Source organism: Stegostoma tigrinum, chromosome 9, assembly GCF_030684315.1.
Source record: "Stegostoma tigrinum isolate sSteTig4 chromosome 9, sSteTig4.hap1, whole genome shotgun sequence".
In the NCBI taxonomy this organism is placed as follows: domain Eukaryota; kingdom Metazoa; phylum Chordata; class Chondrichthyes; order Orectolobiformes; family Stegostomatidae; genus Stegostoma; species Stegostoma tigrinum.
In genome coordinates, this window is record NC_081362.1 from 75651246 (window position 1) to 75895038 (window position 243793).

Genomic DNA, 243793 nt, shown 5'->3' on the forward strand with positions numbered 1-243793 from the left:
CAGGCCATTTGATCCAGAGAACTGTCAACATTTTCGGCCTATTATTTTTCCACTACCTTCTTCCCCAGGGATCACAATCTTTCATTCTTCCCTTTCTGCATAGCTTTTCTTCTTTTCTTAGGATGTGTTTTTTTCTATTGTGAAAGCCAATACAAAATCCTCGCCAATGACTGATTCCCTACTGTCACCCTCAAAGGGATCCAAGCTCTTTATCAGATAGTTCTTTTTTTCCATTTTACACACTCATTGAAGTTTTTTATTTTGTGTTTTTATTTTACTGGATAATTTTCTGTCACACTTCACTTTTTACTTCTTCATTTGTTTTAGTATTTTTTTTGCCGGTTTCTAAGCTTTTCCCAAATCTTCTGGACTAACACGAACTTGTACAAAATTGATATCTCTTCTTTTAATTTGGTACTACCCTTAAATTCCTTAGTTAGTCATAACTGGTACATACTTTGCGCAGGACTCTTTCTTTGTCAGTAAAATTTGCCTTCGATAGAAGTGTTACGAAATGTCTCCTTAAATTGGCTAAACAACTTACTTTATAACCTGACTGTATCAATGAGGGCTTCACAAGTTTCAAAATCTCCCCTCCACCAACCGTATCACAAAACCTGCCTAGCTCATCCCCACCTCCCTAATCTGTCATCCTTCCTCCAACCTATTCACTCCTCCCACCTCAATCCCCACTCCCATCCCCTCCCTAACAGCCTCATCCCGCCTTCTTGACCTGTCCATCCTCCCTGGACTGACCCATCCCCACCCTAATTCCCCACCTATACTCACCTTTACTGGCTCCAACCCTGCCTCCTTAACCTGTTTGTCTCCTCTCCACCTATCTGCTCCCTTATCCATCTTTCATCCGCCTCCCCATCTCTGTCTATTTTATTTCAGAATCCACTTCCTCCTCCCCCATTTCTGAAGAAGGGTCCAGACCTGAAAGGTCAGCTTTCCTGCTCCTCTCATGCTGCTTGGTCTGCTGTGGTCATCCAGCTCTACACTTTCTTATCTCTTACTTTTTAACCTATTTTTTTTCCTAACCACTTTTTCCGACTCTGACTTCATATCCTTAAAATTGTCTGTATTTAAGTTTATGATTCTAACATCAAAATCAAAATTCCCACTTAAAATTGAGCTGAAATTTTCTAATATTATGATCAATCTTACCTAAAAGGTCCTTTGCCAAGACATAACTAACTAATCCTGTCTGATGACATAATTCAAAAGTTGCAATGCCTAATCGATTTGAATATCAAAAGCTACTGTAAATATTGCAGTACCTTTCTTTCAACACCATTATGTCTTGATTTGTACCCTGATTTACAGTATAGCTACAGTCAAGGGTATTATAAACTATTGACTTATTTCCTTTGGTATTTATCTTCCCTTAAGTTCTTTGAACTAAGATAATTTCTCATTGTTGTGCTGTTCTTCTTGTTTTTTTTGACATTGCAACCGTACCTTCTTTTCATTTCTTCCTGTTTTCTCAAACTGTCAGATACCCTTGAAGATTTGGATACCAGTTGTGTTTGCATTGTAGCGGTATCTTTGTAATGGATAGCTAATCTCGCTACCCTGCACTATTGCTTTATCTTTTCTTTTAAATTTCCAAATTTCCCCTTATGTGAACCCTCCTCACACCCAACATTTAGTTGAAGGCGTTCTTTGCAGTCCTAATTTTATAATTTATCCGAACACTGGTCTGAGCATGGCTCAAGTGAAGACTGTTCCACTGGTACAACTCCCTCTTGCCCAGTACTGGAGCCAATATTCAATGAATTAAAAACCCATTTATTTCCTACCAAATTGTGACCCATTATTTCAACTGCTTGATTGCTCTTAGTGATTTTCTTGTCGTTCAAGTAATGAGCCAAAGATAATGCTTTCTGGGATTTTCTTTTTTAAGTTAGCCACTGACTATGTATATTACTGAGGCAAAGATCGTAAGAACTGCAGATGCTGGAGTCAGCGATAACACAATGTGGAGCTGGAGGAACGCAACAGGCCAGGCAGCACCAGAGGAGCAGGAAAGTTAATGTTTCGAGTTGTGACCCTCCTTCAGACCCTTTTACTGAAGAAGGATCGACGCTGTGTTATCTCTATATATTACTGAGGCAGAACATCTTTATTAGCTATGTAATTAGCATCCACATGAACCATGACAACCAGATCCTTGCTCTTTTACTGCAAATTCCATTCCAGCCCAAGGAGATGTCCTTAATGCAGGGGAGACATGTCATGATGGAAGTGATGAAGATTGGGTTGCCAGGTAGACGAAAAGGAAGATTTGAGATCAACTGAAAAGATATGACAGCAAGAGAATTAAAGGTGGCAGGATTGGAAGAGAAATGTGTACCTAATGGGAGATAATGCACCAGCGTTGTGATAATCCTGAATATAATGTGAGAATCCATAAGAAGAGGAGAATGCAGAATAAGTGCACTATGACAGCACTGCAAACCTTGAAGGTGTAAATTTTAACACGGCAAACAAGGAACTAGTTACTTGATTCAGTGGAAATTCCATGTCAAAATGTGGTGATGTATGTGGTTTATGCTTTCCCAACTGGAAGTGTTCTGATCCTGTAGAAGCCTCTGAGGAAAGGCCAAGCAAAATAGTTAAGAAACAAACAAGGAGAATGCTGGAGAAACTGAGCATGTCTGGCAGTATCTGTGGAGAGAGAAAAAAAGTTAACATTTTGAGTCTGGTGTGACTTTTCTTCAGCAGTCTTCACCTCTGAAGCACCATCATACCAAACTCAAAACATTAACTTTGTTTCTCCTTCAACAAATACTGTCAGACTTGTCGAGTTTCTCCAGGATTCTCTGTGTTTAGTTTAGATTTCCAGCATCTGCAGTATGTTGCTTTCATTTGACGAAAGAGATAGGATAATCCTAGTATGATGGGCCCCAGTCCTTCAAATCATGACATTTAGGCCAGAAATTGACCTGCTGCTATAGGCCGGCCAAAGGACAAAAGGACCTAAATAGGTTTTTTTAAAAAGTACTTTTGAAACAAGATGAATCTATTCACCTCATTAATGTCATACACGTCTGCAGGATCCCACTGAAGGAGATGCGGGAGCTCTTCATAATGGCAGGAATAGAAAGATAGAACTGATGAACAAACAGCAATGCTGGCATCATGAAGAGTGGCACACCAATAGTGGCAGGTGAGTGGTGCTTCATGCAAATTTTTACATACACACTTACCATAAGTACAGATTTACTGCAAATGGAGGCCAACTTGTTATTCATTTTGTTATAGGCCAGAACATTGATAGATTTTTCATGAGTTCGGGGAACCAGCATACTGTCCTGTACAGCAGACATGAGAGGTACAAGTTCTATTTTGTTGGAACCTGCATAATCAAGCAAACACGTATATTAATTTACATCAACTTGCTATTGTTTGTATAAAAACAGTGGATTAGTTTATTTTCAGTGCTAGTCTCCTTCTATCCTGATGGTATTAGCCAATTCATAACGGACTGGTCTCTTACAGATATATAACACAGTATGGAGCTGAGGAATACAGCAGGCCAAGCAGCATTAGAGGAGCAGGAAAGCTGACGATTCGGCTTGGGACCCTTCTTCAGAAAATGAGTTCCTCCAGCACCACACTGTGTTATCTCTGACTCCAGAATCAACAGTTCTTACTATCTCTTATAGATATATGGAGTCTTCCAGTGTGTCATCCAACGTGTGTGGAAGTGGAAATACAGCTGAGGCAATTATCACCTATGGTCAATCCAAATACATAATATTTTTCTGAAGAAAGTCGGCCTAGGTCAAAATGATGGTAGGGAAAATCTCCAAGAGAAGACACAGGTCAGCATATGGCCAGAAGGTGCCAATAAGTAGGATTGGAAGGATTGTAAGACTTTAAGATCTTGGAGCCATTATATGGGCAATAAGAGAAGAATGGGATCTGGTGGAGAGACAAGAAAAATAATTCTTAAAATGTTTAAAATAGTGGTTAAACTACGTGGACAGAAATGGTTGTTGGAAATACAGCTGCTTTGTATATTTTATGGAACAGAAATAAGGACTTGATTGGTCTATGGTGCCTACATGTTCAGCACATAGTCCACACTTAGTATCAATCAAAGATTAGCATTTTAATTTTTCACATTTAGACATGTCCTAAGACTTTCACATATACAAAACTTTTAAAAGTTTTGCTAGTTACAACTATATATGCGTCATGAAATATGATCACTTAGTACATTTTAATTATCTAATAGTACACAACTTGAACATTGTAAAGAAATTGAGAAAAAACAGAGATAACAAAGTGTACAGCTGGGTGAACACAGCAGGCCAAGCAGCATCTTACTGCTCCTGAAATGCTGCTGGGCCTGCTGTGTTCATCCAGTTCTAAACTTTGTTATCTCGGATTCTCCAGCATCTGCAGTTCCTATTATCTCTCAGAGAAAACAGAGTTAACGTTTTGGGTCCAGTGACCCTTCTTCAAAATTCCACTTCTGAAGAGAGGTCACTGGAGCCAAAATGTTAACTTGGTTTTCTCTCCATAGGTGCTGCCAGACCTGCTGAGGTTTTCTAGCAATTTCTATTGTTATTTGCATTTGCAGTTCTTTGCTTTATTTTCCTGCAAAGATGTTCCTAAGTCGGATTGGTGTCCGAAATATGATAAGCAAGCAACCTCTTAACTGTCTCAACCCAAACTACTCAACACTAGGAGATAGTAAGAATTGCAGATGTTGGAGTCGGAGATAACATAGTGTGGAGCTGGAAGAGCACGGCGGGCCAAGCAGCATCAGAAAAGCAGGAAAGTTGACGTTTCGGATCAGGACCCTTCTTCAGAAAACCTTTTTTCCCAACCTGAAACATCAACCTTCTTGCTCGTCTGATGCTGCCCTGGCCTGCTGTGCTCCTCCAGCTCTACATTGTGTTATCTCTGACTCCAGCATCGGCAGTTCTTATTATCTCAGATGAGTTATAAGCCCAGCAACAGTATAGTCAATACCTTTTGTAATGTCATCACTCCTTCTTAGTTTAAATATTCTATGCAACCATTTCTACAACCTACAGATTCCATATACTTAGTTTACTGCTTTACAAACAAATTTTCCTACTGTTGAGTGGTTTTGAATGTAAAGCATCAACTATCCCCAGTCCTTTGATGTTTTAATATTAAGGGGACCTTCCCAGTCTACATACATAATACCATTTGAAGACAACAAAATTGATTTCCAACCTGTTCCTTTACCACTGGACGGGAGCTCTGGTACTTTCTGCTCTGAACATCAAAAGTCCCATCTTGTGGAACAGCATGGTACAAAGAGAAGAGGGGCTAAAATGAAACACGTTTGCATTGCTTCTTGAGGAGGAAGTTTGAAACTAGAAGGTATAGTGGGATCTTTGGGGATGAGGGTAAAATGGGGATGATTAAATAAACTTCTGTCCAGAGTCAGCATTTGGACCCCAAAGGTCTTGTGGTCAGGAGGAACTCAAAAATGACACAGTGTCATTCTTCTCTAAGAACCGCTATACACAGTGCATAGCAGGTGATAGTTGCTGCACAAATTTAGCTTTCCTTTTTAAATTCCTTTCAAAGAAGACTATTTGGTCAAAGCACTATATTATGATTATCTAGACCTGCCACCTTTGTGTGAATCTCTATTCATTGAGCTTATGAATTCAGCAATTTATGCAGTTGAATTCAGCTGTAATCTCATTGGGTATGTCCAAATGAATGGTGGGATCACACAATTCTCACAAACATTTGGCCTTCAATGGAATGACAGCCAACACCGATCCTTTACATTTTTTGATATGTCAGTGATAGATTTGCAATATTTGAACCCGCAGGCGCATGTAAGAATTTCCCTTCACATCTTCATGCTCTCCTATCCCTTGATATGCTGGATGAGAAATCAACCAGGAGAATTGCTCAGTATACAAATAGTATACTGGGATACCAATAGTTCCACACATTATAAGATTGCACTTATCCATCAATGTTCCCTTTAAGATGTTTACTGTTCAAATGTGCTGGGAAGGTGATTGGCACCAACACGCCAATCGCAGCATTGATTTCTGACTTTGGAAATTGCGGCCATGCACAGACCTAAAAGGCCAAGTTAGCCAGGATGGAAGTTAGATGGAATCCTGTCTGGGAGGTGCATGTTTGAAATATTCAACTTGGTAAATGAATATACAAGTGCGTAATGATTGTTTTGCAGTCCTATCCTGTATCAACTCACTTTCTGAAAAGTAGCGATTCATACCAATTTGCATTCAGCAAACGCAGAGTGTCTTCTTGAAAAGAAACTAGAGGGATAATTTGCATTCCTTCAAAGGTGCTTGCATGCTGCAAGCTTATATATTGATCATTAAGGCACCAAAACTGATCTTTCAAACTGATAATTCATTTTAATGGTAGGACAATCAAATGCGTTTCAAGCAGTTGAAGTTCCCTACTAATAGTGTAAGGTTAGAAACTTGTTTCTGAATAAAACATCATTTTCCTCAAATAATTTCCCTTCTACGAGAAGACTAATTCTTAACTATGATTTTAGCTTTGAGGCAAGAACTATGCACTGAGGAACCTGTAACCGTTATTTCTAACTGAACATGAACTGAAGTAGCTGGAAAAATTCAACTGTCATATTGATCATCTGTGATTAATTTTTGATAGCTTGGCAACCTACCAGTAATTAATCTCTTATTTTTAGCATCAAAGATCATTATGTTGATATGCCGATCTCCTTTGCGTTCGCCAGTTGTGAAGACCTGCAGCACAGCAAGTGTCTGAACATCCCAGACCCTGAACATCTTTGGGGAGGAGAAAAGGAAGCCAACATCCGTTACATTTCCAATTTATTTTGGGGTTGTATTCTTATACAAATAAAGTGCAAAATTAAAATTTAATTTTAAATGTTATTATTAGAGCACTGTGGTTCATTACAAACCGGTTAAGGTGAATGCAGTACCATATTGCTAGTCGTGAATAGTTTAAAAATATATATAGGGACCAAGCTGAATTCAAGTCTTTAGGTATTAAAGGTGCATAATTCTTGAGGCCTCCAGTTTCTAAATCCAAAAATAAATACAGCAGAGTGGTGATGCGTAAAAATATTTAATCTGAGGATATTCACCCTCTACAATTGGTTCTGTTCAGCAGAAAACAAAATAATACAAAAGGGGCTGCTTGCATTTCTAAATCAACTTAGTGAAACAATCTGGGACTCGCCTGGTATCAAGATGATATTGTTAACTGAGGGTCTATCTGGCAATTTTCTGACCAATCTGCATGTTAATTCATGTGCGAGACTCTCTTAAGGTAAGATAGCCAGGCTACTCTAAGCATCCTATATTGTTGTGGCTGCACTCTGCCCCCATTTCCCGGCTTACACCAAAGTTTCCCTTTGGCCACCACTTATTCATGTAGTACTCAACTAACCTGTGGATCCCTTCCCAGAATCCAAGGATGCAACTTGAGAAACACTAACAAAGAACACCCCATGCAGTTATCCATGGAGTCTGACCTTTCAGAGCCATTGGTAACCAAGTCACAATTGACCCAAATAACACATTAGATTGTTGTTTAACGATAGCATAGATTCCAAGTTAGATAGGCTTGTAATTTTAAGACATTCACATGACATCATACCATGTCACGTCCACCAGCCTCATCTTTAGTCATGCTGTAGTATTGGAATCAGTATAGTATGATCAGTCAGTTTACTACTTATAGGTATTGTGCAGTATTATCAGTAAGCACAGAATCCAGACTATGTGTATATGCCTGTGATACTACTAACATGTAAACATGTTAACAAACTTCAAGACTTCCAACTCAACAAGAATCCAGCTCTTTATGGTCTATCCCATGCAGACCCATCACAGAAAACCACAAACTGCATCAATGATGCATGCCATCATCAATGTATGAATCATCCAACAACTAGTAATGAGAAAGAGAGATCCTTTGAATGCTGTCACATGACACCGGATGATCTACAAAACACTCATGTCAGCCTTGTGAGAAACAATGGTTTCTAAGCAATCAATCATGAGTTCCATGAAATTGCTGTATTTGCACATGAATTGCAAATTAAACTCACAGCAGGAAAATATGGTTGGTACATAATAGTGCAAGCACAATTTTACATTCCTTTTTTGAGATTAACTGTCCTGCAATACCAAACAGCTTCTTTGGCCAGGTATGTAGAATTTAAATTGTGCACACTCGTTCCTATATTACGGCATTCTAATTGTTAAAAAGTTGTGTTTCTCTTTCCTTTCTGTCTTTCGCAAACAAGTCAATATTTCAGTTATTCTTTTTGTTTCTCTTCCTCTACTGACCTGATTTATAAAATTTTCTTCTTCATTCTTTAAACTATTTAATCCCTTAATTCTCAGTGAAACCATTGTTTTCTCAGGTCACACAAATCTAAATAAATGCATGGATGCTGCAGGAAATTCTGAAACATTGGGGAGAATTGGCAAAGGAGATGAGGAATTGCAAGAACGTGCAAGGAATTCTGTAAGGCTGGCTCTATATTTCCACCTTCAGGTATTTATGGCACAGTGGTCAACCAATTAAGCTCCTTAAGGTCCAAGGAAGAGTAAAGCATCCAGGTGACTGGCGCTGGAGCCACAATTCAAACTGGGAGGTGCCACTCCAAAAGAGGGCTGCAACTTTATCAATACCCTTTAACAGGTGAAGGGGTGTCTTTCTCCTTCCAGTCCTTTGGGCCTTTTGTGCCTAGTGGACAGAAATGGAAGAAGCCTCAAACCAACCTCAGTTTTTCTTTATTCACATTGGGCACATGGGCGTTGCTGGCTGGCCAGCATTTAGTGCCCATCCTTAGCTGTGCTTGAACTAAGTGGTTTGGATCATCTGAGAAGAAAACACTTCTCCAGATAGACAGTGAGAAAGATAGAGAGAGAAAAGAGAGAGATTTTTAACTTTTTTTTTGAAAAAGCTTTCCTGTTTATCTGCTTTAATTTGAATTATTACAAATGAAAGAGGACTATACGAGTTATATTAATCTACAGTTCACTGTCCATGTAGTAGACATGACAGGAGGTTGCGGCACAACAAATATAATTATTTTGCATTTTATTGATAACATTTCAAATAGTGAAAGGGAAATATATTCTGTAATGTTTGTCTTTGCAAGGCATTTGTGTGAATTACTACTGATGAGTGAGAAAACGGAAAAGAAGCCATAAATAAACAGCAGAACAGTCAATATCTGGAAAGAGAGAAAGATATGTTGTGATGGTTCAGAAATGCATCTTTTATTAGACTCAAGGCTAAAAGATGAACAGCTCTTCTGTACAGGTGAACAAACAAAAATGAAAAGGATAAAAACATAACCAATCATGTATATCAAAACAGGAACTCACAAGCAACAGATAAGGAATAACTTGCATTGGTACAGCGCCTTTCTGGACAGGAATTCCAAAACACGTCACAATTTGATCTATAGTTACCATTGTAACGGATGGAAACATGATTAGTTTGTGCACAGCAAGATCTCATAAACAAAAATGATTTGGATCTGTTATGATGTTGCTAGCTGAGTAATCAATACTGGCTTGACAGCAAAGGCGCTGACTCTATTTATTCCATTTGACAGAGTAGCTGAGACCCTGGTTTAAAGTTGCATCCAAAAAAAATGTATTTCACACATAATAATTTCACAATAATCTTCAGTGCTTCATTCATGCAACTACTTCCATTCTATTTACTAACTCGTACATATATACACAGTTGGCAACAGCTATTCAAAACAAGAACTAAATGAAACAGTCACTTACCCCTTCAGTTGACAGGCTAATGATATGTTGATCTGCTTCATTGATTACTACATCAGTAATGATGCAGTTGTGGCCATGCATCAATGCCTTTGGTTTGGAGAACATACTAGGATTCCAAAGGCGGAGAATTTTATCTTCTCCTAGACATGAGATGTAAGAAGTTCAAACTCTGAAGTGTACATGCATGAGTTTAAAATTTATTTGAGCAGGGGCACAGAGGAAAATTCCAATGTGGTATGCTTATTTGATGGTCCCTCCTCCAGCAACACAAGCAATGTGCATACTGGTAAGATATACAGGAGAACACTTGGTGCTGAGCTGCCAATTCCACAGCTGTGCTTTGAGTGCAAGAGACTCCTTGCACACAAGTTAATGTAAAAATAAGTGAATTGGTATGTTGACTGATACTCTTGCATTTTTGAATTGCAGTTAATGCATCACTGAGCAGCCACTTTTGACTTTTTATAAAATTTTGCTCACCCAAAACTCTGCTGCCTGTATCCTAACTTGCACCACGTTATGGTTTATTTATCAGCCCTGTGCTCCCTTCTTAGCTTCTGGTCCAGAAATACAGCAATTCAAATTTTGTTGTCAGGATTATAGCATTGTAAAATTCAGTTTAGCATATCATTGATTAAACATGCATCTACATGAACATTGCTGAAAAAGATACATGTTGTCAAAGCTTTTTGTCTTGCATTCATCAGAGCAATTTGAATGAATACCAGTGTAAAGGAAAAACAAAATTGATACTATATGAGAGTAATGGCAAGGCATTGCCCTGAGCAGTTAATGCTTTCTACCTATTACACAAACGAGTAATGTTGTACATGAATTTCAGTGTCAGTACGATGCTAAGTATATCAACCACACATCATAGCACCTGACTGATTGAATGAAAATGCATATTTCTTCAGCTGTTTGAAACAGGCAAGATACTGACCGTACCCAACCAGGCTGAGGCAGCAAAGTATCAAAGACAGTGTCATGCAACATAAATGTTATTATTGTGACACTTTTTACTAATTATCCTGATGAGTGCAACTCATAGAAATTTGGAACAAAATGCATCGTTTCTCAAAAATACTTAAAGCTCTGTACTACCAACTAACTATATTAATTTTTATGGGACGGAATGGAAATGACACTCGCGAGAAAATATGCATGCACCATCCTCTGGTACTGCTGTGGGGGGTGACGCAAATGTGGGACTTTCTCTTCCCAAACTAGCAGTGGAGGCCCATGTCACGGACTGTGCCAACCATGTCCAAGGTTGCCACCCGGGTTTGAGCAGTCTCAGAGCCATCTGGAAGAAAGCACAGCGCTACAGGAAGAAAGTCAAAGACCATTTCCACTCTGTCATGGTAAGTGACACCATCTTCTCGTCGATATTCCACACTCACTATTTCTCTGTGACTGGGCCACTTCGAACAAGGATCTTGCTCTACCCCTCTCAATATTACATGTCACGCCTTCTCCCACTCGCTCTCACCTACCCCAACACCACTAGCCCTGCATGCCATCTGCGCTGCTTATCCACACGATGCCTCTCCACATGCACCAAAAGTAACAGCCGTGATACACACTTTCGTTTCCTAAAATACCCGCCTTTCTCTCATTCCAGGAGGACAACAGCCCCAAAAGAACATAGAGTCAAGACTGATGGTTAGCTGCCCAATATTCAGCTACTCGCTTGTCATGTAAACAAACAGCAAAATTCACAGCGGAGCTTGGAGAAACTTGGAAAGGTTGAATAGGCTAGGTCTTTTCACGGGGTGGCAGAGTCCGAAACTAGACAGCATAGGTTTAAGGTAAAAGGGGCAAGATTTAAAAGGGACCCAAGGGTAAGCTTTGTCACACAGAGGGTGGTGTTTGTATGGAATGAGCTGCCAGAGGAAGTTGTGGAGGCTCGTTCAGTAACAACATTTAAAAGGCATCTGTATGGGGATATGAGTAGTAAGGGCCTGGAGAGATATGGGCCAAATGCTGGCAAATGGGCCTGGATTAATTTACGATATCTGTCTGCATGGACAAGTTGGTCCCAAAGTTCTGTTTCCATACTGTACAGGTCTATGAATCTATGTAGAGTGGATAGATTCTCTGAATGCCCCAAGCAAGCCCTGGACTGGTACCAGAGGCTGCCCTCAGCTTACTGTGTCAGGAACCCTTGACCAAAGGCTATTCCCCTTGATTTGACTGAGGACTGCTGACAACCATGACAAACTTCATAGCTTTGCATGAAATGCCAAGGCAAAATAGCAATAATATGAGATTTTTATCTCTGGCTGAGGGGCCAAAGTGCACAGAGGAAAGGCAAGGTAATACAAGGTATGATGCTGTGAGCACCTGCAGAAGCATCCTGAAGTTAATCAGAGATGTGCCATTCGAGTTCTAAGAGGCTGGTACATACCAAGTGCCAATGTCTATGGATATGGAGTGCATGTGGTTGGTTTTATGGAGTCTGCCCTGAGATGTTGATGCCCAGCATCAAACATGGAGTTTGCTTGGAGCAAGTGGCCAGTTGAATCTGCAGGAAGCTCACTTAGGTTCCCTTGATGAATTTTTCCCAATGTTAAGCTTGTTTGGTTAGTTTGGTAAGGTGTGAGGCTCAATGTTCATCCTTGTCGATTGACAACTCAGCGCTTGCCATGCTGCTTTTGAAAACCACAAAAATTGGGCCTTGCTGCACTTGTTACTCAGACCCATCAAGGATATTTTCATTTTCTAAATGTGACATAACTGCTTTGCATTTTGATAATTATGGCTTATTATTTCAACTTCCAACGTTTGCAATTTATTCTTCTTTTCATCTTTATTTGTGTAAGAAGCATGTCACTTTTGTATCTTAACACGTACAGAGGCAAATTGAAAATAAAATGTGGGCTTAAAATGCTGAACAGCAACAAGTTCAGGGCACAGAAATTTCTAAGCAAGGAATCATCTAACAAATGCAAAATTGTAATTTTTGTCAGTCAACTATTCCAAGCCATAACTGGGTTGATCAAGTTGACAAAGTGTGCATAATTCTTTAGATCATAAACTATAACAGTGCACCAATATGTTTGTGAAGCAGTAAAGAACTTCAGAAGAAAATTTAATTTTCAACTTACCTCCTGTAACAATGGTATTTGCTTTCACACAGTAATCAAATGCATTAACACCCCTTGGGATTGAAACTGTTCTAATTGGCCTGCAGTCAGAGATGAAGAATATGTCAGCAGAATAGCACGGCTATGCAATTTACAAAGCCATAACAAATGCAAAGGTTTGGCTTTGTAGTTGAGCGTATTTATCCCATAATAAATGCCACATGGGGTTGAATTTAATACTCCTTTTGACCTGTAATGGGGTTAGCAGCAGGGGTACATTTAATTGGGAAGAGGTATGCCTCCTCCACCCGAATTAAGAGCACAGTTGGAAAACCCGTTTTCAGCCTTCCTGCTCAATGCTAACAGATGTCCTTTCAGTGGACAATTAGTGCTCACTTCAAGAGTCTCAATTGCTGCCAGTGTGAGGAAGACTTGGAATGTAGGAAGCGCAAAAAGTAAACCCTATCAGGGTTACTTCCGGACATTCTTTGTTCAATGGCACTAAGCTCCTGGTTGAAGGGCAGGCACGAGAAAAGATAAGTCCCCTACCTTACTTACCTCACAAACTCTCCCTACTTTCTGCCATCATTCACTTTCATCAGTGGGTCCATCAGTGATTCTAGGCAGATGTAGTGCTGGAAGTCGCCACCAACTCCCCTGTGGGGCAGTGCAGGGCAGCTTCTGATCAGCCACCACCGCTTGGCAGACTGGATAAACTCCTCTAAGGTCTTTAATCTCAGGGAAGACCTGTTACCACCCAGCTATGTGCCTGATAGGTACTTGATTCAGTGTATTTTTCTAAAAAAAGGCACTGCCAGGCAGTAACCAGCTCTCCAACAGGTGGGTGAGACCCTGACACCTATTCAAAATAGAATTTGTTTGCTCACTAGCCTTGTTTTAGACCTTTTATCTTGAAACTCACAGGATTGATGCAATCCTGCTACCTTATAATCTCCTCAACTTTGTTGTGGGTTCTGACACAACAATCTGTTGACAACATTCTGCATGTGTACAGTCCACGGAAGCCACAGTTTTAGAAGTTTCATCCTTTGTTCTAAGCCCTACAACCTTCAGAGCTCTCAGTGTTCGCTCATTTCAGACCTAAGCTATATAGGCCCCATGTTCTGGAATTCCCTTCCATAATCTCACTTAGTCGATTTAGGACTTAAGAACACAAATAGGCCATTTGGCCCATCGAGTGTGGTCTGCCGTTCAATAAGAATCATGGTTGATCTGATAATCCTCAACTGCACATAATTATGGGTTCCTTTACCAATTTAAAAACCTGTCTATCGCAACCTTAAATATACTTAACAACACCTCAGGAGCACGGTGTAGTACAGATACACTTTCCTCTGGGAAAAGAAATTCCTCCTCAACACTGTCATAAATGAATGCACCCTTACTCCAAAATAATGTCCTCTGTTCCACAAGGGACAACAACCTTTCGGCATCTACCCCATCAAGCACTTTAGAATTTTATATGCCTAAATAATATTACCCCTCATTCTTGTAAACACCAATGAGTTCAGGCCCAATCTATTAACCTCTCCTCATGAAGTTGCTCCATGCCCAGAATCAACCCAGTGAACCTTCTCTGGACTGTCTCCAATGCCAGTACATTTTTCCTTAGATAAATGGGCCAACTATTCACGGCATTCTAGGTGCGGCTTAACTAGTGCTTTGAGCTGTTTTACCAAAATTTTCCTAATTCCATACTCCATTCTCTTGGAAATAAAGACCAATTTTGCATTTGCCTTTCAGTTTATGTGCTGAATTTGTGTATACTTTTTATGATTTATGCATGAGGACCCCTAGATCCTTTGCGTGGTGTAGCTTTCTGCAGCTTTTCTCAATTTAAATTATATTCAGCCCCTTTATTATTCCTGCCAAAGTGTACAACCACACATTTTTCCGTATCCTATTCCATCTGCCAAGTTTTTGTTCACTCATTTAACCTGTTTATATCCCTCTGTGACACTTTGTGTTATCCCTAACACTTGCCTTCCCACCCCTTTTTGTGTTATCTGTAAACTTGGTGATAATACATTCATTGCCTTCATCCAAGTCACTAATGTATATTTTAAAGCATTGATCCCTGTGGCACTCCATTAGTTACAGGGTAACATGTTGAAAATGCCATCCCTTATCCTAACTTTCTGTCGTCACTTAGATAGCCAAGCCAGATTTACAACCCATGGTTTAACATATGATGAACGGAGAAGGATCCTGGGATTGTACTCATTAGAGTTTAGAAGGTTGAGGGGAGAATTAATAGAAGCTTACAAGATAATGTATGGTTTAGAAGGGATGGACGCTGGGAAGTTGTTTCCGTTAGGCAGGGAGACTAGGACCCGTGGGCACAGCCTTAAAATTAGAGGGGGTAAATTTAAAACTAAAATGAGACGACATTTCTTCAGCCAGAGAATGGTGGGCTTGTGGAATTCATTGCCACGGAGTGCAGTGGAGGCTGGGATGTTGGATGCCTTCAAGGCAGAGATCGACAAATTCTTGATCTCAGAAGGAATCAAGGGCTACGGGGAGAGTGCAGGGAAGTGGAATTGAAATGCCCATCAGCCATGATTTAAATGGCAGAGTGGACTTGATGGGCCGAATGGCCTTACTTCCACTCCTATGTCTTATGGTCTTATGGACCACCACCATCTAGAATGATAAGGGGAGCAGATACATGGGAAAACCACCAACTGCAGGTTCCGCTCCAAGCTACTCACCATCCCAACTTGGAAATGCACTGCTGCTGTTTCAGTGTCACTCGATCAAAAACGTGGAACTCCCCACTAACGGCATTATAGATCTGTCTGCAGCACACGGACTGAAGCAACTGCAGAATGTAGCTCACCACCACCAGCTCAAGGTGAATGGACAATAAATGCTGGCCAAGCCAGCAATGCTCACATCCCACAAGTGATAAAATGAAGTGCTGAGAATTGCCTCAGCATGCTTTACAATGAAGGAAAGTGTATGCTGAGAGTAGAGAAGTGATTGGCAAGAAGGAGGCAATAGACCAGAAGGGTCACTAAGGAGCAGAATTTTGAGATTATTTTAATACATGGGAGGAGCTGTTGTAAAGGGTGAAATGCCTAGGGAATTCCAGAGGACAGAAACATGCTATTTGATAAGGTATATCCCGGAGCTGGAAATGGAGGAAGCAAGGGGTAATCATAAATACGTGCTAGGTCAGTGGTTGCAGCCAAAATCATAAATTAGGAAATTTAAGATAGGATTACGGAGAGTAGTTAGCAATAGCTGGCATCAAGGATTGAGGGGAATGTGATATGATAGCCATGGAAGCCATAGGCTGCTGATACTTTTCATAAAAGAATCAAGTGCCATATCTAAATGAGTACATTTTTATAAGTTACCTTGTTAGCTTAAATATAAAGATGGATAACGCCTGTAAGTTTGATTTTCCTTATTAGGGCTGACAGTGTTGTCAGGTGCTTCAGTTCAGGTGCCAATGTTGCAATTCGTATTAGATTTGTTTTCTTGTACATCTACGTGTATTAGCAGCCTTTTTAGAAACTAATATCTGGGAGTGAGGGTGTAGACATGCTCGCTGAGCTGCTGGGTTTGATTGCAAACATTGCATCACCCGCTAGTTAGCATCGTCAGTGTGCCTCGAGGGAAGCTTCCGAGTTCTCTCCCTCTGGTTATTTATATGCCTTGGTTTGCTGGGATGGTTGGCATTACTTTGGGCTTTGTTTCTCAGTGATTTGTACACAGGATCTAATTCAATGTGTTTGTTGATGGAGTTCCGGTTGGAATACCAGTTCTACCATTATGTCCGGAAGGGTGGTCATTTGTTGTTCTCTTCTTTGTTTGTGAATTGACAACCGACTCCCTTCCTAGAGATAATGGTAGAACACAATAACAATGGGCAATTCCAGACTAGCGTATACAGAAAGAACACACATACAGACCATATACTCGATTGCGCTAGCAACGACCCCAGAGCCCACAAACGGAGCTGCATCAGGGCACTACTTAAATGAACCACTACACATTGCAGCAACCCGGAACTACGCAAAGCAGAACAGGAGCACTTCTACAGAATCTTCAAAAGAAATGGATACCCAAAAAGCACAATCCACCATTATAAATAACAAGCGGGACAGAACACTGATGCTTCACTGGAGGCACACTGGTGATGTTACCTAGCAGGGTGGTGAAACATTTGCAACCAAACCCACCAGCTCGGTGAGCATGTCCACAACCTCATCCACAACCCGAGCCACAAATCTTCTCAAAAACTTTAATATCTGGGAGTGTTTAATTGATCATTCTTAAACTCATCTATAAAAATATTGTGCAAATATTGAGAGAGTAGGCTAAAATAATTGTTTTGGGTGGGATACCAAATCCTTTTGAAGCAGGTCTTTGAATAATTATTTTTGGTTCATAGGGGTCTTTCTACGCCTTTGTTGTCTGTTTTAACAGAATTTGGGGTGAGTTTCATAACATTTATACATTTTTTTTAGCTGCAGCTGTACTCTATTATTTTCCCTGGCTGCAGAGTAATTAGGAGAGATGGGAATATTGCAGTAACTATTGCTGAGGCTCAAGCAACATCAAGAGAAGGAGCTGCAGCAGGAACACAGACCTGCATTGGTTCAAACCCAACACAAAAAGAAGTCTTACAGAATATCTGAGATAACACAGCTGGATGAACACAGCAGGCCGAGCAGCATCAGAGGAGAAGGAAGGCTTACGTTTCAGGTCTGGACTCTTCTTCAGACCCTTCTGATGAAGACTCCAGACCCAAAACATCAGCTTTTCTGCTCCTCTTATGCTGCTCGTCTTGCTGTATTCATCCAGCTCTACATCTTGTTATCTCAGACATTATGTAAGACTTCTTTTTGTGTTGGGTTTGAACCAATGCAGGTCTGTGTTCCTGCTGCAGCTCCTTCTCTTGATGTTGCTTGAGCCTCAGCAATATGCTGCTTGTCCTGCTGCGTTCATCCAGCTCTACACCTTGTCATCTCAGATTCTCCAGCATCAGCAGTTCCCACTATCTTTTACAGAATGTCTGCCTCTCAATCTGACAATATCCCTAAATTTCAATGCCACAGACTCCAGCTGCAACCAGTGACATAAACAATCCCGCACATCCCAGATGGCTGTGTTCTTCAAGGACCACAACATCTCCCCGGTAGTGGTCGAGAACACCCTTGACCATGTCTCCCGCATTTCCCGCAACACATCCCTCACACCCCACCACCACAATAACCGTCCTAAGAGAATACCCCTCATACTCACATACTACCCCACCAACCTCCGGATACAACATCCTCCTACATTTCGGCCATCTCCAATCTGACCCCACCACCCAAGACATTTTTCCATCCCCACCCTTGTCTGCCTTCTGGAGAGACCACTTTCTCCATGACTACCTTGTCTGCTCCTCAATCCCCTCCAACCCCACCACACCCAGCACCTTCCCCTGCAACCGCAGGAAATGCTACACTTGCCCCCAAACCTCCTCCCTCACCCCCATCCCAGGGCCCAAGATGACTTTCCATATTAAGCAGATGTTCACCTGCACATCTGCCAATGTAGTATACTGCATCCACTGTGCCCGGTGTGGCTTCCTCTACATTGGGGAAACCAAGAGAAGATTTGGGGACCACTTTGCAGAACACCTCCGCTCGGTTTGCAATAAAGAACTGCACCTCCCAGTCGCGAGCCATTTTAAATCCCCCTCCCATTCCTTAGACGACATGTCCATCATGGGCCTCCTGCAGTGCCACAATGATGCCACCTGAAGGTTGCAGGAACAGCAACTCATATTCCGTTTGGGAACCCTGCAGCCCAGTGGTATCAATGTGGTATCACCAGCTTCAAAATCTCCCCCTCCCCCAATGCATCCGAAAACCAGCCCAGCTCGTCCCCGCCTGCCTAACCTGTTCTTCCTCTCGCCTATCCCCTCCTCCCACCTCAAGCCACACCTCAATTTCCCACCTACTAACCTCATCCCACCTCCGTGACCTGTCCGTCCTCCCTGGGCTGATGTGTCCCCTCCCCACCTCCCCACCTATACTTTCCTCTCCACCTATCTTCTCCTCTATCCATCTTCGGTCCGCGTCCCCCTCTCTCCCTATTTATTTCAGAACCCTCTCCCCATCTCCATCTCTGATGAAGGGTCTAGGCCCGAAACGTCAGCTTTTGTGCTCCTGAGATGCTGCTTGGCCTGCTGTGTTCATGCAGCTTGTTAAAATAGAACATAGAACAATACAGTGCAGAACAGGCCCTTCGGCCCTCCATGTTGCGCCGACCTGTGAACTAATCTAAGTCCCTCCCCCTACACTATCCCATCATTATCCATATGCTTATCCAAGGACTGTTTAAATGTCCCTAATGTGGCTGAGTTAACTAAATTGGCAGGCAGGGCGTTCCATGCCGTTACCACTCCCTGAGTAAAGAACCTGCCTCTGACATCTGTTTTAAATCTATCACCCCTCAATTTATAGCTGTGCCCCCTTGTACAAGATGAAGTCATATGGAATATTGCGTGCAGTTCTGGTCGCCCCGTTACAGGAAGGATGTGGAAGCATTGGAGAAGGTGCAAAGGAGATTTACCAGGATGTTGCCTGGTCTGGAGCGAAGGTCTTATGAGGAAAGGCTGAGGGACTTGGGTCTGTTCTCAACGGAGAGAAGGAGGTTAAGAGGGGATTTAATAGAGACATACAAGATGATCAGAGGATTAGATAGGGTGGACAGTGAGAGTCTTTTTCCAAGGATAATGACACATAAACAACACCAATCAGTTTGCTCTCCATGGTGTCAACATCTAGGGTATCTTCTTCACAAGCTGCAGAACAAGACAGATTCTTTGCAGTTGCACATATTGCTAAAAATTGAATACCCCGAAGAATTTTTAACCCCAAATTGTCTCATTTTGAAGGCTTTTCAAGAGAACAAAGGAAGTAACTATGCGTGAAGAATTTAAAAATCCCACTAAAAACAAATGAATGGATACAAATCAATTTCTGCAACATGAAAGAAGAAAATGGTTCATACAAGTTAAAATTTAATGCAGTAGCTAGAATACATAAAAAGGTCAGTTATAATTTTTACAACTGAACAATTAATGATCTGATTGTAGAATGTGCTAATCCCACAGCCTAATAAATCAGGGGATGTGTAATAAGTCAGAAACTTTGTACATTAAAAAAAATTGCTGCATAAAAATTATTTTACAAAGATACTTCTTTTAAAAAAGTACTGACAATTATTAGGACATTTTGTGTCAGTCCGGAGAACTTTGCCTTATCTAGGAAAATAGTACAAGCTATTACATTACAATTGGAAATTTTAAAAAAGTACTTGAATTCATATAGTATCCTTCATAGAGTACTGATCTCAGTACACCCAAATGTACAGATTTTTCAAATGTTTCAAGCTATTTTGAAAAGGGCATTGTCATTGTGCAAGACAAAAAAAAAGGCAAATTACTGATATGTAAAAATGTGGGCAGGTGTTTGTTCCTTTACTTTCAGCAGATATTTTTTCTTAGCTCGCATAAATTTGCACCATTGAGCTTTTCTCTTGCACACCTGTATAGATGCTAACGTTTCTTTTAAAAATAGCATCATCCTAACGAAATTCACATAACCTTTGACAGTTGAGGTCCTACTGCCGTATAAGCAGTAGCATCTGTTTTGTAAACAGAATTTTGAGGTTTGTATGCCAAAAATATTGATCATGTCAGGCCCTTAAATGGAGTTTCTGCAACATTTTCAAAGCCTTCAAGTGCTGTCCCATACAAATGGCATGGCATGTAGGGGACTAATGGAATATGGTGTGGGCTGCTAACTCTTTGTCAATACGCAGAAAAACCATACTTCCAGTCATAGGCCTGCTCCTGCCCCACCGAACTCATCTCCACCTATCTGGACTCCATTTTCTCCCCTTTGGTCCAGGAACTCCCCACCTATGTCCGTGACACCACCCACGCCCTCCACCTCCTCTTCCAATTCCCTGGCCCCCAACACCTCATATTCACCATGGACGTCCAGTCCCTGTACACCTGCATTCCACATGGAGATGGCCTCAAGGCCCTCCGCTTCTTCCTGTCCCGCAGGCCCGACCAGGCCCCCTCCACCGACACTCTCATCCGCCTAGCTGAACTCGTCCTCACACTCGACAACTTCTCTTTTGACTCCTCCCACTTCCTACAGACTAAGGGGGTGGCCATGGGCACCCGCATGGGCCCCAGCTATGCCTGCCTCTTTGTAGGTTACGTGGAACAGTCCCTCTTCCGCACCTACACAGGCCCCAAACCCCACCTCTTCCTCCGGTACATTGATGACTGTATCGGCGCCGCCTCTTGCTCCCCAGAGGAGCTCGAACAGTTCATCCACTTCACCAACACCTTCCACCCCAACCTTCAGTTCACCTGGGCCATCTCCAGCACATCCCTCACCTCCCTGGACCTCTCAGTCTCCATCTCAGGCAACCAGCTTGTAACTGATGTCCATTTCAAGCCCACCGACTCCCACAGCTACCTAAAATACACCTCCTCCCACCCACCCTCCTGCAAAAATTCCATCCCCTATTCCCAATTCCTCCGCCTCCGCCGCATCTGCTCCCACGATAAGACATTCCACTCCCGCACATCCCAGATGTCCAAGTTCTTTAAGGACCGCAACTTTCCCCCCACGGTGATTGAGAACGCCCTTGACCGCGTCTCCCGCATTTCCCGCGACACATCCCTCACACCCCGCCCCCGCCACAACCGCCCCAAGAGGATCCCCCTCGTTCTCACACACCACCCTACCAACCTCCGGATACAACGCATTATCCTCCGACACTTCCGCCATTTACAATCCGACCCCACCACCCAAGACATTTTTCCATCCCCTCCCCTGTCTGCTTTCCGGAGAGACCACTCTCTCCGTGACTCCCTTGTTCGCTCCACACTGCCCTCCAACCCCACCACACCCGGCACCTTCCCCTGCAACCGCAGGAAATGCTACACTTGTCCCCACACCTCCTCCCTCACCCCCATCCCAGGCCCCAAGATGACATTCCACATTAAGCAGAGGTTCACCTGCACATCTGCCAATGTGGTATACTGCATCCACTGTACCCGGTGCGGCTTCCTCTACATTGGGGAAACCAAGCGGAGGCTTGGGGACCGCTTTGCAGAACACCTCCGCTCAGTTCGCAACAAACAACTGCACCTCCCAGTCGCAAACCATTTCCACTCCCCCTCCCATTCTCTTGATGACATGTCCATCATGGGCCTCCTGCACTGCCACAATGATGCCACCCGAAGGTTGCAGGAACAGCAACTCATATTCCGCCTGGGAACCCTGCAGCCATATGGTATCAATGTGGACTTCACCAGTTTCAAAATCTCCCCTTCCCCTACTGCATCCCTAAACCAGCCCAATTCATCCCCTCCCCCCACTGCACCACACAACCAGCCCAGCTCTTCCCCCCCACTCACTGCATCCCAAAACCAGTCCAACCTGTCTCTGCCTCCCTAACCGGTTCTTCCTCTCACCCATCCCTTCCTCCCACCCCAAGCCGCACCCCCAGCTACCTACTAACCTCATCCCACCTCCTTGACCTGTCCGTCTTCCCTGGACTGACCTATCCCCTCCCTACCTCCCCACCTACACCCTCTCCACCTATCTTCTTTACTCTCCATCTTCGGTCCGCCTCCCCCTCTCTCCCTATTTATTCCAGTTCCCTCCCCCCATCCCCCTCGCTGATGAAGGGTCCAGGCCCGAAACGTCAGCTTTTGTGCTCCTGAGATGCTGCTTGGCCTGCTGTGTTCATCCAGCCTCACATTTTATTATCTTGGAATCTCCAGCATCTGCAGTTCCCATTATCTCTCTCTTCCAGTCCTAGGGTCTGATTGCATTAGCCAGGTCGCTGGGAACGTTTACTCAAAAAGAGAATAATGGCCAAAGAGGGTGTTGAGTTAACACTTCTTATCCTAAATTAGATGCATTTCTGAAAAATCTTGACATATTGAAGCATTTTCATGAGATCACGAAACAGGTTTAAGTCTCACAAGGAGGTCACGTCTATGTCCGTAATTTGGCAGGTGTCGACACATTTTAACATAACATTTAACATTTATGCGGTTACATAATTCTACACAGGGTTAAATTTACAGCTGTGTGCATAAATGCTTGCAACTCACTGACAATCTCCAAGCTTGCGTAAGTCATCCAGGACCAGTGAGTGTACGCTGTCTGGAGAACAGCATGCAAAACAGTTCAAATGTGCAAAGTACTTCACTTTCAACACCCAGCCATTGTGCAGTTTCCGACGCAGAATAGGGCTGGAAAAGAAAAATGATAACTTAAGGATACTCTGCAATTTAGAAAAGTTATTGCTCTTCAAATTTATGATGATGGCACTTTTATTCATCTTATGAATCAGACTTTAAGCATTGGGTCTTAATCAGAAAATGCAAGTTCCAGCTCAGAAGCTCACGTGTAAAATCTGGGTAAACAGTCAGTCCAGCTGCAGTTGAGTTCCAGGCGTCATCTTTTGGATAATATATTAAACAAAGGTTATGCCTACCCTCCCAGATGGATATAAAGCATCTAATTGTTTTAGAGAAGATCATGGTAGCTTTCCCTGATGTCCTCACCAATACTACTGCCTCAAAATATAGCACAGAAGTACATTTTCTATCTCCCCTTCCCCTACTGCATCCCAAAACCAGTCCAGCCTGTCTCTGCTTCCCTAACCTGTTCTTCCTCTCAGCCATCCCTTCCTCCCACATCAAGCCGCACCTCCATTTCCTACCTACCAGCTCATCCCGCCTCCTTGACCTGTCCATCTTCCCTGGACTGACTTATCCCCTCCCTACCTCCCCACCTATACTCTCCTCTCCACCTATCTTCTTTTCTCTCCATCTTCGGTCCGCCTCCCCCTCTCTCCCTATTTATTTCAGAACCCTTATCCCATCCCCCTCTCTGATGAATGGTCTCAGCCTGAAATGTCTGCTTTTGTGCTCCTGAGATGCTGCTTGGCCTGCTGTGTTCATCCAGCTCCACACTTTGTTATCGTAGATTTTCTAGTTGCTGTGTTATATGTATGCTGGCTTTTCCTAATTGACCCATGGGACCTGGGCTTCACTAGCTGGCCAGCATCCATTGCCCATCCTCAGTTGCCCTTAAGTTGCCTTCTTGAGCTGCCACAATGTAGTACTGTCAGTTGACCCATAATGCCCTAAGGAAGAGAATTCCAGGATTTTGAACCAGCAACAGTGAAGGAACAGTAATTTATTTCTAAATCAGGATGACGATTGGCTTGGAGGGGAATTTGCAAGTGATGGTGTTGCCATGCATCTGCTACCCTTGTCCTTCTGGATGGAAGGGATAACAGGTTTCGACAAAGCTGTCAAAGGATCATCGATGAATTTCTGCAGTGCATCTTGTAGATATGTTCCGCTGCTGCTGAGCATTAATCGTCAAGGGACTGGATGGTTGTGGATATGGTGCTAATCAAATGGGCTGCTTTTTGCTGGGTGGTGTCAAGCTTCTTGAGCATTGTTGGAGCTGCACACACCCAGTCAAGAGGGGTGTATTCCAGCACTCTGATGATTTGTGTTTTGTAGATGGTGGACAGGCTTTGAGGAGTCAAGAGGTGTGTTATTCACCACAATATTCCAACCCTCTGACCTGCTGTTGTAGTCACTGTATTTATGTGGTGACCCCAGATGAGATTCTGCTCAATGGCAACCCCAAAGATGTTGCTAGCAGGGAATTCAGTGATGGTTCATGGGTGGTGGTTAGATTGTCTCTTATTGGAGATGGCCATTGCCTGGCATTTGTGTGGTGTGAATGTCACTTGCCACTTGTCAGCTCAAGCCTGGATATTATCTGGATTTTGTTGCATTTGAACATGGTCTATGTCAGTAACTGAGGAATGGTGCTAACAATGTGAGGTCATCAACGAACTTTCCCACTTCTGACCTTGTGATAAAGGGAAGGTCATTTATGCAGCAGCTGAAGATGGTTTGGCCAAGGACACTACCCTGAGGAACTCTGCAGAGATGCCAGGCTGTAATAAGGTAAGGAGCAGTGTGGCCCTTGCAGAACTCAAACTCGGCATCAGTGAGCAGATTGTTGCTGAGCAGGTGCTGTTTGATTGTTCTATTGATGACAAATTCCATCACTTTAATGATGATTGAGTGTAGACTGGTAATTGGCCGGGTTGAATTTGTCCTGTTTTTTGTGTACAGGACATACCTGGGCAATTTTCCACATTATTGGAATGTTGCCACTGTTGTAACTGTGTTGGAAGAGATTGTCTGAGGGGTCGGGGGGGCAAGTTCTGGAGCATAAATTTTCATTACTATTGCTGGAATCTTGTCAGAGCCAACAGCTTTTGCGCTATCCTGTGCCCCCAACCTTGGTATCACGTGAAGTGAATCAAATTGACTGAAGACTGGTATCTGTAATGCTGAGGACCACTGGAGGAGGCCGAGATGGGCCATCCACTTGGCACTTCTGGCTGAAGATTGCTGTGAATGCTTCATCCTTATGTTTTGTACTGTTGTCTTTGGCTCTTCCTTCATTGAAGATGGGGATAGTTGTGGAGCATCCTCCTCCAGTGAGTTATTTAATTGTTCACCATTGTTGACTACTGGATGTGCCAGAGTAGGCCATTCAACTCTATGAGCCTGTTTTACCATTCAATGAGATCATGGCTGGTGCACGACCTAACTCCGTTCCTGCTTTGGCCCATACATTTTAAAAAAACTTTACTTAAACAAAAACCTATCTCAGTTTAAAATTATTAATTGGTCCAGCATGCCACATGGAGAAAAGAGTTCCAAACATCTGCTGCCCTTTCTCAGGTGAAATTCTTCTTAGCATCGCCCCTTAACAGTGTGGCTCTTATTCTCAGATGATGCCATTAGTTCTAGAGTCCCCAAACAGTGAAAATATTTTACCTTTTTACATGTATTTTCCTGTTAATATTGAAGTCTTTGAGCAAATCACACCTTAGCATTCTAAATTCTAGAGAAAACAAGCTTAATTTGTACAATCTCCCCTAAAAGTTTTACCCCTGAAGTCCAGGTATTATTCTTGTAAACCCATATTGTACTCCCTCCACAGCCAATATATCCTTCCTAAGGCCTGGTGCACAGACCTGCTCATTGTTAAGTCAAATGTGGTTTAACCAAGGTTTTGTATAACTGCAGCATAACTTCTGTAACCTTATGCTCCAGTCTTCTAGATATAAAGGGACCTGAGGAAGGATTCTTTCACACAGAGGATGGTGTATCTACGGAAATGAGCTGCCCCTGGAAGTGGCAGAGGCAAGTACAATTACAATATTTAAAAGTCATTTGTACAGGTCTATGGTTAGTAACGATTTAGGGCCAAATGGGACTAGTTAGGTTAAGGAAACCTTGTTGGCATAATAACAAGTTGGGCCAAAGAGTCTGAGATAACAAGGTGTAGAGCTAGATGAACACAGCAGGCCAAGCAGCTTTAGAGGATCAGTAAAGCTGACGTTTCAGGTTGAGACCCTTCGGGAATGGGCAAGAAATGCTGGTCAGCCAGTGATGCCAACATCCCACAAAAGGAATTTTAAAAATGACTTTATGGCTCTATGGCTTTATGAAGGCACATTTTCCATTAGCTTTCTTGATTACTTTCTGCATCTGTTTGTGACATTTTAAAGATCTGTGCACCTGAACCCCCAAATCACGTTTGACAGCCATTGTATTTCCTTTCATGCCATCTAGAAAGCACCTTGATCACTCCTTTCTCACTCTAGAATGGAATATCTCCACCTGCTTACATTGAACTCCATCTGCCAGTTTTGTCCATTCACTTAGTCTATCAATATCCCTTTGAAATTTTATTCAATCATGTGTATTGCCTACAATGCCACCTAACTTTGTGTTATTAGCAAATTTGGATATATGACTTTCTATGCCTTTATCCAATTCATTAATAAATAATGTGACTAATTGAGGCCTTTGTACAGATCCTTATGGGACACCACGAGTCACATCCTGCCAATTTGAGTACCTACCCATTATCCCTATTTTCTGCCACCTGCCACACCACCAATTTCCCAGACATGTCAGTAATTTGCCCTTAATTCCATGGGCTTCTCCGTTAGTTCACAATCTCTTATGTGGTTAGGGTTAGAGTTAGGGTTTATCAAATGCCTTCTGGAAGCCCATATACACAATATCCATTGACAGTCACCTGTCCACTATTTCACTCATCTCTTCAAAACATTCAATTAGGTGTGTCAGGCATGAATCCATGCTGATAAATTATACCTTGTAACATGTATTTAAAATCAACACTTGAGATGCTGCAGTTAAAAAAAAAGTTTGACATTTTCGGGGATTTAGCAATTGCCAGGAACCAAACCACCATTTCAGACAAACAGAGACTATCTAAACACAAAATAAAAAACCAAAAGAACTGTGGATGCTGTAAATCAGGAACAAAAACAAAGTTTCTGGAAAAGCTCAGCGGGTCTGGTAGCATCTGTGAAGGAGAAAAAAGAGTTAACGTTTCGGGTCCGGTGACCCTTCCTCAGAACTGATGGTGGCTGGGAAAACGTCAGTTTATATGCATAAAATAGGGAGGTGGGTAGAGTAGGGAGTAAACAATAGGATAGAGCCCAAAGAGAGAGAAAGACAGTTGGACAGACAAAGGAGTTCCTAATGATCAGGCTGGGAGGATGAGTAACATCAGAGGAGCAGGAAAGCTTGACATTTCGGGTCGGGATCCTTCTTCTGAAGAAGGGTCCCGACCCGAAATGTCAAGCTTTCCTGCTCCTCTGATGCTGCTTGGCCTGCTGTGTTCATCCAGCTTCACACCGTGTTATCTCAGATTCTCCAGCATCGGCAGTTCCTACTATCTCTGGGAGGATGAGTAGTTGTTAATAGGAACTGTTACTGACTAACAACAAGGGGTGTGTAGTGGCAGGCTATGTGGTAACAAGACCTGGTGTGTGGGGTGGGAGGCTGGGATATGGGAGAATTTAGACCCTAAAATCATTGAACTCAATATTGAGTCTGGAGGCCTATAAGGTCTCCAAGCAGAAAATGAGGCTTCACTGGAACACTGTAGCAAGCCAGAGACAGAGATGTTGGCCAGGGACCAGGGTGATGCAAAGTAGATGAAAATGGGTAGTTCAGGGTCTTTTTTGCGAGCAGAACGTAGATGCTCTGCAAAGCGGTTGCCAAGTCTACACTTTGTTCCTCCAATGTTGAAGACACTACGTTGTGAGCGACAAATGCAGTAGACTAGATTCTGGGAAGTGCAAGTGAAGTGTTGTTTCACCTGGAAGGTATGTTTGGGCCCTTGGATACTGGGGAGGGAGGAGGTAAATGGGCAGGTTTTGCATGTTTGCCAGTTACAGGGGAAGGTGCCATAGGGCTTGTGGGGAGGTGTTGGGCGTGAAGGAAGTGTGGACCAGGGTGTTCCATAGGGAATGTTTCCTGCAGAAGATAGACAAGGGAGGAGAGGGGAATATGTGTCCAGTGGTGGCATCTTGCTGGAGGTGACAGAAATGGCGTCTGATGATCTTTTAAATGTGAATGCTGGTGAGATGGTAGGTAAGGATAAGGGGAAGCCTATCAATGTTATGGGAAGGAAAAGAAGGGGCGAGGAAGGAAGTGCAGGAGATGGGTCGGACCTGGTTGAGGGCCCTGTTAACAACAGAGCTGGGGAAACCTCGGATAAGGAAGAAGGTGGATAATTCAGAGGCTCCCTTGTCGAATGGCCTCATTTGAACATCTGCGACAGAGACGGAGGAACTGAGAGAATGGGATGGAGTCTTTACAGGAAGTGGGATGTGAAGATAGTCCAGGTAGCTGTGGGAGTCAGTGGGTTTGTAATGGATCTTAGTGACCAGTATATCCCCAGAAATGGAAACAGAAATGTCGAGGACAGGAAGGGAGGAGTCAGAGATAGACAAGGTGAAAGTGAGGGCAGGGTGGAAATTGGAGGTGAAACTGATAAAGTTTTTCAATTCCAGACGAGAGAGGGAAGCAGCACTGATGTATCGGAGAAAGAGTTGTGGGTGGGATCCGGAATAGGATTGGAGCAAGGAATGTTCCACGTACCCCACAAAGAGACAGGCATAACTAGGGCCCTTGCAGGTACCCATGGCACCCCCTGTAATCTGAATAAAATGAGAGATGTTGAAAGAGAATTTGTTGAGAATGAGGACAAGCTCGGCCAAGCGGAGGAGGGTGGTAGTGCGTGGGGATGGTTCATTTCTTTGCTCCAGGAAGAAGCGGAGAGCCCTAAGACCCTCCTGGGGGGGAATGTATGTGTAAAGGGATTGCACATCCATGGTAAAGAGGAGGTGGCTGGAGCCGGTAAACTGGAAGCTTTGAAACTGGCATAAGGCATCAGCTGAATCATGGATGTATGTGAGTAGGGATTGGACAGGGGCGGGGAGGAGACTGAGTCAAGGTAGGAAGAGATGAGTTCTGTGGGGCATGAGCAGGCTGAAACAACGGGTCTACCTGGACAGTTCTGTTTGTGGATTTTTGGCAGGCAGTAGAAATGAGCTGTGCGGGGTTGGGGGACTATTGGCTTGGAAGCGGAGGGGGCGAGATCACTGGATGAAATGAGATCCATAACCACAGTGGATACAATGGCCTGATTTGCCCTGGTGGGGTCATGGTCCAGGGGAAGGTAGGAGGAGATAGCTGAGAGCTGGCATTCAGCCTCTGCAAGGTAGAGGTCAGTACCCCAGACTACAACAGCACCACTCTTATCAGCGTGCTTGATGACAAAGTCAGGGTTAGATCCAAGTGCATGGAGTGCAGTCAGTTCAGAGGGAGATAGGTTGGATTTGTTGCGGGGGAAGTGAAATTGAGGTGACTAATGTCACGGTGACAGTTCTCAATGAAAAGATCGAATGCAGGTAAAAGGCCAGAGGGAGGGGTCCAGATGAAGGGAGAGTGTTGCAGTTGGGTAAAGGGGTCTGTGGGATCGGGAGTGGATTCTTGTCCAAAGAAATGAGCATAGAGGCAAAGATGGCGGAAGAAGAGTTCAGTGTCATGTCATGCCTGAAATTCGTTAAGGTGGGGATGCAGAGGAATAAAACTATCTAAATATATGTGACAACCTACCGACGAAGGAGACGTGGATCCAAGGCCTGGGATTGCAAAGCATCACTTTCCATGGATTTCTGGAGGTTGAGGTCATCACTTCCCACAATTATTCGATTCAGAAACCCAGCATCATCACCAATCAGCATGCAATCTTCATCTGTATACTCAGGCAGGTTTACCGTACAGATACAGAGCATAATGTTTTTCATAGGTTTAAGGGTCAAAAAATTAGTCTGTTGGAAAATGTAAACATCAGTTAAAAGCTGTTCAGTCAGTTTCTATATTTACTAGAGATGGAAAAAGACAATTTAGCATTTGAAAAATGTGTTAAAAGTTTGTTTACCTCCTTTAATAAAATGCACAAGAGCTCTCCATATATATAAAATTTCATAAATGTTTTGTACAAGTGACTATGTGAAATAAACGATAGATTAAAATATACAACAATGAGAATTTTAAGTCCAGAATGTACAGGGAGACAATCTAGGCCAATAAGGACACACGCAGCGAACGAGTGGTACTTTATACATGGTCTATCTAGCAGAGTCTTCGACAGGCAAGTGATTTTCTGAAACAGATGAGATGATGCAGGGAAAGATGAGAGCAATCTTACAAAAGTGAATGCAGCCAATTTTTCTGTTGAAAATGCCATGGGGCTGGAAACAAGGTGTCATGGTTATTTGTATGTGAGCTGGTGTAGCTGAGAGGCAATTGTCAGAAGGGAAACACAAACTAATGGTAATGGTAACAAAAATGATAGTTGGGAGGTGAGGGTAAGCAGTAAAGATTGTAAAATCTGTTCTGGTAACATTAGACTATAAAGTCCTTAGGCATGTTGGCCTGGTCTGCCCTTTAGGTAAAAGAAAATTACATCTCATTTGGCCCAAATTTGACACACTCACAATCCACCAATTTATTTAGAGTGGGCCTCATATATTAGATGGACAGATGTTGATTACACAAATGTCAATTATGAGGATTGCAATATTGTTAGGATGCGATATTTTTTCGGTATTCTCCTGTTTCTTTATCATAACTTTAGTGGAAAACCACTGGAAATACAGAAAATTAAGTAAACAGCATTTAAATACTATTTTCAGGGTTTCTTCAGCCCCTCCATTAATGTTATGGCAGACAAGCTAAAGAAGCCTGCATAAATTCACTCCATGACTCCACTGCATAACTAATTAGAAAAACATAGTTTATTGTTTGATATGGGTAAAGACTAAAGGCAATTTGTTAGCTAAGTAAACGGTGATATACTGAAATGTGCTGAAGTCTGCAAGAGATATTTAGATGATTACTTAATATCAACAATGCTCTTCACATCTGCCCAAGGTGGATACTGGTTCAGTTAGTAGGAAGGGTGTAATGGCCAAGGTTGGTGGGGAGGCATCATAAATTGTTACAAAACGGTGGGTTTGTTGTACTGAGTTGCACTGATCTTTACCTTGCAGAGGATCAATGCCAGCTCTTGGACACTTGCTCCTACCTCCCCCTGGACGATGATCCCACATCAGAACATCAAGCCATTGTTGCCAGGACTGTCACTGACCTCATTACTTCTGGAGATCATCCCCCCACTGCCTCCACCCTTAAAGTCTCCCAACCCTGGAAAGGCCCTTTCTAGCTCCTTCCCAAAATCCACAAACCAGACTGCCCTAGTAGGCCCAACACATTAGTCTGTTCCTGCCCCACTGAGCTCATTTCCTCCTACTTTGACTCCATCCTCTCACCAATTGTCCAGACTGTGCCCAACTACATCCATGATTCCTCCGAAGTCCTCCACCTTATTGACGATTTCCAGTTCCCTGGCCCTACCTGCCTCCTGTTCATCATGGATATCCAATCCCTCTATCCCTTTATTCCCTACCAGGATGGACTGAGAGCTGTCAGCTTCTCCCTTGACCAGAGGCCTGAACAATTCCCATTCACCATAACTCTCCTCTGCCTGGTTCAACTTATCTCTCACTGAACAATTTCTGTTTTAATTCATCTCACGTCTGCCAAGTCAAAGGAGTGGCTATGGGCACCTGCATGGGTCCCAATGATGCCTGCCTCTTTATGGGGTATGTGGAACAACCCTTGCTCCAGTCCTACACTGGCCCCTTCCCACAACTCTTTATTCCGCACATTGATGATTGTTTCGGTGCTGCTCCTTGAGCTTAAGAAATTTCTTCATTTTGCCTCCAATTTCCACCCCCTTATAACTTTCACATTGTCCATTTCTGACACTTCTCTTCCTTTCCTTGACCTTTCTGTCTCCATTTCGGGGAATAAACTGTCCACTACCATCCACTACAAAGCCACTGACTCCCATTTGCTACCTTCACTACAGCTCATCACATCCCAGTTCCTGTAAGGACTCCATCCCATTTTCCCAGTTCCATCACCCACGTCATATATGATCAAATAAGACCACCTTCCAAAACAGCACTGCTGACATAGCTTGCTTCTACCTTTACCATGGTTTCCCACCCACTGTGGTTGCCAGGGCCCTCCACTGCATCCTATCACCCGTGCTTCCACCCTTGTCCCTTCCCATCACTCACAACAGTGTGATCAGATTCCCCTTGTCCTCACTTTTCATCCCACCAGCCTCTGCATTCAAAGGATCATCCTCCATCATTTCAGGCAACTCCAGCAGAATGTATCACCAAACACATCTTTCCCTCACTCCCCATGTCTGCACTTTGCAGGGATCATTCCCTCCAATACACCTTAGTCCATTCATCAACCACGAAGCCCACCCCACTTCCCATGGTACCTTCCCATATAACCGCAGAAGGTGCAACACTTGCCCGTTCACCTCCACCCTGCTCGCTATCTAAGGGCCTAACCAGTCTTTCCAGGTGAAGCAGCATTTAACCTGTGCCTCCTCCAATCCTGTGTATTGTATTCACTGCACCCAACATGGCCTACTGTACGTTGGAGAAACCAAACGCAGACTGGGTGACTGCTTTGCAGAACACCTCCAGTCTATGCACAAGCATGTCTCTGACCTTCCAAAGCCAGTCATTTTAACACAGCTTCCTGCTCACATGCCCATGTGCCTGGCTTCAGCATGCTGCCGTGTTCCAGTGAATACCAGACCAAACTGGAAGAACATCCGCTCATCTTCAGACTGGGCAATTTACAACCTTTTGGCCTTATCACTGAGATAACAAAGTGTGGAGCTGGGTGAACACAGCAGCATCTGAGGAGCACAAAAGCTGACGTTTCGGGCCGAGACCCTTCATCAGAAAAGCAGGAGGGGAGAGGGTTCTGAAATAAATAGGGAGAGACGGGGAGGCAGATCGACAATGGATGGAGGAGAAGATAGGTGGAGAGGAGACAGATAAGTTAAAGAAGCGGGGATAGAGCCTGTAGAGGTGAGTGTAGGTGGGGAGGTAGGGAGGGGATAGGTCAGCCCAGGGACGATGGACAGGTCAAGGGGGCGGGATGAGGTTAGTAGGTAGGGTATGGAGGTGCGGCTTGAGGTGGGAGGAGGGGATAGGTGAGAGGAAGAACAGATTAGGGAGGCGAGGACGATCTGGGTTGGTTTTGGATACAGTGGGGTGAGGGGAGATTTTGAAGCTGGTGGAATCCACATTGATACCCAAGCGGAATATGAGTTGCTGTTCCTGCAACTTTCAGGTGGCATCGTTGTGGCACTGCAGGAGTCCCAGGATGGACATGTTGTCTCAGGGATAGGAGGGGGAGTTGAAATGGTTTGTAACTGGGAGGTGCAGTTGTTTATTGCGAACCGAGCATAGGTGTTCTGCAAAGAGGTCGCCAAGCCTCAGTTTGTTTTTCCTGATGTAGAGGAGGCCACAATGGGCAAAGCAGATGCAGTATATCACATTGGCAGATGTGCAGGTGAACATCTGCTTAATGCGGAAAGTCTTCTTGTGGCCTGGGATGGCGGTGAGGGAGGAGGTATGGGGGCAATTGTGGCACTTCCTGCTGTTGCAGGGAAAAGTGCCGGGTGTGGTGGGGCTGGAGTGGAGTGTGGAGTGGACAAGGGAGTTCCGGAGAGAGTGGTCCCTCCGGAAAGCAGACAAGGGTGGAGATGGAAAAATGTCTTGGGTGGTGGGATCAGATTGCAGATAGCGGAAGTGACGGAGGATGATGTGTTGGATCCGGAGGTTGGTGGGGTAGTATGTGAGGACAAGGGGAATACTCTTTTGGGGCTTATTGTGGGGACGGGGTGTGAGGGATGAGTTGCGGGAAACGCGGGAGACACGGTCAAGGGCGTTCTTGACCACTGCGGGTCAGGGATGGTTGCAGTCCTTGAAGAGCAAGGACATCTGGGATGTACAGGAGTGGAATGCCTCATCCTGGGCACAGATGAGGTGGAGGTGAAGGAATTGGGAATAGGGGATGGAATTTTTGCAGGAAGGTGGGTGGGAGGAGGTGTATTCTAGGTAGCTGTGGGAGTCGGTGGGCTTGAAATGGACATCGTTGACGAGCTGATTGCCTGAGATGGAGACTGAGATGTCCAGGAAGGTGAGGGATGTGTTGGAGATGGTCCAGGTGAACTTGAGGTTGGGGTGGAAAGTGTTGGTGAACTGGATGAACTGTTCGAGCTCCTCATGGGAGCACGAAGCGGCGCCGATACAGTCATCAAGGTAACGGTGGAAGAAGTGGGGTTTAGGGCCAGTGTTGGTGCAGAAGAGGGATTGTTCCACGTAACCTACAAAGAGGCAGGCATAGATTGGGCCCATGTGGGTACAAATGTCCACCCCCTTAGTCTGTAGGAAGTGGGAGGAATCGCAAGAGAAGTTGTTGAGTGTGAGGACGAGTTCATCTAGGCAGATGAGGGTGTCGGTGGAGGGGGACTGGTCAGGAAGAAGGCCATGTGCATGGGAAATGCAGATGTATAGGGACTGGACGTCCATGGTGAAAATGAGGTGTTGGAGATCGGGGAATTGGAAGTTCTGGAGGAAGTGGAGGGCGTGGGTTTTGTCATGGACATAGGTAGGGAGTTCCTGGACTAAGGGGGAGAAAATGGAGTCCAGATAGGTGGAGATAAGTTCAGTGGGGCAGGAGCAGGTGGAGACAATAGGTCAATCAGTGCAAGCGGGTTTGTGGATTTTGGGAAGGAGATATAAGCGGGAGGTGTGGGGTTGGGGAACAATGAGGTTGGAGGCTGTAGGTGAGAGGTCACCTGAGGTGATGAGGTTGTGGATGGTTTGGGAGGTGATGGTTTGGTGCTTGGGGGGGTGGTCATGATCCAGGGAGCACTAGGAGGAGGTGTTGGAGCATTGGCGTCTGGCGTCAGCGATGTAGAGGTCAGTGCGCCATACTTCAATTGCGGCCTTAATACTGAGTTCACTACCTTCAAATTGGGAACCAACTCCTAATCTATCTCTTTCTTTTAGCTTTACTTGTTACCCTCTCCATCACCATGCCCTCTCTCCTCTCCCCCCATCCCAGTGTGACTGTCTGCTCATTCTAGTCTGGCAGGTAGACACGTCATTTTTCTGCTGTTCTCACATTCTGATCACGTAATTTGAACTTTTAACATCCTTTCTCCCCCAGCACTCCAACCCTTGCCCCAACTATAGCATAAATGCTGGTCCCTCCACACTTCACTTCAGCTCTGATGAAGAGTCATCTTGAAACGTTAGCTTGCTGTCTCTCCATTGATGCTGTCTAACCTGCTGTGATCTCTAGCATTTGTTTTTAGTACTGATTCCAGTATCTGCAGTAACTTGCTCCTAAATAAATATTATATTGTGGTGGGGCTATAAGGGGCTGTGGATGGGTAAAGAGCAAGGATTAACATGAATGGGCGCTGAGTTGGCATGCGGGTTACAGGCATGGGTGGAGGAATGAGTTGGCACTGGAGTCACAAGGAAATCATGGGGATGGCATGGACTGTCACTGAGGACAGGGGTGCTAGTTTGGAAATAGCAAGGGCTGGCCAGTCTCAAATTTAACAAAACAACTGGTTCAAATTTTAAGGAAACTGAGATGGACCTGTTAACCAAACCAACTCAGCATCCGGCTGCCCTCGTGTTTACTTCTGATCTGCTCTCTCAGGATGATGCAACAGACTGGACCTTGGACCTGAAATCCCCATTGCTGCAACGATGAAGGACAGTGCTTGGGTATGAGGGGTATTTTTTATTGAAATTTCTTGACTACCACTCCCCACTTCATTAGGGGAAATTGTCCTGCATCAGTAATAAGGTTCACTTTACAATGGAAATTAGTACTTGTAATGTCTATTTCCATGCTCTTTCCAGTAGCAAATAATACTCCTACTAAGTATTTATTGAATTATATCTTCATTGTCTTAGCTTCAATAGCCACATGTGAAATGCATTCTAAATTCTAATGAAGGTTCACGTGAAACAAAAACATAATACCTCCCCAATGCTCATGCATTGTTTATTCCATGCTCATGCTCACGTGCTACAGATTCAGCTAGTGGAAATAAATTTTGACTATTTATAAATTCAAATGTGTTAATGCTTCTGTTGGATACAGAAGTAACCTTCTTAACCTTCTCTCCTCCAGGAGGCAATGCCTGTCAGATCTGATCATAAATATGTCCTTTTATCAATAACACTACTGTGGTGAACCTAGGATACAATCCTGACTGGCTGCCACATCCTACCTTTATAACAATTTCTCTACAATTGATGATCCTTTCTTGTTTTTGTACTTAATGCCTTTGTGTCTATAAAAATGGAATTTCATTTGTCCCTTGAGCAGTCCTTATACTTCCAATCTTATATTTAGATGTCTGTGTGTCCATACATTTAGATCTTTTCAATCTTTTAATCCACCAAGAATTTTTTTTGTTGGACTTATGGCTTTTCTCTGTGCTTTTGCTTAATATAAACCGGTGATATATTTCCTTGTCAGATTATGTGCATTAATGACGCCTGAAGAGTATGAAAACATTCTCCTATGAAGGAATTGGGCCAGAAAGTCATTCAGGTTTCCTCATAACTTCATGAAATCCACTGAATTCCCATGAGCCTGATTTGTATATGTTTCCTAGTGGCCTCACCATCCATAGTTCTAAACTTGTGAAAGCTCTCTGGATAACCGGTTGAACTTTATATCATGAAATGTCTACCAGAGTTAGCTCAGGCAGACAGAAGTTTGGACTTGCTGACACAAAACAGCCTTGAGATCCTAATAAGGATTTCTGGAAAACTACTTTCTAAAGACTTTTTACTTCCAGAATGTCCACAGATTCAGAGATTCGGTTCCCACAAGGTTAGACCACCACCGTACGTTCAAAGTACCATCACATTCTCAACCACTTATCCATAATCAGGTTTTGTAGGTGGCAGATAAAACCCTCAGGGTATCTAATTGTGTGTCATCTTTAATATGGGAGCTGAAGGAAGCAGCAAACGATACTCGCTGTAAGAGTAGGATGGATAGAATTAATGGTTCTACTTGTAGTTGGTACTAATACATGCACAGTGAGTCAAGACATGCCTTGTGTCTTGCTTCCGCTAGGATTCTTCAAACAACTGACTACTTCATGCAGTGCACAAAACAATAAAGTTTACCTGGTTTTTAGTCTTTGGTTTATGATCCCAGATAACAATACTTGTTTCAGTAACAGCTACAATTCGTTTTAACTGGCTAAGATAATCACAGCCAGTCAGTTGGGAAATATCCTACAAGAAAGTGAACAAACGAATAATATATCTGCAAACAACCATGATCAAAAGTCAACAAATCACAATGATTACTCGTTTGTCACCACAGAACACAATCTTTTTTCCTAAATTAATTAGAATTAAAAAAAAACATTTTTTGGACATGCTAATCGGATAATAACCAACAGCATGTTACTGTTTAAGTGCGCAATGAGTTGAAATTCACATGTTCAAGCTTGCTTCAGCAGTAACACCTGGCTCAGAGTCAGGTAGTTGTCATAAAAAGTAAAAGCTGATGTTCTGACCTGCTCAGTTGGATATAAACCTATGATATTCAATAGAGAGGAGGGGAGATCAGCCAACTCAGCCCTCAAGCAACATTAATGAAAGAGTTGTTACAAGCATAAAAACATTAATGGGATCTTGCCATGTACAAATTTGCTGGTGCCATTGCATTGCTAAACTGTGGATGCTTCCAAACAGCAGGCGAGTCCCAGGTGGGCAGAGGAAGCACTTCACAGATCCTCCCAAGGTTTCACTGGTGAAGTGTAGCATTCCCATAGACACCTGGGAATCACTGACCCAAGACCGTCCAAAGTGGGAGAAGGAGCATCTGGGAAGGCGCCGAGCACCTCGACTTGCCATTGGGAAAACACAGAAACCAGGCGAAAACAGCAAAAGGAGCACACTACCACATCAATGCCCCACTCACCCTTCCTGTGACCACCACAAACCTCAAGTGTAACATAGCCTTTTCTAGCTCTGTCAGTCTGAATAGCCACCTACAGACTCACCCAGACAGTAGAAGAGATTCGTCCTTGACTGAGAGGGACCGCTGACGATGATGATGAAACTGTGGATGTACAACAGTGTATCTGGCTGCAAGGTATTAAATTGGGCTTGTTTCTCAATAAATACCACCAGTGCACAGTATCTCCAATGAAAGATCTTATCTCTGTCATGGACCTTTAACCACAAGTTCCTTCCTCCTGCTCTTGCTGCCCCTCAAGAGACAGCATCTCTGATAGGAGGAACATCTTTATTATTGGAGGACCAGTTATGGGGCCAGCTCCACAGTATAGGGATTTTACCCAGGTCGGAGCCACTCTGGAGTTGTGGTGGTGATGGGATTGGGGGGAGGGGGATTTGTAGGGGTATGTGATTCAACGTGCTGGAGAGAGCTGACTGCCTGTTGCTGCTGGACCTGGCTTTCAGGCAGGGAGATGGGCTTTGTTGGAGGCGGGGACATGGTGAAATGGTGCTGGGAGCCAGGAGCTGGGGAGATCGGGGTCAGGGAGGCTGTGTGTACTATGTATGAGTTTTAGTCGGCTCAGGGAGGGTGTGTCCAATTTGTCCAAGATCTAAACTGTCGGCAACAGAGTTTGCATATGTTTGACACAAGTTTCAGCTAGTCAGGATTGGACATGTTGGATTTTTGGAACTGCTGACAATAATCTACCTGATGCTGCTTTGACATTGCTTTTGAGACTCAAGTGAATACATTATTTGATTGGTCTTCTACCTCCAGCAAATGAGTATTGACAAACTTGAAGATTGAGCATTGAATATGTAGGGCATGGCTAGAATCATACTGTATCTTGGCTCTCCATCTACAACTCTCTCATGTTCTTTTTGAACTGTAACTTAAAATTGGCATTTATTCCTTATTTACAATTTAAATGATAATTTACTCTCGTCATTGGTTACATCTTCACAATTGATATGAGCCCCCGTTTACCACAGAAACAAATTCAGAAATTGCTGGAAAAGCTCCGCAGATCTGGCAGCATCTGTGGAGAGAAATCAGAGATAATGTTTGAGGTTGAGTGACCCTTCCTAACCAGGAGTGGGACAGGCATTGTCAGGACCTGGAGGGAAGGGATGGTGTTGGTTACAGGGAGAGGGGAGCCGTTTTTATCCCAGGGAGGGGGAATCCTGGATCCACGGGAAGAGATTTGTGCCAGTTGTCATGGCAGGGTTGGGTGGGCAGAGTGGGAGAAGTGTCATACCCATGAGGGAGAATGCAGTTGTCATTTCATAGAGGGAGAGTGTGTGTTTGATCAGGGTCCAGGGGTGCAAGAGGTCTGGCAGAGGTATAGCTATAGGTAAGTGTGTGGTTAAGTTGGGGGTCAATTTAATAGCTACCCAGGAATTTGACTAGGTTTTAATTTTTCTAACTTCTCTACAGCTAGCATGGTGGCTCAGTGGTTGGCACCGCTGCCTCACAGTTCCAGGGATCCAGGTTTGATCCAACCCTCAGGTGACAATGTGGAGTTTGTACACTGCCTCGCGTCTTCTTGGGTTTCCTCAAGCTGCTCTGGATTCTTCCAACAGTGCAAAGATGTGCAGGTTAGGTGTATTGGCCATGTCATGTTGACCATAGTGTCCAGGGATGTGCAATGTAGGTGGGTTAGCCATGCGGGGTTACAGAGATAGGGTAAGGGCTGGGCCTTGATCTGGGTGAGATGATCTTCAGAGGATCAGCATGGACTCGACGGACTGAACGGCTTGTTCCCATACTGTAGTGATTCTATGATTCTTTGAAAAGTCTTTACCTGTGAATTCTCCAGTTTGGATGGATACTTTCAGAGGGCTCCAAGTTCAGAAATTTAGCCCAGTGGAATATTTAACTTCCCAGGCAATTCTCTTGGACCCTGCTATATTGGGGATTCCATCGAATCCCGATCCATAACTCTCATTTATATCGTAGAAAAAGATATATGTCACTGAAGTCTGGGCCCATATCTACACAATGGATAATTTTGATTCAAATAAAATGAACATTAAAGTTTGTGACAAAAACAGAGTTCTAGAGAAACACAGCAGATCTGGCAGCATTTACACAGAAAAATAAACAGAGAACTGCTGTGATGAAGATGACTGGACTCGAAATGTTAACTCAGTTTTCTCTCTATTTGTGCTGCCCGTCCTGCTGTGTTGCTCCAGCATTTGTTTTTGTTTCTGATTTCCAGTGTTCGCCGTTCTTTGCGTTTATTAAAACCTGTATCTAGCAACAGTCATATGTTAGGTTTCCTGTCCAAGACACAGTAGGTATTCCAGGATATATCCACCAACTGCATATACAGCTGTCATATTTCACTTCACTGCAAACATAGGATACTCACGCCAATGTCACTGAATGTTTGAAGTTTCATCTGGAAAACAAATGTAAATAGCAATGAAAACTCAAACTAATTAGTTACAAAGAATCGGAAAAGCACATTTCTAAATAAGATATTTGCATATCCAAGGAAATATAGATCAGTCAGCTTTATAATATTACTAGAAAAAAAATAGATTCTGTACTAAAGGAAGAAATTGAAAAACATTTTGAAATTAAAGGATAATAATGACATGAATTTCAGACAGTGGTCTTGCTTGACCACTGAGTCTTTGAAGAAGTAACAGAGAGTGAAAAATGGCAATGCAATAGAAGTTGTATATCTAGATTTCCAAAAGGCTCTGATAAGATGTCACATAATGGATTAATGAACAACATAAGAGTTTGCAGTGTCATGGAACAAGCAGCAAAATGAATAGGCAGAGATGATGGGAACTGCAGATGCTGGAGAATCCAAGATAACAAAGTGTGGAGCTGGATGAACACAGCAGGCCAAGCAGCATCTCAGAAGCACAAAAGCTGGCGTTTCAGGCCTAGACCCTTCCGAAACGTCAGCTTTTGTGCTCCTGAGATGCTACTTGTCCTGCTGTGTTCATCCAGCTTCACACTTTATTAAAATGAATAGGCAGATGCCTTCAAAACAGAAAGTGGGTAATTGTGATAAAGGATAACTATTCCATGTGGCAGAAAGTAGAATGTAGCGCTCCATGTGTATCAGCATTGCTCAGTAATATCACCACTAATGTTCATAATCTGCTTGACTTTGTTCTTTGAGCTCAAATATACAGTTTTTAAACTTACAGATAAAACAGGATGACATAGATTGGGACTTGAAATTTGAAGGGCTCATGCCAATCGACAGGGACAGGAAGCAAGTAAAAGATGGATGGATGGTTCTGATAAGTGTTGATGGTATTAGCACGGTGGAGACCGAGGGTTCAGTTCATAGAAATCAGGATGTAGAGCGGTTTGGGTGGAAATGTGAAACGTTAAAGACAGAAGACATTTGTGGGAGTTGTGTGTCGGCCCCATAACAATAACCACATGGCAGGATGGAGTACAAATAAAGAAATAGTGGGAGCTTGTTCGAAAGATATGATGATAATCTTGGGAATTTTAATTTACATATAGACTGAGAAACATCATATGGATAAATGTAACCTAAATGAGGAGCTTAGAATCTCACACAAAATCTATGGGTTGAACAGTCTCTTTCTGTGCCATAACCTTTCTATGGTTCTAATGTGCTAGATATAGTTTCATAAAATAGCATGTTTGGAGCCAACCAGGAAACTGGTTATTTTACACACAGTATTGTGTAAAGAGAGAGGGTTAATTAATAATCGCACAGTGAAGATACTCTTATTTCAAGCAGTCATGATATAGTTGAATTTTAAGTTTAGTTTGAGGGAGAGAAGAGTGGGTCAAAACTAGTCCAATAATACTACAGTCAGAAAGGGGCTATTTGGCACATTGGGTCTGCACCAACCATCTGAATAGCATTGCATTCATCCTATCCCTCTAACACCACATTTTCCATAGTTAACACACTAAGCCTGCACACCGTGGGGCAATTTAGCCTGGTCAATACACCTAACCTGCACACCCCTTTGGACTGTGGGAGGAAACTGGAGCATCTGGAGGAAATCCATGCAGGGAACATGCAAACTCCACACTGAGAGTTGTCCAAGGCTGGAATAGAGACAGCCATGCTAACCATTGTTTCACCAGGCATCCAGGTTAATTGGGTTAAAGCTTCATTAAATAGAGGCTTTAAATAGGACCGTAAGACCCTAAGACATAGGAGTGGAAGTAAGGCCATTTGGCCCATCGAGTCCACATTTTAATCATGGCTGATGGGCATTTCAACTCCACTTCCCTGCACTCTCCCCATAGCCATTGATTCCTTCTGAGATCAAGAATTTATCGATCTCTGCCTTGAAGGCATCTAGCGTCCCAGCCTCCACTGCTCTCCGTGGCAATGAATTCCACAAACCCACCATTCTCTGGCTGAAGAAATGTGTCCTCATTTCCATTTCAAATTTACCCCCTCTAATTCTAAGGCTGTTCCTACGGGTCCTAGTCTCCCTGCCTAACGGAAACAACTTCCCAGCGTCCACCCTTTCTAAGCCATACATTATCATGTGAGTTTCTATTAGATCTCCCCTCAACCTTCTAAACTCTAATGAGTACAATCCGAGGGTCCTTATCCATTCATCATACGTTAAACCTACCATTCCAGGGATCATCCGTGTGAATGTTCGCTGGACACGCTCCAGGGCCAGTATGTCCTTCCTGAGGTGTGGGGCCCAAAATTGGACACAGTATTCTAAATGGGGCCTAACTAGAGCTTTATAAAGTCTCAGAAGCACATCACTGCTTTTATATTCCAACCCTCTTGAGATAAACGACAACATTACATTCACTTTCTTAATCACAGACTCTGCCTGCAAGTTAACTTTTAGAGAATCCTGGACCAACACTCTCAGATCCCTTTGTACTTCTGCTTTATGAATTTTCTCACTGTTCAGAAAATAGCTCATACCTATATTCTTTTTTCCAAAGTGCAAAACCTCGCATTTGCTCACATTGAATTTCATCAGCCACTTCCTGGACCACTCTCCTAAACTGTCTAAATCTTTCTGCATCTTCCCCACCTGCTCAGTACTACTTGCCTGTCCACCTATCTTCATATCATCGGCAAACTTCACCAGAATGCCCCCAGTCCCTTCATCTAGATCATTAATATATAAGGTGAACAGCTGCGGCCCCAACACTGAACTCTGCGGGACACCACTTGTCACCAGTTGCCATTCTGAAAAAGAGCCTTTTATCCCAACTCTCTGCCTTCTGTCAGACAGCCAATCCTCAATCCAAGCCAGTAGCTCACCTCGAACACCATGGGCCCTCACCTTGCTCAGCAGCCTCCCGTGAGACACCTTATCAAATAGCGTACCAGAGGGTGTGCTGCTGGGTGCCTTTCTGTTTATGGTGTACATTAATGATCTATATCTGAATTTGGCAGTTTGTTCAGTTAGTTTGCATATGTTACAAAAAATGGTGGTGCAGTAAAGAGCAAGGAGGAACACTTTAGATTACTGAACAATATAGATGAACTGGTCAGATGGGCAGAACAATGGTAAATAAAATTTAATCCTGAAGAATGTGAGATCATGCATTTTGAAAGGAAGCAAGTATAAAATGAATGGTAGGATCCTAGGAAGTACAGATGCTCAAAGCTATCTTGAAGGGCTTGTCTGTGGATACCTGAAGATAACAGGCAGATGTATAAATTGGTTAAGAAGGCATATAGAAACATAGAAACGTAGAAGATAGGGGCAGGAGAAGGCCATTTGGCCCTTTGAACCTGTTCTGCCATTCATCATGACCATGTCTGATCACCCAATTCAATAAGCTAATCCTACTTTCTCCCCATAACCTTTGATCCCATTCTCCCCAATGCTATATCTAGCCACCTCTTCAATACGTTCAATGTTTTTGTGTCAACTACTTCCTGTGGTAATAAATTCGACAGGCTCACCACGGTTTGGGTTAAGAAATGTCTCCTCATCTCCGTCTTAAATGATCTACTCCAAATCCTCAGACTGTGATGCCTAGTTCTGGACACACCCATCATCAGGAACATCCTCCTTGCTCCTACCCTGTTTAGATCTGTTAGAATTTTATAATTCTCTACGTGATCCCCATTCATTCGTCTGATCTCCAGCGAAAATAATCCTAGCCTAGTCAATCTTTCCTCAAACGTCAGTCCCACCATCCCTGGAATCAGCTTGGTAAACCTTTGCTGCACTCCCTCGAGAGTAAGAGTATCCTTCCTCAGAAAAAGAGATCAAAACTGCACACAATATTCTTGGTGTTGCCTCACCAAGGCCCTTTATAGCTGCAACAACACATGCCTGTTCCTGTACTTAAAACATATTGCAATGAAAGCCAACATAACTTCTTTACCGCCTGCCGTACCAGTGATTGGTGCACAACCACACTCAGGTCCTGCTGCACGTTCCCCTGTCCCAATTCAGTAGTAGTAATCTGCCTTCTTGTTTTTGCTTCCAAGGTGAATAACTTTACATTTATCCAAATTATACTGCATCTGCCATTGATTTTCCCATTTGCCCAACTTGTTGAGATCACCTGAAGGATCTCTGCATCCTTGTCACAGTTCATCCTCCCACACAACTTGGTATCATCTGAAAACTTTTAGATGTTACATTTTGTTCCCTTATCCAAATCATTAATACATATTGTGAATGACTGGAGTCCCAGCACCAATCCATGTGGCACCCTACTAGTTACTGCCCACCAATTTGAAAAGGACCCATTAATTCCCACTCCTTGTTTCCTCTCTGCCAAACTGTTTTCTATCCAACTCAATATGCTTCCTCCAATCCCATGTGCTTTAACATTGCACAATAATCTCTTTGAGGGGCTTTGTCAAATGTTTCTGAAAGTCCAAATATACCACATCAACTGGCTGCCCCTTGTTAACTCTGCTGGTTATATCTTCATAGAATTCTGATAGGTTTGTCAACCATGATTTCTGCTCATAAATCCATGCTGACTCTGTCTGATCTTTCCACTGCTTTCCAAATGCTCTGCTATAAAGTCCTTGATAGTGGATTTGAGAACTTTCCCCCCTACCTGTTTTCTCTATACCCCCCTTTTTGAATATTGGAGTGACATTAGCTACCGTCCCATCTTGAAGGATTGTTCCAGAGTCTTTAGAATCCTGGAAGAGGACCACCAATGCATCCATTATTTCTAGAGCCACTTCCTTAAGTACTCTGGGATGTAGATTATCAGGCCATGCAGATTTGTCCGCTTTCAATCCCATCAATTTTCCTAGCACCATTTCTCTACTAATATTGATATGGACTATGGGATAATTGACTTTCTTAGTTGAGGTATTGAACACAAGAGCAAGGAACGTTCTCCACCAATCTTTCAGAAGGATGTGATTGCACTAGAGAGGGTGCAGAAAAGACCCACCAGGATCCTGAGCTAGCGAGTTTTGAGAAGATTTGTAGCTCAGGTTGAGGTTCTGGATGTGAGTTTGCTCGCTGAGCTGGAAGGTTAGTTTTCAGACGTTTCGTCACCATTCTAGGTAACATCATCAGTGAGCCTCCGACGAAGCGCTGGTGTTATGTCCCGTTTTTTATTTATCTGGTTAGGTTTCCTTCTATTTATAACCAGATAAATAGAAAACGGGACATAACACCAGCGCTTCGTCGGAGGCTCACTGATGATGTTATCTAGAATGGTGACAAAACGTCTGAAAACTAACCTTCCAGCTCAGCGAGCAAACTCACATCCAGGATCCTGAGCTGGCGAGTTTCAGCTTTGAAGAGAGACTAAATAGGTTAGGTTTGCTTTTCTTAGAGCTGACAAGGAAATCCAACAGAGATGTACAAAATAAAGATAGATATTGTGGTAGACAGGTGAGGGATCAGTAACAAGATGGCACAGGCAAAGCCAAGAGCTTAAGAGGATTTAAGGAAGACTTCTTTTTCCACACAGAAAGTGGCAGATATTTAGAACTCATTGTCTGAAAAGGTGATAAAGGCGGGAACAATTACAATATTTAAGAAGCACTTAGATGATCGTTTGAAATGCCAAAGCATACAAGGTTATGTGCCAATTGTGGAAAATGGGACAAGAATAGATAGGTGCTTGATGATCAGCTCAGAGGGCTGAAGGACCTCTTTCCATTCTGTGAGACTATATTACTTTGAATGCAGTGGCCAAAATTTAACAGGATATTTTCGAATAGAAAGGATAGGTCCATTCCAATGAGGAGCAAAAAAAAATTCATTGGGTGAACCCAACATCCATGAGTAAGTAGCAATGTTAAAGATTGTAACGAGCTCAAGAAAATGCATGGATTAAGCAAAGATGGTGGCAAGTCAGAAGACTAGTTGGAATAGAAAACGTGCAAAGAATAAGAAAAAGATTAATAAGGCAGGGAAAAAAATAAGACTTTGAAATAAAGTTGCTAGTAATATAAAAGTAGATCGTGTTTTACCGATAGTTAAAAAACCTTGACAAAGTGAGCATTGGTCCTATGGAGAATGAGTCCGAGGAATTAATAGAGAATAAGGATATGGCTTATAAATTGCATATGTAATTTACATCAAAGGAAAGACAGAAATTCTGGACAAACTCAATGGGTTTGGCAGTATCTGTGGAGAAAGAAACTGAGTGAGTGTTTCAAGTTCTATATGCTTCTTCTTCAGAATAGTTCAGAAACTTAAAATGATCAGTATCACCAGAAAAAAAGACAGTGGAAAATCTAATGGAACTAAAGGCTGGTGAATCACCTGTGCAATGTAACAATCAGTGTTTCAAGGAGTGCGATATTAGCGTGTATCAAGGTTTGGTTGATTAACAGGAAGCAATGTTGAGATAAATGGATAATTTTCAGGATAGAAAGCTATAACCAGCGGAGTAACACTGAAATCAAAGATGGGGTTTGAACAATTTGTGATCTACACTCATGACTTGGACAGAGAGAACAACTTTTTTATGGCCAAATTTGATGATGATACAATGATAGAGAACAAGCAAGCTGTGAACAGGATACACAGAGGAAAGGGATATAAATATGTTCAGCGATTGGGGAAAAAAATTGACAGAATAAATAAAATGTGAAAAAAGTGAAATGTTCATTTTGACAGGAAGCATTAAAATGAAGAATATTAATTAAATCATGGAGCACTGCAGAGGTTGTACTTGTACATTAGTATTTTTTATTCATTCACAGAATGTGGACATTGCTGATTAGGTGAGCATTTATTGCCCATCCCTTATTGCTGTTGGTCTGGAGTCATATCTACACAAAGCTAGGTAAAGATGGCAGTTTCCTTCACTAAAGGATATTAGTGAACCAGATGGGTTTTTTCCCAACAATTGACAATGGATTCGCAGTCATCACTAGACTTTTAATTCCAATTTTTTATTGCATTCGAGTTCCACATATGCTATGGCGGGATGTTGACTTAGGACCCCAGAAATGGCAAAAAATATGTGAATGGAATGTTAGTTTTTATTGCAGGTGAATTGCAGTATAAATGCTGTGAAGTCTAGCTACAACTTTACAGGCTACTGAAGGAGATAACATATAGTTTGTGTCATTGGTCATTTTCAAAGCTGAGTTAAACAGATATTTGATTGACAAGGGAGTTTGGGGTTATTTGGGCAGGAAAGTGGAGATAAATCACAATCAGTTTGGCCATGATCTCATTGAATGATGAAGCAAACTCAAGGGGCTGAATGGCTAACTCCTAATCCTACTTTTTGTGTTGTTAGCCTTTATGTTAATGTGAGGGAAAAGGGAAAAGACATTGTGCTGATAGAATTAGATGTAAAAGGATAGGAGGACACTCAAGTGTAGCATAAATGCTGGCATGGACTGAAAAGGTCAAATATTTATGTACTATACATTCTATGTAATTCAATTAAATAAACTACTGGATAGATTTTCCAATAATTGTGGCTAAAAATAGACCAATTCAGCTACCTTGCCTCATTAGCAACATGTTGTGTATGAAGAAGTTGTAGCATTCTGACAAATTATTTCTATGTTGGAGTTAATATGACATGTGGAAAGCACCTGCAATTACATAATAGAAATGCTGTAGGTAGGTTCTGCCAACAGAAGACTGGCAAGAGTAAGAGATCCAGGAAATGCCGCAGAAGTCAGGATGAGGAATTAATGGATTCTAAATGTTTAATTATTGAACTTTGGGTTCAAATTCTACTGAACAGCTATTTTAAGCACACTGGTTAAAGTGCTGTCACAGGAATGCTACCTGATGTGTTGATTAGAGAGCTAAGAATATTATTCAAAGGAAATTTTAATGAAGTAATTAAAAATAGTTCTTCCAAATTCAGTTGGATCATACAGAACATTAAAAAAAGCCAAGATAATAAAATGTGAGGCTGGATGAACACAGCAGGCCAAGCAGCATCTCAGGAGCACAAAAGCTGACGTTTCGGGCCTAGACCCTTCATCAGAGAGGGGGATGGGGGGAGGGAACTGGAATAAATAGGGAGAGAGGGGGAGGCGGACCGAAGATGGAGAGTAAAGAAGATAGGTGGAGAAGGTGTGGGTGGGGAGGTAGGGAGGGGATAGGTCAGTCCAGGGAAGACGGACAGGTCAAGGAGGTGGGATGAGGTTAGTAGGTAGCTGGGGGTGCGGCTTGGGGTGGGAGGAAGGGATGGGTGAGAGGAAGAACCGGTTAGGGAGGCAGAGACAGGTTGGACTGGTTTTGGGATGCAGTGGGTGGGGGGGAAGCCAAATGCTTAATGGTTTAGTACAAAATGCTGTGTTAGAAACTATTATTAAAAACAAAAGCAATCATAATTTCAGTATCAAAGAAGCTTCTGCATCTTTTAACAAAATGAATGTAGCTGGAAAAATAAATATAGAGAAAAAGGAAAGCTAATTCTCTCAACTGATTCATCCTACCAGTTCAGTCCCTTATCTGTCTTCCAGAACAATTATCATATTCGTCTGACCAACATGTTGAAATCACACAGGAATATAAAATAATTATGTTCTTAGGGGATAGTGAACAAATTAGTTGCAAACACATATGCAATAGGAAAAAAATATAAAATGGCTACAAAAGTTCAATGTGGTAATGATAAGTTCTATATAATAATGAAAACATCCATTTGAACATCAGGCCCAATACCAATACTTATTTCACTAAGGCTGACAGATATATGTGTCACACCTCAAAAGATAAGTTTTATTTTTAAATTGTTTTATTGAAAAAAGTCCAATATCAGTTTCAAATTTACCATTTACTAGTTTGTATCTTTAAGACTGAATTCTTGCAAATGCAACATTTGCAGGATCAAAAATTGCACTTGAGGCATAAAATCTTGAAGGTCTGCCCTGGACCTGGCCCTAACTTTTTCTGAAGTGAATGAATAGTGCGATAGCACCAGGTTCTAATTTATACATCCAAGGTTGACAGAGGCAACTGCATATGTTAAAGTGCAATTGCTTTTAGTCATATTCATGTTTTTCTGGTGGGATATCCAAAACATGGTTTGTGGATGGTAGACCTAGTAGGAGAAGATCAAAAGATGTTGGTGTTCTTTGGTGAGATAATATACCCTTTTGAAAAAGTAAGGTACCATTTTGGATCTGATCTCAGGAAACTTCTTTGACAGGTCAAATGCTCTTGGAAGAGGCAAGGTACCCTCTTGGGGAGTTCAGTTGCTCTTTGGGATTGTTAAGTGCAGACATGAACTCTCTAGAGCTGTCGAAGGAACCTGTCAAAGGGAGCTTTCAAGGCAATCATATCCTCTGGCATTTAAAAATTTAGAAAAAAAAACACTGTATGCAGTGTTGTTTAAAATAAGACTTGCTACTTTTATACTGTCTGTTGACATAAGCCTGAGAGCTATTATTACAGGATTAGCTCTGCATGACTGTTGTTACAAGCTATCATCGCCACAGTTGAATATTTGGAAATTCACATTTGATTGACAACTCCAAATGTGTTCACATTATTGTTCTTATGGGCACTGACTATTGAAAAGAAGTTAAATATAACGAACTACCTTTTAATCATTGACAGTTTTTCTTTTAAGATAATGGCTACATCAATGAACTAAAAATTCCATTCAATCTCAGCATAGATCCAAAGTTCTGCCCATGATAGATACTGTTGAATGTGGGAAGAAAGCCAGACATACATTGGAATAATCAAGACTAAAAGTAAAACTGAAAGAAAAACTGTTGTTGTGGGCTTCAGTGAAAGATAAGCCGAGGCAGTGGCCGACATGGGAAATATAACAGAGTTGGAATATGTCTTCATTCATCCACAGGATGTAAGTGTTGCTGGCAAGGCCAATCACTAACTGGCGAGCTACATTCTTGAACTGCTGCAGTCCTTGGAAGGGGTAGGTGCATTCATAGTGTTGTTAGGAAGGGAGTTTCAGGATTTTGACCCAATGTCAATGAAGGAACAGTAATACAGTTTCACATCAGAATGATGTGTGGCTTGAGAGGAACTTGCAGATTGTGGTGTTCCCATGCTATTCTTGTCAGTTTTACAGGTAGAGACCACAGATTTGCAAGATGTTATTAAAGGAGCTTTGGTGAGTTGTTGTTGGGCATCTTATAAACGATATACACTGCTGCTACTTTTCAGTGGTACCATAGGTGAATGTTGAAGCTGTTAGATGTAGTACCACATCTAACCAGGCTGTTTTTTCTTGGATAATGTCAAATTCCGAAGTGTTGTTGAAGTTGCATCCATCCTGGAAAGTGCAGAATATTCCTCCACATTCCTGACTTGGACCTTGTGTATGATGGACAGGCAGTGGGGAGAAGTGATTAATTTCTTGCTGAAAAATGCCTAGGTTCTGATCTGCTCTGTAGCCACAATATTAATATGGCTAGTGCAGTTCTGATTGTGATCAATGGTAATCCCGAGGATGTTGATTGTGGGGAATTCAGAATGGTAGTGCCATTGAATGTCAAGGGAATGATGGTTGCATTCTCTTTTGTTCAACATGTTCAGCACTTGTGTGGCACAAATATTGCTTATTAGTCCAAGCTAAATATTGTACAGGTCTGTGTTCCACATTATTGCATACGGCTCAGCATGTGAGGAATGTTATTGATCTAGGCAATCTTGGTGGGTTGTATGTAAGGTTCAAAGCTCATCTCAGAGTCAAATACAAAACACAGATTGCAAATAATCTGGCTTAGACTCAGATGGTTGCCAGTGAAGAAAATGTCTAGGGAATTGAGTTATTGTGGAACAACTGGAAATGGCTTTGCTCTTCCTCACATTTAATCGTAATATATTTGGACTTTATTGAGAAGTCAGTGTTGGACAAACGGTCTGTAAATTTAGAGACAGTGGACTGTTGAATGGGGTAATGGTGAAATAATGCTGAGTGTTACCTGCATAAATGTGGCAAGTGACACTATATTTAAATTTTGTCACCGAAGGTCAGTATGTAGATGAGAAATTAGAAGGACCCACACAATAGATCTATGGGGATAAGCTTGAAAAAGAAGCATTGCAGATGATTCTCGATTTGAAAATGAATAAGCAAGAATGAAGCCACCTGAATACAATTCTACTTAGCTTGACAAACAATGGAGAAATGGGAGTTCTTGTGCTGCAAATCCTGAACTGAGAGACCTGAGTTCAAGACCCACCTGCTTCAGAAATGCGTAATAGCGTCTCTGAGCAGGTTTAATAGGGGGAAAAAAAGGTTAATTTTATTTTTAAAATGGAGAAGTGGGAGCTCATGTGGTGCAATGGTAATGTCGCTACTCCTGGACCGAGAGACCCAGGTCCAAGTTCCAACTGCTCCAAAGATGTGTAATTATACCTCTGAAAATGTTGATTAGAAAAAATAGGTTAAGTTTAAGGAAAACAAGATGAGGAAGGGGATGGAGTCATATAACCATAGAGTAATCCACCACGGAAACAGGCCCTTCAGCCCAAACTGATCCATGCCGACTATGGTGCACTCTCAGCTAGATCCAATTGCCCACATTTGGTCCATATCCCTCTAAATCCTTCCCATCCATGTACCTATCCAAATTTCTTTTAAAAGTTTTGCTTTTGTACCTGCCTCAATCACTTCCTCTGGCACCCCATTTCATATATGCACCACTCTCTGCGTGAAGAAGTTGCCTCTCAGGTCTTTCATAAATCATTCCCTTCTCATCTTAAACCTACACCCTCTGGTTTTCAGTTCCCCATCCCTGGGAAAAACACTATGTGCTTTCATCATGTCTGTGGCCCTCATTATTTAATGCACTTCAGTAAGGTCACCCCTCATTCTCATACGTTCCAAGGAATAAAGGATGTTACGGTGAACTGTGCCAAAGATATTATTTTACATTGGATAGATGTGAGACTAATGGATGTCCAGTTCTCTGGGTTTGTTTTACACTTTTATTAATTACAGTACCACTTTGGCCTGTTTCTAATCTAGTTGTATCTCTGATATCGTACATGCGATTATCAGTTGGTCATAAATTATCCTATTCTTTCTCAGTATTCCAGGATATATATGGTTGATTCCAGGTAATTATTATGAGTCCATTAGGACTGTCTAGATTTTTCATTTTATTTGTACTGGTTGGCTTAAGGTCTGATCCACGTGCTTTATAAATAGTACTTAATAAGGTGGATTATTAAGCTTAACAAGCATTGATTCAATCGCCACGACTGGTTACTCCAGTACTAAATATTACAGAAAATTCCCCTTTCTTGAGGTGAAGATGATGTCTTAGAGACTAAGGCCACTACTTCCAACAGATAGAATCACTTAGAAGTGATTCACGTATTTTCCTTAAATTATGAAATGAATATTAATAATGTGAACAGATGGTGCATCATTACAGATTTAATGTGTGATTTGATAAATACCGAAAAATATACTCATGGAAAATATGCAATTAAACGCACTGGTGTGTATAAATACTGGAAGTCACACTGACAACAGTCTATGCAGTTCTATCAGAATGTGAAAGATTCAGTAAGTGAAAATTACACAAAAATCATCAAGTCTTGACTAGTTTCATGACACAAGTGATATGTTAAACACATTCTGGAACATACTGTCAAGTACTGGGCTAAATAATAAGAAATTGCAAAAAGATGTCACTTTTATATTAATGTACTGATTAGTGAAAAGTTCATTTATATTCTTGCAAAAAAGTTTCTTTTTAATCACTTAGGCCCTTTGTTCTGCATAATCATTTTTAAACATTAAAAATTCGAGCACAAAAGATACTCCACGCCTGCTGTTGTGAGAACACGCCTCAGAATTAACCTCAAGATTGATAACTAATAACATTCCAATGATATTGTAGAAAACAAACCAAAACACACACCTGGAGAAAAAAATCACTGAAGTCTTTTGTTAAAAGCCTTATTGAAAACATCATCATGTCCCAAAACATACACTCATGCTGTTTTAAAAGGAAAATGATTGCTTCCTCAGAGTTCAGCCTATAACTTTATAAATATTCTTAGGATGAAGTGATTGATGCTGGGATCAGCATTTATTGGCTATTATTGGCATATACTGCACTTTCAACTTGAACCATTGTAGTCGGTTTACTAGGGTACTCCTGATTGCACTTAGAAAGAAGTTCCTGGAATCTGATGCTGCAACAATGAAGGTACAGTCATATATAACCAAGAAAATGATATGGTTTTACAGAAACACAATGACTTCAGAATTGGCTGGGTTGTGTTTTCTCAAAAGGCAGCATATAAACATACACACTACTACCTATTTCTGAAGAAGGGTCGCGACCCGAAACGTCAGCTTTCCTGCTTCTCTGATGCTGCATGGCCTGCTGTGTTCATCCAGCTCTATACTGTGTTATCTCAAATTCTCCAGCATCGGCAGTTCCTACTGTCTCTCACACAACTACCCAATTTGTTTCTCTGTTAGAAAATTGTTGACCCAAGTGAGTGTTTATCAGTAAAATAACACGGATACATTTGATCAACAGGACAAAGTCAATGCACCCAATCAAATGATTTTTCATCCTATTATACGATGATTTTAATTTTAAGTTCAATCTCCAACTTAATCACACCAGCATTGGTCACCATGCTTTCAGTTACATTGGTCACAAGGTCTGGAACACTCTCCCTATCCCTTTCTGCCTCTATCTCTCTTCCTTCCTTTAAGACACACTATTAAAGATACCTCTTTGATCAAGATTTTGATCAACTGATCTGCTGTCTCCTGATGGAACTCAGTGTCATACATTGTTTTATAATATTCCTTCGAAACACTCTGAGATGTTTTATAATGTTAATGGTGCAATATAAATACCTTGTTATTGTTGTTGATATAGATGATTACTGATTGTCGGCATTTAAGCTTTTGAGTAAATAATTTTTTAAAAGATTACATGAGTATTCCACTAGCTTTGCCAGGAATCGGAAGATACTTGAATAAGCAATTTTAAAACAAAATTATGATTCTCATATTTACCTGGCTGTTATAAAGTAGAATTATCCCCTTTAATGTAGCTACTAACACTTGATCAAGATGGGGCACATTAACCACACAGTGAATATGATCATGTCTCCTTTTTTCCTCTGCCAAAATAAAACACCAAATTTAGATAAGAATAATTCACATAAAAATTTCATTTTCCCCATTTTATCGAAAAATATCTGTTAATGACTTTTATTATTTAGTGAATTTAATTAGTGAGCTTTTGCAAATGATTTACTGTCCTGAAAGTAGTATTGTTAAGTGTTTTAATGAGTTTGACTAATGCTTAGTCGTAGGTAGGAGTGCTAGATTCTGATCTTTTGGCCTGCGTTTGTATCTGATAGTAATGTCACGTCCATTCACACTTACACTTTGGATCCTTGGGTTGGGATGTGGCGAAGAGTGCGGCAGGGGGATCTTGTTGTGATGTGCTCTCCAACATACGGAGCAAACTGTCCAGCTCTAAAACCAAGTTTGAACAGAGATACAAGATTCTCACTAGTGAGTGGCATGTGACCTGTCTGCACAAATTAACATCTTTATGGTGTTATCTCACCTCACTGATGTGCAGTTTTCCCTATCTCCCACCCACTCGATAGAAACTAGATGCTGACAATTCCTGACGTGAAAGCCAGAGCGGTTAACTTGTTGCATGCTTCTCTGGGTCTCCATCTCAGTCACCAACATCTCAGGGCACCCTCCATGTCCAGCACTCACATGCAAACCCGTGTCCACCTGGGCCTCCAGGTCCCCATCAGCAAAGCAGTGTGCTCCTTTCCCTTTGTTGTGCAGAGTAAATGCAGACTGCCATTGCTTGACTGGGTGCAAGACTGGGCTTCAAAGATGGTATTCAAAGAGGAAACCTGGCTGTAGTCAGCAGTGCCACCTGCAGGGAGTGGGAGAATATGATGAAAGGGATGTCATTAGGTTGTGGTGCAAAGTTAATGAGGTGAGTTTGAGAAGATAGCATGAGTAAGCACATTAGTGTGAGTGGAGAGGAAAGCGTCCATGAAACTTAACAAAGTTAGGAGTGAGAATCATAGAATCCATACAATGTGATCATTTGACCGATTGAGTCCACATTGACCCTCTGAGGAGCAGCCCACCCAGACCCCATACCCTATAACCCTGCATTTCCCATGGCTAATCAATGTAGCCTGCACATCTTTGGGCTGTTAGAGGAAACCAGAGTATCTGGAGGAAACCTATAAAGTCATGGTGAAAATGTACAAACTCCACACAGGCAGTTACCTGAGGATGGAATTGAACCCAGGTGCTTGGTGCTGTGAGGCAGCAGTGCTAACTCTTTCAGTATTCAGTAAGTTTCAATTAAATCCACCCTCATCCTTTTAAACTCCATCGAGTATAGACCCAGAGTCCTTATTATAATTGTTAAGCATTTCATTCCTGGGATCATTCTGGTGAACCTCCTCAGAACCGGCTTGAGTGCCCTTCCTGAGATATGGGGCCAAAAATTGCTCACAATATTCTAAACGTGGCCTGACCAAAGACTTATAAAGCCTCAGAAGTACATCCCTGCGTTTACACTCTAGTTCTTTTGAAATAAATGCAAACATTGTATTTGCCTTCCCAACTATTAACTCAACCTGCAAGTTAACCTGAAGGGAATCCTGGACTAGGACTCCCAAGTCCATTTGCACTTCAGATTTCTGAATTTTATCCCCATTTAGAAAATAGCCTATGCCTCCATTCTTTCTACCTAAGTGCATGATCTCACCCTTTCCCATGTTGTATTCTATCTGCCATATTTTTGCCCACTATCCTAAACTATCTAAATCCTTTCGCAGCATCCCCACCTCCTCAATGCTACCTGTCCCTCCACCAATCTTTGTATTATCAGCAAACTTAGCTAGAATGCCCTCAGTTCCTTCATCAAGATCATTAACATATAAAGTGAAATATTGTTGCCCCCGCACTGATCCTTGTGGAACACCACTAGTCACCAGCTACCTTCCTGAGAAGGACACTTTTATCCCCACTCTTTGCTTTCTGCCAGACAGCCAATCTCCTTTCCAAGCTAGTACTCTAACACCATGGGTTCTTATCTTACTCAGCAACCCCCCATGCGGCACCTTGTCAAAGGCCTTCTGGAAGTCCAAATAGATAAAACCCACTGGCTCTCCTTTGTCTAAACTGCTTGTTATCTCCTTGGAATTCTAACAGATATGTCGGGCATGACCTCCCCTTGACAAAACCATGCTGATTTTGCACTATTTTACCGTGCACTTTCTAGTATTCACAAAATCTCATCCTTCACAATGGACTCCAAAATCTTACCAATGACTGAGGTCAGGCTAATTGACCTGTAATTCTGCCTTACTCTCTTCTTAAACTATCTTAGCAGCTAACTCCTTCAGCACTCTGGGGTGTAGTCCATGTGGTCCAGAATATTTATCCAGCCTCAGACCTTTCAGTTTTTCCAGCACCTTCTCCTTGATGAAGGCCAACATACTCACCTCTGGCCCTCCCCGGACTCTTGAGTTTTTGGGATTTTACTCGTGTCTTCCACCGTGAAGACTGACACAAAGCACTTGTTCAGTTCCTCCGCCAGTTTTTTTGTTCTCTGATACTGCTTTTCCAGTGTCATTTCCCAGTGGTCCAATGTCTACTTTTGCCTCTCTTTTGCCCTTTATATATCTAAAGAAATTCTTGCAACCTTCTTTTATATTACTGACTAGCTTACCCTCATATTTAACTTTATCCCTCATTTCATTTTTAGTTGTCCTCTGTTGGTCTTTGTAGGTTTCCTAATCTCTGGCTTCCCAATGTCCTTGCCACATTATATGCTTTCTCTTTTGCTTATATCTGTCCCTGACTCCCCTTGTCAGCCATGGTTGCCTTGTCCACCCTTTATTATGAATTTTTTTTTACCTAGGGATGAATTTTTGCTGTGTCTCCTGAATTACTCTCGGAAACACTAGCCATTGCTGTTCCGATGTCTTTCCTGCTAGGGTCCTCTTCCAGTCAATTCTGGTCAGCTCTTAGTTGCATTTAATCGACTGTTAATATCGTTACATATGATTCCAGCTTCTGCCTCTCAAATTGCAGAGTGAATTCTATCATATTATAGTCACGGCCTCCTAAGGGTTCCTTCACTTTAAGCTCCTTTATCAAGTCGACCTCATTGCACAACACTATATCCAGAACTGCCTGCTCCAAAAAAGCCATCTCGTAGACATTGCACAAATTCTTTTACTTGCGATCGACTCCCGACGAGATTTTTATAGGAGTTGGGACGTCGTGTTGCGGTTGTGCCAGACATTGGTGAGGCCACTTTTGGAGCACTTTGTACAGTTCTGGTCACCTTGCTACAGGAAGGATATTAATAAATTGGAAAGGGTTCAAAAAAGATCTACGAGAATGTTGCCAGGAACGGATGATATGAGTTATAAGGAGAGGCTGGATAGGCTGGGACGTTTTTCACGAGAGCATAGGAGGTCGAAGGGAGATCATTTAGAGTTTTATAAAATCATGTGGAGCAAAATTAAAGTGAATAGCAAAGGTCTTTTCCCTAGGGTAGGGGAGTTCAAATCTGTGGGCATATTTTTAAGGTGAGAGGAAAAAGATTTAAAATTTTTTCATATGTGGAAGTGCTACATGCAGCTATAGTTTCAACTTTTACCAGACATTTGGACAGTCCATGACTAGGAAAGGTTAGCAGGGTATGGGCCAAATGCAGGCAAGTGGGACAAATTTAGTTTGGGAAATTCAGTCAGCATGGATGAGTTAGTCTGAAGGGTTTGTTTCTGTGCTGTATGAGTCTATGACTGTGTAAAGTTATAACACAAGAACAAGCTTTACAAACTTTGCAACAGTGGAAATTAAAACATGATAATTACATTTTGCAAGGATTTAGCTGCTTAAGGCCACAAGCATTTCAATTGTGCAGGCTAAGATCTTGGTTTCTATCACTCATCTCTGCTGAGCTAGCTGATCACAGCTGCTAAACTGAAAATATTGTCAGTATTTTACAGCAAGGACAAAATACACATTCATTAAGACCAATCTTTTAGCAAAGAAAAAGTATTCTCAAAAAAACTGGCTACTACACCAAGCTAGTCGATAGAATTTTGAGGTAATCTCAAAATCCAGTTGCCTGCTTTACTCAGGAACTAAGGGAGTGATGCATTAGCAGATATGTTGTGTTTCATTTGCAATTTTAAGCCAAAGCCCTATTTGCCCTCTCAGATAGAGGTAAAAATTGCCATAGTATTATTTCAAAGATGCATAAAAGAGTTCTGCTCCGCATGTTTTCCAAACTATCTCCAACCGACATTAACAAAATAGGTTAGTTGGCCATTAGCCCATCTTTGTTTGTGCACCCTTGCTGTGAATACATTGGTAGCTGCGTTTCCTACAGCACTTCAGTGACATAGAAACATTGAAAATAGAAGCAGGAGTAGGCCATTCAGCCCTTCGTGCTTGCTCTACCATTCAAGATAATCACGCTGATCACTCTACTCAGCACCCTGTTGCAACTTTCTCCCTACACCCTTTAATCCCTTTCATCCTAATACCCAAATCTAACTCCGTCCTCAAAACATTCAATGTTTTGGACTTTATGACAGAGAATTCCACAGGCTCACAACTTGCCTGGGAAAGAAATTTCTTCTTATCTCAGTCCTAGTCCATATCTTTAAACTGAGACTCACTAGGATTCCCTAGTCATCAGGAACATTCTTCCTGCATTTACCTTTTCATAGAATCTCTACAGTGTGGAAACAGGCCCTTTGGATTCTTAGAGCATCGCACCCAAATCCATCTCCCTTTAACACATCTAAGCTACACATCCCTGACCACTATGGGTAACTTAGCACGGCCAATCCACCTGACTTGCACATCTTCGGACTGTGGGAGGAAACCCATGCAGACACGGGGAGAATGTGCAAACTCCATACAGACAGCTGCCCAAAGGTTCAATCGAACCTTGGTCCCTGGCAATGTGAAGCAGCAGTGCTGACCACTGAGCCTCCGTGCTGCCCCCTGTCCAGTCCTGTTTGAATTTTATAGTTTTTAATGAGATCCCCTCCTCATTTTTCTAAACTGCGTTCAATATATTTCTAACTGATCCGGTCTCTTTTCGTATGTTGGTCCTGCCATCCTATAAATCAGTCTGGTAAACCTTCGTTACACTTCCTCCATTGCCACAACATTCTTGCTCAGACACACAAAACCAAACTGCACCCAATACTCCAGGTGTGGTATCACTAAGGGTTTGCACAATTACAGCAATACATCCCTGTTCCTGAACTCGAATCCTCTCCCTGAGAAGGCCAAAGCACCATCTGTCATCTTCATCGCCCGCTGCACCTTCGTGTTCTCTTTCAGTGACTACTATTAAAAGACACCCAGATATCTTTGCACCTCCCCCTTTCCCAATCTTTTGCATTCCAAATAATAATCTACCTTGCTGATTTTTTTGCTATGCAAGTGGATAACCTCATGTTTTTCCATATTATACTTCATCTGTCATACATTTTCCCACTCACCTAGCTTGTTCAAATCACACTGAAGTATCTTGGCATCCTCCTCACAGCTCACACTCCAACTCAGATCTGTGTCATCTACAAACCTGGATATATTACACTCAGTGCACTGATCTAAATCATTAACATATATTGTGAATAGCTGGAGTCCATTCACTGAACTCTGTGGTACCACACTAGTCAATGACTGCCACACGGAAAATTACTTCTTTATTTCTATATTTTGTTTCCTGTCTACAACTGGTTCTCTATCCCTGTCATTACACTAGCCCCCGTCCCATGCCCTTTAATATGAGATACTAATCTCTTGTGTGGGACCTTATCAAAAGTCTTTTGAAAATTCAAGTAAACCACATCCACTAGCTCAACACTTTTAAACAAGTTGGAATTGGCTGTACAATGATAATGGGAACTGCAGATGCTGGAGAATCCAACATAACAAAGTGTGGAGCTGGATGAACACAGCAGGCCAAGCAGCATCTCAGGAGCACAAAACTCTCTGATGAAGGGTCTAGGCCCGAAATGTCAGCTTTTGTGTTCCTGAGATGCTGCTTGGCCTGCTGTGTTCTTCTAGCTCCACACTTTGTTATCTTGGCTGTACAATGTTTCTTTTGCTTGATGCACAGCTTTCTGTTTTCTACCCATTTCACACCTTCCTCTTTTCCATGCCAAAATATGAGCAGCTGAACTGCAGAGTAATTATTGTTAATGGAACTACTAAATTAGGTACCATCACTTATTCCACCAGTATCTAATTCAGTCTAATTTATTAATTAAGAATGACAAGTTGGATTGTTACATTTAGCTATTGCTCAGTGGCAAAAGACAAAATGTGTATAAACACATCTTAACAACTGGCTATATTTTATAGAAATCGTTGCAATACCTTCTCTCAGTTCAACAAGCTGTCGCTTGGAAATCACAAATATTGGCATTATGTCCATGATACTCTTTTCATCTGATGGAAAATATCCAAAAAGCTGTATGGCAAAAAGCATACATGTTATCAATATACAAGTTTGTCACATTTCACTTCAGTTAAAATGCATGACTTATAATGTTGATAAAGATAGTTAAGATGATAAGCAATTATATTTTTTCTAAACGGAAATGACATCTTAATTCAGCATTAATGCAGTTCAGTCCAAACATAACGTTCATACAAGATTTCTCTATGTTGCCACAGATAGCCCTCGATCTATGTATGCGTTATAACACTGGCTGTAAACAATAGCACCATAGTCAAAACAGCAAAGAGGAAGACCCATTATTTTGGTTCAGGGTGTCTTTAAAGAGCTGCTCAGTTTAACCCCAGACTCCAAATTATTCCCCAGAACTCAACAAATTCTCTTCAAGTGCATGGAAAATTTCTGTATGAAATGTCTTGCGGAATTTGCTGCCATAACATTTGAGGGAGTGTATTGCCAAACTTAGAAAATTACAATATGAATTTTTTTTTAACAACTCTAACTCTTTTGCCAATTATTTTAAACCTATGACCCCTGGTTAATTACCCAGTTGCCAGATGTACCGTCTTTCCCTATTTACTCTTACCAAAACCCCTTCTAATTCTAAAAATCTCAGTCCCAGGTCCTCTAATCTGTCAAAAGAACCAAGACCTTCATGCAAAATGTCATCCAAATAAAGCTTCTCTGTATACTTTCCAATGTGTTGATATCCTTCCTAAATATGGTGTACAGAAGAAACTGTGATATATTTCCAAGTCTAGATGATGATTGGCCTGGAACGGAAGACCACCTTAGAAATCTGCTGTGGTTGTGCTTCTCAATGCTAGTGGTTGGCAACTTACAAAGTTTGTTTTCATACATTCTCAAACCCCCTTCTTTTCCTTACCCTTTCCAAAGCTGAATCAGTGTTTTACACAGGTTTAACATTTTTTTTTCCTTGCTTTTGTAACTTATTGTCTATCAATAAAGTCCAGGATGCTGTATCCTTAACTGATTCTCTCTCAAATTATCTGATCAGCTTCAAAGATATATATACATTTACGGCCAGACCCCATCTCTGTTCCTGCACTTCTAATGATACCCTTTGTTTCATAATGGCCCAGATTATCAGGACCATGCACAAGTGTAACATGATTGATTCCTTAGAATTACCCTGGAAGGTGAGCAAAAGTCCTGTGAGCAATTACCCAGTGTCTACCATCCTCCAAGCAAGTTCTGAACTCATAGAATCAGAGACTTTAACAGCTTCAACTGTCTTAGCTGAATATCTAGGATTATCCAGGAAATATCCAAGAAATATTAGTGGAATAAAAACCTGCATTAACTCCTGAGTAACTATTATACTGGATTCACTCCCACCTCTACTCGCCATGATATCTGATGCCCCACCAAACAATGTTCCGACTATTCAAGATTCATTCCTGACCCGTCACCCCACTCAGCTCAACTTCTGACTACAGTCAGACCCCATGTCAAATCCTACACTCGTACCCATTGGACTCAACATGTCTCCTGGCTTCAACTAGACCTGGACACCCTGGACACAACTCCCACACTTACCTTATCAGACCTGGTACCTGCGCTCCTTCCCACCATTCACCAACATGTAGCTCCTACCCTCAGACCAAACGTTCCCCACCGCATAACCTGACCGGACTCAGCCTGATTCTCTGATCCCCAAGGCAGCACACCCATTCATTGGACCCACTCCATCAGTCCCCAACTAACAACTGAACCTATCCCATCCCCACCCCCACCCTATGCACACACCCACATATTTGCCACCCTATTGTCTTACTCACCCGCCACCTCAATCCTCACCTCTGTGACAACTTACACTTTCATTACTCTTCCATCTTAGCCCCATGCCCATCTGCTGTTGTTTCTGTGTTCTTCTGACCAAAATAAAGCTAGTTCTGAGAAGGGAATTTGTAATTAAATTTCCTAGAAGTGAGGTAATTTCTGAGGTAATCTAGTGACCTGATATTTCTATGGCAATGAGAACCAAGTAACCAAGAAAGACAAATATAAGGTAATTGATGGGGAATAAGTGGGGGAGTCTTCAGCTGGTGCTCAGGAGAAGAATTAGCCTCTTGAACATATGTTTCCTGTTTCTGTTTGCTTGGGTGTAAGAAGAAATGAGGACACACAGAGTTTCTAGTGAAGCGACGTGCAAGCCAGCTACAAGGAAATGAAACTAAAAAGTAATATGAAGGGCTCAAGCACATTAAAGAACTCATTGATTCCCCCAAACCATGTTGTTGTTTGTTCTCATGAACAAAATTCCCAGCAGGCTTAATCATCAAGGCAGCAGCCACTTGAGGGAGAGAGGATTTGTAGAAAGATGCTCTGTCGGGTATTAATCATATCCAGAGACTTCGGATGGAATAAAGCTGCCAATGAAATCCACTCATGAGCTTAATCCAGTGAGTGGCAAAGTGAGAGGTCCTATGTAGTGGAAGACTTTAAGATTCAGCATCGTGCCCAAATTTGTGCTGAGAGTAAGACAGAAGCATTTATGAAAGTGATCGTTCATTGCATTGACTACTTAAAGTAAATGTCAATGATTTTATTCAAAACTATTCATCGTGTGCAAATCTTATTCAGTTTTGTGTTTGACTTCTACAACTGAAGTTTAAAACGTGGAATCTTGTCATTATTCCTTCCATCCAAGTCATTTAAACATTCATTTCTTTTCAGGTCACTGATCTCCATGCAGATTTCAACAGTACACAAAAGTTCATTTCTAATGTAAAAGATTAGAAATTCTCAAGAGCTACAGCTAACACAAAGGAATGCATTGCTTTCTGCATGGTTGCATTGCTGAGGCTTTGACCTGCTCCTGTTTGACCATTTTCATTTCAAGATTTTGGCTTGGCCCTTGTGAATCACTCTGCTGTGTTATTATTCTTCACTGAAGTTGTACATATTTGCTTTCTCCCATTCTCTGTGCTACCGATATCTGGTTTTTAAACTAAAAACATAATGTTGAGACATTTGGTAGGAAATAATGAAAGAAATAAAACTACATATCTTCCAGTTGCTCTTAGAGATACCATGGAAATGTGCACCAACAGTGTTAAGGAGAATGCATTAAGGCTTGAAGAAAATTAAATTCACTTCTGCATAATGTAAAATACCATAAATACTTACTTCACACCAGTCTATGGGTGTTTGCATGCCAACATTAATCTTCCGAAAACATGCCTTTACAAATTCAGCTTTCAATTCATCATTAAATAGATCTTGTACCATATCATAAAACTCATCGTAAGTTATTGGTTCTGGTGAAAAAAAAATCGTAAGATATTTGCATGCATCATGTATACACAAGCAGCTTGCTTATAAGTCATATATAAAATAATCACAGTAATCAAATGACATGTAGTTCCTTGGTAGCACAAAAGTATTACCGAGAAAAAAGATATGCTGTTGAAGATTTACGTTTTGCACTCATCAGAACAAAATCACAAGAATACCAAATCTAAGAAAGAAACAATAATTTAAACTGCATTGCAAGAGGATGCTGATTGGTTGGCAAGTGGACTGAGATTGGTAGAGTTAGTACTGTGGGGAATGCACCAGGGAACTATGAGCTGACAAGCTTTAAGTTACAATCAAGGAAGCTAAGTCTTATTGGTCATAACACTGTCATGCAGAATGCACCAGAGATTGATTGTTCCCTAAGCTTTTGTTTAGTTAAAAAAATACACTATGCATGGTCATTGGAGCAGAGTACAAGATGTGAGGACACTGAGACAGGCAGTCAGCATCATTGAGCGGAACTGGTAAAGTGAGGCAGAAGTAGGTGGATTTTGATGCAAATTTGAATGAGACTTTGGAGCAACAACACTAAGGTTAAAAGAAGCAGTGACAGCGGGGAAATCAAAGAAGGTAACAGACCAGCAGTAGGTCTGTGGAGGACTCTGGAGTGATGGGCACAGGTTTGGAGTCATTCCTGTTACAAAGGAAGTGGGGCTTTGGTGATTTGTGGTCAGTTATCACAACTCCAGGATGTCTCTGTAGGAGTTCCCAGAATAGTGTCCTTGACCAAACCATCTCCAGCTCCTTCATCATAAAATCATAAATGGGGATGTTCACTGATGACTGCACAATGTTCAACACTATTCCCAAATCTTCAAGTAATGAAGCAATCTACATCCAAATGTGCCAAGGCCTGGACAATATCCTTGGGCTGAAAATTGGCAAGTAAGAGTGGATCATTCAAGTACCAAACATAGACCATCTTCAACAACAGAATCTAACCATTGCCCCTTGATGCTCATTTGCATCACTAATACTGGGTGTTATCATTGACCAGAAACTGAATTGGGCAAGTCATGTACATACTGTCATTACAGAAGAAGCTCAGAGGCAAGGAAATGTGTAACTCACCTTCCCAAAGCTGGTCCATCATCTACAAGCACAAGTCAGGAGTATTATGGAATAGTCTTCTACTTGCCTGGATGACTGCAGCAACACTCAAGAAATTTGGCACTAACCTGGACAAAGTAGCTGCTTGATTAGCACCACATCCATGAATGTTCACTCCTTGTACCACCTTTACTAAGTTGCAGCAGTAAATAATGTACTACTTTGGGTGTACCTACATAAATGGACTACAGTGGTTCAAGAAGGCAACTCACCACCACCTTCTCAAGGGTAATTAGGAATTGGCAATAAATGCTGGCTTATCCAATGATGCTGACATCCCATGAGTGAATAAAAATAAGAGCTACTTTATGCACTGCAAATTCCTATGACAGCAATATGATAATTGTTAGACAATCTGTGTGGCAAAGATTGCAAGATAAATACAGATCAGGGCACCAATGATAAGCTTGCTGTTCTTCTTGGTGGTCATAGCAACATTGTACATTTAATTTGTGTCTGAGAAGGCCTCAATCTATCATTTCAACTGACAGATAACACTGCCAACAGCGCCACACTGTAAACCTTGGTGGATGAATTCCGGTCATTCCCCAAACCTGCTGACTTAGGAATGAAAGAATGGTACCAGCTGGGGCAGATGAGAACAAGCCAGCAACAAAAATGTCACATCCATCTCTCCCATTCTTAGAGCAGGGATGAAAGACAGACATTTCCATCAGTGTAGACATTGGTTGCTTGAGGGATCAAACAAGTCTGAGTTGATTTGAATGCTACAGGGGGAGATGAGAAAATTGGTACGATTTCCATTCCATCAACGTTGTCAGATCTAAAAACGAGATTAAGAGAAAACATGGCTTCGAAAGGAAGCAACAAAGAAGAGTGGGCACCAATTGGTAATTGAAACAGAGATAAGTGTTGGGATCCATGAAGCAGGATGGACCAAACAGTACCAGCCTAATTAATCCCCTTTTTAAATGATGCAACACGCTGGACTGATTGGGAGGGGCCAACATCCAAAATCATAGTGGAGACTTCGAATGATTTGTACAAGATGCAAATGATTATGAGTGCCATTACACAGCCATAATATATCGGAACTGGCCAAATTTCCATTCCTAGACTTCTGAAAGAGATATTCGTGTTCAGGTTAGCTCACCAAAATCTGATATCCTTTTGTTGCTGTCAAGGTTTCTTAGATTCTGCAGCATCACAGCAATCAGATTGTTGAATTGATCTATGCGGTCCTTGAATATCTGGTCAATGAATGGATAGTCCAGGCCATGATTTGCCAGATTGTCGATAGACATGTTGCACTGAACTTGTTGACTTGTCCGTCGTGGATTTTAGAGATGGATGGCTATTCCCGCAACTTTCCTCCTGTCCACTCTCCCCCCTGAAAAAATAACAGTGGGGATTGAATGCAATGGAGGAGATTTGTAAGTTAGTTTAACACCAGGTTTGAAGAGACCATGTCCAAGGTGAAAGGCTCATTGATACACCTGAGCACATGGCGCCGGTCCAGATACGGCTGCCTCCTGCCGTTGCCCTGAGCAACCATACACCTTTGATTCAATCACAGAGCAGCCTGCCCAAGGCAGCCCCTGACTGTCACCTCCACACCCTCTGTGACATCACCACTCCATCAGGTGAGCACTTTGCACCCTCCCCCTTTTCTAACAAGTTCCCCCAAAGTGTGCTGGATGGTGTAAGATATAATAAAGCTTAAGGTGAAGGTGAAAGATGTGCTTGTGACAAATACAAGGTGGATAAATCAATGAAAACTTAAGTCAAATGTGGCAGAATCAAATACAAAGGACAAACGAGAGAAGCAAAGAAAGATCATGCAACAAGACTGTCAGCTATTCCAAAGTCCCCTATTGATATATAAATAGTGAAAAAGGAGTACATACAAGGAGAATATACTAATTAGGGACAGGAGGAGCCCTTTTGGCTCCTTAGTAAGCCTTGTGGTTCTTCAAGCCTGCTCTGTGATTATGTCTGATCTAATGTTTCCCTCATTTGTATTGGGTTGTTAAGGGGCCAAAAAGGGGCATAACTGAGATATTAAAAGTAATTTTGCTTCTGTTATCAAAGAAGAGGATGTGTCCATGCCACATTGAATGAAAGAATTAACAGACAAATGATTTAAAATAGAATAAGAGGAGATATTAGATGGTCTATCTCTCCTTAAATTTTAATAAAGTACATGGAATCAGGTTAAATGTACCCAAACATATTGAAGGAAATGAAAATGGAAATGGTGGTAGGTCTGGCCATGATTTTCCCAATGTCCCTTGGAAATAGGGGCAATCCAAAGGACTGGAAAATTGCAAATTAAAAGGCTATAAAGTCAGACCTAGCATCCACAGATTGGTCAGTTTAACTTTACTGACGCAGAAACTTCGAGAAACAATCACACAGTCCAAAAATAATACTTACAAAGGCAATTGTAGATTAATTAGGGAAAGTCAACATGGTGTTTTTAAGGGAAAGTTGTGGCTGACTGGCTTGTTGACATTTTCCGAAGAGGCAATAGAAATGGTTGATGAGGGCAATGTTGTTGAAGTGGTAGCTGCGGCCTTCCAAAGGGCATTTGATATAATGCTGCACACAGCCATAGAGTTGTATAACATGGATAAGATCCTACAGTCCAACCAGTCTGTGACGAACATTATCCCAACAGAAGCTAGTCCCACTTACCAGCACTTGGCCCATATCATACCAATTTTTTTTTTATTCATGTACTTACTAAATGTCTTGTGGACAAAACTAGGTTCATAGAGTAATAGGAATTGGAGCAATATGAAATCAAAATTGACCGAGCGACAGGAAACCAAAGTGATTAAAGAATTTTTTAAGGCTGGAGAGAGGTAGATGTTGGAATTCTCCACGGGACCCTTGCTCTTCATGATATCTATTAATGACATAGACCTTAGAGTACAGGACACAGTTTCACAATTTGCAGATGATGCAGAACTTGGAAGCATTGTTAACTATAAGAAGCACAGTGTGGAACCATAAATGACACAAGAAGTGCCAGATGAAATTTATCGCAGAGGAATGTGCAGGTGATTCATTTTGTCAGCAAGGACATAGAAAGAGAATACAAAATAAAGGGTACAACTCCAAAAGTACTGCAAAAGTAGAAGGACCTGGATGTATGTGTGGCATTTATTGAAGGTGGCAGGATGGGTTGAGAGAATGCTTAATAAACCATGCAGTTTCTGTGAATTCATAAATAGGAGTTTGGTAATATTTAATTTTAGAATCTCTGCAGCGCAGAAGGGACCTTTTGGCTGCACTGACTCTTCAACTACCTCATCCAGACCCAAACCCCTATCCCTGTATCCCACATAAGGTTTTTACCACGGCTAACTCACCTAACCTGCACATCACAGGGAATTTTTAAGGGAGTTAGTCCACCGAAGCTGCAGATCGTTGAAATGTGGGAGGAAACCAGTGCACCTTAGAGTAAACCCACACAGACACAGGAAGACCATGCAAGCTCCACACACAGTTCCCCAAGGCTGGAATCAAACCCAAGTCCTTGGCACTGTGCCACCATACTGCCCTGATTTGTACAAAACATTAGTTTGGCCTCAATTGGAGTACTGAATCCAGTTTTGGGTGCCAAGTTTCAGTAAAGATGTGACAGCTTTAGATAAAGTGCAAAAAAGATTCGAAGGAATGGTTCCAGGAATGAGTACCTACTGATATGAAGATACATTGGACAAAGCAAGACTGTTTTCCTCAGAGAAGAGAAGGCTGAGAAGACGTAATCAAAGTATTCAAAATTATGCAGGGATCTGGGCAGAGTGCATATGGTGAAATTGTTCCAACTGATGAAAAGATTGAGAATAAGAGGTCACAAAATTAAAGCAGTTGACAAAATAAATAAAAGTGGCATGAGGAAAATCTTTTTTTCCTGCAGCACGTGGATAAGGTCTGGAATGTACTTCCTGAGAATGTGGTAGAGACGGTGTCAGTAAAAATATTAGAAGTACAATTAAACAGTTACCTGAAAAGGAAGAATGGGCAGGGATACATGGAAGAAGCAAGGAAATCGCACTCAGTGAATTGCTCATTCAGAGACAAGGGCAGAAACAATGGGCTAAAGAGCCTCTTTCTGCATTGTAACATTTAAGGGTTCTGCTTTAATCCATCTGCATATACTTTAATATAAACAATTATTAAGCGACATATCTCAATAGGAAAAACAGTCATCAATAAAATTAAAAATAATGTAATTTGTACAGACAAAAATATAACAGAAATTGCTGGAGAAATCCTCAGGTCTGGCAGCATCTGCAGAGACAAAAAAAAGAATGTTTAGAGTCCAGTAACCCTTCAATTTTTGACGGCTTCACATCTTCAGCATCTGCATTTTTTTGCATCTTATCAATTTGTACAGCATTTTCTTAACCTAATTGTCTAGAATAATCAGTAAGTGTGATCAAAGATGCATGAACTCGGTGTCAGCCTTAGAGCTGAAAGTGGTACCACAGACCTTAGTTAGAAGACTGTGTGTTTAAACCAGGGCATGGTCAGTGGATTCCATCTTTTGGAGGATGGGGATTGGCCAGAGGTCTGTTATAGAAACAGGATTGGGCCATTCAGACCATCAAGCCTGCTCCATCTTTAAATTAGGTCATAACTGACTGAACATTTAAATGCCATTTTCTAGCACAAACTCCTTATCCTTTGATGTTGCTATCTCCATTAAAATGTTGACCTCTGTCTTGAAAATGCTGAAGTGCAGAACTTCTAACGCCCATGAGGTAGAGAATTCCAAAGACCTGCCAACCTCTCAGTGAGGAAATCTCATCTTACTTCAGTCTGAAATGCCTATCCCTTCGCCTGAGAATATGTCCCTGCTTCCAGACTCTGTAGTAGGGAACACCTTAACTACATCAATCCTGCCATGTCCTGTAAGAATTGTGTGTGATTGCTAATTTGGAGAAAATCTGAGTTACTCTTCTTTGCTGTGGGTATAACATGACTGAGTGGAATTCATACAAACTCAGATGTGGATGGGCCTGACTTTTAATTGGCTCAGCTTTGGCTTATGCAGGACCACTTGATCATGGGTTGGTTAAAACTATTGAAGTCAGTATCCATCAGACTAAAAGGCACGCCATGTATGCATGGGTGTGACCCACAGCATCAAATGGCTACAACAGGCTGCAGGGAGTGTGTATACATCACTGACATCAGAAGGCTGGGGACAAGGGTGCTGTGAGTGAAGGTGATGAAAGATAAAGGCTGGGGATGAAAGGGTGTCAGGGAGGCTGAGGGTGAGAGAGTGGCAAGGTGAAGGCTGTGGTCTAGAGGCTGGGAGTGACGGGGCCGGCCAGGCTGGAGGCAGGGAGAAGGTGGACATGGAGCACAGGGCTGATGAAGCAGAACTTCTCCTCCCGGCAGTGTCTGAGGTGTAAGTATCCTTGGCTAGTGGTCCTTTGTCACAATCGCTCCAATGACACTTCTCTGCAGCAAATCACAAATCGGATTAGAAATATAAATAAACCAATTGTGAAGACACTCAAACTAAGTGACTGTACTAATTTTCCAAATGTCTGCTACTTTCCATCAGTCCTAAATGGTATTGGGTTCCTCTACAAACATATGCATTCTTTGTGCCACCTAGAGACGGTATTTGAGGCATTCACAGTGTTAAACCATACTGCAGGGACTCATGATCCAAGCTGACATCTGCTACACCATTGAGAGAGGACTACACTTTTGGATAAGATATTTAATTATCAGTTGTCTATAACTGCAACAATAAACCTTTAGAGTTTACTACCATAATCTTGCATTGTGTGCAATTTAACTTCAACAAATGCGTCATTATTTTCTTCAGTCTAAGATCCCTTTATGATAGCTCTAATGATGTATACAAATATTCCATGGCTGGAAGCAGTGCTTTATGAGAGAGTAACCAAGAATGATGTTGGACCGAGTAACTCTGTCATCACATTTCACTTAATTCAGGGCCTTTAACTGAGACAGTTCTGATGACAGATTGTCAACTTGAAATATTAGGGAAATTTTAACATGACTGGTAGGCAGAATTTTAAACATGGAAAACATTTCAGCATGTTGAGAAGCAGGCATGAACTTGCGAAATTTCAAATTAACCTCTTGCATTTGTTTGTGTCCATGGGTTAGGTAGGCCTGCAATAATGGTGAAAGGCAGTTGATTGCATCTTTAACATTAGATTTTGGATTTTACTGCGGTTGCATGGGGCTCCTGAGCTGTCAGAAACTCTTCAGGTTGAACAAGGAAACAGGAATTGATGGTTCTGAGCGATGGGCTGGAAAGCATTTAAATACTGAGATCTGACAATTGTTTCTTTGTTTAGGTGAAAGGCATCAGCTCTCAGCCTTATTACAGAGTGTGCCTTCACTGCTTTAGGTGTGATTTCCATTAATTGGGTAACATTTCTGCCACTTGGAAAATCTTGTGTTTGATTTCCCAGCTATCGGCAATTTCTGTGACACGGCAGCAGCCATTGTGCAGTTCTCATATTTTGATTTCTGATGAGGAATGAAAGGACTAGCACTAGCAGCAGGAGCAACAGATTTGGGATAGAAACAGCAGAAGGCCATTCAGCCCACTGAACCTGCTCTGCTGTTCAATTACATCAGGAATGATCATCTACTTCAATGGCACTTTCCTGCACTATCTCCATATTTTTGATGTCATTAGTCTCCAGAAGTCTATCGATTTATGTCTTGAATATGCTCAATGCTCAAATTTCCAAGGCCCTTTGAGGTAGAGAATTCCCAATATTTAGCAACTTCTGGATGAAGAAATTCCTCCTCATGTCTGTCTTAAGTGATCTACCCCTTAATCTGAGATAATGACCTCTGGTTGTAATTTTATCACCCTTGGAAAGATCTTATCTACATTCACTCTGTCTCACTCTTACAATTTTCAAATAGTTCTCCTCTCATTCTTTGAAACTCGACAGAATACAGACACAGGTTCCTCAATTTTCACTCATGAAACAATCCCACCATCCCAGGAATTAGTCTAAGGAACCATTTTGCACTCCCTTATTGGCAAATACATCCTTCCCTCGATAAAGAAAAGAAAATTGCAAGCCATATTGCAGATGATGCTTCACCAAGGCTCTATACTACTCCAACAGGATATTTTTACTTCGGTACTCAAATCTCTTTGCAAATCTCTTTGTGAAGGCTGACACACCATTTGCCTTACTAATATCTTGCTGCACCTATGTGTTGCATCCTATCTTTTAATGACCAAAAACTATCTGCATTTTAAAAACATTAATGATGCAAACTATCGGCATTTAAGAAACATTCTGCCTTTTTGTTTTTCCAACTAAAGTGGATAAAGTCACACTTACACTTTACTAGATACGTTAGGGACATTTAAATGACTCTTGGATAGGCACATGGATGATAGTAAAATGTAGGATATGCAGGGTAGTTTGATCTCATAGGAGGATAATAAATTGGCACATCGTGGGCTGAAGGTCCCTGTACTGTGTTGTTATGTTCTATGTTCTATGTTCGATGTTCTTATTCATATTATATTCCATCTGCTAAGTAGTCACCAATCCACACAGCTAGTCCAAGTCTCATTAGAGCATCCTTGCTAGCTTCTAACAATTTAAGTTCCCACCCAGTTTGGTGTCATTACCAAATTTGGAAATATTACAATTACATCCAAATATTAAACACTACATAGTTTAAAAAATTACAACCAAATACTTTGTAAAGTTAATGAATAATTCTGGGCCAAACACTTATCGTTGTGGTACCCCACAATAACAGTCTGCTATCCTGAGAAATAATCTGCTTATCCCTAAACTCTGCATTCTGTCTATTAACTAATTCTCAGTCTATACTCATATATTACCCTCCATTCCTGTTTGATCTAATTTTATTTGCTAACCTCTTGGGTGGGACCTTACTAAAAGCTTTCTGAAAATCTAAATATACCACATTTATTGGTTCTCCTTTATCTGAGTCACAAGTTAAATTCTTAACAAGGTCATGTTCATAAATGCCTGTCTGACTCTCCTGAATCTTACCAATCTTTTCTAACTTCCCAGTTATAGCATCCTTTTTAGAAGATTCCCCACTCCTGGGGTCAAACTAACAGGTTTAGATCTCCTATCTCACTCTCTTTCTGTTCTTGGGTAGTGGGTTTATATTTTATACTTTCCAAATTCTACAGAACTTTAGAAGATAATCCACTATGTAGCAAAATAAAGTCAGGGATGAAATTCTTTTGGTACAGGGAATTCATTATTGTTTAATTCAGATAGCTTTCAAGTACAACTCTTTACTTATGCTAATTTCTTTCAGTTTCACAGGTCGTTTGCTGCCAAGTTTTTTTTTTACCTGGGACATCTTCTTCATGAAAACAGACACAAGGGGCAGAATATTCCCAGGCCCTGAATGATGTGAGTTATGATGAGAACTGTTGGAAAACTGGGTGGGATTCCCAGTAAAGCCCTTATTAACATTGGGACCCAAGAGTTGCATTCTCCACCCACGGATGTCAAGATGAGATTCTGGTTAGTGAGGAGCAAAGGCCTGTTAATATGAGCCTTGTTATTGTTTAATCTCACCTCGCTAATATACAGTCTCCCATTCTCCCATCAACCTGATCAAAACAAGAAGCTGAAAATTCCCAACATGGAAGTCAGTGCATGTAATTGGTGAACTCAGCTCGCTGTTTGCAAGTCTGGACACAGTCACCTATGTCTCAGGGTACACTTCATGGGCACTAACTGCATGCACCTGGCATTTATGGACATTAGCATTCAACACACACAAGCACCTCTGCATCAAAAAGATACATTTCTGATCCACATGCAGTGCTCTTTGGATCACACTGGCACCTTTCATCACTGCAAAGGCACAATGCACTCAAACTCAGTCACACATCTCATGGATTGGACCATGCTGCATCTCAGGGTTGCTTGCCCACTCTTTTAGCATTCACTCACTTTCTGCTCACCTGGATTCTCATGGTATCCTTGCCTCCCTGGTCTTTTGTGCATTCTCCTCAGCAGCATTTTAAAAGCTTACATTACCTCGAACTTGCTTTGCTGTTTTGGGTAAACAGAAGGCTTTTTTCAAGCTTGTCAGCCATCATAAGTCAAGATGTTGAACATAGATAACAAAGTGTGGAGCTGGATGAACACAGCAGGCCAAGCAGCATCTCAGGAGCACAAAAGCTGACGTTTCAGGCCATTATCACAAGATGTTAAACGTGTTGCAGTATGGTCTAGTGCTTTATCAATCGCACACCTTCAGAGTGTGCTAGCAACCCAGGCAGCAAATACTTTACATGTGCATTAACTAATAGCCATGTCTCAAAAACGAAGGGGTGTAAGTCCTCGGTCAAGGTAAGGTATCTGCTGTCAGTTAGGGATCCCACTGCAGTCAGTAAAATATAACATTTATTCACAGCCCAGGGTCCTGATCACAGTCACCCACTCACTTGGGGTGGGCAGGGTCAGGCAGTCCGTCCCTCTATAATTCTGGGAGTGAGACACGGTCAGTCATTTAGGTTCAATGCAAGCAATCACGGTACTTGTTGATCGTCAGATTGACCGGGTCGAGATCAGACATCTGGGATCAGTATTCGATAGAGGCTGCCTGTCGAACTTAAATCGGGGTTGGTGGACGCTTCAGCAGAACGAACAGCAGTGGAAGTTTCAGGGGACACTCGTGTTAGGGAGATGGGGGATTCGATGCCAGAGACTGAAGGCAGCAACTTGGGATTCAGGAGTGACCAGAACAGAGAAGAGGGTACTGCGTGGGAGGACATGAGACGCTGTATGAGGATGGGTTATAGATGGTCACCAAGATTATGGCCTTAACAGAGTGCAGGAGGATGAGCAGGGTGTTTTTATTACTTAATCTTAAATAGCTACTTTTTAAGTTCTTTTTTTCCAATTTTCAGCTGTTTACAAACAGTCTTTAATAGCAGTGTTTCTCCAGTCAATGAACTTATGTCTTTTTTCTGTGACATCATGCTTAGATTGTTTTTCCCAGACTCCAAAAAAGCACCCAGTAACATGGTGCAGCAAAGATTGCTTTTACTTCAGATTCCGTGGATTATTCTCTCAAAATTATCTAAAACCATATAAGGGAAGTATCTGAAATGTAGATGCTGCAATATACTTAATACCGTTAGGAGTCCCTCTGGTTTCAGTTACCTGTGCACAGACATGACTCTTCTGATTCTAGAAGAGGCTGATTGAAGTTATGGACCATTGCAAAGAGATCTCATTATCTTAAGACCCAGCAATGGAATGATAATTGGTTGATATGGACTTTTCTATTGGTAAGATTCATCCATCATTTGCATTACATTGTCCCTGCGTGGAATCTATCGAAGAAGAATGAGGCATATTTATTGCAAAGGAAATTAGGAGTCTCTGATCTGTCCGTTTTCATTGAAACTGATGAAAAGGAGAAGAGGTAACCATGACTGCTGTGAGATAAACCCAAAGTCTTAGGATAATAATAATCTCTAATCTTGCTGACTCATTTGAGAACCATACAATTCATGCCAAATGATCATGTCTAACTTTACGTGGAAGCCATGGCAACATGGGCGTGCGACGCAATGTAATCACATTATCAATATATATTAAAGAAATAACGTATAGCATGTGGTAGTAAATCCTTTGATACGCAGCTTTGCACTGAAAGTTGCATTCTGTGCTTTTATTCAGAAGAAATTGAACCAAACTTGACTATTTGAAGTGGGGAACAGAGCCTGACCCCTAAAAGAAAACAGGAAATTACATTCTATCTGACATAAGTGAAAATAATAAAAGTCCTTAAAATTGGTGAACCCTTGACAAAGTGTATTTATGGTATTCTTCCATAGCTTCCTTAGTTTGCTTGTTACTGATCCTTGTCATGTTATTTGTCTCTGTCGTGATAATTGGATCAGAAGTAGGCTTTTTAGCTGTTCTAGAATATTACTAACTTTATTAAATTTTATTCAAATGTATCTCAAGTCAACTAATCCACCCTGGCTCCATGTCTCTTGATATCTTTACCAAATATAAAATTCTATTGCCTCTGTCTGCTTTCTGTTTCAGTTGTAATCCTCTGCTCATGGCATTATTTTGCAACAAGCACTGCTATTTCATACTACATCTATTCTCTGCCTGGGGGTAATTGGTTGACATGGTACCTTATTTGCTTTCAATGCTCCCTTTCTGCTAATCTTTTGCCATCTGCTCTTCTGTTATGTTACAGGCCAGAATTGCTGTGTACCCACTCTACTGTAATGCACAAAAGACCACATTTCACCGAGCAATGCTATTCTCCATTACAAGATTAGCAACTGATTTTGGCCTCTTTTATGGTGGAATGCAAAATGGGATGAAATAGTTAATGACTCTATTTGTGCAAACTGCCATTGGCAGCTGAAATTAAGGTGCATTCCTAATATTTTGTTAGTTTTCATTGAATACTGTGCAAATTTTCTAACTCACCTTGGCACACGAGAAACATCTTAACAGGAAATGTAGTTAGCAGTGCAAAGTCTATAATTAAATCTTGTATCAGCATTGCTCCTGGATTGTGGCCACTGAATGGTATTGCATAGAAAGATAAAACATGAAGAGCTGCCTTCAATTTTAAATCATTTGTCGGCATGAAATCATCAGAGGTGAATGGCTTTTGATGGCAGAAATAATACGAAGAATATTGGCATAGGGACTTTTTTTGTCTGTCCTACAGTTATACTATAGATACCTAATACTCTGATTGCGCCAATCATGCTTTGTTAAGCATTATTAACTTTATTTGTGCTGCACTGTAAGCACACGTTAATTGGAAAATAAGCTACAAATACTGGAACAAGATTACAGAAAACATTGGAAATACAAAGCAGTTAAGTCAGCATTTGGATAGAGAAGGGAAAGGTTCACAATTGACTGCAAGCTTTTGTCTGAAAAGCAAGTCCTTTAATAAGGCTGCTACAAAAGAAGAGAAAGGGAAGGCCAGCAACTATCTGAATCACAGTGAGGAAATTATGACGTTAAATGATCTGCACTTAACATGTTCAATTACCTGAGATATTGTGTTTTGCCCTGAGGAATCCTAGGAAGGTGAAACAACTTTTATTCGAACGATCATGTTTCTCCGAGCCCTGCGAGAATCAGTTTAGAAACTATGAATGTTTTCTGAATAGGCTCCAGATTTAGGTCACTGGACAGATTGTCTTTACTGACTACCCACTCAAGGACCAAATTGTTATAAGGGAATTGATTCATGCCATAAACGAATTTAACATTAGAGATAGCAGGAACTGCTGACGCTGAGTCTGAGATAACAAGGCGTAAAGCTAGATGAACACGGCAGGCCAGGCATCTGAGGAGCAGGAAAGCTGACGTTTCAGGTCTGGGCCCTCTTCAGAAATGGGGGAGGGAAAGGGGACCCTAAGATCTCTATTTATTTCAGAGTCCCCTTCCCCTCCCCCATTTCTTAAAAAAGGTCCAGACCTGAAACATCAGCTTTCCTGCTCTTCTAATGCTGCCTGGCCTGCTGTGTTCCTCCAGCTCTACACCTTAATATTAAAGATGTTTGCTTTTCTGGAGAGTGTTCTTTTTTATTTGCTAATTGGGAAGGGGGCACATCTAGTGAAGTTAGTTCACAATTTTTTATCCAGTGCCAATGAAGGAAAGGCAACATAGTTTCATGGCGGGATGGTGCGTGGCTAAAGGGGATATTTCAGAAAATGGTAATCCCATGTAAAAATTTTCTTCTCCCTCTAGGCTGTGGGTTTGGGGGATGTGGTCAAAGGCAATTTCCCTCATTGCTGCCACACACATTGAAAATACATATGCAACTATCACTATGGCGAAGAGTTTTGAATAGGTTGCAAATCCAGTGGACCATTTTATTCTGGATGGATTGAGCTCCTTGGAGCTGCATTCATCCAGGCAAATCTAAGTATGCCATCATACAGACTGATTTCTACAGAATTCTGAGCCAGTGACTTGCACTTGTTGTCATTGCATTTAAACAACTAGCCCACTGTTCAGTTTCTGGCCAATGATAATTCCCAAAATGTTATTGGTGGGGAATTCAGAAATGGTAACGTCATTGAAGGTCAAAGGCAAATAATTGGCTACTTTCTTCTGTGGCACTTGTGTAACACGAATGTTACTTAGCATTCCAAATGTTTATATTTTGAAAGGGTTGCATATGGACCTGGACTACTCCAGCAATGTAATGTATGGTGCTGAACTAGATCATCTTATGATCATTATCTGTCACTCATTTGTCAAGAATGTTTTCTTTAGTCATTAAATCATAGAGGTCTCCAGCACGGAAACAGGCCTTTCAGCTGAACTTGCCCACACTGCCCAGTTTTCACAATTTAAACTAGTCCCACTTGCCCGTGTTTCGTCCATATCACTCCATACCCATCCCATGTACTGATTGAAATGTTTCTTAAATGGAAAAATTGTATTCGCTTCCACCACAACCTCTGGCAGCCCATTCCAGACACTCACCATCCTCTGTATGAAAAAATTGCCTCTCTGGACTCTCTTGTATCTCTTCACTCTTACCTTAAACCTCTGTCTCTAGTTTTAGACTCCCCTATGATGGAGAAAAGCTGTTGATTATCAACCTCTAAGCCTGTCATGATTTTATGCATCTCTATAAGGTCATCCCTCACTCTCCTACATGCCAATGAATAAAGTGCCAGCCTATCCAACCTCTGCTGAAAAACCCACAGCCTCCAGTCCAGGTAGCATCCTCATGAATCTTTGCTGTGCCCTTTTAGTTTAATAATATCCTTTCTATAGTAGGATAACCAAAAATCGGTGCAGTACTCCAAAAGTGGCCTCACCAATGTCTTGTGTAGCTGCAATGAGAAGTCCCAACTTCTGTACTCAATGTTCTGACTGATGAAAGCAAACAGAACTTTCTCTTATAATTAAATGTACATTTTTTCATAATAGTTATTCTGAATACAGTAATGGATCTCATCATCAAGTGCAGCCAAGTTATGTGCTACTCTGATAAAACTGCCAATTGCTCCAGGATCATCCTTGAGAGTACATATTATCTCCAGATCCTTTGGTCCACTTCCAATTGAATCCTTAATTGTTTTTTTCTTCTATCCCCACTTCAGATTCATCAATGATTTGCTAGGCATAGTTACCATCATCAAAGGTTAAGGGCATCCATTCAACTGCTTCTACCATATTCCCACACTGCCATTGCCCACCACTCCCCACCCTCCAAGCCAAACTCTGCCGAGGCTTCTCTGTTCCCTAGGTCCAAGCTTACATGTTTAAGCTCTCTTCATGCCTCTCCTTAAGGCGTACTTCTTGCAGTCTTGATCCAACTCTCACTAAACCACGAACCACTCAGAACATCCCATCTGCCTTTGTGCTTTTTCAGATAGCAGATGATTCTGATACTATTTACTTCCTTTTGAAAACTGCCATCCACAATTCCTCCCCCTTCAAAAACATCCATCTGAACATCACTGCCATTGCAAACTATTGAATGGTTTTCTATTTACAGCTTTGCAGTAAAAGTCCTGACAGCATTTAGATGTTGTGCTAGGCTGATGTTTATATAGAGACATGTTTGTATATTTGCACATGCCTCTTTGAAATTGAGGAAATGTGAATGGAGATTGAACGTTATCAAACTATGTATGAAAACTAACCAGGTTGGCAAACAACATCACGAGGAAAACCATACCAACCGCCATTGAAAAGACAGACAATGAAGGCACAATGGGAGGAAGAGACATGAGCTGTTCAATACTACAAAGAGACATAACCACAATAATATGTGAGTTAGAGACTATTTTATCATTGCACAGAGATAATAGCACAAGTGGGAATCTTTTTGCACTTTTTAAATGGTCGTGCTCATTGGATATGATCACATAAAGAATTTGATTAGCCTTACAACGGAAAGTGTTTATTTCAAACAGAAACCTGTCCATCTTTCTAATAAGACATCAATACTGAAATTGCCTGTTGTTGTTCATGATAATGTGGCAAATTGTACATCTGAGTAACAAGTATGACGGTAAGTGTATATGAAATTAAAGAGATCTTGGGTCATTGAATAGTCTCTCTTGAACTGTACGCCCATAAACATACAGGTAGAACAAAACTTTAGTCTTGTTTGACCCTGTAACCATCCCAGGGATAAGTTGAAATACAACAACACGTACTATCAAGTTGACAGTAAATTATGATCCCTGTGTTAGATGTCATCATTGTATATATTATGTCATCATATGAACTTGTATTTGGTATAAAATTACATTTTTAGCATATCTGTTTGATCTTAGTATATAGCTGTACTATTCTGAATATTTCTGCAATCCCAATTCATACTAACTATTCCATTTGTTAAAAGGAATCTACAAACTTGATATGTTTTGGAGTGAAGACCATCAGAATATGTAAGTCAATATTTCACTATTATATTTCAACCGAAGAAATGCACTCTTTTTATAAATGCATTTTTATAAATAATTCTAATCCATCATTTGTGTCATTGCTTTTTCAAGTTGATGATTATGCTTGTAGGAGCACTGGGCTATGGAGGTGGTGTAAGAGTGTACATGAATACTGAACAGATTTGTCAAGAAATTTGAGAGAAAATAATTAGGAGAAATACACTTAAACATTTATTTTTGAAAATATGAGCCAATTAAGATTGTTTACATAAAAAGATATTGAGCATATGATGCCAATAGACAATTAAAAAAAGGTTTATCTATACTGTGTATAGAAGTTCTATGACATGTCTGCCACACTCAAAGCATCACATATGCACCTCAAAGTCTGGAATATATTATTTTCATGAAATAGCAATATAAAAAGTATACAAATATAACAACCACAGAATGCAAAAACAAAGAAGAAACAAATGGAAAGAAAATGCCCCATTTTAAATGTGCTCTCTGTCAGTAGTTACTAATTTAACAAAGTAAAGATTTAAAGTTGCTATAGTCTTACCAGACTACAGTGCTGCTCTCTGACTAGACAGTGAGGCGACTGCTGGTGGTTTAACCTTAGGATCATCATTACTCAAGTGAGGGGAGAGTTTGGAAAGGAAAGACTTTCATGGTAACTTCAGCCAGAATGGGAACTGAATCCATGCTGTTGTCTAACTCTACATTGGAAATCAGCCGTTTAGTCAGCTGAGCTAACTGAGTTTAATGAAAACAGGCATATCAGTAAAATTATTTTGATCACTATTTTATCTTGTCAATCCTCAGTGGAAAGTAATAAAATACAGTTTCTAATAGTAAAAACAAATAATTGATAAGTTTTGTATTATTAAATTTATCGACAATGTTCAGCCGTAATGCCTGCATACTTTTGCTTGAATGATTTTATTTGGAGACATCTTTGTGTTAGACATTGGAAAATTGAGTTCAGTTGGTTCTCAAAGTTCCTGGGAATCAGGTAGGGTAGCAGGCAATTGACAGGTAAAAATAAAGCAATGTCTGCATTCGCTTTTGTCATGCTTTCATCTGATAGCAATTTCAGTACTCCATGTGACACATTAAATGCAAAAATGTACACATTAAATGATTCTATTCTTCTTCATGTGGTGGACTATTGAAGTCCCATAGACTGCAATCAAATAGGAATCATTAAATAATGAAAACTTTCCCATTTATCTACAAGTCATTTATATAAACCTTTCTTACAAAATTACGGCTTCTTGAGTGAGGTATAACTGGATTTTTGAACAGCATTCTAAGTTCAGAATGTGCATAATAACTTTGAAAACATTAATTTTATGTTTGCAGATTGTCAAACTTTTCCACTGTGATAAAATCAATTTTAAACATACATTTTACAAAAGGTTTCTTTATGAGACATCAGCATTTACCATGTGCATTTTTATAAATCTCAGTCATTTTATTTCTTAATTAGCTAAAATGGGAATACTTCAAAGTGATTGGTTGCTTATCCTGCTTTGATAACATCAATTTTGCTGTGCTCCTGGAGATCCCATTGACTTGGCATCAAAATCGAACAGAAATCACAGAAGGTGAAATCCATGGTACACAGATCCCTTGTCCTTTATAGACAGCTTCCTTCGAAGTTAATGGTGACACAGACTCTTCACTGCTGACCACAAAGTTCAGACCTCGATGTATCAAACATTGTTGGGCACATTAATAGACTTGAACTCTCAGAATGTAAGATAAATATGCTCTTCCTTTCATCAGAACTGGAATGTATAGAATAATAGCATTGCAGGTTATTTAAAAAAAAACGAGCTGTGAGCTCAAAGTCTTTGAATAACCAGAGTTGCTATCAATCATTATGAAAAATGTTGTTTGAAGGACAATTTTCTCATTGGACATACAATTATTTTCCTTTCCTCAGATTCAGATTTGAATTTTGTACAAAGAAATACCATCCAAAATGTGACTTTATTTATTTTATGGTTTCCTTGACCAACAATAGCTTTTATATGCAGACTGCAATAATCTGAGTTTCATGTTTTTGCTGAATGTGCAATTCTGCAGCCCTTTTTCCACTATTTGAATGAAATGCTCTGAAATCAATTTCTGGCTCCACTTCAGTCTTACATTCCTGATCTTTGACCAGAGGACATAGCAGGTAGCTAGACCAGAGGACTAAGCAGGTAGCTAAACCAGAAAACCTCATTCTGGATTGGTCACTGGTCTCGTCAAGGTGCCAGATGCAGTTGATCTGGCTGACAAAGTTCTATCCCAGAATATTATCCATAGCTAGATGGATCTTGAGGAGGAGTGCATGTTGACCACTGGTGCCATCCGTGTCAGGAGGACAGTGCAGAGACTGGATGTCACTGCTGGTAAAAGGATTAACATTTTTGTTTACATCATAAGTTTCCTCTTATTTTGTTCCATGTTCTTTACTAGTCAAACGTCTTTAAAGATAAGCACTCTAAGTTTGTGGCCAGTAATACTGGAGCATCACAATGTCTCCTGCCATTTAAATCATGGCTGATGGGCATTTCAATTCCACTTCCCTGCACTCTCCCCATAGCCCTGTACATGTTATCACAAACCTCCAGGACATGCCTAACACCTCACCTGGATCTACTGGCCTGAAGAGAGGGAGGAATTTTTCTCTGAGAATCCTGAGTTTCCCTTTAATAGTTATTTAATCAATCTGTTCAGGCAAGCTGTCACATCTATAATATTGGTGAATAAAACTTAAATCAGACCTCTGCCACATCACCACTAAGCCAAAAGAGCCCTCCTGGGATGGTCTACCATCCAAGTATTAAACAGGCTTAAAACAGTCTGCTTGGCTTCAGACACCAGACAAGATTAGGCATTTTCAGACTAGTATGGCCAAAAGCAGTTTTCCTTTTGCAGACATTTTTTTTAAAACAAACTATTCAGACATGTTAGGACAACCATCAGGGCAGGTGAGATTTGAACCCAGACTTTCTGGGCTAGACGTGGTAGTACTACTGTGCTACAAGAGCTCTTCCCTTTTATATTAGATTAGATTAGATTCCGTACAGTGTGGAAACAGGCCCTAGAATGGTGACGAGTTTTGTTCCATCGATTTCTCGTGCCCACTTTTAGTTGGAAGTTTATGTTCTCGCTTTTGGTTAACTGGTTGCTTGTTGTGAAAGTAACATTTTACCCAATAAGGAACAAGTATGATTATCGAAATTCCCATATAAGGACTCGGAATACAAGAGTACAAATATACACTAGGTACAAGTACGTGTTACATACGTGCTAAACTGCACATTTAGAAATGTGTTCAGAATAAATATTTTGACACCAGGAAAGCTGATAATTAACATATCAATTAATGGGTACGATCATTCGCTTCTTAACCTATTAAGCATCACTTTAGCATGAGCAGGTAGCTAGTTTGTGAGGTGAATTAGGCGGTGTGATTATCAAATACGGTTTACACTGGATGCATTTAAATAGACTTTAAAGCGTGTTGTATTGCTGAGGAGTGAGCAATTTCATTCTGTTCAAAAAGAAATCGCGCCCTTCCACTGGCGGTCCCGGACAAATTGCAGATGGAGACATCTGCACTCCCACCCCATCAGTGACGTGAAAGTACATGACGCTTTTGTTTTAAACAAGGAATGACAGGGAGGCACTCAATCTACCAGAATTGCTCCTAATTAAGCGGCGCTCGGTTCGCCGCCGCCTGCAATCGGACGGTACAAAGCCGCGGGCAGATTAGTAGTTGCGCTAGCTCCGAGCCATTTCCAGAATCCTTCGTGGGAGTTGATGTCCGGGGGGCTTATGTACAGCATGACGGAGTCGGGTGGCAGGCAACGATGAACCCAGCAAATAGTACCGGAGCCCGGGAGGAAATCCTCTTTAGCCCCACTGCCTACAAAGTTCTGGCAGCCGGCGTAGGCACGATCGGCGTGGTGGGGGTCTGCAACAATTTCTTGATGTTGCTGCTCTACTGCAAATTCAAGAGGCTCAAGACTCCCACTAACCTGCTTCTGGTGAATATCAGCATCAGCGACTTACTCCTGTCCGTCTTCGGAGTCGTCTTTACCTTTGTCTCCTGCGTGAGAGGGCGATGGGTTTGGGACTCCACCGCCTGTGTCTGGGACGGTTTCAGTAAGAGCCTATTTGGTGAGTACCAGGCAGAAAGACTTGAACTACGCCCCAACCCCCGTTATTTTCACAAACGGGCAACACTTGTTCGCTTTATGGTGAGGAGGGGGGAGGGTGGCAAGGTCGCTGCGCAAGGTTCACCAGCAGATCGTGAAATAAAAATCCAGCAGAATGCTGGAAACTGCCTCCAAGTCAGGCACCATCCCTGGGGAGAGGAACCGAGTGAAGGTTTCACGCTATCGCTTCCTCATAGCTCCCGGTGCCCTTGGGTTTTTTCACGGCTCTTTCCTCAATGGCTGAGGCTACGGGATGGGCCAGAACTGGGATTGATTGTAAAAGTGCACTGTTTCAGTCTAGTCGTCATCACTTCTGACGTCCTGTCGAATTTCCAAACATTTAATGCGGGCGCAAAAAGCGGCCGTTCGGCCTGTTGCCTCCGTGATAGCTGTAAGGTTTTTTTTCTGATTATGAACCTCACACTGAGTATGTTCACTGTATTAAGTGAAAATCCTAAAATATAGGAGTGAGTGTCGGTAAGAGATGACTATTTTACAGATTCAAGGATGCCTTTGCATTTTTTTAAGACTTCCTATTCAATCATTTAGAAGATACAGAAATCTTTAAGATTTATTGGTGGGAGTGGGATTCTTACAGCTGAAAAAAAGTCATGTTCCTGACCTTAGATTTGTTTTTTTACCCACTCGTGCCCATATGAAGCCGCTAGAAAATACAACGTTCTGAAAAAACCGAACCGTCTGTGGGTTTTAAGACTTTTTTACCGATTTACAGTCAGCGTATCTGTCCACGTTATTAAGTCAACACTCCAAGTATCTGCTGTTTGCCTGCCTCCTCCAGCCCTCTCCGAAGAAACAATGGTCTCATCAGGTGATTACACTGCGTGGAATGGGAGCGAGTCGGCAATTCATCCGTTTTCGAAGAGCTCTAACATATTTAATTGACTCCAAGTGAGAGAAGCGTGCACTTGCATTCGCCCAGCCGAGCAAGCTTGTGCTCAGGCGTCAATTGCATGCATTTACACATTGTTCATAAGCGACCATGTGTCACTGAGCCAGTTGTGCAGCACAGAAAGGCGCTTTGGGCCACCTTGCCCGCACGCTCATCAAGCATGCATCTGTTCTAATTCCACTTTTGCTTTAGGCAACTTGATCCATAGTCTACTATACCTTGGCGCTTTTGATGTGCTCTTCTAATACTTCTCAAATGTTTTGAGCATTTCTGCTTCTACCAATGTTTTTAGGCAAGGAGTTCTAGACCTACCCACAACCCTCTTCTTCTACCCCTCAAATCCATCCTATAAGCTGCTTGTTCGGTCAGACTGTGTGCTGGTTGGCTGTTGACACCGCTACTATGGGAACACTCTACCTATCTATGCTCCCAGGAGGTTGTAACATCAGTCAATGCCTTTGCTCTTCCACACCCACCTACTTTCACCTTTTTCCGAGGGAAAGTGAGCCTAATGAATCTGGTGCCTCCGAGCTGAACTCTCAAGGAGTTTGACACCAGCTAGGACGAAGCAGCCTGCTTCTTTGGCACAACATTCACTTCCTGTACCACTGACAGTCAGCAGCAGTGTGTACCATCTACAAGCTGCTCCGCAGAAATTCAAAGATCCTCAGAAGGCACCTTCCAAACCCATGATCACCACCATTTTGAAGGACAAGGGCAGCAGATACATGGGGGCACCACCACTTGCAAGTTCCCTTTTCAAGGCACTCGCCATCCTGACTTGGAAATTATGATGTTGCTCCTTTGGTATTGCTGGATTAAAAATCTTGGAGTTCCCCTTCAAGGGCATTGTGGGTCAAACTACAGCATATGGCTCAAGAAGGCAGCTTCTCACCACCTGCTCAAGGCCAACTGGTGATGGGCAATAAATACTCACCCAGTCAGTGATGCCAACATCCCACAAGTGAATTAAAAACAACATTGCAGCCCCAACCCAGGCAAGATCCTCGTGAAGTGCAATCACATCATTCCAATAGTGTGGAACACAGTACTGCAGCTGTGGAGTAATTAACATTATGTACAGCTCAATCCCACATGCTGCATTAATAACCATCTCTTCTTGCCCTACCGTTCTCAAGGATTTAAGGACATAAACAGCACGTTAAGGTTCCTTGGTATTTCCTAGGATTCCACCACGCAACATGTCCTCCCTTGCCTTATCTGTCTCTCTCAAAGCATCATCTCATACTGTGTTAATAAAATGTGAGGCTGGCTGAACACAGCAGGCCCAGCATCATCTCAGGAGCACAAAAGATGACACTTTGGGCCTAGACCCTTCATCAGAGAGGGGAATGGGGTGAGGGTTCTGGAATAAATAGGGAGAGAGGGGGAGGCAGACCGAAGATGGAGAGTAAAGAAGATAGGTGGAAAGGAGAGTATAGGTAGGGAGGGGATAGGTCAGTCCCAGGGAAGACGGACAGGTCAAGGCTGTTCCTGCCACCCGAAGGTTGCAGGAACAGCAACTCCTATTCCGCTTGGGAACCCTGCAGCCCAATGGTATCAATGTGGACTTCACCAGCTTCAAAATCTCCCCTCTTTCTTTTTCCCACCCACCGCATCCCAAAACCAGCCCAGTTCATCCCCTCCCCCCACTGCACCACACAACCAGCCCAGCTCTTCCCCTCCACCCACTTCATCCCAAAACCAGTCCAACCTGTCTCTGCCTCCCTAACCTGTTCTTCCTCTCACCCATCCCTTCCTCCCACCCCAAGCCGCACCTCCATCTCCTACCTACTAACCTCATCCCACCTCCTTGACCTGTCCGTCTTCCCTGGACTGACCTATCCCCTCCCTACCTCCCCACCTATCTTCGTTTCTCTCCATCTTCGGTGTGCCTCCCCCTCTCTCCCTATTTATTCCAGAACCCTCACCCCAACCCCCTCTCTGATGAAGGGTCTAGGCCCGAAACGTCAGCTTTTGTGCTCCTGAGATGCTGCTTGGCCTGCTGTGTTCATCCAGCCTCACATTTTATTATCTTGGATTCTCCAGCATCTGCAGTTCCCATTATCACATCCCATACTGTTTTTTTTTTTAAGGATTGGGTTGTATTCAGGCCATCTAGGCATTGATAGGCAATACGGTCGGTCATTGTTTTTGGGTGAGATGAAACTTTGAATTCCACTAATATTAGCAGTTATTGCCGATCATGTAGGCTGTTGCAAACCGAAAAGAGGTATTTAGCTATTCCTTTTACCGATCAATGGTCAGAAGCAACTGATTTCTGTGTTGCTGAAAATATCTTGAGCTTGTCTAAACATATTGCATTTGACCAGATGAGCAAAGGGAAATTTATGAATTAAAACATAGAACAGTACAGCACAGGCCCTTTGGGCTGTTGTGCTGACCTATTATCCTATTAAGATCAATCTGCCCTGCATACCCTACATTTTACTATCTTCCATGTACCTATCCAAAAGTTGCTTAAAAGTCTCTAGAGTATCTGACTCCACTGCCACTACCGCTGCCAGACACACCCAGCATTCTGAAGAATCTACCTCTGACATCTCTCCATGCTGTCCTCCAGTCACCTTAAAATTATGTTCCCTTGCAATAGTCAATTCCACCCGGGGCGGGGGGGGGGGGAAATGGTCTCTGACTATCCACTCTATCTATGCCTCATCATCTGGATGTAAGTTTGCTCGCTGAGCTGGAAGGTTCGTTTTCAGACATTTCGTCACCATTCTAGGTAACATCATCAATGAGCTCACTGTTATCTAGAATGGTGACGAAATGTGTGACAACGAACCTTCCAGCTCGGCGAACAAACTTACATCCAGAACCTCAACCTGAGCTACAAATCTTCTCAACTCACTAGCCTCTCATCATCTTGTAAACCTGTATCAAGTCACCTCTCATCCTCCTTCACTCCAATGAAAAAAGGCCCGAGCTCCTTCAACCTTTCCTCGTAAGATGTGCCCTTCAGTCCAAGCAGTATCCTGGTAAATCTCCTCTACACCCTATCTAAAGCTTCTACATATTTCCTATAATGAGATGACCAGAACTGAACACAATATTCCAAGTGTGGTCTAACCAGGGTTTTATAGAATGGCAATTAACATAAAAGAAAACCAAACATCCAAGGTAAGGTGTAGTGGCATCTTTTATAGACAGAGGGTAATTACATGATTAGAGGTGTAATAAGGCTAGAATATTTAATGACTTGGCATTGATCTTTACTAAAGGGAAAAATGTTTTAAAAATAATGTTGAATATTTGAATGTTACAGGTGGGGTGAAAATTGCTAGGTAGGATATACTTCAAATGTTTGCATGCCTGTGGGCGGAGATGGCTGGTCCAGATGGCTTGTAATCCAAGTTACCTAGAGTTCTGTAGAAGGGTTTACTATATTACTCCCATCTTCCTTGGATATGGCAGAGAAGCCAGAGGTTGGAGAGTGGCAAATATGATGCCTTTGCTCATGCAAGTTCCTTGTGTAATACTAGTGAGTTGATTACATGCAGGTAGGATTTTTAGAAGCCATAAATTGAGGAAACATTATCATGACTCAGTTTAAGGTGAGCCAGCATGGATCTATAGAAGGTAATTTGTGTTCGACTAAGTTAATCGAGTGTTTTTTTTTTTGGGAAAGAAATATACTCTATCTATGCGGATTTGAAGAAAGTGTTTTTTAACAAAAGTTGCATAAGAGGTTAAGTAACAAATTGCGGCTTATGGATGGGAGGTTTGATATCATCGGTTTGGGTTAAGAACACAAGTTATTATAGTAACTGGTTACAGTCTTTCAGACTGAGAAGTAAACAGTGATATTCCTTCTCGACACCAAAGTTGGCAGACGGTGAGCATGATACTGATTAATTGCAACAGAATCAGCAGCAAATTGACAGGTGAAACTTATTATGATGTGTGTGAAGTGATTGTACTTTTTAAAGCAACGAAAGGAAAACAACATTAGAACAATTCTAAAGAGTGCGCATGACAGAGGTATTTTGGGTGTATCTGAATAGATATTTGAAAATGGCTGGATGCGGACAAAGTTTGCAAAATGGGGAAATCATGCTATTAAATATTTCTGGCTATAAATGTTAGAATTTGGTGTTCCATTCTGATCAGCAGACATTTAGGAAAGAAGTGAAGGGATTGGAGGGCACAGAGGAGATTTAATGAAGTCCATATACGTGCATAGATGCAATACCCTGGACACTAGGTAAAACAGTGGAATTTTTGGGTTGACTAACTTGTATTCTCCTTTTACATATTTTAATTTATGCTAACTTCTCTGTATTGATACACAATTATCTAAACATGAAATTGAGGTTTAAAATAATTTTGTCAGAAACAACTGTTAAATCAATATCCCTCTTGTTACGTTACTTCTAATGTTGTCACTGTGATTTGCAATTGTCTAACCAGCATTAAAATTTGGGATGAGCAGGAATTTTCTTCTGGCTGTACGCCAGCTAAACTGGAAACATGATTCTCTGGCCTTTAACTCTCTATCAACACGCTTGGGTGCAACTTCAAAAAAGCTTTGAAGTACTTCTCAATTGAACAAACATTTTCCTTTCCAGTTTCAGTTCTGATAAGAACTACTGTTTCCCAGCTGTGTAACACTGACCCACTAACACTGTCACTGTCAAAACAAGATTTTATTTTAATCCCAGTCTTGGGTTTTTTTTACTACTGCTCTTAGTTGGCATCCACCCTGCATACATTATCTTCATCAGAATTCCATACCTCATACCTTTGCAATGTTCTCCTCTTTTTATCCACTGTTTGTTTGTAAAAGTTAGCAGTCTACTTGTGCCTCTTTGAACAATCTGATTTTAAAAATTTCTCATTTGCTCATGCACTCTACCTTGAAACTTTCTCCAATCACTAATACCTGTAGAACTTCACTTGTCACAAAAGCTTCATCAGCAGCTTTGAATTTGCCCACCAGAGTCCATAATACCATTGGTCCGTTTTGCAACCTACACCTGCAGCTGAGAGAAATTGACATAAGTATCCTTGTGGAAGTGGAGAATGGGGGTGGTAGTGGTGTTGGGGAACTGCACATTGATCAATAGCTGAAATAATTCATCATGCATTTTATTCCCTTTAGCCTTCTTCTGATATGCAGTGTTCCAACCCAATGTGCAACAAATTGAAATGTGTTGTCATTAGTAATGAATTTACAGAAAGCCAGGAATTAAACAACTCAGTAATTTTAGAATTTGCATTGTTCAGAACTCCTGGCGAGAAGCTCATGGGACAGAGCATTTTCACCAGGTATCGTACAGTCTAGCTGTCATGTGGTCAGGTGTGTAGTAGAATGTGAGGAAGGATGAAGTGCAGCTACTGTTCTTGGTCAATTATTTAAGATGCTCCACAGATCCTTCTTTTGAAGGACCAAACATTGATCTGATCGAATTTTGGCAAAACCTTATTCTGGCATTGTACTTCTATTCATGTGCATCAGGCTGCCAAATAGTACCTTTGGTGCTACATGTTGTGCTGATCTGTACCATGCAGTAATGTTGTACAGATCCTGGTTTTGCAACTCTTCTGTCGTGATGTCAAAATGGATGGATGCAACTGCTCCCAAAGAAGGCATCTGTCACCTCCCTCCTTGATGTTCTAGAACATCACTATGCTGACCTCAATGATGACAATTTTGGTTCTGTCTATGACGGTTGAAATTATTGACAGTGGAGCAAACCTGAAAGTCTTCGAAGTTGGGACAGATGCTTGATTTATCATTTGAGATGTAGCCGTCAAATCTGAACTTCCTTTGAAGTTTTTGTGGAACTGATGGTCGATACAGATTTTAGGGCAGCTTCTATCTAGTGGATCTACCTCTTCTTCTCTCTGCTGTACTACCTGATTCTCTCTGGACATTGGCCTCAATCTTGCCATCCCAAAAGCAACAAGTGGACTCGGTGGGCCGAATGGCCTTACTTCCACTCCTATGTCTTATTGTCTAAGTGCTGAGATGTTTGCCATTATCAAAGGCCATAAGTGAGCCAACTTGTCCTAAAGTCTGGAAACTGCTGTTTACTGCACTGCTGCTGCGACCTTGAATTGATTGCTTTACTCTTGTGCCATTAATTGGTTTTATTTTTTCTTTCCCCTTCTTTGACTACTCCTTACAAGTGAAAAAGCCTGTTCAGCAGTGCACCCTCTTTTTTTTAAAAAAGGTTAGGAAGTGTTTTAAATCACCTGCATTTGTCATCCTTGGTTGCAGGAGAGTATATGGAGTGGGCAGCAGAGGGCAGTGAAGTTGTTGTGGGAAATGAGCTCCAGTGCAGAGCTATTGGAGAGGGTGAGTGGAGCAGGAGGTTGTGGGTGGGCACGGCTGGGGTACCTAGAATTAAAAATGCAGTGACAAAGACATTCTTTAAATGATTAATGCATTACCCACACAGTTTTTGTTAAGCTGAGGGCAAGGATCATGTCTTCAGCTGATGATGTCAGAGGAAGCATTAATTTGCTGGAATCAAGCTTCACCAAGAGGGTTCAACACTTGCAAATGGGATCGATTTATAACATGGAGTGCAAGTTCCTGTTGTAACCTACAAAAGGGCAAGAATGCAGTTCTAAGTGTTTCTGCTACCCCCACTGCTGACAGAGTCCAGGCCATCTTAATTTTGACTGCAGCTGCTCCACTATGTTAGCATTAGCCTAAATGTCCCTGGGGAAAGCTACTCCTGTGCAAAATTGCTCCATGGTGGGATTGAATGAATGGATGTTGGGTCATAATCTTTTGAGGTAGGTGGGGAGGCATTGAGTCCTACAGTAAATTAATGTCATTCTGTAATCTTGTTTTAATTGAAGTATTTTTCAAAAAATATTTAAATGTTTCTTCAGCTTGTCAGCTCCTGATTTCCACTTAACTGAAATGCTAGGGGGAGCTGTTGTGCTATTTAAAGTTGAGGGGATGAAATTTAAATTTTACTGAAATGTTCTCCATAAACAGAATATTTTTAACATCAGCACTGTGAAAATTGTAATGAGCACAATATACATTTGATCCAGTTGTAAAAGCAACTATAAACCTGTTCCAGTAGTGCAAAGTTAAGAGAGATTAGCATTTTGCATTCTGTCATGGATTGTGGGCTTTGCTGGCTGTGCCAAGCATTTTATTGCTTGTCCAGAGTTGCCCTTGAGAAGGTGGTGGTGAGCTGCCTTCTTGAACTGTTGCAGTCCATGTGCTGTACTTTAACCCACAATGCCCTTGGGAATTCCAGGATTTTCACCCAGTGACGCTGAAGTTATGACGCTCTATTTCCAAGTCAGGATGGTGACTGCCTTGAACTTACAGATGGTGGTGGTCCCGTATGTCTGCTGCCCCTTTCCTTTCTAAATGGAAATTGTAATGGGTTTGGAAGGTGCTCTCTGAGGATCTTTGAATTTCTGCAATGTATCTTGTGATGGTACACACTGCTACTGAGTGTGAGTGGGGGAGGAATGGATGCTTGTGGAAGTGGTGCCAAACAAGCAGGCTACTATTGTCCAGGGTGGTCTAAAGGTTGTGTTAGAGCTTTGTTCATCCAAGCAGGTGGGGAGTATTCCATCACACTTCTGACTTGTGCCTTGTAGATGTTGCACAGACTTCGGGGAGTCATGTGGTGAGTAACTCACCTCCTGTCTTGAATCCAGTGATGGTAACATCCATTGAATTTCATGGGGTGGTGGTTGGATTGTGTCTGTCTCTGATTGGAGATGGTCATTGCCTGGCGTTTGTGTGGTGTGAATTGTATTTGCCATTTATCAGCTAAAGTCTGGATATTGTCCAGATCTTGTTTGATTTGAACATGGACTGCTTCAGTCTGAGGAGTTATGAGTAGCGCTGCACATTATGCAATCATCAAACATCCCCACTTTTGACTTTATGATGGAAGGAAGTTCATTTGAAGCAGCTGGAGATGTTTGGGCCTAGGACACTACCCTGAGGAACACCACCTGTAGAGCTGTTCCAGAGCTGAGGCGATTGATTTCCAACAACCACAACTATTTTTATTTCTGCTGAGTATGGCCTAGAGTGTTTGCACATTGATTTTCATCGAAATCAGTTTTCCTATACTCAGTCAAATGCAGCCATGAAGCCAAGGGCTGTACTGTCTCTCTTTGTCTCACCTGCGATTCAGCTCTCTTATATCCATGTTTGAACCAAGACTATAATCAGGTTAGGAGCTGAGTGACCTTGACAGAACCCAAACTGGGTGTCACCTGAGCAAGTTATCGCCAAGCTGATTGATAATGCTGTTAATGACCCCTTCTGTTTTACGAATGATTGTGAGTAGACTGATAGCAATTGGTTGTATGGATGGCTGGGTTGGACTTGTCCTGGACACAATGAGCATGACATATCTAGGCAACTTTTCACATTGATGGGTAGATGCTTGTGTTGTAACTGGACTGGAAGAATTTGGCTTGAGGAGTGGTAAGTTCAGGCAAGAATGAGGGATAGGTATGAAAGTTGTGAACCTTGGATGACAAGGATGTTATGATCTTGGTCAAAAAGGTTAAAGGAAGCACACATTAAGGTCAAGGAGGATGAGAACTATTGAAGTGATAATGGGAACTGCAGATGCTGGAGAATCCAAGATAATGTGAGGCTGGGTGAACACAGCAGGCCCAGCAGCATCTTGGGAGCACAAAAGATGACGTTTCGGGCCTAGACCCTTCATCGGAGAGGGGGATGGGGTGAGGGTCCTGGAATAAATAGGGAGAGGGGGAGGCGGACTGAAGATGGCGAAAAAAGAAGATAGGTGGAGAGGAGAGAATAGGTAGGGAGGGAATAGGTCAGTCCAGGGAAGACGACACGCTCATCCGCCTAGCAGAACTCGTCGTCCCCCCCCCCCCCCCACAACAACTTTTCTCTTTCGATTCCTCCCACTTCCTACAGACTAAGGGGGTGGCCATGGGCCCCAGCTATTCCTGCCTCTTTGTAGGTTACGTGGAACAGTCCCTCTTCCGCACCTACAAAGGCCCCAAACCCTACCTCTTCCTCCGTCACATTGATGACTGTATCGGCGGCGCCACATCTTCCTCCCCAGAGGAGCTCGAACAGTTCATCCACTTCATCAACACCTTCCACCCCAACCTTCAGTTCACCTGGGCCATCTCCAGCACATCCCTCACCTTCCTGGATCTCTCAGGCAACCAGCTTGTAACTGATGTCCATTTCAAGCCCACCGACTCCCACAGCTACCTAGAATACACCTCCTCCCACCCACCCTCCTGCAAAAATTCCATCCCCTATTCCCAATTCCTCCGCCTCTGCTGCATCTGCTCCCACAATGAGGCATTCCACTCGCGCACATCCCAGATGTCCAAGTTCTTCAAGGACCGCAACTTTCCCCCCACAGTGGTCGTGAATGCCCTTGACCACGTCTCCCGCATTTCCCACAACACATCCCACACACCCCGCCCCCACCACTACCGCCTAAAGAGGATCCCCCTCGTTCTCACACACCACCCCACCAGCCTCCGGATACAACGCATCATCCTCCGACGCTTCCGCCATCTACAATCCGACCCCACCACCCAAGACACTTTTCCATCCCCACCCCTGTCTGCTTTCTGGAGAGACCACTCTCTCCGTGACTCCCTTGTTTGCTCCACACTGCCCTCCAACCCCACCAAACCCGGCACCTTCCCCTGCAACCGCAGGAAATGCTACACTTGCCCCCACCCCTCCTCCCTCACCCCTATCCCAGGCCCCAAGATGACATTCCACATTAAGCAGAGGTTCACCTGCACATCTGCCAATGTGGTATACTGTATCCACTGTACCCGGTGTGGCTTCCTCTACATTGGGGAAACCAAGCGGAGGCTTGGGGACCACTTCGCAGAACACCTCCGCTCGGTTCGCAATAAACAACTGCACCTCCCAGTCGCAAACCATTTCCACTCACCCTCCCATTCTTTAGATGACATGTCCATCATGGGCCTCCTGCAGTGCCACAATGATGCCACCCAAAGGTTGCAGGAACAGCAACTCATATTCCACTTGGGAACCCTGCAGCCCAATGGTATCAATGTGGACTTCACCAGCTTCAAAATCTCCCCTTCCCCCACCACATCCCAAAACCAGCCCAGTTCGTCCCCTCTCCCCCCCCCCCCACTGCACCACACAACCAGCCCAGCTCTTCCCCTCCACCCACTGCATCCCAAAACCAGTCCAGCCTGCCTCTGCCTCCCTAACCTGTTCTTCCTCTCACCCATCCCTTCCTCCCACCCCAAGCCGCACCTCCATCTCCTACCTACTAACCTCATCCCACCTCCTTGACCAGTCCGTCTTCCCTGGACTGACCTATCCCCTCCCTACCTCCCCACCTATACTCTCCTCTCCACCTATCTTCTTTTCTCTCCATCTTCGGTGTGCCTCCCCCTCTCTCTCCCTATTTATTCCAGAACCCTCACCCCATCCCCCTCTCTGATGAAAGGTCTAGGCCCGAAATGTCAGCTTTTGTGCTCCTGAGATGCTGCTGGGCCTGCTGTGTTCATCCAGCCTCACGTTTTATTATCTGAGAACTATTGAAGCCCTTTTTGAAGTGTATACGGAAAGTAGGAAAGAACTTACACAAGAAGTTAGAAGGACTAAAGGAGTCATGAAAGGTCACTGGCAAACAGGATTAAGGAGAATCCAAAGGCTTTTTAATACTTATAAGCAAGAGGGTTGACCCACTCGGACAATGGAAGGAATCTGTGAAGCCAGAAGATGTAGGTGAGGTCCTAAATGAATACTTTCTCAAAATTCACCAAAGAGAAGGAGTTGGTGGACAATGATCTCAGAAGGGAGTATCAGGTTTCTAAGACAAGTTGCTGATTTTAAAAAATGAAGGAAGTGTTGTGCATCTTTTAAAGCATTAAGTATACATGCCCTGATGGGATCTATCTTAGAATATTGAAGGAGGCAAGAGAACATATTGCTGGAGCATTAGTTGACATCTTTGTATCTTCCGTATACACTTCAAAAAGGGCCACAGGTGAGGTCCCGGAGGACTGGAGAATAGCGCATGTTGTCCCTCTTTGAGAATAGCAGCAGAGATAATGATGGCATTTACAGGCCTGAGAGTCTTTCATCAGTGGTAGGGGAAATTTATTGGTAAAGAATTTCACGGACAAGATCTATACACATTTAGAAGCAAATGGACCTATTGGCGATAGACCACATGATTTTGTGTGGGGGAAGTCATGCTTCACTAAATTGATCAAGGTTTTTTGAGGAGGTGACTAAGATGATTTGAGGGGGGAAAAGCAGCTGATGACTTCAGCAAAGCCTTTGACAAGGTCCTGCATGACAGACTGGTACAAAAGGTGAAGTCACATGATATCGGGGAGCTGACAGGATGGATACAAGGCGATAGCAACAACTGCAGATGCCAAAAGTTGGTGTCGATTTAATATGTAGATCTGGAGGAATGCAGTAGCGTCAGGGGAGCAGAAAAGTTGATGTTTTCGGTTGGGACTCTGTCATGGAATGGAGGGCTATGACTAGTTGTTTTCCAAAGGGATTGGTGCTGGGACCTCAGTTTGTGATCTACACTTTCATTTTTGGGTGAAAACATAGCTGATCTAACTAAGTTTGCAGATGCTGAAGATTGGAATTTCAGATAGTGAGGAGCACTGTCCAAGGATACGGTAGGATGTCGATCAGTTGGAGGCATGGGCAGAAAAATGGCAGACGGAGTTTAATCTGGACAAATGTGAAGTGATGCATTTTGGAAGGTCAGGTACAAGTGGAAACTATACAGTGAATAGCAGAATAACAAAGTGTAGAGCTGGATGAACACAGCAGGCCAAGCAGCATCTCAGGAGCACAAAAGCTGACGTTTTGGGCCTAGACCCTTCATCAGAAAGGTGATGAAGAGCCTAGGCCCAAAACGTCAGCTTTTGTGCTAGTGAGATGCTGTTTGGCCTGCTGTGTTCATCCAGCTCTACACTTTGTTATCTTGGATTCTCCAGCATCTGCAGTTCCCATTATCACTTATCAGTGAATAGCAGAACTTCTGTTTTGGTGTAATGATATGCAGAGGGATCTGTGCAGGTCCACAGATCGCCAGAGGTGGCAGCGCAGGTAGATAAGAGAGTTAAAAGAAGCTTATGGCATGCTTGCCTTCATTGAATATAAGGATAGACCAGTTATGCTGCAGCTTTATTGAACATTAGTTGGGCTACACTTGGAATGTTGTTTGCAGTTCTGGTTACCACACTACAGAAGGATGTGGGTTCTTTGGAGATGGGACAGAAAAGGTTGACCAGGGTGTTGTTGGTATGGGTTTTCTTTTCTGCTATAAAGAAAAGGTTTGTTTTCACTCGCATGCAGAAGGTTGACAAGTGGCCTAATAGCAGTTTATAAGCTTGTGAATAGCATGGATTGAGTGGAAAGTGAGATTTTTTTTTTCCACAGGATGGAGGGGTCAGTTACTAGGGGGCACAGGTGCAAGGGTGGAAGTTTAAAAGATGCATCAGGCATGTTTTCCACAAAGGTTTGGTGAACGCCTGGAACGCGTTGCTATAGGAGGTGGTGGAAGCAACATTCAAGAACACTGACAAAAACATGACTAGGGAGGGAATAGAGGGATACAGGTCCTGTCAGTGAAGACCATTTCCAAATGATGGGCAAAATGTGTTGGTGCAGGCTTGGACAGCCAAAGGGCCCCTTTTTTTGTTCTGTAGCACAAGTCTTCAGTACCACTGACAGAATGTTGTTAGCACTATAGTTCTTGCAGTATGCAGTGTTTCCAACCATATTTTGATATCAGTGAAATGAATTGAATTGGTTGAAGACTAATGTTTGTGCTGGGGACCACTGGAAGAGACCAAGATGGATCATCCACTTGATGCTTCTGGCTGAAGAGTGAAGAAGCAGTAGCCGCCTTGTGCACTGATGTGCTGGTCTCTTCCACCATAGAGGATGGGTATATTTGTGGAGCCCCCTCCTACAGTCAATTGTTTTTAATTGCCAATCACCATTCATGACTAGCAGAATTGCTGTGCTTAGATCTGATTTGTGCAGTGCTTCATGCTCTCTTGCACGTTGTTTGCTTGCAAGTAGTTCTGTTTAGTAGCTTCAGGGCCACAATCGTTTTTCAGTATGTCTGGTGTTGCTCCTAGCACGTCCTCCTGTACTCCATTGAACCGGGGTTAACCCCTAGCTTGATGGTAATGGTTGAGCCGGAGATCTGCAACCTCATGCACTAGCATGTAGTGCTGGAGTACAGTTCTGCTTTTAATGGTGCACTGTGCCTCATGTGCATCTTGAGTCGATAGATCTGTTTTTGAAGTCTGTCCTTTTTTGTTAAAAGCGTATGATTATGCCGCACACCATATCTACTCCCTCTCAATGTAGAGGCTTATAGAAAGTCTTAAAATTTTCCAAATGCTGAAAACTGAATATCAACAGGAAAGTTCTGAAAGCAGTCAGTAGGTTAGACAGGATTTGTGCAAGCACATTCCATTCATCAAGTTGGAAGTGTTCTAGTGTTGGAAGCAAATTCAAATACTCAAAGAGCATAGAAAGAAAAAGATCTGTGGAGGGTAAGAATGATTTGATTAAATGACGAAGGAAAAATAGCGCATTGCAGAAGACATTGTCATGGGACAAGAACACAAGGAGTTTTTGGAGGAGTTGAAAAATGGCAATGGTGGATTAACTTGCAGTACCTATTTACAGAATAAATTTGGGGTCAATGGCTATGATCTAATATTCTTGAAACCTCAGTCTAGAATACTCAAGTATATAAAGCTTTCAAGTCATGACGCAGTATGATGACAGACTTGATGTACTTCCTGGAGGCAACACCTAGAAAGGCCAAGTTATTACGAGACTCTTTGGGGGTTGTTGTATGAACAAAATTAATGAAAAGTCAATGCCATTCACCCTGAGTTTGAAAAACAGGGAAGACAGAAGTTATGAATCTATTTCTACCCCATCGCTCTTTTTTTTTTCCCCCCCCTCTGTTTTTTAAAATCAGAACTAGAATGTTCTCTTTAAAGTGGGTTAAACTACCTCAAGTTGCTAATGATTTGATCATTCTTCTCCACGCTTTTTTCGTTCTAATGTATTTTTGAATAACTATAAGAATACTTTTAATTAAAATGCAAATATAATGAAGGAAAAATTCAGTACTCTTTGCTATAACTATCCTCTATAATTAAAAATTAGTAGAAACGTATAAATAAAATCACTAGCTGTAGTAATTCTTCTAATGTTACTACTTTTTGATTTTTGTCCATATGGTAGGATGCTGCCTTAGCAAGTGTTCTTTCTTCACAGAAATTATTTATTTTTTATTTAATATCCTTACAATCAATTCCAGAAATATGGATACCAAGAAGAAAACTTGACTAATATTCCTTTAGGACTGAATTATTCTTTAATTCCTTTTCTTTCTATTTCTGACTTAACAGGATTTGGAAACAATTTCTGCAGTGATTTATCCTTCAGTAATGTAGCTAGGACTGAAGTTATATTTTTTTTTAAATTTAACCTATCTTTCTAATCAACATATCCAGAAATCTTCTTACACACCACTCACTGGAGCAGGTGGTTCTTAGTCATATGGCATTGAAACAATCCCTTCACCCAACTACTGCACACTGACCACGCCTTCCAAGCTAAACTAGGGCCACCTGCCTTTTATTTGGCCCATATCCCTCCAAACTTTTCTCTTTTATTCATGTGCTTATTTGAATGTCTTTGTCTTTTTATTTAAGCATTGTAACTGTACCTGCATCAACAACTTCCTCTGGAAGTTCATTCCACACATAAACCACTCTGTGTAAACAGATTTGCCCCTCGTTCATCATTTTTAAGCCTTTTTTCCTCTTCCTCCTCCACCTCTTATTTTAAAAATATATGCCCCTTGGTTTTGAACTTTTTTTTACTCTCTCCGCTTCTCCCCCCCGCAACCCTGAGAACCATGGATGTCTCTTCACCTTATCTATGCACCTCATGATTTCATAAACCTCTGAGGTTACTCCTCAACCTCCTCCAATGCAGTGAAGAGACCCAGATGATAACTCCTGATAGCTCAAACCTTCCAGTCCTGGCAACATCCTGATAACTGTCTCTCTTCTGAGGCATCTCCGACTTTAATAATATCCTTCCTGTAGAAGGGTGACCAGAACTGTGCACAGTCCACCAGGGAGGCCTTGCCAATGTCCTGGACGACCTGAACATGTCCCAACTGCTATACTTAATGGTCTGAGCAATGAAGGCAAGCATGCTAAATTCTATCTTAACCACCCTGACTACCTGTGATGCAAACTTCAAAGGATTGTGTACCTGAACCCCTAGGCCTCTGTCTACAGTATGACCCAGAGCCCGACCTTTTTTAATTGCATAATTTTTTTTGCCCTTTTTTTTTCTTTTTAAACCAAAATGCAATACCTCATTTATCCAAAATAAACTCCATCTGCCATTCCCCAGCCCATTGACCCAATTGAATAAGAACTCTTTATAGTTGTAGATAACCATCCTCACTGTCCACAATGGTACCAATTTTAGTGTCATCTGCAAATTTAGTAATGGTGCCTCCTGTATTCTCATCCAAATCACTTAAACAACAAGCAATAGAGAACCCAGTACCAGTCCCTGCGTAACGCTCCTGAGATGCTGCTTGGCCTGCTGTGTTCATCCAGCTGCACACTTTTTGTTATCTTGGATTCTCCAGCATTTGCAGTTCCCATTATCACTTATCCCTGTGTAACACTGTTGCTCACAGGCCTCCAGTCTTTTTTTTTAAATGCAACTCTACTACCACCCTCTAGCTTGATGGGAGGAGACCCTTTTGTATGCAATTGGCAAGCTCAGCCTGAATCCTGATGTAACTTTGCTAATTTTAATCTCGAACGTTTTCAAGTGTTAACCATCTACTGCTGTGTCTTCATTGACCCAGCCTCCTGGCCCAGGGATGGGAACCCTACCACTGTGCCACAAGATATTAAAATCAGAAACACTAGGTAAATGTTTAGCTGTTGCTGCCTTAAAATTGATGGTGATTGTGGGGTGAAGCAAGGCAGATGAAAAGTTTTCTTCTGAGCAAACCTTACAATATAGTGCTAAGTCAGCTTATTTAAACATTAACTCCCAAGGGCACATGGCATGATGTGGTGGCCGGTGCAATATTTTGAAGTTTTTGGGTGTTTAGATTCTAGCGAGGGCACATCAATTGCTCATCCCTAGTTGTCACAAAAGTGGTATGCCGTGGCTATTACAATAGACTTTGTATCGGTGACGTTCCCACAGTAGTGTTCAAAGGTTGGAACCAGCAGATCTCGAGGGAAATTTGGCAAGTTTTCAAGATGTGCCGGAGTGTTTCGCAGAATAGTACGCGCAAAAATTTATGAAGGTAACAATTCTTCTACAGGCCCTATGTTTTTATTCTATCTCCATCAGAAAAAAAATTGCACGGAGTAATCTTTCAATTTCTAGAAATTTTAAACTCCAATAAAATCTGTGGCTTCCTTTCTTTTCTAAACGTTTTATGTGCAAATTTTAGTTTGAGACCAAAACCTAATTTGGAAGTCATTAATATTAAAACCTGAATGCCAGCTAATACTGCTTCTTAGCTTTAACCTTTTTACATGCTTGTAGATAATCTCATCGTTTGTACCCTCTCACTCCACTTGTCTTCCAACCTCTTCTGTAAGGCAGAAGATACAAAAGCTTACACACGTTGGTGGATTCAAGAACAGCTGCTTCCCTGCTGTTATTAGACTTCTGAACAGACCTCTCAAAATTTCAAGTCTAAAGTTGATCCTACTCTTCCGTGCAACTCCTTTTTGCAGCCATAATTTGTACTGCTTGCTCTGTTCAATCACTCTCTAGTTTTTGTATGTTATGACCTGTCTATACTGCACACAAAACAGTTTTTCTTTTTCACTGTGCTTGTGACAATAATAAATCAAGATTAACTTACTGCCTCTATGTATGTCACTTAACTTCACAGGAATTTCATCAATAGTGTCACTTGCAGTCCTATCGTATGAGCGCTACATCCGGTTGGTGAATGCAAAGGCAATTGACTTTTCCTGGGCCTGGCGTGCTATCACCTACATCTGGCTTTACTCACTGGTCTGGTCTGGAGCACCACTAATCGGCTGGAACAGATACTCTCTGGAGCTGCATAAACTAGGCTGCTCGGTGAACTGGGACTCCAGGAACCCAAGTGATACATCGTATGTCCTCCTCTTATTCCTGGGCTGCCTGCTCGTCCCTGTAGGTGTTATAGCTTACTGCTATGGGAATATTTTGTATAGCATAAGGATGGTAGGTAAAACGAGTTGTTTCTTATCTTTCAATATATGTAAGGGAACTGTCAAAGTGAATGCTGCAGAATGACTGAGCATATAGCTTTTGTGCTCCTGAGATGCTGCTTGGCCTGCTGTGTTCATCCAGCCTCACATTTTATTACCTTCAAGCTGAAGTTGGTTTGCCCCAAGGCAGATTATCTTAGAGGAGCATTCAAAAACATGGGGAAAAGTTGCTTTGTTCAGTAGATACTTCCTGATAAAGACATGCAACTATTTGCAGCTGCCATTTTGGGATTTAGAATGCTTGCTTGTGCCTTTTAAAAAAAATTACTTAGCATGTTGTATACCTCTAATGTGTCCATACGTTTCCCGTCATTCTGCATAACTGCCTTGAACATTTTATATGAACAAGACTCAAGGCAATTTTCTGAAGTCTTGGACGTTTCACAGACACTTTAATGTTTTTTAAATAAAAAGAAGCATTTGATGGTTTTGCGTAACCTGGTTACAATTTTGCTGGAAATATTGAACCCAGCAATTTGAGGTCAAGTAAAATGTTTTCGTTTTAAAAACTCTCAATCTTTAAACCCAAGCTGCACACTTCTGGCATTAATAAATTGTGGCGGGCTGGGGGGGGGAGGGGGGGGGGTGCAGTTGCAGCTAGCCAATTTGCATCCTTGACATAGGTTGTCTCTCTATTGAGTCTGCGTTCTCAAACCTACCTTGCATTATATGCATAACTCTGGACTGCCTAGTTTCCCAGGCCTTGGAACCTGACAGCTCATTTGGGCTGAGGCCAACATCAGGACAAAGTGTCATTGCAGTAGTGTTGGGGTGCAGAAAAGAGCAGGAGGACCTCCCTGGCCTGCTGCTTCTAACACACCCTTTTCTTAAACTTGTTTCTTTATCTGGAATCTGACGGCTTCCCCTCACGGATGCCTGCCAAATTTACACAAGCATCTCTGCTGTGGCCTGCTTCAAGTGCCCGTCCAACAATCAGGCTGACTTGGTTGTTGGAGTGGAGGAAAGGTCAAGTCCATGTTGTGAAGCAAAAGCTTGTAGGATGTCTATTGAAACTTACTTCCCACTTGGCCATTCCATACCTATCAATATCAGGGCTCATGTGGTCCAGCAACAGGACAAGCATTTTAATGAATGTTTTGTTTGTAGCATACCAATGTTTTCAAGTTTAACAAACCTAATGTCTGTTTGAACCTCTGAAATTTCTCTTCTTTACTCTGAAGTTTATCGAGAGTTGTGGGTTTATGGACCAAATCAATTCATTGAATACCCATTATGTACATAGTTCAAAATTATGCAGTGTTTTCTTAAAGAGGTAAACATATCAGTGATTATTTGGAAGAGCCAGAGACAAAGGGTTGGCAGTATTCCTTTAATTAGTCTCCATATCCCAAGATTAAAGATGGGGAGGAACTTAGCCAGTATTCCTATCCCATTCGATCACTTGTTTTAATCACCATATTTGCAGTTTTCATTGGCTTTGAATCTGACAAATATATGATAGGAATCCTGTAAACCTATATCATTTGTTATGAGTTAGAAGAACATTTTTTTTAGATTTTCTTTTTTACAAGTTTCTTATTTGGTTTGAAAACAGGACGTGATATTGTGATTTTTATTTTTTGTTTGCTTTAATGGATTAAATTGCTGGGTCTGGCCTAATAATCTGGGGATACACTTAATCTTTTCACAGCAGCTGGTGAGTTTAAATTCAGTTAAACCTATGATTTAAGATTTTTTCTTAAATTATAATATAGTAGAGTTAATTATTCTTTTTAAAAAGCTATCTGATCTACTGATCACGTTCAGGGCAGTAAATCTACAGTATTTACCTGGTTGGCCTGTACGTGACTTGCTTGTAATTACCCTCTAATAAGCTAGCAAGTGATTCAGTTCTAAATAAGCGCCAGCATTTATTGCCAGTTCTGCTAATGTCTAATGAGTCAAATTTTTATGTTTTTATTTTGAAATTCTGATATGTGGGATTGGGCTCAGCAGCCGGTGGTGGTGGGGGGCGGGGGGGGGGGGGGGGGGGGGCGGTTAGGAGCATGAGGGAACTTGATGGGTTAGTCCATTCCAAGATATAATTGCTTATGCTGTTTATCTTCACAGCTTCAACATATTCAGGACCTCCAGTCAGTCCGACTTGCAAAGATATTAACATATGAGAAGAATATGGCGAGAATGTGCTTCTTCATGATCACTATATTTTTGTTCTGTTGGGTGCCGTATGCAGTGTTGTCCTTCATGCTAGTTTATGGCTATGCTGATAAAATTACTCCCACTGTAACCATAATTCTTTCACTACTTGCCAAGTCAAGCACAGCATATAATCATATCATTTATCTCTTCATGAGCAAAAAGGTATGTTGGAATGTTTTTCTTTTAACAAAGAAGTAACACCACCAAGTATTTTGCATTCTTTTGTTCCAGACAGGTCTGTGAAACAGCCTGTACAAAGGTTCTATCTATTGATTCCTGTGCTGTGTTAATCGTTTCTGCTGGAGTGGCAAAAAAATTGCAACAATGGGCCTTAGCAGTGCTACATTGCAAATGGGGGAATCTCTCAGGGTTACGTAGCAAGTGTGTTCTAAGGATAGCACTTTTCTTTTTATATTGTACACTTGAATTGGAACGCCCATCTTTCTAGTGTGCATTTTGCCAGTTTCTTTAAAGGCAGGCCCATGTACTTTGAGACCAAGCTCCATGTGAATCATTTTAAGATTTTATTTCACAGGCAACAAGTGAGAATTCAAAGAATTTAATCAAATTAAGCTTCCCTTAATCAATAGATTAGTCAACTCTTTGGCCAAGAAGAAATATGAAGTAAACTGGTGTCCCTTTGCCTTCTCTGTCTCTGTCTCTGTTTTTACAGCTAATTGCTTGGCTGTCCATAGATTACTGGTGATCACAATCAATAAGACCAGCTACTTAATCACTCCACTTGAGATGTAGGCTGCATTATTTTTGTATAAGCCATTTGTCTCATCCTTCTGAAAATGACTTGCGCTACAACATTCCAAACATTGGCATCAACTCTGCAACATGTGAACATTGCATTGGGCACATCTCTGACATTGCCAAAATCAAATTAGCTCCTGACTTTTTTGCTGGCTGGACTCCCAATGGCTTTGAAGTGCCAATAGAATAGCCAGTACAGTCAATTGATTTCCGGTTGCGGGTGTGCAGGAGTGGGAAAGCAAATTGGGAAGTTAATGTTCTCCTCTCCCTCATTCTTTTCACTAAAGAGATCGTCTGATCACCTTAGTGGCTACTGTTGCTGGGTGGCTTTGATGGAGGTGTCACCAAGTGATGCAAACATGGGGTACAATTAAAATCCGTTCTTTCTTCAGTTGATGTCTATTATTACACTTATATTTCCTAGCAAAGTTTTTTTTTGATACCCACTAGAGTTTTAGAACAATGAGAAGCAATCTAATTTGGTTACATAAAACGCTAAAAGGGATTGACAAAAATGGATGTAGCGTGTTTAGATTCTAGCAAGGGCACATCAATTGCTCATCCCTAGTTGTCACAAAGGGAACGAGAGGCCTCAGTTTTAAGCCAAGGAATGGGAGATTTAATGAGGAGAAATTTACTTTTTTCTCAAAGGGTTGTGAACGTGTGGAATTTACAACCCAGGTGCAGCGATCACCCCAAAACAGAATAAGTTTATGGAGGAGGTAAGTGGCCAAATTTTTAATTAGTTATGGGAAGTGGGCAGGAAAGTGGAGCTGAGGCCAAGATGAGATCACCATGATCACATTTTAATAAGGGACTGAACTGCCTACTCCTAGCTATGTTGCAATGTAAAGTCGTCTTTAAAACAATTTAGAAGGAATAGTGTCTTTTTTCTTAAACCTACTTGCCATTTGGATGAATGGTTTTATTAACAATGTGAAAATAATGATTTAGTGTTAGTTTTAAAATGCCTTTTTGTTTTGTTCTTTTGTGACCTTTTTACAGTATCGATGGTGCCTAATGCAACTGCTTTGCTCTCGCCTGATGAGAATTAAGTGGGTAATAAAAGATCATGCTGTTCGAGTCCGGGGTGAGAAGCCAGGAAAACCTATTGTCCTGTCTGAAAAGGTTGTGGAGCGGCCTAAAAAGAGAGTGACTTTCAGTTCATCTTCGATTATCTTTATCATAACTAGTGATGAAACTCGGGATATCGATAGCACTGCTGATGTTAACTCCACAAACCTGAGTGTTGTACAAGTGAGACCATTAAAGTCAGAAAGAGCATAAACCGGAAATAAAAATGAATATTGTGGAACAGTGCGGGGTGAACTTTTCTTATTGTAAACAGTGTGTCCTATAAATATCACTCTCCATCATGCTATGATTTCTGTAGTACTTCACAGTAACTCCTTGAGGAAAAAGCAATTATAAATTATGTTCCTTTTAAATATCGGGTGTCACCTTTTCTCATTCGATTTTAACCTTTTTTCTTGTTACTTACAGGGCCTGATCTTTCTTTAATTTTGGGATGTTATGTGTATTCAAGTTCTCGGGCTCCCTAAAGTACTACATTTTGTTGCAAGTGGTACTACCGTGCACAACTTTAGGGAAACTTGCTTTGAGAGTATAAACTTAATTTAAAATAAGAGACAATTCCTATTCACTACTTAAGAGTACTCTAACTGCTAGGGGGATGGGTCTGGGTGGGATGCTCCACAGGGCAGTGTGGACTTGTTGGGGTGAAGGTCCTGTTTCCACACTGGGAAATCTAATCTAATCTAGTGTTATCAGCCAGAAACTTATGGAATGTACACCTGCTCCATCACTGTCATTTTCATGAGGAATGCAGTCATAACTGTTTCCCCATTCTCTGCTTTTGATTGTTTATAGCAGTGGAATGGGAGATGGTCTGCTGTCTCTGTGCTTTGCAACGTTTCTCACCTGACCAGGTCATACTGTGTGAAAACATAAGTGTACATCACCAAGAGCCTTTTTGTTCAAATTCTCTATACACCAAGACTTCTGCTAACAGTGGTGTGTAATTGGATTCCATTTTATTGTAAAAGCAACATTTCTATTTGCTACTTTTTAGTGAGGGGAAAATAACTTTTATGACAAAATTTCAGGTTCTTTAATTTTAATCTAAATTGTAAGCATCCTGAAGGCTGTGACCAGCTTGAGGCCAGGCATTGCTCTTCCACTGACTGCAAAAGGTGACAGCCACTTGACTTTGAAGTAAATCATGCTGAGATCTAGTGACCATGCTCAGGGAATCATCTCTATTGTAGTGCTGTGGCTAACTCATGCAGTCTTTAAATGGGAATGCTCATTGTGGAATTGGAACCATGTCAGTTGGCCATCTGAGCAGCCAGTGCTATTGAAGGATTTTTCATAAAGATCCAGTTAAATTTGTGCACACAGCAATTTATAGATTGACATATATTCATGGGGATGAAGGTAGAAACTGAAGTATCTTAAACTTAAACTTAAGGTAATTTCTTCCTTGAATTAAACGTACTCAACAATACACCATATACAACATTTATCAGGCTAGTTCTGTTGCTCACAAAGTTTATTAATCAGATCAGAGTGTAAAAGTCCATTTATATCTGATTGAACAAGATGTAACCTTTGGGATTTCAAACACTGGTGTGGTGAGTGCCAATGCTGTTTTCCACATTACTGGTTGTGATAAGTGCAGTAGTTTCTAACTTCACAACATAAGTTCACCAATGGCATCAATAATTGTAACCAGTGGTACCATTTAATTGAAGGGTAATGCAGTGGCAAGCTTAAAAAATATCTGTGACTAAGCAAGCATGTCAAAATGAGGAAAATGATTCACCCTGCCTTCCCTGGTCAAATGCAGTTGGAGAGAAAGATAATCAAGTATGGAATTAGAGACAATGACCCAACAACTGTATTCTTTCTTTCAAAAATTTTTGAAGGAGGAATTGAGAGTTTAAAATCGAAGAGCAAGAATGGGTGGGTAAGGTTGAGACGTGGAGTGTTTTGCTTTTTCTGTGACTTTCTTCAAGCCTCCCCTAGTCCAACTACTGTACTAAGGCTATGGTGACCACAAAGAAAGTAACTTGTCATATTGTACATTGCAGCAAATACAACATTACGAAGAAACAGTATGATTCATATAAATGCCAGCAAGAGCTCTTTGGAAACTAAAAGTAGAAATGTTGAAATATTCCACAGGTGTGATAACCTCTGTGGAGAGAGAGAGAGAGAGAAAGAGTTAACTGATCTGCAGCATTAATTCTTCCATCTCCACAAACGTTGCGAGACCTGTTTTTATAATGCCAGCATTTTTTTTCTAAATTGGGTTTCCAGCAGTCACAGTTCTCTTGATTTAGCTCTTCTGAGGAGGTTGTGCACAAGGTCTTGGTAATTTTTGCAAAATGTTAATGCTTCAGTTTTACATCTATTGTAGTTTTTTGTCAAGGGAGACAGGAAAACCAGGAATCTATCTTATCAGGATAGCTTTTCACAAATTCACATTCCTCTCACTGGAGTCTTATGTTTTGTATTTACACAATGTTATGAACCCAGCTGATGTTATTACTGGAGAAGTCAGATACCAGACTGAAACCTCGAATGGTTGCAATGCTTCTACATGTCAATTTTCTGTGGATAGCAGCTACACTTCAGAGGTATGACTTCTTTTAAGTGGAAGACAACGGAGTATGCTTGCTTTCCTAACATCTTTAAAAGTATCACTATATATTCATGAATTTCTATGTATTTTTCTGAGGCTTTCCCAGCAATGGAGAGTAAAAATGCATCAGCTGAGAAGCTGCTTTGCAGACCATTAGGTAATTGCCTCCATGTATTACTAACTAACTGTACTGTGGAAGCAGTTCCACCCTGTGCTGTTTTACTTTTTGCTTGTTGTCCTCTGAGCACAGGGATATATTGGCCTAAAACTGAGATCAATATTGACTGTCAGAGATAATGGGAACTGCAGATGCTGGAGAATCCAAGATAATAAAATGTGGAGCTGGATGAACACAGCAGGCCAAGCAGCATTTCAGGAGCACAAAAGCTGATGTTTTGGACCTAGACCCTTCATCAGCGAGGTGGATGGGGTGAGGGTTCTGGAATAAATAGGGGAATAATAAAGCTTTTGTGCTCCTGAGATGCTGCTTGGCCTGCTGTGTTCATCCAGCTCCACACTTTGTAATCAATATGACTGTCACTTGGTTCCATCTTAGCCACTGCTACAGGATCTCAATCCGTGAAGACTGATCTAAGAATGGAATGGAGGACCTTTTACAATGGTTGCAATTCAACTTTTTCCAAAGGAATAGAAGTTAGAGATAAGTTTTCTAAATTTTGACCTTCAAAAAAAATCTACATTTAATGTAAATACATGTGAAAGATGCTTATGCTCAGATTATGTTAATTTTCTTGCAGGCTGCAATATAGATAATGTGCCTCCTATCCCATTTGCATGCATATGGAGCCCCCAAGTGTGATTCATGATCCAGCTTGTCAGGGGGAAGTAGTTTAATCCATGGTCAGCAAAATAGGTTACCTAAACTAAGTTGTTGAGTTTCCCAACTATGAGTGACTTGTAATTATGTCATTATTCTGTAAATTGCATGAATTAACACATCAATGCACAATAGCTGTGTGAACATCCCTACCACATCACCCTGTTTTGTTAGGCAGCAGTCACAGTATTGTCTTTTGGGTTATATAAATGCAAAACCCCAAGACTCTTCCTTTAACCTTGATTAATCTATAGTGAGTAGTATGAAACTACACCAGTTGTTACAGTTGTCTTTTGAGTCTTGAAGCAATGCATCAGATCTCTTGATAGATGAGAAGTGCTTTACAACATAGCTCCACTATGATCATCATCGGAAACATTGTTTGAAACTTTGTAATTGAGGTCAAATCACAGAGAATTTTCTCTACAAATAACACATGCATAAACTCCCCAATAAGGTACCATTATTTATTCCTTATACACAGTGCCACCAGAGTGCTGCATACACATAAGCTACATAATTTTCTCCCAATCTGGGGGAAGGGGATAGGTGGAGGGGTGTTTGTAACCACTCAATGCACCTAAAATGCCAAAGTCATAGTGTTAGGAGTCAACAGAGAACCATAAAGCAGGTGTTCTCCTACCTTGGAGTAATGGGATGCAGGCACAGTATGACATCAGAGAACTGCATCTTACTTGCAGACCTGTAAAGTATCTATTCAATAGTACTTCATTCGTCAGTGCCTATTGTAAATGAACACCGTGTGTGCTGCATGATACCATAAGGCTACATATGTGGTGGTTGTTTAATATGTAAAACTCAAGTCCTTTCCAGCCTAGCATCATGTTTGTTTGCAAGCCCCAAGCCTCCACTGTATTCTGTAGCTCTACAGTGATGGGCTCATGCCATGACAGAATATTAGGCCTAAATAACCAATAATGTGAAGAGTGAATATTAACCTTTCACCCCATAAGCAATAATGGATCCCACTAACTGCTGGTAACCAGACAGATTAACAAGCTCCCTCCATGCCAAATGACAGAAGCCATCCCAGAAAGTATTCTCCCTCTATCTATTTAAAATAATACATCACATCAGTCTCATAACACTTTTATTACATATTCAGTTAGTTCAATTTTACATTCATCGAAGCAACAACAAATCATTAACTTAGTACTTTGAGCAGTAAGGAAAACCTACCAGAAGAAACTGATCCAGTGAGTCACAAGAAAGGTTGAAGTCTTTCTAGACCTTGTTTTGTCAGTGAGTCATATTTCTAACATTGAATATAAGAATTGTAACATGAGGATACAAAATTGAAATATTTTGCAACAACTGGCACTGATATTAATTTATCTGCCATCTTTGTTGTTAGATTATTATCTGATATTTTGATACAGATGTGCCACAATTTCCTCCAGCCAAACATTAAAGTTGAAGTCATCACTGTTTGATAGTGCCACAGATGCTGTGCCATTAGTCAGTAAGCCCCTCCCTATCCACAGCCATTGTCTCAAATTGAGTGAGTCATTTCACAAACTCAACTGCCCTATTCAAATTCATGTTGAGCAACTGACCCTATTCATAGAATCCCTACAATGTGGACACAGGCCCTTTGGTCCAACAAGTCCACACCAGACCTTAGTCATTCCACCGAGACCCATCCCTATGACCCACCTAATCTACACGTCCCTGAAAACTACATGCAATTTAGCATGGTCAATCCACCTAGCCTCCACATCTTTAGACAGTGGGAGGAAACTGGAGCACCCAGAGGAAATCCACGCAGACACAAGGAGAACGTGCAAACTCCATACAGTCACCCGAGGGTAGAATTGAACCTGGGTCCCTGGTGCTTTGAGATAGCAGTGCTAACCACTGAGCCGCCATGTTGCCCTATCACAAAATCACACTACTTGCACTTCCATAAAATTACTGAGGTTAATCCAACTTGATGATATCCACATTCAGATTCTGGCATTTCCAGAATCCAGTATTTCAATAGCCCTCCACCTTCCTAGTCCTTCCCCCTCTGTCATCTCATCCAAGCCTTGCTGCAAATTCCATTCTTACCAAGTCCCGCAATCTGTTTGCCATTGTACACTGGTCCCTGGTATCTCAAGTGCCAACACCTTCCAATTTTAAATTTCCCAGACTTTTTATTAGATCTCTTTAAAACCTTACTCTTCCTGATCTTCCTTCAAAACTATGAATCCTGCCCTCTTAGCTACCCAAATTCTCAACACAATGAAACTCCCCTAACCCTAAAGTCCTTTTAGCAGGCATGCACTCAGAATTTTGCAGACAGTGCTTTGGAATTATTTTCCAATGTTCTGCTATCTTTCCACTTCCTGCATCTTTAATAACCTTAAAAATCCCAAACTTGATCAATATTTTTGGCCACATTGTCCTATCAATCACCCAAAACTATGACATTGTGCTAGTTTGCCACAAACATGATTCTGAAAGTGGCTTTTTATCTCTCCTCAACCTGCAGAATCTCTGTACCTTTACCTTTGAAGAATGACAAATGTGGTGATTTCATAAAGGTATCCAGAAATGGGGGATTTCAGAGGTTTATTGGTACCATTTCACATTAAGAAGTGATTCAAGGATTAAACAAAACAAAACCATTTGCATTGTTCAAACTGTGATCTTAATTAAACTTATAACTGCTAATATAGTTATATAACTACTCAATAAGGTAATAAAATAGATAAGTTCAGTCAATCAGTCTGATTTTGTTATCGTCAATATCCCTGTGGCAATATATTTCTTTAAGTGGGCCCATGTTAGTTGCAAAAGCTTGTTTTTCTAAAAAAAAGTGTAAGCAATTAAGAGTAGGTAGGATAACAATCCTGCTTCTACCCTTGTTTTCAATGCAAAGCTTGGCTTTAGCAGCCATATTCCCTTGTAGTCTCTTGATTCCAGTCACATTTGTATGCTGTTTTTGGTGTGACGTTACTTTGGTTTTAGGAGGTGTATTTAGTCCTGACTTTTTTTTAATGAAGTAAGGTTGAGATCAGATGTGCCAATTTTTCTGCTTCAAAGTCCACAAAGTAAACAGCTTGTGAGTTTTTGGGGGTCTTGTTCTATGGTTGGAACAGCCAGTTGAAGCAGCCTGAATGGGTGGAATCAAGCTCCCACTGAACCGCCACTTTTTAGTTTTATGTTTGCAGTATTAGCAGTTGCTGCGGTGTGGAAGCTGTAGCACATCTGTCCCTGCTACTCTGAGTTTTCTCTTGACATTTTCTGGAAAGTTGCCTGCGAGGCAATCTATTTTACTGAATTTGCTTTTTTGCCATGTGTATGTTTTTGGGATGATACAATATTGGAACAGTTTCTGTTTAGTCGTTAAATAATCTATTATTCAGTTAGGTTTTCCAATAGAATTAAGACATTCCAATTTCTTCTTTCATTTGTTATATTTTAACTATAGCGCATGAATAAAGTATGTTTTGTTTCAAATCTGATAGTTTGACCAATCGAATTGCATCTGAAATGCAAAGCTGGGCACTTTCCTTTAAAATAAGAAAAAGTTAGGGTGTCGTCTATCTCCTTCATGTATTTTGAGAGGGTTTGGTCTGGATCATAATAATATTGAAGAAGTATATTTCAGTCGTTTGAAAATGTCTTATTCTGCCTGCTATGCTTCTGATGGAGGTAAATTCAATCAGTCCCCAATTCTCCAAGCAGGTTTTGGTGGATGCAAATTCACTATCCACTCACTGTAGGCAGTGTGAAGTCTAAATATGTGAACAATTCTTACAAGTTGTCAGCGTTGACCAAAGAACTGACAGGACAAAGTTGAGCCATAAGCTAGACAATCTTTGAAGGGCAGGGTAACAATAACTTCGGGTGGATGAAGGTAGCAGTAGGGGATTGGAATGTCATCAGAGGGTGATGACAGAACATCGTGGTACTGAGAAATGAATCAACTTATTTAGGAGCCACAAAGATTAGAGCAAGAGTGTGTGTGTGTTTTTAATTACAGTTTTCTGCAGCAATCCCTTCGAAGATCATTTGCGCACCTCACTGTAACAATATTATTGCAACCAACACTTTCCATCCAACGCAAAGGAACCAGATTTCCACAATGTCAAATGAATGTTGGCTGTTTTGGCAGGATTGCTGCTCATCTGTTTCTAATCTTACTCCATAAGTGTGACATGGTGCATGGCAAGAGGAACAGGGTGATGAGTGCAGCACAGTGAATTTCAGGCTGCTATCACTTTGCTGTTGATTTGGAAACAGTTCATCAGCCCAATTTTTGTCTCTCCCTACCATTGCTGCCAATACACACTACATCGGCTGCCACTGATTAGCAAAACAAACCTAATAGTTAAACTTAAGGAAGGATTTTTCCACTTTATTTCAAGTGTTGGTTGCCACTTAAAATGCACCCCCATGGGCAAGATAACTCACCTAACTGCACAACAGTTAGCTCATTATGAGCAGACTGGTGAGTGACGGTATCTCACCCTATCACACGCTTCAAGACAGCACCATAAGCTGCCAGCCAATCACAGTCCAGCAGTTTCTGGGTCAGAATGTCCGCATTAGACTCTATGACTCTTGACCATGCTTAAGCATTGGGGGTCCAGCGATGAGAATTATTTTTGTTTGAGTCATAGCAAGTGTTTTTGCCATCCATCTATATCTCTGACTGCCCCTAGACTGGATCAGTTTGACAGAACCCCTCCCTCCCATCTTGGTAGGTCAGTCACCAAGGCTTCTCACTCTGAAAACTAGACACTTTGCTCACCCACCAGGCATGATCAGCAAACTGAGGCCCTTATGTGGCCAGTAACTGACAAATAAATGGACTTAATTGCTAGCAAGGGATTTCTTGGGCAGTGTTAGTGCCCCTAGCTCTGTGACAGGAGGCCCAGGTTCACATTCCCCACTGCTTCAGCAGTGAGTAATAACATCTCTGATTGGGCTGATAATAAAATATAAAACGACCCATGAACATTTAATTGCTGAGGTGGCAAGAAAGGAATGAGTTTCGCTCCAGGACCCATTTACCTCATTACCTCCCCTTCTTCTAAGCTCTCCTGCCATTGCCAGGGAGGTGAAATCGTGCCCTGTGTGCAGGGAGTGGTAAATACCAAGTACTGACACATAAAAATATTTTCTAATAGTGACAGCTCCTTACTGCTCAGAGGAAAATCAGGCCATCATCTCTTAAATTAGAAAAATATGGAATTGTAATTTCTTATTAAACTGCCAGGAATTTGTTGCCTATTTAGCTGCTTCAAGTTACTTAAAGCTAAAATTCCAATTCTTCAGCTGGTGCAAATTAAGTTCCTTGGGAAAATGCTTGAAAAGGAAGACCATTCCTGTGACTGTTGTAATTGCACCTGTCACAAACAGCATGGTATTGATTACCTGAAATGAAAAGCAAGTCACTTTATTAGTTGCACATTTGTATAATAAAGTTCAAGCAGGCATCACACTTCTAGCAGGACCCCATAACACATTTAGCACAGATCAAATTTTGTAGGTAAAATACCTCTACCACTTTCAATTAAATTTAAATGAGAAAAAAACAGGCAATTTTTCTAAGTCCTGTACTGCTGCTTGTATGCAATGACCCTCCACTAGTCCACAAGCCAGGACCTGATAACCTTTAATCTGCATGGCTGTGGAAAGTTCAGGCATGAAGTAAATTGACTTAAAAATTGATTTTCTGATTACTTCAGACCACAACGCTCCGACATGTGCATCAGGGGATGGAGAATGGACAGAGCTGTGTAGAAGGGAATGTGGGCCAAAACTTTCGATTGGATGCAGTTCAACAAACATTACAGTAAGATTTGGGGTGGTTGTGGTTGTGGGTGGAGGGGAAATGGGGGACAGAAGGAAGAGGAGGATAATTATTTAAGGGAATCTTCTGCTTTCTGTGGATGTTGGTTATCCTTTCTGTATGGAGGCTTCCATGGAATCTTGTGCAGCCTATAAGCAAGTCTTTATTCTCAATACAATGGCCAATATTCACTGAAATATGTAAATTCTGTAGAGCATCTTAATAGCCTAATAACTTCTCAATTAGGTTGGATAGTTGCACTTGTAATCTGTGGTTGTTTTCCTGGTAAACCCAACATGTGCTCCTGAGATGCTGCTTGGCCTGCTGTGTTCATCCAGCCTCACATTTTATTATCTTGGAATCTCCAGCATCTGCAGTCCCCATTATCTCTATGTTCACTTCCTTGGTTGTGCTACTTGTGAATTGCAGCTTATTTAACTTGAACTCTATTAGTGATATTGATTTTTGTTTCCTTGGAAAATGAAAAATTGAAATGTTCCTCTCGGATTTTTGAAGTGTCATCATCTGATCGCACATTTGAATCTGCACAGCAATTTGTCAGACATGTTCCTATCTGAACAACTTCAGTTGAAAGTTCATCCATGAGCTCCAATGAATCATACCACTTATTATCCTTTGCATAATTTGTATCATCTTACAACTTTTGTTCACTTCTGTCATCAGAACCTTCTCCAGTAACGATATGACGAGAATGCATTTCTGTCAACTCAATGTAATCATAAATTTCCATCTTATTGACCATATGAAACAATAATCACACTGGCATTAGAGAAATATCAAATCAGCTAGTCTTTCTTTTAGATTCCACTGTGAGTCTAGAAAACCCAACAAATTTTTTATATAGATTGTCGTTTGATCAGCTGTTCAATAAGCAACATTTCCTTTTCCTATGCTTGCATGACTATCTGCTGCTTGACTAGTTGTTGCCTGATCAGTATATCTTTGAACAGGCTGGGTATAACTGGCCTTCAATTTGACCTTTTGACCTAATGAGTTGATTTTCTGTCATGTGAATAAAGTTTAGGTGAAGAAATACATGAATGCTCAAGAGTGAGAATGCTTGATTATGAAGTATATATATTTTCTCTTACCCGCTTTGTGTTAGCAAGTTACTTGTAGCAGAACTTTAATCTTGAGAGCTATACCACCTGGACAACACAGTTATAACTTTCGTAGCTTCACCCATGCTATATAATCTGAAAAGTTAGTAACACTCACCCCTGTTTGATGCTTAAAAATTATATGTCCATTGATACAAATTTACCTCTTGCCAAAATTAATTTGACAGATAACCAATTTCCCCTAGTAATACATTGATATTTTGTCTGTTTCCGGTTGCTTTACTTGATTAACTTGCTACTTGACTTCCTGATGATGTGTCCAACTTCTAAGTATCTTTTGAAAGTGACTTATTTTGCATGTATAGGATACCATTATTTATTAATAGCTAGGCACTCCTTCTGGCTGTGTGTGTTTGTTCCATAGCACTGATGCTGATTTTTACAGTCCATTGTCTGTTCTACTCATTGTATTGATTTCTCATTTGTTCCTTTGATGTTTTTGTACCTCAAAGAACTGAGTGGATTCTTCAAATCTCCTGTGATAAGTTTGATCACCTCCTCCCAGAATTTACGTGTTGCTTCTGGACTTTTGATTCATTCACCATCTAAATAGTTTTCTGCAAATTCAACTTATCTGTGGTCTACGATAAATCTGACAATGACTCATCAGCAATTCCACAAATCATTCTGTCTCTTCTGAATTCTGACTTCAAAGCTTCATAGTCACATCTTTCCACTAGTCTTTAGATACTATTCATTATCGATGGATTCTCTCAGATGCTGAATTCATCTATTACATTCTTGAAAGCATAAGATTTATTTGTTTTCAGACTGGAATGACTGTCAAATATTGTAGAACTGCTTTAAAATTATGGATGCCATCTTTTATGCCTTGGTGAGTTAACATTTCAAGACCATTGATTCTTTTCCTCGGGTTCCACCGAGGAATCATTGGACTCAAAATATTAAAGCTGTCTCCTCTCTTATAGAAGCAGCTGGAACTGCTGGGTTTTTCCAGCAGTACGTGTTTTATTTTAGATCTCCAATATCTGCAGTTTTCTGCTTTTACCTGTATTGTAAGAACTGTTTTCTCCAGGATGTCCAATTTTCTGCTGTATTTCATACATTTCTGAAATTAAATCCTAGCAATATTATTTATCCTACCATTTTTTCCTAACATGATTATTTATTCTTATTATTTGAAAGGCTTTCCTTTCTGCAGTCTCAATGTTGTTTTATTGTCTTACTCAAGGCTTCAAATCCTCCAGTATATCATTGTTGTTTCATTTTCGTTGCTTGAAATACTTTTAAATCTGCTCTACAGCAATGCTTTTATATTTTCAGTCGTTAAATACAACTTAAATAAAACAGCAGGAGTTGAGCATTTGGCTCTTCAAACATGCCCTGCCATTCAATAAGATCATGACTGATTTGCCTGAGATCTCAACTGCTCTTTTATGCCAGCTCCATATATCCTCATATTTCAAAAGGCCATTTCCCTCCTCTTTAAATACTTTCAGTGATCTAGCTTCCACAAACTCTCTGGGGTAGAGAATTCCAGGCATTCAATACCATTTGAATGAAAAAAATTCCTTTGATTCTCCATTTTAAAATTAATGTCTCTCTTGTCCAAGTATGCCCGCAAGTTGGAGATTCCCCCAGTAGTGGAGGCGTCTTCTAAACATCCACCCTGTCAAGCCCCCTCAGAATCTTGAATGTTTCAATAAAATCACCTCCACCCCCTTTTTGTAAAGTGTGCAGAAAAATGAACTAATCAGTTTAGTTGTTCTTGGTAAGTTAACTGCTTCATCCAGGAATTGGCCTAACAAATCTCTTTTGAACTGTTTTCAATGCTGGTACATCTTTTCTTGAATTTGGACATCAAAAGTGCACACAGTACTCTAGGTGTGGCCTCACCAACTCTCTCTACAGTTGTAACAAGGCTTTCCTGTTTTTAAACTCCAAATCCCTGGAAACAAGTGCAAAATTCTATTTGATTTCTTAATTACTCACTGTACCTGCATGCTAACACTTTGATCTTTCTGCACAAGAGCATCCAGAGCTGTCTTGGAGTCTCTCAATATTTAAGGTGAATTTCACCTGACTCAAGTGCAGCACCCAAAAGCTTGTGATTTCAAATAAACCTGTTGGCCTATAACCTGGTGTCATGTGTCTTCTGACATTTTAAATAAAAGTCTGCTTTTTGATTCTCCCTAGCACAATACATGACCTCTCACTTTCCAACATTAAATTCCATCTGCTAAATTTAGCCCTCTCTCTAATCTATAACCTGTTGATGTTTGTTTATTTCCTCATCACAGTATGCCTTCCCATTACTTTTATATCATCAGCAAATTTGGATGCACGACACCGGGCCCTCAATTCAAGTCATTTACACATAAAGTAAATAATTGAGGCCACTAGGACTGATCTTACCAACCTGAAAAAGACCAATTAATCCCTACTCTGTCTTCAATGTGTAAGCTTATACTAATCTATGCGAATATGTTACCCTGAATAGCCTGAATTCCTATCTTGGGCAATGCTCCTTTACTGTATGTGACACAAGTGAAAGGCTTTTAAATGTATAGCATTGCAATGCTGTTTTCCTGTCCTGCTTACCAGAATTTTCTCACATTTTTATGGCAAAAATGGCAGTTTCCCACCCCTTCGCAAGCAAAATGGACAATTCCCTGCCTTTTGCAATCTAATAAACAATTCCCTACCTTTTCGTTGGCTTTGAGAAATATATTGTTGTCTGTAGCCTTAAGGATAAGTTTTTCTCAACCACTTTCCCTAGATGTTGCTTGCTGTCTACATTTCTATTAAGCTGATTGTAATCCAGTGTCAATACAGGTTCTTGTTTAATGGCTTCTTTGAATTAGTCCTGTTTGCTGCAGTCTCAATTAATTCTTCCCACATTAACCATGATTTCAATTATGTGTCTTCTGCTCTTACCACAGCCTCAACAGTCTCCTTATTTTACTGCTGTTAGATTTTGTCTTGCTTAAATTCCTTAAATGTGTCTTTAACACCATAATTCTGGCTTTGCACTGTTTCCAGTGCTGCAAACTCGGTTTTAATAATGTTCCATGGGCAATTTTCCACATTGCCAGGTAAATTTGAAATTTTCCAATTGTACAGGAACAGCTGGGCGAAGGATGCAGTATGTTTTGGAGAACAAACTTCAGTGCAATTGCTGGAATACTGTCAGAACCTGTAGACTTAGCAGTATCTCAGTGTATCTTCAGCTGTTTCACCCTGTACGAATGTAATTGGGTGAAGGGTGATATCTGTGACACTGTGGCCTTTAGGAGGAGGCTAAGATAAATTGTTTTCTCTGGGCACCTGGCTGAAGATGGATTGAAATGCATTCACCTTATCTTTTGCACTGCTTTGCTGGGCTCCCCCATTATTATTTTTTTTAAGTTATTTGGTGGGATGTGAGCATTGCTGCCTGGTCATCAGTAATTTTCTGTCGCTAGTTTGCCCTTGAGGAAGTGTTGCTGTGCTGCTTTCTTGATTCATTGCAGTCCAAGTCCTGTAGTTTGATGAACAATGCCCTAAGAGAGGATATTCCAGAATTTTGACTATCAAGGAATGGTGCTAGACTTCTAAATCAGGATGATGAATGGCTTAAAGAGGAGCTTGCAGGTGGTGTTGTTCCCATGTGCCTACTGCTCTTATCTTTCTAGATGGAAGTGGTTATGGTTGTGTGTTTAGAAGGAACTAAGGATCTTTGGTGAATTCCTACAGTTCACCTTGCAGATAACACACATTGCTGCGACTGAACATCTGTGATGGAGGGTGTAATGTTTTGTATGTGGTCCCAATCAAGTGGGCTGCTGATCTTGGATGGTGTTGAGCTTCTTGAGTGTTGTTGGAGCTGCACCCATCCAGGCAAATGGGGAGTATTCCATCACAATCCGGGCTTATGCCTTCTAGATGGTAGACCGACTTTGGGGAGTCAGAAGGTGATTACTTGCTGCAGGATACCTAGCCTCTGACCTTTGTCTTGCAGCCATTGTATCTATGTGGGAGTCCATTTGAGTTGCTGATCAACGGTAAATCCTAGGATGTTGATTTTTGGGATTCAGTGATGGCGACATCATTATATGTCAAGGGGCGGTGATTAGATTGTCTCTCATAGGAAATGATCATTGCGTGGCATTTGTGTGGCATGGGTGTTACTTACCACTTGTCAGCCCAAGTCTGGATATTGTCCAGATCTTGTTGCATTTGAACATGGTCTGCTTCAGTATCTGAGGAGTTGTGCAATCATCAGTGATCATCCCACTTCTGACCTTATGAAGGACGGAAGGTCAGTGAAGCGGCTGAAGATGGCTGGGTTTAGGACACTACCCTGGGGAACTCCTGCAGAGATGTCCTAAAGTGAAATGACTGACCTCCAACAACCACAATAATCTTATTAAGCAGTGGAGAGTGTGCTCATGTACCCAATGATCCAAGTTTTACAAGGGGTTGTTGATGCCACAGTATTGAATGTGGCCTTGACGTCAAACGCTGTCACCCTCACCTCTCAGTGAGTTGGTGAATTGTACACAATCCTTAACTGGAGGTGCCTGGTCTGCAAACCTTCAACTTGATCCATTAGTTGTGGGATCACTAAGTTCCATCTATTGCATGCGGCTTACAATATTTGGCATACAAGTGGTCCTGTGTTGTAACTATCAAGGACAACTAGGGATAGGCAGTAAAGTCTGGCCAACCAGCAATGCCCACATTCTACGAATGAATAAATAAATGAATCAATGAAACTTCACCAGGGTGGCACCTCAGTTTTCAGTTTGTGTTCTGCATTCCATCCTGCATTCTTCTTTGATCCAGAGTTGATCCCTAGCTTGGTAACAATGGTAGAACAGGCAACATGCTGGGTTGTGAGCTTACAGACTGTGGTTTTAAACAGTTATAGTGTTACTGATAGCCCACAGTGTCTCATGATGCCCAGTCTTAAGCTGCTGCTTCTGTTCAAAGTCTATTCCATTCTGCAGAATGGTAGTGCCGCACAACATAGTGGAGTATTGCCTCAATGTGAAGTAGGGACTTAAATCTCCGCAAGAGGTGGGCAGTGGTCACTCCTATCAATGTGGTCATGGACAGATGCATCATCTGCATGGAGACTGGTGAGGATGAGTTCAAGTATATCTTTCCCTTTTGTTGGTTCCTCACCACTTGCTGCAGATCCAGTCTAGCAGCTATGTACTTTAGGGACTGAGCCAGCTTACTCAGTAGTGCTGCTATTTGTGGTGAACACGGAAGACCTCACCCAAAATATCTTTTTTTAACTTCAAAAATATATTTTAGTCATAAAAATATCTTTATATATAAACAGAGTCACTGAAGCAGTTCGGTTCTGACAGTAGCAAATGAAGAAACAAGCAAACGTTGGTGTATGACTGTATCCGCCAAACAAATCAAAGGCATCTCTTACTTGTACAATACTATATTTATATACATTTGAGGCACTGGGTCCAAGAACTGAACGGATCCCCATTTAACCTCAGCAGAAAAACCTCAGACTGTGGTCTTTCCCCGCTGCGCCTTGGTGGAAGCTGTCCCAAGCTGCAGTGCATCATGTAGTCCTGGACTTTGGAATGTGCCAGTCTGCGACACTTGGTCAAGGTCAACTCCTCGCCCTGGAAGATCAACAAGTTTCTAGCAGACCAAAGAACATCTTTCACTGGGTTGATGGCCGTCCAGGTGCAGTCAATGTTTGTCTTAGTGCGTGTTCAGTGGAACAGAGTCCTGCATCAAGGAGCTACATGCAGAGAACCTTGACAAAAACCACTGCACCTTTCTTCAGAGAGAGTAGGAACTGCAGATGCTGGAGAATCTGAGACAATAAGGTGTACAGCTGGATGAACAAGGTCTGAAGAAGGGCCTAGACCCAAAACGTCAGCTTTCCTGTTCTTCTGATGCTGCTTGGCCTGCTGTGTTCATCCAGCTTGTTATCTCAGCATCTTTCTCGAGGCTGCCTTTGCAAAGGCACATTTCTCAAGGAGACGTATTTCAGCCTGTACCCTTGTGGTCGTTTTGAGGGTAGCGTGCGGTGGTGCAGACAGTCCGAGCATACACAAAGAATTTCATAGGATCTCCCTTCTCACCATCAGTCTTGGCGCTTGTTGGGAAGTTCTGCCAAATGACTTTGACAGTCTTCTCAGCGAATAACTCAGCAGGATCCAGCCTCTTATTTTCCGGCAAGGTCTCAAGGATGCTATGTGCTGACCTCTTCCGGTTGGATCTGTGGTCAAAGGTGCTTTTCTTTGCAAGTTTATCCGTGAAGGACAGATGATGTGGAACAGTCCAACTACTTGGAGCGTTCTGCAGGAATGAGGCCAGTCCCATCCTTCAGAACACCAGAGACAAGCAGAACCTCAGTACGTACCCTCCCAAACATATCCCCAGCACCTTCAAGTAATCGATGCCAAAGGTGAAAGGGATAAAGAATCAGTCAGTCCAGTTCCCAAAGAACATGGTCCTGCTCTTGCCTTGATTTACCTTGGCTCCTGAGACCAGTTTGAATTGGTCACAAGCGGATCTGAGCAGAATATAGTGATATCATCCACGTTCAGGGAGGGTCTGAGCTGCAGGCCTCCACTGCTGGAATAGTTCCCCCCCATCCCCCTTCAGGCTCGCATCCTTCCTGATGGATTCAGTAAAAGGGTCCAGACAACACACAAACAAGGCAGGATAGAGTTGACAGCCCTGCGTGACCCCAGATCTATTTGGGAAGCTTTCTGATTCCCACCCATTAATTGAGGCTACACTAATGATGTTGGCGTAGAACAATCCGATCCAATTGTGGATTCCCTCCACAAAGCCTATTTCAGAGAGCACATTCCAAATGTAGGCATGTGGTATCCTGTCAAAGGCCTTCTTCTGGTCCAGGCTGCTGAGACATGCTTCCAGCCCCCTCTTCTGCACGTAGATGGTCATATCCCTGAGGAGCACAAGGCTCTCAGAGATTGCCCGACCTGGTACAGTGCAGGTTTGGCCGGGTAAATCACTGATCCCAGGTTGGTGATGAGCATAGACAGGATTTTGGAATCTGCATTCTACAGTGAAATTGGTTGCCAATTTCTAATTTTCTCTCTCTTCCCTCTTTTGCTCGTAGGTGAGAGTGATGATACCTTTCCTCGTGGATTCACATATCCTACCTTCTAGAAACACACTGTTTCACACTTCCAGCAGGTCTTGACCCATCAAGTCCCACAGAGCTGAACACAACTCCGCTGGTAAGCTGAGATAATGAAAACTGCAGATGCTGGAGAATCCAAGATAACAAAGTGTGGACCTGGATGAACACAGCAGGCCAAGCAGCATCTTAGGAGCATAAAAGCTGACGTTTTGGGCCTAGAACCTTCATCAGAAAAATGGTGAAGGGTCTAGGCCCAAAACGTCAGCTTTTAAGCTCCTGAGATGCTGCTTGGCCTGCTGTGTTCATCCAGCCCCCCACTTTGTTTTCGCAGCTGGTAAGCTGTCGTTTCTATGAGTTTTATTCTTTCCTAATGCCTCGAGAATCTTGGTCAGCTCAACCAGAGATAACAGATTGTCCAGCCATTCCCACGTGCTGTCGTCTAAGACCTCCATGATAGAGGACAGGAATGACAAGGAAGCCGCACACTCTTTGGGCTTCATATCATAAAGTCTGGCATAAAAGGATTTGTTGATCTTCAGGATGTCAGGCTCCGGTGACATTACTGAATCATTTTCTCCCTCTTAGTTTAGTGAGCTAGAGCTCTTCCTGTGCAACTTCTGGAAGAAGAAATATAAGCTCATCTCATCCTGCTCCATGGAGCGGATCCTGGATCAGAAAATTATCTTGGCCTCACTGGCAAAGAATAAGGCTTGCTGGATCGTCAACTCTTGGAGATCCTCTGTGATATTGACCCCACCCCCCCACCCCCGCCGCCCCCGCCATTATCTGCAGCAGGAGTTGGTTCTGTGTGTTTTTCTGGAGTTTGGACAGTTTCCCCTGTCTCTGTCTCCCTTTCACCTGCTGAACATCTTTGAGGATAAAGAACTTTTTGTTACTTCCTTTGACTGTTTCCCACCGGTCCAATGAGAACTGGAAGAAGGCTCCACGGTTCTCCAAATTGTGTAATCCCTCAATCTTTTCTGGGTTTAACAGTTTTTCACTCACCTTCACATTCCCTTCACAACCAACATGCTGGTTATCCTGTAGGTGACTGTCAGCCAGCAGGAGGCAGTGGTCAGCGAAGAATACCAGCTTGACATTGATGGATCGGACGAAGAATGTGTGGGACACAAATACGAAAATCTATTCCCCAACCAGAGTACTTTCTATGCCCACAGTGTGTCCTCTAACTGGGACTGATGCTATATCTTTCAGAATTCCTTCCCCTTTCCCCCTTTTTGTTGCTGTCGCTGCCAAATTCTTAAGCAGAGTTTAATGCTTTTGCCAATACAGTTAAACAGGGCATCTGTCATCTTGGCAATGAGCCAGGGAACTACAGACTGAAAGCAGGTAATGATTGAGTGACTTCTATTATTGCTAGAACCAGATGATATTTCTCAATGATAGCTGATTTGCATCCAGGCAATTGCAAAATTCATCAGCACTTCCCTTGGAAAGATTTAATCTCCTTTCCCATGTGGGATCAAGCTAATTCAGTTATCTCTGTCACTGATTCTCTGGATGACAAATGTGTGCAGGTGATTGCCTTTTCTTACATAGAGATGTGCCTTGCCACACTTCCACCCTTCCTCCTCCAGCTTCATCATCACTACAGTAAGGTTTCCTTATTTATGTATGATACTGGATGGAACAAAACAGATGAATAGCTCCTTTCAATGTCCACTACCCTGTTGTGTGCTAGTCATAGAGCGTGGAAGCAGACTCTTTGGTCTAATTCATCCATGCCGACCAGGTTTCTCAAGCTAAATTAGTTCCTCTTACCTCCAATGGGCCCATATTCCACTAAATCTTTCCTATTCATGTACCTATCCAAATATCTTAAAAATGCTGTAATTGTACCTGCATCTGTCACTTCCTCTGGAAGTTCATTCCCCATATAACCTGCCCTCCGTGTCAAAAAGCACCCTCTCAGATCCCTTTCCCTTCTCACTTTATAAATAAGCCCCATTGTTTTGGATTGCCCCACTCTTGGAAAAAGACTATTCACTTTATCTGTGCTCCTCATGATTTTAGCAACTTCTGTAAGGTTATCCCTCAACCTCCTATGCTCCAGTGGAATAAGGTCCCAGCCTATCCTTATAACTTAAATTCCCAGTAACATCCTGGTAAATACTTTCTTAATCCCCTCCAATTTACTGGTACCCTTCCTATAGCAGGGTGACCAAAATTGAACACGGTGGCCTCACCAATGTCCTGTACAACCTCAACATGACGTCCCCACTCTTTAAACTCAATGATCTAACCAACAAAGGCAAGCATGCTAAACACCTTCCTAACCACCCTGTCTACTTGTGATGAAACTTTTAAAGAATTATGTACTTGAACCCCTAGCTCTCACTATTCGACAACACTACTCAGGGCCCTACCACTAACTGTATTACCAAAATGCAACATCTCCCATTTATCCAAATTAAACTCTGTCTGCCACACCTCAGCCCACTGGTCTAGTGTATGAAGATCTCTCGATAGTCTTAAATAATTTGCTGTTGACTATACCAACAATTTATTCTTCATAGTCTTAATTTCACTTTAATACTATTTGCCATTAAGGCAACATGAACTTGGAAACAAGTTTGTGCAAATTTGTTCTTTAGAATGTAAGATCACAAGAACTAGGAGCAGGAGTAGGCAATTTAGCCCTCTGAGTCTGCTCTGACATTTGAAATGATCATAGCTGATCTCATCTTGGCCTCAACTCCACTTTCCTGCCTGCTCTCTACAACCCTTCAACCGATTTAATCATTAAAACAAAACTGTCTATCTCCTTCTTAAATTTACTCAGTCTCCCAACATTCTCCCTCAGTCTGTGACAGTTTCACAATTATTCAAGTGAATCAATTTCTCTTCATCTGTTTTAAATTCACTACTTCTTATCCTTAAACTCTGACTTCTCATTCTGGATTGCCCCACATGTGGAAACATCCTCTTTACATCTACTCTGTCAATCACCAATAGTATCGTATATACCTAAAAAGATCTCCTCACATTCTTCTAAATTCCTGAGAGTATAGGCCAAAGCTGCTCAATGAGACAAACCCTTCAACTCTAGAATCAATCTACTGAAGCTCCTCTGAGCTGCCTCCATTGCAATTACATCTCTCCTCAAGTAAGGGGAGCAAAATTGTACAGAACACTCCAGGTGCATTCTCACATTTGAGTTGCCAAGGCAACTTTTCACTTTTATGTGCTCACTGCAGCCTGGAGTTTGGAAATGATGGTAGAAGCTCCAATTTCTTTCCATCACATGACGGACCAGGAATGACTTCCATGGTGTTAGAAACATTTACAAGTTGATACTCCATGCTTTTCACTGTATTATGAACACAGCTCATCAAGTCTTGGAGTGAACCTTGAACCCAGATGTTCTGCCTCAGGAGCAGGGACATTACCTATGGCACAACAGGCTTCCTTTGATATCCATTAAACAGACTCAGTTGAAAAAACAGATGTGCTGGAGGTGGACCGAAGATTGTGAATGCTGAGTTACAGAAACAAAGTGGTGTAAACAATTAGCACATATATTTGATCTAATACAGAATAATTTGACCTCTGAATGGAATCGCTGTTTAGTTTATATAATAAGTCTTGAAATAATAAAGGTTGGAACCTATTAAAGATGCCAAAACGTAATACCTTGCTTTGTCGTTTTGACTGCTGTATCACTTTGTGGTATCGTATTCTGGTAAAAGTCACCTAAAACAAAATGTTATTTAGAGAGGAATGAAACTGAAAAAGTGTTTGCTCAATTCACCCCAACCTACATTAGATTACAAACAAATGTACAGAGTTGAGAACTGGCACATATCTCACCATGGTGTATAAAGGCACAACAGTCCTTGGCATACAGTAATGGAGGAAATTATCCACGTGTTTGCGGAAAATAAACCATTTTGAGTTCACATGCTTACGCATCTGAAAATGGATATGGAAAAATTAATACTTTTTAAAAAGTCTTTGCAAGCTTATTGAACCAAAAATTGGATAAATTGCTGCATGTTAATGAGTATTATAAATTACAGCATGAAGACAAAGATCAATTGTTCACAACAGACATGAAGGCAGAAGTATTTACTGAACTTAATCTAATTTTGCTGGAAAAATGCAAATATTATTTTCTCAAGAGAACGAGATTGAGATGGTTGGCACCATACAATCAGTAGAAAACTCAAGACCATTGAAAATTATGAGCTTTGAACCAAAATTGGATTTAAATGGATTTCTATTGGTGTCTTTGTAGTTACATTGCAAATTAATTGGATATTTTCTACTGACATACATTGAACAGGACAGCATTTGAAATAATGTAACTTAGATTTTGTCAACATCAATGGCTACCCAAATTATTTTGATAATCTCTAGGGTAGTAAATGAACAATGAAAACTCAAATAGCTACAGCACAGATGGGAAGCAATTTGGCTTGTTAGGTCTATGTTAACTCTCTGCAACAACTGCTCATTTAGTCCTACTTCCTCACGTTTTCCTCATGGTCCCACCAATTATTTTGTCTTCAAATAACTGTCCAATTTTCTTTTGAAATCAGCATTTGAATATGCCTTCGCCACATTCAAGCAGTGCAATCCAATTCTTAATTACTTATAGCATTAAAAATTCCTCTGTGAATACTGTAGCTGCATTAAGTCGTTCCATTTAAAAAGTCAGAAATTTCAAAATAGATCTCGAGAATTTCAGGATAGATTGAGATGGTGAAATACTAAAAAATGTCAGACAATTTTGAGGGCTCCATTCCAGCTATTAACTGGATGTCATCAGTATCTTACCTCAAGCATTTACTTTCATTTGCTACAGCCACTGAACACTAGTGGGAAAGTGTGTACCATTTACGAGATAAGAGCATCGTCATGACATCATGGAAGGCCGGGGTTGACCACAAGCTTGTCCATCTTGAACTGTGCAGTCATGTGACTGCAGCACCTGACCACAACTTCTTAATAACACTATCCAGAACTGCTAACATCCAAACGGAGAGGACAACAGACACACAGAAACACCATCCCCTACAAATTACCCTTCTGTTAGGGATGCCCATGACTGAGTAGCACAAAATGGCCAACCGTTACCCATGGCATTGCAGCATACCACGGCTGTCAATAGTTAGACAGCTTAGGAAAATATTTGATTAATGTAGGCTTCACAAGTAGGACAATAATTGTCCTGTGGATTCAAGGTAACAGAATGTGCAGCTGTAGTTGTTTACATAGAAGACATGAGATAAGAACTTTTTGTGCTAAATTTAATTAATACATTTCTCTTTAATTATTTAATTAATCAGTTCCAATACCAATAGAAGGTTTTATTTAGGATCCTTTAAATAATCATACACATAGATGCAGAAATAGATTCACCTACGTACCAAAAATCACTGAAAGCATTGGAGGAGAAGATTCAAATAAAAATTATGAGAGCAAACCAGTCTCAGACAGTAAAAGCAGCCCTATATCAGGGAGAACTGAATCATGGTGCAAAAGCTAGCAGACATTAGAACGTGGATTAAACAAATATATTGTAAGACACCCAAGGATAAAAGATAAACACGATCAGAAAGACACGGTTCATAACTCATTAGCTAAAGAATTCTAACATTGGGCATAACTGATATTATAGCAATTAGTAAAAAATCAATGTCCTTTAGTAGCCTGTAATGAGGTTAATAAATAATATAAACTGTATAACAAAATTTAAATCTTTAAGTGACAGGCAAGTATTCAATTAATTGACAGTAAACAAAGCGCAGCTGACAAATGTACTTGAATACAGTGTCCACTTTGAGAATATGGGAGATAAGAGAGTCATCATGACATCACAGAAGGCCAGGGTTGACTACAAGCCTGTCCATCTTGAGCTGTGCAGTCATATGATCAACTTAATTGGAAATGTACATAATTAATTAATAATGATTGCTTTGTAATTTTTAAAAGCGGGATGAAACAAATTCATAAATATCTACATTTTCCTTTGTTTGGGCAGAGCTCTCTGCATTTTCAGAGGGTTTCTTCCCACCTGTGTAATTTCACTAAACTCATTGATGCTGGAATTGAACTCCTGGGTGTTGAGTGAATCATTTGGTCATTCCAGCTCAACACTTGCAAGTCACATACCATGCAGTCTTGGAAATATATCGCTGTTCCCTCACTGCCACTAGGTTAAAATCATGAAACTCCCAAATAACAGTACTGTGAAAGCAATGGCAATTAGAGACAGACAATAAGCACTTGCCTGGTCAACAATAGCCATATCTCTAACAGAAAATTACACTGGCATTCTGGCTGTTTGGTTAGAGTCCTGAGATTTGTGACCAAAGTTACTCCCATTTCAGACAGTAGTCCCATGGTAATATATTGGCCCCAGAGTATGGTTTTGAATGGATGCTACCTTTGCAGCACACAATCCATACTTTTATACTAGGTATTAGATCAGCCCAATTACGGGAGCACCACGCAGAAAGTGGCTCAGAAATTTTAAAAGCATAGCAAGACCATGTTGAGGAGAATTGCTCTTCTTGGCCTTTTGTTTGGTTTAGCATGGTAACTAGTTTATTCCTGGCTATCCTATAACTTGTAGGCTGCAGTAGTGTGCCAACTGGGTGTACCCAACTTATTAGCTGCAGTAAATGAACCCCAGTCTTCCAAGCAGCACTCAAGCTTCTATGCGTCTCTGGGCCTCATTCATATTTTGATGGTTGTGCACGGATGACAAATCTGAGACTGAACTTTGTCCTCTCATTTTTTTTTGTTGCCTGACAAAATAATGCAATAACATGTAAATGGGAAGCATTTATTCATCCAACCTCCAGAAAACAAATACATTGGAAGTTGTTCTTTTAAATACTTTGTTATATTCCAGATAGTTGATCGGTGTAGACAATTAAAATCAGGAGCTCATTGTGCAGATGAATATAAATGCTCATTCACTCCTATCAGTTGCAGTGAGAAATGTTAGCTGAAATTAGCTTTAGAAAATACAAGGCTGTGACAATATAGAATACTCTTGATGTATTATTAAATTAAAAGATTGACCCTTATTTTATGTCTTTGTAAATGTTTCTCACATACCTCCACATAGTTGTACATAGCCAGATCAGCAATAGCATGGCAATCTGGTACACGTAACCTTGAAAACTCTGGAAGACACTTACCTACAATGTATAAATATTTATAAAATTAGTTTTGTGAAGGATATTAACTTTCTGTGTTGACAAGTGAGTTGCACAACTGACAAAATAATTTGCCTGCTTGAACATGTAAGTGTGCAATTAAAAAAAAAATCATCATGCAGTGGTTCATCCAAGTTCCTAAATAATCTTCTTGTTATGTTTTAATTCATTCTTGTGACTGGGAGCGGATATTAAAACTCCTCACAATAAAAGATGTGGCATAACACAATTTTTTTTTTATAAAATAATTTAGATTGGGATACAGTCTGTTGGGGTGAAAAAGGTTAATAGTTAGGTCAGTCTTCTGAAAACCATGACTTTAAACCAATATGTGTCAGACAGCAATACTAAATAAAAACTGAATGAAGTGCAGATGCTTTAAACCAAAAACAAAAACAAACTGCTGGAAAAGTTCATCAGAATCAGTGGAGAGAAATTGTTTCGCTTGTGTAAAGTGCCAGAGGAATCACGGACGTAAGTGGGCAAGGACTTCACTCCACAGATACTGCCAAACCTGCTGAGCTTTTCCAGCAATGTGTGTTTTTGTGTCAGATAGCAGATAGATGCAGGCCTCCTGATTGCTAATGGAAGTTTGTTCATATTGTGGAGTTTACCATAAGTAGGAACATAGTAAAGCTGCAAGCTCAGCAAATGCCAGGACAGGCAAGCTTTGTCTATTTTTTTTAAAAAAAAGCTTTTGCATTCAGTTTGAAACAGATCTGACACATTGTTACAGGCAGGAGTCGAAGTGGAAGTTTGTTCAGAGCAGTTAACGGATTAAGATACGTCAGTGTGATGGTTGTAGTTGTTGAAAACTTCCAGATGACTGATTGGACCAAAAGGTCTGTTCCCATGCCATATGACTCTATGACTAGAACCATTCAGTTAGAAATTGGTCATTCAAAGCCGAAAAAGTCTAGGAATCTCAGTCGTGTGAAAGAAAAAGAATGTTTGCTTAAAACATGGGCGCTAAACAAAATTAAATCAAAATTACAGATTTAGTAGGGAAGGAAACATTCTCTGGATTTTGATTAATTATAGATGGGAATTTGTTTTCATAGTGATTGGAACCAGGTGGATCTTGTTGATTATGAGATTCTTGATTAGATTTGTTAACCTGGGCCAATCAGGAAGCCCTGGCTGACCAATATAAACAGGAAATTTAGAATCACCTCAGTTAAGGGGTCTGACTCTGAGCTGATTGGCCATACCTAGTTCACTCAGTGAAAGTAAGTAAAGGGTGGCTTGGTGACAGGATACCAGCCCTGGTGCAGTTATTTCAGTTTCTCTGGGTGTTTGACATGTATTAAACTATGTTATATGTAAATAGCCTAGCTTAGTTTGTTTTGTTTTCTTTCATAACACACTTTGTTTTACTGTTAAAACTAAATCTGGGACCTGGTGAGCTGATATATTGGTGAAAAACCACCATCTTAACTTAAAATGAAAGAACAAGATATGATCAAACCAGATTTTGTTCTGTATCTAATGTGCACACTAATAACAACATCAGCTGGGATCAAAACATGCCTCTAACATCATTAAATACTGTCACAAGTAGAAATAATGCTAAGCACTTAATGGGAGCAACAGAGGTCTTCTTCTGTGGGAGTCCATATCATTTTTCTGTGGAGGTCTAGATTCTATTCAATTCCAATCAGGTGCTTTGTTCAAAATGTTAATATATATTAAAATCATAAATATGGGAGGTGTAATTGGGAAGTTTGCAGAATGCAGTCAAATTGGCTGGACGGTTGATAGCAAAGCTGTCAACTTTGGATCAATATTGATGGTTTAGTCAAAGACAGGAAAAGCGGCCAATGGCTTCAATATGGAGAAGTGAGGTAATGCATTTTGAGGGAGAAACAAACTTAAGGAATATGCAATAAACAGGAAGGTACTGAGGTGTAGAGGAAGTGAAAGGGAGCACATGTCCACAGGCTCTTGTTGAAGGTAGTATGAACAATAGTTTAAGGTGGCAAAAAATACATATGGAATGCTATCCTTTATTGGATGTTGTACAGAATACAGAAGCAGGGATACAACAGTGCTGGTTAAGTCACAGCTGTGATTTTATGTGCACTGCATTACGGAAAAGGACACAATTGCTTTGGAAAGAGCACAGAAGATATTTACAAAAACATTGCTCATGGCTGTAATTTTCAAGCCCTAGCAAAGAGAGAATAGGCTGGGATTTTTTTTTTGAGAATAGAGGGGGCTGAGGGGTGACTTAAATGAGGTGCCTAGTTATGAGTGACCTAAACTGAGTAGGCAGCAAAAAACGTTATTGTCTCTAGCAGAGACATCAATTCCTTGGGGGAGGGACAGATGTAAGGTCATTGGTAGAATGGTTAGAGGAGACATGGGTGTCTGGAATTGACTGCCCAGTATGATGACTGAGGAGGAAATCCTAATTTTGAAGAAGTGATAATAGGAACTGCAGATGCTGGAGAATCCAAGATAATAAAATGTGAGGCTGGATGAACACAGCAGGCCCAGCAGCATCTCAGGAGCACAAAAGCTGACGTTTCGGGCCTAGACCCTTCATCAGAGAGGGGGATGGGGCGAGGGCTCTGGAATAAATAGGGAGAGAGGAGGAGGTGGACCGAAGATGGAGGTAAAAGAAGATAGGTGGAGAAGAGAGGATAGGTGGGGAGGTAGAGAGGGGATAGGTCAGTCCCGGGAAGACGGACAGGTCAAGGAGGTGTGATGAGGTTAGTAGCTAGGAGATGGAGATGCGGCTTGGGGTGGGAGGAAGGGATGGGTGAGAGGAAGAACAGGTTAGGGAAGCAGAGACAGGTTGGACTGGTTTTGGGATGCCGTGGCTGCAGGGGAAGAGCTAGGCTGGTTGTGTGGTGCAGTGTGGGGAGGGGACGAACTGCGCTGGTTTTGGGATGCGGTGGGGGAAGGGGAGATTTTGAAGCTGGTGAAGTCCACATTGATACCATTGGGCTGCAGGGTTCCTAAGCGGAATACGAGTTGCTGTTCCTACAACCTTCGGGTGGCATCATTGTGGCACTGCAGGAGGCCCATGATAGACATGTCATCTAAAGAATGGGAGGGGGAGTGGAAATGGTTTGCGACTGGGAGGTGCAGTTGTTTATTGCGAACCGAGCGGAGGTTCGCCGCATCTGCTCCCACGATGAGGCATTCCACTCCCGCACATCCCAGATGTCCAAGTTCTTCAAGGACCGCAACTTACCCCCCCCCCCCCACAGTGGTCTAGAACGCCCTTGACCGCGTCTCCCACATTTCCCACAACACATCCCTCACACCCCACCCCCGCGACAACCGCCCAAAGAGGATCCCCCTCGTTCTCACACACCACCCCACCAACCTCCGGATACAACACATCATCCTCCAACACTTCCACCATCTACAATCCGACCCCACCACCCAAGGCATTTTTCCATCCCCACCCTTGTCTGCTTTCCGGAGAGACCACTCTCTCCGTGACTCCCTTGTTTGCTCCACACTGCCCTCTGACCCCACCACACCCGGCACCTTCCCCTGCAACCGCAGGAAATGCTACACTTGCCCCCACACCACCTCCCTCACTCCTATCACAGGCCCCAAGATGACTTTCCATATTAAGCAGAGGTTCACCTGCACATCTGCCAATGTGGTATACTGCATCCATTGTACCCGGTGTGGCTTCCTCTACATTGGGGAAACCAAGAAGAGGCTTGGGGACCGCGTTGCACAACACCTCCGCTCGGTTCGCAATAAACAACTGCACCTCGCAGTCGGAAACCATTTCCACTCCCCCGTCCCATTCCTCAGACGACATGTCCATCATGGGCCTTCTGCAGTGCCACAATGATGCCACCCGAAGGTTGCAGGAACAGCAACTCATATTCCGCTTGGGAAACCTGCAACCCAATGGTATCAATGTGGACTTCACAAGCTTCAAAATCTCCCCTTCCCCCACCGCATCCCAAAACCAGCCCAGTTCGTCCCCTCCCCCCACTGCATCCCAAACCCAGTCCAACCTGTCTCTGCCTCCCTAACCTGTTCTTCCTCTCACTCATCCCTTCCTCCCACCCCAAGCCGCACCTCCACCTCCTACCTACTAACCTTATCCCATTTCCTTGACCTGTCCATCTTCCCTGGACTGACCTATCCCCTCCCTACCTCCCCACCTATACTCTCCTCTCCACCTATCTTCTTTTCTCTCCATCTTCGGTCCGCCTCCCCTTCTCTCCCTATTTATTCCAGTTCCCTCACCCCATCCCCCTCTCTGATGAAGGGTCTAGGCCCGAAACGTCAGCTTTTGTGCTCCTGAGATGCTGCTGGGCCTGCTGTGTTCATCCAGCCTCACATATTATTATCCTAATTTTGAAGAAACCTGGTTTTGCAGCTGAAATACTGTAACCATCAAGGTTACTGGCAGGGTTCTGTTTGGAGGGATTAAAATGTGTGGTGAGTTTTTAAAAACTAAAAACATCTCTTTTTCAGCCAGAATTGTCACCAGCTAATGACCCCTTTCTGTGCAGTAATTTTTTATATGTTCTTTAGAAAGAGGCAATAACCAAGCCCCTTGTCTGAGTAAGCCCCAAATAGGGTCAAAACCTATCCCCAAAAGCCACCAGCAATCAGAGATTCACAGATCTGCAATATCAGCAGCACTATCGGGAGCAGTCAAGATCAGCAATATAGGAGGAACTGCAGGATGGATCAGCAATGGGTCCACAGATTGATGTGTGTGTGTGTGTGTGTGTGTGTGTGTGAGAGAGAGACTCAGAGGTATTTAACATAATTCGGGTCAGAAGGCTTTGCTGCGCTTTTTTGATTTCAGGTGCATCCTTGAACCTGCAAATGGCTTATATTTTTGGCCTTTGTTAAACTGTTGGATTGTATTAGGACCAGTAGTAATTGGAACACATATCTTGATCTGAATCCAGTTTCTAAAGTTTACACTCAGACTATTGGGAGTTGTATACATATTAGGAATTCAGATATGGAAATAAGCATTCATAAGATTTTTATGCCATTGATTTTAATAGGGTATATCCTGCAGCACCTGCTTGTGAAAGAAACTTTTCATAGTCAGAAAATTTGTGAACCTAAAGCTCAAGACAGACAAGCAACTTTTGAGGGCAGAAAACAGAATGATTTATTAGTGTTACAGAGATAGTAGGAACTGTAGATGCTGGGGAATCTGAAATAACAAGATGTAGAGCTGGATGAACATAGCAAGCCAAGCAGCATCAGAGGAGCATAGAGCATAACAGCACAGTACAGGCCCTTTGGCCCTCGATGTTGCGCCGACCTGTCATACCGATCTCAAGCACATCTAACCTACACTATTCCGTGTACGTCCATTTGCTTATCTAATGACAACTTAAGTGCACCCAAAGTTGGCGAATCGACTACCGTTGCAGGCAAAGCGTTCCATTCCCTTACTACTCTCTGAGTAAAGAAACTACTTCTGACATCTGTCCTATATCTTTCACCCCTCAATTTAAAGCTATGCCCCCTCGTGCTCGCCGTCACCATCCTCGGAAAAAGGCTCTCCCTAGCCACCCTATCTACACTCTGATTATTTTAAATGTCTCAATTAAGTCACCTCTCAACCTTCTTCTCTCTAATGAAAACAGCCTCAAGTCCCTCAGCCTTTCCTCGTAAGACCTTCCCTCCATACCAGGCAACATCCTAGTAAATCTCCTCTGCACCCATTCCAAAGCTTCCACATCCTTCTTATAATGCGGTGACCAGAACTGTACACAATACTCCAAGTGCGGCCGCACCAGAATTTTGTACAGCTTCACCATAACCTCTTCGTTCCGGAACTCGATCCCTCTATTAATAAAAGCTAAAACACTGCATGCTTCTTAACAGCCCTGTCAACCTGAGTGGCAACTTTCAAGGATCTGTGTGTGTGGACACCTAGATCTCTCTGCTCATCTACACTGCTAAGAATCTTACCATTATCCCTGTACTTTGCCTTCTGGTTACTCCCACCAAAGTGCATCACCTCACACTTGTAGCAGGAATGTTTGACGTTTTAGGTCGAGATCCTTCTTCAGAAATGGGGGAGGGGAAGGGAATTCTGAAATAAATAGGGAGAGAGGGGGAGACGGATAGAAGATGGATAAAGGAGAAGATAGGTGGAGGGGAAACAGACAGGTCAAAGAGGTGGGGATGGAGCCAGTAAAGGTGAGTGTAGTAGGGAGTTACGGAGGGAATAAGTCAGTCCAGAAAGGACAGACAGGACAAGGAGGCGGGATGAGGTTAGTAGGTAGGAGATGGGGTAGGGCTGGAGGTGAGAGGAGGGGATAGGTGGGTGGAAGGACAGGTTAGGGAGGCGGGGATGAGCTGGGCTGTTTTGGGATGAGGTTGGGGAGGGAAGATTTTGAAGCTTGTGAAGTCCACATTGATACCATTGGGCTGCAGGATTCCCAAGCGGAATATGAGGTGCTGTTCCTGCAACCTTCAGCTGGCATCGTTGTGAGTGTTCTGCTGAACACCTACGCTCGATTTGCAACAAACAACTGCACCACCCAGTCACAAACCAGTTCAACACCCATTCCCATTCCTCAACCTGTCCCTGCTCCCACCTCAAGCCCCACCCCAACTCCTACCTACTAACCTTATCCCACCCTTTGATCTGTCCATCCTCCCTGGAGTGACCTATCCCCTCCCTACCTCCCCACCTCATCTTTACTGGCTCCACCCCCACCTCTTTGACCAGTTTGTCTCATCTCCACCTATCTTCTATCCACCTCCACCTCTTTCCCTATTTATTTCAGAATCCTCTGCCCTTCCCTCATTTCTGAGGAAGAGTCTAGGCCCGAAACATCAGCTTTCCTGCTCCTCTGATGCTGCTTGGCCTGCTGTGTTCATCCAGCTCTACATCTTGTTATCCATGATTTATTAGTGGTAGTTTGGGAGGCAAGATTATAACTAAGTATAAGCGTAGCTAGAATGTATGTCTTGGATGGACATAACAGTAGGCATTTTTTGGTTTCTTATCAAAAAAGAATGACTGAGGATTTGTTTTAAACAAACTCCAAGGATTTCATCTGAATAAATAAAAAGATGATTTCCTTCAGATTGTATCAGTAATGTTTTGGTGTCAGTCTGAAAATCTGAAGTAAAAGTCCATGTTAGAAATATCTAGGTAAAAATATGTCAGCAGAGTAAGGAGTGTGCAACCGATAAAACAAGTGGAAGGGAGTGGCTACTTCCATGAATCTAGACCATATTCGGTAAGAAAGGCTTTGACTGGAGTTAAATCAATGCAGTCAATGTTTAGGGAAACTGAATCAAAGAATCATTACAGCGTGAAAGCAGGCCATTTGGCCCATCAAGTCCACAGCGACCTTCTGAAAAGCATTCCACCCAGTCCCACTCTCTGACCCTATCCCTGTAAACCTGCATTTCCCTTGGCTAATCCACCTAGCCTGCACATCATCGAACGTGGGAGGAAACCGGAGCACCTGGAGGAAACCCAAGCAGACACAGAATGTGCAAACTCCACACAGTCACCTGACAGTGGAATCAAACCCAGGTCTCAGTTGCCGTGACGCAGAAGTGTTCACCACTGAGCCACTGTGGTGCCCCCAACTGCTTTTTCCTTCAATGAACACAGGTAAAAGCTAAAGCCACAAATAAAATATCGTAACATTACATAGTTGTGCAATCTGCAAAAATTTTACAAACTCACAGGTATCATTGTGAAGCTTGTCCATTATTTCATCAAAGACAATACAATCTTCAAAACCCTTCAGGAATGGAGAAACAAAAACATTTTTTATGCATATTATTGTGACTTAATCACATCCAACAAAGAAAATTCAGTGCTAGATCCTTTTTTTTTGTACTTGTATATAAAGGATTACAAAATAGGTGAGAAATTTAACAAGTTCCATTTCTGGTGTGTGTTACACCAGCTCAGCTTTCTGCACACTGAAAATGCAAAATGAAAATCTATAAAATCTATCCTAGAGTTAACGAATCCCAAGTATCTCTTAGCCAAACTGCGATTAAGGACTACTTTGTGAATGTAAAAAAAAGTGCTCATCACTAAGTTTGTATCAGGAGATTTGAAATTTGTTTATTAAATTAGAATTTATCTGATCCCCTGATTATTCATTTCAAAGACTTGGAATAAAAGATAAGGCATCTGCCTACTGAGCACTCTCAGGGAACAATGCGTTACTGAAACTGTCAAGCTGTGCTATTATCACGTGACACTCAGCCAGAGTCAGGAAAGGGATTAATATTAATTTATTAGGTGTATTCAATTATTTACTTACATTCATTTTATTGATCTAGTGCAGTAATATCATGATAAAATTTCAAGGGTCTTCAAAACCAGTGATAAAATGTGCGTAAAAAGTAGACAGACTTGTAAGTGACAAGAGATCATAAAATCCAGTGGGTGGCTTCCTCATTACCAACCTCCCAGCCTGAAATTTCATGACAAGTAAATGAGTTGTAGGCAGCTGGGCTTCATCCATTATCACTGGTATTTTGCCTGTGATGGGTGGACCAAGGAATGAACTTATCTAGGCTTCTCAGCATGGTCGGTCTACATGGAGTCTTAGCAGTGCCAACACTCCCAGCTACCACAATGGAACTGTCCAGCTGGCTGGAAAAGCTCTCAAGATAGAATCTCTACCAGTATAGGGAAGAATGTATTTCCTTAAAGCATTTAACACTAGTGCCAGTGTTAAGTTATTGGGGGACAGCCAGTGGATTGTGGGATAGCTCCCTTTCTGACATTTTACACGCAAGTGTAGGATTTATTAAGGTACAAAGAAAACTATGTGATATAAAGGAAAGTATTCAACATATTGATGTAAGCTCAGCTAGCACAAGAGTCAATTTCAAAATAAAAAGCAAGTTTATAGCACCTTAGTTTGTGGAAGTTGGTGGATATAAATACAATCCATAGCAACCACATCAGTAGTAAATACCGGCAGCTTGAGAAACTTATGGCTCAGAGTAGATGGGTTGGAGATCAAGCTTCAGACATTGCAATTCATCAGGCAGCTACCTGGGTATTTAATTCCACGAGGCAGATGCGCCACCACCCGCACCACTCCCCCAATGGCTCATGGTCAGAATCAGGATAGTGTGATGACAAAAAGGGTAGGTACAGGGATCCAAAAGGTAGCAATGGAGAAACCTCAGTTCTTGCAGGGTGGACAAACAAAGCAAATGGCACTATAGTGCGGGAAGCCATTCATACAAATGCAGTTATAGTAAGTACTGTATAATTATGGCAATAGATACAATTATCTGCAGTAAAAAGAATGAGCCCCAATGGCTGAGTTGCTTGCCCCAGGGCCAAGGCTAAGGTAATCTCATCTTGGAGAGAGAGGAATTTGAGTGGAAGGGAAAGGCAATTGGCTTAGGCTAAATAAAATCAGCATGGCTCATAGATTGGTGAGGGAGAAATGGGATTCTCAATCATGGGGCAGTGACTAAGTATTGGGAGAACAGGGAGCTGTACAGTTGGGATGTCATTTGCCTGAAGGTGAGAGGGACTAACATGGGCCAGTGCTCCTGTGAATCATATATTTACGGCTATAGCAAGAGCCTTAAACTAAACAGTGAGGGCTGGTAGGATTCATGTGGGGAGTTAAAGAGAAAGGGCATGGGAAATTGCAGCATAGGAATACGGGTAATGGTGACAACGGTCTGGCAAAAAAGGTATGGAGCACATACCGGTAAGAGTGCGGCAGAAGGAGGTATGATTACAGTAGGGAAAATGGTTCTTAAAAAAGGCGGGGGAGGGGGGGGAGGAAGGAAGATTGAGGTGAATAAAGATTTAGAAATCCAAAAGTTAAGTTTTGCTGCAATTGCAAAACATACCAAAGTAAAGGACAAGCTGATTGGAACCAAAATGGACAGTAAGTTTTATAACAAAAGTGCATGAGACAACAAAGCCCATGCAGGAATAGGTGCTAAAGATATGAAGTCACCTTATCTGAATGCATGCGGCATCCACAATAAGAGAGGTGAACTAATGGCACAAATAGAGATAAATGGTTTTGATTCAATAGCCATTACAGAGACATGGTTGCAAGGTTAAAAGATAGGTGTTATTCACTTCTTGTCTCTTATTGGTAATGTTTAACTACTGCTGTATCATGTAAATAGTGAACATTCATGTTCAACTTGTGTGTACTTGTCCAAAGATCACAAAGTTAACTTGCAGCTACGTCAAGTAATTAGGAAGGCAAACAACATGTTTACCTTTATTGCAAGGAAGTTGGGATACACAGGGGAATAAAGGATATTTGACGACTGGGCACAGCTTTGAGTCCAGATGTTTAAGTCTACATATTTAAGAAAGTTTATACTTGAATGGAGTCAGATCAGTGAATGGTTTGACCTTTAGGTTTGAAACGAAGATACATTTCTTCACTAATGCATTGTGAAGCTTTTGAATTCTCAACCCCAAGATCAGTTATGGATATGCCATTGTTGAATATATTTGGGGCTGAGAGAGATAGATTTTTACTCTGTCAGGGAATTAAGGGACGTAGGAAGTCGGCAGTAAAGTGGAATTGAAACTCAAGATTAGCTATTGATTAGCGCAGCATGTGTGAGGGAATTATGGAATTCTCCTGATCTTATCTCTAAAGTTTTCATGTTTCTGGGCCAAATTGTCCACGTGAGAAACAGCACAAAGTGAGGTTCCAAAAACAGCAAAGTTATTTAAGGAGTAGATACCAGCCTGGAAACCACTACTTCTTTCAGGATAGTGTCATAGAATCTTTTATGTCAACCTATGAAGGGAGATGGAATATCAGATTCTAGAGTTCTGGAGATTGTGAAATTTAGACTTTATGCTCAATCTCGCAGTGTGACTTGAATCTATAACTTTCTGACATAGATGGGAAAGTGCTTTAATTGAGCCGTGGCTAGCAAAATAAATAATGAGGGGCCTAAAGCACATTTACGTATAAACTGGCTGCAATGTTTAGCTAATAGCTGTTCAACAGCTGAAGTAGTATCTGTTCTAATAGTTGAAGGGAATTTGAATCTGAAGCACGTGACTCTGCTTGATTTTAGCATAAATAAAAAAATTCTAATGTCAAAGACTCATCTTTAATCCACGTTTCGTAATGAGTGAATAATTCGGCAATGGTTATAACAGAAAATTCTAATGCTGTAAAGCACTTCACAAATGTTCACAACTTACTGCATTCATGCCCTGGCCATAAAATGGAACAACAGCATGTGCTGCATCTCCCATTAACACACACTTGGAACCGATATGGTAGGAGGAACACTTGACTGAAATCATAGCCTGGGCTGGCAAACGGAAATAATCCTGCATCAAAGCCTCACTAAAAAAAAATCAAAGCCATTTTTAAGCAAATCATAGTTGTTTAAAAAAGTGAACGTAAGAGTATTTAGGAACTGAGAAATTCAATAAAGTCAATCTGCTGTTAATTATTCAAACCCAAACACCCATCTTCTCACTGCATCCATCAACTTGATGCCTTTCAAGAAATGCAATCAAATTGTTTCATGAATTCATTTGTTCTGTCAGTTTCAATTACTTGCACTGATCTTAGTGCATACACAATAACCATTGGTTGAAAACATTCCCCTTGGCTTCTCATGGTTTCTCTTAGTGATATTAAGAAACAGATTCACGGTCTGTTTGTGATCTAGATGTAAGATATTTGCAACGCTAAAAATATATTTTAAAACTTCAAGATGTAGTCACTTGACTTGATGGAGCTTCATTTTACTAACAATTCAATGTGTATTGAACACTCTCTGCGACAATGACCAAATAGTCTAAAACGGCTTTTTATTAAACTCATGGTAAAGATGAGCATACAACAAGGAAAGAAAAGAAAAAAGAAGACAAGAGTCAAGAAGAGGAGCTAGAGCAGATAAAAGTGCGGGAAGAATACAATTGGAAAAACACAAGGATTTTAGCACAGAACAAAAAGAGTCAGAGCAGAAGAAAGACAAAAATGGCAGTGAAGCCAGGATAAGTTCCATTTACCCCTGAATTATGCAGAACGTGCAGCAAGAGGACTTAATCTGGAGCTGTATTCCATGATATTTGGAAGTGATATTACTCCACATAGAATTTATGAACAGAAATACAATCAATCATAAATGTACATCATGAGCAGGATCAATAAACAAGCCATTGAAAAATAATCTTGACTAAAATAAGAACCTTACACTCCTATTAGAGGTATGGAATCTGGAAAGCATTTCTTGAAAAATTGCAGCACTTCATCGCCTGTGGTAAGCTTCTCAAATTCTTCAAAAGGCATGAACAGAGTACAGGTAAATGACTTGTCCTTTCCAGGTTGCAAACAATATACAAAAAAAAATGTGGTTTAGAAATGAATAGTAACAAATTCAAACAAATTATACAGCAGCTTTAGCCAGTATATAACCGCATTATGATACTGCAGTATGAAACAATAAACTTCCACAATCCCCAGCTGGAATTTCAACACTTCTTTCCAATAAGCCCAAGTTATATACAGTCAATAATGTATTAGACAAATTGTTTTTATAACAGTTTTTTACAACCATGTACTAATATCAGCCTTAATGAATAAATTCTTCATAACAAGTTTAAATCCTATGTACTCACTGGAGAACAAGCCATCTGCACAGGTAGCAGCTATTAGAGCTATAGATAAAGCAAACTGGAGACTGATCCTTGAAGTCAAGCCAGCTATATTCAGAACATCCGTTTTATAAAGGTCTCAAACAGTCATTACTGTCCTTGGTTACATGTGCAAAGTGCCTAAGGGTTCTTGCAGTGCAGTGGCAATGTCCCGATCTCTGAGCCAGGAATCCAGTGTTCAAGTCCCACCTCCTCCATAGGTATGTGATAACATCTCTGAACAGGCTGAGCAGAAAATATCCTGGCTTCACTTCCATTTTGTCTTTCTTCTGCTCTAACTCTTTTTGTTCTGTGCTAAAATCCTTGTGCCAAATGATTGGCTTAAGTATAGATGCAAAACACTTCTTTCTCAGTCCTTACCAATTAAGACTGTTATGGATCAGAGCAAACCCTCAAAATATTCAGAAGATAGTCTAAATTCGAACTTCTTCTTATTTTAAAGTAAGTGTAAGGTGTGGCACTCCAGATATAATTCAATTGGTCAAACCATTTGATGTTAAGCAAAGCCTAATTTATTAATAAACTATAGTTAAAATCCAACTAAAAAAGTTGCATACCTAAAACTCTATCAAAATGTTAAATGCTATTGTCGATACAGCAATTATTACTAATTAACTGTTCCAGCAAAGGAACATCCCATACACAACCCCTTGACAATGGCAAATTCAGTAAAATAGTTTGTCTGACATGCAACTCCAGCAGCAGGAAGAGAACCCCTCGCTTTTCGCTGTAACTGAGAGACGTTTTAAAAAAAAGCTTCAACCTTGTCAAGACACCAGCACCAACTGCTACTACAAAACTAAGAAACTAAAAATCCTGATTTTGTGGAAGCTTGACCACACCCATTCAGGCTGTTTCTATTGTTTCAACATTCAAAATAAACGCAAGGCCTCACAAACTATTTACTATAGTGTCACTCCGCAGACTGCTCAACACTTCTACCTTAAAACCTTTTAGCGAGTTTTGAGAATAAACTGAGAAAAAGAACAGGAAATGACATCACCAACCCAGGAAATGACATCACCAACCCAAGGAAACCTAAACAGATAAATAGAAAGCGGGACATAACACCAGTGCTTTGTTGGAGGCTCACTGTTGATGTTACCTAGAATGGTGACGAAACATCTGGGAACAAACCTTACAGCTTAGTGAACCAGCTTACATCTGGAACAAAATAAAGACCCACTCTTTTGTGGACCGAGAGGAGGAGAGCGCTGTGTTGGAGGTGGAAGGAAGACGTCGGGTTGGCTGTGCACCTTTGCAACCGGTGGATCTTAATGCTGGCTTCGGCCTAATGCTCGTTCAGGGGAGCAGCCAACCTGCAACGATGGCTGCGGCAAGTGCTCGTGCCACAGGTCAAGGGGGTCCGGAACACCATCCGTGTTTCTGTGGAGAAGGTGGATGAAGGTGTACCTGTGGACCGCAACTTCTTCGTGAAGAGGGTCCTATTGGACTGTTGTGGGTTTGCTGCTGTGGACATTTACTGCCTGCAGGATTTCCCCGGAGGAGGCTTTTACGATGTAACCTTCAGGAGTGCCAAGCTTTGCGACCGCTTCCTGGAGGTTTTCAAGGAGAAAGGAGGGGAGGGCCCCCTCTCTGTATTGACCGCCGTCCCACTGTTCGCGATGCCAGCGCAGAGGAGCTGTATGGTGACTGTACACATGTACAACCCGCATGTGCCAGCAGTTGATGTCCTGACTTTCCTTGGAAGGTACGTGAAGGTGGAGGGGGACCTAACCGACATCATGGACCCCTTTGGCATCTGGACCAGTAACCGCAGGTCAAGGTCACGCTGAGGATGGGCGCGGACAGGAACATTGTACACCCACCGTCCAGCTTTGCGATCGGCGGGAGCAAGGGCTACTTGACCTACGCAGGGCAACCTAAAGTCTGCCATGCCTGTGGTAGGTCAGGTCACGTGGCAGCCGACTGCAAAGCCACCATCTGCAGGAACTGCAGGGAGGAGGGACACCTTGCAAAGGATTGCCCACAAGAGAAACGCTGCAACCTTCGCGGGGAAGCGGGCCACCTCTATAGGCCATGCCCGCGGCGGGGGACCACCTACGCCCAGGTCGCCAGCAGGGGCAATGTGGGGCCAGCCCCCCGGAGGAGAGGAAGGCACCAGGGCCCTGCAAGGACCCCACTAATGTGCAGAAGGGCCAGGTCGTGCAAGAGGGCCCAGTCCCGCAGGATGGGCCCGAGGACAGCAAAGCGCCCCTCCAGGCTCCGCTCCCCCCCTCCCGACCCCGACCCCGACAACCCGGAGTAGATGGAGGCGACAAGCTACCCAGGGGAGTGGACACCGGTCGGGAAAGCGAGGTGGAAGGTGCGTCGGCGGGCCCAGGAACCGCAACCATCAGGCGGGAAGAGGCAGCTACAGGGGGGCTATAAGAGCTCCTCTGACGAGGGGGATTCGAAGAGGGCCCGCCCGAAGCAGAAGCTAAAGATCTCAAGGGAGAAGGAAAGCAGCACCACGCTTCCAGGTGACGGGAGGCGTCCTGAGGCTCCCTCGACACCCAGTCACGTGCCGCTGGGGCACTAGAGGGCCCCTCGGTACTTCCAGGTGGGAAGGAGGAAACAGCGCGTCCCCAGCCTGACCCAGAGCCAGACTCTCCTGCCTCCGTACCTCCAACGGGGGGATGCCACCCAGAAGGCAGCATGGACAGTTTCCTGAGCTCGGAGAGCGTCCAGCAGTTAGCCCGAGCAATGGGCATGAAGGGACAGATAGAGGGGCTGGACCTTGGACTTGGGGAGGGTACTGCGGTCACTGCCCACAATGCGGGTACGAGTTGCGAGCATTAATGTGCGCAGCGTCAAGTCCACCGCAAGATGTGTGTCCACGTTGGCCTACCTGACCACCGTCAGGGCGGACCTCCTGTTTCTGCACGAGTGCGGGATACCGCACCTCGGCAAGTACGGGAAATGGTCCGGTGCCTGGACCTGTGGGCCTTCGATCTGGTCGGGGGGTAACGACGGTCGCTCCTCGGGCCTGGCTATTCTGCTGCAGGGGCGCAACTTCACCATCTCTCAAGTTCAGGAGGTAGTGGGGAGGGGCGCCTCCTAGTGGCTGACGTCACCTACAAGAACGCTCCCCTGAGGCTGATCAACGTGTACGCCCCAGCAGTACGGAGTGAGCGGTTGGCCGTCCTGCAGCGGCTTCCACCCCTGCTGGCTACGTCCAGGCTGGTCATCCTAGGTGGAGACTTCAACTGCATCATCGATGCAGATGTAAGATCCGGTGTGGGGACAGCGGGTGGGGGGAGTCAACTGGCCGTCACGTCCAGATTCCTGACGGGCACGGTGAAGGACGCCAAGCTGCTCGACGTCTTCAGCACCCCTGCAGATGGAGCGCAGCAGAGGTACACCTGGTCGCGGCCAGAAGGGTCTATTCGCTCAAGGATAGACTTCCTGTTTGTGTCACAGGCGTTCTCGGTCAGGTCCACCGGCGTCGAGCCGGTGTTCTTCTCTGACCACTGCCTCCTGCTGGCCGACTGTCACTTACAGGACGACCAGCCAGCCGGCAAGGGGACGTGGAAGCTCAACATGACTCTGTCGACCCCAGAGAACGTCGAGGAGCTTAAGAGGGAATACGCCGGTTGGAGAACAGTGAAACCTCTCTTTGAGTCTCCGGGCGACTGGTGGGAGATGGTGAAGGAGAACATCAAGAGGTTCTTTGTCCTCAAGGGTGTTCGGAAGGCGAGAGAGAGGCGGGGAAAGCTGTCGCGACTCCAGAAAAGGGTGCAGAACCTGCTCCTTCTGCAGTTGATGGGGGTCGATGCCTCGCTCTTCGCCGCGGAGGCCTCCAGGATAATCTTCCGGTCCAGGGTCCGCTCCGTGGAGCAGGACGAGACGTGCTCGTGTTTCTTCTTTCAGAAGGTGCACAAAGAGAGCTCTGTGCTTAGCCGGCTGAAGGAGGACGACGGCTTGGTGACGTTGTCTCGGCCCGACATTTTGAGGATCAGCAGATCCATCTATGCCGGACTGTACGACACCAAGCCCATGGACAGCACGGCCTCCGAGTCGTTCCTGTCGTCTATCACGGAGGTCTTAGACGGCGGCACGAGGGAGTAGCTGGACCGGCTGATATCCCTGGACGAGCTGACCAGAGCCCTCAAGTCCTTGGAGAGGAATAAGACTCCCAGGAGCGATGGCTTACCGGTCGAGCTGTATTCCGCTCTGTGGGACCTGGTCGGCCAGGACCTGCTGGAGGTGTACGATAGTGCGCTTCGGGCAGGGGAAATGTGCAAGTCCATGAGGAAGGGCATCATCACCCTCATGTACACGAGGAAGGGGGAGAGGGAAGAAATTAAGAATTAGCATCCCATTTCACTATTGAACGTGGACTACAAAATTCTGGCCAAGGTCATAGCCAACCGGGTCAGGTCTGTCCTGGAGTCGGTGATTCACCCTGACCAAATCTGTGCTGTGCCGGGCAGGAAGATCGCTGATAGCCTCGCGCTCATCAGGGATACGATCGCCTATGTGCAGGACAGACGGGTGGACACCTGCCTCATCAGCCTGGACCAGGAGAAGGCCTTTGACAGGGTCTCTCATGCTTATATGGGGGACGTCCTCTCCAAATTGGGGTTCGGGGAGGGCATCCGCAATTGGATCCGGCTGCTCTACACCAACATCGTTAGCGCAGTCTCGATCAACGGGTGGGAATCGGTCAGTTTTCCCGTCAGATCTGGAGTCAGGCAGGGCTGCCCGCTCTCTCCTGCCTTGTTTGTGTGCTATGTGGAGCCCTTCGCCACATCCATCAGGAAGGACGTGAGCCTGAAGGGCGTGACTATCCCAGGCAGCGGAGGCCTTCAGGTCAAGACCTCCCTGTACATGGACGATGTCGCCGTCTCCTGCACCGATCATCGGTCGGTGAGTAGACTATTGGACATCTGTGGCCAGTTTGAAGTGGCCTCGGGTGCCAAAGTCAATAGGGTTAAGAGTGTGGCCATGTCCTTCGGGAACTGGGACGACTGTTCCTTCATTCCCTTCACCGGCAGGACAGACTACCTGAAGGTGCTGGGTGTTTGGTTTGGTGGAGGTGGGGCGTGCACTAAGACTTGGGAGGAGCGTATCATCAAACTGAAGCAGAAGCTGGGCAGGTGGACGCTCCGGTCCCTCTCCATCGCAGGTAAGAACCTGGTTGTCAGGTGCGAGGGGCTTTCGGTACTGTTGTATGTGGCGCAGGCCTGGCCTATTCCCTGGACCTGCGCCGCTGCGGTCACCCAGGCCATCTTCCACTTCATTTGGGGGTCGATGATGGACTGGGTCCGCAGGGACACCATGTGCAAAGACCTGGAAAATGGGGGAAAGGGTGTACCGAACGCCACCCTCGCCCTGATGGCTACCTTTGTGTGCGGCTGCATCAAGCTGCGCATAGATCCTCAGTCCGCAAACACCAAGTGTCACTACTTACTGAGGTTCTACCTGTCCCCGGTGTTGCGAAGGATGGGCCTGGCCTCGTTGCCGCGGAACGCTCCGAGCGCACCTGTCCTTCATGGAGAAATTTTTGAAAAGAAACACCTTTGACCACAAGGCCGTCAGGCAGTGGGCAGCACGTGGTATTCTCAAGACCCTTCGGGAAAAGGAGAGGGTGGATCCTGTCATGTGGTTCCCCACGTAGGCTGCCAAAGTCGTTTGGCAGAATGCCTCATCGCCAGAACTTTCAAATAAGCACAACGACATTGCTTGGCTGGCGGTGAGAGGGGCTCTGCCAGTGAGATCCTTTATGCATGCCTGGAATCTCTACACCACTGCACGCTGCCCTCGAGGTGGCTGTGGGGGGAATGAGACTGTCTATTATCTCCTTCTGGACTGTGCCTATGCGCAGGAGGTCTGGACGGGGATGCAGTGATATTTGTCAAGGTTCGTTCCGAGCAGCTCCGTGACATGGGACTCCATGCTCTACGGGCTGTTTCCCGGGACGCACACCGAGACCAACATCAACTGCGCCTGGAGGACCATCGATGTTGTGAAAGATGCTCTTTGGTCTGCCCGCAACTTGCTGGTCTGCCAGCTGAAAGAACTGACCCCGACCGAATGTTGCAGATTGGCGCACTCCAAGGTCCAGGACTACGTGCTGTGGGACGCGCTAAAGCTTGGGGCAGCCGCCGCCAAGGCCCGGTGGGGAAAGACCATCGTATGAAACCCCTCGTCCAGAATAGAAACAAGGGCCCTATCTGGTAACTGGGCCCAGCTGGCGCCTTCCCCAACTGGTCAGGGGGCCAACGGGGACTGTGTGGGGAGACGACTGCCGGGGTATTTTGGGTCTAGGCCCGAAACGTCAGCTTTTGTGCTCCTCCAAGATGCTGCTTGGCCTGCTGTGTTCATCCAGCTCCACACTTTGTTATCTGGGGTATTTTCTTTGCTTTGTTTTTTTTTCTTTGTTTTGTTTTTTCCTTTAGTTGGTGTATGTGCCCCCAGGTAACCCGGAGCAGCTTGCATGACTGGGTAGGTGTATAAATGTTTTATTTTTTGTACATTCTAGGAATAAAGTATATTTTTTCAACTTAAAAAAAGTGACGAAACGTCTGAAAATGAACCTTCCAGCTCAGCACCTGAGCTACAAAGCTTCTCAAAACTCACTCGCACCTATGGGCGCAATACGCTAAAACTGGCCCGAAGATAGGAAACCAATGCCATCTGACAGAGTGCCACCCGCGAACAGCTGTACTTCCTGCATGAATGTCTAAGGAAACAGGTACTACCTAAATGTCTCAAATACAAACCTCCCCTTAACACCCCACCCGCCAAAAGTATAGCTGAGCAAAATGGCCACAGAATGCTTAGAGAAATGATCAACGATGCCCACCACAGACTCCATAAATACAACCGGGAAATTTCCCGCCAAAAAAAACTTTACTCACTAACATGACAGACCATGAATGGACAGACACAGTACGACAAGCCATAGATATTAGACAGCGGCAAACACAGAAAACGAGAAAACTAGACCCGCAGAAAAAAACTAGACAAACTCACACAAAATAACAACACAGACAACACAGAAGCATGGATAAAAAACTTATCTGACTGACCATTAACAGACACTGAAAAAGCCATCTTAGTAAGAGGATTAAACTACAACTTCCGGGATGCGGACCAGAAAGATTTCTTAGCAGCGTTAGAAGCAACACTGAAAGACGACAAACTCACAGAAGAAACCCAGCAAACCATCAGACAGACAGTTGCACCAACACTAAACAGGAAAAAGGAAGGAAACACATTCAATACACAAGAAAGGAAAGCACTAAAAGGACTCAAAAAAGATAAAAAACGTCGTTATCCTACCTGCAGACAAAGGATGCTTCTCAGTCATCTTAAACCGAACAGACTACATCGAGAAAGCGAACGCACTGCTTGCAGATACCAACACGTACCAACAGGCAACGATAGACCCGACCCCACAACTAGAGAACCGAATCACAGCCTTACTCAAAAAACTTCAAAAATCTGGAGAATTAAACAAGAGAGACTTCCAAAAAATGAAACCAGATGGACCCAACACACCACGCTTCTACGGACTACCAAAAATTCACAAACCAGAAACCCCCCCTTCAGACCCATAGTGTTGCTACCTGGAACACCAACCTACAGATTAGCCAAGGAACTACACCAAAGACTAAAACACCTAGTAGAAGACTCACACCACTCCATTCACTCCACCCAAGAATTCCTGAACACCATCAAAGACACCAAGATAGAAGAGGATGAAATAATGGTCTCCTTTGATGTAACAGCCCTGTTCATATCCATCAGCACCAACATCAACCTGGCCAAAGAAACACTGACTACACTATTAGAAGAACCAAAGACACATACACCAGACACCAGCAACCTCATCAGCAAGGACAACATCATCAAGCTCGTGGACCTATGCCTCACCACCCACTTCACTTTCAATAACAAAACCGACAGACAAACCAACAGAACCCCCATGGGATCTCTGATATCAGGGTTCTTAACAGAGGCAGTAATGCAGAGACTCGAACAAACAGCTCTGCCAATCTTCCAACCCAAACTTTGGGTCCGCTATGTGGATGACACCTTTGTCATCACTAAACAAAACAAATTAAAGGAAACCTTCAAGACCATCAACAATACCCTTACTGGCATAACATTCATAACAAAAGCTAATGAACTTAAAAGACCCTAAACAGACAAATGAAATGACATTACCAATGCAGGAAATGATATCACCAACCCAAGGAAACCTAAACAGATAAATAGAAAGTGGGACATAACACCAGCACTTCACCGGAAGTTCACTGATGATGTTGCCTGGAATGGTGACAAAACGTCTGAAAACGAACCTTCCAGCTCAGCGAGCAAACTTACATACAATGTACCAGCCTCTAGCCTATGTGTAAGTTTGCACGATACACAGCAAACAGTGATCTCGCCGAGGTAGTCACTGTCTTGCAGATTTGCTTTGATGTTCTCAATTACTTCATCAAGTTTGCAAAGTGAGCAGATGGCTAAGGCCTTATTTACATGCCTGCAAATAGAGCCAATTTTGAAGCCAAATAAGTCTCAATGTGCATTTTCTCTTGTGAACATAGGCTTTTGTTTGAGCCAATTTGAGTTTGTAATATTTGTGATAAAATATGGACAAATAATTTTTGAAGTTCATTCTCTATTAATATTTGATTCATGTGAACTGAAATGATTTTTAAAAGGAACAAAACATTGACTTAAAACACCCACAACATTCACCTGGCCACACAGGATCACCAAGTAACATAAAACCAACATGGAACAAATGATAAATGTTTAAACTGAACATCTCATTAAAAGGCTCTTAAACTGGTCACTTTCTATCGCTCAAGAAAACCTTGTATTTGGCTATAATATTGTTACAATGCAATTCAGTTCACTGAATTTTAATGGGAAGTATAACCTTGTGCTTATGAAAAAAAACTGACCAACCCCACCTCAGCTTGTCATAACACGTTTAGGATTGCTAGAAGCAACGTGTATTTTGTTTTCTTTCTTTTAAACAAAAAGGCTTGCTTAACCCTTGCAATACTTTTGAATTACCCATAAGCTTGGGGATTCTATAGTTGCCCACTGCTTTCTCCATTGCAATGTTTCAACCAGTCAAATTCAAGTTTCCAGCCAAACAAAAACTAATCTTCTCATATAGTATAAATTGTTAGAGAGTTTTGAGAAGATTTGTAGCTCAGGTTGAGGTTCTGGATGTGAGTTTGCTCGCTGAGCTGGAAGGTTAGTTTTCCGACGTTTCGTCACCATTCTCGGTAACATCATATGTGAGCCTCCGACGAAGCGCTGGTGTTATGTCCCACTTTCTATTTATCTGGTTAGGCTTATCTGGTTAGGAAACCTAACCAGATAAATAGAAAGCGGGACATAACACCAGCGCTTCGTCGGAGGCTCACTGATGATGTTACCTAGAATGGTGATGAAACGTCTGAAAACTAACCTTCCAGCTCAGCGAGCAAACTCACATCCAGTATAAATTGTTATGATCATTTGCCATTTGGCATTCATTTTGTCCTGATGAGTTCTGAAACATGAAAAATATTGGCATCAAAGTCTCTCACTTCAACACTACTGAACATGAAATTAGAACATAGAACATAGAACATAGAACAGTACAGCACAGAACAGGCCCTTCAGCCCACAATGTTGTGCCGACCATTGATCCTCATGGATGCACCCTCAAATTTCTGTGACCATATGCATGTCCAGCAGTCTCTTAAATGACCCCAATGACCTTGCTTCCACAACTGCTGCTGGCAACGCATTCCATGCTCTCACAACTCTCTGCGTAAAGAACCTGCCTCTGACATCCCCTCTATACTTTCCACCAACCAGCTTAAAACTATGACCCCTCGTGCTAGCCATTTCTGCCCTGGGAAATAGTCTCTGGCTATCGACTCTATCTATGCCTCTCATTATCTTGTATACCTCAATTAGGTCCCCTCTCCTCCTCCTTTTCTCCAATGAAAAGAGACCGAGCTCAGTCAACCTCTCTTCATAACATAAGCCCTCCAGTCCAGGCAGCATCCTGGTAAACCTCCTCTGAACCCTCTCCAAAGCATCCACATCTTTCCTATAATAGGGCGCCCAGAACTGGACGCAGTATTCCAAGTGCGGTCTAACCAAAGTTTTATAGAGCTGCAACAAGATCTCACGACTCTTAAACTCAATCCCCCTGTTAATGAAAGCCAAAACACCATATGCTTTCTTAACAACCCTGTCCACTTGGGTGGCCATTTTAAGGGATCTATGTATCTGCACACCAAGATCCCTCTGTTCCTCCACGCTGCCAAGAATCCTATCCTTAATCCTGTACTCAGCTTTCAAATTCGACCTTCCAAAATGCATCACCTCGCATTTATCCAGGTTGAACTCCATCTGCCACCTCTCAGCCCATCTCTGCATCCTGTCAATGTCCCGCTGCAGCCTACAACAGCCCTCTACACTGTCAACGACACCTCCGACCTTTGTGTCGTCTGCAAACTTGCTGACCCATCCTTCAATTCCCTCGTCCAAGTCATTAATAAAAATTACAAACAGTAGAGGCCCAAGGACAGAGCCCTGTGGAACCCCACTCACCACTGACTTCCAGGCAGAATATTTTCCTTCTACTACCACTCGCTGTCTTCTGTTGGCCAGCCAATTCTGTATCCAAGCAGCTAAGTTCCCCTGTATCCCATTCCTCCTGACCTTCTGAATGAGCCTTCCATGGGGAACCTTATCAAATGCCTTACTGAAGTCCATATACACCACATCCACAGCTCGACCCTCATCAACCTTACTAGTCACATCCTCAAAAAACTCGATAAGGTTTGTAAGGCATGACCTACCCCTCACAAAGCCGTGTTGACTGTATTTGATCAAGCCATGCTCTTCCAGATGGTCATAAATCTTATCCCTCAGAATCCTTTCTAACACCTTGCAGACAACAGACGTGAGACTTACCGGTCTATAATTGCCGGGGATTTCCCTATTTCCTTTCTTGAAGAGAGGAATTACATTTGCCTCTCTCCAGTCCTCAGGTACGACTCCAGTGGAGAGCGAGGATGCAAAGATCTTCGCAAGTGGCGAAGCAATTGCATTTCTCGCTTCCCAAAGCAGCCGAGGACAAATCTGATCCGGGCCTGGCGACTTGTCAATCTTAATGTTTGACAAAATTTTCAGTACATCAGCTTCCTCTATCTCTATCCATTCCAGCATGCACACCTGCTCTTCAAAGGTTTCATTCACTACACAGGTCGTTTCTTTCGTAAAGACAGAAGCAAAAAACTCATTTAGGGCTTCCCCTACCTCCTCAGGCTCCACACACAAGTTCCCTATGCTATCCCTGATCGGCCCTACTCTTTCTTTGACCATTCTCTTATTCCTCACGTAAGTGTAAAATGCCTTTGTGTTTTCCCGGATTCCTTCTGCCAAGCCTTTCTCGTGCCCCCTCCTGGCTCTCCTCAGACCATTTTTGAGCTCCTTCCTTGCCTGCATGTAATCCTCTCTAGCTGAACTTGACCCTAGCTTCCTCCACCTTATGTAAGCTACCTTCTTCCTTTTCACTAGAAGCTCCACCGCTCTCGTCATCCAAGGTTCCTTTATCTTACCCCGTCTTGCCTGTCTCAGAGGGACATATTTACTCATCACTCCCAACAACTGTTCCTTAAACCATCTCCACATGTCTATAGTTCCCTTACCATGGAACAACTGCTCCCAGTCCATGCTTCCTAATTAGGTCAGAATCAGAATCTGTAGAAAATATGGCATCAACATTTTCATCCCTTTGCTGTATATTCTGAGTTTGGTTAACCTGCTGAAGTTGTTTAGGAAATCAAAAGAACATTCATATGATTTCAAGGCCACACGTTCAAACTATTAAAATCTACAAGAAATCTTCTTCTTGGGTGGCCCAGTGGAACAAATAACATTGCTGCTTCAAAGGACCAGGCCCCCGATTTTGATTCCACCCTGCAGTGACTGTGTGTGTTGAGTTTGCACATTCTTCCCATGTCTGCATGGGTTTCCTCTGGGTTCTCCAGTTTCCTCCCATAGTCCAAAGATGTGCAAGTTAGGTGGATTGGCCATGCTACATGACCCCATAGTGTCAAGGGATGTGTAGGCTTGGTGGGATAGCCATGGGAAATGTCGAGGTATGGGAATAGGACAGGGGCCTGCGCTTGAGTGAGATGCTGTTCAGAGGATCAGTGTGGATTTAATGGGCCAAATGTCCTCTTCCTGACTGACAAATTCTACAATTTATGTTTAAGAAAAAGTGATCACGTTCTTGAGTTCCAGACAGCCGCATGCAGAAAAGAGTTGTAGACGTGAAAACTTCAAAATTCCTTCGAGAAAAATGTGGATACTACCATGAGGGAGTGGACTGTAAGAATCTTTTAGGATGAATGTACTTAGATGGGTTGACTGGTGTGACAATACCTTGGCTTTAAGAGATGTATTTTGACCTTTTGTTTTATGAAGATAGGTTGAAACAAAATAGCGAAGTAGGTTGTTCCAAGCCAATAAAGTAAACAGCTTGTGAAGCATGGAGATTTTTTTTAAAGTCAGAACAATGTGTGCAACCACAAGACACGGGTGAGATACTAAACTAATAGTCCGCATCAGTACGTACTGTGGAGAAGGGCATGCAAGTTTGGGAACTTGGTGAAATAAATAGCAATGTCTTGAAAAGTGTCCATATTACAGAAGAGGAGATGCTGGAGGTTTTAAAATGCACAAAGGTAGATAAATCACTGGGACACGATCAGACGTATCCCAGAACTTTTCAAGAAGCTACAGAGAGATTGCTGAGCCCCTTGCTGAGATATTTGTGTCATCAACAACCACAGGAGGTGACAGAAGACTGGAAGGTGGCTAATATGGTGCCATTATTTAAAACAAGGTGATAAGGAGAAGGCGAGAGAACTATATACTGGTGACTGGATGTCAGTGGCAAGGAAGTTGTTGGAGGGGATTCTGAGGGACAGAATTTGCATGCTTTTGGAAAGGCAAGGATTGATTAGGGATACTCAGCATGGCTTTGTGCATGCAAATCATGTCTCACTAAATTGATTGAGTTTTTTAAAAGAGGTGACAAAGAAAATTGATGAAGGCAGAACAACAGACATTGTTTACATGGACTTCAGCAAGGTGTTTAACAAGGTTCTGCATGGGAGACTGGTTAGCATTGTTCAATTATATGGCATCCAGGGAAGCTAGCCAATTGGATACAAAATTGGCTGAAGGTAGGAGACAGAGAATGGTGGTAAATGGTTGCTTCTTGAACGAGAGGCCTGTCACTAGTGGTGTGCCATAAGGATCTGTGCTGGGTCCACGGCTTTTCTTCATTTATACAGATGACTTGGATGTGAATATAGGAGACGTGGTTAGTGAGCATGCAGATGCCAACAAAATATGTGACAGAGTGGACAGTGAAGAGGGTCATGTTAGACTACAATGAGACCTTGATCAGATGGGCCAATGGGCCAAGAGTGGCAAATGGAGTTTAATTTAGATAAACGTGAGGCATTACATTTTGGTAAGGCAAACCAGGACTGAACTTACACAGTTAATGGTAGGGCACTCGGGAGTGTGGCGGAACAAAGAGACCTAGGAGTGCAGATTCATAGTTCCTTGGAAGTGTCAGCTAGACAGGTTGGTGAAGGAATTGTTTGGCATGCTAGCCTTTATCGGTCAGTGCATTGAGTATAATAGTTGGGGGGTCATGTTGCGGCTGTACGGGACATTGGTTAGACCACTTTTGGAATACTGCATTCAATTCTCGCCTCCCTACTATGGGAAAGATATTGTTAAACTTGAAAGGGTTCCAAAAATAATTCAGGATGTTGTCAGGATTGGAGGGTTTGAGCTATAGGAAAAGGCTGGAGCTTTTTTCCCCGGAGCGTTGAGTGCTGCGGGATGACCATATGGAGGTTTATAAAATCATAAGGGGCATGGATAGGGTGAATAGCCAAGGTCTTTCTCCTGGGGAACAGCATTAAGGTGGGAGGGGAAATATTTAAATGGGACCTGAGGGGCAACATTTTCACATGGAGGGTAGTGCATGTATGGGCAAGGAAATGGTGGAGGCAGGTGCAGTTAGAACATTTTAAAAGGCATCTGGATGGATATATGAATAAGAAGGGTTTAGAGGGTCAAATGCTGGCAAATGGGATTAGATCAATTTAGATTTCTGGTTGGCACAGACAAGTTGGAACAAAGGGGCTGTTTCCATCCTGTATAACTGTATGACTCTCATTGAAGCAGCATGAATGGGTGGAGTCAGGCTCCTAGAGAACCAATGTTTCAATTGAGCTTGCAGTACTTCTTGGGATTTGAAGCTGCCATACATCTCTCCCTGCTACACCAAAATACTTGTTGTCTCTCTCTCTCTCTCTTTATCAGAATTTATTCTTCATGTTCTTTCCTCCTGATATGGAGAAACATTGCATGTGAGACAACTAATTTTACTGAATTTGCATTTCATGGAACATCTATGGTGTGGAAGCAGACCATTCAACCTACTGAGACTGCACCAACCCACTGAAGAGCATCTCACACAGAGCTGTGCCCTTATCCATGTAAGCCTCCATTTCCCATGACTAATCCACCTATTCTGCACATCCCTGCTCACTATGGGGCAATTTAGCACAGCCACTCTATCTAACCTGCACATATTTAGACTGTGGGAGGAAACCGGAACACCCGGTGGAAACCCATGCAAACACGGGGAGAATGCGCAAACTCCACACAGACAATCGCCCGAGGTTATGACCGAACCCGAGACCCTGGTGCTATGAGGCAACAGAGTTAATCACCAAGCCACTGTGCCCTCCAAGGGTACCATGCCAAGGGCATGTTTGTGGGGTGTTACTGTGTTGGAATAGTTGCTGTTTAGTAGTTAATAAACCTACTATTCTGTTAAGCTTTCCAACTGAGTTAAAGTTAGACTTCTTTCTTTTGTTTGTATTTTAAGTAGAATGAGAATAAAGTGTATTTTGCAGAAAGCAGAGAAGTGAAACCATTCGAAATACACGTGGAACACAGCACCTTACACTTGTTTTAATATGAGAAAAAGTTAACATCTTTGCTATCTCCTTGACATATTAGAAGGGGTTTGGTCAGGTTGACAGCAATGGCCTTTGATACCAATCCTCCAATTTCAGAGGAATCTTAAATCTTTTTGTTTTAAAGAATGTATTTTTTGAATGGATGTCTAACTTTTACAGAAACCATAAAGAAATAGATTCAAACTGAATTTAGAGTTTTATGTAATACGTAAAAGATTTGCCCTTCACTTTAGTAGTGTGTGTTTCGTCTAAGATAAAGTTCCTTCCCATCAAGACCAATGCCGTAGCATGTGAAACTGCACAAAGCCTATCTATGAGGTACATCAAACATTTAAGCTAACCAGTCAAGTTCATAACATGACACATTTACACTTGCCAGGATCAATATATACTGATGCACAGGGACCAATTTTCTTCAAACAAAAAGAAAACACTGTCTGTGTGGAGTTTGCACATTCTCCCCTTGTCTGTGTGGGTTTCCCCTGGGTGGTCCAGTTTTCTCCCACACTCCAAAGATGTGCAGGTTAGGTGAATTACCCGCAGTGATCAGGGGTGTAAGGTTAGATGCATTAGCTATGGGTAATGCAGGGTAATAGGGTAAAGGATTCGGTCTTGCTGGGATAGTCTCTGGAGGATTGGTGCAGACTCCTTGGGCCAAATACCCTGTTTCCGCACTGTAGGTTTTCTATTTATTCCATTCTTCTAAACAGGCCCCCAAGTATCAACCTCCAGCAAACATAAACAAGTCATGATATAAGTCAGGCTATGACCACCACCAATGAGAGACAATCTAACCACCTTTGTTTGACATTCAATGGTGTTACCATCACTGAATGCCCCACTATCAACATCCTGGGGGTTACCATTGACCAGAAACTCAATTGGACTCACCATATTAACACAGTGGCTGCAAGAACAGGCCAGAAGCCAGGAATAGTGCGGCGAGTAACTCATCTCCTGACTCCTCAAAGCCTGACTGCCATCCGCAAGGCACAAGTCAGGAGTGTGATGGAATACTCCCCACTTGCCTGGATGACTGCATCCCTAACAACAATCAAGAAGCTTGACACCATCCAGGAAAAAGCAGCTTGCTTGATTGGCACTACATCCACAAGCATTCACTCCCTTTACCACTGACTCTCAGCAGCAGCAGTATGTACTATCTACAAGATGCCTTGCAGAAATTCACCAAAGACCCTCAGATAGCACCTTCCAAACCCAAGACCACTTCCATCCAGAAGGACAAGGGCATCAGACAGATGGGAACACCACTACCTGCACACTCCCCTCCAAGTCACTCACCATCCTGACTTGGAAATATATTGCCATTCCTTCACTATCATTGGGTCAAAATCCTGGAATTCCTTTACTAATAACATCGTGGGTCAATCATTGCAGGAGGACTGCAGCGGTTCAAGAAGGCAGCTCACCACCACCTTCTCAAGGGCAACTAGGGATGGGCAAGAAATGCTGGCCAGCCTGCGACACTCACATCCTACAAATGAATAAAGAAAAAGCTAAGAGCACAGTTGTTTTGAATTGGTCGGTTTATAACTTGGGAGATACATTGTTTTCAAATATCAGACTATTCAAATGCTTTACTGCTACTAACAAAATAGACAGAAAATAGGGACTCGGTTTGTTTTAACATTTCCTGATCTAACAGAAGGAGAATATTTCGGGTTGCTAAACAACAGCCAGCAAAATGCATGGTCACAAACATCAATGGATCATCTTCCATAGTAACTTGGTGGCACATACCTCTTAATGCAAAGGGAAACAGCATTATCAGCTCTTAGTGCTGTCTATTTGGGTGCAGGACAGCTGCCAATCAAAGTAACAACTGGATTCTGGGAGAAAACCAGCTGAGGTTAATGTCCCAAAGATCAGACTTCAGGCTCTCCAAAACCCAAACATGACCATTTTGATATTTAAGTAAACAATTTAATAGACGTATAAGGACATGATTTTCCCAGCCATGTAGTTTGTATTGCAAAGTTGTTAATGCTTACCAAATTGGGCAAAGCAATCATCATGAAGGTGTTTCTAGGCCATATGTGAAGAAAATTAGGTTCCATTGCAAACTGGAAGAAAACATTTTGATGTTTATTTCTGTATAAAACATCTGATATGAAAGGCAATTTGAAAGAAACTTTAGAAGTAAATACTTCTATTTGAGCCAATTCTTACATCTCCATTTTTAGGAGGTATTGTAAGCTCCATGTAGCCATGAGGGATATACACATGGCTGTAATCAAACCTTGCTAGTCGCATAAACTGCTTCCTCGTAGTGGAAAAGGCACCATCACATCCAACAACAAGGTCATGTGAAACTTCACAAGTTGTACCGTCAGGCCTGTTATAAAAACAGAACAAAATACTTAACTCTTTAGTTTACAACAAATATGGTAGATGCTCGATGTTAAGAATGAAGTTTAATCATTAAATAAAGTGCCCAACAATGTTAACTACTTAATTACTTTGAAGGAAGCTTACGAAACTAGGAGGAATAGATTAGATAGGAGAGCCTGGTGCTAACAGGCTCTTTGTTAGAAGAAACCTGCACCTCTTTTTCTAGTTTATTCTACACTCTTAAGTATAGTGCTTGCAAAGAGAGCCAAAATGTAAGAGGCATCTCATATAAACAAGGGATTTAAACCACTCTTAACATCAGAACACAAGAAAAAATGCATCAACATTTGTCACTTCGAGTCTTCTCTGCCATTAATAAATCATGGCTAATCTTGGGCCTTCAATTTCACTTTCCGGCATGGCCCTCATACCTCTTGATTCCACATGAGTTCAAGAGCTTACCTCAACCTTAAAAGTTTTCAATAATGGAGACTCCTTAATGCTCTGAAGCAGAGAACTGCAAATATTCATAATCCTCTGGGTGAAGAAATTTCTCCTCATTTCAAAATGATCGACCCTTAACCCTGAAACCATGCACTCATATTTTACCCTGCCAAGCCCTTTAGAATCTTTCAGCATATTTCAGTGTGACCATCCCTCATTCTTCTAGAGTTTAGGTAGTCTTTCAAGTTTCTATAGATTCTGGAGCATAGAATCATACAGTCCAGAAGAGAATCTTCAGTCCATCAAGTCTGCACCAACAAAAGCTACTGTAAATCTATACTAGTCTCACTCTTCAGCACATGACCCATAGTCTTGAATATTAGGACATTTGAAGAGCTCATTCAGTACTTTTTAAAGGTTGCAATATTTCCTGCTTCATTTACATTCCCAGGCAATTCCCATAGATAGAAAAGCAACCAATGAATCCCCACCATTTATAAAAGAAGTAGAGAGAAGACAAGGAACTGTAGACCAGTTAGCCTGACATCAGTGATAATGGGAACTGCAGATGCTGGACAATCCGAGATAACAAAGTGTGGGGCTGTGTGCAGCTCCACACTTTGTTAGCCTAACATCAGTAGTGGGGGAACTTGCTGCAATCCATTTTGAAGGATTCGATAACATAGCACCATGGAGGAACATGACTGGATTAGCCACAGTCAGTGTGGATTTATGAAAGAAAAATCATGCTTAACAAATCTACTGGAATTTTTCATGAATGTAGCTAGTAGAGTTGATAAAGAGGAGCCAGTCAATAACAATTACTGAGATTTCCAGAAAGCTTTCAATAAGGTTCCACACAAGAGATTAAAATGTAAAATTAAAGCACATGGAATTGGGTCTAGTGTACTGATACAGATAGAGAATTGGTTGGTAGACAGGAAACAAAGAATAGGAATAGATGGGTCTTTTTTCCAAGTGGCAGCCAACGACCAGTGGTGTACCACAGGAATCAGAGCTTGAACCCCAGCTATTCACAGTACATGCTAATGATTTTGATGAGGGAACTAAATGTAATATCACCAAGTCTGCAGATGACACAAAGCTGGCTGGGATATTGAACTGTGAAGAAGATGCAGAGAGGCTCCAGTGTGATTTGGACATGTTGAGTTGGTGGGAAAATGCACGGCAGATGAAGTATAATGTGGATAATTGTGAGGCTATTCACTTTCATAGCAAAAACAGGAAGACAGATGATTATCTGAATGGTGATAGACTGCAGAAGTGGGGAATGCGATGAGATCTGAGTGTATTGGTACACCACTTATGGAAAGTAAACCATCAAGTGAACCAGGCAATTAAAAAAGCTATTAGTATATTGGCTTTCATTTGCAAGAGGATTGGAGCATGGATGCTTCAAAATTACAAATGTTTAAGACATGCATCTCTCTCTTGTCTTTAATGTATAACCTGAAAGGACAGTATGGCAATAATTTTAATTTTTATTGTCATGTGGAAAAATGGGTTAAAGCATCTGAATAATTGTCAAGATATAAAACATCAGTCATCTTCACAAGAGAGTCTAACTATTGCCCCTTGATATTCACTGAAGTCACTACTATCAGCATCCTGGAAGTTACTACAGACCTGAAACCAAACTGGACCAGTCATAAGAATACTGTGATTAAGAGAGCAGGCCAGAGGCTGGGAATTCTGAGGCTAGTAATATATGATATCAGTTTAAGAGGGAATGTTCTAAAGAGCAAGTAACCTCAATGTGGAACACGTGACCAGCGGCAATTGCTAGTCTAGCTTGTGGCAATGCAAAGTGAGCAAGTTGCAGTTGTACCTTTATGCAGATTCAGTCTGCTATGCAATCGTGTAAATTATCTTCAATAAACAGATGTTCCTTTACAGAAACAAAGTTGCTGGAAACAGCTCAGCAAGTCTGGCAGTATCTGTGAAGCAAAAAACAGAGTTAACATTTCGGGTCCGGTACCCTACCTCAGAAGTGAGAAAAAGGTCATCGGACCCGAAATGTTAACTGTGTTTTTTCCTTCACAGATGCTTCCAGACCTGCTGAGCTTTTCCAGCAACTTTGTCTTCATTCCTGATTTATAGCATCCGCAGTTCATATGTTTTTAGAAACTACTTACAATTTACCAGTGCTGGTGAGAGACTGGTTAGCTTTGTATTAAACTAGAAGCTCAACAAATAACTCGACTCCTGACTCCCCAGTGCTTGTTCATAAATCATAAATTATAAGTACGATGGAATACTTCCCACTTGCAGCTCTTAACAACACTCAAGAATGACACTATGCTGGCCAAAACAGTAGCTTGATTGGCTCACTTTCATTCATCATTAAAATTTCCCTTCTCCACTACCAAAGCAATGGTGGCAATGTGTATCATCAACAAGATGTGCTGCAGCTAATGAAAGAGTCTCCTTCGCTAGCACATTCCCATGACCTCTACTGCTGAGAAGGACAAGACATAAGACACATCAGAACTGCCCACAAAGAAGTACTTATTCTGATTTAACGATCTGGTCCTGCCATAAATAGGCTGTAATTTCAGATGCGATTATAAATTTTAGGATTTTGTTCAAGTAACAAGATACACATCGCAGCGCATATAAGACAGACACTTTTGCTCAAACGCATTGGTGATTAAAAAGCAGCTCCTTAGATTATGCTAAATTGAGGTTCAAAAGTCAGAATCTCTCAGAGCTCAATCCATTTTAATATGTTGCTTCAACCTTCAACAGTGATGCTTTAGGGTATTACAATCTGCATTGCTCTCATTACTTAACACTGTGGTCAAAATAGAGTTTAGATATGCACTTGACAAAATGGTGGCAGTCTACATAAAGATTACCTGATAAATGTCAGGATCCCCTTATCAGCACTGTAGTGTTGCAATTTAGTTTCAAAGTTTAACTTGACATTTGGGTATTGATTAGCAGCTACAAATGCAAACAGATTAAGCAAATTTCAGAAAAGAAATTACAGACAAGAAATGAGACAAAACAATTTTAGAATAACATGTCCAGCATTTACTCACCAAATAATAACGTTCGGTTTAAATTTGCTCTATCCACTGACAAGATATACTGAAGGGCAAAGATACATGATTAAATATGTTTCTTTATGTACTGACAATAGGAATACTGTTATTTTAAATCAGTGACTTGTCTTACTTGACAAAACATATGATTGCTTTTAGTGAGATTAGTTTTGCAAAGGCTTGCCCATTGCAGCAATTTAAAATTTGGGGAAGCAAGATTAACCACATTTCTCCTTCCAAGGGATAAAAAATTAACAAAAACCATAGAGAACAACTGGATGGGAAAGACTGTACAGCAGAACAGTCCACTTTATTTTGCATATCTTGTTCCTTATGCACTGCTGTAGTAACCCCATGTAGTATCAAGATCTGGAACTTTAGATTACCAATTACTATCCAGACACATCGTTATATCCTAAAGCATTCTGCAAGTGAACTATGAATAAAAGGTTTCAGATTCAAATGCTCAAACTTTGTCCAATTGCTTTTTAACCCTCATCTCCCTTTTGGGAAATGCATGATGGGAATTTGTAATTCATTTTGCTCTAATTCTCCTTTCATATTTTACCCTATAAAGATGAAGGAGTCTGGCAGCTCATCGCCTTCAAGGACTTCCTGAGTAAGTGTAGATAACTGGCTCTTCTGCAGGCCATACAAAAGTAATTTGAATAAACCATCATCCCTCACCTTCAAGGCCCTTACTGTCACTATCCCCCATTATTAACCTCATAGGGGTTACCATTGACCAGACATTGACCGAGACAAGCTAGATGAAGACATTGGCTGTAACAGCAGGTCATGGGTGAGGAATACTGCAATGGTAACTCAATTTCTGACTCCCAAAGCCTGTCCAACATTTACAATGCACAAGTCAGGACTGCAATGGAATACCTTCCACTTGCCTAGAAGGGTGTAGTTCCAACAACACTCAAGCAACCTGACATGATCCATGACAAAGCAGTCTATTTGATTGGCATCACATCCACAAACATCCATTCCCTTTACCACAAACACTCAGTAGCAGCAGCATGTACCATTTGCAGGATGCACTGCAGAAATTCATCACCAATCCTTCAACAGCACCTTCCACCTGGAAGTCCAACGGCAGTAGACATGGGAACATGACCACCTTCAGGATTCCCTCCAAATCACTCACTATCCTGACCTAGAAATGCATTGCCATTTCATCAGTGTGGTTGGATCAAAATCCTGGAATTCCCTTCCTAATGACATTGAGGATCTACCCATGGCCCATGGACTGCAGCGGTTCATGAAGGCAGCTTACCAACATCATTGCAAGGGCAACCAGGGACAGGTAATAAATGCTGGCCTAGTCAGTGAAGCCCATGTCCCATGAGTGAATAAAATAAAATCAAATATCATGCCACTTCTTCGCAGAGACAAAAGAAATTTCATTCATTCAAAACATTCTTTCTAATACATGTTGTGCTACAATATTGTGGAGTCTTTTTATACATAAATGTTACCTGGTCTTTTCTTCCATAAGAAATAGATGACTTGCTGCCTGACAGGGAGTGGATCATTCGCCCATACATGGGAATGCCCTTAGACACTACCTAAAAAGACAAGTGTTGAAGAATTACATCTTTAAGAATTTGGAATTCTAAGATTTCTCAGGGGACAAACAACCTTGCAAACGTTGTTCTTTCCGACCACTATCACTTAAGCTTAGTGCAACATTTTGTTAAATTTACCAATAAAATATCATTGACACCTTTTAAAAATCCTAACATTTCCAATGGATACTTGTTCCAAAAAAGTTATACTAATAGTTATATGATTGAAATTTTGGTAAGATGATATAAAATGTGGATGATTGGTCTTGAATTCCATTTGCCTGATCTAATATTGTGCATTTCACTGACCAAAATGCACAGACTTGAAATCACAGACTAACATCACCCAACCACATAAATTGGCCAAGTTTCATGACTAGCCCCTTTCTCAATCATCATCCCAGGAGATATAAAAAAAGGTTCTCATCCTCTCTCTGATTAGTACCATAATGAAAATCTTCAAATGTTCAAGATGACAATGATCACCTACAATTATCAAGCCTGAAAAACAAAATCATCAGCAGATGGAATATACAACCAGCTACTATTTCGAGGAGCTTTTTTTGAAAAATTACGTATGGATTTTTGACTACAGCTCTAAAATAGTCTCTCTCTCAATACAAGCACATGAAGGCAAGCCCAGCAATGATGCTGACTGAAAACAAACATAAGAAGACTAAGAACTTAAAAGATAACCATGATATTCTCTACTGCTGACAGTCCCAGGAATCAGCTTGCCAAATATGATACCATCTTAAATCCTTGTGCCTCAAAAGCACACAAATAACTTGCTTATCAATTCAGGACACTATCCCATTTTAAAAGTGTGTGTATTTGCTTGACACTGCCATTATTTTTCTCGGTGTCATAGGTAATAAACTTGCCCCTGGACTAGAAAGTAGCAAATGCAAACTCGCTAATCAAGAAGGGAGGCAAGCCCAAAACAGGGAAACTGTTAGCCTGTTAGTTTGTCATGACGAAAGTGTTAGAATCCACCATTAAAGTGATTATAACTAGGACTTAAAGTATTTGGGTAGGGCCTGCATGATTCTGTAAAAGGGTAATCATGCTTAACAAATGTATCAGAGTTCGTTGCAGAAGTAACATGTGTTGTGCCTAAAGAGATGCCTGCAGTTGTATCAAACTTGGATTTTTGGGAGGCATTTCATAAGTTCATAGAATCCTTAGTGTAGAAATCGGCCCTTTGGCCCACCAATTCCACACAGACACTCAGAGCATCCCACCCAGACCCATCCCCATAATCTACACAGCCCTGAACACTACGGACAATTTCCCATGGCCAATCCACCTTGCCTGCACATTTCTGGTCTGTAGAAGGAAACCAGAGTGCCCGGAGGAAACACACACACACATGGGGAGAATGGGTAACTCCACACAGACAATTGCCCGAGGCTGGAGTCGAACCCGGGTCCCTGGCGCTGTGAGGCAGCAGTGCCAGCCACTGAGACACCATACCACCCCTGACAGCAAAGGTTGTTTTGGGAATTAAGCACTCAGTATAGATAGAATATTGTTGCAGAGACAGTAGGAACTGCTGATGCTGAAGAATCTGAGATAACACGGCGTGAAGCTGGATGAACACAGCAGGCCAAGCAGCATCAGAGGCGCAGGAAAGTTGACGTTTTGGGTTGAGACACTTCTTCAGAAATGTGGGAGGAGAAGGGGATTCTGAAATAAATAGGGAGGGCGGGGAAGGTGGATAGAAGATGGACAAAGGACAAGATAGGGTGCGAGGAGACAGACAGGTCAATGAGACGGGGTTACAGCCAGAGAAGGCGGGATGAGGTACTGGGTCATCCCGCCTCCTTGACCTGTCCATCTTCTCTGGACCGACCTATCCCCTCCTTAACTCTCCACCTACAATCACCTTAACTAGCTCTAACTCCGCCTCTTTGACCTGTCTGTCTCCTCTCACCCTATCTTCTCCTTTATCTTCTTTCTGCCTCCCCCTCTCTCCCTATTTATTTGAGAATCCCCTTCCCCTCCCCCATTTCTGAAGAAGCTTTCCTGCTCCTCCAATGCTGCTCGGCCTGCTGTGTTCATCCAGCTTCACACCGTGTTATCATAGTTCGAATACTGATTGGCTGGCCGGCAGAAAACAAAGCCTGCATAAATTGGTCTTTTCCCGATAACAGGAATATGAACTCAGGTCTCAACCTTTTACAATTTACATCAATGGCTCAAATAAGGAGAAGGTCAAAATTCACACAACACCAGATTTTCGGCAAACAGGTTTAATTGAAGACTATAACCTAGTGATACGATGTGGACAGAGAGAAGCTCCTGGACCTTAAATTCTCAAAAAACGGCTATTCATTTTTAAAATGTTAACTTTTTATGTTTCTATTATGCAATAATGCATAAAATTAATATTAACGCATTTTGAGCATTTCAGATATAGTTTCTTCCTTTTCATATTAAAACAAAGTGACATTCCTCTTTATTCTTTAAGAAAAGTTAATATTTCCTGTAAAACTTCTGGAATCTGAATATCGTCAATTCAAACAGCACAGTTGATTGTTTTACTTTAATTCCCAACATGGAGCTGAATTATTCACTGCATCCGGGCTCCCCATATCGGAGCTTAAATGTCACGGACAAGCCTGCCACTGCTTGGCCTGTTTGCTCCATTTAAACCTTTTGGCTGACAGAACTTTACCATGACGTGGCAAGACTTCTGCAGCTCTCTTGAGAAAAATCAGTTTGTGGAGCTGTCCAGAGCTGCCAGCCATTTTAATGTTGTCCGTCATGTAATCCCAACAGAGCCACCAGATGCAGTGACCATTTCTAGTTTTGTAGTTATGAAGGGCTGATCAGCAATGGAACTAGACCTCCAGGAATCACAGGCAATCCCAGGTAAATGTGTCAAGTGGAATTTGGTCAAATGGGAGGCATTTGGATAGGGAACACAAGCACTCGAGCTAACAACCTGCAGAGAGAGCCAGTCCCAATGAATATTGAGCACAGACATTTCCTGCCACCCTAAATGTTAGTGAATTGAGCTGTTTACGTGGGCACTAATTGAACACTTAAGAGCCTCAAATGCACCCAACATTTGCTCTATCAATCCTATAGTCTAGCAGGCTTGCACAGCACATTATCTATTTTACAGGTCCACCCACTGCCATCCCAGCAGTGAATGAATGGCCTGTAAAATCCAGCTCATGGAATTCATGCAGCATGAGATAGTACAGAAACTGCAAAAATGCACCAGTTCAATTTTGATATGGCAAAAAAAAATTGAATCAGATTTTGTTTGATTTTACTGGAAAACTGACAGATTTTCCATACCTGGTCTTCCATGCCAATAGCTTTCAGAGCCTGCCTCCCTCTGTAAGATAAAGCAAGGTTGATGCTTCTTCCCCTTGCATCTTTAGCAGTTCGAATATCTGTCAAGTAGGAAATGTTAGATTTGTTTCGATGCAATCCATCCTTAAACATTTCAGTTTCTATTAGCAACATTCAACCATAAGTGTACAAGCATTAACTTATAATCTGGACTGTGCTACTTGAAAGGATGCATTAGCAGATTCAGCAATTACTTTTAAATGAAAATTGGAAGCACACTTTGGGAAAAAAAAACCCAAATTTTATACGCCTACGTACAAAGCTCCTACACCTGTGAGTGGAAGGCAATGGCAGACAACCACTGAGAAACAGGTCAGAATGAAGCATCAGCAGATGTTGAGTCCAAGACGTACTTTCAGGCAGAGCATTCATGGAATGAAATGGACAAAAAACAGGGAAACAATGAAACCAGCACAGATACAATGGCCAATCAGACTCTTTCTGTGATGCATGATTCTATGAATTTCAGTGAGCTTAATAGTAGCAATTAGGGTTTTATTTCACTATTCCCATTTGAAAAAAAATACTCCTGCCATTTTTTGGTTGCATGAGTCCTGATAGTCCTCCATTACTTCATATGGTCAATTTTCATCTTTGAACTCAGACATTGAGCACATGTTCAGCTTATTCTCTTGTGAGAATATTTCTGGCTAATCTAACTTCATCCTGACTTGATATCGAGATATATACTTTCTAGCAAGAAATCATGTGAAGTGATCAGAAAACAAGGCTATTTTTCTTTTCAACTTTACTCAGGTGACATTGATCACATTTGTAATATCGCCATTACTCCTCCTAGGTCATTCAATATGTAACTAGATTTGAATCTTTCTTATATTTGTTAATGGTACAAAGTCATACATTAAAACAGTCATCAAAACTCGTCAGCTATACAAAGATGTGTCAGACAGAGAGGATGATACAAATTGGCTGCAACAAGACATAGATTTGGGTAGCAAGGTGGAAACGCATGTGGCAGATTTGAGAGTTTTTGGGACATAGTGGTAATGTACATACCTCTCGGGCAGAAGTCTTAGGTTCAAGTCCCAACTGCTCCAGAGGTATGTCATAATATGTCTGAATAGGGCGATTAAAAATATTGACACATGGCAGATGGAATTTATACTGAGTTGATGTATTTTAGCAGAAGGGATAAGAAGAGGCAATATAGATTTAATGGCACACAGTATGGAGAGTTTGTAGGGGGAGAGCGAGAGAGAGAGAGACACTTCATTGTGGTTCTCGTGCATAGGTCAAGAAAAAGTGAAGATTAGCAAAGAATGGAAATTTTGGACATGGAGGTGTTGAATAAAAGTATGGAGATTATGCTGAATCTTTATAACTGTAGCATAACCAGTACTTTAAGAATTCTGTACTTAGTTTAGAGGTCACCTCACTTTTGGATCAATGGGTGGAATTTAATGCAGCTTCCAGAAACAACAAACATAGTGGGTGGGGAGAATTATTTAGATGTCTTGTGAAATTTCACCTTTTTGATGACAGGTTAAGTCACAGATTTTAAGTGAGACATGTTTAAGTGGTAAGTTTGGCCTCCAGCCTTCCAAGGCTAGGCTCCTATTTCAATGCTTTGCTCTTTCATGAATGTTTTACATTAAAACCGTTTCAAACTAGCTCTTATATTCAGGATTAGGCAATGTGTTGCTCAGAAACACATTTTCAAACTCATCTAAAGATGGTGTGCGTAAGACGAGTTTGTCCATCTGGGTCTGAAGTAAGCAGTAGTCTTTGTTGAATTCTGTGACACAGGAAGAGAAGCAGGAGAATGACCATTTGGATAGAGGGGTAATGGGAGCAAGAGGGTGTTGAGAAAGGGGAGCTGATGAGGTCAGGCCAGGAAGGGGAGAAAAGTGGCGTTAAGGAAAACAGCCTGAGACCTGAAACAAAAACAGATAATGCTGGAGAAACTCAGTAGGTCTAACAGCATCTCTGTAGAGAAAACAGAGTTAATGTTTTGAGTCCAGTGGCCTATCTTCAGAAGTGGTAGCATCTGGGAAAAGTTGGTATTTATCTTGATGACAAGGGATAGAGGAGAAAATGGAGTGGAAACTAAGAAAGAGACAGTTAAAGAGATCATTAATAGTAAATGAGGGGAGAGGAAAAGCTAGATTGACAATAATGGAGGTAATGAGTGGGTGAAAATGGAAGCTGGCTGTGCTCAAAACAACTCATATCATGTCAGGACCCACCCTGTTACCTCAAAACAGGAATCACTGGAGAAACTCAACAGCTCTGGCAGCATCTGTGGAGAGAAAGCAAAATCAACATTTTGGGGTGTTCTGAGGCAGGGTCACTCTATCCAAAACGTTGACTCTGATTTCTCTCCACAGATGCTGCCCGATCTGCTGAGCTTTTCCTGCAACTTCTGTTTATGTTGGAGGGAGGAATGTTAAGGAAGAAGCGATGTCTATTGTCAATGCCACAGGGTTGATGAGGCAGAGTACACAGCGATAATTACAGGATCAAGGGTGTTGGGCTCAAACTCAAAGGTAGCAGTGAGAGCATGCAGAATCATGGAGAATGGTTTTGACTGAGATGCTGGCCAGTCCTGCTAACTAACTTATAGCTGGAAACAGCCCTTGTCTCAGTGGAAGGACACAATTGTGTGAGGAAGGAGCTTGATGTTTGGTCCACCTGAAGACTTGAAGATCTCATTACATTTCCAGAGAGGGTGTGGCAAGGAGAGGTCCAGAAACATAGATTGATGGCTGAACGCAGAGAACAATGGGAGTCAGCTGATGGGTGGGGGCTTTGAAGACTGGAGGCTGCGATACACTGAAAAATTTTAAGATGTGTCAAAAAACACTTCTCCCAACTGGCACCAGTTCTTCCTGCTTCGATGCATGCAAGGAGTGACATTTTAAAACCCATTCCAAAATGGAGTTAAGTCATCTGTCAGCAGGTACAGACACATCTTGCTTGCCACTGCTACATGTGGGACACAAAACTGCTGCAAATCACTTACACTTTGCGCTGTAATTGAGTGCCTGGTGGTTCCTAACATACAAAAAATACATAGTTTTCAGAGAAGGTTTACCAGAAAGGTTGCAGGTATGACGGAATTCAGATACAAAGTTAGGTTCGAAAAACTAGGACTTTCATCCTTCGAGTGCTAATGACTTGGAATTCTCAGTCAGGAGAAGCTGAAAGGGTGAATGAATAAAAGGAAATTGCGTAGGCCATAGAACAGCTATAAGCAAGAACAGGTTATTGGACTGGAATACTCTTCAGAGAACTGGCACGAGCTTAATAGACTGAATGGCATCTCCCTAAATTGCTTTGATTACATAGGCCTTTTTTTTGATAATAGGGAAAGTAAAGAAATTTTTCATTAAAGACATAGGTCCTGCTTCTTGTTGCAATCTCTACCTGAGAACAGGTATTTGTTGATTACTTGTTGAAAGAGTGACATGTTTTATTTTAGTATGGATACAGCAAGAAAGCAGGCCCTGGGTTCCCACTTGACCAAAAGGGGTACCCTGTGCTGTTGACATAAATCTGATCCACAAGCTAGCTGACATCCAACTGAGCAAACAGTTCCCTGTGTGCAAATGTGGTCACTGCAAGTATACACAATAACACGCTTGGGACAATTTTAATAACTAGGTAGGTGGAGCACACCAAGTGTCACCCAGTCCTTAAGGCATGAGCTTGTCCATTTCAGGGATCAAGCTGGAATGTTATCCCATCTGCTAGCTACATGCCACAAACAGACATCTTGCTGAATTTCATTAGCGCAGGGGCCCATAGGCCAACTCAAGCTTGAAAACAGCAGGAACAGAGATGGTGGTCACAGCTTTAGATAATACAAGGTAGCAGAATTACATCAGAGATAATGGGAACTGCAGATGCTGGAGAATCCAAGATAACAAAGTGTGTAGCTGGATGAACACAGCAGGCCAAGCAGCATCTCAGGAGCACAAAAGCTGATGTTTAGGCCCTAGCCCCTTCATCAGAGGGGTCTCTGACGAAGGGTCTAGGCCCGAAACGTCAGCTTTTGTGCTCCTGAGATGCTGCTTGGCCTGCTGTGTTCATCCAGCTACACAATTTGTTATATAGCAGAATTACACATTGTTCTTGTGAAGCTAGGAGTTAAAACTTAGGCTTCCTGCAGGTTACACAAGAACCCCTGGAGACTTAAATTCTTGACAAACAGGTTTAATGCAATAGAGTGTCACATGGACAGATGTCAGAGGTAGTTTCTTTCCTCAGAGTAGTAAGGGAATGGAACGCTTTGTCTGCAATGGTAGTAGATTCGCCAACTTTAGGTACATTTAAGTCGTCATTGGATGAGCGTATGGACGTACATGGAATATAGTGTAGGTTAGATGGGCTTGAGATCGGTATGACAGGTTGGCACAACATCGAGGGCCGAAGGGCCTGTACTGTGCTGTTGTGTTCTATGACTTCACCCAGTAGGCCCTCTAAATTGAGATGGAGTCCTCATTACATCAATAGAACCTTTATTTGCAAAGATTAGAAAATGAAACCTTCCTGCAGAAGACCAGTTTAATATGGCACTGGAGCTCAGAAGGACCCAGATATGTTGGGCTCACTTCAGCTCCACCAAAGTTGCCGCTGCTCAATTTCTACTAAGTGAAAAGAGTTCAATCTCTCCCCATTACTTCCAGGGGAATTGAGACTTTAAACAATTATAAAACAACATTTGCAATGATATTTTATGAAATTATTGAAGCGCTAATGGTTCACAACGGCTTTGCTCACAATAAGTCTGAAATTTACAAACGTGGTTAAATTATGATATGGAGGTGCCTGTGTTGGGCTGGAGTGGACAAGATCAGAAATCACATGACATTGTTGGACTATAACCTGGTATCGCATGATTTCTGATCATGGTTAAGCTGAGCAGCTTAAATTGGTTTATGGAGAAAGCTAATTTATTGGCATTTTGGGTTTCCTGAAAGTACAATGAAGGGAATTTGGGTTCACTGCAGAAATGTTGGAACATAGTAACATTTTTAGCAGCAATGTGAGGATGTGGAAAGGGAGATCATTTTTCACAAGGTGTTTTATACCTGCTGCTGGGAGGATTGTCTCCAGGGTAATTTAGTCAAATGTATCTGTTAGAATACACACTTATAACAGACCAAGGCCTTGAAGCAGAAATGTGAATAAGCATAATAAAAGCCAATTCTGTTAATGTGTACAATTATTCTATTTCCTTCTGGACACTTGAACTTTCAGAATTTGAGAAAATGTTTTCAAAAATCAATTTCAATGATTTGTTTGGTTGCTCAGCACATGATGGCAAATGGAATGTGTCCAATTCTGGGTAATATTTTCCAACATTAGATGTTAAGTCTTGCTACAAATAACGTGATACAAAATTATAACACAGAAAGCGGTATTGAAAGGAATTGTAGTTTACAGAAGGTCTTAATAAACTTAGGTATTTAAATTGAGTTTAGTAAGTGTGAACTTCACAGATTTTCTTGAGTACATCTACAGCCTACAATTTGGAGATACGGTCATTTGACAATGTCAAAAAGCAAAAATAAATTAAGTGAATCCCACCTTTGCGTGCTTCATAAAGTTCCACTTGAAAACCTCGCTTTGCGAAGAAGCATGCGTTTAAAGCACCAACCTAGAGGAAAAGAACAAAACATTGATCTTCTGCAAGAATCAAATCAGCTGGCCAACTCAATTCAGTCTTGTAATAAAGGCAGAATACTACAGATGCTGAAAATCTGAAACGAACAGAGAAAATGCAGGAGAAACTCGATAGGTTTGGAAAGTTTCTTCAGAAATGAAGATGATTGAAAATAATTTCTCCAGCATTTTGCATTTGTTTCAGTTCTATCTCAATTTTAGTGTTTGTCTTTGCTGGATACAAAAGTGTCTAAATCTTGCAAATCAAATTTAATCTAATTTAGATTGCAATTAGGAGTTGAAAGTTAAATAATATCCCCAGTTCAAAATTCTGTAGTTGTGAACTTGCAGATGAGTAAATTTCAAAGAGGTACACTGAAAGAGCAGCCTGATTAAAACTGGAATGTGGGATCTGTTGGAAACCAAGGAGATCCACTGCAAACACATCTGTAAGAAGTATTTTCCACTCAAGTAACTTCAAATTCAAGTTGAGGAAAAAGAGTCCAAACTGTGGACATTGCAGTGCATCCAAGAGGGGAAAGTTACCTGGACAATTGGCTCCAGGAGGTGGTCACACATTTAGATTAGGCAATTCAAACCTGCTCTGCGATCAAAGATAGAAGTTATAATTATTAAGTGAGGCTGGCATGGTGACCCGAAGGGAGGCGTTCGAAGGTCCCCTGTTCCTGTTATTGTCCAACAGTTACAAGACTCTTGTAAGACATGTGAACAACAGCAGGGACGATAAGTGGACTGACAACAACACCATGAAACAAGGAGTCATTCGAATGTGGGAAGAAGTAGGAACATAGTAATGGTAGGGGACAGTATTATTCAGACAGTAGATACTGTTTTTTACTAACTGAGAGTCTGAGTCCGGAGAGCTGTGTTGTTTGCCTAATGCCAAGATTAAGGATACCTCCTTGGGGCTGAAGAAGAATGTGAAGTGGGAGGGGTGGGATCAAAGTTGTCACCATCCATGATGGTATTAACAGTATTGATAGGAATGGAAAGGATATTCTGCTGAAAGATGTTGAACAGTGAGGAGCTAAATTGATAGGCAGAACACCCAAAGTAATAATCTAACGATTACTACCTAGGCTGCAGGAAAACTGGCACAGAGTGAATAAAAGCAGGTTAAATGGGCATTACAAAGATCGATGTGGGTGGGATGGGTTTCAGTTCATGAAGAACCATCACTATTACTCGGGTAGCAGGAAGTTGCTGCAGTTGGACAGGATTTGATTTGAACCATTCTAAGATCAGTGTTCTGGTGAATCAAATTACACAGGCTGCAGACAGGTCTTTAGGTTAACTAGAAGGGAGAAAGTCTCTGACAAGGAGATACAGAGGCTTTAAAAGCTGAAGGATGTGGCTGCATTGTAGGGGCAATTATTTTGATAATAATACCCAAGTGGACCAGAAGGGAGAGAGTATAAAAACATAAAAATACAGTAGCAGTAGATAGGGTCAAAGGGAGAAAAAAATTGTAAAATGGCAAAATTAATGGATCTTTAGTTAATGAGCACAGTATTTGGAACAAAGAACAAAATTGATGGTACAAATAGAGGTTGTTGAATATGATCTTATAGCCATTACACAGACATGGTTACAAGAAAATTAAAGCCAGAAACTACATATTCAGTGGTATGTGATTTTTCAAAAGTACAGGCAGAAGAGAGGAGTGGTGGAGTAGTTTTTTTAGAATGAGATAGAATAAGTATGGTGGAAAGAAATGACCTTTGATTAGAAAATGTAGAATCCATATGAGTGGAGAAAGCAATAATAAGGGGAAGGCAACACTGGTGGGAATAATCTATTGGCTCTCTAAAAGTAGCTTCAGGAGATAATAAGTCTGGTTTTAAAAAAAGGCAGCACATTAATCATGGGTGACTTTAATCATCATGTAGATTCAGAAAATCAAATTGGCAAAGAAAACCATGAGGAAGAATTCAGAGTGCATTTGGGACAATTTCCGGAAACAAAATGTTGTAGATAACCAGAGAACAATCTATTCTGGATCTAGAATTGCAAAATCAAGACAGATTTAATAAACAGTCTCAGAGTAAAAATCCTCCAGGGAATAGTGACCATAATATCGCAGAATTCATTATTCATTTTTGGAGTAAGAAACTTGGGTCAGAATCAATTTAAGGATAAATAATACAGATAAAGGGCATAGTGGGCTGGAGTGAGCTGGCCAAGGAGTTTAACAGAAAATAATAGTTGACGAATCACAGAGAAAGTAGCTCTTTATTCACAAGACTATAAATCCCAATAAGAAAGAAGGATTCTAGGAAGGGGATAATCCAACCATACATAACAAAGGAAGTCAAGCATAGCATCAAACTGAAAGAAAGGAGATATAATCTGTCAAAGATAAGTGGTAAGCAAGAGAATTGGAAAAGTTTTAAAACCCAAAACATTTCGAAAACAACAAGGATGAAGAAAATAAACTATGAGGGGAAACTAGCAAATGATTTAAAAATAGACTGTATTAGCTGCTTTAAATGTATAAAGAGAGACCAAAGTGAGCACAGGCCTCTCAGAGAATGAGGCAAAGAAAATAATAATGAGAAAGCCAGAAATGGCAGAGACGCTTAATAAATATATTGCATCATTCTTCATTGTGCAGGAATCTATTGGCATTCCAAACATACTAAACAATCAAGAGGCTAAAGGTGGGGGAGAGGCATGGAATAAACAAATGAAATTAGTATCACTAGAGAAACAGTAATTGGGAAGCTAATGGGGCTAAAAGCTGAAATGTCTCCCGTACGTGATGGTTTACATCCTAGGATTGTGAAGGAAGTAACTACCAAAATAATGGATGCACTTGTTGTAATCTTCCAATAATAATTCGATTCTGGAAAATTCCCACAGCATTGAAAGTCAGCCAATGAGACACTCCCTATATCAAAAGAGAGGCAAAAAAAGGCAACTACAGGTCAGCTCCATTTGACATTGGGAAATGCTAGAGCTCCTGTTATAAAGGATATACTGCTAGGATACTGAGAAACACTTAACATAAAATTGAGCAGAGTCAGTATGGTTTCATGAAGAGGAAACCATGCCTGACAATTTTATTAGCATTCCTTGAGGAGATGTAATATATTTGGCTTTCAAAATGGCATTCAATAAAGGCACCACACATGAGGCTACTTAATAATATTAGAATCTATGGTTTTGATTGTAGAATATTAGCATGGATGAACAATTGTCTAACTAATAAGAATAAAGATTTGGGGTAAGGGGGCATTTTCAAAATGTAGCGAGTGGAGTGGAGTGTCATAAGGATCCAATGCCAAGCCCATAATTATTTATAATATGCCTTAATGACTTGAATGTCCAAAGACAATATTCTCTCGCCAAGTTAAGCACTGAATTTTGAGGTTATTTTAATAGTGAGCCAAGCTACTGTTTTAATGGTTCTACGTTTGTTTCCACAGTTACAAGCTGCCGTCCTGAAAATTTTCTATTTATCCCAACTCTCTGCCTTCTATTAGTTAGCCAGTCTCCATCCATGCTCAGGTTAATTAGTTGATTATTCCTATTCATGTAGGTTACAGATCTCAACATCTGATGCAACTGTTGATCTTGCTACAATCAATTGTTAGCTTGCCTGGGAAGACAGATGCATTTGTTCATATTGTCCTAATTAATGCAGTATATAACTACCCCAAATGTTTACAGATAATTATTTTTATGATAAGATCAGTTCCTACACTTAAAAAATACTGAACACAGCACACTTTGATTTAAACTAAGGTCTGTTTAATTACAGCAATATTCAGACAAAATAATTGCTGCAATGAATGATACACAATGTAGACCTCAAAATAACAGTTGCAGCAAAGTCAGAGATTGAGCAAATTAAATAAATTGATAAAACTACAAAAATAAAATTAAGAATTTTTTAAAATTCATTCATGGAGTGTGGGCCAGCGTCTATTGGCAATCCCTAATTGCCCTTGAGAAGGTGGTGTGGGTGAGCTGCCTTCTTGAACCACTACAGTCCATCCAGATTAGGTAGTCGCACAATGCCATCAGTGAGGTAGTTTTAGGATTTTAACCAGGTGACACTGAACATACCGATATATTTTGAATGCCTGAATGAACTGGGAGAGGCTTGGACGTGAAATTGCAGTAGTTGGTGCTCCTTGTCTATTTGGTACATTTGTGTTGCTCGATTGTCGTGGTCACAGGATTGGAAGATGCTCTCCAAGTAGGCTTAGTGAAGAAAAACATTTAAGATGCACTGAGATAACAAAGTGTGGAGCTGGATGAACACAGCAGGCCAAGCAGCATCTTAGGAGCACAAAAGCTGACAGTTCAGGGCTGGACCCTTCATCACAGAGGGGGTGGGGTGAGGGTTCTGATATAAATAGGGAGAGAGGGGGAGGCGGACCGAAGATAGATAGAGGAGAAGATAGGTGGAGAGGAGAGTGTAGGTGGGGAGGTGGGGAGGGGATAGGTCAGTCCGGGGAGGACGGGCAGGTCAAGGGGGCGGGATGAGGTTAGTAGGTAGGAAATGGAGGTGCGGTTTGAGGTGGGAGGAGGGTATAGGTGAGATAAGAACAGGTTAGGGAGGCGGGGACAAGCTGGGCTGGTTTTGGGATGAAGTGGGAGGAAGGGACGAGCTGGACTAGTTTTGGGATGCAGTGGGGGAGGGGGAGATTTTGAAGCTTGTGAAGTCCTGCACTGGCCCCAACTCCCACCTCTTCCTCCATTACATTGATGAGTGTATCGGCACCACCTCTTGCTCCCAAGAGGAGCACAAACAGTTCATCCACTTCACCAACACCTTCCACCGCAACCTCAAGTTCACGTGGGCCATTTCCAACACATCTCTCACCTTCCTGGGCCACTCCATCTCCATCTCAGGCAACCAGCAAGAAACTGATGTCCATTTCAAGCCCATCGACTCCCACAGCTACCTAGAATACACCTCCTACCACCCAACCTCCTACAAAAATTCCATCCCCTATTCCCAATTCCTTCGTCTCCACCGGATCTGCTCCCAGGATGGGGCGTTCCACTCCCACACATCCCAGATGTCCAAGTTCTTCAAGGACCGCAACATCCCCCCCGCAGTGGTCGAGAACACCCCTGACCATGTCTCCCGCATTTACCGCAACACATCCCTCACAGCCCGCTGGACACAATGCATCATCCTCCGATGCTTCCATCATCTACAATCCGATCTGACCACCCAAGACATTTTTTCATCCCCAACCTTGTCGGCCTCCTGGAGAGACCACGCTCTCCGTGACTCCCTTGTCCGCTCCACACTGCCCTCCAACCCCACCACATCTGGCACCTTCCCCTGCAACCACAGGAAATGCTACACCTGCCCCCACACCTCCTCCCTCACCCCTATCCCAGGCCCCAAGATGACTTTCCATATTAAGCAGAGGTTCACCTGCACATCTGCCAATGTGGTATACTGTATCCACTGTACCCGTTGTAGCTTCCTCTACATTGGAAAAACAAGCAGAGGCTTGGGAACCACTTTGCAGAACACCTCCACTCGGTTCGCAATAAACAACTGCACCTCCCAGTCGCGAACCATTTTAACTCCCCCTCTCAATCCTTAGACGGGATGTCCATCATGGGCCTTCTGCAGTGCCATAATGATGCCACCCGAAGGTTGCAGGAACAGCAACTCATATTCCACTTGGGAACCCTGTGGCCCAATGGTATCAATGTGGACTTCACAAGCTTAAAAATCTCCCCTTCACCCACCGCATCCCAAAAGAGCCCAGCCAGTCCGCTCCCCCCACTGCATCCCAAATCCAGCCCAGCTCGTTCCCGCCTCCCTAACCTGTTCTTCCTCTCACCTATCCCCTCCTCCCATCTCAAGCCGCACCTCCATCTCCTACATACTAACCTCATCCCGCCTCCTTGACCAGTCCGTCCTCCCCGGACTGACCTATCCCCTCCCCGCCTCTCCACCTATACTCTCCTCCCAACCTATCTTCTCCTCTATCCATCGTCGGTCTCCCTCCCCCTCTCTCCCTATTTATTCCAGTTCCCTCTGCCCATCCCCCTCTCTGAGCAAGGGTCTAGGCCCAAAACGTCAGCTTTTGTGCTCCTGAGATGCTGCTTGGCCTGCTGTGTTCATCCAGCTTCACACTTTGTTATCCTGGATGCTCCAGCATCTGCAGTTCCCCTTATCTCTAAGCAAAATTGCATGGCATTTGGTTGGATCAATTTATCCAATTTGATGTGAAATCAGTGGGTTTGTGGTGAATGGACTGGTCTGTTTTCATGCTGTATAACTTGTGCACTGCAGGGCAGTGAAAAACTGGAATTCACTTTCAAAAGGTGATCTATGGATCAAAGGTCCATGACATCGTCGCAACTTTAATAGTTTGAGTGATAAGGGTATTGAGGGATAAGGGTCAAAGACAAGCAAACTGTCTTAATACATAGTACTGCTTGTCTAAATCGAGTTTGGGAAATTCATGGTGGAAACATTTCTACGAAAAGAGATACGTATTTCAGATAATACTACATTTGCCCCACCCAATCCATTGTGACTGCAATGTTTATATAATTTTCTCAGGTTTTTGCCTATGAATTTCGCATGGGCCGAAGGGCCTGTTTCCATGCTCTTGTTACTCTACTACTCTATGTTCGGTTCGGCGTAACCTGCAATTCACTCGGTTTGAGGTCTAACATTAAAGTTGCACTTTGACCCTCGCGGGGGGCGACGATCAGCCAGAATGAAAACATTCGCTGATTTACTGCAAACAGATACTTGATTCCCTCTTTTACAAAGGACAAAAAATGGAAGAATCCTTACTAAGCCACCACCAACAATCGCCACTCTCTTTGTCTCCTCTCCGTCACAAGTTGTTGAACTGGATGGCGATGACATTTTTGCAGACGGAGATTTGATTTCTCCTGCTTCAGTTGCAAAAGTCGTCTTGAATTTTCCTCACTCTGGGACTATATTTCACCACTCGGTCTGATTCCAATGGAATCAACGTTTTTGAAACTCCAGACCTCTCATTGGCCAAAACTATATTTCCACTCCCTTTTCCCAGAGCCGCACAAACTCACATTGCGGTGATTTCAGTTAAGTAAACATTTGCGAGCAACAGCGTTAAACTTTAAACCCGCAGAACTGGTAGTAATTTTGTAATTACTGACTATCCCCCTCCGCATTCCAGATGCAGGGCTAATAGGAATAAAAACAGAAAATGCTTGAAACACTCAACATATCAAGCAGAACCTTTCTGACTGTCCAGGCCAGGTCCGGTCCAAAAACTGCGTCCAGCCCGCTCTACCTCAGGAGAGAATACCACGAGGGGAAAAAGGAGAGAGGAAGCAGTGACGAAAACGGGAACTAAACAGGAGTTGAGGTGCTGCAGTTGGACTGTCCTGTGTAACAATATCTCTGAACAGATGTTTATTCAAATATATTCAAAATATTTTCTCAGACACAAGTGTGATCCACTAAAATCTTGTGTTATTCTAAGAAGGGAGGCGATGAGAGATTATGTCCATTATCAAAGAAACTATTAAAAAATGTTGAAGAAACTGAGACAATAAAATGTGAGATAATAAAATGTGGGGCTGGATGAACACAGCAGGCCAAGGAGCATCTCAGGAGCACAAAAGCTGACGTTTCAGGCCTAGACCCTTCATCAGAGAGGGGGATGGGGAGAGGGAACTGGAATAAATAGGGAGAGAGGGGGAGGTAGACCGACGATGAATAGAGGAGAAGATAGGTGGAGAGGAGAGTATAGGTATGAGAGACGGGGTGGGGATCGGTCAGTCCGGGGAGGACGGACAGGTCAAAGAGGCGGGATGAGGTTAGTAGGTAGGAGATGGATGTGCGGCTTGAGATGGGAGGAGGGGATAGGTGAGAGGAAGAACAGGTTAGGGAGGCGGGAACGAGCTGGGCTGGTTTTGGGATGCAGTGGGGGGGGGGTGAGCTGGGCTCTTTTGGAATGTGGTGGGTGAAGGGGAGATTTTGAAGCTTGTGAAGTCCACATTGATACCATTGGGCTGCAGGGTTCCCAAGCGGCATATGAGTTGCTGTTCCTGCAACCTTCGGGTGGCATCATTATGGCACTGCAGGAGGCCCAGGATGGACATATCATCTGAGGAATGGGAGGGGGAGTTAAAATGGTTCGCGCCTGAGAGGTGCAGTTGTTTATTGCGAACCGAGCAGAGGTGTTCTGCAAAGTGGTCGCCAAGCCTCCGCTTGGTTTCCCCAATGTAGAGGAAGCCACACAGGGTACAGTGGATACAGTATACCACATTGGCAAATGTGCAGGTGAAAATCTGGTTAATACGGAAAGTCATCTTGGGGACTGGGATGGGCTGAGGTAGGGGGTGTGGGGGCAAGCGCAGCATTTCCTGTGGTTGCAGGGGAAGTTGCCGGGTGTGGTGGGGTTGGAGGGCAGTGTGGAGCGAACAAGGGAGTCACGGAGAGAGGGGTCTCTCTGGAAAGCAGACAGGGGTGGGGATGGAAAAATGTCTTGGGCGGTGGGGTCAGATTGTAGATGGCGGAAGTGTCGGAGGATGATGCGCTGTATCCGGAGGTTGGTGGGGTGGTGTGTGAGAACGAGGGGGATCCTCTTTGGGAGGTTGTGGCAGGGGCGGGGTGTGAGGGATGTGTTGCGGGAAATGCGGGACACGCGGTCAAGGGCGTTCTCGACCACTGTGGTGGGAAAGTTGCAGTCCTTGAAGAACTTGGACATCTGGGATGTGCGGGAGTGGAATGCCTCATCGTGGGAGAGATGCGGCGGAGCCGGAGAAATTCGGAATAGGGGATGGAATTTTTGCAGGAGGGTGGGTGGGAGAAGGTGTATTCTAGGTAGCTGTGGGAGTCGGTGGGCTTGAACTGGACATCAGTTACCAGCTGGTTGCCTGAGATGGAGACGGAGATGTCCAGGAAGGTGAGGGATGTGCTGGAGATGGCACGGGTGAACTGAAGGTTGGGGTGGAAGGTGTTGGTGAAGAGGATGAACTGTTCGAGCTCCTCTGGGGAGCAAGAGGCAGCGCCGATACAGTCATCAATGTAACAGAGGAAGAGGTGGGGTTTGGGGCCTGTGTCGGTGCGGAAGAGGGACTGTTCCACTTTTTTTTTCTTTGTGTGGGTGGGAGGTCCCCTGAGGTGACGAGGTTTTTTTTTCCAATCTCATTGTTCCCCAACACCGCACGGCACGTTTCTATCTCCTCAAAATCCACAAACCTGCCTGCCCTGGTCGACCCATTGTCTCAGCCTGTTCCTGCCCCGCCGAACTCATCTCCACCTATCTGGACTCCATTTTCTCCCTTTTGGTCCAGGAACTCCCTCCCTACGTCCGTGACACCACCCACGCCCTCCACCTCCTCCAGAACTTCCAATTCCCTGGCCCCCAACACCTCATATTCACCATGCACGTCCAGTCCCTATACACCTGTATTCCGCATGCAGATGGCCTCAAGGCCCTCCGCTTCTTCCTGTCCCGCAGGCCCGACCAGTCTCCCTCCACCAACACCCTCATCCACCTAGCCAAACTCGTCCTCACCCTCAACAACTTCTCTTTCGATTCCTCCCACTTCCTACAGACAAAAGGGGTGGCCATGGGTGCCCACATGGGCCCCAGCTATGCCTGCCACTTTGTAGGTTACGTGGAACGGTCCCACTTCCGCACCTACACAGGCCCCAAACCCCACCTCTTCCTCCGTTACATTGATGACTGTATCGGCACCGTCTCTTGATCCCCAGAGGAGCTCGAACAGTTCATCCACTTCACCAACACCTTCCACCCCAATCTTCATTACACCTGGGCCATCTCCAGCACATCCCTCACCTTCCTGGACCTCTCAGTCTCCATCTCAGGAAAACAGCTTGTAACTGATGTCCATTTCAAGCCCACTGACTCCCACAGCTACCTAGAATACACCTCCTCCCACCCACCCTCCTGCAAAAATTCCATCCCCATTCCCAATTCCTCCGCCTCCGCAGCATCTGCTCCCATGATCAGGCATTCCACTCCTGCACATCCCAGATGTCCAAGTTCTTCAAGGACCGCAACTTTCCCCCCCGCAGTGGTCGAGAACGCCCTTGACCGCGTGTCCCACGTTTCCCGCAAAACATCCCTCACAGTCCGCCCCCGCCACAACCGCCCAAAGAGGATCACCCTCGTTCGCACACACCACCCCACCAACCTTCGATACAACGCATCATCCTCCGACCCCACCACCCAAGACATTTTTCCATCCCCAACCTTGTCTGCTTTCCGGAGAGACCACTCTCTCTGTGACTCCCTTGTTCGCTCCACAGTGCCCTCCAACCCCACCACACCTGGCACCTTCCCCTGCAATCACAGGAAATGCTGCACTTGCCCCCACACCCTCTACCTGACACCCATCCCAGGCTCCAAGATGACGTTCCATATTAAGCAGATGTTCACCTGCACATCTGCCAATGTGGTATACTGTATCCACTGTACCCGTTGTAGCTTGCTCTACATTGGGGAAACCAAGCAGAGGCTTGGGGGCCGCTTTGCAGAACACCTCCGCTCAGTTCGCAATAAACAACTGCACCTCCCAGTTGCAAACCAGTTCCACTCCCCCTCCCATTCTTTAGATGACATGTCCATCATGGGCCTCCTGCAGTGCCATAATGATGCCACCCGAAGGTTGCAGGAACAGCAACTCATATTCCGCTTGGGAACCCTGCAGCCCAATGGTATCAATGTGGACTTCACAAGCTTCAAAATCTCCCTTTCCCCGACCGCATCCCAAAACCAGCCCAGCTCTTCCCCTCCACCCACTGCTTCCCAAAACCAGTCCAGCCTGTCTCTGCCTCCCTAACCTGTTCTTCCTCTCACCCATCCCTTCCTCCCACCCCAAGCCAAACCACCATCTCCTACCTACTAACCTCATCCCACCTCCTTGACCTGTCCGTCTTCCCTAAACTGACCTATCCCCTCCCTACCTCCCCACCTATACTCTCCTCTCCACCTATCTTCTTTTCTCTCCATCTTTGGTCCGCCTCCCCTTCTCTCCCTATTTATTCCAGTTCCCTCTCCCCATCCCCCTCTCTGATGAAGGGTCTAGGCCTGAAACGTCAGCTTTTGTGCTCCAGAGATGCTGCTGGGCCTGCTGTGTTCATCCAGCCCCACATTTTATTGTCTCAGTTTCTTCAGCATTTTTTAATAGTTTCTTTGATAATGGACATAATCTCTCATCGCCTCCCTTCTTAGAATAACACAAGATTTTAGTGGATCACACTTGTGTCTGAGAAAATATTTTGAATATATTTGAATAAACATCTGTTCAGAGATATTGTTACACAGGACAGTCCAACTGCAGCACCTCAACTCCTGTTTAGTTCCCGTTTTCGTCACTGCTTCCTCTCTCCTTTTTCCCCTCGTGGTATTCTCTCCTGAGGTAGAGCGGGCTGGACGCAGTTTTTGGACCGGACCTGGTCTGGACAGTCAGAAAGGTTCTGCTTGATATGTTGAGTGTTTCAAGCATTTTCTGTTTTTATTCCTATTACCCCTGCATCTGGAATGCGGAGGGGGATAGTCAGTAATTACAAAATTACTACCAGTTCTGCGGGTTTAAAGTTTAACGCTGTTGCTCGCAAATGTTTACTTAACTGAAATCACCGCAATGTGAGTTTGTGCGGCTCTGGGAAAAGGGAGTGGAAATATAGTTTTGGCCAATGAGAGGTCTGGAGTTTCAAAAACGTTGATTCCATTGGAATCAGACCGAGTGGTGAAATATAGTCCCAGAGTGAGGAAAATTCAAGACGACTTTTGCAACTGAAGCAGGAGAAATCAAATCTCCGTCTGCAAAAATGTCATCGCCATCCAGTTCAACAACTTGTGACGGAGAGGAGACAAAGAGAGTGGCGATTGTTGGTGGTGGCTTAGTAAGGATTCTTCCATTTTTTGTCCTTTGTAAAAGAGGGAATCAAGTATCTGTTTGCAGTAAATCAGCGAATGTTTTCATTCTGGCTGATCGTCGCCCCCCGCGAGGGTCAAAGTGCAACTTTAATGTTAGACCTCAAACCGAGTGAATTGCAGGTTACGCCGAACCGAACATAGAGTAGTAGAGTAACAAGAGCATGGAAACAGGCCCTTCGGCCCATGCGAAATTCATAGGCAAAAACCTGAGAAAATTATATAAACATTGCAGTCACAATGGATTGGGTGGGGCAAATGTAGTATTATCTGAAATACGTATTTTCTCTTTTCGTAGAAATGTTTCCACCATGAATTTCCCAAACTCGATTTAGACAAGCAGTACTATGTATTAAGACAGTTTGCTTGTCTTTGACCCTTATCCCTCAATACCCTTATCACTCAAACTATTAAAGTTGCGACGATGTCATGGACCTTTGATCCATAGATCACCTTTTGAAAGTGAATTCCAGTTTTTCACTGCCCTGCAGTGCACAAGTTATACAGCATGAAAAAAGACCAGTCCATGCACCACAAACCCACTGATTTCACATCAAATTGGATAAATTGATCCAACCAAATGCCATGCAATTTTGCTTAGAGATAAGGGGAACTGCAGATGCTGGAGCATCCAGGATAACAAAGTGTGAAGCTGGATGAACACAGCAGGCCAAGCAGCATCTCAGGAGCACAAAAGCTGACGTTTCGGGCCTAGACCCTTGCTCAGAGAGGGGGATGGGGAGAGGGTTCTGAAATAAATAGGGAGAGGCAGACCGACGATGGATAGAGGAGAAGATAGGTGGAGAGGAGAGTATAGGTGGAGAGGCGGGGAGGGGATAGGTCAGTCTGGGGAGGATGGACAGGTCAAGGAGGTGGGATGAGGTTAGTAGGTAGGAGATGGAGGTGCGGCTTGAGATGGGAGGAGGGGATAGGTGAGAGGAAGAACAGGTTAGGGAGGCGGGAACGAGCTGGGCTGGTTTTGGGATGCAGTGAGGGGAGGGGGCGAGCTGGGCTCTTTTGTGATGTGGTGGGTGAAGTGGAGATTTTTAAGCTTGTGAAGTCCACATTGATACCATTGGGCCACAGCGTTCCCAAGCGGAATATGAGTTGCTGTTCCTGCAACCTTCGGGTGGCATCATTGTGGCACTGCAGGAGGCCCAGGTGGACATGTCGTCTGAGGAATGGGAGGGTGAGTTAAAATGGTTCGCGACTGGGAGGTGCAGTTGTTTATTGCGAACCGAGTGGAGGTGTTCTGCAAAGTGGTCCCCAAGCCTCCGCTTGGTTTCCCAATGTAGATGAAGCTACAACGGGTACAGTGGATACAGTATACCACATTGGCAGATGTGCAGGTGAACCTCTGCTTAAAATGGAAAGTCATCTTGGGGCCTGGGATAGGGGTGAGGGAGGAGGTGTGGGGGCAAGTGCAGCATTTTCTGTGGTTGCAGGGGAAGGTGCCCGGTGTTGTGGGGTTGGAGGGCAGTGTGGAGCGAACAAGGGAGTCACGGAGAGAGTGGTCTCTCCGGAAAGCAGACAAGGGTGGGGATGGAAAAATGTCTTGGGCGGTGGGGTCGGATTGTAGATGGCGGAAGTGTCGGAGGATGATGTGTTGTATCCGGAGGTTGGTGGGGTGGTGTGTGAGAATGAGGGGGATCCTCTTTGGGAGGTTGTGGCGGGGACGGGGTGTGAGGGATGTGTTGCGGGAAATGCGGGAGAAGCGGTCAAGGGTGTTCTCGACCACTGTGGGGGGAAAGTTGCGGTCCTTGAAGAACTTGGACGTCTGGGATGTGCGGGAGTGGAATGCCTCATCGTGGGAGCAGGTGCGGCTGAGGCGGAGGAATTGGGAATAGGGGATGGAATTTTTGCAGGAGGGTGGGTGGGAGGAGGTATATTCTAGGTAGCTGTGGGAGTCGGTGGGCTTGAAATGGACATCGTTGACGAGCTGATTGCCTGAGATGGAGACTGAGATGTCCAGGAAGGTGAGGGATGTGTTGGAGATGGCACAGGTGAACTGAAGGTTGGGGTGGAACGTGTTGGTGAAGAGGATGAAATGTTCAAGCTCCTCTGGGGAGCAAGGGGCAGTGCCGATACAGTCATCAATGTAACGGAGGAAGAGGTGGGGTTTGGGGCCTGTGCAGGTGCGGAAGAGGGACTGTTCCACGTTTTTTTACTTTGCTGTGGGTGGGAGGTCCCCTGAGGTGATGAGGTTTTTTTTTCCAACCTCATTGTTCCCCAACACCGCACGGCACGTTTCTATCTCTTTCCCAAAATCCACAAACCTGCCTGCCCTGGTCGACCCTTTGTCTCAGCCTGTTCCTGCCCCGCCGAACTCATCTCCACCTATCTGGACTCCATTTTCTCCCCTTTGGTCCAGGAACTCCCTACCTACGTCTGTGACACCACCCACGCCCTCCACCTCCTCCAGAACTTCCAATTCCCTGGCCCCCAACACCTCATTTTCACCATGCACGTCCAGTCCCTATACACCTGTATTCTGCATGCAGATGGCCTCAAAGCCCTCCGCTTCTTCCTGTCCCGCAGGCCCGACCAGTCCCCCTCCACCAACACCCTCATCCGCCTAGCCAAACTCGTCCTCAACCTCAACAATTTCTCTTTTGATTCCTCCCACTTCCTACAGACAAAGGGGGTGGCCATGGGTGCCCACATGGGCCCCAGCTATGCCTACCTCTTTGTAGATTATGTGGAACAGTCCCTCTTCCGCACCCACACAGGCCCCAAACCCCACCTCTTCCTCCGTTACATTGATGACTGTATCGGTGCCCCCTCTTGCTCCCCAGAGGAGCTCGAACAGTTCATCCACTTCACCAACACCTTCCACCCCAATCTTCATTACACCTGTGCCATCTCCAGCACATCCCTCACCTTCCTGGACCTCTCAGTCTCCATCTCAGGCAACCAGCTTGTAACTGATGTCCATTTCAAGCCCACCGTCTCCCACAGCTACCTAGAATACACCTTCTCCCACCCACCCTCCTGCAAAAATTCCATCCCCTATTCCCAATTCCTCCGCCTTCGCCGCATCTGCTCCCACGATGAGGCATTCCACTCCCACACATCCCAGATGTCCAAGTTCTTCAAGGACCACAACTTTCCCCCCACAGTGGTTGAGAACGCCCTTGACCGCATGTCTGGCATTTCTCACAACACATCCCTCTCACCCCGCCCCTGCCACAACCACCCAAAAGAGGATCCCCCTCGTTCTCACACACCACTCCACCAACCTCCGGATACAACGCATCATCCTCCGACACTTCCACCATCTACAATCCGACCCCACCACCCAAGACATTTTTGCATCCCCACCCCTGTCTGCTTTCCGGAGAGACCACTCTCTCCGTGACTCCCTTGTTCGCTCCACACTGCCCTTCAACCCCACCACACCCGGCACCTTCCCCTGCAACCGCAGGAAATGCTACACTTGCCCCCACACCTCTTCCCTCACCCCTATCCCAGGCCCCAAGATGACTTTCCATATTAAGCAGAGGTTCACCTGCACATCTGCCAACGTGGTATACGGTACCCATTGTACCCAGTTTGGCTTCCTCTACATTGGGGAAACCAAGCGGAGGCTTGGGGACCACTTTGCAGAACACCTCCGCTCGGTTCGCAATAAACAACTGCACCTCCCAGTCGCGAGCCATTTCCACTCCCCCTCCCATTCTTTAGATGACATGTCCATCATGGGCCTCCTGCAGTGCCACAAGGATGCCACCCGAAGGTTGCAGGAACAGCAACTCATATTCCGCTTGGGAACCCTGCAGCCCAATGGTATCAACGTGGACTTCACCAGCTTCAAAATCTCCCCTTCCCCGACAGCATCCCAAAACCAGCCCAGTTCGTCCCCTCCCCCCACCGCACCACACAACCAGCCCAGCTCTTCCCCTCCACCCACTGCATCCCCAAACCTGTCCAGCCTGGCTCTGCCTCCCTAACCTGTTCTTCCTCTCACCCATCCCTTCCTCCCACCCCAAGCCGCACCTCCATCTCCTACCTACTAACCTCATCCCACCTCCTTGACCTGTCCGTCTTCCCTGGACTGACTTATCCCCTCCCTACCTCCCCACCTATACTCTCCTCTCCACCTATCTTCTTTTCTCTCCATCTTCGGTCCGCCTCCCCCTCTCCCCCTATTTATTCCAGAACCCTCACCCCATCCACCTCGCTGATGAAGGGTCTAGGTCCAAAACATCAGCTTTTGTGCTCCTGAGATGCTGCTGGGCCTGCTGTGTTCATCCAGCCTCACATTTTATTATCTTGGATTCTCCAGCATCTGCAGTTCCCATTATCACTAGTGCTGAAGAAACTGAGCAAGTCTGGAACATCTGGAGAGAAAAGTTAAAGTTTCGAATCCTGTGACCCTTCTCGAAGGAACTATACTTCTTTCCTAATACAAGTGGTTAAGCAACATGGTCAAAACTGGCATATTCTACCAGAGGAAAGTGGATAATTTTACTTTGGACAAAACATTCTCATATTGAGTAATCACAGCAGTATTCGCCTTCCCAATATTGATCAAATGTTTCAACATTTATTTTACTAAATTTGAAGAAATAACTTGTAAATGTAATGACTGCAATGTAGAACAAAGTATGCGTATCAGGTCCCCAAACCTTTCGTGTCAGTCTCCAGTCAGGACAAACCTAATTCGATCCGTGGTAGCAATAATGAGACTTTTGTCGACTTTTGAGTTTTATTAATAATGCAATTGGGCAAAACCACAACGTCCGGATTCAAACATGCAACTAACAGTTCCGAATCTGAGAACAAAAACATAATCATGTTTACATTTTTTTCGATGGGGTGCGGAAGCAAATCTTCAAGTTTCAATCCAATTAAGTTCTTCAGGTCGCAAATACTGGACAGATTACAATTTGCTACGTACTTTTGCTCCCTCTGGTGGTCTCCCCCAATCTGGCCTCTGCCAGTGTGCTGCCTTGGTCCCTCCCCGGCCTTGCTCCTCAACATGTTCCGTATTCTCCGAAACCTTCATCGGTTCCGCAGCAAAACCCCAGCAGCGCGATCCCCTCCATTCCTGGTCGGTAGCCTAGAGCCCGTTGTCGCTGCTGTTGCAATCTGCAAAAGAATGGTGAGTACAATTCACGTAGAAGACGCCGACCCGGCCTCTCGCTCCAAGTGAGGGGTTTTTAATGGCAAGTGGGGTGGAAGTGCATGATAGGCTGGTTCGATTCCACCCACCGGAGAACTTCTGCTATGGGTGCTGGTTGTGTGTGTGTTTTTGTTTTGCACTTTTCTGTCCTGCAGGAATTCCCACCCTGGCTCCCGCTTGAGGCCCCGCCGGGGTTGCCAGGGTTTCTCCGGGGAACGTTCCATTGGACAAGGTGACCCATCATGAGGGGCAGCAACTTAGCGGGGGATACCTGAGGAGAGACTGTCCCCTCATTGTGTGTCAACAATCATTTCCCAATCCTGCTTTATGTGAACTTTCAATTACATATTTTACGAGGGTGGATTTTTAAAAAAACTATTTGATTTAGTTTACAACCCCGTGGTTCCGAGTTCAACCCTTAAGCAGGAAAACACTAGGCCTCAGCAGTTTCAGCTCTATTCGTATCTGCAGCAAGAACGATACACGGCAGGATTTTTAGAATTATTTTCTCTTTTTCTACTGTTGCCCTCTCTCTCCTCCGCCGGTTTTGGAAAAATGTATTGCAATCACCGTAAAAATACCACAGCGAGGAAAGCTAACGTGGATGAAACAGGATGCAGACATCTTTCTTCACTAGTAGGTTTCTTGCAGAGAATGACGTTGTGCTGTGACATTTGTAGAAGTGTACGATACTTTTTTCTAAAAATAAGTGCCGAATTTTTGCAGTTGCTTTTAGTACCACCAATCTCCCCCACCCCGCGCCAAACCATTTACTTGAACATAGAAAAATAATACCATTCGTAACTAATCCCATCTGTCTGTACATGGTCTGTGTCATTCTGTTCCCTATCTGTTCATGTATGTCTAAATGCCTTTTAAACATTGCTACCGTATTTGCTTCTACCACCTCCCCTGGCCGTGTTTTCCAAGCACCCGCTACCCTCTATACGTGGAAGATTTCTTTGCATGTCTCCCTTAAACGTAAGGCTCCCATAGTTTTTTGTCATTTCCATCCTGTTCATGCCTCTTGGAATGTTATATATTTCTATAAGATCACTCCTCAGCCTCTAACACTCCAACAAAAACAATCCAAATTTGTGTCTGACGATGTGTTTGCCAATACACAATTTCACAGCCATATTTCCTTTCTCAGTGACAGCCAATGACTCGGACTTACCCCACATGGATATCAGCTCCAGTTTCACCCTTCATGTTTCAAATCCGCCCAAGGTTACAAGTACAAGCAAATTTGCCCACCCTCACTTAATAGCTTAATGCATATTAATCCATCCATTGTGCCGGCACACCTGTTTTTCACCCTCTCCAAACTTTCCACATCCTTCCAGCAGTGTGGGCACCCAGAACTGCACGCAATGCTGCAAATGTGGCCGAATTAAAATTTTATACAGCGTAGCCTGCCTTGCCAACTTTTACATCCAGTGCCCTGACCAATGAAGAGAAGCAGCCTCAGAGATAATGGGAACTGCAGATGCTGGAGATTCCAAGATGATAAAATGTGAGGCTGGATGAACACAGCAGGCCAAGCAGCATCCCAGGAGCACAAAAGCTGACGTTTCGGGCCTAGACCCTTCATCAGAGAGGGGGATGGGGGGAGGGAACTGGAATAAATAGGGAGAGAGGGGGAGGCGGACCGAAGATGGAGAGCAAAGAAGATAGGTGGAGAGGGTGTAGGTGGGGAGGTAGGGAGGGGATAGGTCAGTCCAGGGAAGACGGACAGGTCAAGGAGGTGGGATGAGGTTAGTAGGTAGCTGGGGGTGCGGCTGGGGGTGGGAGGAAGGGATGGGTGAGAGGAAGAACCGGTTAGGGAGGCAGAGACAGGTTGGACTGGTTTTGGGATGCAGTGGGTGGGGGGGAAGAGCTGGGCTGGTTGTGTGGTGCAGTGGGGGGAGGGGATGAACTGGGCTGGTTTAGGGATGCAGTGGGGGAAGGGGAGATTTTGAAACTGGTGAAGTCCACATTGATACCATATGGCTGCAGGGTTCCCAGGCGGAATATGAGTTGCTGTTCCTGCAACCTTCGGGTGGCATCATTGTGGCAGTGCAGGAGGCCCATGATGGACATGTCATCAAGAGAATGGGAGGGGGAGTGGAAATGGTTTGCGACTGGGAGGTGCAGTTGTTTGTTGCGAACTGAGCGGAGGTGTTCTGCAAAGCGGTCCCCAAGCCTCCGCTTGGTTTCCCCAATGTAGAGAAAGCCGCACCGGGTACAGTGGATGCAGTATACCACATTGGCAGATGTGCAGGTGAACCTCTGCTTAATGTGGAATGTCATCTTGGGGCCTGGGATGGGGGTGAGGGAGGAGGTGTGGGGACAAGTGTAGCATTTCCTGCGGTTGCAGGGGAAGGTGCCGGGTGTGGTGGGGTTGGAGGGCAGTGTGGAGCGAACAAGGGAGTCACGGAGAGAGTGGTCTCTCCGGAAAGCAGACAGGGGTGGGGATGGAAAAATGTCTTGGGTGGTGGGGTCGGATTGTAAATGGCGGAAGTGTCGGAGGATAATGCGTTGTATCCGGAGGTTGGTAGGGTGGTGTGTGAGAACGAGGGGGATCCTCTTGGGGCGGTTGTGGCGGGGGCGGGGTGTGAGGGATGTGTCGCGAGAAGCAGCCTGTATGCTTCTTTACCAAGATAATAAAATGTGAGGCTGGATGAACACAGCAGGCCAAGCAGAATCTCAGGAGCACAAAAGCTGACGTTTTGGGCCCAGACCCTTCATCAGAGAGGGGGATGGGGTGAGGGTTCTGGAATAAATAGGGAGAGAGGGGGAGGCGGACCGAAGATGGAGAGAAATGAAGATAGGTGGAGAGAGTATAGGTGGGTTCCTTAGTAAGGGGCTCACCTTTGTCCGCCTACAACCACACATCAATGAATACCAGTCACGATTGGACATAGAACAGTTTTTCCGCTGCCTTCGCCTCCATGCCTACTTCTTCAACCGGGAACCTAACCCTCCCTCCACTGACCCCTTTACCCGCTTCCAACACAAGTCCTCCTCCTGGACACCACCCCCAGGCCTCCTACCCTCCCTCGACCTCTTCATCTCCAACTGCCGTCGAGACATTAACCACCTCAACCTCTCCACCCCTCTCACCCACTCCAACCTCTCCCCCGCAGAACGGGCAGCCCTCCGCTCCCTCCGCTCCAACTCCAACCTCACCATCAAACCCGCAGACAAGAGTGGCGCAGTGGTAGTATGGCGCACTGACCTCTACATCGCCGAGGACAGACGCCAACTCTCCGACACCACCTCCTACTGACCCCTCGATCATGACCCCACACCCAAGCACCAAACCATCATCTCCAACACCATTCATGACCTCATCGCCTCAGGGGACCTCCCACCCACAGCCTCCAACCTCATTGTTCCCTAACCCCGCACGGCCCGTTTCTATCTCCTTCCCAAAATCCACAAACCTGCCTGCCCTGGTCGACCCATCGTCTCAGCCTGCTCCTGCCCCACCGAACTCATCTCCACCTATCTGGACTCCATTTTCTCCCCTTTGGTCCAGGAACTCCACACCTACGTCCGTGACACCACCCACGCCCTCCACCTCCTCCAGGACTTCCAATTCCCTGGCCCCCAACACCTCATATTCACCATGGATGTCCAGTCCCTATACACCTGTATTCTGCATGTAGATGGCCTCAAGGCCCTCCACTTCTTCCTGTCCCGCAGGCCCGACCAGTCCCCCTCCACCAACACCCTCATCCGCCTAGCCGAACTCGTCCTCCCCCTCAACAACTTCTCTTTTGACTCCTCCCACTTCCTACAGACTAACGGGGTGGCCATGGGCACCCGCATGGGCCCCAGCTATGCCTGCCTCTTTGTAGGTTACGTGGAACAGTCCCTCTTCCGCACCTACACAGGCCCCAAACCCCACCTCTTCCTCCGGTACATTGATGACTGTATCGGCGCCGCCTCTTGCTCCCCAGAGGAGCTCGAACAGTTCATCCACTTCACCAACACCTTCCACCCCAACCTTCAGTTCACCTGTGCCATCTCCAGCACATTCCTCACCTTCCTGGACCTCTCAGTCTCCATCTCAGGCAACCAGCTTGTAACCGATGTCCATTTCAAGCCCACCGACTCCCACAGCTACCTAGAATACACCTCCTCCCACCCACCCTCCTGCAAAAATTCCATCCCCTATTCCCAATTCCTCCGCCTCCGCCGCATCTGCTCCCACGATAAGACATTCCACTCCCGCACATCCCAGATGTCCAAGTTCTTCAAGGACCGCAACTTTCCCCCCACAGTGATCGAGAACGCCCTTGACCCCGTCTCCCGTATTTCCCGCAACACATCCCTCACACCTCACACCCCACCCCCGCCACACCCGCCCAAAGAGGATCCCCCTCGTTCTCACACACCACCCCACCAACCTCCAGATACAACGCATCATCCTCCGACACTTCCGCCATCTACAATCCGACCCCACCACCCAAGACATTTTTCCATCCCCACCCCTGTCTGCTTTCCGGAGAGACCACTCTCTCCGTGACTCCCTTGTTCGCTCCACACTGCCCTCCAACCCCACCACACCCGGCACCTTCCCCTGCAACCGCAGGAAATGCTACACTTGCCCCCACACCTCCTCCCTCACCCCTATCCCAGGCCCCAAGATGACATTCCACATTAAGCAGAGGTTCACCTGCATATCTGCCAATGTGATATACTGCATCCACTGTACCCGGTGTGGCTTCCTCTACATTGGGGAAACCAAGCGGAGGCTTGGAGACCGCTTTGCAGAACACCTCCGCTCGGTTCGCAACAAACAACTGCACCTCCCAGTCGCAAACCATTTCCACTCCCCCTCCCATTCTTTAGATGACATGTCCATCACGGGCCTCCTGCAGTGCCACAATGATGCCACCCGAAGGTTGCAGGAACAGCAACTCATATTCCGCCTGGGAACCCTGCAGCCTAATGGTATCAATGTGGACTTCACCAGTTTCAAAATCTCCCCTTCCCCAACTGCATCCCTAAACCAGCCCAGTTCGTCCCCTCCCCCCACTGCACCACACAACCAGCCCAGCTCTTCCCCTCCACCCACTGCATCCCAAAACCAGTCCAACCTGTCTCTGCCTCCCTAACCTGTTCTTGCTCTCACCCATCCCTTCCTCCCACCCCAAGCCGCACCCCCATCCACCTACTAACCTCATCCCACCTCCTTGACCTGTCCGTCTTCCCTGGACTGACCTATCCCCTCCCTACCTCCCCACCTATACTCTCTCCACCTATCTTCTTTTCTCTCCATCTTCGGTCCGCCTCCCCCTCTCTCCCTATTTATTCCAGAACCCTCACCCCATCCCCCTCTCTGATGTAGGGTCTCGGCCCGAAACGTCAGCTTTTGTGCTCCTGAGATGCTGCTTGGCCTGCTGTGTTCATCCAGCCTCACATTTTATTATCTTGGATTCTCCAGCATCTGCAGTTCCCATTATCTCTGCTTCTTTACCACCTTATGTATTTGTGTTGAAATTTTCAGGGAACTTCTGTATATCAATGATCCGAAGGATCCTGCCATTTACTGTGTATTTTTCTCTTGCATTTGACTTCTCAAAGCGCATCACCTTTGCTGGATTAAACTCCATTCACCATATCTCCTTTCAGCTTTCCATCTGAACAACATCCTGCTGTATCCTTCGACAACTTTCCTAACTGCCCACACTCAACTAATTTTCATGTTATCTACAAACTTGATAATCAGACTACCTATATTTTCATCCCTATGTATATTACAATTAACAGAGGTCCCAGTACTGATCCTTGAAGAACACCACTGGTCCCATACCTCCAGTCAGAAAAACACACCTCCACAACTACCTCTGTCTTCTAATGACTAAGCCAATTTTGTATCCCCCAACTCACTGTGGATCCCATGTGACTTACTCACCACTAGCATGTGGGACCTTGTCAGTGCTACAGTGAAGTTCATGTAGACATCACCCGCTGCCCCTACCCTCATCAATCATCTTCATTACTTCCTGAAAATATTCAAACAAATTTGTGAAAAAAGTCCCGCCCCAATTTAGCACTTTCACCTGAGGATCAGTCTTATTCTTATCCATAACTACCATGAACCTTATGAAATTATGATAACTGTATCCAAAATGCTCCCCCACTGAAACTTTGATTTTTCAACCAGGCTCATTCCCAAATACAAGGTCTAGTATGGCCCCTTCCCCACTTAGACGATCTACATTTTGTTTCAAGAAATCCTTCTGGATACACCTAACAATTCTGCCGCATCTATGTCCCTGGCAGTAAGGGAGCCCCAGTCAGTATCAGAAAGTTAACTGCGGCAACCCTGTTGTTTTTACATCTTTCCATGATCTTCCATATCTGTTCCCAATATCCAGCAGGAAATAGAGGGGGCCAATAGAGTAACCCAATCACAGTGATTGCACTTTTCTTATTCCTAAATTCTACCCACATGGCCTTGATGGATGACCCCTCCAAGATCCCCTTTCTTAGTGCAGCTGTGATATCCTCCTTGAAATCAGTAATGCAACTCCCCTACCCTTTTTACATTCCTTTCTATCATGCCTGAAACATCTAAACCCTGGAACGCTAAACTGCCAGTCCTGCCCTTAACTAAGTTTCAGTAAAGGCTACAACTTCATAGTTCCACTTACTAATCAAGGCTGTAAGCTTGTCGGTCTTCCCTGTTATACTCCCGGCAACGAAGTAAATATATCTCAAACTGCCAGTCCTGTCTGTCCTTTCCATTAGACTTACTCAATCTCTACCTTCACAACCACTCCACGTGCTGATCCACCCCCATGTCACACTAGTTTAAACTCTTTCAAGTGGCAGTAACAAACCTCTCTGCAAGGATATTAGAGCCCCTGCTTTTTCAGTTCAACCCGCACTTGTACAGATCCCTCATGTGCTGGAAGAAATACCAGTGATCCAGATATTTGAAACCCTCCCTCTTTAAACCAGCACTTTGGCACACATTCAACTATATTATCTTCTTAATTCCAGCCTTGCTAACACATGGTACAATATATACTTTATGTTTTTCTAAGAAATGTTGCAATATTAAATATGTATCTATGTCCCTTTTAAAATTATTGTGAATCAGTTCTTTTTAGCAGAGAGATTGAATAATTGTTCCGATACTAGAGTTTTTAATCCTGTTGATTGGACTTCTTACATATCTTTCACTTTCTTTATAAACAAAGGCAGATAGCATGTTTAGAACTTGAGACAAAAGGTTTGAATAATCAAGCTATATGTCTAGAAAGAAGGCAAAGCAAAAATCTCCTCCCGTGGGAAGCTGGAGTGACAGCTACAAAAGCTGGAGATTAGCCAGTTGAACCGTTTATATATATATATATATTTGTGTGCAAGTATATAGGAAAGAGTTCGGAATTGGAGCAGATCCAAGATGTGTTCATAACTTCAACCCTATTAACAGACATGGGGAAACTGATGACAGTTTGGAAAATTAGTTCAAAAATCAATCTATCAGGCTTGCATTATTGTCAGCTAAATGATCTTTTAATGTAGTTAGCTGCTCAAAAAGGCTTTAAATGTTGCTGTTATCTTCAGGGTTATTGCAGTACAAATTTTTGCAACATAGATTTCTCATTTTTATTGTCATTTTACCCTTACAAAACGTTGGAACTGTTGGCGGTATACTTGATTAAGGAAGCAATGCTACCACTGTTTTCCTTTGTGTACAAGTCTACTAAATGGATAATTTTGCTTGATTTTCTGTTTGGATGAATTGTAGAACCTAGAATATTGATTGTCTGCTGTCCCTACAGATCCACACCAGCCTGCTGTATTGTTAAGTCGTAGTTCTGGTTTTATACATTTTAAATTCCAAAGAATGAACTTATGAAATAAACAGAAATGCCCATTTGCAACTCAAGCAAAGTTCAGTGTGTATTTTTTAAGATTTGCAAACAATACATGTTATTAGTAATCAAGAGAGCCTGATAATGCTGTGTGGTGAGGGGACTAACAAAGAGGGGAATAGATACTTGACCACATCCTCACCAGCGCAGATGGATCTGTCCATAGCACTGTCAGTTTGACTGACCACGGCAACAGTTCTTATGGAAACACAGCCCCAGACTTCACACTGAGGATACCCTCCCTCGTGACGTGTGGCACTATCACTGTGCTCAATAGGATAGATTTTGAATGATTAAGTATCTCAACTGGACATCAATGAGATGTTTTGGACCACTGTCAGCGGAAGCTAAATTGTACTCAAAAGCAATCTGCAACCTCAAGACCGAGCACTTTCCCCATTATCACTGCCATCAAGCCAGGAGCAACCCTGCTTCAGTAAAGCGTACAAGAAGATGGTGGGACTCTGGTCCTGATGCCTCATCACCATCCCCTCCCCAGGTCTGGGTCTCCACTAGCAACCTCCCCACTTTCTTTTCCTTATGCCTCCCTTTCACTACCACCCCTTCCCTATATCCCCTTTTGTACCATCTCCTTTCCTATCCTGTGTTCTCACTGCCTGCTGCTAAATCCTGTTTCAAAAGCACTTGAGCTTCCCTGCATATGCACAGTACTGCATTTTCATATGACATCACATGTAAATTCTATTCATGTGTCTGGATTAACATGCATGCATAATTGCCTACAGCCATGAATATCATCAAACACTGCCTGCCTTAAATACTTGTTTAATGTTTGGAGTTGTCTGCGTTGGCTTGCTTGTTAAAGCGGCATTCAGCTTTCCAAAGGCAATTTCACATTTTTCAGTCCACAATACCTTTCTACTCTTTTCTGCAATAGGTCTGGCAATGGCGCAGTTACTGTAATGAAGTTCAGGATGAACTGTCAGTAGAACACATACAATTTCCTGTTTATTGTGGAAATGGGGAACTGTGATGTTACTTCTATCTTTGAAACCTAGGTAGTGCTGCTGGCTCACTATGTTCTAGATAGGCAACTTGGGCCTAAGCAAACATGTTCTTCGCCAGATTGACCATTAGGCAGCTAACCTTTCTAGAAGAGGGCTTCCAGTTGCTTTTAGTGCAATTCCCAACATGTTGCTGTATGTGAGGAGGTCCTGTAGGTACACAATGCAATGAGGTGAGTTGCCATTATCTGATTCATCAACCTTTAAGAAATTGCAGGGGCATTTTGGACTCTGAATGGCATAACTTGACATTGGCATAATCCACCCAGAGTTACGAAGATGAAGCTTTCCTTTTTGCATGCAATTGGAAAATTCAGCAGCCCTAAAGTAAATCTATCTTAAGAGTAGGTAAAACCAACTACATTACTGTCTATGCAATCATCCCGCTGTAGGGGTGTCAATTAGGAGCTGGCTGTGGTCACAAAGAGACCTACTTGCTGCTAGGCTCGATTAGTTGGTGCCCCAGCAATCGGTTAATCTCCTCCTGAACTTGAGCCAACTTGTCTGGGTCCAGCCAATAAGAATGTTGCCTTATGGAAGAGATCTCTCCCACATCCACATCGTGTTAAGAAGGTTCGTGCAACCTGACCTATCTATTTTTGTTTTTAAATGCAGCGATCCATCCTGTTAAATCAACTTTGTAACTTGGTGAGCAAACAATGACCTGTAGCTGTTCGCTAGGCATTATAACATTCAGTGTAGGCTTCCCTCATGCCTCCTTTCAATTATTCCCTACTGTTACCCTCATCCTCTAGATTGATCACAATGTGACAAACTTGACTGTTCCCTTCTTGGCAGCAGTATTGCTTTATTACTTGACATGAGCGCAACTTTGCTTTTTTTCCTTAATCCAGGCTTTCAAACAGATTGACTCTTTGCTACTCTGTACAGGTCATTGAACCATACCTTTAGTGTTGGTGGCATGATTTGTCTGCTGCTTGTTTCATCACTGTTCAGTAGATTTTCAAGTGTTTCCAGACCACTTCACAGTCTCAGAAGAGTTGCTGTCAGAACTCTGCTACAAAGCCCTTCTGTTTTATTTAAAACACCTCTCTTCCTGAGTGGTTATGGAGGTTCTTGCACATGTTACCCATAAACTAATTCAAATGGAATAACCTGGTGGATACATTGGATGAATCCCTGGTGGCAAACAGAAGAAAACTCTTTTTCCCAGTCCTGGTGTTGCTTGTGGTAATGTATCCTGATCATTGCTTTTAGGCTCTGCTGATGCCATTCTTAGATCCCTGTAACTGACGGCTGCACTGCAGCCTTTCAGTGGGTCACAAGAGTTTCTGGATTATTTTGAACATGAAATTTGAGCCTTGGCAGACCATATCAGTTGAAGAATTGGGTCAAAATCTCAAGTGTTATGCTGCAGAAAGAGGCCATTGGCCCACCATGCCTACACCAGCTCATTAAATGTGCATCATTGCCAGTCTCCTGCTTTTTCCTGGTACCCTTGCACATTATTTTTATTCAAATGGTCATCCAATAGCCTCTTGGATGCCTCAGTTGAACCTGCCTCCTTCACACTTCTAGACAGTGCATTGCATATTCTAACTATTTGCTGTGTGACAAGGTTTTTCCTCACTTCGTCTCTTCTTTCCCCCCCCCCCCCACAGCTTCTTTTGCAGATCACTTTAAATCTGTGCTTATTTTTCTTTTTATAACAAGAACAATTTCTCCATATCTATTATATCTCGACTGCTCATGATTTTGAAAAATCTCAATCAGATCTCTTAGCTCTCTTTTTTTTTCCTGAGGAGAACAGTTTCAACTTGTTCAGCTTGTCCTTATATCCGTAGTTTCTCATCACTCTCGTAAACTGCTTCCACACTCTTTCCAATGTGTACACTCCTTCCTGTAATGTAGCATCAAGAACAGTACATCGTACTCCAACCGAGGTCTACCAAATGTCTCATACAATTCAGCATCACCTCCTTGCTCTTGTACTCCGTGTCCCTGTTAATAAATCTGAGAATACTGGCATGCGTGCAGCTCACTCTACCTGCCATGCTACTTCCAATGATCTTTGGACATCTACACCCAGGTCCCTCAGCTCCTGGAATCCCTTGCCTGCCTTTAGAATTGTATCCCCTACTTAATGTTGTCTTTCAATGTTCTTCCTACAAAAATGCATCAACTCCCGCTTCTCTGCATTGAAATGCAGATCTTCTTCAGGATCAACATCCGGTTGCATTTGACAGAGTGTGGCATCAAAGATCCCATTAACTCGAGTCCATAGAAATCACCTGGAGAAGTCTCCACTGTTTGGAGTCGTACCTGGCACAAAAGATGGTTCTGATTATTGGAAGTCAGTCACTTTAGTTCGGGGAAATTAACGCAGAACTTCCTCAGGATAGTGCCCTGGGCTGAACCATCCTCACCTGTTTCAGCAACAGCTTGCCCACCATTGTAAGGTCAGACGTGGGATGTTCACTGATGATTACTCACTATTCAATATCGTTTGAGACTTCTCAGATAGTGAAGAACTCCATGCCTAAATGCAGAAAGATCTGGACAATATCCAAGCTTGGACTGAGAAGTCGAATTCTCACCACAGAAGTTCCATGCAAAGACCACTTCCAGCAGGAGGGAATCTAACCATTGCCCCTTGATGCTTGATGGCATCACCATCACTGAATCCCCTACTATCTACGTCTTGGATATTATCAATGACCAGAAACTGTACTGAACTAGCTATATAAATACAGTGGCTTCAAGAGTAGTTCACAGGCTGAATTCTGCTGAGTAATTCACTTCCCGATAACCCAAAGTCTGTCAACCATCTGCAAGTCACAAGTTGGGATTGTGATGGAATACTTTCCATCATGAATGCAGCTCAACAGTACGAAAAGAAACTTGAAGCTACTCAGGACAAAGCAGCCTGCTTGATTGGCACCCTCACCCATATTGCCAATAACGGCAGTGTGCACCATCTACAAGATGCATTGCTCAGATAGCCTTGTTAGACAGCACCTTTCAGACCCATGACCACTAGCACCTAGGAGCACAAGGGCAGGAGCTACATTGAAACATCATTACCTGCTTGTTGTTTTCTGAGCCACTCACTAATGTGACTGTAGAACCAATCACCATTCCTTCAGTGTCATTGAGTCTGAATCTGGGAACTACCTGCCTAACAGACATTACGGTGGACTTACACCAAATGGACTGTCAATGATTTAAGAAGGCAGTCCACCAACACCTTCTCAATGGCAACTCAGGTTGGGCAATAAGTACTGACCTAGATATTGGCCACATCTAACCAGCTTTGAATAAAACAACGTTGCTCTATAATTTTCCAGAGCATTCAATTTTCAGCATATCTAATAATGAATTCAGGATCATTTAGTTGTTGTTATAAGGTAATGACATTAGAACTGAGTATTGAGTTGGAAGCACACAGGTTCAATCTTAGAGGAAAAATTTATGGTTGATTCAGAATTAATACTTTTGGTCAACCAGTAAAGAGATTTCTTTTATGCGTTATGATGTGGGTTGAATAACACTGAAACAACACACATAAAGATGTTTCTTTGCAATGCTGTATACTGAAAAAGTAAGATCATCGAGGGCTAGTGATCAGTATTTTTAGTCACAGGACAGGAACTGTTTAGAGCACCTCCTTAGAAACAAACCTGATAATGTCAGTGTGTCAGTTTTTCTCAAGAAGGGTCTAGGTCTGAAACATCAGCCCTCCTGCTCCTCTGATGCAGTTTGGCCTGCTGTGTTCATCCAACTGTACACTTGTTATCTCTGGATGTGAGTTATCTCTAATGTCAGTGTGTTACAGGTAACTGGAATATTTTAGGTGGGGTTTCAGTGGGGGTCAGATAACTCTGGTACTTAGATTTCGGTACTCCTGCCAGGATGTGGTCAAGTTCCACAGCTTCATAGCCATAACCATTTGGAGCTAACTAAGTTGGGGCTATGTTACACACCAGGATTTTGTATATTTTCATGTAGTGCAGTGGGATATTATTGTCTGAACTGTGGTCTGCTGCGTTCAGTTGCACTGGAATTAATGCTTGACTGTGATTGATCCAAGACTGCAATGCTCATATTTGAAAATTACTTATTTACCATTTAGCCACAGGACAGGTTAGAAATTGACCTGAGCTGGTTGGTCAACACCGTTGTTATTTGACCTTCTCATTCTATTCCAGGGGGTGGGAATTGTGCTGAGTCAGCATTCCAATATTTCTACACCTATTTGTTTTAAGATTTGTATTATTTGACAAAGAACAAGTGGTGCAAGTTTTGCTGTTAATCTAACACTGATGCAGTTGGAAAAAAATATTTTTATTAATCATTCGCATTTTAAATAATGTTTTCAAACATTTCATTATGTGTTTGTTGATTTACAATGCAACATTTCAGTCCTTTGTAAAAATGCTCTTGCACCGAAAAGTTCCAGCTCATGCCTTAAAATGTAATTTCAGATAATGATAAAACGTGAGAGGAGGGGCGGAAAAACAAATGAAAGCCATTGAAAAATAATTACTGGTACAAAATAATGAGAGGGCAGAATGTGGAGTAATATTTAACGTTTTTGAGGTTAGAGGAAATGATACAATTTTTTTTCAAAGACACAATATCAGCCCAATGTTATTGTTCTCCGGCACATCTCTCTACCGGAATTCCTATCCCAATCCCTTTAGTTTACCGCTACCTGTTATTGGAGGAGCATTTTTAAAGCCTACAATTTTGACCAAATTTTTGATTTTATTTGTGACTTGAGGAAGGTAGCACATGGCTTTTGTGAAAGACCTTTGAATATCTTTCTGTGTTAAAGGTGCTAAATAAATGCTCAGTAAGACAGTTCAGGCCTCCCAGAGAGCAAGATAAGCTGAGGACTAATCAAAGCCTGTTGAATTTTTCACTTATTCCTTTATCTTCTCAGTTTAAACTACAGAATTCTTTAATGTTAACTATTACCTTGGTTTCTTTATTTTTCTACTTTGTGAAGCAATGCTTAATGTTTTAACTCTATTTCTCTTATTGCTTTGTATATAAAGTTTGTACCTAGGTACTTGGTACCTAAAATGGTGACACTATATACTTTTCACTGTACTCCTGTACTTCTGTATTTGGAGTGCATGTGCCAATAAAGTCTAAATCTAAATGTAAGCTCTTCTTTGATAGAGGGAAAATCACTTTATTGGAACAGCTATTGTTTGCAAATGACAGAAGGTTTAAAAAGATCAATTAATTTCAATTTTCCATAATTTCTAAAGCTTAGATATGCATCATGTTAAATGACATTTCAAAGATTATTATTATTGGAATTATTACAAAAATACATTGTAAAATTGGAACAATGAACATTCTGCTTGTTTCTCTTACCTAGGAAAGCTCGGAAGTCTACAGAATCGAATATGATACCTTTGGTGAACTAAAGGTGCCAAATGACAAATACTATGGAGCCCAGACAGTTAGATCAATGATGAACTTCAAAATCGGTGGGATGTCTGAGCGGATGCCAGTAAGTTAATTGGCAAAATTTTAATTTTTAATGTGAATATTGGTCATTTGGTTCTTGTAATTTTTATCTCTTTCTTTCTGCCCCTCGCTTCTGTTTTTCTCTGTCTCTCTTTTCCACACCTATCTCCCACCCCCTTCATCACATCCTTCGTAGTGAATTGTATTTTAATTTCTAATTCACTTGCTGTAAGGACCAAATGAGTGTTTGCTTGCCTTGTTACAAGCCTCTGGACATGCAGTAATTGGTCAGACTTCTAACTAATTTAAAGAAAATAGAATAGTAGCAGGAATCATCTCATTGCAGCTTCAGGCAAAAGTCTTTGAAATTGAAATTGATCTCTTTGTAAGGTTTTTCCAACTACTTTATGTGATTAAATGTGCTTCATTTAAAAAAAATACTTGATGTTTATTAATTTTATCTCAGGCACCAATGATAATGATGTGACACTTAAATATGCACTAAATGTTTCTAGTTTATATGGCTTTAATGCAAGCAAATGATCCACATGGAAATTAAGTAGTGCAGGTTGAAAATAATTGACTTTCCTTTAAGAAAACAAATAATTGTATTATTTTCAAGAGATCTTGTGGATCAGTATCAGTATGGCTCATGTCTTGAGTAAGAAGGTTGTGAATTGATCCCCCTTCAGGGCTTGAGCACAACGTCAAGGTTAACATTCGAGTGAAGTATTGAAACAATGCATCATTTCAGATGAGAATGCAGTATAGAGCTGGAGGAACACAGCAGGTCAGGCAGCATCAGAGGAGCAAGAAAGCTGACGTTTCTGAAGAAAGATCACAACCTGAAACGTCAGCTTTCCTGCTCCTCAGATGCTGCCTGACCTGCTGTGTTCCTCCAGCTTCACACTGTGTTATCTCTAACTCCAGCATTGGCAGTTATTACTATCATTTCAGATGAGACATTAAGCTAAGACCCTATTTTCCCTACTCAGGATTCCATGACACTATTTCAAAGAGGAAAGGAGTTATTTCCAGTGCTCTAGCCAAACTTAACTATCAATCAACATCATTAAACATTATCTGATTATGCTGTTGTTTGTGTTAGCTAGCTATGTACAAATTGGCTTCCACACCTTCTTTATCACAACAGTCACTACATTCCAGAAGTATGTCATTGGCAGTGAAGCACTTTGGGAATGTTCTGTAATGTATTCTTTTACTGAAAAGGAAATGACGGTTTAACACCTGTTTAAGTGTAAAATTGGAGTTAGTGTGTCAGTTTGTATTAAATATGCAGGAAAACAACTAAAACGTCTGCATAACGTCTACCTCATGTCAGGAGTATTTTAGAACTTGGTGGCATAAGTTACTCAGATTCACTGTTCTGTGCTTTATCTCAGATCATTCTGGATTGATGGGCAGAATGGCTTTCCTTATGTTTAATTATACTGAGGTGCGAAGGCTGTTGTGGGTTACCATTTCTTTGTTGTTGTACGTGATTTTTAGATTTGAAAACTTTGCAGGATTTGTGCTTCTAATTGTAATTGCCATTGTCCTTTCTCGTTATCTACCGACAAGCAGCTTGGAGAAAGAGAGAGAGAGAGAGAGAGATGAAAGGAAAAAACTTAAAATTTGGTGACGTACTTTTAAATGAATTTCCTGTTTTGTAGACAAATGTGGGAGCCAATTGTGCAGAGCAAGGTATCACAAACCTTCATTGATTAGAATATTGAATGTTGGAGTTAGGATGTGGCTGTACAAGACGTTTGGTGAGGCTACTTTTAGAACACTGCAGACAGTTCTGGTCGCCCTTCACTAGGAAAGATATTGTTAAACTTGAGAGGGTGCAGAAAAGATTTACAAGGATATTGCTGGGACTGGAGTGTTTTAGTTATAGGGTGTGGTGGAATAGGCTGGGGTTTTATTCCCTGGTGTGTTGGAGGCTGAGGGGTGACCTTGTGGACGATTATAACATTATGAGCATGGATAGGGTGAAGAGGTTTTTTTCTGAGGGTTGGGGAGTTCAAAACCAGACGGCACAGGATTAAGGTAAGAGGGGCAAGATTTAAAAAGGACCTGAGGTGTAGCTTTCATGCAGAGGGTGGTGCGTGTATGGAATGAGCCGACAGAGGAAGAAGTGGAGGCAGGTACAATTACAACGTTTAAAAGGCATCTTGATGGGTAAATGAATAGGAAGCATTTAAAGGTATAGGGGCTAACTGCTGGCAAATGGGACGAGATCAAATTGGGATGCCTGGTTGGCACAGATGTGTTGGATCGAAGTATCTGCTTCTGTGCTGTGACTCTGGCAACTGACCAATAGCTGTGAGCTCATCTGAACAGATAGACTAGATTTAGGTTTTTATTCGCACACTTTTTTTTTCACTTTTTGTTTCCTTCTATATAAAACTTTTCAATTTCAGAAGCCTGAAAAGACCTGATTAGGCCATGAATGAAATGCTGAAGATTTAATGACTTAGAATCCAGTGAGCATGATTTTGTTTGTGACTCAGTAAGCTCACTGAGACTTCAGATGTACCTCAAAGATAATATTTTGGTAAGCAAATCAATGTGCACTTCCCAGGCACTTTCCTCTCGATTAGTGAATCAAGGAGGGACAGGGGGGTGGAGGTGTTGGCAGTGGGGGGTGGTGATGGCGGGGTGGGAGTGGTGGTGAGAGAGAGATGTTTGATGTTACTTCATCTTTTTATTTTGGTTCACAGATCCAAGTAATAAAAGCCTTTGGCATTCTGAAGCGAGCTGCTGCAGAAGTGAATGTGGAATATGGTTTGGACCCAAAGATTGCGGATAGCATTATAAAGGCAGCTGATGAGGTAGGAACAGCCTGGGGGGAACGGGTTTATAATTTACGCTATGATGCATTCCGAGGGGCAGCAAGACACGATCCAGCACAATTGAGAATGCAAGCTGAGAGAAACAAAGAATATTGTAATTGAGGTCAGAGACAGCAATGGAAGTAGCTATGCCAGCATAGAGACGAACCATAGTCAGTTGCAACGTTAGGATAAGGGTGCATTGAAATGTCTATAGGGTTGTTTTGGAATTCTTGGAGCTCTGGGAAACTTGTAAGATGAGAAAGCACTTTAAAATGAGAGTGAAAGGAAAATTTGCTCCTTTTCTAGCTGCTTATCTTTACCAAAATGCCTGACATACTTACACTGAGAAACTTTAACTGTTACCATTAGTACTGTAGATGAGCAGAGAGAGATCTCGGTGTCCATGTACACAAGTCCTTGAAAGTTGCCACCCAGGTTGACAGGGCTGTTAAGAAGGCATACAGTGTTTTAGCTTTTATTAATAGAGGGATCGAGTTCCGGAACCAAGAGGTTATGCGGCAGCTGTACAAAACTCTGGTGCGGCCACACTTGGAGTATTGCGTACAGTTCTGGTCACCGCATTATAAGAAGGATGTGGAAGCTTTGGAAAGGGTGCAGAGGAGATTTACTAGGATGTTGCCTGGTGTGGAGGGAAGGTCTTACGAGGAAAAGCTGAGGGACTTGAGGCTGTTTTCATTAGAGAGAAGAAGATTGAGAGGTGACTTAATTGAGACATATAAAATAATCAGAGGGTTAGGTAGGGTGTATAGGGAGAGCCTTTTTCCTAGGATGGTGACGGCAAGCACGAGGGGGCATAGCTTTAAATTGAGGGATGAAAGATATAGGACAGATGTCAGAGGTAGTTTCTTTACTCAGAGTAGTAAGGGAATGGAACGCTTTGCCTGCAACGGTAGTAGATTCGCCAACTTTAAGTACATTTAAGTCATCATTGGACAAGCATATGGACGTACATGGAATAGTGTGGGTTAGATCGGCTTGAGATCATATGACAGGTCGGCACAACATCGAGGGCCGGAGGATCTGTACTGTGCTGTAATGTTCTATGTTCTATATTAGCCAGATTAAGTTAGTTTGCAGTTGCACTGAGAAGGTTACATTAAGAGATAATAGGAACTGCAGATGCTGGAGAATCCGAGATAGCAAGGTGAAGAGCTGGACGATCACAGCAGGCCAAGCAGCATTTTGGGGGAGCAGCAAAGCTGACGTTTTGGGTCTCGACCCTTCATCAGAAATGGGGGAGGGGAAGAGGGTTCTGAAGTAAATAGGGTGTGAAGGGGAGGCGGATCGAAGATGAATAGAGGAGAAGATAGATGAAGACGAGACAGACAGGTCAAAGCGGTGGGGCTGGAGCCAGTAGAGGTGAGTGTAGGTGGGGAGATAGGGAGGGGATAGGTCAGTCTAGGGAGGACGGATAGGCCAAGGAAGTGGGATGAGGTTAGTAGGTAGGAGATGGAGGTGCGGCTTGACGTGGGAGGAAGGGATAGGTGAGAGGAAGAACGGGTTAGGGAGGCAGGGACAAGCTGGGCTGGTTTTGGGATGCGGTCGGGGGAGGGGAGATTTTGAAGCTGGTGAAATCCACATTGATACCAATGGGCTGCAGGGTTCCCAAGCAGAATATGAGTTGCTGTTCCTGCAACCTTTGGGTGGCATCATTGTGTCACTGCAGGAGGCCCAGGGTGGGCATGCCGTCTGAGGAATCTTCTGGGGACCCAGGTTTGAATTTTGTCACAGCGTATGGTGGAATTTGAATTTAATAGAAATAAAAATCCGGAATTTGGAATCTACTGATGACCATGAAACCATTGACGATTGTCGGAAAAACTCGTCGTGTTCACTAATGTCATTCAGGGAAGGAAATCTGTCATCCTCCCCTGGTCTGGCCTGCGTGCGGCTCCTGACGCACGACATGTGGTTGACATTCAGCTGCCCTCTGAAATGGTCTAGCAAGCCATTCAGTTGTAGCAATCGCTACAGAGTCTCAAAGAAATGAAACCGGATGGATCACTGAGCATAAACCTAGGCACCGGAAAAGACAACGGGAAAAACAGCCCTGTCGACCTGCACAGCCCTTCTTAGTAACATCTGGAGGCTAGTGCCAAAATTGGGAGTGCTGAATCAAAGACTAGTCAACCAACAGCCTGACATGGGCATACTTGTTAAATCATACCTCACAGACAATGTCCCAGTCACCACCATCACTATCCCTGGATATATCCTGTCTTAGTGGCCAGACAGACCCAGCAGAAGTGGTGCACAGTGGGTATACAGTCGGGAGGAAGTTGTCCCAGGAATACTCAGCATTGACTGTGGACTCCATGAGGTCTCGTGGCTTCAGGTTAAACTTGGACAAGGAAACCTCCTGCTGATTACCATGTACCATCCTCCCTCAGCTGAACAACACTTAGAGGAAGCACGAGGATGGCAAAGCCCAAAATATACTCTGGGGAATTTCAATGTCCACCACCAAGAGGAACTCAGCAGCAGTACTGCTGATCGAGTTGGTTGTGTCCTAAAAGAAGTAGATACTGAACTGTGTCTGTGGCAGTTGGTGAGGGAACCAACAAGGGAAAAACATACTTGACATCATCCTTACCAATCTTTCTGCTACAGATGCACCTGGTCATGACAGTAACGGTAAGAGTGACCATCGCACAGTCCTTGTGGAGACGAAGTCTCTCCTTCACATTGACATTAACCTCCATTGTGTGGCACCATCAGCGTGCTAAATGGGACAGACTTAGAACAGATCTAGCAACTCAACACCAGGGATCCATGAGGCACCGTGGGCTATCAACAGCAGCAGAATTGTACTCCAGCACAATGTGCAACCTTATGGCTTGGCATACCCCCACTCAAACATTACCATCAAGCCAGGGAATCGACCCTGGTTCAGTGGAGAGTGCAGGAGAGTATGCCAAGAGCAACACCAGGCAAACCTGAAGATGAGATGTCAACCTGGTGAAGCCACCAAATGGGACTACTTACATGCCAAACAGCAAAAGCAGCAAGTGATAGGCAGAGTTAAGCAATCCCACAACCAGCAGATCAGATCTAAGCTCTGTCTCCCTGCCACATCCAGTCATGAATGCTGGTGGGTGGACAATTAAAACACACATTGGGGCAGGATGTCCGCATTATCCCCATCTTCAATGATGGAAGAGACCAGCGCATCATTGCAGAAGATAAGATCAGTGCCGAAGCATTTGCAGCAATCTTCAGCCAGAAGTGCCGAGTGGATGATCTATCTCTGTTCCTTCCACTGGTCCCCAGTATTAAAGATACCAGTCTTCAGCCGACTCAGTTCATTCCACGTGATGTCACGAAACGGTTGGAGACATTGGACACTGCAATGACCAGTGGTTCCTGACAACATTCCAGTGATAGTACTGAAGACTTGTGCCCTGGAACTTGCCACTCCGCTAGCCAAGCTGTTTCAGTGCAGTTACAACACTGGCGTCTACCTGACAATGTGGAAAATTGCCCAAGATGTCCTGTACATTAAAAAGCAGGACAAATTCAACCCAGCCAATTACTACCCCCATCGGTCTGCTGTTGATCATTGGTAAAGTGATGGCAGATGTCATCAACGGTTTTATCAAGCAGCACCTGCTCAGCAATAACCTGGTCAGTGACGCCCAGTTTGGGTTCCGCCAGGGCCACTCAGCTCCGGACTGCATTACAGCCTTGGTTCTGACATGGACAAAGGAGCTGAATTACAGAAGTGAGGTGAGAGTGACAGCCGTTGACATCAAGGTTGCATTTAATTGAGTGTGGCATCACAGAGCCCTAGCAAAACTGGAATCACTGGGTATCAGGGGAAAACTCTCCAGTGGCAAGAGTCATACCTGATACATAGGAAGATTGTTGTGGTTGTTGGAGGTCAGTCATCTTAGCTTCAGGTCACCTCTGCAGGAGCTCCTCGAGGCGGTGTCTTAGGCCAAACCATGTTCAGCTGCTTCATCAATGACCTTCCCTCCATCATAAGGTCAGAAGTGGGAATGTGCATAATTGATTGCACAGTGTTGAGCACCATTCACAACTCCTCAGACACTGAAGCAGTCCATATCCAAAGGAACAATTGGACAATGATAATGGGAACTGCAGATGCTGGAGAATCCAAGATAATAAAATGTGAGGCTGGATGAACTCAGCAGGCCCAGCAGCATCTCAGGAGCATAAAAGCTGATGTTTCGGGCCTAGACCCTTCATCAGAGAGGGGGTGGGGTGAGGGTTCTAGAATAAATAGGGAGAGAGGGGGAGGCGGACCGAAGATGGAGAAAGAAGATAGGTGGAGAGGAGAGTATAAGTGGGGAGGTAGGGAGGGGATAGGTCAGTCCAGGGAAGATGGACAGGTCAAGGAGGTGGGATGAGGTTGGTAGGTAGGAGATGGAGGTGCGGCTTGGGGTGGGAGGAAGGGATGGGTGAGAGGAAGAACAGGTTAGGGAGGCAGAGACAGGTTGGACTGGTTTTGGGATGCAGTGGGTGGAGGGGAAGAGCTGGGCTGGTTATGTGGTGCAGTGGGGGGAGGGGACGAACTGGGCTGGTTTTGGGATGCATTCGGGGAAGGGGAGATGTTGAAGCTGGTAAAGTCCACATTGATACCATTAGGCTTCAGGGTTCCCAAGCGGAATATGAGTTGCTGTTCCTGCAGCCTTCGGGTGGCATCCTTGTGACACTGCAGGAGGCCCATGATGGACATGTCATCTAAAGAATTGGGGGGGGAGTGGAAATGGTTTGCGACTGGAAATGGTTTGCGACTGGGAGGTGCAGCTGTTTATTGCGAACCGAGCGGAGGTGTTCTGCAAAGCGGTCCCCAAGCCTCCGCTTGGTTTCCCCAGTGTAGAGGAAGCCACACCGGGTACAGTGGATGCAGTTCGTCCCCTCCCCCCACTGCACCACACAACCAGCCTAGCTCTTTCCCCTCCACCCACTGCATCCCAAAACCAGTCCAACCTGTCTCTGCCTCCCTAACCTGTTGTTCCTCTCACCCATCCCTTCCTCCCACCCCAAGCCGCACCTCCATCTCCTACCTACCAACCTCATCCCACCTCCTTGACCTGTCCGTCTTCCCTGGACTGACCTATCCCTTCTCTACCTCCCCACCTATACTCTCCTCTCCACCTATCTTCTTTTCTCCCCATCTTCGGTCCGCCTCCCCCTCTCTCCCTATTTATTCCAGAACCCTCACTCCATCCCCCTCTCTGATGAAGGGTCTAGGCCCGAAACGTCAGCTTTTATGCTCTTGAGATGCTGCTGGGCCTGCTGTGTTCATCCAGCCTCACATTTTATTATCAACAATTGGACAATATCCAGATTTGGGCTGACAAGTGGCAAGTAACATTCGTGCCACACGAGTGCCAAGCTGTGATCATCACCAACAAGAGATCGTCTAACCACCATCTCTTGACGTTCAGTGGTGTTGCCAATACTGAATCCCCCACTATCAACATCCTGGGAGTTACCATTGATCAGAAACTCAACTGGATTCAGCACATAAACAGAGTGGCTACAAGAGCAGTCAGAGGCTAGGAATAATGCAACAAATAACTCACTTCCTGACTCTCCAAAGCTTGCTTGCCATCTACAAGGTACAATTTGGGAATATGATGGAATACTCCCTACTTGCCTAGATGAGTGCAACTCCAAACACTCTGAAGAAGCTTGATGCCATCCAGAACGTAGCAGCCCATTTGATTGGCACTGCATCGAGAAGCATCCACTCTATCCACCACCAACGCTTAGTAGTAGCACTGTGTACTATCTACAAGATGCACAGTAGAAATTCACCGGAAATCCTCAGACAGCACCTTCCAAACCCATGATCACTACCATGTAGAAGAACAAAAGCATCAGATATATGGGAATGCCACCACCTTCAAGATCCCCATCAAACCATTCACCATCTTCACTTGGAAATGTATCACTGTTTGTTCACTGCTGCTGGGCCAAAATCCTGGAGTTCATTCCCTAATGGCATTGTGCTCAACCCATAGCAGGTGGACTGCAGCAGTTCAAGAAGGAAGCTCACCACCACCTTCTCAGGAGCAAATAAATACAGGCAATAAATGCTGCCCAGCCAATGACACTCATATCCCACAAAATGAATAGAAAAGAAACATAACATTTTTTAATGGAACCTGTGCCCTCTGAGCTGAATTTAAAATATTTTAATATGGAAAAATTCAGTTGCAGAGTACAAATTTGTCTGCGTCTTTTGCATCTACATTACGTCTGTTCCACCCAATCCTCACAACAGCCTTCCATTGAGTGCCTAGAGACAGAATTTTAATTGTACTGGGGTAGACCCTCACTGTGGTCTTAGCTGTTAATATTCCTTCTTAGGATAGAAATAAGACAAAACTATTTCTGTTCGAAGTCACCATCCATCCCTGTTTGAAGAGCCTGTGTAGTTCACTATGTTAATTATTTTATTGCAATAACACTCGTTTTACAAGTATGTAAATACCTCATTTTGTGTCTCTTTTGCTACATAGTCAGCCCAGTGACATCTAATGTGGAGAGGGACTTCGTGCTTCTCTGCACCTTGAAAGTTCACATCATTTATTCTGTTTTTCTAACTCACTCAATGCTTTTCAGAAAATGACATATGCTGGCAAATGGGACTGGGTGAGACTGGGATATCTGGTCGGTGCAGAGGAGTTGGACTGAGCTTGTATGACTCTGATTCTGTGACATGAAAATGATATTGAGTACAATTGCAACATTACGATGCAAAGCTATTGGGGTGTCGTACTGGAGGCAAAAGACCTAATACTATATCTTTTAAAAATAATATGAATATACACTTGCATACTTTTGAATTTTGGCATAGTGCATATTGTTTACTTCTGTAGTCCTGTTTTATCAAAGTTTAATTTTCTTTATTTGCTCTTCGGAATGTGGGTGTTGCTGGCCAGACCAATGTTTACTGACCATCCCTAATGTTCAAAGGGCAGTAAGAGTCCGCTACACTTCTGTGGGTCTGGAGTCAAATATAGGCCATTTCGGATAAGGATGGCCATTTCCTTCCCTGTAAAACATTAGTGAACCAGATGGATTTTTCTAGCAATCGACAACGTTTCATAATCATCATTAGACTCTTAATTCCATATTTTTATTATTGTATTATTTTATGATAAAATTTCACATCTAGTGGGATTTGAATCCAGGTCTCCAGAACATTACTTGTCTGGATGAGTAGTCTATCACTATTAGTGAGAATAGTGATATTACCACTCTTAGTGCTAATACCACTGGACCAATGTAATGAATTTAAGAATTCTTTTCATTGAAAATAGTCAATTTGTGGCTTTTGGATTTTTGGATTTATATTTCATTGTAAATTAGCTACTATGCATTCTGGAATGCAAACAATTAGTACTGACCTCCAAATCACTGGCCTAGATATCGCAGGCTTAAAGATATAATGTATCTTGCCTGTTTTTTTTTGCTGCACTGGTCTGCTTCTGTTGCAATTTTAATGCAGCCAGCTCCTTTTATCTGCCTGGCCTTTCAAGGAAAATTCTTAACAGTGGGAATGTCTTGGAGAAGATAGCAATTGACTTATGGTAGCACCATTACAGTGAATAATTGCACTCTAAGAATTGAAAATAAAACTTTGATTATAAACATTTTTTGTCTTGAAAATCTCAATATTTTTCTTTCTATTCTTTTGGAAAGTTCTGGTTAGTCATTGTAATACTGTATTGTAGCAAATGGACAGTGCTTTGTAAATGTACATCAGTTCTGTACAGTGCTGACAAGCGAGTAACCTTTGTTGATAAAAGGAGTTTGATTAGCACTACAAAATATCAATATCTGATATCATAGCAACAAATAACTATTCCATTTAGAAATCCCAATGCCCGTGATTTGAGTAATGTTCTATGCTGTTCGTGCTGTGCTGTGACCATATTACTGTTTTTTATTTTGTTTGTCAGATAAATTAAAACGGGTACTCTCTTGCCTACATGGAGCAAGAATCTGAAAATGAGGTTTGTTGTTGTGTTTATTGTGCAGGTGCTTGCTGGGAAATTGGATGATCACTTTCCCCTGGTGATATGGCAAACTGGCTCTGGAACACAAACAAATATGAATGTGAATGAAGTGATCAGCAATAGGGCAATTCAGATTCTTGGAGGGAAACTGGGCAGCAAGGATCCTGTGCATCCCAATGATCATGTAAACAAGAGCCAGGTACTTATCTAGAACTTAGTTAAATGCTCTTGGAGTACAAAGCTTATTTTTTCCCTTGTCACGATCCGGAAAAGAGTGATGGCAGTTTGCAATATGATATCTATTCTGTCTAAACATTATTTGTCATCTTATGGAATAGGAAATATATTTCTCTTTATCTTGGGAGAGGGTTCACTCAGAAATGAAACAGTCTGAAGGCACGAAAAAGTTCAATTTTATTTCATTGTAGTTGTTTCCAAATTGAAATTGTTCACTGTGTAAAGTTTAAAGCTATGTGAAAATATAACCTACCAAGATGATTATGTATTGTTACAACGTTTAGCAGTTTTGCCTCTTCTTTCCCTCATTGCCAGAGTTCAAATGACACTTTCCCCACTGCTATGCACATTGCAGCTGCTAAGGAAGTTCATGAAGTGCTGCTGCCTGGACTGCAGAAGCTACATGATGCACTTGAGGAGAAAGCCAAGGATTTTGCTGACATCATTAAAATTGGCCGGACTCATACACAAGACGCCGTGCCTCTTTCATTAGGCCAGGTAAATTGATAGAAAACCTGGTAAAGTGGTATGAATTCTCACAGTTATAATACAACAGTAAAGAGGAACAATGTGAAGATTTTGAACCTGTCCCTTTTTAGAAAACAAAATGCTTAAAATGCACAATAGGTCAACTCACTTCTGGAAATGAAACACATGTTTTTGATGGATTCGTTAACACCTTTTGGTCAGTCCATGTGAGCAGTGTCTTAGGAGAGCACAACTGAACTTTGGGGCTCGCAATGTGAAATGTAGCAGGAAAGAGACTTCAGCCTGGATTGGCACATCCACGGACCGTGCCACTGATCTGTCCGTAACATTGAAGTCAATATTATTTTGCTGTCAGCTGTTTCTGATTAGCTCAACACACAGGGCGTTGGTTAGCTTTGTTGGCTGGATGGCTCTTTTGCAGTGCAAACTGATGCCAGCAGCACAGGTTCAGTTTCCACACTGGCTGAGTTGGCTCATGAGTGTCACATCTTCTCAACCTTGCCCCTTGTTTGAGGTGTAGTTAATCTCAGGTCAGGTCAGGTCACTGCCAGTCATGCTTCATGAGAGAGCAGCCCTCTAGGACTATCGCTGCAATATTGCTTTTTGATTGAAATGACTGACTAGCTGCAGTGTCTGGTATTTCAGATGATACCTTGTGTGTGGTTCAAAAAGAGAAGCTTTTTCACTTGTATAGGAGATAACAAGGCGTAGAGCTGGATGAACACAGCAGGCCAAGCAGGAAAGCTGATGTTTCGGGTCTGGACCCTTCTTCTCTTTTCAATTGTATGTTTGTTTAGCCAGGATCCATTGTAAAGAAAGTCAAGCCAGGTGTAAAACAGCTTGCCAGTTTGCTGTTGCCGACTTTGTTGTATCACTGAAGTCCAATTTCACTCCATTTCCATTCACTAGAGTTTGAAATCTGGCATGAATTTAATAAGTGTTACTTTAAGCTGAGTAAAGTGGTCCAAGGTGCTTCACAGGAGCATTATAAAACAATTGGACCCAGAATCACATATTAGTGACCAAAAAATTGGTAAATCATTGATTTAAGGTGTATCTTGAAAGCAGAAGAGGAGGCAGCGAGGGAATTTGAATTTTAGGAACTGAGAATAGCATTGACTCTGCAGTGATTAATGTCCTCAATGCTCAAGAGTTCAGAATTGGACTTGGAGAGTTACAGAGCTGGAAGAAGTTACACATACAGGGAGGGTTGAAGTCATGAATAGATTTGAAAGTAAGGAACCAAGGCTATGTAGATTAGCAAACATAGTAACTTGGTGCCAGTCGGGATATAGACCGCAGAGGTTTGAATGACTCCAGTTTTATTGATAATAGAAGATGAATTATGGCTAAGAGTGCATTAGAATAATAAGTCTAGAAGTAAGAAAGACGACACCAAAATTAGAGGTGTAATGACAGCAAAGAAGGTTACCTCACAGTACAACAGGACCTTGATCAGATGGGTCAAGGCACCAAGGAGAGGCAGATGGGGTGTAATTTAGATAAATGTGAAATACTGCAGTTTGGAAATGGAAATCAGGGCAGGACTTATACTTGTAATGGCAAGTTCCTGGGGAACATTGCTGAACAAAGAGACCTTGGAGTTGCAGATTCATAGCTCCTTTGAAGTGGAGTCCCAGATTGACAGGGCAGTGCAAGGCATTTGGTATCGTTGCCTTTATTGGTCAGTGCATTTAGTGTTGGAGTTAGGCCATGTTGCTCCTGTACAGGAGATGGGTTAGGCCACTTATGGAATACTGTATGCAGTTCTGGTCTCTCTGCTGGAAACATATTGTGAAATTTGTAAGGGCTCAGAGAAGATTTACAAGGATGTTGTCAGGGTTGGAGGGTTTGTTCTATAGGGAGAGGCTGAATAGCCTGGGGCAATTTTCCCAGGGAAGCCAGAGACTGAGAGGTGACCTTAAAGAGGTTTATAAACTCATGAGGGGCATGGATAGGGTGAATCGCCAAGGTTTATTTCCCTGGGGTGGGAGGAGTCCAAAACAAGAAGGCATAGGTTTTGAGGTGAGAGGGGAAAGATTTAAAAGGGACCTAGGGCCAACAATTTCGTGTAGAGGGAGGTGTATGTTTGGAATGAACTGCCAGAGGAAGTGATGGAGGCTGGTACAACATATAAAAGGCATCTGGATGTATATCTACAAAGAAAGGATTTAGAGGGATATGGGCCAAATGCTGGCAAATGGGACTAGATTAATTTAGGATATCTGATCAGCATGGACAAGGTTTTGAACTGAAGAGTCTGTTTCCATGATGTACCACTCTATGGCGTGGGTGAGGACTTTTGCTTTGCCTCATGTTATCTGTTGTCAGCGTTGGGTGATATTATTGAAAAACAAAGAAGATAGTTTTAATTATGGTGCATGTCACAGTTATATATGATGCAAAGATTGTTTATAATGTGCTTCAGCCTTAGATCATTGTCAAAGAAGGATGAAGTTAGTGACTAGTCAGCAGTCATGGAAACCAAAGGCCCTGGCTTTCATCTTCCCAGTGTTCTCTTGAGGGAAATTTCATCTAAGCCATGACTAAATGTTGAATAAGCAGTAAGGTCGTTTACTGACAGAGATTGAGAAAGGCAATGGTGAGACTTTGTTGGATATTGTCAGAGTTCGTGCGAAAACTGATGCTGTGCTTTTCACATGGTGCTGCCGAAGGGCAACTCGTAGATGACGAATGGGACGAACCAAGAACTGATCCTCCGGCTCTACCGATGATTAAAGTGTGAGAGCACAAAAGTACGTTATCCCGTATGGTTCTTTGACTATGTTTAGCTGATTAGAATGTAATCAAACAAGTCCACTCCCTCCAAGTTTGATGACAATAGAGAGACTTTGAGGAAGAGGAAGATGTGGTCAATATGTGAAATGCTGCAGGTGGATTAAGATAAATGAGAAAGCATTGCCTATCAATGTCTCAGCCATGTAGAGATATTCTTTATGACTTTGATAGAGGTAGTTTCTATCCCTGGCAGGTGCAAAAGTCTGAATAGCAGAATTCAAATGTTGAGTCCATGGGGACTGGTCATACATTTGGGTAGAGTGGCTATTTCTTTTTATGCTCATCATTGCTTGGACTTCTCCTACTGACCTAATTATTCTAATACATCAGTCTGTCACCCATCTCCTTATAATGTTGCTGGTGTTTCCTTGGTGCTGAAGTTTGGTGTTTTCAGCTGTGTTAGTCATTGCTTATTGGTGAACTGTGGAAAATAATCAACAAGGAAGGAAAACGCGTAATGAATGAAAACACTCTGTTTTTCATCTTGTCAACAAATACAGAGGTTAAAGTACACAAATAATGTGCAAACACGAGTATTGAGATCCCATGCCCAACAATGGTGCGTAGTATTCATTTTCTATTTGCTAATCAAAAATGCAGTTATCCGTACCATTGTACCCATTTAATTGTGTGTAACCAGTGGCTAATCCATTGAAGAACACAATTAAAATGAAAGTTGGACTTTATTTCCATTCTGTAGCTATCAAACTGAAATGATTTGGTGTGTCATCTACAGATGAGAATTGGAAAGAAGCTATTTGTTTTTTATTCAGTCATGTAAATGATAATACTGTTAGTGAATATTTACCCATTTAAGCACCCAGCTTCATTATCAAATAATCTCTTGTTAAGTCTTATAAATGTCAGTTTTGAAGCTGCTTTTGCTCTGCTTTGGCATTGTACATTAGCATAAAATTCAGCAGAGTTTATTTGTTGCCGAAGTGTCTCTCCCATCCTACCTCTTGCTGCGCCCAGAATTTTTTTCTTTTATTCATTCATGGGATGTGGACTTCTCTGGCTATGCCAGCATTTATTGCCAATTCCTAATTGCCCTGGGGGCAGTTAAGAATCAACCACATTGTGGTGGATCTAGAGCACATGTAGGCCAGACCAGATAAGGATGACAGTTTTCAACCCTAAAGGACACTAGTAAACCAGATGGGTTTTTCTAATAATGGTTTCATGGTCATCATTAGACCCTTAATTCCAGATTCTTGATTGAATTCGAATTACACCATCTGCCATGACAGGATTTGAACACATGTCCCCAGAATTCTCAGTATATAGTGCTTCTAGGAGTCAAAATGCTAATTTGTGGAAAATTATGGCCAATTTTGTGCGGAGTCTCATGCCAAGAACTGGACTGAGATCACCAGAGCAAAAGAAAATCATCATCTCATCAATCTCTGTAGACTTGAAACATTGTTGTCCAAGATAAAAGGTTAGCTTGCTAAACTAGTCTCTTGGGGGGGGAAAAAAGGACATGTTCTTAAAATACCGTGACCATGGTGTCGTCTTGTGAAATAGCCTTTCAAATTGACTGAGTTGTATTGTGGCAGGTTTTTGTTTTAAAATGTTGTATGAAATTCACTGTTTATTGTGTTTATTCAAATCTAGGAGTTTAGTGGCTATGTACAGCAGATAAAATATAGTATGGAACGGATTAAGGCTGCACTGCCAAGAATATATGAGCTAGCTGCTGGCGGGACTGCCGTGGGAACAGGATTGAACACAAAGATAGGGTTCGCAGAGAAAGTGGCTGCCAAAATCTCAGAACTTACAGGTCAGATGTGTGATTGCACACAGTATCTATGCTATAACTTTTATTGATGATGCAGTTCCATCTTACTATGTTTCATAATGCTCAGCAAAACTCCATTACAATCAAAAGAACGACTCAATGAGAATGATAAACCACCTGTGGTTATCAAAGACAGTTAAGGAAAATATTCAGCCAAAACCCATACCATACAAAATGGCAAAAACAAGTGTTAGGTCAGAGGGTTGGAAATGTTTTAGCTACCGGCAGTGGATAATATTAATGAGGGAGAAAATTGATTATAAATTAAGTTGACAAGAAATATAAAAACAAAGAGTAAGGGCTTCTATGGGTATATGAAAAGAAAGAGAATAGCTAAAGTAAGTGTGGGATCCTTGGTGGATGCAGCTGAGGAATTAATAATGGGGAACAAAGAAATTGCAAATAATTTAAAATAATATTTTATATCATCGTACATTCTGAAAGATACTATTAACATGCCAGAGATGATAATGTATTAATTGGGAGGAAGGACCTTACAACAGTTTGTATCAACAAGGACAAAGTATTTTACAAAATAATGAAACTAAAGGTAGGAATTTTGCCAGGACATGGCAACTTGCATCCAAGGATTCCAGTGGATTGGAAAAACGTGGATATGACACCCCTGTTCAAGAAGTAAAGGAGATAAGAAACTATAGGTCAGTTAGCTTAATATCTGCTCTGAAAATGCGAGAGTCCAATAATAAGGAAGAAAGAGCAGGATATTTAGAAAAGCTTAACACAATGAAAGAGAGTCAGCCAGATTTGTGAAACTCTAATCACATTTGACAAATTTTCCAGGGTTACTTGAGAATATAAACGGGAACTGATATTTGTAGTGTGTTTGCATTTTCATAAGACATTCATCAAGCTGCTTCATAAGACATTCATCAAGCTGCTACATAAAAGGCTATTGCACAAGATAGGAGCTCATGATATTTAGGGGTTGTGTATTACCATGAATTGAGGTTTGGTTAACAACAGATGGCAAAGTGTTGGGATGAATGGGTCTTTTTAAGTTGGGAAAGACTTAACTGGTGGAGTGCCACAAGAATTAAGGCCTCAGTTATGTACTATCTATATTACTGACTTGGAAGAGGGGCAGAGTGCAATGTAACCAAAGCTGAGGACTATACAAAAGTAGTGGGAGGCATGTTGTGATGAGGACATAAAGAATCTTCAAGGGGAGAGAGATATGTTGAGTGAATGGACAAAAACTTGGCAGATAGAAATAGGAAAAGGTAAGGTTATACACTAGAGTAGAAAGAATCAAATTGCAGATTATAATTAAGTTGGAGGGAGCCTCCAAAAAAGTGCAGCACGGAGGCATCTGGCTGTTTTAGTGCACGTTACACAAAAAGTTAGCATGCAAGTGCAGCAAATAATTAAGAAGGCAAATGGAATTTTGACCATTATGGCTGTGGCGTGGAGTTTTAAACATGTAGGGAGTGTTGGTGAGGTCACACCTAGAGCACTGTGCACACATTTGGTCTCTGTATTTAAGCAAGGATTTACTGGCACAGTAGATTGTTCAAAAGAGAATCACTAGGCTGATTCTTGGGATGAAGTGTTTGACTTATTAAGAATGGGCTGATAAAGTTAGGCCTATCTTTATCAGGGTTTAGATGTGTGAGGGGCTGATCAAGGTGGATGTTGAGAAGTGGTTTCCATTAGTGGGATAACCTTAATCTAGAGGATTTACAGAATCGGGGACCCTCATTTTAAAACTGAGATGCAAAAGAATTTCTTCTCTCTGAGGCCAGTGAATGTCTAGAATTCTTTGACTTGGAGACTTGTGGAATGTATTCAGATCACTGAATATATTTAAAGAGGAGGTATATAGATTTTTGAATAGGAGGAAGGTGAAAGCTTTGGGCTACCACAACAGAGGAGTCGAGGCCTAGGGCAGATTAGCCATGATCTTGATAAATCGTGGGGCAGGCCTGTCCTATTTCTTCTGTTATTTTATTTATAGATGCATTGTGTGAAGTGAACAAATCTAGCATGCACCATTGAAAATAATGGAGAAGAAACTACATAAATGGAAGTCTGATTTAAAGGCATAAAAAATGTTTGGCACTTTGAAAGGCATTAATCTCGTCTTTTCCTCTTTTGGATGGTGATTGATTTAGTGTACCTGTTATCTGAGGGCTTCATTCTTCATTATCAATGCATATTGAATAATGTATTTCAGCATGTGATTGCTTGTGTTAGGTACACCCTGCCACAACATTTTGTATCATTTATTTTGAGGTGATAGTGATTAACAAAATTAGAAAACCAGACTGAATTTTGACAAGTTAAACACTGAGCTTGTTATTAAAAACTTCCTTGTTCAGCTGTTCTAAGTATTTAAGCATTTCTTTTGTCTTTGCTATTTTTCTGTTCCTCCTCTCCAGCTGTCCTGTGTTAAAAATAACATCCCTGCACCTCTGGTTCACAGCGAAACAAAACTAATCTTGCTTTGATTAGTAAGAGGTAAATCTGTGTTCAGTGGGATCAAGCTGTCAAATGATGGCAGGACCATCATTATCCTTTTTACAGCGAAATATTTGGGTTTCCGAAGTTATTCTGACAATGGGTGGTATTCAGTGTGCATCAGAATGTGTGCTTATAGCCCAAGTGGCAGGAGGTAAACTATAGCTGATGCAGACCAGCGACAGAAAATAATGTTGCCTTTGCTTTCTTTTAGGTTTACCATTTGTGACTGCGCCTAATAAATTTGAAGCTCTTGCTGCACATGATGCTTTGGTTGAACTGAGTGGTGCCATGAACGTTGTTGCCTGCAGTTTGATGAAGGTGGCTAATGACATTCGTTTTCTGGGATCTGGACCCCGCTCTGGCTTAGGTGAACTTACCTTGCCCGAAAATGAGCCAGGAAGCAGCATTATGCCAGGTACTCCCACAATCTACGTAAAACAAAGTGACTGTCTGTCTGAAGTGGCTGTTTTGGTTCTGTTGATACTTTTGTTGTATGGAATACATGCATGCAACAGGATCTATAACTGATTTAAACTTTATTCAACACGTTTTCAGTAGCTCCATGGGGCATAGAAGCAGCTGTCTGCTTATGGAACTGAATGAATACCTACAAAAATCTAAGTTGAGTCAAAGAATATTTGTGCTTCAAAATGTGCCAGAAGAATACTTTGAACAAATGAAGGTACTGTTCACTGCAAAAGCCCTGCTATTCTAGCAATAGTACTGAAAATTTGTGCTACAAAACTTGCCACATCCCTAGCCAACCTGTTCCAGTCCAGCTGTAGAACACTGGCATCTACCCGACAATATGGAATGTTGCCTAGGTATGGCCTGTGCACCCAGAACAGAGCAGACTCTGCCCAGCCAATTGTTGCCCCATCAGCATACTCTCAATCATTGAGTGCTACTAAACAGCACTTGAATAACATTAGCTTACTGATTCTCGATGATTTCTGACGTTGTTACAGTGTTAGTTCTGACATGAACAAAGATGAATTCTAGAACGGAGGTGCGTATGATTGCCTTTGGTATCAAGATCACACGGGTTGACATCAGAGAGCTCGAACAAAACAATCAATGGGAATCAGTGAAAACCCTTAGAATCATACCAAGGACAAAGCAAAATTGTTGCGGTTGTTGGTGTGTCATCTCAGTTTTAAGACATTTTCAGTTGCTTTGTCAATGACCTTCCCTCCATCATAAGGTGGAAAGGGCAATGTGCAGTCATCAGTGAACAATGTTAAACACCATTCAGAAGTCCTCAGATACTGAAAGTCTTTGTCAAAATGTGGCAAGACCTGGACAATATCCAGATTAGGGCTGACAATTGACAAATTATATGCGCACCACCCAAGTGCCAAGCTGCGGCCGTCTTTAGTAAGAGAAAGGCAGACCACTGCCTCTTGACATTCATTGCGTTGCCATTGCTGAATCTCCCCTAATCAACATCCTGGGTGTTGACATGAATTTGAAACCAAACTGAGCTAGTGTATAAATACAGTGGCTGCACAAGCAGGTAAGACTCCTGCGGTGAGTAACAATGTCCACGATCTTCAATCCACAGCGAGGAGTGGGATGGAGTTGTTCCTCCTTGGTTGAATGAATGCAGCTCCAATAAGTTTAATACCGTCCATCCTGTGCCCGCTTGATTGGGACTGTTTGCACAGTCCCTCTCTCCACCACCAAAGCACAGTGGCAGTGGTCTGTGCCATCGACAAGATGCATTGCAGCAAAAAGGTTGCTTCAACAGAACCTTCTAAACCCACAACAACTACGATCTAACAGGACAAGGGTACCTATGAATTTCCCTCTAAGCTACTTGCCAACCTAACTTGGAAATATATTGCAATTCTTGCAGTGTGGCTGGGGCTGCAGCTGTCTTCCTAGCAGCTATGTGGGTGAACCTACACTAAATATATTGCAGTGGTTCAAGAACGCATTTTGGGGACAACTAGGTCAGGCCCAGCCAGTGATACCTCCTATAAACAAGTTAAAAATAAATAAGAATAATAAATAATTAAAAATAAATAAAAATAAGCTCCCTGATGAAGGGTCTAGGCCCAAAACATCAGCTTTTGTGCCGCTGACATGCTGCTTGGCCTGCTGTGTTCATCCAGCTTCACACTTTTTGTTATCTTGGATTCTCCAGCATCTGCAGTTCCCATTATCTCTTATAAATAAATAGTCACAGAGCACGGAAACAGGCCCTTTGGTCCAACTCATCCACGCTAACCAGACATTCCAATCTAACCTAGACCCACTTGCCAGCATTTGGCCCATATTCCCCTAAATCCTTCCAATGCATTTACCCATCCAGATGCTATTTAAATGTTGTAATTGCATCAGCCTCTACCACTTCCTCTGGCATCTCATTCCATACATGCACCACCCTCTGCATGAAAAAGTTACACCTCAGGTGCTTTTTAAAATCTTTCCTCTTTCACCTTAAACCTATGCCCTCTAGTTTTGGACTCCTCTACCCCAGGGAAAAGACCTTGGCTATTCACCCTATCCATTCCCCTCATGACTTTATAAACCTCCATTAAGGTAATCCCTCAGCCTCTGATGGTCCAGGGGACAAAGGCACAGCCTATTCACTCTCTTCCTGACAACACACCCTCCAGTCCCAGTAACCACCTGGTAAATCTTTTCTGCACCCTCTTAAGTTTAATGACACCTTTTCTATAAAAGGGGGATTAGAATTGTATGCCGTATTCTAAACGTGGCCCCACCAATGTCCTGTGCAGTCACAACATAACGTGTCAATTCCTATACTCAGTGTTCAGGAAAGTGTGCCAAATGCCTTAGTGACCATCCTGCAACTCCACTTTCAAGGAACTATGCACCTGCACCCCTAGTTTTCTTTGTTTGGCAACACTCCTCAGGGTTGTACCATTATCTGTTTCAGTCCTGCCCTGGTTCGCCTTACTAAAATGTAATGCCTCACATTCATCTAAATTAAAACTCCACCTGCCATTCCTCATCCCATTGACCTATTTGATCAAGGTCCTATTGTATACTGAGATGATAATCTTCACTGTCCACATATTTTGGTGCCACCTGCAAATTTAGTAACTGTACCTCCTATAATACCATCTAAATTATTTACATAAATGACAAAAAACAGTGGACCCAGCACTGATCCTTGTGGCATGGTCACAGGCCTCCAGTCTGAAAAGCAACCCTCCACTACCACTCTCTGTCTCTTAGCTTCAATCCAATTTGTATCCAGTTGGCTAGCTCCCCCTGGATCCCATGTGACCTAACCTTACATACCAGTCTACTACACAGAACCTTGACGAACACTTTGCTGAAATCCATATAGTCAACGTCTACCCCTCTGCCCTCATCAATCTTCGTTGTCACCTTTTCAAAAAAACTCAATGAAGTTAGTGAGGCATGGTTTCTCAAGCTCAAAGCTATGTTGACTATCGCTAATCAGTTCCTGTCTTTCTAAATGCACATGAATCCTGTCCCTCAGAATAATCCCCTCCAACAACTTACCACCACTGAAGTAAGGCTGACCGGGTCTGTGGTTCCTTGGCTGTTCCTGATAGCCCTTCTTAAATAATGGGACCAAATTAGCCAATGTTGAGTCTTCTGGCAGCCCACCCATGGCTATTGATGATACAAACATCTCAGCAGGAGGTCCAACCATCTCTTTCTTCACTTCCCACAAAGTTCTCGGAAGCACCTAATCAGGTCTGGTGATCTATCTACTTTTATAGATTTTACAACTTCCAGCACCACCACTTCTGTAATACGAGCTATTTTTATAAGGCATCACTATTTATTTCCCCAGGTACCCTAGCTTCCATGTCCTTCTCTGCAATAAATACTGGCATGAAATATTATTTGAATATCTCACCCATCTCATGTGGTTCCACACACAGACAGCCACATCTTTAAGGGGCCCTGTTCTTGCCCTAGTTACTCTTTTGCTCTTAATGTGCTTAAAGAATCTGTTCAGATTCTTCTCAACTCTATTTGCCAACACTATCTCATGACCCCATTTTGTCTTCCTGATTTCCCTCTTAAGTATACTGCTACTGCCCTGGTAATCCTCTGGGGATTCACTCGATCCCAAATGTTTATACCTGATTTATGCCTCCTTTTTCTTGACCAGAACCTCAATTTCTCAAATTATCCAGCATTCCCTACACATACCAGTCTTGCCCTTCACACTAACAGGAACATACTGTCTCAGAACTCTTAACATCTCATTTTTATAGGCCTCTTACTTCCCAACCTTTCCTTTCCTGTGAATAACACCCCCCAATCACCTTTTGAAAGTTCTTGCCTAAAACCATCAAAATTGGCCTTACCCCAGTTTAGAACTTTAACTTTTTGATCAGATCTGCCCTTTTCTATAACTATTTTAAAACTAATAGAATTGTCATCACTGGCCCCAAGGTGCTCCCCCATTAAAATCCCAGTTGCTTGCCCTCCCTTATTTCCCAACAGAAGGTCAAGTATTGCTCCATCTGTAGTAGATACATCCACATACTTGAATAAGAAAGTTTTCTTGTACACACTTAACAAATTCCTCTCCATCCAAACCCTCAACACCATGACAGACCCAGTATATGTACAGTTAAAATCCCATACTATTACGACCCTATTTTCCTTGCAGATATCTCTGATCTCCTTACATATTTGCTTCTTAATTTCCTGCGGGCTTTTGGGGGCGGACCTATAATACAATCCCAACAACTTGATCATCTCTTTCTTGTTTCTCAGTTCCATCCATATAATTTCACTGGCTGATCTGCCAGGAATAACCTCCCTAAGTACAGCTGCCATGTTATCCCTAACTAAAAACACCACTCCCTCTCCTATCTTGCCTCTTTTTCTGTTCTTCCCACAGCATCTATACTGTGGAACATTAAGCTGCCATTCCCATCCTTCTCAGAGCTACATTTCTGTAATAGCTATGACATCCCAATCCCATGTTCCCAACCATGCCCTATATTCATCTGCTGTACCTGTCAGACTTCTTGCGTTAAAGAAATGCAGTTTAATTTATCAGTCTTACCTTATTCTCTGTCCGGCTCTTGCCTGCATTAACTATTTGATTTGCTCCCCTCACCTTCTCTACCATCTTCAACTTTTTTTCTCTCTGTTGGTTTGCTCCCTACACTGGTATAAAGCCTCCAGAATAGCACTGGCAAATCTCCCTGCAAGCATGTTGGCCCCCTTCCAATTCAGCCATCCCGTACATCTTGGAAAAAGGTGGTGACATTAAATATGGGCTTTAAAATTGATTATCACGGTATATAATTTGTTTGTACAAATAGTGGCACTGATCCATTCGACACAAACCTTGAATATTGCTGACAAAAGACACTTTGCCAAAACCTCGATCGTGCATTCATCAGGACAAATGCAGTTTTTTTATTCTGAGAAGGAAGTTGGCTGCTGATTGGTTGGCAACTTGACTCTGAGTGACTGAGTACCATAGTCAAAGTAACAAGGAACAGTCGGCTCTTCATGCTAAGAACTGAACCAATTTAAGATAATCTGCCAAGATCATAATGTGCCTCACTTACATTTACTGTGATCTGCTAAAATGCGGGGACCTATTCTCTGCAAATGGAAAGAAATACATTGTGCTTTTTTTGTCTTGGCTTCTTTTGAATTATTCCCAAAGCATTGGGGAGTCTCTGGTTCCTTGTTATATTCTCCATACCCTAGCCTCAACCAATCAGAGCTGATTTGCCAACACTTCTTCTGCAGTATAAACTATTGTGATCATTTTAAATTAAACCTTTTTTGGTTGCCCTGATAAGTGTCTGTCATAAGGCTTTGACAGTAAATCTTTCAGTTCAGAAATATTTCATTTCTGTGCAACTGGATAAATGTTTTTATTCTATTAAAGCTTCACTAAAGTGATAAATGAATATCTTGTGACCCCTTTGCTAAGATAAGCAATCTTATTTTCAAATGATTGGTTTTAGTGACTTGCTGTTTTCTGTTACGAATTTTATTGCTTTTTCATGGAATTTAAGTTGATTTCCTCTTTTTTTCCTGTTGTCCAGTAAATTAGCTGGAATTGTACAATACACTTTCTTTTGGCTTTTTTTTTAACTAAAACTCTTTCTCTTTCCTCTAATGGCCTAGTTATCATGTAACATGCCTCAACCAGCAGCCCAGATGGATGGCCTAAACTTGTTTCTCCTGTAACCACTGTAGGTTCTTTTAATAGATCCTGAAACAGCAGTGCTCAACTATTAAACGTCACTTTCTTTTTTTTAACTTTAACTGGTGCTGCAGTTGTTAATCGAGGTGTGCTGAAGGCCACAGAGTCACAGTTCCCGTGGCAGTAAGATGAAGGTTGTTTGATTCTGTGGGCTTAGACGGAAATGAAGCCCTGACAGCAAAATCAATGAAAATCTATCTGTCAGGCACCATTGGGTTTTTAAAAGACTGTTACTACTACATGTGATAAGACTCCACTTGTATCAGTATTTCTCCAGTGCGAAGGTGTGTTGTGTGATGTGAGAACAGCCTGAAGTCACCTGTACTTTTTTTCTTAACATTTGAGTAAGTGTTGATGCCATTGTGCCAGTTATTGAGTTGGTGGGGTGGGACATCTGGCAAACCTACAACGAGCAGTCTATTTTAAGACACAGGCTCTACAAAATATGGACTATATTTAAACAGAGTCTGTTCAAGTTAAAGCAAACAGCTCCTTCACCCAACCTCATCTGATTAAAGGAAGATTATCCTTTGAGCAAACAGCATTGAGTGTCGGGTAATGACATAAATTGTTTTTTATAAAATCAGTCCATGTTAGTGCTGATGCCACAATATGTCTACTTTTTATTTCCTTTATCACCAAGAAGAGAGACATGTTGAGGAAGCTTTTTGTCTTTCAGTCACCATGACAGATGCAGAAATGTCTGCTTCCTTTTTTGTTCCATCAAGAAGGTTCTGTCCTAAATCAGTGCTGTTCAGGTGATTAATGTTTGGGAAACTACACGTGAACCTGATTGGTGTTTGTGTTAACACACCAAGAAACTGCCTGGAGACAGAACATTCTGGAAATACTGAGCAAGTCCTGTTACATCTGTAAGAGAGAAAATGTTTCAAGAATGTGACCTTGCATCAGGGCAAAGTTACAAGTCGTGTTTGCATTAGCCTGCTCGTGCCCTGACTTGGAAAAGGTCATAAAATTTTGCTTCCAATTTCCATACTTTTCTCTGTTTTACATGGTCCATATTCGACTCTTTCCTTTCCTTCTTTGACTTCTCTGTCTTCATTCCTGGTGAGAGGCCATCAACTAATCCATTACAGTCCCACAGTTAATTTGACTACACTCCTGTATATGTGCACTCAAATCCTATAAGGATTCCCTCCTATTCTCTCAGTTTCTCAGTCTCCTTTGCATCAGTTCTTGTGATGCATCCTTACATGACCCTGTTTTTCCTTCAGGTGAGCATTCCTGTGGTTGAGAGAACTCTTGACTAATCCAATCCAATTTCTGCACCTCTGCTCTCAATTGTTCCCCTCCCAGAAACACAGGAAGGTTCTTCCTGTCTTTACTTTCTATCTTAACAGCTACCATTATTTGACATTGGGTATAGTGAAAATGATAAGAGTCCAGTCTAAAAGATTTTACAGCAAGAAAATAGTGAAAAGATTGGACAGCGTTAGTATGGATTTATGAAAAGTAAATCATGCTTCACAAATCTACTGGAATTTTTTGAGGATGTAACTAGCAGAGTTGATAAGCGAGAGCCAGTAGATGCAATTTTCTTGAATTTTCGAAAGGCTTTCGATAAACCGCATATGAGGATTAGCATGAAAAATTAAAGCACGTGAGACTGGAGTGCTGATACAGATAGACAACAGGAACGAAAGAGTAAGAATAAACAGGTCTTTTTCTGTTAGACAGTCAGTGACTAGTGAGATAGCACTTGCCCCCAGCTATTCACAACAATTGTTAATGATTTTGATGAGGGAACTAAATGTAATATCTCCAGGTTTATAGATGACACAAAGCTGGGTGGTTTGATGAACTGAGAAGGATGCTGAGATGTTTCAGTGTGATTTTGGCAGATTGAATGAGTAAGCAAATGCATGGTAGATGAAGTGAAGTGTGGATAAATATGAGGTTGTTCATTTTGATAGCAGAAACACGAAGGCAGATTATTATCTGAATGATGATAGGTTAGGAAAGGGTGAGGTGCAGTGAGACCTGTGCATCTTTGCACACCTTTCGCTCAAAGTTAAGCACACAGTTGCAGCAGGTAGTGAAGAAGACAGATGTATATTGGCCTTCATTGTGGGAGGGGTCAAGAATGGGACAGGAGTGTTCATTTTTTTTTGCAGATCTACAAGGCTTTGATGAGACCACATCTGGAGTATGGTGTGCAGGTTTGGTCGTCTTAAGGAGGAAGGATGCTCTGCTTATGGAGGAAGTGCAACAAAGATTTAGCAGACTGACTGTTGGGATAGCAAGCCTGACATATGAAAAGACAGTGGTTCGGATAGGGCTATATTCACTGGAGTTTAGAAGAGTTGGTGGGAAGTGGGCAAATCTCATAGAATTGTACACACTTCTAACAGAATTAGACATGTTAAATGAAGCAAGGATATTCCTGAATATTGGGGAGTCCAGAACCAAGGTTCACAGTTTAAGTATCAAGGGACATCCTCCCAGATCCTCCCCTTTCAGCATCTGTAGGGACCGTTCTCTCCATGATTTCTTGGTCCAAGTCACCTCCAACATCCCATAACCTTCCCATAACACCTTTTAATTCAAATACAGGAGATGTACCACCTGCCCTTTTTGCCTTCTCTCTCCTCATCCTCCAAGGTGCCCAGCTGTCCTTCCAAGTAAAGCAGTGATTTGTGTGTATTCCATTCAGCCTGGTCTGTTCCATTCACCTCTCACAACATGCTCCCCCATACGTAGGGGAGAGCAAACACGGATTGGTTGAATACTTTATGGAATGACTGCCTTCAATTCCCAGAGCTCATGCCTAGCTTCTGGCAGCTGTCATTTTTACTTATCCACCTGGCTGTTGCACTGACTTTTCTGTTCTCCACTGTTTCAGTGAAGGTTAACATATGCTTGATGAACATCATCTTGACTTTCAGTTAAATACTTTACAGTCTTCTGGAATCAACATTGAATTCACCAGTTTCAGATTATAACTCCTGCCCCTTTTTTTCTTTCATTTTCTTTGCAAGTTTCGTATTCTCTTTCTGACATTATCACATCTGCAGTAGGCACATCTTTCTTTGTTTCTTTTCTTGCACCATTACAATCAACCCGGGAAAGCTAAGTGTTCATCTCTCCTGTCTTTCACCACAGAACAAGCATTCATTTTGTCCTTGTCCCACTTTCACCTCTTCTTCAAACTTTACGTAAACTTTTTCAAAGACAAGGTCACCCACCTGAAAAATTAGGTCTCTTCTCTCTCCACAGATGCTCGCTGACATGCTGAGTTCTTCCAGGATTATTTCAAGTTGGGCATCTGCAGGATTCTGTTTCTTAAAAAAAAAACTGCACCACTAGGTTTTAGGGAACCACAGCTGGTTGAAAGACTGTTCAGTCTAGACATGATAATTGCTAATCAGAAAGCAGTTTCACTTCAAGTTGCTAAAAAGACCATCTAGTGCTATCATGCTTTTGCAGTCAGAACAGAATCAGATTTACTATTTCTGGTAGTATGTGATTATAACTTACATGGCAAATATTAATTGCGTTTTTGTGTTTTGACAGGTAAAGTAAACCCCACCCAGTGTGAAGCTATCACCATGGTTGCAGCACAGGTCATGGGAAATCATGTTGCTGTTTCAGTTGGCGGAAGTAATGGCCACTTTGAGCTCAATGTTTTCAAACCGATGATAGTAAGTACTAGGAAATCCGGTAGTATTCACAAGAATTGGCTCATTTTAAATATGTAGGTCCATGTGCAGTTCTACCTATAAAGTGATTTAATATATTGATTGATTTGCTGAATAATTGATTTTCTTATAACTCCAACTGTTATTGATGTGCAATAACATGGTGTGGAGCTGGATGAACATAGCAGGCCAAGCAGCATCTTAGGAACAGGAAAGCTGACGTTTCGGGCCTAGACCCTTCATCAGAAAAATAAATTGATGTTATGGATGTGCGGAGCTTTACGGCTGTGTGCATTTTTAAATAACATAGAACATTACAGCACAGTACAGGCCCTTCGGCCCTCAATGTTGCGCCGACCTGTCATACCGATCTCAAGCCCGTCTAACCTACGCTATTCCATGTACGTCCATATGCTTATCCAATGACGACTTAAATGTACCCAAAGTTGGCGAATCGACTACCGTTGCAGGCAAAGCATTCCATTCCCTTACAACTCTGAGTAAAGAAACTACCTCTGACATCTGTCCTATATCTTTCACGCCTCAATTTAAAGCTATGCCCCCTCGTGCTCGCTGTCACCATCCTAGGAAAAAGGCTCTCCCTATCCACCCTATCTAACCCTCTGATTATTTTATATGTTTCAATTAAGTCACCTCTCAACCTTCTTCTCTCTAATGAAACAGCCTCAAGTCCCTCAGCCTTTCCTCTTAAGACCTTCCCTCCATACCAGGCAACATCCTAGTAAATCTCCTCTGCACCCTTTCCAAAGCTTCCACATCCTTCTTATAATGTGGTGACCAGAACTGTACACAATACTCCAAGTGCGGCCGCACCAGAGTTTTGTACAGCTGCAGCATAACCTCTTGGTTCCGGAACTCTATCCCTCTATTAATAAAAGCTAAAACACTGTACGTCTTCTTAACAGCCCTGTCAACCTGGGTGGCAACTTTCAAGGATCTGTGTACATGGACACCGAGATCTCTCTGCTCATCTACACTACTAAGAATCTTACCATTAGCTCTGTACTTTACCTTCTGGTTACTCCTACCAAAGTGCGTCACCTCACACTTGTCTGCATTAAACTCCATTTGCCACCATCTATGTCTCTCTGCAACCTACAGCATCCTTCGTCACTATCCACAACTCCACCAACCTTAGTGTTGTCTGCAAATTTACTAACCCATCCTTCTACGCCCTCATCCAGGTCATTTATAAAAATGACAAACAGCAGTGGACCCAACACCGACCCTTGTGGTACACCACTAGTAACTGGTCTCCAGGATGAACATTTCCCATCAACTACCATCCTCTGTCTTCTTTCAGCAAGCCAATTTCCGATCCAAACTGCTATGTCTCCCACAATTCCATTCCTCCGCATTTTGTACAATAGTCTATTGTGGGGAGCCTTATCGAACGCCTTGCTGAAATCCATATACACCACATCAACCGGTTTACTCTCATCTACCTGTTTGGTCACCTTCTCAAAGAACTCAATAAGGTTTGTGAGGCGCGACCTTCCCTTTACAAAACCGTGCTGACTCTCCCTAATCAATTTATTCTTTTCTAGATGATTATAAATCCTATCCCTTATAACCTTTTCCAACAATTTACCAACAACTGAGGTAAGGCTCACTGGCCTATAATTACCAGGGATGTCTCTACTCCCCTTCTTGAACAGGGGAACCACATTTGCTATCCTCCAGTCATCTGGCACTATTTCTGTAGACAATAACGAGTTAAAGATCAATGCCAAAGGCTCGGCAATCTCCTCCCTGGCTTCCCAGAGGATCCGAGGATAAATCCCATCCCGCCCAGGGGACTTATCTATCTTCACACTCTGAAGGATTTCTAATACCTCTTCCTTGTGAACCTCAATCCCACCTAGTCTAGTAGCCTGTATCTCAGTATTCTCCTTGACAACATTGTCGTTTTCTAGATTGAACACTGTTGAAAAATATTCATTCAGCGCTTCCCCTATCTCATCTGACTCCACACACAACTTACCACTACTATCCTTCATTGGGCCTAATCTTACTTTCGTCATTCTTTTATTCCTTAAATACCTACAGAAAGCCTTAGGGTTTACCCTGATCCCGTCCGTCAACAACTTCTCATGTCTCCTCCTGGCTCTTCTGAGCTCTCTATTTAGGTCTTTTCTGGCTACCTTGTAGCCCTCAAGTGCCCTAACTGAGCCTTCACATCTCATCCTAAACCTCCTTCGTAAACCACGGCTCCCACACTCTACAGCTTCCTCCCTGCCTGACAGGTACATACTTATCTAGGACACAAAGGAGTTTTTCCTTGAATAAGCTCCACATTTCTAATGTGCCCATCCCCTGCAGTTTCCTTCCCCATCCTATGCTCTGTAAATCTTGCCTAATCTCATCGTAATTGCCTTTCCCCTAGCTTTAACTCTTGCCCAGTGGTATACACCTATCCCTTTCCATCGCTAAAGTAAACATAACAGAATTGTGATCGCTATCACCAAAGTGCTCACCTACTTCCAAATCTAACGCGTGGCCAGGCTCATTACCCAGTACCAAATCTAATGTGGCTTCACCCCTTGTTGGCCTATCTACATACTGTGTCAGGAAGCCCTCCTGCGCACACTGGACAAAAACTGACCCATCTATAGTACTCGAACTATAGTGTTCTCAGTCAATATTTGGAAAGCTGAAGTCTCCCATGACAACTACCCTGTCTCTCTCACTCCTATCAAGAATCATCTTTGCTATTCTTTCCTCTACATCTCTGGAACTATTCGGAGGCCTATAGAAAACGCCCAACAGGGTGACCTCTCCTTTCCTGTTTCTAACCTCAGCCCATACTACCTCAGGTGACAAGTCCCCAAACATCCTTTCTGCAACTGTAATACTGTCCTTGACCAACAATGCCACACCTCCGCCCCTTTTGCCATCTTCTCTGTTCTTACTGAAACATCTAAATCCCGGAAACTGCAACAACCATTCCTGTCCCTGTTCTATCCATGTCTCCGAAGTGGCCACAACATCGAAGTCCCAGGTACTAACCCATGCTGCAAGTTCACCCACCTTATTCCGGACGCTCCTGGCATTGAAGTAGACACACTTCAAACCAAATTCTTGCTTGCTGGTGCCATCTTGCTTCCCTGAAACTTTATTTCGTACCACCCTACTCTCAACCTTTTCTATCGTCGAACTACAATTTTGGTGCCCATCCCCCTGCTGAATTAGTTTAAACCCACCTGAATAGCCTTAGCAAATTTCCCCCCGGGATATCGGTACCCCTCTGGTTCAGGTGAAGACCACCTTGCTTGTAGAGGTCCCACCTACCCCAGAAAGAGCCCCAATTATCCAAGAATCCAAAACCCTCCCTCCTGCACCATCCCTGTAGCCACGTGTTCAACTTCTCTCTCTCCCTATTCCTCGCCTCACTAGCACGTGGCACGGGCAACAAACCAGAGACAACAACTCTGTTCGTCCTGGCTCTCAGCTTCCACCCTAGCTCCCTGAATTTCTGCCTTAAATCCCCATCTCTCTTCTTACCTATGTCGTTGGTGCCAATGTGGACCACGACTTGGGGCTGCTCTCCCTCCCCCTTAAGGATCTCAGAGACATCACGCACCCTGGCACCTGGGAGGCAACACACCAACTGTGAGTCTCTCTCATCCCCACAGAACCTCCTATCTGTCCCCCTAACTATGGAGACCCCAATGACTACTGCTCTGCTCCTCTTCCCCCTTCCCTTCGAGCAACAGGGACAGACTCTGTGCCAGACACCTGTGCCCCACTGCTTTCCCCTGATAAGTCGTCCCCGCCAACAGTATCCAAAACGGTATGCTTATTGTTGAGGGGAATGGCCACAGGGGATCCCTGCACTGCCTGTCGGTTCCCTTTCCGTCCCCTGACCATAACCCATTTGCCTTTTTCCTGTACTTGAGGAGTGACTACCTCCCTGTAACTCCTCTCAATAACCCCCTCTGCCTCCCGAATGATCCGAAGTTCATCCAGCTCCAGCTCCAGTTCCCTAACGCGGTTTTCAAGGAGCTGGAGTTGGGTGCACTTCCTGCAGATGTAGTCACCAGGGACACTCGTGGTGACCCTTACCTCCACATTCTGCAGGAGGAACATTCAACTGCCCTGACCTCCGGTCCCAGTATTCTAAATTCCCGAGATTTAAAAAATAAAGAATAAAAAATAAACTTGTTACTTTACCAATCAACCACACAAATATATTACCTCAGTCACTCACCAGTCCTGTGTCCGCTCCTGCTGAGCATACCTCCGTCTATTCACGAGGTAAGCTTTTTAAAGTTTCAAAAACAGTGACTGACTGGCTTCCCGACAGGCTCCTGCTCCAAGCTCCTGCTCGTGCTGCTGCTGCAACCAGAAATAACATTAATCCTCAGACTTCATTTCCTGTTAGATTGTAGTTTGGGTCTTGGATCGATATCTAGAGTGATATATTCTGCACTGCTAATGCGGAAATGGTAAAGGACAAGTGCAGTTATTCACTGTTAATTAGTGGTAGGAGAAAATAGGAGGCAACAATTCCACACCAAAAGTTCAAATTATCACTATGGGTCATCAGGGCTTTGAAAGTAAAGCCAAAGAGATTCAAACAACCAATCTCAAAAATTGGTAACAATAATTTATGGAGGACCTTGCCATGTCCAAGTTGATTGTTACATTTTTCTGTATTACAGCAGTGACTACACTTCATAAGTGCTTCTTTGGTTGTGAAGTGCTTAGTGATGAGTTGAGGTCACAAGTCTAATATCCTTCCCTTATTCATGTTGCCTTTCTGCTCCTGCCCTCCGAAAGAACATGCGTGAAAGTCATTATCTGCAAATATTTTGAGATTGGTTGTTTGAAATGAAAAGATGAAAACAGTTGGCATCATCAGCCAAGTTTGCCACTGTCAGAATTTATTGTTTTCCGTGGGTCTTCACAGTTGCTTTGTAACAAAACTGCTTCAGTTGCTTAAAACGAATAGGTTGTTCTGCCTGTGTTGGTGTTTTATAAGAATCAGAATAAAATAGAATCATTGTGTTGGGGAAGGAAAAGATGTTTGTCATCATATTAGTCATCATCCCTGATTTGGATACGTTTGGGGACACAAAAATTGAGCAGTGTTCAGAGACAATGGGAACTGCAGATGCTGGAGAATCCGAGATAACAAAGTGTGGAGCTGGATGAACAATGCTTCCAAGATGCTGCTTGGCCTGCTGTGTTCATCCAGCTCCCTCTTGAGCAATGTTCAGTTCTTTACATTTATTGCATTTTCTAACCACCAAGATGTTTCAATATATTGGTTTCTCTCTTCCAGATCAAAAATGTGCTAAATTCAGCCCAACTGATTGGAGATTCATGTGTATCCTTCACAGACCACTGTGTGGTTGGCATTCAGGCTAACACACAAAGAATTGACAAGTTAATGAATGAATCACTAATGTTGGTGACAGCACTTAACCCACATATTGGTAAGAGAGTAGTCCGTTAATGATAAATTTTATTACTTTTTTCTTTACTATGGGAAATTTGTGCTGTTCTGAGGAGGGGTCACTGAACCAGAAACATTAACTGTGATTTCTCTTCACAGATGCTGTCAGACCTGCTGAGCTTTTCCAGCAGTTTCTGATTTCTAGCATTCACAGTTCTTTTGGTTTTACTGAGTGGTATTGTTGATTTGAAATAAAAATCAGTCTGCAGATGTGTCTTTCAGGTCTTGGTTGACTGCCTTGGTGACGATTAAACCAAGTCAGTCAGTCAGCATTGAATATGTAAATTCTCTATTTGGAACACATAATGGCCTTTGTACTCTTAGTGCATCCTCCAGGTGAGATTCAGCATGAAGGATTGAGGGAGATTGATAAATGGCAACCAGTAGGAGGTTTCCAGGTTTTATGGCCCACATTGTACCAGAAACCATGACATGTTGTGGGCTTTGGAGTCTATAGTGAGAGCTCCCCTCGTTCTTCAGTGTGTATTTTTGATCATTTTGTTTTTGATCGGAGGCAACGGAATGAAATACAGTTGCATGAATTGCTCTGGAGTTGTGTGAAATGCAATCTGTCATAAAGATGGAATAATTCTGGATTGTTTGTAACCAAGGAATAATTATTTATGCTTCTCCTTACAAACAGGCTATGACAAAGCAGCACAGATTGCCAAGGCAGCCCACAAAGAAGGTACAACATTAAAAGAAATGGCAGTCAAGTTGGGATTCCTTACACCAGAGCAATTTGAACAGTGGGTCAAACCAAGTGAGATGCTTGGCCCCAAGTAATATTTAACAATACTTGTGATCTGATTGTTCTGCAGTAATGGAAAATAAAAACTTGCTTTTTGAAAACTGCTGGCTGCAGTCCTGCTGTGCAACCTTTATTATTATGGGTCCAGTATATATTGCCATTCACAAAGTTTACTCCACACGTTTACTGTTAAAGAGAGGGAGCACAACTGTTGAGTTCATATGAATAATACTCACTATTTCTTTTTGAATTACTGCAATGTGTGTGGCTAAATTAACAGGTATACTTGAGGGTAAAATGTTTCTGCTTGCTTTGGATAAACCTAAACTGCATTTCATAACCAGAATATATTGACAACATGGCATGAAATAATGTGAATGATTTATCTGATCATTAAGAATGTGTTGTATTTGCCTTACGTGGAAGACTAGACAGCTAGGCCTGTTTCCTATGGAGTTTAGAAAAGCCAGAGGTGACTTAGTTAAAAAAGATCCTGAGGAGACATGACCAGATGGATGTTGAAAGGATGTTCCCACTTGTGGGAGAAGCTAAAACCAGGAGTTATAGTTTAAAAATAAGATGTCTCCCATTTAAGACACATGAAGAGATTTTTTTCCTCTGAGGACTCAGAGTCATAGGGAATTCCCTTTCTTCAAAGGCAGTGGGCACAGAATGTTTAAATGTCTTTGAGGCATAGGTTGATACATTCTTGATTACTAAGGGAACAAAAGACTATCATGGGTATGCAGAACTGGAGAGTTGAGATTAGAATCAGATTGGCCATGAACTTATTGAATGGCAGAGCAGATTTAAAAGGGCTGAGTGGCCTACTCTTGTTCTGAATTCATATATTTATGTGAATCTGCACAAAGTTGTGATTTTTAAAGGGTTTAGTAGGTTTGGTACTTCTGGGATCACTAACCCAAACATTCTAAAACTGGCCTTAACTGCAACATGTTGAAACAATCATTCATACTTGCAATGGCCTTAAGGTTTGGAACATGTAATAAGTGCACATGGCATTGAATATAATTAGAATGATAAGTTGTATTTTATACATTCAGATCAATTTTCTGTGTGCCTTTGGACTTTTAAAGATAACAGCAATGTTAAGAAACACAGAAACAGATCTATATCTTATCTGTTTTAGTACAGTTTTATGAGATTGTTTAGGTATTAAAGATGAGATTTTTACAACTATAGTACTTACAAATACAAGTTATTGTAGAATTGTGCAGTAAGTGAGACAGCGATAGCGGCGTTATGTCTGTGCCAGCGGTTTGAAAGGTTTATCCCGTTGGTCTCACTCCCTTGCTCATGGTTG

At 42.6% G+C, this 243793-nt stretch overlaps 3 protein-coding genes across 5 annotated transcripts; 2 read left to right on the forward strand and 1 right to left on the reverse strand.

Moving 5' to 3' along the window:
- The first annotated feature begins 84752 nt into the window (after positions 1-84752).
- opn3 (opsin 3) lies at positions 84753-107768 on the forward strand. Its single transcript, XM_048535613.1, has 4 exons — positions 84753-85252; positions 103165-103484; positions 105602-105853; positions 107456-107768. The coding sequence occupies exons 1-4, from the start codon at positions 84943-84945 to the stop codon at positions 107735-107737; spliced, it is 1164 nt and encodes a 387-aa protein (XP_048391570.1). The 5' UTR covers positions 84753-84942; the 3' UTR covers positions 107738-107768.
- A 4306-nt stretch (positions 107769-112074) lies between these two features.
- LOC125454876 (kynurenine 3-monooxygenase) lies at positions 112075-183607 on the reverse strand. 2 transcript variants are annotated; one of them, XM_059648641.1, is made up of 15 exons: positions 183544-183607; positions 176243-176312; positions 170633-170730; positions 167231-167320; positions 165741-165789; positions 165555-165642; positions 162070-162235; positions 161892-161963; positions 144367-144488; positions 143360-143507; positions 139868-139925; positions 132098-132180; positions 128837-128938; positions 128660-128719; positions 112075-116346 (listed from the first exon to the last, which is right to left on the reverse strand). In XM_059648641.1, exons 3-15 carry the CDS (start codon positions 170642-170644, stop codon positions 116218-116220), a joined length of 1179 nt encoding a protein of 392 aa, XP_059504624.1. In that variant the 5' UTR covers positions 170645-170730; positions 176243-176312; positions 183544-183607; the 3' UTR covers positions 112075-116217. The 2 variants fall into 2 exon arrangements, with proteins under 2 accessions (XP_059504624.1, XP_059504623.1); XM_059648640.1 differs by lacking the exon at positions 183544-183607 and adding an exon at positions 183126-183426.
- Positions 183608-188030: 4423 nt separating this feature from the next.
- Positions 188031-242573, forward strand: fh (fumarate hydratase). 2 transcript variants are annotated; one of them, XM_059648643.1, is made up of 10 exons: positions 188031-188204; positions 207622-207756; positions 210440-210550; positions 218594-218770; positions 219124-219306; positions 223714-223879; positions 226590-226793; positions 236112-236239; positions 241545-241698; positions 242362-242573. In XM_059648643.1, exons 1-10 carry the CDS (start codon positions 188130-188132, stop codon positions 242502-242504), a joined length of 1476 nt encoding a protein of 491 aa, XP_059504626.1. In that variant the 5' UTR covers positions 188031-188129; the 3' UTR covers positions 242505-242573. The 2 variants fall into 2 exon arrangements, with proteins under 2 accessions (XP_059504626.1, XP_059504625.1); XM_059648642.1 differs by lacking the exon at positions 188031-188204 and adding an exon at positions 193150-193339.
- The last annotated feature ends 1220 nt before the right edge of the window (positions 242574-243793 follow it).

Excerpts from the sequence above, each read along its gene's own strand:
- LOC125454876 (XM_059648640.1), bottom strand. The coding sequence starts at position 183,200 with ATGTCATCGCCATCCAGTTCAACAACTTGTGACGGAGAGGAGACAAAG. Across the intron at positions 176,313-183,125 it reads CGATTGTTGGTGGTGGCTTA|GTTGGTGCTTTAAACGCATG; the intron begins GTAAGGATTCTT and ends CTTTTCCTCTAG. Across the intron at positions 128,720-128,836 it reads TTGTGCCTTTATACACCATG|GTGACTTTTACCAGAATACG; the intron begins GTGAGATATGTG and ends ATTTTGTTTTAG.
- fh (XM_059648642.1), top strand. The coding sequence starts at position 193,217 with ATGTTCCGTATTCTCCGAAACCTTCATCGGTTCCGCAGCAAAACCCCA. Across the intron at positions 223,880-226,589 it reads CAAAATCTCAGAACTTACAG|GTTTACCATTTGTGACTGCG; the intron begins GTCAGATGTGTG and ends GCTTTCTTTTAG. Across the intron at positions 226,794-236,111 it reads AGGAAGCAGCATTATGCCAG|GTAAAGTAAACCCCACCCAG; the intron begins GTACTCCCACAA and ends GTGTTTTGACAG.
- opn3 (XM_048535613.1), top strand. The coding sequence starts at position 84,943 with ATGAACCCAGCAAATAGTACCGGAGCCCGGGAGGAAATCCTCTTTAGC. Across the intron at positions 103,485-105,601 it reads TTTTGTATAGCATAAGGATG|CTTCAACATATTCAGGACCT; the intron begins GTAGGTAAAACG and ends TTATCTTCACAG. Across the intron at positions 105,854-107,455 it reads ATCTCTTCATGAGCAAAAAG|TATCGATGGTGCCTAATGCA; the intron begins GTATGTTGGAAT and ends ACCTTTTTACAG.